A 288,358-nucleotide genomic window follows, 5' to 3' on the forward strand; every position below is an offset into this window, starting at 1 on the left:
GCATGTCATTCGGAAATCAAGGTCAGAGTCTGCCAGAGTCTGGAGGAAGACTGGGGAGAAGGAAATGCCAAAATGCCAGAAGTCCAGTGTCAAGTACCCACAGTCAGTGATGGTCTGGGGTGCCGTGTCAGCTGCTGGTGTTGGTCCACTGTGTTTTATCAAGGGCAGGGTCAATGCAGCTAGCTATCAGGAGATTTTGGAGCACTTCATGCTTCCATCTGCTGAAAAGCTTTATGGAGATTAAGATTTCATTTTTCAGCACGACCTGGCACCTGCTCACAGTGCCAAAACCACTGGTAAATGGTTTACTGACCATGGTATCACTGTGCTCAATTGGCCTGCCAGCTCCCCTGACCTGAACCCCATAGAGAATCTGTGGGATATTGTGAAGAGAACGTTGAAAGACTCAAGACCCAACACTCTGGATGAGCTAAAGGCCGCTATCGAAGCATCCTGGGCCTCCATAAGACCTCAGTGCCACAGGCTGATTGCCTCCATGCCACGCCGCATTGAAGCAGTCATTTCTGCAAAAGGATTCCCGACCAAGTATTGAGTGCATAACTGTACATGATTATTTGAAGGTTGACGTTTTTTTGTATTAAAAACACTTTTCTTTTATTGGTCGGATGAAATATGCTAATTTTGTGAGATAGGAATTTTGGGTTTTCATGAGCTGTATGCCAAAATCATCCATATTAAGACAATAAAAGACCTGAAATATTTCAGTTAGTGTGCAATGAATCTAAAATACATGAATGTTAAATTTTCATCATTACATTATAGAGAATAATTAACTTTATCACAATATGCTAATTTTTTTAGAAGGACCTGTATTATATGTATGGGGAGTGAGTGTACAATGTATGTTGTTGTGTGTCTCATTGGGTGTGTGGGTGTGAGTGTTTTATGTGTATGCATGAGAGTGGGAATGTGTGACTGTTACTGTGTGCGCTTGATTTTGTGTCAGGTTGGTTCTTGGGCTGCTCCCTCTCCTGGATCAGCTTAGAGCTTCCATCAAATCTGTTGACAGATCATCCTACCTGAGCTTTGGATCTCTGCAGCTCCTTCAGATTTAATATGGGCTCCTGGCGGCTTATTTACAGTAATGTTGCTTAGCCCGTCATTGCCATTGCTTCTGAAGTGTGTGTATGTATGAGTGTGCTTCTGTGACTTTCAACTGATCCTCCGGTTTCCACCAGTGGGTGTGGTCAGGCTGGCTGCAGCACTCACACCTGACAGCAATCATCTGATTGGCATCTGATTTCCAAATATTGGTCTGAAGATTAATCACAAACATGAAGGTTCAGTGGTTATGTTAACAGTTGTGTCATATTCTTTCCATTTATCGATAGAGACTAAACAGTGCTTTGTGGGATATTCAAAGCTTGGGATATTATTTTAAACTTACCCCTGCTTCAATTGGAAATTGATTGCGCTGAACTTTATTCAGTAGTATCAGACTAAACAGGGGAATGCAAATGCACACCACACTTTTCAGATTTTATTTGTAGCTAACAGAAATTTGGAAATCCGTGTATTCTAATCTTTGGTCTTCACTGTGATGTTTTACTTTGTTTTGTTGTATCCAATAAAGTCCTCATTAGAATATACTGCTATGGTTGTAACATGACAAAAAGTGAACAAATTTAAGGACTATGAATACCTTTGTCCACTGTGATGTAATAATAAATTTGATTTTTCATCATTACCATTGATCCACTTACAGCTGAACATATTTGAAGCCAAGCATGCTCTAACTAAAATCCAGAGGAGGATTTCACAGCCAGTTGATGTCATCCTCTTCACAATGTCCCTGGCTGAGTGCTGACAGAGCTGCAATAATTCAAAGCAATCACAAGAAGATATGAGAAAGACTTTGCAGTAAATCCCATCTGGATCATAAATGTATGGCATCTGAATGCATCTGCACACTCTACCTGTCCCACCACCTGTGGTAGTCAAGAGAGCTGTTTTTACTGAGGCTGAAACACCTGCAAACAGACAAATCACAAGCAAACAGAGGGAACATCTTAAAAAATCTAGCTGCAGAGCAGTGTCAATATACGCAACATGTGCAAAAGCAGAAGTTTGCAGCAAAAGTCTAAGCATTTAAATGTTTAGAAATATGCAGCAATCAACCCAGATGGCACTGACTACACCTGACCCCTTTTTGCTAACCAAAATTTGACAATGGAATGTAAAATAATCTATCAATGCTGTATAACAAAATGACCTATAAACAACTCCAATTACTTCAAGATCTGCATTAATTTGCAATACAAATGTGACCACAAATTGCAAAAATACTGTCACAGACCAACCTGTTTGTTGTCTCATGGAGTTTCATTGTGGTGTGTTACGAATATAGAAATTAATATTATTTGGCTATGGATTGTTTGCACATGTCAAAAAACACGCCACCACCCGTGTACTGCAAATGAGCACCACTATCACAGAAAAAACACAACTGACACTCAGATATCACAACAATAACCCAGTAATAATATTCCTTAATCTCACTCTATAAGGATGTTAGAAACTAAAAGTTAAACTGATGTTATGAATTTGATTAATTAAGCCATTTCATACAGCATTGAAATGTCATACTCAGAGGGTCAGTTGATCCATAAATATAAAATAAACAAAAACACAAGAAAAAAATTAGGGAATCGCCCCACAGCTGAACACTGTTGGGGCTCCAGCCATGGTTACAACATGAAAGTGCGGTACAAACTTTCTGGAACTTTCAAAATAAATTGCATTAACCTACTTTCAGCCAGACAACTGACTTCCCGTGATGTCACTGCCCGTATAAAACCCCCCCCTTTCCAACGAACTGACGTCTTCCACATGGCCTTGCGGAGCTGGAAGGAGAAACAAAGTGCGCTAATGTCTTTTTGCTGGCAAACAGACATAACTCTTCAAACTGGATCCAAGAGTGTCATACGATCAGGCGATCATATGCACTAAGTTAAGTACGAATGAATTGCTTTTAGGTATCCGGTATTCATTCATGAACGGGAGTAATTAAGGTACAAGCGTTGCTTGACTTTCTCTCTGAGGTCTACAGAAGCAAACTGTGTCCAAAGAGTTCCCAGCAGAGACCCTTTCTCTACGACGCCAAGTGGAGCAGTTTTCCCGGTCTGAAGGAAGGACAACGGGGATTGCATCACCTGGTTACAGCTGTAACGTGCAGTTTGGCCGGCCGACAGAATGAGCCGCCCCACCCAACAGCTACGGATGTTAGCTGAAGCTAACCCTTTTGTTCACTGTGGATGTTTCTTCAAACTTCATCGCCCCGGACAACTTTTCCTCAGCACGCTTCACCTGAGAGGTTAGGTTTGGGCAGAGAGAAGTAATTTAGGATGAAATAATCTAAACATTTTTATTTTATTTTATGATGTTTGTTTTTGTGGGTGTTGAAACTCAGGTATCTTAGTGCTAGCAGATTATCTGCTCAACACACGTGCTCAGTTTGTGTTCTGTGTTTGTGTGTTTTTAAAGTTAAGGCAAACTTTATTTAAAGGGTGATTTTAAACATAGATCAGCCATAGCGCGCCGTCCACGCTTATACATTTTAACCCTTTTATTAACGGTATTTTAAAGGTATATGTGGGAGTTTGATGATAAGCTACAAGCTTCTTTTGTTAGCTTTAACTGCTAACAGCTAAGAACACGTGCTTGCCTACTAAGATCATTTACCCAAAAAGGTTGTTGGTTTTCAATCTAGTAAAATATTTCCTTAAACATTATTTTATTAAACTTGATAACTAAGTAAAGACCATTAAGCCCCATTTCTCCAGAAAGATTTAGTCATTTTTCTTTGGTTCTTTTTCAAATAATATTTCCTTAAATATTATTTTACTTTTCCTTAATAATATTTCTTTAAATATTATTTTAATAAATAAAGGCAGCTAATTAAACACTGTTGAGAATTGGTCGTCCAGAAGGTTGGTTTTATTCAGCAGATCATTCTTTAAAACATTCTTTTATTAAAATAATATTTTATCTGATCTTGCATTGTGAAGGGCTGTCTAAAGGTTCTGTTGATTATTGCCTAAGTTGGTTCCAAGACTAACGTAACTTCACTTCCAGATTCTTCAAGATAATCCTTGGTTCTCAAACATAAACATTGCATGGTAATGTTGCATCACTCTTTCAGTCATGATATTCAACCATCTTTAAGCAACTTGTTTATATTGTACATAGCCCGTTAGTCTTCGTTTTTCTTTAATTCTTCTTGGTAGTTTAGTTAGATTGTTTTAGCAAAGTGAAGAGTTTGTTGAATGAAATATGTTTGACTTGAATTGACTTATTTTTGTTAATAAATTCTTGTATTTTAAGAAATTGTGTGAATTCATTCCGTGTGTGTGCAGAGTTTTGCTGTTCAATAATGTCAAAGCTTGGCTCACTCTTTTCGATTTTGTCCTAATACCACCGCCTTATTGGGCTGGTATTTACAGGACAACCCTTAACAGACCGAAATATTATTTAATAAATATTCAAATATTAATATTAAATAATATATTCATATTCAGAGTTACAACAGCACTTTGAATTGCAGTCCCTGATCTCAATACATACAGTATTCAGAATGGGAGCACAACAAAAGTGATAAACATACAGTACTTCAAAGATGTGACAGGACTTGATGTTACACAATCTCCTATTCATTTCCTCAGGCTTAGGTCCCTGTAACACATGTTTTTCAATACACCGGTCTGCATGGTAAGGTGACTTGACCATTTCCTGGTAAAGACTGTCTTTTTTCAGTGTTTTCTCAATGTGTAATATATGGTAGGCTATATATTGAAGCACCAAAAGTTTTAAATGGATGATAATCCTGGTGTGTTTTTAGTTTGGTTGATATGTATTTAGTTTGTTTGATCACTGCAAAAATAAGTTCTAGAAAAATAATCAAGCAACGGCATATTTCATAATCCTGGAGTGGCCCTGTGTTTTTTTTTATTATTATTATTTTTTATTTCTCAGTGCAGCAGGGTCGTGACATGGGTCGGGACCCTGTCAAGCAAAAAGGCAAGGAAAAAGTAAGGAGTTTTGATCGGATCATGCAGAAAAAAAACAATGACATAGAAACATATAACATGATGGGCAGTCCTACAGTAGTATTTTCTCATACACCACTATAGACATTTGATTCCATAATTCATGGCTTTTATTTGTTAAACAAAGTAACAGAGTTAGATAAAAAGTCTTTAATCATATGTAATGTAGGGACATCAAACTACATAAAGACATTTACAGATGCATCTAAGATATTAGATGAGACGTATTTTAAGGAAAATCTGAGCGTAGCATAATCCAGTTGAATTCTGAACAACCTAAAGATCTATATTTTGAACTAGTGATGAACAATTACAGGTACACTAAAAGAATCCTTTCATTTACTACTGAATCATAAGATGCGAATCAGATACCAATTCAGTGTTGCCAGTTAATGACGTAACTGTTGGGCAGCTATTACTATTCATTGGACATGCAACTAATACATAGAAAATATGTTCAAGGTGCAAGTAAAAGATTGCCTTTTTGTTTCTTTATGCTCATTGCAGAATCTCGCCTAGGCTCTGCTGTCCTGGACATAAAGAGCCATGAAGAGTTCCATGCGTCCGCAGATACTCAGCAAAGCAGTCCGTTTTCTTCCTTGGTGGCCTCCATGGCAGAAAGGTAGAAAATAATGATGGACCGTCACTAGTCGACTGGTACAAAACAAGGAGGGAAAATTGTGTCTCCTTGAAACTCCATGGTTTTTAGGTTACGTGTTAAACCCACGTCTTCGATCGGTAAAGTTGAAAACTTACAAGCGTTCTTATTCCTGTAAGCTTAATTCGCTTAGTTTCTCATTGGCCAACTGGGAGAATAAATGAAATCCACGTGGGACTTCTTCTCCAGAATTGATGCTCCCGTTGCGTGATAACCGCGTCTTGGTTTCAGCTGGAAAGCAATTGGTGGGCCGTCTCATACTCTGTTATATAGTTGGCAGTGGCCTCAGGGCTGCGATGCCCACGTCTTATCAGACGCGGTGCCCGCTGGGATTTGTAGGAACAGGCTATCCTGCGGTACAAAATGGCTGATGACGTTGGAAAGGCATAGTGGCGTCCAGCAACGTGCAAATGGTCCAATATTCAGCAAACAAGTGGTCCAACAGTCGTATTTATTCCCCTTGAAATTGAACATTCTGCAATGTTAAAATCTCAATGTATTATTTATTATATATGGATTTTATTTGATAGATCAGCAGAAATCGGAAAAAGAAATCTATAAAGTAGAGTGAATGATAAATGTTTATTTAAATTCTCTACAAATAAAAAGCTAAAAAAATGTGAAATGTATTTGTATTCATCCCCCTAAATCCCCTTTACTCTTCTTTAAAGGCTTCAGTTGTTTGTTAAATAATATTAATGAATAAAAGCAAAATTCATAAGGAACAAGAAACTCACCATACAGGTCAGGGAGAAAGTTGTGGGGAGCAAGATTAGGTTAAAGGCAGATGTGGTGGATGCTTCTACCACCACCACAAAGTGTTAGTATTGTTTCATTGTTTTACATTTATTAGTTTCAGATGACACTATACATAAGTTCAAGTTATTTTATTTAGACAGATATTTTCTAATGGCGGCACATTTTAGTTAAGATTTGTCTGAATGGTTTACTTATTCTTGTACTGATGCTTTAGATAAAGGTCTTGTTGCTGTGTTGTTGCAGGGCCCCCCAAATCATTGCCATCCAATCGCCTTCATCCGCCGAAAGCTTTTTTCCAGAGAAACCCGTTATTCCACTGTTGAGAAGGAATGCCTGGCTATAAAGTGGGTTCTGGATTCACTTCGATATTATCTTCTGGGAAGACATTTTGTACTGGAAACTGATCACAAAGCCCTAAAATGGCTGGAGAGGATGAAGGACACCAATAGTCGAATAACTCACTGGTACCTGGCAATGCAACCCTACAAGTTTGAGGTGCATTACATCCCTGGGAAGCAGAATATTACTGCTGACTACCTGTCCTGCTGTGTCGGTGAGCCTTCAGAGGAGGGGGAGTGTGTGGTGGATGCTTCTACCACCACCACAAAGTGTTAGTAGTATTGTTTCATTGTTTTACATTTATTAGGTTCAGATGACACTATACATAAGTTCAAGTTATTTTATTTAGACAGATATTTTTTAATGGGTGCATACTTTAGTTAAGATTCGTCTGAATGGTTTACTTATACTTGTTTTTTTTCTTTGAGGTTCTGCAAACGCAGACCAGGTGGAGGTGGAAGCCATGAACATACCATTATTCCAAACGATTGGGGGGGGGACTTAACTTCTTAACTTGTTAAAGTTGTTAGTTATTTTGTCACTTTAGTATTCACTTATTTGTGTTAAGTTAAAGATTAATGTGTGTCATTTATGTTTGTTAATTTGTATGTATTTTTTTCCATTTGTTGTTCCTCTTATGTTGTGCCTTCCCCATTTGGTGAGTCTAGGTTATTCCACCCCTATTTAAGTAGCCTTTGTTTTTTGTCTGGAGGTCAGTTTTGTTTGAGTTTTGTTACTGTTTAGTTGACCTCAGCTGAGTTGGGTCCAAACTCATGTCATTTATTATCTGAGTTATTTTTGTACTGAAGTTGACCTTTTGTTAACTATTTTTGACATTATTAAATTGAAGTTTTTCCAATTTTTGAACTCCTTTTGTCCTTGCTTAAGTCTGGACCTCACAGCAGATATCCTATCCTTTTAACATCTCACAAAGCACTTTTAAATCTATTATGACACTGAAGAGAGTATGGCACAACCATTCACACCTTTAAACACAGTGGTGGAAGCTTCACGTTTTGGGGATTCTTTTCTTCAGCAAGGACGGGGAAGTAGGTCAGAGTTGATGGGAACATGGAGCTAAATACAGGGAAATCCTGGGCAGTACAGGGCAATCAACATAGTATTGGCTGGAAATACAAAAGCACACTAATCTTTTCAGATTTTCAGGCCTTGTTTTTTGTGTGTCAGATACAAAACTGAACAAAATATATATTTTGAGGTTTGTGATGACATGAGAGAAAAGGGGGAAGAGATCAGATTTAATGCATATAACATATTTGTTTTGTTTTAGGTGAGTACTTTAGTAGATCTAGCTAAAAAAACTCTGTTACACAGTAACACATCTATTTTTTTAAATAACGGAGATAATCTGTGACGGGTGACATTTTCCCAACAGTTTCAGCAATGCTATTCTTGCACTTCTGAATTGTTTTGATCAACATTTACCAGTCTATCCTGCTTCAGGGCCAAGTGTCAAGTGTCTGCAACATTTAAACCAGTTAGACCAGGCTAAATCTTTTGCTGGTGTAGTTTTCAAATTACCCACCAGGTGGAGAAGTTCAAAGGTCCTTTGAATCCTTCAACCCCCACCCCTGTCCCTCCTCTGTCTCCAGCTTGCTCCTGAATTGAGGGGTCCTTGCATAAACTTCATTCCACTCCACACAAGGAGGACACATGTTGGAGACCCGGCAGAAACAGAACAGAGAAAGTAGACAAAGAAGACTTTGGATTGGATTATCTTTCTGTTGTTGGATTACCTTTCTTTGTTTGGATCTTTATGTGTTTGCAACCTTAAAACTGAAGTGTATGAGTGTGAAAACTCACAGCAATCATAAACATGGCTGTGCCCTTTGCTTTGAGTTCTCCTATCCTGGCTCTTGTCTTTTTTCATTACCTGCACCTCCACAGTCTGGTTTGGGCCGCAATGGACACCTGCTACGATGAGAAGGGGGTCCCCAGCCGTTGCTTGCCTAAGTTTGAAAATATTGCCTTCAATCGCACTGTGGTGGTATCAAACGTGTGTGGTTCCCCGCCTGAGGATTACTGCATGCAGACCGGCTCAACACGCTTGTGTCACTACTGTGATGCGTCAAACCCTGAGCTGAACCACAATGCCAGCCTTCTGACAGACTTTAATAGGAATGAGGAGCCCACGTGGTGGCAAAGTCAGTCCATGTACTATGGCATCCAGTACCCCAATTCTGTCAACCTTACCCTGCAACTCGGTAAGTGCAACAGCACAATCTGCTTTGAGCTTTATGGCTAATTTGTTAAGTAATACTTAACTCATTTGTGGAGTTTGTGTTCAGATTCAGAAGAATGAGAGAGCCTACAGTATGCAATGTTCTTCATCATTAAAAGTGCTTGACAGATTACATTTGTTTTGTTCCAGGGAAGATAATCTAGAGTGAAAAAAAAATCACATACCATCTAAACTTGACATGCCATTAACTTTTCACTTTTCCTTTCTTTGCAAGTAACTTGAGGCATTATTTTGGGTACTGCAATCTCTTGGGGGGAAGGGAGTAGGGTTGTCAATTTAAAGCAGATGTTCTGAACAACACATGATTTGCATGATAAAGCTACACTCATCTCCATAAAAACATTTTTGGTCCAGACATGGGTTAGACTTGAAATACATTTTAACAAAGGAAAATTCTGTAGGATACATGGCAGATTAACAAGGACGCACTGTGGCAGCAGAGATATTAAAACAAGAACAGTGTGATGTCCCTCGGGTCTGACCTTTTCATTGAGACCACATGTCAAACTGAGCAATGGTGTTAGTTCAAAGGAGATGATTAGAACTTTGGGGGCAAATCTGATCATTTGTAAAGCCTTTAATGTGTTCCTAGCATGATTTGCCTTTTTCTAAAATACAACAACCTGTTATAACTACCTATCCATACAAGCAGATTTGGGCCAACAGAAGTAAGGCCTTGAAGATAGGAAACAAATGTTTGCTACCTCTTTCCATAAAATATATTTGGAATTTATGTCACACGTTTGAGGCAAAGAAATTTCAAAAACTCCCCTCAGCCAGTTTCAGGAAAGCTTATCTAAAAACTGCTATGTTGAAAACAACTCAATTTGGGTCTAATATATACCAATCCAGCCCATTTTGTCATTTTACAACATACAAATCCAGATTATTATCATTCAACACTGTGCAAATGACTGAGGAGTGGGCTGAAAATCAATGGTGGTTTGGATAATGTGTTAGAAATAAAAATCTAAAAAGTGTAACATGCATTTAAATGAAACACTTTTTTCTCTTACACCACTAAATAAAATCCACTGTGAGCAATTGCTCTTAGTAGTCAACCAGTTGGTAATAAGAGTGAACCTGTTTGTAGTTTATTCTCAGTATAAATGCAGATGCTCTGTGAATGACTTGGAGGTTTGTTACAGAACATTAGTGAACAAACAGCATCATGAAGACCAAGGAACACACTAAACAGGCCAGTGATGAAGATGTACAAAGGTTTAAAACAGGGTTGATTTGTAAAACAATATTTAGCTTTGAACAACTCCCAATGTATTGTCCAAAATTATGGCACAACTGCAAACCTACCAAGATATGGTCATCCACCTAAACTGATGGGCGGACAAAGGAAAGTTTTATTAGAGAAGAAGCCAAGAAGGCCATGGTAGCTCCAGAGAAGCTGATCCACAGCTCAAGTAGGAGAACATGTTGACAGTGCACTGAAGAAATCTGTCTTTTTGGCAAGAAGAAAGTCAGCGTTGAAAGAAAGCAATAAGAAGTATAATCTAAAGTTTGCAAAAAGCCATGTTGGGGACTCAGTAAACATGGAAAAAGATGAATCAGATAAGAGCAAAGCTGTCCTTTTTGCCTACCTGCAAAATATTTTGAGAGGTGGATAACTATTACTGCACATAACCCTAAACACACCTTCTCCATGGTCGTATTCTTCAGTGGCAACAGGGAAGCTGGTTAGCTTCGATGGAAAGATAGATGGAGCTAAATATAGGGCTATAATGGAAAAAAAAGTCAAAAGCTAAAACTAAGGTGGAGGTCAATGACTCTACATATACTGCCAGTGTAAGTATCTGTTGTTTTAAACAAGAATGACCAACAAATGTAATCTCTAGATGTGTAAAGCTGATAGAAACATGCCCAAAAGCTTTTTTGAATCAGGGGGCTGAATAAATATGCATGCTACATTTCTCAGTTTTGACAAGAACTCTGTTCAAATTTTATTTCACAATCACATGTTTGTGCTAACATTTGAAACTCCAAGCAAATACAATTAAGGTTGTGGTCGTAAAATATTCAAGAAGTTTCAACACCTTTGCAAAGCACTTTCACGCAGCAGGGTTGGGATATGGGTTTGACCCACCATACCGGGTTGAAAGTAAGAGCCATTAGGTAAAAAAATAACCTTATTATGTCAATAAGGAATGCTATTAGCAAGCAAATTAAGTTGAATATCAGAATCTAAACTCAACAAATAACACTTGTCTGTTAATGCTGAACCTTAGTACCTTAAGGGAACAGACTTGTTCTCTAGTGTGAACTAAAGTCAATAAACCCACTTCCTTCAACTTTTTAAACATAATAATTTTATCACATTCACGGTTTTTGTGGAAGAGGTTTAATTAAGTCTGATTGGATTGTTTTATGTAGCTCAAAATGGTGGACTGTGTAGAATGATGGGCTTCTTTTTAGTCTATTCCCTAACCAAATAAACTTCAATAAACAGTCTTTCACCAATTTTGCTGTTAAAACTACACAACTTTTGTCCCAGTAGCATCAGCCCAGAATTTAGGTTAAAGAAACAACCAAGCAGTGTTTGTATAGTATGTGGGAACACAGCAACATATTTGATGGCACAAACAATATAGAGAGAAACCGGTGGAGGACTGGGGAATGAAACATTAACCACAGCTGTGCTATAGTTAACACAAGAAAAAGGAGTCCTGGGACTTTATGATCAAGAAACTAAATGCAGTTTTGTCTAAGCTTGCTGCCTTCACAGTTCAGAGCAAGTATGTAACTGTAGACTACCTTAGTGCTACATTAATTCTGCCAGTAATATTATAAGCATTGTGTACATTTGCATTGCAAGCTACTTTTATCCATTTCTATTAACCACGTTTGAGCCAATAACATTCTAATCACATTACTATGCTGTGAAAAGCTGCTGAAATAAGTAGCAGGCTGAAATTGTAACTCTAACCTAACTGTGACGATTTATTATAGAAAACATTAATAGAAACCTTCTGCAATTTCATTTTCCTCTCCCATTTCTATGCTGAGCTGAGTTTGTGTGACTGCAACAGGAATCTCTTATCAGCAAGAGGGAATACAAAGAATACTGGGGCAAAAATGATAAATATTGTTCAAAGATGACCTTCCCAAAATTTAATTACTACTTTTTAGAAACCTTTTCAAACCAGTAACAGCCAATGGAAAATAGTTTGACCTTCCTGGAACTATTCCTCTAAATTACTACCATATTCCCAAATCAAGAAGACACTCGAAAAGCACAAGGCCAGTTTGGTTTAATAATTTTCAACAAAGTGGTTTAAGAGTATTATGGAGTTTTTAACAAAAATTCAACACGGAAGACTCACCTTCACTGTCTATTTTCCGCCTGGTTATTCATAACACTACAATCACAGACGGGTCTGTTCTTCACCTCGTCCAATCATCTCCCAAGACATTATATTTAAAGACCTTCATCATGGAAGACACTGCTCGTTGCTGGGCTTCGACCCTCCTCCCCTTTCTCCACCATCTGGATCCCATATTCCTTACAAACTTCTTCAGGCCACTCCAACACCAGGATTGGATTTTCGGGGGGGAAGACGTACCTAGTCCTAATCCTAAAATGGCCTTTCTAGCTCACGTCATCCTCAGACAAGTCTTCCACTAGGGTCCGAGCGCCAAATAGATATTTTCATTAATAAACCTGCTAATCATTATCTTGTTGTTTCTCCCTTTTTGAGTTTTTCCAGGTTGAATTACAAGTTTCTTCCTTTTGATATTCATCCTCCCCACTTCATGAAGTTCAACTGGGCAGCGATGGGTGGATCTTGCTGATGGACTGTCAAACAAATAAACAGACTCACAGAAACACAAACAGAGCAAACATATCTACACATTGGCCTTCCATTGGCTGAGGAATCAATATAGGTCAGCATCGGCATTTCTGCCATTGGCAGACTGCTACCAGGAGAATATGCTCGTGTCAAATTAACCGACAGAGCTAACCAGAGATGTCACTAGGATTGATATACGGCTGTAAAGCATTTGTGGGGAACTGATATCTGGCGTGCTTTTGCTTTTTGCTGCTTTTTCTGGAAGTCTCCTGCCATAGCGCTCCGGATTCATTAGTCTTATGGAGTTCGTGAGTTGATATTATTTGAAAATCTACATATTGGTGTCGTGTTTATGAAAAGGTATGCTAGCAATACAGTTTTAAAAGAACATAAACTACAGTTTCTTCTTTTATATAGCCTATGGAAACATAAATACTGGTATAGTTAGAAAAAAAAAGCTAGGCACCCGAACAGAGCCCATGTCTGTTTTTAACATATTTAGACACATTAATATCTATTATCAATTTTGATAATATGGCAACATTTTAGTACTTTAAATAAACAATAAAGAAAAAGGAAAATACTTTTTATTTTTTTGCAAACATTTTTTGGTTAAAAAAACAAAACAAAATGCAATATCTTGCAATTTCTTGTTAGGCATAGATTAGGACATCCCGACATGCATTTTCACTTAAAATGGCTAAAATCATTTCTGGCATTTCAGATCACATGCACATTTTGCCTAATAAGTAATAAGTATTGTTAGGAAGCATTTTAAAACACTCAGATCATTGTCATGTTCCAGAGAAAACATGACAATCACTTACTTGGCTGTACATGCAAGAAAGCCCTCAAATATGTCTCAGGTGTAAGAGAGGGGTGGGGCAAACATTCCTCAGACTGATGTCAAAGACTGGTAGATTGCTACAACTGGCGTGTCACAGAAGTTATTTCAACTACAGGTCATCTGACTAGCTATTAGGGGTAGGGTTAGGCTAAGTTAGAATTAACACTTTCTTATTTATTTTGTTTAATGAATAAAACAAATTATTTTTTTTACATGTTAATAAATCACTTTCTTGTCTATACATAGAGATCTTTTGGAAAAATATATGGAAATATGGTGTTCTTATATTTCAATTTACTACAGTGAATGCAGAAAGTTAACCTGAAGGAAGCAAATAAACAATAATATAGTTTAATCTGTGCCTTGGTGTGTAGATCTAAACAACCTGACTACTTATTAGGGAAAACACTTGCCCAGACCGTAGAAGTTGCACCACGATTCCACCACCAACCATTATCAAGAGGGAAAACTTTTTTTCATGCAGACCTATACTGACTTTGATCATGCAGGCTGCCAGCACAATCTGCTCTGTAACACTGTCCTCACTCTCCAGAATTATCACCTGGTCGGTAAATAAAATTATATAATGGCACATTGGCATTACCAGGGACACCATGGCAATTAGGTTTTACTGACAACAACTGACTATAACACACTGTCAAAACACAATAAAGATGTATTATGTAGAAAAACAGCTGGCTACTGTACCTAAACATAGTTTTAATTATGGGCCTTAGGCTCTGAATCAATCTGCCTGTTCTCCTGGTCTATTTTGTATCTACATGACATGATGTCATTCTGTCTTCCTTTGGTAAAATATACTCTGCAGTACCTTCCTAGACATCTACTACTGCAGCATAGATCATTGAATCACCAGCAATGCCAAGGAGCCATGTCGAAAAATTATGCAGCATGAGCACTGTAACTCTTTCAAGCCATGTATGGAAGTAAAGCTTATGGCATTACAAACTTTCTGAAAGATTTGACTAATAATTATCTGCTCACCTAGGGGTATTCACAAAGCACAGGGATTTATTTTCCAGATGGTTAGTTAACCCCTAAATATGAAAGAAAATTACAAGACAGTGACATATCAAAAGTAAAATACAGCACTTGTACACAAATAAACCCTGTAACTTCCATACCCTTAATCCCAATAGACCTATACTGTTTAGAAGGGAAGTGCATCAAAAGAGACATGGTAGAGTTTTATCTATCTCACACAAATAATACAAAATTAGTAAGGACCACAAAAAAGCCATCATGCAAAAAATACCACAAGGCCCATGCCAAAACCGATCGACTTTATTAAGTATAAAGGAACTTATTTCATCAGTTTTCACATTGCAGTAATAAGAACAATGTGCAGAAAAGTAGCTTGAGAGCTACAGTCTGGAAAACTAACAGAATAGTGTTAAAAATTTTAAATATATGTTCCCTCCTGGCAGACTGGAACAAGAAGCATTTTTATCGAAAGAGTCATTAAACATTTCAGCTGGACAGGCTGTGTATCGACAGAATATGCTCTTTTGATATTATTAGGGCAAGAGTTTATTTTGTTTTCCCAGAAGGAATATGTCGGTTACTCAAACTGAGTTGTAATTTCCAATTGCACCCTCATACTATGGCAGATTGTCTGTGACAGACTCACTCGTAACACAGAGGTGAGCACAGAACACCTCATAGGCAGATTAGGGACAGAGTTTCTATTTTTTTAAGTAATTTATTGTATATCTACGACAATAAAACCATGCCTGGTGCACATTCAAAGTCCTGGGTTTATATTTCATTCACAAATCAAAAGTGTGGTTGTGTAGTTCATATTGTAAATATGTTGTGATATTAATCAAGAGTTCCTTAGTTTATCATTATCAATCTCGCCTATTTTTAGACTATTAATAAGTGTTTAAAATCCCAATTAAGATGGCATAAAAACATTCACTTTTATAACAGTAACACACAGTAAGTGGGGATAAATGTAAAAACGTTTATTGTGTATTAAGATTACTGACATTTTTAGCTATTGTTATGATTGATATTAAATGTCCATTTGTCCAAATATGTTAGTAAAACACAAAGTCCAACTTCTTTTAAAAATATGTACCAAGTAAATCCTCCACATCATTGGAATATTTAAACATTTAGTATTTAGTGTACCACATGTACCACACGATTTAAAATTAACTTATTTTAAGACATGACTCAACATGTCTCAAAAGTGAAGAGGTTATAGATGGCTCATATAATAAAAAATGCTACAACAAGGTAACAAAGGAATATTTTCCAAAGTAGCACTGGCTGCTCAGTCATACATTGTTTGGGCATGGTGGTGTTTATCCTGAGGCAAAAAGAACAACAGGTGTGTCACTGTCAGGTTGCACAGTGAGTTCACACCGCAGACTACAGCCTGTAAAGCACAATAATGCTGAATAGGTTGTGACACCATGAATTTCGGATATTTAACTTGTTTGCAATATTAAAATTTTCTGTGACATTGAATTTTGGATTTTCATAATATGTAAGCCAAAATCATCAAAATTAATTATCAATTATTAGAAATAAAAGCTTGAAATATTTTTACTCTATGTTCGCTGAATCTCTATGGTTTATTAGTTTCACTTTCTGAAATGAGTGACATTGAACATTTTCAAAATATTAAAATTTTTGGAGCTGTACTTGTATTAGTCTGAAACATACCTAAGAGAACACAAAATGGGAAATGAAGAAATGAGAGAATAAAAATGTGTCTCTTGTTACATTTTTCAAAACTTTTTCTCAGGTCTTAGGTTTCTTTGGAGTATTTTATATTCCAACATAAAGTAATGCAAAATTGTAAGGTGGAATGAAAATGATACATGATCCATACCAAGTCAATACTTTGTAAAACTGCCACTCACTGCTCAATTACAGCTGTAAGTCTTCTGAGAAATGTCTATACCAGCTATGCACATCTAGAGACAGACATGTTTACCTCTTCTTCTTTGCAAGCTTGCTTAAGCTCAATTAGATTGGAATCGGATGAAGTTCTAAATGCATCTTTAGAGATGTTGTCCCGCTGGAAGGTAAACCTCCACACCACACTCAAGTCAGGACAGATTTTTCAGTGCATGACTAATAGGTTAGCGGTCAACAGATTCTCCTACCTGAGTTGTGGACCTCCTCAGATTTTGCAGAGTTACCATGGGCCTCTTGGGCCCTTCTTCGATTAATGTTCTCCTTGCCAGGCCTGCCAGTTTAGGTGGATGGTCATGGCTTGGTAAATTTGCAGTTCTTTCATGCTCTTTCCAATTTCCAATGACACATTGAACAATGCAACAACATGGATGATTGGAAGCAAGAGTAACAGAGAAAAGAAAAGAAAAAACATGAGATCCAATGCATCTGTTTGAAGGATAAAAAGTAAGGTTCTAAATATCACAATACAGTAATGCTCTGCAGATTTTTTTATTAAATCTCTTAGCAGGTGTGTTTCCAAGATCAATTTAAATCTTATTTATTTTCAAAATCATGATTAGAATTGAGAAAAGCTGTGATTGCACAAGACCACACTATATATGTCAGGAAAGGTCATTTCTGCTAGAAATTATAGACTCATTTTTTTATGCCAAATGTTCTCCTGTACGCGTCGCAGGAGGAACAACTAAGGTTGTCAAACAGATGCGCTTCAAAGTGGTAGAATTTGAAAATGTCAGTGTTCCGACAACAGAGGACCATGTGGTCTAAAAGCAGGAAGTACCTCCATCAGATGAAGACCATTGATTTTCAATTGAAGCAGATGTCTGACTATATTTTGGGACTTTATTGTTTATACAATTTGTTTGTTCTGAGTGGGCATTCCTGCAGCTACAAAAGAGTCCCCTTTGTCTGGAGAGTTTGTTATTCTTCAAACAATTCCAACACCCACGTCTGTCTCCTATAGACTAAACTGACCTTTTGTCCCTACCAAGCATGTGTTCGACTAAACTCACCACCTTTAATGTTTCCGTCTTAAATGGATTCTGATTCGGTTTTCAGAACACATAATTTCATGTAACTGAATATCTCTGAATTATGTGTGGCATCCTTTTGTAGTCCATCTCAGCTGCTGGTGGGGGGTGCCATTGGCATTACTGTTTTCCTTCGCCTGTCCAAACAAAATAAGATCTCTGTGAGGGGAATACAGGCAAATGCTGGGATGATAAACACAGCAGCAGGATGCAGGGACACACGCCGCAGACCGGTCAGTATTGGTCTGTGAAGGAAGAGAGAGAGAGAGGAAAAACAAGAAGGGGTAGGATTAAGGCAGCTTCAGGGGGAGTAAACAAAACATGAAGAGGAAGAAGGAGTGAAGGGTGAAAAAAGAAAAATCTGCTTTGCTGGTAAGGAATTGGGGTCAGGTTTTTCCCACAAAGACTTGTTGAGAAAGAGACCCAAACAAACACACATTCTATCAGATCGTATTAATGTCTACAGCTGGTTCTCATTTGCAACGTCAAAGAAAAGCAACATCCTGTCTCTGATTTAAAGCAAAGATGAAAGTCTGCCACATTGGGTATGGCGCTTTCACAGTCAGATCATGAGCTCACGTCTGTGAAATGAATCGTGTATAAGTGAAAAACAAGGTTTTCTTTATTGGACTTTGAAGTTTGGCATGAGTACATAAATCCATCTATCTACTTGTTTGTTAACACTAAACATTTGGCTCAAGTAAACAGATTTTGTATAGTGTACGGTACTTATGAGTAGTTTAGTCTGAGTCTAGGCAGAAAAGTGCAGCTGTGTTTGACTTTGACTAAGAACAGGTCAAACTATGTAGCTTTTAACCCTTATTCTTTATAGTCAGTGTCTAAATGGAAATGTTTTAACTCAATCTGGGATGGAACGAATTTCTGCATCAGCTGTAAGGTCCAGGCTGTTTTGTTGTTATTATTGGTCTTTAATCATCTTTTTCTTTCACACTTCTGATCAGATTAAAGGATTTTGTATCTTACACAGCTCCTACAACAACCTACAGGGGTTGGACAATGAAACTGAAACACCTGGTTTTAGACCACAATAATTTATTAGTATGGTGTAGGGCCTCCTTTTGCGGCCAATACAGCGTCAATTCATCTTGGGAATGACATATACAAGTCCTGCACAGTGGTCAGAGGGATTTTAAGCCATTCTTCTTGCAGGATAGTGGCCAGGTCACTACGTGATACTGGTGGAGGAAAAACTTTCCTGACTCGCTCTTCCAAAAAACCCCAAAGTGGCTCAATAATATTTAGATCTGTTGACTGTGCAGGCCATGGGAGATGTTCAACTTCACTTTCATGTTCATCAAACCAATCTTTCACCAGTTTTGCTGTGTGTATTGGTGCATTGTCATCCTGATACACGGCACCGCCTTCAGGATACAATGTTTGAACCATTGGATGCACATGGTCCTCAAGAATGGTTCGGTAGTCCTTGGCAGTGACACGCCCATCTAGCACAAGTATTGGGCCAAGGGAATGCCATGATATGGCAGTCCAAACCATCACTGATCCACCCCCATGCTTCGATCTGGGCATGCAGCAGTCTGGGTGATGCGCTTCTTTGGGGCTTCTCCAAACCGTAACTCTCCCGGATGTGGGGGAAACAGTAAAGGTGGACTCATCAGAGAACAATACATGTTTCACATTGTCCACAGCCCAAGATTTGCTCGCCTTGCACCATTGAAACCGACGTTTGCCATTGTCATGAGTGACCAAAGGTTTGGCTACAGCAGCCCAGCCGTGTATATTGACCCTGTGGAACTCCCGACGTACAGTTCTGGTGGAAACAGAGTTGAGGTGCACATTTAATTCTGCCGTGATTTGGACAGCCGTGGTTTTATGTTTTTTGGATACAATCCGGGTTAGCACCCGAACATCCCTTTCAGATAGCTTCTTCTTGTGTCCACAGTTAATCCTGTTGGATGTGGTTCGTCCTTCTTGGTGGTATGCTGACATTACCCTGGATACCGTGGCTCTTGATACATCACAAAGACTTGCTGTCTTGGTCAGAGATGCGCCAGCAAGACTTGCACCAACAATTTGTCCTCTTTTGAACTCTGGTATGTCACCCATAATGTTGTGTGCATTTCAATATTTTGAGCAAAACTGAGCTCTTACCCTGCTAATTGAACCTTCACACTCTGCTCTTACTGGTGCAATGTGCAATCAATGAAGACTGGCTACCAGGCTGGTCCAGTTTAGCCATGAAACCTCTGACACTAAAATGACAGGTGTTTCAGTTTCATTGTCCAACCCCTGTATATCTACCAGTGGGTCTTTTTATGTCAATTTTAAACCTGCACAGTATATCAAATTAGTCATCATCACAATATCAGTGCCCACAATATTGCGTTTGCAAAGGACTGCTTACATGCAATATTTAGTAGGAAATTGTATCTCAAATGTAATGCTTGCCTGCTTGCCAATAATATTTTTGGCCTGTCAGATAAGTTTTCTCTGCCCTTGATACCTATACTTGATGTAATTTATTTAGTGACTGAGATGATAGAGATAACACAGTGGCTGGGAAATTGTGATGAAGAGAAACAAAAGTTAGGAAACTATGGGTAAATCATAATCAATATCAGCATCACATTATTCAGCAAAAGTATGGCAATTACAGTTTTCTTGATATTGTGCTACCCTTATCAATGATTTTTTGGAAATTCAATTCTCTCATTACGCTTGAAAAGTCTATTTATTACGGTGGATGTTTAACTTCCTTTGAGAGCAGGCATTGTGTAAACTCAGTTAAACAAGGCAAATTTTCTCTGAAATCATGTTGCAAACGTGTGCTGAAAGACACATGCATATCTTTCTAACTTTTAATTCTAATTTGTCTACAATGTTTGATTCAGAATGCTTCATCAGTTTGTTAATCTGATTTAAGAGTAAATATGTTTCCAGGCAATGGTGGCTTTAATAATTTCAAAACTTGGGTCCAATATGGCAATTACATCCATCAATCATTTCCTATACCCACTTATATTATATACAACAAAGATGGCGCCGACAATGGCAGCCTCGGAGCTTCGCTCTCTCTTTGTTTTTGTATTTTGTCTGTTTTTATGTTTTTCGAGCCACAGTACTGTGGTCGCGGGCCGCAATTCTGTGGTCTCATTCAGTAGAGAGGATCTTCTCAACATCAAAGAGTCCTCTCTTGGGATTTTTTCACTATCCTTCATCGATCCGAGGTTCACTGAGCTCCTGGCAAGCAGAGCTGCGGCGCTATATGGGATACTGCTCCGAAAGAGTCGGAGGGGAAAGCGTGCTGGCGCACTGGTAAAGCTCCGCAAAAGAGGACTTCGCACACCACTGCCTTCAATCCATCTGGCAAATGTCCGCTCTCTAAGTAACAAGATGGACGAGCTGCTGCTCCTCACCGGTAAAAACATGGAGCTCCGCAGATCAGCGGTTCTCTGCTTCACCAAGAAATGGCTGAGTGAAAACATCCCGGACCACGCACTGCTGATGCCGGATTTCCAGCTGTTCAGAGCGGATCGCAGCGCGGAGCTATCGGGGAAGAGGCGAGGAGGCGGAATCTGCTTTTATATAAATGAAGGTTTGTGCAGAGACGTAAAAGTGCTGGGGAAAACATGCAGTCTGGATCTGGAGTGATTTTCCATAATCTGTAAACTGTTTTATTCACTGAGAGAGTTTTCCTCGTTTATAATAATTGGCTCATATTTTCCACCGCATGGCTGCACTTCTGCCACGGAAAAACATCTTGCTGAGCTGATTACAGACGTGGAGAAAAAATACACGGACTCTTTCAACATAATACTGGGAGATTTTAACAGAGCAAACCTCTCCCATGAACTCCCCAAATACAGACAGCATATTAAGTGTCCCACCAGAGATAAATTACACTGGACCATTGTTACACAGCTTTAAAGGACTCATATCATGCTGTTACCAGGGCTGCTCTGGGACTTTCGGACCTTTGTCTTATCCACTTCATCCCAACCTACAGACAGAAACTAAGAGCTTCCAAACCCAAGGTTCACACTGTTAAAAAGTGGACTGAGGAATCAAAGCAGACGCTACTGGACTGTTTTTGAAACTTCAGCCACTGACTTAAACCAACTAACTGATGTGGTGAAATCATACATCAGTTTCTGTGAGGACATGTGTGTGCAGACCAAGACCTTCTGCACCTTTGGGAACAACAAGCCATGGTTTACTCCACACCTCAGGAATCTGCGCAGGGAAAAGGAAGAAGCTCACAGCAGTGGAGATTGGGCGCGGTACAGGCAGGTCAGGAACAGACTAACAAAGGAGATCAAAGCAGCCAAGAGAAGCTACAGTGAGAGGCTGAAAAACAGCCTTTCTACTGGTGACACTTCAGCTGTATGGACTGGTTTGAGAAACCTCACTGCCTACACGAGCCCCCCCACCCTTCCTGAACAGAGTCCTCGACTGGCCAACCGTCTGAATGGCTTCTACTGCAGACATGACAAAAAGCCATTCACACCTCAAATCATCTCCTCCACATCCCATTCAGGAACAAATTTGACCCATAAAACAACCAACCCCCTACCTCCAGATCCTCTGCCTGCACTTAAAATCTCCGAGGAAGAGGTAAACAGGCACTTTCAGCGCATGAAAACAAAGAAAGCTGGAGGACCTGATAACGTCTCCCCATCATGCCTGAAAGCCTGTGCTAATCAACTCGCTCCAATCTTCACAAGGATCTTCAACAAGTCACTGGAGAAATGTGAGGTCCCCTCCTGCCTCAAACGATCCACCATCATCCTGGTTCCCAAGAAACCCACCACCCTAGGATTAAATGACTACAGGCCTGTAGCCTTGACATCTGTGGTCATGAAATCCTTTGAGCGGCTGGTGTTGAAGCACCTGGCAGACATCACAGGCCCCTTGCTGGACCCCCTGCAGTTTGCTTACCGAGCAAACAGGTCAGCAGATGATGCTGTTAACTTAGGTCTACACTTCATCCTGCAACACCTCGACCATCCAGGGACGTATGCCAGGATCCTGTTTATGGACTTCAGCTCGGCCTTCAACACCATCATACCAGACATCCTCCACCAGAAGCTCACCCAGCTCAACGTCCCAGCCTCCATCTGTCAGTGGATCAACAGCTTCCTGACGGACTGACAGCAGCAGGTGAGAATGGGGAGCATCTTCTCCCGAACCAGATCAATAAGTACTGGTGCCCCCCAGGGATGTGTTCTATCCCCACTCATCTTCTCCCTGTACACAAAAGACTGCACCTCAGTGGACTCGTTCGTTAAACTCCTTAAGTTTGCTGAAGACACCACCGTCATTGGACTGATCCAGGACGGAGATGAGTCTGCATGCAGACAGCAGCTGGATCGGCTGGTCCACTGGTGCAGTCAGAACTTCCTTGAACTCAACCCACTCAAGACTGTGGAAATGGTGGTGGACTTTCGGAGAACACCACCCCCATACACCCCCTTCCCCATCCTCAACAACACCGTATCAGCTGTGGACCACTTCAGGTTCTTAGGAACCACCATCTCAAAAGGCCTGAGATGGTCCTCACACATAGACACTGTTTGAAAGAAGGCCCAGCAGAGACTGTACTTCCTGAGGCAACTCAAGATGTTCAACCTTCCACAGGAGCTGCTGGTCATCTTCTACACTGCCATCATTCAGTCTGTCCTGTCTTCATCCATCTCAGTGTGGTTTGGCTCATCCACATAACAACGAATAATCAGGACTGCAGAGAGAATAATCAGAGCTGATCTTCTCTTCATCCAGGACTTATACAGGTCTAGGGTCAAGAAAAGAGCTGCCAAAATCTCTGCAGACCCCACACACCCTGCACATAAACTGTTTAGAGTTTTACCCTCAGGCTGTCATTACAGAGCACTGTTCACTAAAACCAGCCGCCACAGAGACAGTTTCTTCCCCCAGGCTGTTTCTCTGTTGAACATTCAATAGAATACAAAACAACAGCATACAGATGTTGTAAATGCACCTTTTTATTATATGAGTGTATATTGTACATTGTAAATATGTATATTCTGTAATGCAAAAACAAACCAAAGAGTAAAGTGTACTGGAGTCAAATTCCTTGTTTGTATGTTTGTATGTACAAACTTGGCAATAAAGCTGATTCTGATATTAGCAGGGTCATGGGTGGACTGGTTTCCATCTCCAGCTATCATAGACACACTAATGGCAGAGAGGTCTATGTGTAAAAGCAACATATGATGCAATTAAGTTCAACTTTTTTTTTTTCATCATCTTAATGGGTTATTCTTTTTCATATGTGCACAAAGTGTTGAAAGTCTCTTTGCCATTTAAGCCAATGGCCACTCTTGTGGGGGTGGGCTAAGCTCACCTCATGCTGGGAATAAATGAAAGCTAAATGATCTTAGGGTTCCAAGTCGAAAAATACCATTAAAGGTTTCTGGAAAGACAAGATGCGAGTGTGCCAACTTCTGACTTGGCAGAGTAAAGCAACAGATGTCATTAAGGCTGCACCAGTGGAGATGTTATACTTTATTTTAAAGAAGGAAAATAAAACTAAACAAAGTAAAAATTACCTGGTATTTAGGGATAGTCTAGTAGCAGCATGAAAAGTAATGGTATATATTTGCCTGTGGGTTCATGTTCCCCTTTAAATACAGGTCCTTCTCAAAATATAAGCATATTGCAATAAAGTTCATTATTTTCCATAATGTAATGATGAACATTTAACATTCATATATTTTAGATTCATTGCACACTAACTGAAATATTTCAGGTCTTTTATTGTCTTAATACGGATGATTTTGGCATACAGCTCATGAAAACCCAAAATTCCTATTTCACAAAATTAGCATATCATTAAAAGGGTCTCTAAATGAGCTATGAATCTAATCATCTGAATCAACGAGTTAACTTTAAACACCTGCAAAAGATTCCTGAGGCCTTTAAAACTCCCAGCCTGGTTCATCACTCAAAACCCCAATCATGGGTAAGACTGCCGACCTGACTGCTGTCCAGAAGGCCACTATTGACACCCTCAAGCAAGAGGGTAAGACACAGAAATAAATTTCTGAATGAATAGGCTGTTCCCAGAGTGCTGTATCAAGGCACCTCAGTGGGAAGTCTGTGGGAAGGAAAAAGTGTGGCAGAAAACGCTGCACAACGAGAAGAGGTGACCGGACCCTGAGGAAGATTGTGAAGGGCCTATTCCAGACCTTGGGGGACCTGCGGAAGCAGTGGACTGAGTCTGGAGTAGAAACATCCAGAGCCACCGTGCACAGGCGTGTGCAGGAAATGGGCTACAGGTGCCGCATTCCCCAGGTCAAGCCACTTTTGAACCAGAAACAGCGGCAGAAGCGGCTGACCTGGGCTACAGAGAAGCAGCACTGGACTGTTGCTCAGTGGTCCAAAGTACTTTTTTCGGATGAAAGCAAATTCTGCATGTCATTCGGAAATCAAGGTGCCAGAGTCTGGAGGAAGACTGGGGAGAAGGAAATGCCAAAATGCCAGAAGTCCAGTGTCAAGTAACCACAGTCAGTGATGGTCTGGGGTGCCGTGTCAGCTGCTGGTGTTGGTCCACTGTGTTTTATCAAGGGCAGGGTCAATGCAGCTAGCTATCAGGAGATTTTGGAGCACTTCGTGCTTCCATCTGCTGAAAAGCTTTATGGAGATGAAGATTTCATTTTTCACCACGACCTGGCACCTGCTCACAGTGCCAAAACCACTGGTAAATGGTTTACTGACCATGGTATCACTGTGCTCAATTGGCCTGCCAACTCTCCTGACCTGAACCCCATAGAGAATCTGTGGGATATTGTGAAGAGAACGTTGAGAGACTCAAGACCCAACACTCTGGATGAGCTAAAGGCCGCTATCGAAGCATCCTGGGCCTCCATAAGACCTCAGTGCCACAGGCTGATTGCCTCCATGCCACGCCGTATTGAAGCAGTCATTTCTGCCAAAGGATTCCTGACCAAGTATTGAGTGCATAACTGTACATGATTATTTGAAGGTTGACGTTTTTTGTATTAAAAACACTTTTCTTTTATTGGTCGGATGAAATATGCTAATTTTGTGAGATAGGAATTTTGGGTTTCCATGAGCTGTATGCCAAAATCATCCGTATTAAGACAATAAAAGACCTGAAATATTTCAGTTAGTGTGCAATGAATCTAAAATATATGAATGTTAAATTTTCATCATGACATTATGGAAAATAATGAACTTTATCACAATATGCTAATATTTTGAGAAGGACCTGTAATCACAACAACAAAGTACGATAAAATTAATTATTATTCTTGGCATTTCACTGCAGGGTAAGTTGCATCTTCTAATAATTGATTAAATTTGCTTATGTCCTATAATACATTTCGTCACAATACAACAGATTTACAGTGCATTTTACAGAATTTAATCGTCGATTCTTTAGTGGTCAAAAACGTGACATCAGATTAGGATTAACAACATTGCTAGTCATAAAAAAATCTTCTCAACAATATTTGAACCAGATTTATAGTTTCCACAAGCTTTTCAAGGATAGTATTCATTAAATTAATAAATATAAAACCTAACTTAAAGTCAATCACTGTTACTGTGACAGTACTGTCTTAGAACACTCCTTTGGCTGTCCCACTGAAATTATTGACTTCATCCCTTAATTCAATTATAGGTACATCAGATTAATTTTCTCGATGAGATTTTTGAATTATTTCTGTGCCTCGTTTGTGATGCAAAATGCTGATTTTATGTCTTTTTTCTTATTACCTGGTTTCACAGATTGTTTGTTTATTGAAACAATATTGCTGGTTATTCCTTTACCCTGCAGGAATTATATTATCCTGCCTGCAGGTACAAGAAATTAAATCTATTAATCATCTGCTAATGCAGATATTTGTTTTCTTTGCTCTCAAGCCTTGAACTGTCACTGCAAACTCTTGGCTAACCTAAACATAGAAAAACTATAAATCTACAAAATAAGCAGGATATAATTTATTGTTCTGATTTCATTGAAAAGTTAACATGTTTTCGTTTTCCACAGGTAAAGCCTTTGAGATAACATACATACGCTTAAAGTTCTACACCAGCCGGCCAGAGAGCTTCGCCATTTACAAACGTACAGAGAAGGATGGGCCCTGGTTACCTTACCAGTATTACAGTGCCTCATGTGGGAAGACATATAAGAAGAATACCAAAGGTTATATTCGCCCGGGAGATGATGAAAGGACTGCATTATGTACAGATGAGTTCAGTGATATCTCCCCTCTCACTGGAGAAAATGTGGCTTTTTCTACCCTGGAAGGTCGGCCCAGTGCCTACAACTTTGACCAAAGCCTGGCATTGCAGGTAAGCAGACATCTTGTTATATAGTCTGCTGAACACATTTATGCCCTGATTATATATATTTGAAAGCAGATGTTTACTTACTGTGCACAAAAATACATTAAACCTATTTTTCCTCACTGTCTTACATTAAATCAGACTACATTTGTGTTTTAGGTCAGTTAGGATTAAATTATTTCACTGTATATATATTTTGCTATATACCAGAATAATGAGAGTAACTTTAAAACTTTGACATTCTTGAACATTCAGTATATATAGATTACAATTTAGTGAAATTTTATTTTAAACTGCATGACTTGGATCAAACATACTAGTTTTCTCAAATTTGGGCTAATTTCTCCTGACAGACCTGATGTGACTGAGTCAGGTTTCCAGGCCACCTTGCTCACATACAACTTTCTATCTCTGCCTGAAAAAATTCAAAGGGACAGAGATTAAGGCTTTGGGTAACTTTGTTACCATTGAGCCTCTTTGTGACTAACTTCGTAGTATTAATGTCCTGGCTGATGTCTTAAGATGTTGCTCTAATATTTCCACATAATGTTATTTCCCTCTTTATGTAAAACACCCCAACAACATGATGCAGTTTTTATTACTGATCTGAAACAGGTCTGATTCAGTTCAGTCTGATTTAATGTCAGGAACAGCGACAAAAAGTATTACTGGTCTTTATTTACAGTGTATGGAAATATCTGGTTTCAGCTTTATGTATGACAAAGAGATTTTTCTGACATCTTAAAGGTAGGTCAAGACTAAATACGACCACTTACTATTGAAAATATACCAAATCAATATCAGACATGTATTCAATTCATTAGACTGAATTTAAGAGTCAAGCAGATAATGGATTCTACACTGCCAGGCTAAAGAAAAAGTCGCCAAAAAAAAGGTCACACACTAATATTTCTTTGGACCACCTTTAGCTTTGATTATGGCACGCATTCACTGTGGCATTGTTTTGATAAGCTTCTGCAATGTCACAAGATTTATTTCCGACCAGTGTTGCATACATTTTTCACCAAGATCTTGCATTGATTATGGTAGAATCTGACCGCTGCTCAAAGCCTTCTCCGGCACATCCCAAAGATTCTCAATGGGGTTAAGGTCTGGACTCAGTGGTGGCCAATCCATGTGTGAGAATGATGTCTCATGCTCCCTGAACCACAATTCGAGCCCGATGAATCCTGGTACTGTCTTCTTGGAGTATGGCTGTGCCATCAGGGAAGAAAAAAATCCATTGATGGAATAATCTGGTCATTCAGTATATCCAGGTAGTCAGCTTAGCTCATTCTTTGAACACATTCTGTTGCTGAACACAGACCTGACCAACTGCAGCAACCCCAGATCATAGCACTGTCCCCACAGGCTTGTACAGTAGGCACTAGGCATGATGGGTGCATCACTTCACCTGCCTCTCTTCTTACCCTGATGCACCTATCACTCTGGAACTGGGAAAACCTTTACTCATCAGACCATATGACCTTCTTCCAGGTCCCAATCCCTTGAGTTCTCTTCACATTGTGCGTGTGGAAATGATCTTACTTTCATTATTAAATATAACCCAGAGTTCTACTGTTGCTTTTCTTTGATTTGATTTCACCGAACGTTCAAGTGATCACCAAGCACGGTCATTCAGGATGTTTTTCTGGCCACATTTCTCCGTCAGAGATGATGGTTCCCCACTATCCTTCCAGTTTTTAATAATGCGCTGGACAGTTTTTTACCCAATTTTGGTATTTTCTGGAATCTCTTTAGATGTTTTCTCTGCTTGATGCATGCCTATGATTTGACCCTTCTGAAACAGACTGACATATTTTCCATGACCGCGGGATGTGTCTTTCGGTTGTTTAAGAAAAGAGAAGCAACTCATTGCACCAGTTGGGGTTAAATAACTTGTTGCCACCTCAAACATAATCACCCATGCAATAATTATCCAATGGAAGGCTCGTACCTATTTGCTTAGTTAAATCCAAGTGGCGACTTTTCTTTTGGCCAGGCAGTGTATATATGGTTACTTTTCAAAAAACGAAAGATTATGTCCCGATCAAGACTTTTTGGTTGATACCAATCTAAGTAATAATAAGAAAAGACATATCCCTTTATTGAGTGCTAGTTCAATCGAACATTGAAATAAATTTAATGAATCTGCTCAAAAATCACTATCTATAAGGAGCAGGTAAATAATGTTCTACATGGTCCACATTAGTATTGTCTTTGTGTCCCTTTTAATGCACTCATTGATGTTATTGTATTCCAGGGGTGTCAAGGCCAGTCCTCTAGGTCAGGGGCTTGTAACTATATCAGTCCATTGACCAACAAATTTCACCCAAATGACTGAATTGCTTCCGCACAATGCACTTATGTTCTACAGAGCCCTTCTTTTAATCTATATATCAGACTCAGGTGTGTTGAAGCAGAGATAGATTTAAAGGTTCCAGAACACCGTCCCGCAAAGACTGGAATCTGACATCTGTATTCTAGGTGCTGCAGTACCAGTTCTCCTTGACAGAAGCAGATATTCTGTTCAAGCATCTCTCTCTGCAGAATAGCCAATTGTTTGTAGAAGACATAGCTATTTTTTGTGGAGAAAAGAAGTGTTCTCCCAATTGAAAAACTTGATAAAATAGGATAAAGAGTGTTTCTGCACAAAGATAGCTATGTAAGGCAGGTCACATGACACTGACAAGACAGGAGTTTGCAATCCAATCTCTTTTTTACTGTTAATGTTTTTGTAAAGGGTAAAAAACAAATTATGAGAAGCCCAAATTCATTATATGACCAAAATACTGTGCACAACCTATATATTGTACAGTACCTAAAGTATATGGTACAATTATCATTAGGTGTGATTCTTATAGTTGGCCAAATAAATTAACCCACAAACTCACAGGGAGCACAACTGACATTGTCACAGATAGGAGATCAACAACAGATACTGAAGGTTGAGGTTAGTCAGGATTCTTCTAGTGACCATTTAGAAATGCCTTGATCTGAATCCAACGTTGATACTTGGAAACTGTGTGGGCCATCCTTTGTAAATATGTTTTTTTTTAGTCAGTCAATAAATCACATTGAATGCATTGGAAAATTCATCACTGCATGTGATATTCTAAAGTACTTCTTCAAACGTTGATTTTGCCATTACATCTCCTCATCTACACATACATTTACACAGGCAAACATCCTACAGCTAGGCTTGTATAGGCATAGCTTTAATTCTTTTCAAAGGAATTGGTTTGAAGCTAACGTTATGTTTAACTCTGATTAAAATTGATGAAGCCTTGAGAGCATTGTGCTGAATTAATGTCCACCTCTCGAGGTTGAGTCTGAAAGGGGTGGGCATAGTAAAGCGTGGCTAAAAGTGACTAAATAAAGCACTTACTGCAGTCATTCCTTTTTTCTTTGAAAGGATTGTGAGTATGCATGGACACATCTGTTCATGTCTATAAAGTATTTCTCTACTCAAATCGAAGAAGTATCATGATTTAGTGATGTACTTTGATGTTCAGTGTGAATATTTGTGGCTATATTTACTTGCTATTTTAAATAATGATAAAACTGAATTTTGAGCAGTTCTTGTCTTGCTTAAACACAGAATATGCTGAAAAAGTAACAGGATCAGAGATTCCACTGGAGTCCTTCTAAAGTTAAAAATCATTTCTAATAAACTAAGTAAGTTAAATAAAGTAAATATGTGGTTACTAACAGTGTACTGAGAAAAGTAAATTTGTCATCTTTAACAGCCAATAGATTCTTGGTCAGATGCTGAAATTCAAGACACGTTCCACTGAGGCATCTTTTGATTTGTTTAGGGTTTGTTTAACATCTGTATGAGTTGAAAAGGTTCCAATTGAGCAAAGAAAATTATGTGAAACCTGGTGGTTCATGAATTAGCTTCAAAGGTATACTTTAAGCAGTGAAAGAAAAAGGAAAGACAGTAAAAAGTGCCGAAAGAAAAAAAAGTTTTTGATGTTGTGAGCTCAGCAGAAACAAATAAACATGATTCCTAAATGTCTCTGGAATGTGCTTGTCAAGTCTGCTCATATCTAGCATATAGATAATTGAGGTTGCTTTCTGAGTACATCCTTGTTGTAGGATCAATCCTGACAAAATGGGATGTGGTATTATCTTGGATCTTGGGAGGCAAAGTTAGTGATCTGGATAGGAGTGTGGTGGCTGTGTGCATCACAGTGTCAGTTAATGGTGTGAAATACCTTGGAGGTTATCAAACCTTTTATATCCAGTATGACCGAAAGTTCAAATTGGCTCGTGGTAGATGCAATTGTTCACCAATATCCAGTTGTTTGAAGTTCAACTGGCTTGTCCTGCAGTTCTGTATATTCGGGGAAAAGTTGCTAACTAAAATAAGCAGGTTTTATGCATCGACAAGCCAGCAGTTTATTTTTTCTGTCATAAGGTTTGTTTAACGACTCTGAGCATAGGCACAATCACAAAGGCAGAACAGCAGTTTAACAGATTTATTGAAGCACAACATGGTTGAGACAGAACACATACTGGATCTGCCAGAGAGATCTGCGTAGGCACTGAGGAGGAGAGGAGAGATGTTATAGTTTGTTCTGATGAAGGTATAGTAGGTTGTGCGGGATAGGAATGAAGTTTGTTTACTGTAAGCAGTGGATGATGGTTTGTTGGAGGAGGCAAGTTTTTCCACAGAGCCTGGGTTTGGCAGGAGGAGTGGCATGGAGGTTCTCAGTAACTCTATGCGTTACATTAACGCTCAGCTTGGACTCCTGCTTTACTTGCACTGCCATACTTGCACAATGATCACCTGCACTGTTGTATTGCTCTTGCATCTTATACTGCTCTATAATTACTCTCACTCACTTAAAACTGTGCACATATATTTATATTATAAATAAATATATTGTGATTCTCTGAGTGGCTGTGCTTCAGCCGAGTGACCTGGCGTTTACAAGTCAAGTCAAGTCAAGTTTATCTATATAACGCTTTTCGGTAACAAGGCACTCAAAGTGCTATACACGAGGAAAAACATTGCAATGATACAGAAAATCAAACACAGAAAAACAAATCAAATGACATTAATAATCCTTGGGGGTTTATTGGTAAGAGCTGGTTCTAATACAATCGTTCTAATAGAGGTAATTAGCTAATTAAGTGGTCTGTGGTAAGAAATTCATCCGGTGCTAGAAGAAAAATGATAATAGTATTCCTTGAGGTCGCTGGTATGAGGCAGCTGTGGTCCCATCATTCAAATAGTAACAGTCATGGGCACTCACTGAAGTCTAAGTAGAGAAGCTGGGTCACTGGTAGGTCCAAACTTTTTAAATACCAATAATGTTTGGCTTTCACTGGTATGAAATTGTTGTAATACAATCCTTCTAAGAAATCTAAAAATCAATGAAACATTCTAAGAAATCTAAAAATCTCTGATCATTGGTGTAAAAACAGCTGTAGTAAAATTTTCAAATTTCAAAATTTCAAATAGTAATAATAATTGGCTTTTGCTGGTAATCCTTCTGAGAAATCTGAAAATCTATGTAAAGTAATGAAATCACACATTTATGTAAAGTAAGATAGGAGGAAAAAAAATCATATTTCAGACTCTAACAGTGAAATTGTATCCTATGCTGCCTGATAATTTGACCTATTGGAAGCATATATATAGTAAAGAGAATTGGCCCAAGTACTGAACCCTGTGGTACTCCACAATTAACCCTGGAGTTTAAAGATGATTTATCATGTACATGAACAAACTGGAATCTGTCTGACAGATAAGATTTAAACCAGCCTAGCGCTGTTCCCCTGATCCCTACAGCATATTCCAGGGTTAGCTCTGAAGCCTGCCTGAAACTCTTTAAACAGGTCATTGCTGTGTAAATGCTCACACATTTGATTAACAACTGTTTTCTCAAGAATTTTAGATAAGAATGGAAGATTGGACATAGGTTTGTAATTTTTCAAGTCATCTCGATCAAGCGAAGCTTTCTTAAGTAAAGGTTTAATTACACATACCTTTAAAGCCTGTGGTACACATCCATTTACTAAAGAGATTAATCATATCTAAAATGGGGCTGGTAATCAGAGGGAACACTTCCTTAAATAATTTGGTTGGGATTGGGTCTAACATACAAGTTGAAGGTTTAGATGAAGCTAATATTTCTGATAACTCAGGAAACTTCACAGGATCAAAACAGTCCAAACAGATTGAATGATGGCAGTGTAAAAGATGACCAGCAGCTCCTTTGGAAGGTTGAACTTCTTGAGTTGCCTCAGGAAGTACAGTCTCTGCTGGGCCTTCTTTCGAACAGTGTCTAAGTGTGAAGACCATCTCAGGTCCGCAGAGATGGTGGTTCCTAAGAACCTAAAGTGGTCCACGGCCGATACAGTGTTGTTGAGGATGGGGAGGGGGGTGTATGGGGGTGGTGTTCTCCGAAAGTCCACCACCATTTCCACAGTCTTGAGTGGGTTGAGTTCAAGGTAGTTCTGACTGCACCAGTGTACCAGCCGATCCACCTGCTGTCTTTATGCAGACTCATCACCGTCCTGGATCAGTCCAATGACAGTGGTGTCGTCTGCAAACTTAAGGAGTTTCACGGACGAGTTTGATGAGGTGCAGTCATTTGTGTACAGGGAGAAGAGGAGTGGGGATAGAACACACCCCTGGGGGGCACCAGTACTTATTGATCTGGTTCGGGTGTTCCCTTGCACTTCTCTTTCCAGTAGCTTTTAAATAGAACCAGAGACATCATCGTATTATGTATACCTGGTTATTAGTATGCAATAACATTTATCATAAGAGGATTAATCAGTTCTGTAATTACTTGAGTAGAAGTGATAAGAATTTTTTGAGCATCACTTAAGGGAGCCTAAATCCCACCGTTGGTATTAGTCCCACAGTTTGAGGACCAAAGAAATACATGAAATAAGAAAATATTTGTCATGCTTTTTAAGGCCGATTTGACCCACATGCAGGGAACACTCAAACAGAGAAACGTTTAAAGAATCTATTAACAATTTGTGAAATGTACAAGGAGCGAAGTTTCCAGGAAGGCCGTCTGACTGGAAGGGAAAACAACAAGGTGAGTTCAGATCGGGATACAGACTTGCTAATTCTGTGGTTAGGCTTACTATTTGGGTGGGGCGATCCGCCAGGGGGAAGATGGTTGCGAGTCTGGGACAGTGAGGTAGTGCTGATTCCGTTGGGGCTTCTTGATGATCCAGGAGGAACCATAGGAGGGTGGACAGGGTTCGCTTAAGAGGTATCCAGGACGGCCCGCTGCATGGAATGAATCCAGAGTCCAGACTGTGATCAGAGGTTTTTTCTTGAGATCTCCAACAAGGAGCAAGCCTGAGGTGCCTAAGACAAGGTAAACAGACTGCTAGCAAAAATCCTCGTAAAACAATCACAAGATACAAGGTATATGGCCAGGGAGTACTACCACGAAGGGCAAAAACACTCAGGCGCAGAAGTGCAGGTGAGCCGCCCTCATATAGTCCTCTGAACTGATGAGTCAATGAAGAACACCTGTCACACCTTCGGTCCTCCAGCCCCTAGAGGTGGAAAAAGGAAGCAGCAGGCACGGAGACAACCAGACTGACAATATTTCTTTAGGAACTTCTATTTTTGATTTTTGTTAAAAGTTGGCGTTAATAGTTTTGGTTCATCTAAAAGTTTTATATTATTATTTTTATTAAATTGATGATTTCATATATTAATGGAAAAAAAAAATAATATCCAAAACAACCAGTCCCTGTTGAGGAATTTTCTCTTTTTTGCTAAATTATTTTATTTCAGGCACATTGGAGGGTTTTTGAGCATGGATGACCTGTTTGAGGTCATGCTGCAGCTTCTCAATTGTAATTTAAATTTGTTTAGTGTTTTTTTTTTTGGTTTTGAAGTCATTTCGATGTGAACTTGCTGATTGCTGATATGCTTTGGACCATTGTCCTGCTGCATAACTCAAGTACATTTTAGCTTTTATTTATTTATTTTTTTCATTTTCGAACATAAGTACAAATAAAAAGAAAGAACCCTGTCTGCATACATACAAAATGAGATGTCCCAAAAGTAGTAGGTAGAAGGAAAACGTTTATGTTCCTTCTCTCTTCTAAATGCATTACATTAAATTAATTTACTTCAAATTGACAACTTTTCAGGTCCTATTCATTTACAGTACAAGTCAATAATTATTGCCACCATTTGTTTTTAATCCAACTATGTTGAAAGACAATATACATACAATAGATCCCCTTGAAGAATCATTTTACACCATTTACTCCCCCAGAATGTGTGATTTCTTTCTTTTGTGTTAAATTTACTTATATTTCTGCTTTGTTTCAACTCATTGTTCAGTCCATTCCACAGATCCACCCCACACACAGACACACATGTTCATCTTCGTGGAACGAACAAAATGTTTTTGAAAGTTAAGGGTCCTTCTCAGATTGCACATAGTTACAGATTTCAGATAAATTGAGTTACAGTTTATTGCTGTAAATTTATCAGCCAGTTCACCCTCATTTTATTGCAAGCTTAGCATCAGAAACTAGTGGGTGGACATTTCACTTTGGATTTTCTGGCAAAGAGCAGAATTCACGGTTCTATCAATTATGGCATGTTGTCCAGGTGTTAAAGCTGGAAAGCAGCCCCAGTCCATTACACTTTCACCACTATAATTGACAGATTTTCCTGTTCTTTTTCTGAAATGATGTCTCAGTTTAACACAGAATCTAAAGGGATCTATACCTTACAAAATGTTTCACCTTTTTACGTATCTACAAAGAATATTTTCCCAAAGGTATTGGGGGAAACATTAACATGTCTTTGGCAAATGTGAAATGAGCCTTTGTGTTCTGGTCAGCAGTGGCTTTTGCCTTGGAACTCTTCCATGGATGTAATTCATGCATCAACTCTTTCTTCTTTAATCGTGTACTCTGGCCTTAACTGAGGCAGGTGAGTGCTGTAGATTTTGCTATGAGTTTTTTTGTGAGCTCCTGGAATGAGTCAATGATGCACTCTTGGAGTAATTTTGGCAGACCAGCAACTCTTTGGAAGGCTCTTCATTTTTGTGTGTAATAGCTCTCACAGTGGTTTGCTGCATTGTCAAAGTTCTATTGTTTTTTTTTTTGGGGGGGGGGGGGGGGGGGGGGTTCTTGGGAAACCAGTGTTTTGTGACATAATGTGTTGTTTTTTTAGATATTGTTGCCCAGTTTATGCTGATAATCAGGTTCAGTATCAGGTATTTTTTTTTATTTTGCTCCCCTAGCTATAATCAGGCTTGAGTGAAAGAAAAATGTGGTCAATCATAGTTTATTAATTATTTAGCAAGATAATAGTTGTTTGTATTTAGTTTGGTTATCTTTGATATTAAGATTTGTTTATTGATTAAAAATATTAAGGTGGGAGAAAATTGTGAAAATTGAGGAAATCTGCAAGGGGGATTTTATTACCAAGGTTTTGTAATATAATAATTTATACTCTAAAGAATAAGACTGGCATTATACCTCATTCTAATTAAGGGGTGTGACTTTTTTGCAATAAGTAGTGAAACATTGTTTACATGGAACATTTTTTATAAATTTGGAAAAAAAAAGATTCTACTTGCTCAGAACTCAGAAAATTTTATTTTTGCATGATCTGCCAAAAGATTCAATTCAATTTCAGTTCAGTTTATTTATATAGCACCAATTCACAACACATGTCGTCTCAAGGCACTTCAGGTACATACATCCCAAATAATCGTAACCATTGAACAGTGCAGTCAGATTCAGTTATTTATTCAAATTGGATAAAAAGTTTTTCTGTATAAGGAAACCCAGCAGATTGCATCCAGTCAGTGACTTGCAGCATTCACTCCTCCTGGATGACCATGTAGAGACAGTGGACAGTCACTGGCGTTGACTGCGGCAATCCTTCATACTGAGCATGCATGTAGCAACAGTGGAGAGGAAAAACTCCCTTTCAACAGGAAGAAACCTCCAGCAGAACTGGTTAGAGTCTGAAAAGAGAGCACAGAGTTAGTCACAGTAAAATCTCAGTCAATTGCCATGTCTAGGAGAGAGAAAGGGTTAAATACTGAAAGACAGGGCCACGTGGATCATCGGTAGAGGGTGAGCATTAAGTTGTTGCCAGCAGAAGCTTGGACGATGCCCCTCTCCAGAAAGGTGTCACAGGTAGACACAGAGTGAGGCCAGTTGTAGCTTCTAGGAAGAGAAAAGAGGGAGAACATAAAGTTAAAAACTGAAATAACAGCAAATAATGCAGAATTAGAGAGTAGTGTGATGACTACTTATGTTTCATTTTTGTGTTTAACAAAGAAGACATTTTCAGGTTGTTGGTTTTTTTTAATCCCATCAATCAATAATCATACTTTTGTCACCAAAAGATCTTTGAAAAACAAAAAAAAATGTTTTGTGAAAAAGCTTACATTTTTGATTGAAATGATTAAAATTAAGCATATATATAGATATATATCTATATATCTATAAATATTGGCAAATGCATGAGGCATGATTACCTATTAATCAGAATGAACCAAACTTTTTTATTGTCATTCAAACTTGGTGCATTCAAAAAAAGCAAAAAAAAAAACGCTACTCATGATGGAAAAAGTAACAACAAAATAACCCTAACATGACCGATGTGACAGAAAAACCTTTTTTTAGTCCTACTACTTCTGTCAAAATCTCATTCGTGATGTTGGCAACATCAGACCCCCACTGCCCATTTTGCTGATTTTCACAGTTCCTTTTCACTATTTTCATTCCTCATCTTCAAAATAGCAACAAAACCCAAAGAGAGCACATATTTAGCAGAGTTAGCTTAATTTCAGATGGAGCATTTGACTGCATTGATCAGCCGCTAGCCGTGACCTCTTGTATTTGCAAGGCTTCCATCAGAGCATTGATTAAAACGGCTTGTTCTTCTGTCTGACCTTTCTCCAAAGTCTCAGTGTGTCTGACTATACTTGCACCTTTGAGAAGAAAGCTGTCCTCCTCCACATCATTAAATAGGAAGAGGAAATGAGGATATGTGGGAGATATGAAGTGTAACCTTGCATAGCATAACCAGCACCAACCTCCCTGAAGGACGAAAAGCTAAAAAGAAGAGGAAAAGCTAAGAACTGTCTTTACTTTACTGGTGTTGTAGCTTAACCAACCTTAATTCACATTTTGTTACAGAGCTGTAAAAAAATGTTTGCCCCTTCCACTTTTTTTTCTGCTTTTGCTTTTTTCACACTTAATGTTTTCATATTCTTAACAAAATTTTGATATCAAATAAAGATAATTTTAGCAAAAAGCTGTTTATGTGTCAACATGAACCTGGCCCTATTTGTAAATTAATTGTCATCCTTGTTAAGTCATAAATAACTGACTGACCACATTTATTTTGTTAAATTTCAAGAGCCACACTTTTGATGTATAATAGTACAGCTTCTCAGAAAAAGAATATCAAACCCCGATTCAAACAGGGTGGTGGTAATATGATGGTCTGAGGCTGCTTGACTGGGATGACTTGCTGTAACGAATTAAATTAATGAATCCTGCTCTCTAACAAAATGTGCTGCAGGAGAATGCCTGGTACTCAACTTGTGACATTAAACTCAAGCACACTTAGGTTATGCATGAGGACACCACCAGCAAGTCCACCTCTGAACGACTATTAATAAACACAATTAGGGTTGAAGTGCCATAATTAAAGTTTGGACTTAAGTCTGATTGGGATGGTGTGACCTGCCCTAGCTGTTCATGCCCAAGATCCTCGAATATGGCTAAATAAAAAATAATTCTGCAATGAAGAGTGGGGTTAAACTTGGGGATAAAGTTGACATGCCTCAACTCACCTTAACTCTACCTTCTGTTCTATCACAACACATTTCTACTGTCAGATGTTGTCTGTACTTCTCCTCTCATCAACCTTGACACTTTGAATAGGCTGTTCCTCCTGCAACCTCCCACAAAGTAAAAAGAAATATATATATTTTTTTTACAGTGATCCCAATTTAAACTTGACATAGATGAAAGGTAGACAGCAGGGATGAAGCCACTTCTGCTCTCGAGTGTACGCTAAACTGTACCGAGCAGCAGGATTAGCAGTGCATTTTCTACTCTCTGATGTGAAGCTCCCTCGCATCTGTAGCAAGAGAAAATTGGAATTAGAAGCACTATTGGATTATCTTTAGTACCCTTACAGGATTGGCACATTGTGTGGCAGGCTGCAGTCAGTAGGACGACAAACAGCTGCATGAAAGGGAGGACTGGGTTTGGCTCTAGAGATTTTACTCATTTGACGCTCTGGGACAGCAATAAAAATAAGAATGAATAAGGAAAATAAATGTATCTGTAGTGTAATAAAAGCTTCTTAACCCTCTGCTACATTATTCCATGCCTCATCTCTCTCTTTTGACTGCCCTGTGTGTATGACTCTCCTTTAGCTCTTATGCTTGTGCTTCTCTAATTTATTGCTTGAAAGCACATTTAAAAGTAACAAGAAAACATTGCAGTACCCAGTTTTCAAGCTAAAAGATATTTTTCTGAATATTCTTTTCAAATTAGCCATCCACCACTGCGCAACCTATGCCTCTGTATTTACTATATTAATCTGGACTCTGGTAAAACCGGGACAATAGCAGATTAGAGTTTGGTGTCTTCAGACAGTGAATTTAACCCACTCTCCTGTAGTAAAGTAAGCATTATTGTTTCATTTTGAAAATACACACCAAGCACTAATAAAGAGAAAAGTGCATTTTCTTGCCATGAAAGGAATGTTTTGAGGAATTATGGAATATGCAAGGAAGACAGTCACCTGAACATTTAAGTGGGGGTCTGGTTTGATTAAACTCTTGATTGTAAGCTAAATGATACAGATTAGTAGAATTATTCAATAAAAGTAAAAAAAAAGTTAAGTTACATAAGTCACATTATCCTTTCCCTAATGAAAATTGGATTAAAGATGCACGATATTTCCAGCTCCTGCATTGTAACACCAACTTGTGCTGACATTTATTTATACTTAATTATACTCTAAATTTCATTTATAAATATAACTATAACAATTACATTTTTGGACTTAGAGACTTTTATAATTGCTTAATAAAATTAAAAACATGAAGGAAACTAATAGAATAACACCATAAACAATTTAATCACCAACTAAGCCAGGCAGCTACAGAGGTGTTGGACATGAGCTCCACAGCCCTCACAGCCCATGTTAATCAGACGTTTGCCTCACTGCGACATACATTGTGCAAATGCAGTTCAACTTTCAGAGCAAGTGATCAATACTAAAACTGCTTTAACTTAGACTCCACTATGAAGATGCTTCACTCATCCCAGGATTGTGGATGCTTAAAACTGGTAAACTAATTGCTTTGCTTACGGTGTAATTAACTCAACTAATAATTGTCCAACTACCTAGAGGCACAAATAGGGCATTGACATTTCATTTTGTGATGGTAATGTGACACTTAAATGTTAATGAAATGTTGATGTCATGGAAAAGTAAAGTACATGGACCAATGACAGTAAAACACTGTGCATTTCACACCACTGACTTGAGTATATACAAACTATTTTGAATTGTGGCAGATTAAAGGTGACACACATAGGTCAAAGACATTATAGAAATAGATTTTTAACCAGTCGGGGCTCCACGAAGGGCTTGACCTGAGAAACGTGGAACGTGGGGTGAATCCTCATGGAGTTGGGTAATCTCAGTCGTATAGCGACAGGGTTGATGATCTTGGAGATTGGGAAAGGTCCAACAAATCGGGGTGCCAATTTCCAGGATTCTACCCTTAATGGGAGGTCCTTGGCGGAGAACCAAACTTTCTGCCCCACCTGGTAATTAGGTGCAGGGATCCGTCTCCGGTTGGCCGTTCTTGACTGAACCAGTGACATTCTGATTATCGACCTCCTGGCCTTTCTCCATATTCTTTGGCACCTTAGGGCAGCCGCTTGGGCGGACGGAACATTAGCTTCTCTCTCCTGAAATGAAAACATAGGTGGCTGGAAACCAAACACAACATGAAAAGGAGACAAACCAGTGGCACTTGATTGCATAGAGTTCATGGCGTATTCAACCCAGGGCAAATTTTGTGACCACTTGGTCGGGTCAGACTCACATAATATACGAAGTTTGGTTTCAGCTTCTTGGTTGGCTCTCTCGGTTTGGCCATCAGACTGAGGATGAAACCCTGAGGAAAGACTAACAGAAATTCCCAACAACGAACAAAACTCCTTCCAGAAATGTGACACAAATTGGGGTCCTCTATCGGAAACAATGTCATTTGGAATTCCATGGAGCCTGAAAACTTCTCGGGTCAATATCTCACCCATCTCCTTAGCAGATGGAAGCTTCTCCAAGGGCACCAGATGAACCATTTTTGAAAATCTGTCAATTATGGTTAGTAGTACAGAGTGACCATTAGAAACTGGTAGACCTGTCACAAAATCCATCGCAATATGTGACCATGGGCGAGGGGGAATTGGCAAAGGGTGCAACAACCCCGCAGGGGGGCGACGAGAGGGCTTTGCTCGACAACATTGAGTGCATTCACCAACAAAGTCTTTGACATCCTTGACCAGCGATGGCCACCAAAACTGAGTTCTAACTGTCTGAATGGTTCTGTTGATTTCTGGATGACAAACTAAACGAGAGCAATGACAAGACTCCAGTACCTTAGGCACAAGGCGTTCAGGGACAAAACAGCGATCAGGTGGACATGATGGTGGGATAGGCAGACTGAGATTCTTCAGGCTCTTGAATCCGGGATAGGGTGTCAGGTTTGCCATTTTTACTCCCTGGCCTGTAAGATAGGGAGAAATTAAAACGACCAAAAAACAAAGCCCACCTAGCCTGTCTGGGGTTTAGCCGTTTTGCTGATTTCAGGTACTCCAAGTTCTTATGGTCAGTCCACACCAAAAACGGCTCCTTAGTCCCCTCCAGCCAATGTCTCCACTCTGTCAACGCCAACTTGACAGCCAATAACTCTCTGTCTCCCACGTCGTAATTCCGCTCAGCCTGTGACAGAGTCCTTGAAAAGAAGGCACATGGGTGAACACGATCATCCTCACCTCTTTGGCTTAAAACAGCTCCGACTCCAGTGCTTGAGACATCCACCTCCACGATAAACTGTCTCTCTGGGTCAGGAGACCGTAACACTGGAGCTGACGTGAAGAGTTCCTTTAGCCTATTGAAGGCCTTCTCTGCATCCTTATTCCACACAAATTTCACCTTGGAAGAGGTAAGAGCATTTAGGGGAGTAGCAACCAGGCTGTAATTTCTAATAAACCTCCTATAGAAGTTTGCGAAGCCCAGAAATCTTTGAAGCTGCTTGCGATCAGTTGGAACAGGTCATTCCAATACGGCCTTAACCTTGGAGGGGTCGACAAGCACTTGCTCTGGGGAAATGATGAAGCCCAAAAAGGAAGTGGTAGTTATGTGGAACTCACATTTCTCTGCCTTGACGAACAACGGGTTTTGGAGAAGACGCAGGAGAACAGCTCTGACATGTTTTCTGTGGGTTTCCAGATCTTGAGAAAAATCAGTATATCATCAAGATAAACAAATACGAATTGACCCACCATGTCTCTTAGAAGGTCATTGACCAATGACTGAAAAACTGCTGGAGCGTTAGTAAGTCCAAATGGCATGACCTTGTATTCATAATGGCCCGTAGGCGTGTTGGAAGCCGTTTTCCACTCATCTCCTTCTCTGATTTGGACCAGAAGACATGCATTCCTTAGATCCAGCTTAGAAAATATCTTGGCTCCCTGGATCTGATCAAAAGCTGTGTTCATGAGTGGTAAGGGATATCTATTTTTAACTGTTATCTCATTAAGGCCTCTATCATCAATGCATGGTCTCATTGAACCATCCTTCTTCCTAACAAAAAAGAAACCAGCACCTGCAGGAGAGGAAGAGGGTTGAATGTGCCCTGCCTTTAATGCCTCATCAACATAACTCTTCATGGCCCTGTGCTCTGGACCAGACAATGAATAGGTTCTGCCTTTAGGGGTGCCAGGAAGCAAATCAATAGCACAATCATAAGGTCTATGGGGTGGCAGAGCTGTGGCCTTGATTTTATTAAAAACCTCCTTTAAATCATGGTATTCTTGCGGTACCTTGGATAAATCTGGATAGGTCTCCTCCACCTCATTCTCCACACTGACCTCCGTAGCAGCAGACAAAAGACAGTCAGCGGAACATGACTCAGACCAACCCAAAACTCCTTTTTTTCTTCCAGTCGATGTGAGGGTTGTGTTTCTGCAACCAGGAGGCCCCTGGTGAATTAATGATCATGAAAGTTACTTTTTCTTGATGATTACCTCCAACTGTTAAGGTAATCTCCTCCGTCCTGAGATGTGAATTGTTCATGCTGTGACCATCCAAAGCTAGCACGTTTCTTGTGTCAGCTGACGGAATAAGTTTTATGCCGTTCTTATTTGCAAATGTTTCGTCCATGAATTCAGTATCAGCTCCTGAATCAATAAACACGGCCCCCTGGAGAGACATGGAAGAGTTTTGAAAACAAGCAGGAAACAAGAAGGAGGAGGCGGTTAGCTGACTTTGGCTCAGTAGAAACCTCCCTTCCTCTGCTGAGCCTGTCCTTTTTAATGGACACCTGAGTGCTAAATGTCCCTTCTCTCCACAATAAAAACAGAGCTTGAATCTTCTCCGACGATCCTTCTCTTCAGGGGTAATCTTGGTTCTTCCCACCTGCATGGGCTCACAATCCTCATTTTTCTCAGAGAGAGGTGACCGACTCCTTCTGTCATGCCATGGTGCAAGACCCTGAGTTAAAGAGGAGCGACCCTCCTCATGTCGCTTCCCCCTCCCTCTCTCTGCCAGTCGAATGTCAATGCGAGCAGCCAGGTCCTCGAGTTGTTTCAGGGAAGAGGAGTAGTCACGGGTCTCTAACTCATCCTTGATGTCTGCGTTTAGTCCTTGCATAAATGCATCCGTCTGTGCTGCGTCATTCCAACGGCTATCTGCGGCCAACAAATGAAAGTCAATTATATAGGACGAGACAGGCTGATCACCCTGTTTAAGGGATAGTAAGCCTCTTGCGGCTTCATGACTTGGAAGAACAGGGTTAAAAACTCGAATGAGTTCCTTGGAAAAAGTTTCATAGAAGGAACAAGATGAAGACCTGTTCTGCCATTCAGCAGTCCCCCACTGCTTCGCCCTTCCTGCCAGCAGAGATATAACAAAAGCCACCTTGGAACGTTCCGTGGGAAAGGATGACGGCTGAAGCTCAAAATGAATTTCACACGGAGTTAGGAAAGCTCAACACTGGTCTGGGTCTCCCCTGAACATCTCAGGCGCAGATAGGCGTGGCTCCCTTTGTGATGGCGGCGGCTCGGAGACAAGATTGCCAGAACGTAATGTGGAAAATATTTCCTCCAAGCTGGATCTCAACCGGAAAAGGGTCTCATCAATGTGGGTGCGCCTCTGCTGTGCTGGCGATGGGTCCATTTAGAGCAGACTTGCCAGAATCATAACATGAAGTTTTGGTTTGATAACATCTGCCAGAGGGTCACGGTTTAAACAGATGGTGAGCAGGGTGGGAGCAGTAAACACAATAAACAAAATTATTGTTCTCATGTGGTTTGTAGTGACAGGTTTTAGTTTATCTGTGTGAAAAGAAATTAAAGCACCAGGAAAAAATTACAAGTTAAAAAACTCATCAACTGGTTTGGACCAAAGTAAATGAACTATAGGTGTGAAAATGACCTTTCAGACAAGTGGTTAGTTGGCCCCTAATGTGAGCATATAATCCTGAAAGGTCCAGTATGTTACAAAACACAACAACTGGCCATCTCCTTATTCCACCCTTTGATGTATTTCTTGTCATCCCATCCAGAATGTCCAAATCATATTTTGTATTTTTGTAAAACAATATTTGAACCTCTCTCTGGGCACTGTTTCCTTGAAAAACTACAAGCCCCAATTTTTCAACCAAAAACTGTCCCTTGCTCCCTGTGGTCCTTGAATATTTTAGAGGCCAATGGAGGCTTTCAGCTCGGCCAGCATCATATGCCATGAACTGTCACCGGGATGTCGATGTGCCTCAGCCACACTACGCTCGCTGATGTGTGTTAGCATGGATCAATAATGCACAGGGAAGGTGTGAGCGCACAATCTGTATTGCGCATGGTGTATGGTTCTATCCTTTCCAGTTTCCACCACCACCTTCGAGGACACCGGTAGTCTAGGTTCCCTAGGCTCCCTAGACTACCACCAGAGGTGGTTCCGTATGTCCTATATGATAATGAAATGGTAATAAATAAATAATCTAGTTGTCATATAATATTTTGGCCTATAAACCATAACAATGTTGTAATTCACCAACCTGATGAAATAGCCAACAAAGCGCCTGTGGTTAGCGCAGCACAGAAAAAGCTCAACTGACATTTCAGCTATCATACCAGCATTTGGGTGGCTGTCAGAGAACATCAGGCATCTCCTTTTTCTGACTATGTCCTCTAACTCACTCTCTGAAAATGATAAGTTTTCATCTACCCAAGAATTTTCATTGCCAGATTATCCACCAGAATCTTCACTGTCCATGTTTATCAGTCTTTCTATTGCAATTTCTAGGGTTATAGTTCTGTCACATCTTTGTCACTTCTCTCATCTTTTATATTGTTAGAAATAGAAAGAAAGAAAGAAAGAAAGAAAGAAAGAAAGAGTTTTGAGTTTAAAAATACCTTTATTTCACACTGTATTTCACACTCTAACCATCAATAAAAAAACACAAAATAATAATCCATAAAACAAAAAAACATTCTAAATCAAAAAATCAAAAAGCAAAAACTAAAGATGCATCATCGACTGAACACAAAACATCATTAATACCCCACTTATTTACAAAGACAGCTATGTTCTTTGTCAACTTAAAAAATTCAAATTCCACACGAACACGAGCAACTACTAGTCGCTTAAATAAAACACAAACGTCTTCCGTTTGATGTCCATTAATTTTGTTCTTTCTTGATATCCATATTGCTAATTTTGCCATCCCAGAAATACAATTTAAAAGTATGTAAATAGCTTTCTTTCTTGCACAATACCATGGACCATAAATAAAAATACAGTTAGAAAACTGTACACCAAACCCACCAAACAAATGATTCAAGAGAACAAAAAGAGGATTCAATCTTGAACATTCAACAAAAATATGATACAAAGTTTCCTCCTGAAAACAATAAGGACAGGCAACACTAATGTCAGGATTAAGGTGTGCCAGATACCTGTTTGTAGCTATGGCCCCATGCACAATCCTCCATTGGAGGTCACCCACCCGTTTCTCAATAGGGGGTTTGTATAGGGACCGCCAACAGCCTCTTGGGGTCGAGTTGGTGTCAAAAAAACCAGTCCACTTTGACACCCTCACCTCTGCCAGAAACCGTAAATTTAGAACCTTCACGCAGATATTGTACAAGACTTTCTTCCCCAAGCCTTCAAAACAACCTAGTGGTGCATGCTGTAGAGACATCAGTTTTCCTGGCTCATCCTGCCATTGGTCCACTGCAGGAGAGACAATCAGGGAAGGAAACACATACTCATACTCATCATCCCATTGGTCAAATAAAGTACTATTAGCAACAAAACCTCTGATGGAGTCTGGCAGAGAAGCGCAGGTTTCCTCTTTCAGTCTTAACACAAATCTGTTAGATCGCACATCAAGACTCTCAGTGAGACTGGACACAGACAACTTCATCAGATGACCCAGCTTCACACAGCCTGCTTCTCTCATCTTAGATCTTAAAGTAACAGATGAAAACAGCTGTGACGAAATTAAATTATTTTCAAACAGAGGTTCTTCAAAAACCCACATCCCTGGCGTTGCATCAGTCTTCTTCTCAAAGGTGAGAATCTGCCAAGCATTTAATACCGATTGATAAAAAGGAGTAAGACCAGTTAAGTTCAAGGATCTTTGTCGTAGCAAAAAGAGATGTTTATCATATCCAATACGTCCTGCTTTCCTCAGAAGAAGACGTGCATTAACAAGTTTTCTCAAATGTTTACACACAAAAACTGGTACTTGAGGCACAATGACCACAACATGTAACTCATGCACCAACCCATTGAACCAGTTCTGCTGAACTACAAACACACTTCCTGCTCTCCTCTATAGATGTAATGCTGAAGCACCCTTTTGTCAAAACACTACACACAATTCTCATGCATTGAGCACAATTTTCATGAGGATGTCCTGTTTTTTTTACACAGACTGTCATTGTCACGGTCTGAGGTTGTTTCGGATCAAAATACAAACAGGGACTAGGGCTCGGCATGTTGCAAAGTAGGTCAGTTTTAATAAGGCTTGAAATGAGTACCTACAGCCGGCGTCGAAGGAGCCAATGATCTGGAGGTCGACGGCAAAAGAACTGGCTGTCAGGCGGCTGGCGATGACCAGGCAGTAACCTGGACAAACAGTGGGGGCCGTGCAGAGTAGAAGATCCTCGGTCAGGAGGTCGGCCGAGCAGAGTCGAGGACCCTCGAAGCAGGAGTCTGGGAGCCTGGTGGCAGCTGGGCAGAAGTCCGGGAGGCCGGCACCTAGACCAGGAGCACCCACGGAAATACTTATCGGGAGGCCGGCATCTAGGAGATCAGCCGAGCCGAGTAGGGAACCCTCTGGAGGGTCTAATAAGCTTGGGACCAAGCAGGAACTCAGGATGCTTGGAGTCAGGCTTGGAGTCAGGAGACTTGGAGTCGGTCTGAGAGTCCGGAGACTTAGAGTCTGGAGACTTGGAGTTGGTCTGAGGGTCTGGAGACTTGGAGTCGATCTGAGAGTCTGGAGACTTTGAGTTGGTCTGAAAGTCTGGAGACTTGGAGTCGAAGTCACTCCCTGAAGACTGTGAAACAGAAGACTGGGAGTCTGGTCTGTTGTCGGTCATAAAGTCTCTGGGTTTGAAGTCATTGCTTAAATCTGAAGACTTAGAGTCTGGGTCAAAGTCGAGTCTAAAGCCAGTCTTAAGTGTAGGCTGCGGCTCTGGAAGCCTAGCTGCATGCTGGAGCTTAGGAGGCTTGGCTACAGGCAGTTCTTCCTTGAACCCTTCTTGGAACTCTGGAACTCGGGACGGAGGTGGTTCATCCATGAACCCTTCTCGGAACTCTGGAATTTGGGAAGGAGACCCATCGGTTAGCTGAGGCTCTGTCCTCTCATCTGCTAACTGGGGCTCAAGAAGCTTGGCTGCCGGCTGAGGCTCTGAAGGCTTGGCTGCCAGCTGAGGCACTGAAGGCTTGGCTGCCAGCTGAGGCACTGAAGTCGTGGCCACCGGCTGAGGCACTGAAGTCGTGGCTGCCGGCTGACGCACTGAAGTCATGGCTGCCGGCTGAGACACCAAAGTCGTGGCTGTCGGCTGAAACTCAGGAGACTTAAAATCAAAGTACGGGAACTGCTAGAGTCCTGAGAGGCTACAGGTGAGTCCGGAGACGTTGCAGGTGAAGATGGTGACGGAGCTGGCACTGAAGCGGGCACTGAGGTGTCAGGTTGACCTCCAGCAGAGACAGGTGTTGGGGCTTCCAGCTGACCTCCAGCGGAGACAGGTGCTGGGGCTTCCGGCTGACCTCCAGCGGAGACTAATGCTGGAGCGTCTAGCTGAACCCCAGCGGAGACAGAAGCTGGAGCGTCTAAAAACCCCGTACTGGGAAACTCCTCTTGGAGCGCCTGAATCACAGATGCATAGTCGTGGGGGTTTTTGGCCAGATGTAAGGCTGTGTCCAGGCAGCAGCAGTTAAAGTAGGCAGCTTGAGCTGCAGCCAGCTCAGACAGCACCCATGCAGGAGTAGAAGGCTTACCTGGAGGACAGATAGCAGGTGGCAGTGGTGCAGTTCGGGCCTGGTTCAAACCCTGGAGGAGCTCACGCCAATCTTGAACCTTCAAACACCTCCATCTCATGTAACAGCAGGGGAGAAGGCAGGATCTCGACCTCCCTGCCATACATCTCCCTCAGTCTTTCCTCTTGCTGCTGAATCCACCAAAGTAGGTTGGTCGCCCTGTTTGCTTGGTCCTGAGTTTGGTTGGTTCGTCCTGTCACGGTCTGAGGTTGTTAGAGCACAGAAGAACATAAGTAAACTAGTGAGTGGGTGGACTAATAAATAAGAAGAAAGAATAAATGACAGAAACTATAACCAAACTAAGAATCACAACATTAGGAAAAAATACTTTACAACAAAACCCAAAACAAAGCCAAAACTGGCAGATCCTGACAGTCATGCAAAATCCTAAAAGCAATTGCCCAACTTTGCACAGTACTCATCACATGGGCAAACACATGGGTAAAACTGTCACAGTTTTACAATTAGCAATCAGAGCTTGAACAGAAAAGGGCCACACGTGAGACCTTCCGTTTTAGTGCAATGGAGGCCAACATTGGAAACATAGGTAGAGCCAAAGGAGTCAGTGTAAGAGGAGGAGGACGGGCAGCACAAGGAGTGAGAGTAAAAGAAAGAAGAGGACGAGGAAGAGAAAGGCCAAGGACCATAAACTCTGATTAGATTCGAGCCACTTTAGTTGATCATGTGGTCAACCATGGTCTAAAAATGAGGGCAAAGAGTATAGCCAAACTTGAGTAGGTACACTGTGGCATCCATCATCTGGACTTTCCAAAATGAGAATAAGCAAGAAATTTACTTTCACTAGGAAATTGCTGGACTACATATCAATACAGTACTCAATTATACAGTCTGACAGTATTGCCTGTGCCCTGTTCTGTAAGACTGTAAAAATAAAATATGATTTAAACATTTGGGAAATGTATTCCTACTTTGTATTCTTACTCAGTATTTACAGTATTTTATCATTTGTATTGCAAAACTGAAAGATGACCAACACAAAGTGGTCGGTAACGTCTTCTGTCTCCTGAACAGGAAACTGCAATTATACACATGGTCCTAGAAATAATGCCACAACATCACGTCAAATACAAAGAAAGATACAATGAATTATTTAAAAAATATTGATAGGGTAAACTTATCAACATTGGACGCTGTCTTAAGAAATAATCTGACGATGAACCAAGTTTACAGGGTGCCATTTAAATGCAATAAAAAAAACAAATCAAACAATTGTGATATATCAATGTGCAAGTAGGTTCTATACTATCTCACGATTGATGTAAACTCTCAACACTATAAATTATTGATTACATATTTCAGTATTGTAATCTTGTGCTTCACAAAAGTGACCACTCCGTGTCTATTTTTGACATTGACAATTGAGCTTCAGCAAGTCATTGAGCTGGAAGTGGCTGCAGTGGAGCACCAGTCCATCTTCATTGATGAAGCTGTATTAAACCTAACAAAAAATGTAGAAGGGGAAGGAATATCATCGGCCAGGTCCCTGGCCAGCAAGAAGGGAACATCACAATGTGTGCAGGAATTTTCCAACACGGTACCATCCATCACCATGATACCCTTGGCCCCTACAACACTGCCCATCTGATCGCATTCCTGGACACCATACACTTATTCCAACAGATCAGATAAGTGGCCCAGTGCTCCTCAGGTACGTTGTCATTTGGGATAACGTGGGTTTCCACCAGGCTGCACTGGTTTGTAACTGGTTCACTGTCCACCCACGATTTTTAGTTCTTTATTTCCCTCCATATTTTCCATTCCTCAATCCTATTGAGGAATATTTTGCTACATGGAGATGGAAAGTGTATGACAAAAATCCACAAACACGTATGCCCCTTCTCCAAGCTATGGAAAATGCACGGGGAGATTTAGCCATTGATGCTTTTCATAGCTGAATTTTCCATGCGAGGCGATATTTCCCCTGCTGCTTGGCAAGGGAAAATATTGCTTGTGAAGTGGATGAGGTGCTGTGGCCAGACCCAAACAGACAAGAGAATAGAGCTTGGTATATATTTTTTGCTGTTACCACATGTACAGTAAATTTCTATTTTTTATTTTTTTTGTGTATGTGTAGCACCATGTACAACTTTGTGTTTGTTGGATGTAATTATTTTGTGTGGGAAAAATAAAATATACAGCACAGTTTATAAGATATACTATTTTTGTGTGTTTTGAGTCTGAGTATAAAAAATAATGTAAAAATTTTACAACACGCCTATGTACTATCTCCAGCAAATGTAACACAGGAGAAATGGTTGGAGTCATTATTTGTGATTTCCATTCATCATAGTGTTTTACACTGAGCTCATCAATGTGTAAATGGTTCTTATAAATGTTTATTGATTTGATGGTATGTGTGTGTCATTTGCAAACAAAATTGCAAAGGAATTCAAATAGTTTTGAAAGAAGAGTTTGATTTTGCAGGAGAATTGAGGGGTTTGAGATTGTGTGTGTGTGTGTTTTAAATAGTGTGTAGCGTTCTGAGAATATGAGGCATGTTTTCAGGGAATGTGTATAAACATTCGGGAAAAACTGTAAACCCAGCTTCGTCCATGTAGATGTATTCATGGGGTCTTTCCATTGCGTTCAATTGAAAGGCTCTCTGCAGAAATATATATAATTTGTAATTGAAACAGAAAAAGTTATTTAGGATATTTCAATCAATCACTACTTACAGTAGTCAACATTGAATGTGTCTGGATATGTACCAACCTGTATTTACTAGAATCTTTGCTCTTTGACTCTGTATGAGTTGCGATCAAAGGGCAGAGCTGTTTCACGTGCAGTCTGTTGCTCTTGAAGACTCGATCAACAATATAGAGGCTGACCCTGTTCATACCCTCAAACTGTACATGGTCCTCAATGATCTTCTGCTGAATTTCACACAGTTTAATGATGTTGTTCTCACGGACCATAACGACAATTAGGGTCTCTTGGGGTTGGAAGAATATACCTGTCCTCCCACACCCATGTGGCAGTCTTTCAATTCTACAAAAAGGGAACATGCAGTTACAAAAATATACATGGAATACTAGGCCTACAAACAGTTAGACTAACCATCCATTACAATACTACAGTAGATTGGCACAGTGATGTCCTGAAAAATTTACTTACAGTATACTCTGGTACAGTATATAGTGTAGTCATACAGTAATTGCCATCAACATGTACATACTATAATGTCAAAAAAGGTAATTACCTGTCCTCTAAATCTTCGGATTATAGTGGAAACAGTAAATCTCCTGATGTTTGGTTGTACCCTTTGTCCGGCCTCCCTCATGCTCATACCATGGACAAGAACACGGTCAATAACAGTAGGCCTGGTTTCATCAGATATTACTGTTCTTTCCCTTTGCTGATCACCTCAACCACCTCTCACACAAACTCCTCCTCTAAGATTTCTGTCCATTGTAGTGCCTCACAAACCAGTGGTCTTTGAACGGCCTTATATATGTTGCCTCACATCATTGGCCACAAGTGTGATCAATTTTGAGTGTAGCCAACTGGTGACACCTGTGCTTTAACTGTGTTTGACTTTTGCCACCTGTCCCCACACAAGTGCATCACAATGAAAATGTGTTGGCAGGTTGTGTCTAAACAGGTGAAGAGTGCTTATGGTTTTGCCAAGAGAGTGACTGATTCAATCAGTGGGTTGAGGCAGCTGAGCATTTGTTTCAAAAATAGGGTTTTATTGTTTTGGCAATTAAGAAAAACTGTAGTACCTTGACAGTACCACAGACTGATCACTTCCATGCCATGTTGCATTGATACAGTAATGTCCAAGCAAAAAGAGCCCAAATGGTGAGTGCAGTACAGTGCAGTACAGTACAGTACACAGACATTATTTTGAATATAGGCCTTTTCTGTAGTAAATATATTTGTCTGAGAAACTGTTTTTTCTTTGTTTTCCTTTGCTGAAAGTCACTGAAATAAGTCACGCTGTGAGGAATGAATCCAAAAAATATATGTTACAGTATTTGGATAGAATTACTGAAAATAAATAGCTTTTTGATGATGTTCTAATTTATGGAAATGAGCCTGTAAGTTAGAAGTTTGAACTGTAAGTGTCAAAATATAGAATTTCAATGTTTTTGCTTTTAGCAATTGTCTTGTTTAAAGACAAGGCCTTTATGTTAAATGTAATCAGTATAGAAGGTTTAATCACATTCAACCTGACACTAATAGTGTTGTTGGCAGTATTCCCAAATCATTTGGATGATATATACCTTCTGATTATAAAGCTGCTGGGAATCAATATGAACTATAAATACATGGATTGGGTAGCAAATCTCTCAGAAAACCAGGCAAACAACCGCCCTCCTTCATTCCACCTTTCACCCCTTGCCTTTCTTTAAACAACAAGATGAGAGGACCCGTAATTGAGTGTGATCTCTTTTCCCATTAGAATATAAGACAGATCAATTGCACCATTTCTTACATTAAATCTCTCATTTCTCTATTTTAAGGGTGCTGAGGAAGATGGGTGTAGTGAGCAGAGACAAAAACACATCAACTACCCCCTTTGATGCAGAATCAAAGCTGGTGGAATCAAAAAGAGTTCTCTTCTTTACACAGGAAATCTTCAAAATAAAGATGATGGGGAATTGCCTACTTTAATTGCATGAGACCAGGTCCCGCTTGAGGTGCTAATACAGGCAGCTCAGTCGAGTGGGTTTAGGAGCAACACTCTACAATAACCTTTGCACGACAACACTTTCTACTGAACGTTGGATGAAGTACAAAGAAAGGGGGGATGAGATAGCAGCAGGTAGAGGGTTACATGCTGAAGTTGCTTTGAATCAAACTTCTTTCCTTCTTTATTGTAAGCACTGAATAGTTAGATTGGTATTGTTTCAGCAGCATAATCATCTTAGTAATGTGCTTTAGAGTAATGACAGTTAAATATTTGGTGAAGCTAACCTAAACAGACAATGTAGCAAAGGAACACTTTATAAAATTGGCACCCATAAATGCTCGTACTCATACTCGTCGTCTTCCGCTTTATCCGGGACCGGGTCGCGGGGGCAGCAGACTCAGCAGAGACGCCCAGACGCCCCTCTCCCCAGACACCTCCTCCAGCTCCTCCGGAGGGAGTCCAAGGTATTCCCAGGCCAGCCGAGAGACATAGTCCCTCCAGCGTGTCCTGGGCCGTCCCCTGGGCCTCCTTCCGGTGGGACATGCCTGGAACACCTCATGAGGAAGGCGTCCAGGAGAAATCCGGTATATATGCCCGAGCCACCTCAACTGGCTCCTCTCGATGTGGAGGAGTAGCGGCTCTACTCCGAGCCCCTCTCAGATGGCCGAGCTCCTCACCCTATCTCTAAGGGAGTGCCCGGCCACCCTACGGAGGAAGCTCATTTCCGCCGCTTGTATCCGGGATCTCGTTCTTTCAGTCATGACCCAAAGTTCATGGCCATAGGTGAGGGTAGGAACGCAGACGGACCGGTAAATCGAGAGCTTCGCTTTTCGGCTCAACTCTCTCTTCACCACAATGGATCGGCACAGCTCCCCCATTACTGTGGCAGCCGCACCGATCCGTCTGTCAATCTCCCGCTCCATTCTTCCTTACTCGTGAACAAGACCCCGAGATACTTAAACTCCTCCACTTGAGGCAGGAACTCCCCTCCAACCTGAAGAGGACAAGCCACCCTTTTCCGGTCGAGAACCATGGCCTCGGACTTGGAGGAGCTGATCTTCATCCCAGCCGCTTCACACTCGGCTGCGAACCGCCCCAGTGCATGCAGTAGGTCTTGGCTAGAGGGGGCCAGCAGGACCGCGTCATCTGCAAAAAGAAGAGATGAGATCCTCTGGTCCCCAAACCAGACCCCCTCCGGCCCTTGGCTGCACCGGGAACAGGTCCGACTTAGTGCCGGCAATGCGAACCAAACTCCTGCTCCGCTTGTACAAAGATCGGACGGCCCCTAGTAAAGGGCCCCCGATTCCATACTCCTGGAGCACCCCCCACAGGGCATCACGAGGGACACAGTCGAATGCTTTCTCCAGGTCCACAAAACACATGTGGACCGGTTGGGCAAACTCCCATGAACCCTCGAGTACCCTGTAGAGGGTAAAGAGCTGGTCCAGTGTTCCACTGCCGGGACGAAAACCCCACTGCTCCTCCTGAAGCCAGGGTTCGACTATCCAATACCCTGGCGTAGGCCTTACCAGGGAGGCTGAGGAGTGTGATCCCCCTGTAGATGGAATACACCCTCCGGTCACCCTTCTTATGTAGGAGGACCACCACCCCAGTCTGCCAATACAAAGGCACCGTCCCTGTCTGCCACGCAATGTTGAAGAGGCGTGTCAACCATGACAGCCCCACAACATCCAAAGACTTGAGGTACTCAGGGCGGATCTCATCCAACCCCGAAGCTCTGCCACCGCGGAGCTTTTTAACCACCTCGGTGTCTTCAGCTTGGGTGATGAAAGAGTCCAACTCCGAGTCCCCAGCCTCTGTTTCCACCAGGGAATGCGTGATGGCAGGATTGAGGAGATCCTCGAAGTACTCCTTCCACCGGCCGATAATGTCCCCAGTCGAGGTCAGCAGCTCCCCACCCCCACTGTAAACAATGTTGGCGAAGCACTGCTTCCCCCTCCTGAGGCGCCGGACGGTTTGCCAGAATCGCTTTGGGGCCAACCGGTAGTCCTTCTCCATGGCCTCACCGAACTCCTCCCAGGTCCGAGTTTTTGCCTCTGCCACCGCCCGGGCCGTGGCACGCTTGGCCCCACGGTACCCGTCAGCCGCCTCAGGAGTCCCACAAGCCAACCACAGCCGATAGGACTCCTTCTTCAGCTTGACAGCGTCCCTTACTGCCGGTGTCCACCGCCAGGTTCAGGGATTGCCGCCGCAACAGGCACCGCAGACCTTACGGCCGCAGCTACGGGCGGCAGCATCGACAATAGATGCGGAGAACATGGTCCACTCGGACTCTATGTCTCCAACATCCCTCGGAATCTGGTCAAAGCTCTCCCGGAGGTGAGAGTTGAATACATCCCTGGCCAAGGGGTCCGCCAGACGTTACCGGCAGACCCTCACTATGCGCTTGGGCCTGCCAAGTCTGTCCGGCATTCTCCTCCCCCAGCGGATCCAACCCATAAATGCAATGCAATATAATGTTTTACAATTCTGAGTTTGTAAAAACAATCTGTGTGTTTCAGTTTTCACTCTAAGGATGAAATATCTGGACGTTTACTGGACTGAACAAAAGTGGAAAAAAATAAAAATTACTCCTATTCTAGCATTATCAGGTCAAGTCTCTGATGTGTGCGTCTTTATGGCCAATTATCATCCACCTTACTTTACTATTAAGTCCACTATTTTTAGTTCTGTCAAAAATTCTAACTTCTATTTTTATTTGTATGACACAAAGCCTTTTGTAATGGTTCTATGATATATAGTTGAAAGACATAACCATTTGCTAGTGGCAAAAGATTTAGAAGATGTTTTTAGAACTTTGGATTACCTTACATCATTTGAACTAATTGAAGGCACCTCATGGATGTATTTCAAGGTAGCGCCTCAAACACGCTGCCTACTTGTGGAAAAGGAAGGGAAAATCAAAAGAAATCAGGTTGGATAAGAGGAGAAGAACTGTAGACCTCTACAAGTATTGTTGATCTTTTGGTACAATTTCTAAATGCCTGAAAATGCTACAATCATCTGTTCGGATAAACAGCAGTAAAACAGCACGGGGATGTTCTTCCATCATACCGTGCGGAAAGGAAACAGGTTCTGTGTCCAAGAGATGAATGCTTATAAATCACAGAACCACAGCAAGAGACTTTGTGGCATTGAGGCTAAGCTGGTAAGTGAGTGCCGTCATCCACAGTGAAATGACTCATGTGCTGACATGGGCTGAAAAGACACAGAGACTGAGAGAAGCCATTACACCAAAAGTAACATATAAAAGTCCAATTTCCGTTTGCTTTAAGACTCCAGTATTTGAAGACAGAACCTGTTGTCTGATCAAATAAGACATAAAGTGGCCATTTTAACCACTGCAACATTTGGAGGAAAATGTGGAAAACTAAGAGGCCTGAGATCAACATACCAGCTATGAAGTGTGGTAGGGGAAGCTTCTAACTGTGGGGATATTTTGCTCCAGGAGGGACTAGTACACTAAACAAAATAGATTGCATCATGATAATAAGAAGGTTATGTAAAAATACTGAAGCAACATCCCAAGACATCAGCCAGAATGTTAAAGCTTGGTAACGAGGGAATCTTCCAAATAGACTGTACCTTCTTAAATGCAGCGCTCCACCTGCGTGTAATTCAGAAAGCTATAGTGTCCTTTTTATTTCAGCCTTCTGGCATGGTTTATGATATGTAAATAGTAAAATTATATTTCAGTGTGACCTGCTCCGCAAATGTGGTCCTTGATGTTATCATAGTCTTTTGCCTGCCTTTTCATTTCTCCTCGTCCCATGGACAATCAGTGAACAACTGTCTGTTCACGTCACATGTAGTTCCTACTCAGCCCCGGTCGTACCTGCTCAGGAGTTGGGACGAAAAAAGTAGGTAAAGAACTGTAATGGAAAACTGTAATGGAAACGCTTGCAAAGAGAGCATAGTGGAGTCAAGTAGGGCCAAATCGAGCCAGTGGAATAGGGACATAAAAGACCACAAAACATAAAGTTTTGATGTAATGATTGTAAAGCCCTGATTCCTGTGCCATAGACAGTTTGTGGGCAGATCTGAAAACGTGCATGTGAGCAATCTGAAGTTTGCCAAGGCAGAACAAATGTCTAGATTTTTCCCCAGCTTGTGTTATCACTAATTTCAGTTTGAATGTTTTTTATTCTTGATAATGTTGAGTGTTTAAAGCCTTCTATATAAGCAGGATAGTAATTATTGGCAAAAGCAAGCTATCCCACAATTTCCATACATACTGTAAAGAACATTTATGTACTCTTCCTATTTAATCTATTTCTAATATTTTCCAAATGGACAATTCTTCCTCTTAGAAAAATGGGGCTATGGGAGTGCTCTGTGATATGGTCATTTGTGTGTGGTGAGGGGTGGCAAAAGGAAGTGCTGGCTGAATTTCAGTATGGTTTGGAGGACATCCAACCAGTGATTATAAAGGATAAAATAGCGTCATATTAAGCCTTGCAAGGATGTTTTTTTTTTAATGCATATGATAACCTCACATTGGCACTGTAATAAGCTGACGTTTTCTAATGTAAAAATCTAGAAAACAAGACCACTCTGTTACTTTTTGCAGTTTTATGACTTAGAAAAAAATTATCCTATGATTGTAATCAGTGATTAGCCAATGATAACATAAAAAAATAAAGTTGTTCATAATTCAGGGTTTGCAGTTGCTCAAATTTAGATTTAGTTTTTTTGTTTTGTTTTATAATAGATGTAATCAAAGCATTGATTAAAGCATTGATTACATCCATTGTTTGGCATAATTTTGGAACTTTTGTTAACAATCCCAACCAATCTAGGAAGTGATTCGTAAAACCTGCAAAATTTGTTATATTTTGACAGTGTCATTAATGCTGTTTTCTATTGACAGAGCAACAAAACACTTTGTTCAAGGGCATTTACAACAAAATGATAATTTTTTATTTTTAGCACAGGTAAAATGAACAAGTCTGTGCAGTTAAACTACATGAAACACTATACTCTGACAGATAGAATAAGTGACATCTGTGTTGCCACCTTACAGCTTTCCATCAGTTTTTGCTTTTTATTCACATTTATATGTCTCAGACAATCGAATACATTTTTATATCTGAGAAATATAACCTGAGTAAATACAAAAAGCAGGTTTCAAATAATGATTTAAATGATTAAGGGTAGAAAAGCTATCTAAACCATCCTAGCTCACACAGTCATACATATCAAGCTTAAAACAGAAATTACATCCAGCCGGTTTTATTAGCATTTTAATCCCACTGCAGTTTTATAAAAGCTGCCATAGTTTGGAAAGTGCCTATCCAATACCGTGACTTTACACACTTCATCTGCTGTTTTTAAAGCACTCTATTAGGTCAAACAAGAATACATAATGATGAAAAGTTCTAAAATATGACAATGGACAAAGAACTGTATATACTGTTGTTTTGGTATGTTTATCATCTAATATGCTGGGTTTTATTGCCAAATGATTTTTTTATTTGAAAGAAACATTCACCTTGTAAAATGTCATTTTCAATATTTCTTCTAAAGAAATAGCCTTCTTCAAAGCCAGCTCTCATGTCAAGTTTGTAAAGCAACCTTTTTTTTTCAATAATCTGGAAAAAATATGAAAGCTGCTGTATGAATTCAAATTTAATTTGTTCAGTCATCCATTAAAATGGTTTGTCTCACGCTCCTGCCACCACATCGTACTTCTGCTCTCTCCCCAAACCATCATCTCACTCCAGAAAGCTATACGGCAAAACTGAAGCTCTGGCTCAGAATGACAATGAGTGGAGCCAGAGAAAGAAAAATACATATTGAGGGCACAGTGAGCTTAAGCAATTAAATTAAAAAGTTATTAACTTTGGAATGAGGGACACTGTTCTCTTCCCTTTCATTGCCTGCAGACTCAGAAATGAGGGAAATAGGAAGAGCGGTGAAGGAAGGGAGAAACAGAGTAAGAGTAAGAAAAAAAATAATTTGTAGGTAATGGCGAAGGTTATAAGCCCAGGGACATCCTCTGCAGCAGTGCTTTTGCCAACTCTTTTACTCTGATCCATATCTATGTATGTGAGCTGCTCACTTGACCATTTGGAAGTTATTGCCTTAAGCAAAGTAGTGGCTTTCTGCCACTCTCCATGCTTATTCCTATGTCAGCATCATAGTAGCATTGTGAACCCAAATTTCAAGGGACTAAGAATCAAAGTTAATTAAGCTTTTGCTGGGGTTTGCACTAATAATAAGTTATGAGCTGACTCCTAATTAACCCTGAGAAACTACTTCCTTTTACTGGAGTAAGTGATATTTGGAATTATTACACAATTAGCACTGTTATACGAAGCATAAACTATTGCAGTAATGATTGTTCTACAGTCTATGATAAATGAAGCATTGTATTTGCTTTAACTGTGTGTTAGCGATGAGAATATATTTAAAGCGTTTTACTGTGCATGTGGAACTGGAGGTCTGAAATAAAGGGAGTTAAATACTAGGGTAGAGAACTATGAATCTGGTCTATAATATCATTAGTGGGCATTGGATTGTGTGCTAAAAATGTATTTAATACAGATACATACTGGTCGTTGCTGCAAAACAAAGAGATCTCCCACTGAACGGTTTACAAGAGAAAGATATAATTTTTTCTTTGTCTCTTTGCTTCAACTTGATTATAGGCCAGAGGTTTCTTGAGGATGTATGTACTACTTTTAGACAACTTTTTTATAGTATAAGAAACAACCTGACCTAATAAATAGAGAAAGCTTTAACTATGTTTTCTGAAATAGACATGAAGACAAAGGGACATGTTTAAAAATTTCTTCAAAATGAATCTTTTACTCCATTATCTTAATTATTCCTGAACAATACTTTTGTGCGCTTCCTTGCGAGTGCGGTAGGAGCTGATCACTGTGAGCTGATCACACTAAGATTTCAATGCACTGTTATTTTTTTACAAGTCACATTGCGACTTAATATAATATAAACTATGAGTTGCCGCTCAAGCTATTTCCTCCTCCTCCCTCCTTGTTGGTAAATTGAATGCCAAGACGTTTCTTTAACAGCTAATACATGAACTGCAGTCTTAAAAACTCAAAACCGTTTTTAGTCTTACTACAACTAATCTATGTGCAATTATCAGATGTATGCCCTTTGTTACAGCAGGAAGCTCTATCACACTGTCTACCCAATACATATGTCATGGACATATAGATATTTTTATATATTTTTGTTTTTTACTTTGTAGCAACAATATATATATGTATATATATATATATATATAAGTCTCAAGTCTGCCGATGCATGTGCGGGTTCTATGTAGGTAATCCAGCTTTCTTATTTTGTTAAAAACATGCATGTAAGAATAATTGGGTGCTTTAAACTGTCCTTAGGTGTGTGTTTGGGCATAGTTGTCTACTGATATGTTACCATGTAATGGACATGTCTGGGGTGTCCCCCAACTCTCACTCATTGGCAACTGGAGACAGACACCAAGGTCCCTAGAGACCTTGGAAAATGGATGAATAAAGACATCAAATTTATTTCTGATTTCAGCCAAATAGATTGATTTCATGTAATACCTCTCAAGTACTAAAGCTTAGCTGAAGCACAACAAAATCATACTTGGGCTCAGGGTCTGCTGTTACATGCCATGTTTACAAAGCTGCCTTTTTAATGTGGTGAAACCCAGAATACAGACTGAGACAATATCTGCTTTCCCGTTGCATCAGGATTGTAGGTGGAATCCAAATCGAATTAGCCTGCAGAGCCATCTCAACTACATGTAAAGTGCTAGAATTATGGTTGGAAAAATAGCATGCCAGGTGACCACACTCAATTGTCCAATGCTGTTGTTACGTATGCAATTAAATAACTGCTGGACAGGCCTCGATTGGCTGCCAAAAGGGAGAACAGTCTAAGTGAAGTGCTCTCCAGCTGGGGTCAGAAAGCATTTGGTGGAGAAAAATTGGCTGGAAGTAAAAATTAAAATCAAATAACGTTGTTGTACAAGTAAAGCTACTACAAGTAAAACCTGAATGAGTACTACTATAGCATAATCAGACTAGTGCTGAAAATAACCTTCATTTTTCTCATCACAAAGACCTGTTAAACACTAGTAAAAAGCTCACAAATAAACTAGTAAAAAGCATTCATACACACTACTGAAAAGCTTTCACACCTACTGGTGAAAAGTTTTCATACATACTACTGAAAAGTTTTCACACTGTAGCGACCCTGTATAAGTTACACTGTTGAGACGTGCTAGTTTCCCACAGTTCTTGAAGGTGGAGGGAGAGTAGGAAGGGGAGCGTAGAAGAAGGGAGGGAGTTCCGGTTAGGTGCGGCTGTTAAGGCTTTTTTTTGTCAGTCCGGGGTTGCTCTGAGGTGTTCTTCTAGGCGACTGTCCTGCTAGTTGTTGGCGTGGTTACGGCTGACAGTAACCCATCCTGTAATCAATAAAAGGACTGTTTTCCAAAACCAGCACTGTTAGCTGGTACAATAGAAATTTTTATTTATTATTAAGATAAGACTGACTTTTTTGATATCACAATGCAGAAATTAACTTGTTAAAGCAGCTATTAGTAACACACAGGTAGAGTGCAGACAGTTATGAAAAAGGTTAAAAGAATAAGCAAGGTAAATAAGAAAGGTAAATGTGCAAAAAACAGGTATTAACAATAGAATGAGACAAAAATCAGGGAAAGCGTGATGGCATTATTTCCCTCCTTCAACTGCCACCTTAACGTGGTGGAGGGGTTTGAGTGCTCGAATGATCCTACAGGCTATGTTGTCTGGGGCTTAAATGCCCCTGGTAGGGTCTCCCATGGCAAACAGGCTCTAGATGATGGGTCAGACAAAGAGCGGTTCAAGAACCCCTCATGACGACTACAAGATCGAGGCATGTTACGTCGCCCGGTACGGCGGAGCCGGTGTCCCACCCTGGAGCCAGGCCTGGTGTCGGGACTCATCGGAGAGTGCCTGGTGGCTGGGTTGCTCCTCGCGGGACCCGGCCGGGCCAAGCCTGAATGAGAGGCGCGAGACCATCCCCCAGTGTGCCCACCACCTGCAGGGGGAACCGTGAGGGACCGGTGCAAAGAGGATAGGGCGGCGGACGAAGGTGGAGACCTCGGCAGCCCAATCCCCGGATGCTTAGGCTGGCTCTAGGGACGTGGAATGTCACGTTGCTGGGGGGGAAGGAGCCTGAGCTTGTGCGGGAGGTCGAGAGATATCGACTAGAAATAGTCGGGCTCGCCTCCACGCACAGCGTGGGCTCTGGAACCCATCTCCTCAAGAGGGGCTGGACTCTCTTCTACTCTGGAGTGGCCCACGGGGAGAGGCGGCGGACTGGGGTGGGTTTGCTTGTCGCCCCCCAGCTCAGCCATCTCGTGTTGGGGTTTACCCCAGTGGATGAGAGGGTCGCATCCCTGCGCCTTCAGGTTGGGGAGAGGTCTCTGACTATCATTTCAGCCTACGGGCCGAGTGGTAGTGCGGAGTACCCGGCTTTCTTGGCGTCCCTTTCGGGGGTGCTGGATAGTGCCCCTCCTGGGGACTCCATTATTCTGCTGGGGGACTTCAACGCCCACGTGGGAAACAACAGTGACACCTGGAGAGGCGTGATCGGGAGGAATGGCCTCCCTGATCTGAATCCGAGTGGTGTTTTGTTATTAGACTTCTGTGCTAGTCACGGATTGTCCATAATGAACACCATGTTCAAACATAAGGGTGTCCATCAGTGCACTTGGCACCAGGACACCCTAGGCAGGAGGTCAACGATCGACTTTGTTGTTGTATCATCAGACCTTCGGCCGCATGTTTTGGACACTCGGGTGAAGAGAGGGGCTGAGCTGTCCACTGATCACCACCTGGTGGTGAGTTGGATCCGCTGGGGGAGGAGAAAGCCGGACAGACTTGACACGCCCAAGCGCATAGTGAGGGTCTGCTGGGAACGTCTGGCGGACCCCTTGGCCAGGGATGTATTCAACTCTCACCTCCGGGAGAGCTTTGACCAGATTCCGAGGGATGTTGGAGACATAGAGTCCGAGTGGACCATCTTCTCCGCATCTATTGTCGATGCTGCTGCCCGTAGCTGCGGCCGTAAGGTCTGCGGTGCCTGTCGCGGCGGTAATTCTCGAACCCGGTGGTGGACACCAGCAGTAAGGGACGCTGTCAAGCTAAAGAAGGAGTCCTATCGGCTGTGGTTGGCTTGTGGGACTCCTGAGGCGGCCGACGGGTACCGTGGAGCCAAGCGTGCCCTGGCCCGGGCGGTGGCAGAGGCAAAAACTTGGACCTTGGAGGAGTTCGGTGAGGCCATGGAGAAGGACTATCGGTTGGCCCCGAAGTGATTCTGGCAAACCGTCCGGTTCCTCAGGAGGGAGAAGCAGTGCTTCGCCAACACTGTTTACAGTGGGGGTGGGGAGCTGCTGACCTCGACTGGGGATATTATCGGGCGGTGGAAGGAGTATTTCGAGGATCTCCTCAATCCTGCCATCACGCATTACCTGGTGGAAACAGAGGCTGGGGACTCAGGGTTGGACTCTTTCATCACCCGGGCTGAAGTCACCAAGGTCATTAAAAAGCTCCGCAGTGGCAGGGCTTCGGGGTTGGATGAGATGCGCCCCAAGTACCTCAAGTCTTTGGATGTTGTGGGGCTGTCATGGTTGACACGCCTCTTCAACATTGAGTGGCGGACGGGGACAGTGCCTTTGGATTGGCAGACTTGGGTGGTGGTGCCCCTACATAAGAAGGGTGACCGGAGGGTGTGTTCCAACTACAGGAGGATCACACTCCTCAGCCTCCCTGGTAAGGCCTACGCCAGGGTATTGAAGAGGAGAGTCCGGCCGATAGTCGAACCCCGGCTTCAAGAGGAGCAGTGTGGTCTTCGTCCCGGCCGTGGAACACTGGACCAGCTCTATACCCTCTACAGGGTACTCGAGGGTTTATGGGAGTTTGCCGAACCGGTCCACATGTGTTTTGTGGACCTGGAGAAAGCATTCGCCTGTGTCCCTCATGATGCCCTGTGGGGGGTGCTCCAGGAGTATGGAATCGGGGGCCCTTTACTAGGGGCCATCCGGTCTCTGTACAAGCGGAGCAGGAGTTTGGTTCGCATTGCCGGCACTAAGTCAGACCTGTTCCCAGTGCATATTGGACTCCGGCAGGGCTGCCCTTTGTCACCGGTCCTGTTCATAACTTTTATGGACAGGATTTCTAGGCGCAGCCAAGGGCTGGTGGGGTTCTGGTTTGGGGACCAGAGGATTTTGTCTCTTCTTTTTGCAGATGACATGGTCCTGCTGGCCCCCTCTAGCCAAGACCTACAGCATGCACTGGGACGGTTCGCAGCCGGGATGAAGATCAGCTCCTCCAAGTCCGAGGCCATGGTACTCGACCGGAAAAGGGTGGCTTGTCCTCTTCAGGTTGGAGGGGAGTTCCTGCCTCAAGTGGAGGAGTTTAAGTATCTCGGGGTCTTGTTCACGAGTGAGGGAAGAATGGAGCGGGAGATCGACAGACGGATTGGTGCGGCTGCCACAGTAATGGGGGCACTGTGCCGGTCCGTTGTGGTGAAGAGAGAGCTGACTGAAAGAACGAGATCCCGGATACAAGCGGCGGAAATGAGCTTCCTCCGTAGGGTGGCCGGGCACTCCCTTAGAGATAGGGTGAGGAGCTCGGCCATCCGGAGTAGAGCCGCTACTCCTCCACATCGAGAGGAGCCAGTTGAGGTGGCTCGGGCATCTATACCGGATTTCTCCTGGACGCCTTCCTCGGGAGGTGTTCCAGGCACGTCCCACCGGAAGGAGGCCCAGGGGATGGCCCAGGACACGCTGGAGGGACTATGTCTCTCGGCTGGCCTGGGAACACCTTGGACTCCCTCCGGAGGAGCTGGAGGAGGTGTCTGGGAAGAGGGGCATCTGGGCGTCTCTGCTGAGTCTGCTGCCCCCGCAACCCGGTCCCGGATAAAGCGGAAGACGACGACGATGAGACAAAAACCACAACCACTAATGTTTTATTATTATGCTGTACAAATAAATGTATTTAAACTTTATTCAGAATATTAAAATTGTAGTGTTTAGGTTGTTAAACGTTCTACCAATAAATGTAATAAAATTGTAACTGTTATTATCAATATACTTTATTTACAGTGTTATATATTTTTTATATCTATGAATATAAAAAAATTATTAGAACATTTTAAATGGCTGATTTATAAATGATTATAAAATGAAAAGATAATAAAACAAGAAAACTTTAAGAAAAACAAGCTTATAAGCCATCAGGAATATGTAAAATGGGTAAATAAAGACCATGTGCAGTTATTTACAGTGGAGACAGAGGGTTTAATTCTCGGGCTCTGTTTTTACGGCTTCACAGCTCTGTGCTAATTATTTCCATCCTTAATTATAAAGGTGTGCTAAATTATATTAAACATACATTTTAATATCATCATTGAAATGTAAAAACTATAAAATGTATTATTTATTTAGAGTTAGGGTGAGGTTTAGGACGCAACGTCCTACAGTTTCTACTGGAACACCTTCCGTTTCCACTGAAATAATTAGAAAACATTTTACTAGTGTGTATGAATGCTTTGTAATAGTTTGTATGAAAGCTTTTTACTAGTTTATGTGACAGCTTTTCACTAGTGTTTGTTCAAGGTTTTGAGCAGGTTATATAAGAGGTAAATGTTTTCACTAGTTTATGTGAGAGCTTTTCACTAGTGTTTGTGCAAGGTTTTGAGTATAGTATGTGGAACAGTTTAATTTCATATGTGTATATGGAAGTTAATTGTGATTTATGTCCCTGGTGGCACCCCATAAACCCCTCTCAGTTTTTGAGAGTTTGTGTCCTCTTAAACTGCAGGTGCCAAACCCATGTGCTATGCCTGGTCTTGCTGATTGCCCCCCTCCCCCATCTTTCCTACTGAACGTTTTCTTTATGCTGTTCAGGCTATTTTAAGCTGAGAAAAATCACTCTGCATACCTGAGAAGATAGTCCCAAAAGGCTCAACGTGTCATCTTTTTTTCATTTCTAGCTTTCTACCAATTAAGCATTCGCTTTGCTTGGTGGCCAAAGACTAAAGCTCTAGTGTTTTACAAGGAAACTATTAGAAGGTGGGAAATTGGAAATCCACTCATTCCATACACTATTTGGTACCCCCCAACAAATGTCTATCAGTTTGATGTGCAGGACTGATGAGGCAGCATATTTTTCACTAAAAAACAATGATGTTTTTAAGCATAATCCTGTGGTAGTGACAAAACTTCCATACAAGAGACTTTGTGGAAAGCAGTTTTCAAGGTGGAGGTTCTCTCATGGTAAATTTCCGACATCCAATAAATTCTAACCCGGCACTCCATTAGTTACACTTGTTCCTTTGCTTTTAACGTAATTAGTGAATCTGCCAATCAGAAGGCAGTTGTGTATTTAGGTGTGTAGGCATGGCTAAGATGACCTGCTAAAGTTCAAACTGAACATCATAATGGGGAAAAAAGTATGTTTTAGTGATTAGTGATTGGCCATCGGAGAGTTGCCGGTGTCAGACTTGGTGGTCATGTAATAGGGTCAGAATTTAGGCAAACAACATGCTCCATGGATCCATCCTTCCTTGTATCAATGGTTCAGGATGGTGGTGATATTTTCTTGGCACTTTTATGGTCCCTTAGTATCCATACATTAAAGGTTATGACTGTCCACATGAGAAAAAGTTTGTGGATTGTTAAGCTAAGTTGACTTATCCTTCCCAAACATTACAAGACATATTTATTATTTTTATATTATTTTCCCATACTTCAAAACAGCATGCAAAACATGATTTACAAAGCATGCCTGGTTTGTGCCTCGTATTCTAAAATAAGCAAAGCCCCATCTTATCAAAAAGGTGTTATTTGATGGGCTTCAGCACTACAAAAATACGCTGTATTGTCTGAAAAAAAGAAGAAAAGACAAAATGAAGGAAATCATCAGACGTTTGTCTGAGGCCTGTTCACTCCAATCTCCTTGTCTCCCACTGCCACACTTCAAAGACATCTCTGGGGAGTTGCTTCAAAACACACAGCTTTGCAGGCTTTTTGAGGACCGCCACAGAGTCCCAAACCAACCAAGAAACAGAAGAAAATCTCTCTGGCTATTTGTTTAAAAGTGGGTTCGTGGAATTGGATGATCTTTATTTCTTATTTTTCTTTACTTGACGTCACTTTTATCTTCCACCCCAGTATTGTTTTTTTTTTTCCTGTTTGCTTTCCCTCCGTTTGCATTATCCTTCTTCACTCTCTCCTACTGTTGCTTCATCCTGTCTTTACCATTGCGGTGGGCTCAGACAAAGTAGTTTAAATCTTATCAGAGTGGCGGTTCTGCCAAGTGCAATCCATTACAGGAGAGTAGAGTAACAATGTAGTACTTTTTTCATATTTCAACTTTTATCTCCATTAATCCCCTCCATTTTTCACCCCTCTCACTTGAACATCAGCTCAATTTTCTAAGCCATACTCATTATCTTCCCATCACATCTGCCCACCCGGCACCTCCCCCCCTGTTACACTATCACCCCTGTCTTTTGATCCACCAACTTTTTATTCTAGATAACCTTTACATGTCTTTCTTTTCCCTTTTTTAATTGTAGCATATATGCTGCTTTCAGGAATAATCATAGTAAGAAAAAAAATACATCCAACAACACACTGTCACTATTTTCTGTGCCACTGACATCAGTTTTTTCTTTTTTGTTTGTTTGTTTTTTTTTTTCCTCAGATTGTCAGTTTGTATTTATTTATTGTCTACGGGCATGTTTTTCCTCTCTGCCTTTTTCTGTTTTCCAGGAATGGGTGACAGCCACTGACCTGCTGATCTCTTTGGACAGACTGAACACCTTTGGGGACGAGTTTTTTAAGGATCCCAAAGTGCTGCGCTCATATTTTTATGCCATCTCAGATTTCTCCGTGGGTGGGAGGTAAGAGACGCAAGAATTTTAAGAAAATGTCCCCCCCTAAATGTTTTTATTACTTATATTAAATGACCTGTCATTGGTGTGATGCAAAACCTTCAATGCTGGATTTATACATTTGATACAAAACTGCAGCAAACACTTTTTGTTATTTTATTTCATATTGATTTACAAATGACATATAGTTTTTAATCAGTTTCTTTTTAGAAAGTTTTCCTTCTATAGTCTTGAATGAACAAAGCAAATATTTCCTTTGCAGAGCAAATTATGGACTTTTAGATGTTTTTATAAGCTTCCATGGCTGCTACCATATCCTTATAAAAGAATGTTTATTAGAGCAGGGTTTCCCAAAGCGGGGGTCGGGGCCCACCAGGGGGTCATGAGACACCATTTGGGGGTCTCCATATGATTTTCAGAATCACCATTATATGACCCCTGAGAAGTTTGGAGGGCCAAAAGGGACATGTGAATGTCCCATTAAGAAAATGAGTGCATAATGAAATAAATAAATGTCTTATTAAATTTGCCATTAAATAGATAAATGTACCATTTATTTATTTATATACCATTAAATTATGAAATGCACAATTAATGCCCCATTTAAAAATTAAATATACCTTAGTGAAATTAAAATATTTATATGTCAAATAAATTTATTTAAAAATACATTTAATTATTCGACTCTGAATAGAGTCAAACATTTAAATGTATTTTTATGGGGTCGCCAGCCTCTGGCACTGTGATTTTCGGGGTCAGAGGCTGAAATCTTTGGGAATGCCTGATATATGGGTGTTCTGAAGGTTTGGTGATGTCCCCTGCAAGATGTCAGAGAACCTTTTTTTTTCAAAATAACATCCAATAGTTTCACGTTTGGAGCTATAACTTTGCTTCAATTTGGAGGTAACTTGACTGAGAAAAAAGGCATCAATTGGTAAAAAACAACTCCTTATATTTTGACACAAGACCCAAAGATTTACTCTGGCATAAAAAAGTGCTTTCGCCATTACAGAATTCTTTGGTTTTTACGTTTTTTGTGGCTGTTAAATGTTTCTGATTATCAAACAAATTATGAGATGAAAATAACCTGTCTAAAAAGGTTGTTTTCAAATGAAAATTTTACTTATGAAGAGATAAAAAGCTTTTCAAACCAACCTGGCCCCGCATAAAAACAAACACAACTGACCAAAAAGATCTTAAAGGCTTTTCTCACATTTGCAAGAAATAATCTTGATAAAGATTTTTGGGAGAATATTCTACTACTCTACAAAAAAGAAAGGGTCAAAATTCCTCCATAACAATGTAAAAGACCATTGGCAGTTCTTGTAAATGCTTGATAGAAGTTGTTACTGCAGGGTTGGCAGAATATGTTATTGCATTCAGAGTGCAATAACTATTTCAGATAGGACAGGGTGTGTTTGGATTGCTTTATTCTTGAATAAATGAATCATTATTTGAAAACAGCCTTTTGTTTTTACACAGATTATCTCTGATAATATTTTTTGATGATCCAAAACATCTACTGTAAGTGTGACAGGTAAGGAATAACAGAAGAAACTCTCTAAGGAGACACATACATAGTTATGAGCACCGTATGCCCATCACCAGTTGGAGTTTGGGTTTCTAAAAGAAATGACTCGAAATTGCAGACAATATGCATGTTTGAAAATGTGTTAATTATTATGACATTTTTTGTTTGACTCTTAGTGCACCACACACATTTAACTTTACTGTTACATATGTGTAAAAGGCCTTAAAATAAAGTATTCCGTTTTTTGCAGCAGTAATATCTGCATCAGTGAGCTATGATGATTTTGTTTTACCTCCTTTACCATCCTCTTTGCTGTACCTGGTGTATCCTGGTCCAGCATTGTTTGTCACAGTTCCAGTTGTTTTAAATGTTTAAACTATTGGTCCAGCTGTAGAAATGGGCAAATAAATGTAAGTGACTGTTTTGGGACAGCCATTTCTCAATTTATGAAGATCAAATTGTATTCATCTTACTTAAAAAGTATGTTTTCTTGTCTTTCCCTTTTTGAAGAGTAATGAAAACAGGTAATTTAATCCCAGCATATTTATTTCCCTTTAGAACCAGGACATCATACACTATATTGTCAAAAGTATTTGGCTTCTTCTACATGTGCATCTACAACCTTTAGAAGCAGTGTTGGTCAAGTTACTTGGAAATATTAATTAGTTTCTGATTATTTCATCAAAAATTTCAGAGTTTGTGGTTGGCTGAGACCGGGATGCACGCAGACGCTTGGAAGCCACAGTCTTAGCAATCTTCTTCTTTAATTAAAGCTAAACAAATGACTTACACGCGACCCCAGAACTAGAGACACAGGAAGATAACAGGAGGAACCAACGAGGAACAAGGAGAACTGGTACTTTAATATACAGACAGAAGTGCAATGTGAATTAGGTTACTGTGGATACTAGTGCAGGGGAACACAGAGACATGGGAAAACTACTAAAAACGCTCAGGGGAACAGATCTAAGGGAAAGTATAAACATAAATACGGGAATCAAAATACTAACTGGGAAGACAGGGGCATGAGGAACTAAACTAGACTAAATAATAAACCTAAAAATGAGCGAACATAGATGGTAACTAAATCTAGAAGGAAGCAACAACTAAATCCAGGGACATGGGGAAAAATCTAATTACAAAAGTAAACAAGCACAAGCACACTAAAAGACAAACACAACTAAATAAAACTTGACAGGAAGGAAATAAACATCAGGAACAAACAAAAGAGAACTAAACTTAATAAAAAACTTGGGGAATAAAATACATCTAAAGTAAACACATAAGCACAAGGATCTAAACAAATATTTACTAGACAAAAGTAAACTACTAATCAAAGGAACAGGGAAAACTTCTCATGACAAAATAAACAAAAGCAAACACCAAAATGGCAGATCCTGACTAAAAAAGTAATCCATGTGGTTTATTGATAAGTTAGTTGCTTTTGAAAAACATGATGCACAATCTTAATATGCGATAAAGTAATAGACCATTCTGCAAATTCATTTTATCATATAACATTGAATCATATGAAACTGTCTCTTTTTCTAAACTTGTTGTATTTGTTTCAGTCTTTTAACTTTAACTTTAACTTTTGCATCCACCAAAAGTTCAATAAAATGTAACAATCACTGGATTGTTGAACATTTATGGAGTGAAACAGTGGGTCTATCGCTTCAGCAGAAGCTGCTCAAACCTCCTATCAGACAGTCTGTTCCTTTTTGGGGAAAGCACCAATCCACCTAAACTAAACAGCCGTTCCACTGGTGCATTGTGTTGCATTTCATATACATTTTTTTGAGGTTTGGGAATTGATTCAGAATCTCAAGCTCATATCCTGACTTTAAACAACCAGTGACTTCTTTTTCTGCTGAGAAGCTTCATTTCAGCTAGGCTGGCTGGCGGTTGGGACACATTAGCATTGCCAGTTGCAGGAGCAGCTTTATGACGCTCTGTTGTCATTAGCTTTATCTGTCAGCCATCGAAGTTAGAACATGGGACAAGTAGCCACAACAAATTGTCTTTCTTGGCTATCTAATACTGCATCAAGTCTTGATGGCCTATAAAACACAATATAACTAATATAATATAGCCAGCGACGAGCTTCTTCACTTCAGCAGCACTAAGTCGCTCTCAAGTCTCTTTTCTCCTGTTTAGCAGGAGAGGGGCCAATGGAGGTTTTCCGAGTGGAATCTGATGTGGTACCCACTTATTGAGGGTACCGGGGGTTCCTCAATAAGGTTCACATCCATGTGCTGGCTTGCTAGGTTCTTGCACAGATTTAAGGTGGAATATTTCGGTGTGGATAAAAAGTGTTGTCCCATGCAGTGTCCAATGTTTTTGTCACTTTTTACCGAGTCAAACTCAAAATGATGTCAATACTTCCAAGCATTAAACCCTGCACGGTCCTGCTCTGTTCCGTGCTCTGTGGTATCTCTCATTGATCTACACACGTGTCTGTTACTGCTGACATAGCACCGCTCCTACGTGATTGTCATGAGACACTCTCACAAACAAAATCAGACGGGGAGGTAACAGTTATCTTTTTATTGTTTTTTGTAATTGTAATCTCTTACTTTACTTGTTACTTGACAAAGTAATCAGATTACTATAACGCTTTACTGCACATCAGTGTTAGGATTGTGTTCATAATTAGATGAGAAAACCTGAATTGCAGCCTCCACTCTAATTCATCTGATAGGTTTTCAAGAAGGTTGAGGTCAGGACTCTGTGCAGGCCAGTCAAGTTTCTCCAAACTTTAGACATCTGCAGCCAAGGAAGTGATTGTAATAGCAGAATTCACTGATTTGGTGGTGTGACCCAATACGTTTGTTAACATAGTGAAACTAATTCCAAATTTAGAAAGACTCTGTGAAACTTAAATAAGTTAAGTTTGCATTACAATGTTTTAAGTTAAATTTGTTTTGTTTTTTTGAGGTGCCAATGATTTGTTAGTTTTTTTTTTTTTTTTCTGAACACTGTTTTCCACTGTTTCTTTATATATTTAAAAGTTAATCTTCCCACTTTCTGTCAGTCAAATTACCACTTGATGAAGGTAAACCAGTCTAATACTCCACACTTCTTCCACTTTGGCTTTGCCACTCACATTAACGAGAACGGGCATGTCACCACAAAACAGGCTTCAGCTTGGTGCTGCGTAAAAAAGAAGTGGAAGATCAAGTAGTTGAGACGTAGGCTTTGGAGAGAACATAAACTTGATGTGACACCTGTCATAAACATTTAGGATCACAACGGTGGCATGACAAATTGCCCAGCAATGTCGCACCACCTGAGGGACAGACCCGCAGAGCAACATGTTAGCCTTATATCCGAACAGTCTGTTAAAGAACATATGCCTCTACACCACGCTGCCTCGTGTTATGTCTGTGAGTTGGATCCTGTGAAAGATTTGTTGTGATTTTTGAGTCGAGTATCAGTGCAACCATGGCTGAAAGTAGACTGGTGCGAGAGCTGATGTGGTGGCCTCTAGGTCTGAGACAATAGCTTTTGACTCAAAGCTTGGCTGCACAACAGAACTTTCTATGCCTTCATGTTCGCAGGGTCTGTAACCTCAGCTGCTTCATGTGTCAGCAGATCAAACTCTGAGAGTGTAATCCATAATCAGAGGTGAATTCAGTCTGATTGCCCTCACTAAATATAGGGTAAAATAAGAAGAAATTGTGGGAAGTATTTACACACCTCTTTTCTCTTATGTTTCATGATAGATACATACATAGTTTACTTCTTGTCTGTTTCTCTTGACTTGCCTGTTGTTTATGCTCTCTAGTTGCTGCCATTTTAGTTCATTCTTTATTTAACAGGTTTTAAATTATTTTTGTGTTTTGTTGCATGTAGATATTAATATTATATGAGTCATGACGTAAAGATAACAGACTTCTTAGGCATGGATCGGAGGCAGTCCCTATGTTGTTGTCTTCTCAGTGATAGTAGAATAACTGGGTCTGAGCCTCAGGCAAACAGACAGCTGACTAAATTTGACAGAGTTTGCCACTCAGTGACAAATGTCGGTCCCTTATTGCAGCCATTTGACAAAACCTGCAACACTGCCAGAGAATAATGCATACAAAGTAAGTCATAGCTGGCAACATGCTCTCGGGAAAATGAGCCTATCCATTTGCAAAAGAAGAGAAAATTATTAGAAAATTACTGTAAGTAGTATTATTCTCATGAAAAGGTATACAAAACACATTTCTTCGATTAAGATAGAAAATGCAGGTGGGGTCTGAGGCTCCCACTGATTGTGAAAATTTACACATTTTGTATGTTGAAGAGACAGAAGTATATACTGTCAGCAACTGTATACTGTTACACCTGCAGAATATTATCTGGTTATAAAAATGTGTATCAATTGTATTAACAGTAACTTCATTTGACATTTCACCAAAATAATCTGAGGAGGAAAACCTTTCCAAGATCTCATCTGAAAATTCTGTTTCATAAGTTTACTACCTCAACAACCTTGATGCATGTTGGAGATAGATCCTGTGGGTCGATGAGTCAAAGCATTGATTTCGCTCCAATTAGCAAAGTTGTGTTCTGTAGAAAAGAAGGTGGAAAAAAGTTACTCCAGAAACACATTTAAACTGCTAGCAGGGGGTGCATTTTGATCTCGTTTTGGGCTTTTGTTACATCCTGTGACAAGGGGAACATTTCGCTGCTGGAGTGAGAAATGGAACAATGTACCTGCGTATTTTGGAAAGCAGCTTACATGTTCAGTAAAAACTGGTAAAGTTAAAAAGACACTGCCTTCCACAATTGCTCAATTATTGTAAACATCTTTTTCAAATGCATGTTTGACTACCATGATAGTCAAACACTAGATGTTTTTTCTGCTCTTATGACTCACAGATCTCTAAACTATAATTTGATCAAAAATCTGCAAATAAACATTATTAACAACAAAAAGGTTACCTTATTATTTTAAAGCTGTTGTCCAAAGAAAGCATGAGAAAGTAATCATAGCATAAGGTGGTGAACCAAAATATGGACAAAAACTTTGGGATTTTTATCACGTTATTTTCAAACATAAAACCTTGACACAAAGAGCAATTTACTATCCTCTATTTATGAATCAAATCAATGTGTCATTTTAAATGATGACACTCTGGGAGAAGGGTATTTGTGGGTGCAAAATGTGGGCAAAGCTGAGTTTGTGTTTGCTTCTGATTCTGAAACTAGAGACTTTGGCCAAACTGCTCATAAAATACAGTGCCTTGCAAAAGTACTCGGCCCCCTTGAACTTTTCAAACTTTTGCCACATTTCAGACTTCAAACATAAAGACATAAAATTCAAATTTTTTGTGAAGAATCAACAACTAGTGGGACACAATGGTGAAGTGGAATGAAATGTATTGGATGTGTCAATCTTTTTTAACAAATAAAAAACTGAAAAGTGTGGCGTGCAATATTATTCGGCCCCTTTACTTTCAGTGCAGCAAACTCGCTCCAGAAGTTCAGTGAGGATCTCTGAATGATCCAATGTTGTCCCAAATGACTGATGATGATAAATAAAATCCACCTGTGTCTAATCAAGTCTCCGTATAAATGCACCTGCTCTGTGATAGTCTCAGGGTTCTGTTCAAAGTGCAGAGAGCATCATGAAGACCAAGGAACACACGAGGCAAGTCCAAGATACTGTTGTGGAGAGGTTTAAAGCTGGATTTGGATACAAAAAGATTTCCCAAGCTTTAAACATCCCAAGGAGCACTGTGCAAGCAATCATATTGAAATGGAAGGAGTATCAGACCACTGCAAATCTACCAAGACCCGGCCGTCCCTCTAAACTTTCATCTTGAACAAGGAGAAGACTGATCAGAGATGCAGCCAAGAGGCCCATGATCACTCTGGATGACCTGCAGAGATCTACAGCTGAGGTGGGAGAGTCTGTCCATAGGACAACAATCAGTCGTACACTGCACAAATCTGGCCTTTATGGAAGAGTGGCAAGAAGAAAGCCCTTTCTCAAAGATATCCATAAAAAGTCTAATTTAACGTTTGCCACAAGCCACCTGGGAGACACACCAAACATGTGGAAGAAGGTGCTCTGGTCAGATGAAACTAAAATCGAACTGTTTGGCCACAATCCAAAACAATATGTTTGGCGTAAAAGCAACACAGCTCATCACCCTGAACACAAAATCCCAACTGTCAAACATGGTGGTGGCAGCATCATGGTTTGGGCCTGCTTTTTGTCAACAGGGACAGGGAAGATGGTCAAAATTGATGGGAAGATGGATGGGGTCAAATACAGGACCATTCTGGAAGAAAACCTGTTGGAGTCTGCAAGAGACCTGAGACTGGGACAGAGATTTATCTTCCAACAAGACAATGATCTAAAACACAAAGCCAAATCTACAATGGAATGGTTCACAAATAAACATATCCAGGTGTTGGAATGGCCAAGTCAAAGTCCAGACCTGAATCCAATTGAGAATCTGTGGAAAGAGCTGAAGACTGCTGTTCACGAACGCTCTCCATCCAGCCTCACTGAGCTCGAGCTGTTTTGCAAGGAAGAATGGGCAAGAATTTCAGTCTCTCGATGTGCAAAACTGATAGAGATGAAATTGGAGGAGATGTCACATGTCATGCACAAATATCACTTGAATTTTCAGACAAGCTACTACAGTATATTTGTGTATGCCACATGCAATAATTTTATTATCTGATAATTTATTAGCCTTAATCAATGCTTACATATCTGAGTGAGTAAAAAAAAAAAAAACGCTATTACACTGTCTTTAACATCTGCAGCATCACTTCCTGATACCATCCTAAAGTAATCCTAAAGTAGGATTAATTGGAATGTATGTACCTGACTGTTGTGAAGTGCCTTGAGATGACATGTGTTGTGAATTGGCGCTATATAAATAAACTGAATTGAATTGAATTAATCCCTTCAGTCAGATGTTACTTCAAACATTTTGAGGTGATCCTTGTCAGATCTGAACCTGGTGTTATTAAGTTTATCTCAGCCTCTATAAATGAAATTAATAAAGTGAAAAATAATTCTATGTCTGAAATCACTACACTGACTCTGTTTTGTTCAGGCGGGAGGGTGGGTGACTTTGACCTGATGCAAAAATAGGTGCAAATTGCAACCATCTGCTAGAATTTATGGGCATGTTCGAACCTGCGTCTATTTAAAACAATCTGCTTTATGAACCCATTGCAAAAATAAAGCAAGTAGGGGATCAAAACAGAAATCGAGGAGATGCTTTGTGAATTCCCACCTCTGCCTCTGCCTACATCTGTAAAAGTTCACTCACATGAGCTATCTGACAGCTTGAAGCAGCTCCGATGGCAGCACAGTCCAAATAATTCAGCTAATAATTGTTTCATTACTTGGGGGCACTCATACAGTGTATAGAGCATATAACTTTATTTCCTGGGTCATAATCCTTATGGGTCATGGAGTGCCTATCTCAGAGAGATGTGGAACACCCTAGAGAGGTGACCAGTCCTTCACAGGACAACACAGAGACACACAAGACAGACAACCATACATGCACACACCCAAGGGCAATTCAGAGAATCCAATTTAACTTCGGCATGGTTTTGGGAGGAAGTTAGAGTACCCAATTTTAATTGGCTAAGCTTAAAAGCAACCATGGATAAATTGTTATCATTTGCTGAGATGTATTTATGAACAAGCTGAGATCACATACAAAGAAATATTAAACTTAAAGCATCCGACTGTAACTGTGTTAATACAAAAATCAAACAATGAAGATTATTCTTTGCACATTTACAATTTAAACTTGCCAAATACTTTAATTCTTAAAGTTAAATTTTTAGCTATACTTTAACTTCAATAGCATTATCATTCTTGAAAAACAAAACAAATAAATTTTAGATCCATGGTCTGAGTTAAAATTCAAGCCTGAATGGAAGATCCCTGATGTTTTGGGGGCCCTAAACTGCAGCTTAGCTCGCTCTTGCCTTGGGCTGGCTCTGCCATACACACACAATATACAAACACTATACCAAACAAGGGCACATCATAAATCATATGAAGACACAGGGCAATCTGTTTTACAAAATGCACTTAATTTCTTCATTTCTGGATGCCAATGTATATAATCTTTTTTTACTCAGCTCTTTGAGCATTTACCCCATGTTCCAAGGCTGATATTTGTCCACATCATTGTAGTAAATGGGCCAATATAGCTCCATCATAAATTAGAATTAGATCAGAGTTTCCCTGACGTCCTCTATAAAATATTTTGCTTTAAGCCCTGGCTGGTTCAAGCTCTTAAAGGGGAGCTGCCTAAATGTTTGCATGCAACTTTAAAGTAAATAGTGAGCCCGCAGTGACACTTTCATCCAGTACACGCCTGTTGCTTTTTTTCCTTGTCCTTTGGATAGTTTGAGTATAGTTAGCAGTGGCACATTAACACAGTTGAAAAGTGCAGTTGCTGAGGGGGAATGAAGACTCCATCTCATCTCAGACCACATTTATGCCTGTGAGAGATAATATGAAGTGACAAGTCCTTATGGTGGAAATACCCTCTCACTTCCTTCCGCCTTCGGCTCCATCCACCGTGTGCACATTTGTTCTCAGTGTGAGAAAGAAAAAGTATGGAGAGAGGAAAATCACAGGAAAGACTGTACTTGCAGACCTAAAAATGTATATGTTTCCCTTTAGATGTAAGTGCAACGGCCATGCCAGTGAGTGTGTTGAGGGGGAACAGGGTGGCCTGGTGTGTGCCTGCCGACATCACACAGTCGGAGACGACTGCGAGAGATGTCACCCCTTTTACCAGGACAGACCCTGGGCCAGGGCCACTTGGGACGCCGCCAACGAGTGCTTGAGTGAGTAGCTTGATTCTGGGGGTGTTGTCATGAACCCACTGGGTGTAGCCATCTGGAAAGTCCACAGGGCAGTAGTAAATTCTAGTGACAAGCTCAGGCTGTCAGCGGTTGTGTAAAATCTATCAGTGTGCTTTGCCCTTCATCACAGAAAGAGAAAAAAAAAGATATTACAGTTTTACTATCAGTGGGGGCATTAAGTCCCAACAGAAACTGAAAATCACTGACTTTTCTAAGCTTGTAAACTAACATTTGACTATGTAGAATTAAAATTTTGTCAGAGGTAGAGTAGTAAATTTGCTCTTCATTAGCAAAAATAAATAAATAAATAAATTAAAAGGCATTTATTGACTTGAAATTGTTTATTAAAGCATTTTAATATGGCTAGCAAAAGTATTTCTAACTCTAAAATTTTATGAGATTTGGTAAAGATTTGGTCATGAATATCCAGCTAAATTGACACCCTTAGCAAGGAAAAGCTTAATTGTTAAGAGAAGCACCATAGTAAATAGACTGACCGTCCAAGAGCTTTTACACTATGAGTATAGGAATTGGTATTTTAAACATGCACACATCCACACACCGACAGACCAGGAGGCAACTTGAGGCTGACAAGGGCACATCAATAAGGACAAAATACCCCAGAAACGTTGCTACTGTATTTACAGTGAACGGTGCTTCTAAAAAAAACAATCAAATTCACATCACTTCTCTTTTATTTATAAAACTTTTTGAAAATAATGTATCCTTTTCCCTCTACTTCACAATTAGGTAATTTTGGTCTGTCATATACATCAGAGGTAGGTTGTTGTAATGCGACAAAATGTGAAAAAGGTCAAGAAGAATAATTACTCTTGCAAGGGACTGAACATATTCCTAATGAATTCTTCATAGATTTTTTGTGTTGTATATGTTTGCTGGAATGCTCTCATCTGTGTTTCCATATGCATAAATTGGAGAATTATCCAGTTTGGCTCACCCAACCATGTGGTTTTACTGAGTGCTCCCAAGGATGAAATGTAATTGGCTGACGAATGAAAATCACAAAGAAGAGAGCCTCCCAAATAGTTTTTTCTCTCCGTTTTTTCAGAATTCTATTAAGCACTAAGTATGTTTTAATTACTGTTACTCTTTGTTCCAAACAGATGGCGTCCTAAATATACTGCTGCACCCAAATTAATCAATGCCATATATTAAGAACAAGTTGGATACAAGCGGAAGAGATTATAAAAGCGTAAAGCTGATTCCTCTGAATAATTGCCTAGCTGAGAGCTCATTTGGACTAATTTTGCCTCACCAGAACATTCAACATAATATATTCTTTGTTGTTTGGGCACACTATTTTGACAAAACGCTTTCCTTTCAACTCATAATTGCGATCAACAAATCTGCATTAAACAATTGTAAAGCACTAAACAAACAAAGATGTAAATTTTAATCCAAGTAAACACCCTAAAATTTTCAGTTGTTGTGTACCAAAGCAATAGAAAGATGTATTTATTTTAAACAAAACATGACATTGTGTATAATTCCATGTTAGTGAGGAGTAATTACTGAGGGAAGGGGTGGTTCAGACCCATTTGTCTGAGAAAACAGCATTGATCCTGAAAGCAGTCAAACAAATAACTAATACATTCATCTGAATAAAATAATACAAATATAGTTACTCCAAATTTAGAAATGCCCTACAGCTCTAAAATAGCAATTTGACATGAAACATATGTTGTCACACATAAAGTTGCAGTGAAACGTTTTTTACTTTCATCATAGACATGATTTCATCATGTCATAATTTTTGGTCATTAAGAATGCATTTACCTTGTTTTATATTTTTTCAAGATGAAATTATCTTACAAAAAATTACTTCATTGGATTAAAAAGACAAGAACTGAGTGATCAAAATTGAATTTATTGTCAGAATTCCAAATAATAGATAAGGGATAAGGGAAATTCATAAACTCCATAGATACCATTTGTTTAAATTTCACTTAGAAATTTCCAGCATGGCCACACACTTTTAGCCATTTACAAACTTCTGACATCATGGTGGCTAACCCTATTTGACACTTCTCGTCAGAGTTGGTGGGGTTGTTTTAAACTGTTTGGTTTCTTGAGTTCGACTTTGCTTAATTCACAAACGTTCAATAGTCTTGAGATCAGTGATAAGGAAAGATGATTTCAGTAACCTGTTTTGTCCATTCCATAACTAGTTTTGTGTTTGGGATCATTGTTCTGTTGGAACAACCTATTCTATCCAAGTCCAGTCAGAGGAGACAAAAACTAAGCTATTGGGCCACAATGACAGGAAGTATTTTTGTAGGCGTCAAGATGAGAACAATTGACATTGTCCCAGTTGTCAAGCATGGTGGTGGTTGCATTATGCTGGGGCCTATTTTGCTAGTGAAGACATGGATGCTTCTAACAAAGTTGATGGACAGTAAGAGAAGAGGTTAAATATCTGACCAAAACTATTCTAAAACTTTGTTAATGCATATCAAAGATTGTGGTTAAGGTAAGGTAAGTTTATTTATATAACGCTTTTCAGCAACGAGACACTCAAAGCGCTGTACATACAATTACAATACAATCACAAAGAAAATAAACACAGATACAGACACAGAAAAACAAATGATAAAATCAAACAACAGAGTTAACAAAAAAATATATATAAATAAAGAGAATAGAATGATGGATAAGAAATTTAAAGGAAACTAATTATGCTTAGATGGCACAGTCAAAGGCCACTTTAAACAAATACATTTTTAATCTTGATTTAAAGCAATTTAGGGTTTCGGCGCTTTTACAATTTTCTGGGAGTTTATTCCAAATTAGTGGAGCATAAGAGCTAAAAGCTGCTTCTCCATGTTTGGTTCTGGTTCTGTGTATGCTGAGTAGATTTGAGCCAGAAGACCTGAGAGGTCTGGGTGGTTGATACACTGACAACAAGTCTGTAGTGTATTTTGGTGCTAAGCCATTCAGTGATTTATAGACTAACAGAAGTATTTTAAACTCTATTCTCTGAGCTACAGGGAGCCAGTGTAGGGACTTTAGAACCGGGCTGATGTGCTCAACTTTCTTAGTTCTAGTGAGGACGCGGGCAGCAGCGTTCTGGACCAACTGCAGCTGTCTGATCGACTTTTTAGGCAGACCTGTGAAGACACCGTTGCAGTAATCAATTCTACTAAAGATGAACACATGAATTAGTTTTTCAAGGTCCTGCTGAGACATTAGTCCTTTAATCCTGGAGATGTTTATTAGGTGATAGAAGACCCACCTTGTTACTGTCTTTATGTGCCTCTGAAGGTTCAGGTCTGAGTCCATCACTACACCCAGGTTTCGAGCCTGACTGGTGGTTTCTAGCTAACTGAAGCTGTGTGCTAACTTTTAAACACTCTTCCTTTGGTCCAAAGATTATTACTTCAGTTTTGTTTTGATTCAGCTGAAGAAAAATTTGGCACAACTTCTAATGACCCTTTTCCACTGGTTCTTTTTCGGCGGTGCGGCTCCGCTCAGCCTGGTCTCTCCACTCGGCACAGAACCTGTTGTGTTTCCACTGACAGCTGGAGCTATGGCTTAAAGCCCCGCCTCCAGCTGTCAGTGTAATGTGCTGTGCTGTTATTAACTTTACTGTGTGACGTTGTCACATTAAAGTAATAAATAAACAAAAAATAAAAACATAAACGAACATAATATAAGTAATGTTTGTATTATTGTATAGTCAAGAATGTCTTATATATGTTATTTCAATTTCCTAAAACAATCCACTGGGATAATTATCTGGACCACAGCCCAGCCAGAACCTATAAAATAAGGCTCTGGGGTTCTGTTGTGAGGGGGGTGTGGCTGGAGAAGCGGAGAGGAGAGACGCTGCTCTCAGGACTGGTAAAGCTCCAAAGTTTGCCTGAAGAAGTTACAATTTTTGGCTTTATGAGGAAGTTTTTGTCTCAGCCATGACAAGGACAAGGACATAAGATATAGGAAATCAAAACTGATGCAAAGTGTTTACAGTGTGTGCTTTATACACATTTTAACCTGTCAGAAGGCTTAATTAAGAAATTATGTCACACTAAATTGTAAGCATGGGAAGAAACACGTGAGCGCTGTAATTTTAAAGATGCATTTAAGCCTGTAACCTGCTATTGTTTGTATTTCTTGTACCATGAAAACCTGGTCAGTTTTGCAGTGCTGCTTTGAATAGCCTGAGGTATCTGAGGTGTAAAGTTGCATCTCATATGCATCCTAATGGCTCCACAACATGATGTGTTTTTTTGTTTTTTCGTTACGAGTTACTTTTGGCCTTGAAATCCTGAGGCCTCCAACAGATGTATTACACTGATTATTTTAATAATCAGCTCTGTAACCCAGCAACAGGAACAACTCAAGTGTTAGCTTTCTGGTTTTAAAAACTATGACACTTTTCCCTTTGTTTCTATGTCATAACATCATGCTACAAGACAGACATCACTATTCCACTAAACATATCTCGAGTCTTGTCTCTGTTCAAACTGAAATTTTCATCCATCCATCACTCGCTGGCTTTTCCCAGCCATGTTTTAGGTCTGCAAGTGGTTGAAGATTATTCCAGCTGAAAGTAGGCACTCTGTATTCTGACAACCAGTCAAAAGTTGACACCCAGAGACAGACAACCACTTTCTCTCCTGTTCACATCAGTTACTGTAACCTGCATATATTTGGGTATTTGGAGGAGACCAAAGCCAGGCCAGCTGACAGGTTCAAACCTACACCCTTACAATATTAAATGACAGCACTGGCTCACTGTGTTTTCCCTTGGGGCAAATATTACACATAATACTCAGTTATGTTTTAAGGGCTGGAAAATTTGTTAGCTAGGTTGTTCACTTAAAAGTAGTCTCTGGAGACTTTTTTCAGCTTTTCAAATCAGAATAAAATGAACCAAAAGTTGAGGCATAACAGTTTTGATGAAAATTTGGAAAAGTACAACATAATTTGAACCACATCAGTTTCTTAATGGTTGTTGTTAACCATAAAGGACACAGAGGCTTTTTGGCTTTGCAATTAGCAAATTCCATTGAGCTATTAACAAAGAGTATGACTCAAAACAGAAACAAGGGAAACTTGGAGGTTTGCTGGACGTCAGTCCTGAAAAACTCAGTTAATAAATCTACAGTTTGGGGGCAAACTACATAGTATTGCAGCCCACTCCAGTTTGCCCTCTCAACCCTCCTTTTTTCCTGTCATCACCCCAGCTCATGTCACTGATAAAAAGCCTTCTGCTTCAACACTGCCTAGGGCACTTGTAGAATATTCAATAAGACGTTTTCCTATTTTTGAGCACTTGCGCTTAGTCATACTAACTGAGAGTAACCATGTTTTTAATATTTATCATGAAGTATTCATAATCCTTGAACTTTTACACATTTTGTCACTTTGCAGCCACAAACTTGAATGTATCTTATTTGGCCTTTATGTGATAGACTACAAAGTAGTAAATAATTATGAAGTGAAAGTAAATGATTTGGATACATTTTATTCTGCTGCATTTATTCTTAAAGTTAGTAAGTAAAATTCAGTGGAACCAGTTGCTTGTAGTTTAGTAAATAGAGTCTATCTGGGTATATTTTAATCTTTGTGAATGGTTCAGAGGTCTGTTAGAGAATATTTGTGAACAATCATTAAGACAAAGAAACCTTCCAGACAGGCCAGGGATAAAACTATAGAGACGTTTAAGGTAGGTTGGAATTTTCAACAAAATTTCATGCTTTGAACATCTTACGTTCAGTTTAATCCGTCATCTGAAAAGTGAAGAAATATGGCAAAACTTCAGTCCTACCAACACTTGTCCATCAGAGGCTTATTGTAAATCTGAAGGAGTTGCAGAGATGGCCTTTATGGAAGATTTACAAGCTGTCGTTGAAAAATGGCTATAAGAAGTCACATGTCAAGGACTCGACAAACATAAGAAACAAGTTACTCTGGTTAGATAAGATCAAAATTGGACTTTTTCTCTTACATGCAATACCCTTTGTGACTGGAAACTACCCAGTAATGAAAGAAAACAACAAGAGGCCCCATTTAAAGGTGCTCAGATAAGGATAAACCAGAAGTTTACTTTTTGGCCTACATACAAAATATTGTGTGGTAGGAAAACATTGCAGATGATTCTGACCACTTCCTCCCCACTGTAAAATGTTGCTGTGTGGATGTTTTTTTTTTTTTTTTTTAGCATTGATAGCAGGATGCCTTCAGACCCACTATCCAATCAAAGATGATCTTTGCTAAAAATGACCCAGACTGAAATCTATATGAGAATCTGTGTCAAGACTTGAAAAATTATATCTTTTTGTGAGTCTTTGTCCAGTCTGACTACAACTGAGCACTTTTTCATTGAAGAATGGGTTCGTTTTCAGAACAATTTCAGTGTCTTCATGTCCAACGCTGGTAGACATACCCCATAATTGCAGTGGTAGGAGTATTTTTAGGGAAGTAAATACAAATGTAAGCCACACTTTACAGTTTGAGTGATATGAATACTGTATTCTATCTTGACATTATTGTTTCAATGGTTTTTTTTTTTCATTTCATATACAATTTGCTTACCGAGCACATCCTTATTAATCTTGGCCCACAAGACGAAGACAGTTTAAACTAATCAACACAAAACTATTTTTGTAATATCATATATGCAAATAACTAACTATTAATATGTTTTGCTGCAAGGCAATAAACGATTAGTATTGATTAAAACAAATCTCACAAAAAAAAAAAAAAAACATTTAGCGAAAGGGACAATTATAACATTTTTTTTTTTTTTTACATTTTTAAGGCCAGAAGCTAGAGGCTTAGAACAGGACCATAGCTGAACTTAACACAGAACTTTATAAAATATGGAGAAGCTTACATGGTATTGATGAACAATAACTTTGCCAATATTACTGCCATTATTTTAAAGGTGCTAATTTAAGGTAATCTTTACTGAGAAATTCTTTGGGAATAAGTTCATGTAGTGTGTTTTATCTCTGTCTTTGCAACATGTGATTGCATATTAGTTAATGCTTTTTCAGGTGGAGGAAATACACATCAAAGATGGTATTTTTTTTATGAAATAGGTGTGTGGATGTTTCCAAAACTGTATAGCTTTATAGTTTGTAATAGTAATTATGGGCAGGACAATATGTGAGAAGAGTTGACTCTGTGTACAGATGTGCTGGGAAATAATGGGATATTATTCTCATCAAAATTCTTCCCCCTGGGAATAAAATCATTTACAGCCTGTCAGTTTGCCGAGGGTCCCTGGAAAACTCATTGTTTGCCTGATGTAATAATAGATTCAGCCTGGGGCTCCTTCTGTTGGGACACACTTTAAATTCCATCATGACGTCTTTGAAGCTGACATATACATTTGTTTTGCGAAAAGGGAATCATTTTCTTGAACGTCAAGAATTAATTCCTAATTTTAACACTTATCTTAGCCTCATCTGTGTACTACTTTAGATAGTGGATGTGACGTTCAAAATCTGTTAGGTTCTCCTGCTTTCTTAAATTGGACTTCATGTCATTCTACTGTGGACTTTCTTTCTGAAAAAGAGAGTTAAACCATTTTGTTTTTAAAGGAATGACCTGACATCTGTCTATGACAAAAAGGCAATGTCCTATGATTTTTAACCATTTGTTGCATAAGAACACTGTGTAACTCTAAACATATATCATGACTGTTTTCCAGTATAGCTTGACAGAAGAGTTTTACTGCATTGCAGAAAATCCATATTAAAAGTTAGGGTATTTTTTTTTTATTGGGGTTCTGATGTGCTGTTAAGAATATCTTACCTGCAGTAGATAACTCGTCCAAGTAAGTACCTAATAAAGCAATGCCATGTAAAAACCCAAAATTGTCAAGCAGTTCAAGTGAATGGGATCTGTTAACATCTCTGTTGTTGAATTCTGTCCATTTTATGTTTTCCAGGGAACATCATGGGTAACAGACCAATGTGGATTATGAATTTTTGACATTACAGTTTTACATTACAGAAACTTTTGGAAATGGTCCCACTGTGAGTTGCTGTTAGCTTGAATATCTAATTTGACCTTCTTTCTGTTTATCTAAACTTATGTTGTTAAATAAGCCATCCACTGCAGGTAAGAAGTGGCATTTCCTCAAAAAAAGTCCCTATCTGTTTTAAAGGACTATACTTGAATTATTTCAAAGCATATTAAAATGAAGACAAAAAGATCATTGCACAATTTTTTTTACAAACCTTTTTAAAGTAGGCTGCACGGTGGCACGTTAGTAGCACTGTTGCTTTGCAGCAAGAAGGTCCTGGGTTTGACTTCCGGCCAGGGGTCTTTCTGCGTGGAGTTTGCATGTTCTTCCCGTGCATGCGTGGGTTTTTTCCAGGTACCCTGGCTTCCTCTCACAGTCCAAAACATGACTTTTAGGGTTGATTGGTCTCTCTACATTGCCCTTAGGTGTGACTCAGTGTGTGTATGGTTGTTTGTTGTGTGTGTGTGTGTGTGTGTCTGTGTTGCCCTGCGATGGGCTGGTGACCTGTCCAGGGTGCACCCCGCCTCCCCCCAATAGCCTGGTAGGGATAGGCATCAGCTTCCCCGCGACCCACTATGGATGAAGTGGTAGAAAATTACTGACTGACCTTTTAAAGTCTAAAACAGCATCTAAATTAAGAGCTAAGATTTTTGTTTGGAACTCTGACTTAACCTAAAATAACATCTAGAAGTGTAAAATGTAATAAAAAAAACTGTTTTGCTTTGTAATTTCCAAAGTAAAACACACGGTTTAAAAAAGGTCTTTAAATAATCCTTCTTCTTGTATGACACCAAAGGAGCTGAGAAAGGTTTAGCTTTATCAGACGATTGTGGTGTACTGTTTTTCTGCTAGGGTCCTGCAACAGTTGAGGAAATTAACTTTTTTGGTATGAACTCAATGACTTTAAGCTGAAATGTATTTTTTTTTACAAGATCTGCAGTTTTTTAATAAAGAGCATTTTCTGTACGGTTACCTTTTGCCTTTAATCCACTCTGGAGATGCTGAGTGTAAATTAAAGCACAGAAATGAACAAACAAAATGTTCAACTGTAAATATTGTGCCATCTACTTGGATAAAAAACTAAACAGCTTATACAATAGTATCATGATCCAAAATGTTACTTTTTTCAATTTACATTTTCAATGGAACATAGTTGATATCCTTTAGGGAAAGTAGAGATGTGGCAAAACCATAAAATCACTGAAGTTGAAGCAACGTAGCATGAAGCAGAATCTTAGTAGCTACAAATGATGATCATAGGTTATATTTTCTGGCAAACAAGTGAAATGAATAAATTCTAAAACTGATTCTCTTTTAACATCCTTCTTCTCATTCCTACATTTCTAAGTGGTTGTGTGTCCCTGTTATTTTTGTGGATATGGGAGGGGCTAAGGAAAACAGCTTTGTCACCCTTAGAAACAGATTTTGTTTTTGGAGCTAACTTAGAAACTCAGTTTCACAAATCCATTCTGAAAAATAAATAGTCATCTGAAAAACAAATATTTTATTAATTACCATGGTTTTAACAGGTAAATAAGCACTTTAATATCTAATTCAAAATGTCTAGATATATCATGGTTGGTATCATTGTTAGTTATTATTAATTAGCACATAAAATGGAAAAAATAAAATATTTTTCAATTAAAACATTTTACAAATCACAAAAATAATGTGTGGTTGATGAATTCTGTCATTGTTTTTAAGGCCAATTTGACCCACATGCAGAGAACACTCAAACAGAGAAACGTTTAAATAATCTATTAACAATTTGTGAAATGTACAAGGAGCGAAGTTTCCAGGAAGGCCGTCTGACTTGAAGGGAAAACAACAAGGTGAGTTCAGATCGGGATACAGACTTGCTAATTCTGTGGTTAGGCTTACTATTTGGGTGGGGCGATCCACCAGGGGGAAGATGGTTGCGGGTCTGGGACAATGAGGTAGTGCTGATTCCGTTGGGGCTTCTTGATGATCCAGGAGAAACCGTAGGATGGTGGACAGGGTTCGCTTAACCAGACAGAGAGGTATCCAGGGCAGCCCTCTGCATGGAATGAATTCAGAGTCCAGACTGTGATCAGAGGTTTTTTCTTGAGATCTCCAACAAGAAGCAAGGCTGAGGTGCCTAAGACAAGATAAACAGAGTGTTAGTAAAAATCGTCATAAAACAATCACAAGATACAAGGTATATGGCCAGGGAGTACTACCACGAAGGGCAAAAACACTCAGGCGCAGAAGTGCAGGTGAGCCGCCCTCACATAGTCCTCTGAACTGATGAGTCAATGAAGAACACCTGTCACACCTTCAGTCCTCCAGCTCCGTGACCCCTAGAGGTGGAAAAAGGAAGCAGCAGGCACGGAGACAACCAGACTCTGACAAATTCCAACTTTTTTCTCTTTATTTCCACTTCTGTTTACTTCCACTTCTTTATTTCCTCTTCTTCTGAAGTATCCCCATAATGAGAGATGATTAAATTATAATTTTCTGATTAAATTATAATTCTGGAGAGAAAAAGCAAGAAAACCACCATATTGGGATATATTCAGCTGTATTATCGAAGAATAAGTACACTGTCCAAACTTTTTGTCATACCTATTTATGTTTATACACAGCCCAAACAGTATACTTTGAGAGCCTGGGTTAGTATACTTAAATCAAAGTAAAAATCCACAGGTGGTCGTACCAGAGGGCCACTCACACCGAGCCAGGTTCTGTTTAAGGTGTCTTCGAGTTAACGGGGAGTTTTCCTCTCCATCGCTCCATGCATGCTCAGCATGAGGGATTGCTGCAAAACTGATGACACAATACTGTCTCTACCTTTTCGTCAAGGAGGACTAATTGAAGTACAGGTCCTTCTCAAAATATTAGCATATTGTGATAAAGTTCATTATTTTCCATAATGTCATGATGAAAATTTTACATTCATATATGTTAGATTCATTGCACACTAACTGAAATATTTCAGGTATTTTATTGTCTTAATACAGATGATTTTTGCATACAGCTCATGAAAACCCAAAATTACTATCTCACAAAATTAGCATACTTCATCCGACCAATAAAAGAAAAGTGTTTTTAATACAAAAAACGTCAACCTTCAAATAATCATGTACAGTTATGCACTCAATACTTGGTCGGGAATCCTTTTGCAGAAATGACTGCTTCAATGCGGCGTGGCATGGAGGCAATCAGCCTGTGGCACTGCTGAGGTCTTATGGAGGCCCAGGATGCTTCGATAGCGGCCTTTAGCTCATCCAGAGTGTTGGGTCTTGAGTCTCTCAACGTTCTCTTCACAATATCCCACAGATTCTCTATGGGGTTCAGGTCAGGAGAGTTGGCAGGCCAATTGAGCACAGTGATACCATGGTCAGTAAACCATTTACCAGTGGTTTTGGCACTGTGAGCAGGTGCCAGGTCGTGCTGAAAAATGAAATCTTCATCTCCATAAAGCTTTTCAGCAGATGGAAGCAAGAAGTGCTCCAAAATCTCCTGATAGCTAGCTGCATTGACCCTGCCCTTGATAAAACACAGTGGACCAACACCAGCACCAGCCACCCAGACCATCACTGACTGTGGGTACTTGACACTGGACTTCTGGCATTTTGGCATTTCCTTCTCCCCAGTCTTCCTCCAGATTCTGGCACCTTGATTTCCGAATGTCATGCGGAATATGCTTTCATCCGAAAAAAGTACTTTGGACCAATGAGCAACAGTCCAGTGCTGCTTCTCTGTAACCCAGGACTGGGGAATGTGGCACCTGTAGCCCATTTCCTGCACACGCCTGTGCACGGTGGCTCTGGATGTTTCTACTCCAGACTCAGTCCACTGGTTCCGCAGGTCCCCCAAGGTCTGGAATCGGCCCTTCTCCACAATCTTCCTCAGGGTCCGGTCACCTCTTCTCGTTGTGCAGCGTTTTCTGCCACACTTTTTCCTTCCCACAGACTTCCCACTGAGGTGCCTTGATACAGCACTCTGGGAACAGCCTATTCGTTCAGAAATGTCTTTCTGTGTCTTACCTTCTTGCTTGAGGGTGTCAATAGTGGCCTTCTGGACAGCAGTCAGGTCGGCAGCCTTACCCATGATTGGGGTTTTGAGTGATGAACCAGGCTGGGAGTTTTAAAGGCCTCAGGAATCTTTTGCAGGTGTTTAGAGTTAACTCGTTGATTCAGATGATTAGGTTCATAGCTCGTTTAGAGAACCTTTTAATGATATGCTAATTTTGTGAGATAGGAATTTTGGGTTTTCATGAGCTGTATGCCAAAATAATCCGTATTAAGACAATGAAAGATCTGAAATATTTCAGTTAGTGTGCAATGAATCTAAAATATATGAATGTTAAATTTTCATCATTACATTATGGAAAATAATGAACTTTATCACAATATGCTAATTGTTTGAGAAGGACCTGTAAGTCAGTGACTCAATGCAAATGGCTGGGCTACCTCAGATAGAAAACCTTTTTATCAATTTAAAAATTAGGGACAATAAAATAAAAAAATATATATACATATATCTTGCATCTTCCAACAAACAATGGCTGAATCAGGTACTGCGCAGCTAACTTAAATTAAAGCGTATATCATGTAATGTTCTGTTGTAAGTATATTGGCAATGTAAATTTATTTATTTATTTATTTTCTCCCTTTTCAAATATAAAAACCTTCTGCATACTCATGGCTGCTACATTATACCTGCTTACACAACTCTAAAGAGCATATTAACACAATGAAAACTATGTATTAGATTCTTGAAAGAGTATCTAATTTCACAGAGCAATATTCAACTATTTACCCAATTTAGCGCCAAGGGGTGGTGGAAGGGGGTAGGGAAAGGATGACCCTAGGAATTTAGATGCAATGTCTTATGATAAGAATGTGTTTTTTAAATAACTGGTTTCAGTAAAATAAAAAATAAAATAGCATTTAAAAATATGTATTACACAGCCATGATAAATGTAAAAATATAATCTTTCTCACTTACAACAAAAAGCCAATTTGCATAGGTTTGACTACAGCTTGTTTCACTTTAAAAACACTCCAGGAGTGTATTTACCAGTGTTCACAAGTTTTTGCCAAGCATAAATCTCTGATTATATCATTATATGGTTAACTGCCATTGTTGTTTGTTTTTAAACACATGATTTGTCATGTATTTATCATCTTAAAGAAGTCTTAAAAAAGGGCTGTTCACACTTGTTTTTTCATGAAGGATTCTTAACATTGCAGCAATAAGTCTTGATTTATCCTTAAGCTGTCAACAGTTTGTGCTCTGAAACTCCGAGATTGCTTTAGGATTGATCACAGAGTGATAAAGGTTTGCAATATCTGTTACACAATTTAATGGGAGAAAAAAGAAAGGCCATTTCCCACACACACCTCTTACCCCTAATTTGATTTACAAAAAAGGATTGTGTTTTCAGTCCTGAGAAGCTTCATTTTCAGGACCAAAAATGCTGTCTGTTTTAATAAATCAGTCAATGCAATGGTGTGAAGCATTTGCTGGAATTGACTTTTTTTTCTTTAAATTGGACGTTTAAAGGCAATCCCCAGCACCATAAAAGAGATTAAGCAAGTGAAGTGCAATGTGCCAGCCACTTGTCAATATTTATTACACAACCATGATAAATGTAACAATATAATCTTTCCCACTTACTACAAGCTTTCTAATAGATCATTTACAACATAATACTTGTTGCAATTTATGGCAAAAACAAGACTTGGGTAGACTTTTTATAAGATAACGTACATTTTAATCAGTTTTTCTTTGCAATTCTATGAATGCATGACAAATGTCTTTTTTTATTTAAAGGTACTCCAGATTTAAATGAATGAAGCTTAACTTTACAGTGAAATTGTGCTTAAACCTTTGCTCCAACAATTAACTCATTATTTGTTTTATAAACTACTGAGTGTAGTTTTAACTACCAATATCCATTCATTACCTGTACCCTTAAGTGGCATAGAATTTGGTCCTATCCCAGATACGTATGATTGCAGGGAGCGGCACATCTGGCTCACCAATCCATCTCAGGACTAATTACCATCTATCTATACGTAAGGTAGGCACCAAACAGTGTGGTTAAACGTATTAGTGAGATCAAGATTTGGATATTTTTGTATTTTAGTCATTTAAGAATAGACATTTGGTAATGCCAATTCCAACTACCAGTCCAATAAAATGAATCCTTCACACAGTTGAAACCACATGTACACTTCTGAATTTGAAAAAGGTGATAATAAATTCTCTACAAACCTAAAAATGAAAAAGTTTAGCTTGTTTTTAATTTATTGCAAAATGTGGCCTCATGGTTGTTGGTGGTGTGGCTAACAAAAAACAGAACATCAACAGTCATCAGGCACTTAGTCAGCTGGAAATATTTAAAGTGGACCTCATTCGGAGATTTGGAATAGGATACAGACATCCCTAGTTATCAGTATTATTTTGAGTCTTGCAAAAAACCTAATAAGCATCTTTGTCAAGCAACCTATTTGATGCAGAAACTTGATCAACCTTAAGTAAATGTATTACAAGTTATGCATTAAAGAGTTAAATGTTGTAGGCAAAAGTATTGAAAATATTAATGTGGAAATAAAGGAGACACTTGAAAAACTAATTGTTGTTGTAAATGCCTACAAATTGTGGGTCAGCTAGTGATCTCCTTTGTGTAGAACAGTCTAATAGATATATTCAGCATGTGCAACATGACTCCTCAAAGGCTCTTTAGAACACTTTAGGTTTCTTGACCAATCTGACATCTCATTCATCCGGCAAATTAAATGTAAAAGTGAGAAATTATTTTGCCTGCAGGGATTCTGCACCATCACTGCTCTGCAATTGCACAATGGAAATATTAATATATAGGACAGAAAAACAACATTGTTGTATACGTTAATTCTCTTCCAAATAAAATGTGGTGACAGCTTTTTATACTCTCCTGCCTCGTGCCCTGCTCCTGACTGATGATGCAGAATTGGAGCTTTAATGAGTTGATAATTGATATTAGTCATTAGCTTACCACTAATGAGAAATGAAACATGCTTTCAGTGCCTGCATTTAGCATGATGGTATATTTAGTTTAAGATTAGTGTAAGTAATTTCATTGAGAAGGTTTGCCACAACTTGCCTGTGACTTTTTATGTTTTAATATGTTACTAGATTCTCCCAAGAACACATATGCTTTAATATACTGTATAAACATCAGTGGCTGCAATCCCTAGAAATGCCTCAAAAATGTACAACCCCTTGTGTGCTTCATTCAGTAACAATGATTTTTTGCACACATAGGATTGACAAGGTAAGCTCTCTGGCTACCAGAAGTAACCCCTCCATGCAACAATTCAGTTACATGAAGGGTAAATGCCTTCTGCTCATATAGGGCTGTTTTAGTCACATGATAATATGTGTGCGTGGGGGGGAGGGTTATGTAAAGGACGCACTAAAGGAAGGAGTTGTGTCTCATTCCCAGCAATTTGCAATTGAAAATATTTTTGGTGAACTTCCAGTAGTGGCTCTATAGTCGGAAATGTATGGAACAACACACAACAGTGTAATTAATTGACTTAGATCAGTGATTCCCAACCTTTTTTGACTGGTGTACCTTCTGTGCCGTTTTGCTATAACACGGATACCCCCTCCAGTGTTTTGTTTATGTTTATGACTATTTATATTGTACATAGATTTTCAAAAAAAGCATCAAAACTCTGAATGAACACATATGGAATTATGTAGCAAATGAAAAAATGCAAAAGAACTTTAAATATGTTTTATGTCTTAGATTCCTTAAAGTAGCCGCCCTTTGCTGTGATGAGTGAAATATTTCAATTTGGCCATCCCTTGATAAATCTCTGGGACATTCTTTCACGACTTTAGAAAACCATTTCAGGTGACCACCTCTTAAAGCCCATGGAGAGAATGCCAAGAGAGCAAAACCAAAGACCCTTTGAGTGAGGTCTGTCTGTCTGGCTGGCTGGCATGTATTTAATTACGAAGCTTGGTCTTATAGAGCCAGGGGGATTACTTCACCTCCGATGGCCAAGCCAGGTCAAAACCTTTTATTGTGTGGTGACTGGACTTTAGCTGCGTGTCAGGGGCGAGGCATGAAACACTTGGGCTATTTTGTGTACTTGTACCTTCGCCATATGTACCAGGAGTAGGAGAGTTAGCCCTGCTATCATCAAACGAAATTTGGCACTTTTAAAAACCACAGATAGACTGCTTTCCAGGTTTTGGCGGCATGTTTTTCTATTCACTCTCTGTATGCTATTAGGAGCGTGTGTTCACCTGCATGCAAGCACATGTAACTTAGTGTGTCAGAGTATGAGGAGTGTGTTTTTGTCCAGCTTAGAAAGTAGAGTTTCGACAATGTAGAGACTGAAACCATTAATATGAATGAACAATTGTGAAAACGTACCATTACTACCTTGTTGGTGGGGCGGGGCGCCCCCCTTGGATAATGGTAGAGAAAACGCTGCCCTCAGTAAAACGTGTTAGCGAAAATTGAAAGTACAAGAAATGATCATTAAATGAAAATCATTTTTATTTAATCTCTTTAACTTGAACATTTTGTTCTTTGGCATTTTATTCTTTTCAGCTCAAATTAAACATAAAGATAGCTCTGTCGCCTCGAAAGTGAATAAGTAATCTAAATAAATACAAAATCAACATAAATAATTATGCTTTTGTTATAACAAAAACTGGAGCTCTTTTGGATAAGTCCCCAATAAACAGAGATTTAAACCTAAAACAATCAGCAACAGAACACTTTATTCAGGCTCACTATATCAATTTTACTTTGTCTTCATCATTTAACTGAGCTTTAATGAGACACCTGAGATTGCTTGTCCTTGAAAAGCTTTGATAGATCGGCGGAGTGGAAACAGCTGTTACTTTGCTCTCTGTCTCTCTCTCTCTCGGTAGCGCAGCATCATGCAGGTGAACAGCAATGACACCCCTGCTCTAGTCTTTCCCACCAGTAGTTGTTTTATTTTGCCCTTTGGTTAATAAAAGCTTGTTGTATTGTGCACCTGGGTTCTGATAAAGCATCACATATCCTAGAATTATCCCTACTAACCGATGATATTTACCCGTCATCTTGGAAATAAAATATTAAATGTGTCCACGTACCCCCCTGATTTGTGCTCACGTACCACTAGGGGTACGAGAACCCCCCTGCTGGGATTACCGCCTTAGATGATAGGATACCATCATCACACACAGACATACAAGAAAAATAAAACAAAAATATATAACATCAGCTTTGGAAAAGGCTAAACTTTGAAGGCTTCGGTTGGATTTTCCTTTTCCTTACCTTATATCTATGCTGCAGAAACATTTTTATACCAAGTCTGGAACCAATCTTTTTAATATTTTTATTTGCATCTGATTGTGATGACATTTTACTGCTACATTATACAGTGTGTTCACAGGTTATTATGGGCCGTAGGAAGATATTGATGGATAAAACTACAGAATTAGGTTGTTTCTCTTGCTGTGTGTCCATGCTAATCTGTTTGAAACATATCCCCAAGCAATATTACCAAGGTAATGTAGACAGCTACATATGCATGATATGCAAAAAATAAAACTTGCAGAAGATATTCAGATTGTGTTCTGAAGTGCTGATGTGCAGGTCACCGAAGGAACATTGGTGTCACTCGCTCACAGTTTTTGTAAAGGCAGGGGAGTAATTTTCCTCTCAGGGAAAAAATGGGGGTTTTCTGAACAAAAGACATTTAATTAGAATTCAACTGCTCACAAAAGGCTCATTTAAACACATAACAATGTGGATAAAGATTGCCCTTTGGTCTGATAAATTGCTGACCTAATGTCCTTCCATATGTTCTGCTTTGTGGTCCATGTCACTTATGGCTTTTTCTATATTTAGATAGGATTGCAATTCTAGTTTTATTAATGTCAGGCTTAAATTTTTTTCATAAACTGCAATGGTGCTTATACGGAAACCAGAGATTTTTAAAAGTACAAACCTCCACTCAAACAACCAACTTCTAGTGTATGTTAAGCCATATAAATAGCCAATAAATAGTATTTATTTGTTATTTTTTGTTGTATGCTTTTGTTCATGCAAAGCTTATTTAGGCCTCTAATATAGTTACAGATCTCAATAAACTAGAATGCTACTGAAAACATATTTAGTTCCAATGCTAGTGTTTACTTAGCACCAGTTCTTCGTGTTTCTATTGCCCTCAGCTCTGGCTTTGGCCCTGAAAACCCAGTGCCAACATAGCATCAGTTTGATACTAAACCAAAGGTGGTCTCAGGGGGAATTAAAGTCAATGAAAACATTGTGAGCGGCATGTTTAAAATTCTGGAGTTTTGAGTTTGACCTGTCAAATTTAAAACATAAACACTGTAAAAACACATCACTTCAAAACTAATTAAATGTTATGTTATTATCAGAATAGCACGGCTGAGTTATTTTCTCACAGACTTTGAAAATTCTGCTTACAGTTTTTCAGTTGTTGGTCTTTTATTATACCAGGCATTTTTTAACAAATCTTACTCTAAAAGTTGCGTTTATCTCACAATTTCCAGTGCTGGTGGTGCAGAAGTTAGACTAGCTGAACAGGACTGTGAAGCGATCACTTTGGCTAAAAAGCCCTGTTTTGGTTCCTTGCCATTTTTGATGTCTTCTTCACGTTTCCCAAATTGCTTATAAGCTTTTTTTGCTTTTTTGTCTGCACTTTTGTCCATTTTGTCAACCACAACAACTCATACCAGATTATAGATCACAGCTAATGAAAACCCGAAACACTGTTTTTCAGACTATTACAGTGTTACAGAAGACCAATTAATAATAATTTTATGTTATGGCCTGCAAGGTCATGGGGAGACAGCTACTGATAGCCTCTACAAGAAGGGGTATGGTATAAAAGCTGGTTGTTTACACAGTGCTCAGTTTAAGCATATAAAAGGAAAGATGAGTGGATGGAAAAAGTGTGGTAAGACAAGGTGCCCAAGCAGCTGGCAAACTGCAGCTTTTAAAGGATTGTGAAGCAAAACCTATGCAAAGGTTTGGGGGAGAGTACTGTAGCTGGAGTTGACACTTCAAAAGCCACTACACAGATTTATCCAGGACATTGGTTAAAACTGTCCTATTCCTTGTGTTAGATCACTCCGGAACAAAATATAATGTCAGAAGCATTCCCTGACAAACTGAACTTTGGGTTTTCATTTGCTGCAAGCTATTTTTAACAAAATTAACAGAAATAAAAGTTTCAAAGATATCACTCGGTGCAATGAATCTATATAATATACGACTTTCACTTTTTAAAACGAATTATGGAAAAATCACTTTTTTGATGATTCTAATTTACTGAGATGCACCTGCAGATATAGAGATATACTTTACATATGTGCACTGAGCAGATACTTTATGCAGGATGGAAAAACTACAATGTGTGAAACAGAGAGCTTTCTTTAGAACTTTGCAACGGCAACACAGATATCAGCAAACAGTTAATGACAAATCACATTAAGACCTAATTTGACTGCAGATACAAGGGATGCCCTCATCGTACAGGCTGCTGATGCAAATATTAGAAAACTTTGTTGAGAACTAGAAAATGTGCAAATAAAGGGTCAAATAGTGTTCTGGTGTGGGAAAAGTCTCTGTTTTTATTGATTCTACTTGCTAATGTGTCATTGAAAAGCTATATTTTTTGTGTGTTTTATAGACTTTTACCATCTATTTAATACACTGTACATTTGACTTTCTTGTTTAATTTTATGCTGGTTTTATTGATGTTATGGGTTCAGACATGTAGCAAATGATTACAGTTTATGTTTACAATACCATATGTAAATGAATTTAAATATACATTATGTGGTAGGAGAGTTGCATTAGAATATGTCAGAAACAATCAGGTTTGGGCTTTAATAATCCAACATCTGCATTACAGACGATGTACCAGCTATGACAAATAATTTTCACTACAAACCTACCGAAATTTCACTATGCCTAAAAAGAATCATTGGGGTACCGTAATGTTGATAATAATATTCGAACAGGGGTTTTTCCATGTTTGGCAGGTTTTCCATATACTAATTAAAGTGAATTCCTCCCACAGTTTGTTTATAGTTTAAGAAATAAAATCCTTGCCAATTTACATGTCTTCAAATATGAGGAAATCTTTACTGTTTATTGTAACATTTGCCACACAGCAGTAATGCAAATATCCACATCCCACTTTGGGTCTGGGTATTAAGAAACCCTTAATTTATCCCAATGCTTTTACAGCCTAAAGTTTTCCTGAGTTAATTTCACTAAGTTTCCACTCTGATATTCCGCCAGAATTGTATTCTTGGAGGAGGTGGCTTCATCAGAAAAAATGTTGAAGCGTTAAGCTGAATGTGCCTTTTGATGTGTGCGCAGCCTTCTTAGTGTTGCTGACGCACAGGTTGTTTGGTCTTGGATTGAGAAAAACAGCATGCTGAAGAGGTGGATGTGGGTGTGCAGGGCTGTAAATGTGGTCAAGATGGCCAAGCAACTTGTAGAAAGCTATGTAGGGGTCTTTGGGTTAAGGATGTTGGAAAAACAGCATGAAGTGGTTTGTCTCGACTTTACAGCTTATAGCAATCTTCATCCCACAGACAGGAAGCAGATTAGGAGTAAAGCCAACACAAAGTGCCACCATGTGCCTTTAAAGCAACTTGATATTGCTTTTTTCAAGTCTCCTGAAACCTGCATGAGTTCTTCTAAAAGATATTATAAATGTAATGTTGGACAGTTGTGGTGGAGATTCAATGTGAAACACATCCATCCAAATTATAATAATAATTAATTTCCCTTTGGGATGAATAAAATATTTTTGAATTTTTGAATTGAATTGTCCCATTAAAGGTGCTCCACTCAATGGTACAACTCATAGAATTTTCATACTGAAAGATTTTGGCTTTACAGCAAAATTGAGATACTATCATTTGATTTACTTGTAGTGTAAACAACACACACCTTCATAATACAAGAACAGTGGAAAGATACATTTTGTAAAATCTAAAGACATAAACTGAGTTATTTTTTTCCCATGTTAGTGGTCCTCTGTTAATCCAGGAGAACTGATTTAGCTTCATACTCACGAAACCTAAAAATAATTACTGATTCTTCTTTTTTTAACAAAATTATCAAAAAGGTGAATGCAGTGTCACCATTTGCTAATATAATGCCTTCAACATTCATCAGCACACCTGTGAAGATAAAGTATTTCACAAAAGTGAGTACACCCCTCACATTTTTGTAAATATTGGAGCCTGGAGTTCATTGGAGCTTCACAGGTTGCTATTTGCATTCTTTTCCACTATTCCATGACGAGCTGGTGGTTGTTAGAGATCTTGCAGTCCTCTACATTTTAAGGATGCACCACAGATGCTCAATAGGGTTTAGGTCTGGAGACATGCTTGACCACTCCAGCACCTTTACCCTCAATAAAGCCCTTACCCTTACCCTTTAAATCTATACTCACAGCAAATACAGTGTGGAGAACAAGTATTTGATACACTGCTGATTTTGCAGGTTTTCCCACTTGCAAAGCATGTACTATTTATCATAGGTACTCTGTGAGTGACAGAATCTAAAACAAAAATCCAGAAAATCACATTGTGTGATTTTTAAGTAATTACTTTGTATATAATATTATGACAAGTATTTGATCACCTAACAACCAGTAAGAATCCCGGCTCACACAGGCTTGTTAGTTCTTCTTTAAAAAGCCCTCCTGTTCTCCATTCATTACCTGTATTAACTGCACCTGTTTGAACTTGTTATCTGTATTTAAGACACATATCCACTCACTCAATCAAACTCCAACCTCTCCACAATGGCTAAGACCGGAGAGCTGTGTAAGGACAGCAGGGATAAAATTGTAGACCTGCACAAGGCTGGGATGGGCCACAGGAAAATAGCCAAGCAGCTTGGTGAGAAGGAAACAACTGTGCAATTATAAGGAAATGGAAGAAGATCAAGATGACAGTTGTCAAGCCAGCGCGTGTTCAGGCCCATCTAAAGTTTGCCAAAGACCATCTGGAAGATCCAGAGGAGTAATGGGAGAAGGTCATGTGGTCTAATGAGACAAAAATTTAGCATTTTGGACTAAACTCCACTCGCCGTTTTTGGAGGAAGAAGTATGAGTAAAACCCCAAGAACACCATCCCTACCGTGAAGCATGGAGGTGGAAACATCATTCTTTGGGGATGCTTTTCTGCAAAGGGGACCGGACAACTGCACTGTATTGAGGGGAGGATGGATGTGTCATAGTTTTAACTGCTGCTTTGACCCACATGCAGAACACACTCAGGAGGCAGGAGAAGGTGATGTCAGGTATCTGGAACCAGGAACACATTAAATCTATGGAGGCAAGTGGTTTCCAGGGGGGTAATCAGAGTTACACAGGATTCGGGTAGATGGTGAGCACGATGGAGGGTTCGCAGGGTTCGCTTACAAGTCCTTGGAAAAAGAGTGCTGTCAGCCAGAATGCTGTCAGCTGGAGTCTTGTCTGAGAGGGTGTCTGAATCTGAGAAGGAGGCTTGGAATCAGATGGTGAACTGGAGGAGAATCCAGTGCACATAAGTAACCTGAGGAGGAGCACAAACAAAGGTAAGATTCTTCTTAAGAAAAGTTGCAAAGTCTTCGGAGGACTAGAGTTTACCACTGCAGGTTAACACTCAGGTGTCGAAGTACTGACAGCAGGCTCCTCTTATACTGCTCAGGAGATGAGGTTTGATAGGAAACACCTGTCACACCTCCAGTCATTGTGCTCTGGCATCATCTAAAGGAGAACAAAGGAAGCAGCAGGCAGAAAAGGAGACAGTCTCCCAGACACAGGATGGAGCCATCTATCGAGGGATCTTAGCCAACAACCTCTTTCCTTCTGTAAGGAGATTGAAGATGGGTCGTGGCTGTGTCTTCCAGCATGACAACAACCCGAAGCACACAGAGAGGGCAACTTAGGAGTGGCTCCGTAAGAAGCATCTTAAGATCCTGGAGTGTCCTAGCCAGTCTCCAGACCTGAACTCAATTGAAAATCTTTGGAGGGAGCTGAAAGTCTGTATTGCCCATTGACAGCCCTGTGTAAGGATTATGATTATTGATTAATTAGTATTTATCAAGAATTATAATTTAAAATCATAATAATAAAAACATTATTTCTTCACCAAAAATTACAAATTATTAACCAAAACCACAAACTGTCAATGTTTATTCAACCACTTCACCAAAGATGGAGGATCTTCGACCTTGTTTTGACAGATAAATAACTCTTGCACAAAATAAACACAAATGCTTCTCTTAATTATATATATGAAGATTTATTGAAGCCAAATAATCCTGATATACCATTATTCTGGTCCAAAAACCTTCACCTAACTAACAAGCACAAAGGGAATAAAAATGACCAACTAACAATAATAATAACAGAAAAATATATGCACATTTAGTGTCTATGAAGATCAAACAAGCAGTTTTATGGACAAAATGTGTAATTTGGGGTAAATGGAAAGAGAAGTCCTCCTGGAGTGTTGATGTCTCGATTGCAGCGATCAGCTGATAAAACGGTGGGGCCACGCCCCTTTAGCCACAACCAGCTGATTGCCCCAAATCTTGAACAAAGAGTCATAAACTCTGAGGCAGGAACTCAGTGGAAAAACTCCAGTAATAAAACTGGGACAAAGAGTGGTCAGACCACAAGGTACAGACTGCAGATGCTTTGAAAGAAAAACTTTTAAAAGTCTAACTTCTAACTCCTGGCTGATTTGAAATCAGCCGGACAAAACATTAACCACGCATGATTCAGCAGCGCTTGCTCAGCAAATCAAAACACCACTCAGCATAAAATATTTCAATCAGTATTGCATGAAACAAGATAATACCTTATGTTAACTACTGGTGATTCTAAATCACCTTCACTATGCCTCATCCTGCCCAGACCTCTAAATGCACCTGTCCGGTTTAATATGAAAAGAACGAAATTACTTTGAAGTTGATTTATTCTCTCCACCAGTTGAGGAGGGATTAGGTCTGGAGAAAAAGAAGTGGGGAGGGGGCTTTCAAGCTCTTCCAGGAATGGCCTTGTGGAGCAAAAGTTCGCCTGCGAGCTTTTGTCTCTCCAGATATGCGCCTCCGTTGCACTGTCCAGTGAGACAGGAGGGAAATGGCCACAAAACTCTCCATCTCAGCCGATTTATACTCCCAGTGACGTCAGAGCTGCGACGTCTGTTGAGCTGCACATGTCAAAATGTGCGACTAAAATGGATGACCCCAACACCCGAAACCTGAAAGATCTAGAGAAGATCTGTATGGAGAAGTGGTCCAAAATCCCTGCTGCACTGTGTGCAAACCTTGTCAAGAACTACAGGAAATGTCTGATATCTGTTATTGCAAACAAAGGTTTGTGTACCAAATAGGCAGGTGTGTCCGCACAACTGAAGCTCGTTAAGGCCAATCAGGAGGAGCGTCAAGAGGGGTGGATTGCCTGAGGCAGATGATATATTTTCTTGCCCACAGAGTGCTAACCAGACCTACTTTTACTTTGTTGTGCTTTAACCAACCTACCTTAGCTTACCTCTTCTATTTTACTTTGGGGAAGAAACCCATTCTCCAGTCCTCAGTCCTCCTTCTGGTCTTCAGTCCTCAGCTTTTTTGTTTCCCAGAGTTTGCTGGTGAACTCACATCAGAATACCTTCCAAAGAATCTCCTCACTGCTCTTCTGGCTTCTCCTTCCACAGACCGCTGCCTGGACCCTTCCACACACCAACACTATTACTCAAGGGCCTGTCCACTCTAAAACGCTCCATCATAGTCTATGTCTTGTTCCTTTAAAAATGAAACAGTCACCATCTGCAAACCGCTCCACACACACTCCTGCAACCTCAGCCCTTTTGGATATACTCATATCTCTCTCCGAATCCTCTTTAACTCCACCATCAGTAAGACTCAGCTTCCTCTCACTCATCATATTCAATAAAACTTTTCCTCATTTTATATCCACTTACCTCTCCTCCTTAGTGCTGTCCTGGGTAGTGGCATGGGGGAGAGGGGGAAGACATGCAGCACAGGTCTCCGGGGTCGTGACTTGGACCTGGGACAGCTGCATCGAAGGCCTGAAGCCTCAGTATATGGAACAGGCGCTCTACCACTATGCCACACGCCGCACCCCCTTGGCTACACTTTAGAGTATGGGCAGTTTAAGACAGACACCGAAAAAATTAAGGTGGTCCAGGACTGGCCCATACCAACCACCTGTAAACGGCTCCAGTGGTTCTTTGGATTTGCAAACGTCTATAGATGCTTCCTCAGAGATTTCATTTTGGTTGCTGCTCCTCTCACTGCCCTTACATCCACTAAACATTCCTTGTATTGGTCCATAAAAGCTGACGGAGCATTTATTGAACTTAATAGGACGTTCTGTGCAGCCCCCTTCCTTGTTTGCCCTGATGTTCCCATCCAATTTATTGGAGTTTTGAAGATTGATGCTTTTGATAATGGGGTCAGTGCTGTCATGTCTCAGAGGTCCTCGTGAGATAGTAAGTTCCACCCTTATGCATTATACTCAAAACGTTTCTCTCCACCAGAAAGAAACTATGGCATCAAAGACCAGGAACTGCTGGTTGTTAGGAGTAATCTTGCTTACTATTACTTATAGATGTGCTTTCACACACAGAACAGAATGAAAAAAGTATGAATGCTAATGTTTTCACTTTTCTTAGAATAGGATAATAATCCTCAGTGACCTACAGTTTGACATAAAGTTTAGTGCATTGGGTTGATTGTGGAAGGCATCTTAATAGGAGCAATTAGATTGCTGCAGCCACACTTGGATTCAGGGTTGGAAACCTGCATTTACACACAATGGTGACACATAGTCTATTGATAAACACTGAGGGAATGTCCATCCCTTTCTGTGGAGAACCAGACATAAAAACCAAATGTAACCTTCTTTCGGAGCTGTTTTGTCACTTCAGTCACCGAGGGGGTTAAGGACAGGAGCCTCAGCGCTGATCTCTGTAACAGTTTGAGAGTGATTCCTTTTAGGAGAAAGTGATTGTAAGGAGAGATGAGTCTTCTGGGGAAAAGAATTTGGGGGAGATTTGAGGCATCTGACCGCCAACAGCTTGAGGTAGTTGGCACGTGAGAAGTGGCTGGAAGGTACTGACCTGCCCATTATTGTTGAAACCGATCACAATCCTTCAGACTGCTAAACACCTCAACTCCTGCTGGTCACTGTTCTTCTACTTCAACTTCACTGTTACCAACCACTCTGGATCCTGCAATGTCAAGCCTTAAACTCACAAAATATTTTCTTACTGTCTACAGTTCATCGCCTAGTCTGGACTCTCCTCGGGTTTCTATATACATACAAATAGACAATGCGAGCAGATTAATCAAGAACTGGAAAACACTTTCCGGTGTGTGTGCTTTTCCAACCCTGGAGCCAAAACCTCACCTGGGTGGAGTTTGCACACAATGCACACATTTCTGCGGCCTCTGGTGAATGTCCTTTTAAAGCATCCCTCATATAGCAATCTTGTTGCCTTCCGTCCTTCTTCCCTGACTCAGTCACCCACCCAATCGTCTGCACTCATCTCCAGTGCTGTCATAGGATATGAAACTCTACCAAATAAGCCCTCCAGAGAACATGTGCCCAAAATAAAATAATCATAGACCAAAGATGCATCTATGCTCCCATCTATTTATCTGGTCAGAAGGTCTGGTTATCAGCTAGAGATTTTCTATGGAAATCCTGTACCCAGAAGATCCCCCCAGGTTCCTTGGTTCTTTTCTGATTTATACCATCATCAGTCCTTCCAGTGTATGACTCAGAGTTCCTTCCCACCTTCGTGTTCATCCTATCCTCATGTATATTGTATATAACCACATACCTCTCGTCCTCAGGGCGTCCTGCAACTTGCTCCTGAAACCTGTAAAAAACATCACCTTTTCTGTTGTGTCTATAAACTGCTTAAACCTTCCTCAGTCCTCCATAGTTGTTGCCTGCAGAAGTGTCTTATAACAAACCATCATGACATTGTGGACTTCCCTGTGCATCATCTTTTGGAAGAGGCTTATTTCTGGGATGACAGCTATGCAGACCAATTTGATGCAGTTTGCAGCATATGGCCTGAGCACTGCAGGCTGAACCCCTACCCCTTCAACCTCTGCACAATGCTGGTAGCTGGCAACCTCTAGATATGACACTCAGCACATGCACTCAACCTCGGCAAGGCCTGTTCTGAGTCTAACCTGTCATTTTAAACTGCTGTATGGTATTGGCCACTGTACAGCAGCTCAGTTTTAGGGTGTTGGCATCCTTCTTATATCCTAGGCCATCAATGTAGAACAATATATATAATTTTTCAAATCCTCAGAGAGTTCTTTGCCAAGCGGTGCCGCGTTGAACTTCTGCTGACCCATATGAGAGAGTGTGAGATAACACCACATTCAACACACCAGCTCCCCAATAACACCTGAGACCTTGTAGCACTAATAAGTCACATGACACAGAGGAGGGAAAATCAGTAATTGGGCACAATTTGGACATTTTCCCTTAGGGCTGTACTCACTTTTGTTTCCAGCAGTTTAGACATTAATGGCTGTGTGTTGAGTTATTTTGAGCAGACAGCAAATCTACACAGTTATTCAAAATGTAAACCGACTAATTTACATTGTATCAAAGTATCATATCTCTCCAAATATTTCCAAATATGTGAGTGGTGTACTCACTTTTGTGGGATACTGTATGTAAAAAGCCTTGGAAAAATTTAAGATGATCTTGAAGTCCATTGAAGAATAACAAATATAATAATTTGTTATGAGAGAATATACTGATATGTCAATATAGATAGCACATTCTTGAATATATGTAGAAATGACAAAGGATTAGAATGAATGAATATCCATATTATACTCTGCATAAATAGGAAGAGATTATAAATATGGTATTGCAGGAGAAGTGGTAGGTTATAATAAGTTTATATTTCTATCCTATCCTTTGAACGTATATCACTTGGTGTAAGTACTAGTTTTCATACTTTACATATGAAACATAATACATTTTCAGTTTCCCTGTGCCTAAATATAACGTGACACAGACGCTTATGTTTCTCAGTCACTCTTTAAAGTAGAAAAGACAAATGAAAAGTGTAGTGCCAAGCTATTAGGAGTTAACATTAGAAGTCAATTTTTAAAAAGAATTCTGCAGTAAATAGGAAGTCAGTGGAAGCTTATCAATGCAGGAGTGATGTGATCATGCCTTACAATCAGGTGGCGAGCTCCTGCATTTTGTACAGACTGCTGATGCATTACCAATGCCTGTTCATCACCAACATACAAGGAGTTGCAGTATTCAAAGCGAGATGTAATAAATGCATGGATTACTGTCTCATATCTACTGCTCAGGATGTCTGTATACCTTATTGTATTGAGCTGGTTTATCACATTTAAAGGTGCAGTCAAAAATAGCCCCAAGGTTGCTGGCAGATGTGTGACAAGAGGAATCTAAGAGGTTAGATTTTCCAAATAAGATGGTTTCAGTGAAGCTTTCAGATTAAGACCGTCAGCAAAACAGTGAAAGAGCATGGTATGCTATCTGAAAAGGGACTGCAAATGGAGCCTGTTTAAGGAAAGAAGAAGTGAATCCTGGATGGAGCCCTGAGGAAACCTGTAGTCAAAACTTGAGACCATAGAAAAGTATTTCCACAGGTGAACACTATTATGCCAAAGAATAAACTAAAATAAAATAATAAATAAATAAAACCAAAGTATTGTGGGGAGAGGAATAGATTTAGGTAGATGCTGCTCTCATCAAAATAGTGTATGACCATGTGTATATAGCAAATATTAACAGATATATATTCATTATTTAAATATTTAAAGAAATTGTTTTCATACATAAAAATTCAATTCTAAATATGAACAGTTTTTTTTATTTAAAATTCATTGATTTAAAACTGTTATATTAAATAAATGTGGATAAACAAAAAAAAAAACAATTCCAGCCTTTTTATAAAATGCAAAGGTGTGTTACCTTATTGGCATCCATTACATAATATAATATAATATAATATAATATAATATAATATAATATAATATAATATAAAGCCTGTGTAGCATCTACATTACAGATAGCTAATGTACCTAATTAGGCAAACAAACCATACATACTGATCTGGTAGCAAAACTAAATTGGTATGCTCTTACATAAACTGAAAGTATACATTAAACAACACATCTTAGAACTTTCTAACCATAATGTAATATTTATTCTGTCAATTTTGTTTTAGAATGCAGAACATAACAATTTAGCTTGGTTAATAAATAGTATGGGTTTTGGCCAGAACTAGAATTAATGCAGATATTATAGAAATTGATGTGCTACTGTTATTACTCAATTACCCTTGATTATGATAAGTTCACCCAAGTCTGTAAGCAGATGTCCTAAATTTCTGAAAATGTCACAAATTCCCACTTTCTACTTGCAACACAAAAAGAAACGTGACAGTGCCTCAAGCTGCTGTTGACGCCTAGCTGTCACCCTACCTGACCTGCTGCAGCAGCAGCACCACTGGCTAGGATGATAAAGATGGAGTGGATGGGACCAGACAAGTAGAGACAGCTGAATTTGTGCACTGGCAGCCCACCAGTGCCAATCAGTGCCTGACTCATGCAGCAACTTTCTGCGTTGGAGTAGGACAGTTTTTGTCAGATTCGGTTGCACCTTGACCAGTGGGATTGTAAATGTGATAGCAAGGGGAATCAATATTTGTCAGAAAATGCATTCAGTGTTTGTTATTCTACTTTTAGTGAAGGACATCCAAATGGAGATATGTGCTATTACATCTGTTTTAAGTCCTTTTTTAAGAGAGATGCTTCTTTCCTTATTTCACCACTTTGTGAAATGATAGTACCTAAAACAAAAATTGAGGGAAAAACTAAAGTGAAGCTCTCCACTTTCCATTTGCTTTTAGGAGCTATTTTGCAATTTTTGTCTAAGAAACACCTCTGGTAAAAAATCTTTAAAAAATCATAGAAATCTGTAGCTTTTTCCGTCAAGTTGCTAGCACAAACACAAACAGACAGGCGGGGGCAAAATCAACTGAAAAACAATAATGAGAAGGGAAAACAAATATTGTACAGTTATTAAAAATTCCATACTGATTAAATGAAAGGTACAACTGAGTAGGGTGTTTTGAAAATGTACAAGAATCGCATTTGTAATTTTGCATGAGAAAACAACAACACTCTATATATTAAAAATGGAAAAACTGTGAAAATAGCGGGAATGCAAACACTCATTGATCTTGTTGGGAGCAGAGATTCATATAAAGTCTCACAGCTGCTGGGCCAAAGGACCTGCCAGAATGCTCCTATGTGCACCTAGGATGTAGCAGTCTTTTCAATGAAGGAGCTCTGCAGTTCTGCAACAGCATCCTACTTAGGGTAGGAGACATTGTCCAACAGTGATGTTATTTTTGCTAGAGTCCTTCTGTCTTCAACCGCCTGCACTGTGTCTAGGTGGCATCCTAGGACAGAGCTGGACTCCCTAATGAGCTTATCTAACTACTTCCTTCCAGCCGCTGCTCTAACACATAACACCATAGAAGATGGCCACCACAAAGTCAAAAAATGTCTTAAGGAGCACCCCCTGCACTCCAAAAGATCTGTCTCCTTAGCATGTAGAGTCTGCTTTGGCCCTTCTTGTAAAAAGCATCAGTTTTGTGACTCTATTCCAGTTTATTTTTCAGGTGAACACGCAGGTACTGATAAGAGTCCATTATCTCAACGCCAGTACTCTGGATGTTTACCAGTGTCAGTGTGGTGGACTGCATCTGCGGATATCTTCTACCAGCTCCTTAGTTTTCCACACATTGATTGAAAAGTGGTTTTGTGACACCAGTCTACGAAATCAACAGCTAGATGTTTTAAAATTGGACAGGATTGAGTGATCAAGTGTTCTAACTGGACAACAATGACAAATAATCATCAAAACTGTTTTTGGAATAAATAAACCAAGCTAATGATAAAAGAAATAATTTATAAAAATAAAATTCTAGGTTCTGTAGGTGGCAGGTTGTGTCTTCCTTTGTACATTTTTGTTTGATTTTTAATTGGACTAGATCAATAAACTGATGTGCCCCAGGGTCTCAGGGCTCTGGGTCCATGGCTAGATCTGCTCTGGCGTAGACGACTGCCGGCGGGGCCTATAGGTTCTTCGCAGCAGCTCCCTAGGGCTTCTGCACTATGGCTGCTGGGTGGTTCTCCTCTGCTCTTCTCTGAGGAGGGTTGCGGTTGTCCCGACGGTGGTCCTTGAGCTGCAGCTACCACTAAATACATCTTGCATTCATTAGTACCATGAACGTTTTGGTAACGTTGCTGTTGTGATATACAGTATGTTTTTCTGCTGGTGTAGAAGCAGTCGTCTAGGGTGTTACCTTGTATTCTCCTCATTTTTCTTTCTCTCCTCTATTCTTGTCTCTTTGTCTCCCTTTTTGCCCCACCTTTCTCTCTTTCTTGCTTCTATTTTTTCCTTTTCATTTTGTCTCCGTGTCCATTGCAATTGAAATAATCTAGCGGTCATTATAGCTTTAGCTGTAATTGCCCACTTGTGAAATTAAATATGCTGGACTTCTTCTTGGCACTCAATTCTGAGTGCTACCCTGCTGGACAGGACACGTGAAAAAAATTTGTACATGTTATAGTTGTTTTCCAACTAATGTTATAATCTATTATGACATCTAAATTATATTCATAAACTGTTTCAGTTGTTTCATCATTTACTCACATTCACTCCCATATTTTTTATACTTTTGCCAAATAAAAATTTATTTAGTTTTTTTGTTTACATTTTGTGATAATTATTTTCTATTAAACCATCTCATTAATTCATGCATTCCAAAAGTAATCTTCCGCAAAAGCTTTCCTAAATCCTCCCCTGAGCACCAAATGTTTGTCTTCAGCAAATAAAACAGATCATCTCATTTGTTTGATACATTTCATATATCATGTATATAAAGAATAAAGAGTTTAGAACTCAACATTGACCCCTGAGGGACACAGGAAATATCCAAACTAAATACACCCTAGCACCAGTCCTCTCACAACACACCATCAAATGCGTTTTTGTAAGTCTGAAAATCTCAACTACATATTCCTTTTTTTTTCAATATAATTAGTTATTTCCTCAGTGAAATCAATTAATGCCATAATTGTTCATCTTTTTGCTCTAACGCCATACTGACTTTCTACTTATATATTGTCTTTATCAATAATTTTTTTCTAGTCTGGCAATTAATAAGGTTTCTCATTATTTTTTAAAACTGAGAAAGAAGAGAAATGCATTTCTGTAATTTGTGAATTGTCTATCTCCAAAATGGTTTAACTTTAGCTATTTTCAGAGGTATAGATGTTGTGAGATAATATGTGATGTCAACCTGCCAGTTGAGGTGGACAGCCTTTGATTGGTAGGTTTTCAGTCCTGCCATACTCTTCCTATTTTCAGATTAAATAGTGCTCCAAAAGCCTGGGATATTGTTTTATAAGCTAATTCTGCTTTAGAAATCTACAGTTTATGGGTACCCGCATTAAACCTATTTTTATTGACTAAATATTTTAAAACAGAATTTCCAGCTACTTAAAATAAATTCCATTAAGCCCCAGCACTGCATTGCTAGGTTTTATATTATGTAAGGTGAATACTGCTGAGACTTCTCATTAAAAGGAAACAGTTATCATATGGTTATTTTGAGCACAACAGAGAGCTGGATTCATAATAAAATGGGCAATTTCACCTAAGTCCCCCCTCAGGGTAACTGGTAAACTAAGGAGGGATTTGATATGAGGGCTTTGATGGTGCGTTATCAGCTGAGTAATTTGCTCTTGTATAAACATGAATTACTGTTATCTAAGTGCCCCCTGACAGCCGATTGGCTTCTCATTAGGCCCGTGTGAAATGAGATTAGCAACGAGCCTCTAAATGATGATCCAATCCCAGAACACATAATCCCTTACACATACTGTATCCCATGTCTGTGTGCCAACTATTTCTGATGGTTTTCTTCACAAACTCCTTTTCTTCCTTGGCCACTTCTTTCTCTGCCTCTCCTGACTTTCCTCAATTGACCTTCTGTCTTCTCTCCTTCTCTCTTTGCCTCCATTGTTGCTTTACTCACAGAGTGTAACTGCAGTGGGAGATCAGACGAGTGCATGTTTGACATGGAGCAGTACAGGAGCACTGGCAGTGGGGGGCGCTGTGTGAGCTGCAGAGACAACACTGATGGGCCCCACTGTGAACGCTGCAAGGAAAACCACTACAGGAAGGTTCCAGAAAAGCCCTGCCTACCCTGCAACTGCAATATTAATGGTAAGCTTAATTGTGTAACACCTTAAATCTCAACTCATCACACATCAAAACCTGCCATTTTTAGTCACTGTTGTATGAGTACTTTCATTGAAAATAAGGAGTCATAAGAAAGTTTAGCAATTGAACTCACAGGGTTATACTGTAATAGTAATAACATAGTTTTTCTTTATCCAGAAAGGTAACTGTGAGATGTAGCATATTTTCTTCCAGGGGTCTAGAGTCTTGGTCAAGAAGGTTGAATAAAAATAAATCTAAATAGTTTTAACCAAGAATATCGTTAGAAATGTTGAAAAATGAAACAGATAAAAAAAGGTTATTACAATAATTAATGCTTAATAAGGGTCCTGTACAGGTCCTTCTCAAAATATTAGCATATTGTGATTAAGTTAATTATTTTCCATAATGTCATGATGAAAATTTAACATTCATATATTTTAGATTCATTGCACACTAACTGAAATATTTCAGGTCTTTTATTGTCTTAATACGGATGATTTTGGCATACAGCTCATGAAAACCCAAAATTCCTATCTCACAAAATTAGCATATCATTAAAAGGGTCTCTAAATGAGCTATGAACCTAATCATCTGAATCAACGAGTTAACTCTAAACACCTGCAAAAGATTCCTGAGGCCTTTAAAACCCCCAGCCTGGTTCATCACTCAAAACCCCAATCATGGGTAAGACTGCCGACCTGACTGCTGTCCAGAAGGCCATTATTGACACCCTCAAGCAAGAGGATAAGACACAGAAAGACATTTCTGAACGAATAGGCTGTTCCCAGAGTGCTGTATCATGGCACCTCAGTGGGAAGTCTGTGGGAAGGAAAAAGTGTGGCAGAAAACGCTGCACAACGAGAAGAGGTGACCGGACCCTGAGGAAGATTGTGGAGAATGGCCGATTCCAGACCTTGGGGGACCTGCGGAAGCAGTGGACTGAGTCTGGAGTAGAAACATCCAGAGCCACCGTGCACAGGTGTGTGCAGGAAATGGGCTACAGGTGCCGCATTCCCCAGGTCAAGCCACTTTTGAACCAGAAACAGCGGCAGAAGCGCCTGACTTGGGCTACAGAGAAGCAGCACTGGACTGTTGCTCAGTGGTCCAAAGTACGTTTTTCGGATGAAAGCAAATTCTGCATGTCTTTCGGAAATCAAGCTGCCAGAGTCTGGAGGAAGACTGGGGAGAAGGAAATGCCAAAATGCCAGAAGTCCAGTGTCAAGTACCCACAGTCAGTGATGGTCTGGGGTGCCGTGTCAGCTGCTGGTGTTGGTCCACTGTGTTTTATCAAGGGCAGGGTCAATGCAGCTAGCTATCAGGAGATTTGGGAGCACTTCATGCTTCCATCTGCTGAAAAGCTTTATGGAGATGAAGATTTCATTTTTCAGCATGACCTGGCACCTGCTCACAGTGCCAAAACAACTGGTAAATGGTTTACTGACCATGGTATCACTGTGCTCAATTGGCCTGCCAACTCTCCTGACGTGAACCCCATAGAGAATCTGTGGGATATTGTAAAGAGAACGTTGAGAGACTCAAGACCCAACACTCTGGATGAGCTAAAGGCCGCTATCGAAGCATCCTGGGCCTCCATAAGACCTCAGCAGTGCCACAGGCTGATTGCCTCCATGCCACGCCGCATTGAAGCAGTCATTTCTGCAAAAGGATTCCCGACCAAGTATTGAGTGCATAACTGTATATGATTATTTGAAGGTTGACGTTTTTTGTATTAAAAACACTTTTCTTTTATTGGTCGGATGAAATATGCTAATTTTGTGAGATAGGAATTTTGGGTTTTCATGAGCTGTATGCCAAAATCATCTGTATTAAGACAATAAAAGATCTGAAATATTTCAGTTAATGTGCAATGAATCTAAAATATATGAATGTTAAATTTTCATCATGACATTATGGAAAATAATGAACTTTATCACAATATGCTAATATTTTGAGAAGGACCTGTATATGTTGAATATTTAAAAATATATCAACTAAACTAGCACTGTTGCCGTGCACCAAGAAGGTCCTGGGTTCAATTCCCGGCCGGGGGTTTTTCTGCATGGAGTTTGCGTGTTCCCCCGCGTGCATGCGTGGGTTCACTCCGGGTACACCGGCTTTCTCTCACAGTCCTAAAACATGACTGTTAGGTTAATTGGTCTCTCTAAATTGCCCTTAGGTGTGTGAATGAGTGTATGCTTGGTTGTTTGTGTGTTCCCCCGCGTGCATGCGTGGGTTCACTCCGGGTACACCGGCTTTCTCACAGTCCTAAAACATGACTGTTAGGTTAATTGGTCTCTCTAAATTGCCCTTAGGTGTGTGAATGAGTGTATGCTTGGTTGTTTGTGTGTTGCCCTGCGATGGACTGGCGACCTGTCCAGGGTGTACCCTGCCTCTTGCCCATAGACTGCGGGAGATAATAAAATGTGGGTTAAAACAGATTCTCATGTAACACCGTTAGATATTGCAGACGGTGCTGATGTATTGTTTTCAATAGTAACACACTATGTAAATCATAATATAAATGTACACTGCTCAAAAAAATAAAGGGAACACTTAAACAACACAATATAACTACAAGTAAATCAAACCTCTGTGAAATGAAACTGTCCACTTAGGAAGCAACACTGATTGACAATCAATTTCACAGCTGTTGTGAAAATGGAAAAGACAACAGGGGGAAATCTTAGCAAGACACACTCAATAAAGGAGTGGTTCTGCAGGTGGGGACCACAGACCACTTCTCAGTACCTATGCTTTCTGGCTGATGTTTTGGTCACTTTTGAATGTGGGTGGTGCTTTCACACTCGTGGTAGAATGAGACGGACTCTACAACCCACACAAGTGGCTCAGATAGTGCAGCTTTGGCAGTGGGTCAGTAATGGTGTGGGGTGGCATTTCTTTGGAGGCCTGCACGGCCCTCCATGTGCTCGCCAGAGATAGCCTGACTGCCATTAGGTACCGAGATGAGATCCTCAGACCCCTTGTGAGACCATATACTGGTGCGGTTGGCCCTGGGCTCCTCCTAATGCAGGACTATGCTAGACCTCATGTGGCTGAAGATGAAGACATTGAAGCTATGGACTGGCCCACCCGTTCCCTAGACCTGAATCCAATTGAGCACATCTGGGACATCATGTCTCGCTCTATCCACCAACGTCACGTTGCACCACAGACTGTCCAGGAGTTGGCGGATGCTTTAGTCCAGGTCTGTGAGGAGATCCCTCAGGAGGCCATCCGCCGTCTCATCAGGAGCATGCCCAGGCGTTGTAGGAATGTCATACAGACACGTGGAGGCCACACACAATACTGAGCCTCATTTTTACTTGTTTTAAGGACATTACATCAAGGTTGGATCAGCCTGTAGTGTGTTTTTCCACTTTAATTTTTGTACAGAACAAAGTATTCAATGACAATATTTCATTCATTCAGTTCTAGGATGTGTTGTTTGAGTGTTTCCTTTATTTTTTTGAGCAGTGTATTTTGGCTGCTATTAGTCCTTGTTGTAACTTATTAAAAAAGAATAATATGGGGGCATATTAAATCCCTTAGTTATTGTGAGAGGTTTTAATGTATTATTTCTTACAGTAACACTCTAAGTACTGTCAGATAAATAATTTCTAACCCGGTTAAGAGTAATTTAACAACATTCTGTAGAATCAAGTTATTTTAATAAATGTTCATGAGCCACAGAATCACATGCTTTAGCTAAGTCAACCAATAAAATTGTACAGTGCTATTAATGTTTACCAAAGTTATAGCCAGAGTTTTTAAAATATTAAAAACACTGCATTTCCTTAATCTCACTGGTTTTACAGCTGTCAGACCTTGCCAAAGAGTGGGGGCTCTTTATATTTATAATTCATACAACCTTGCTCCTCTGATGCCATGAACAGCTCTTCAGATTTATAATCACTTGATCATTAAAAAAATCATTTCAATCAGATGTGCAGCTGTGATTTGATCCGGCTGAGTTGCTGAACATTATCAGTGAAGTGGTTCATAGTTCATTAAGCCATGGGGAATTTTTGGTTCAGCCACCATCATCAGGTCACAGAGGAAAATGATCGAGAAATTCTACCATCTTTACCCTGCATATAAATAGTGTCAGGTGATTGTGGAAAGCTGTTGGAGTCCATTATATTGATCAAAGATCATAACAGGCTCCATCAGGCTCCCTTTATTCTACTCTTTCTTCCCCATCTGGTCTTTTTTGTCCATTAGCTGAAGTCGCACAGTGCAGAAGACAGATTTTATCCTGCTCTCCTATGATTATATTTAAAATGTGTCAAAGGAAACAAGGTAACAAGGTATTCTGTTAATCCTATTGTAAAAAAAATATATATTTATGATTCATTGATCTGTCAAATCTAATTTCCAATAATCTTTATTGGGGTAATTTTTCTCTTTAAAGTACCTTACACTATTTCCCTGTAAAAAGGTATTTCCTTCTTTATTGTACCTGTATGATCTATCTTCCCTTGCAGGCTCAGTGAGTTTGCAGTGTGATGAAGAAGGAAGGTGTCAGTGTCGAGTTGGCGTTACAGGGAAGAAGTGTGACACGTGTCAGGCTGGCTTCCACTCACTGGGTCCTGGCGGCTGCAGGTGATCAATAAGTACAAATGCAAACATATACTGATGTTCAAGAAAGCTAGTTTGATAGATTATTTAGTTAGAAAAAATCTATCATAGATAGAAAATGCATGGAGGGGGCATTACAACTGTCTGACTGTGAGAGGTGTGCTTGAAGTTGAAATTAGAGTCAGGGAGTTTTAATTACTTGGACAACAAGCAAATGTCAAGAGATTTCCTGGTGTGATTAAAGAGAAGTTATCTACCCTACTTACAAACTGTGAATGAACATACATGGAATAATGTAGTAAACAAAAAGTGTGAAATAACTGTAAACATTTTTATATTTTAGATTCTTGAAAATAGCCACCCTTTGCTCTGATCACTGCTTTGCTTTCTTGGCATTCTCTCCATGAGCTTCATGAGGTGGTCACCTGAAATAGTTTTCTGAAGAGAGAACTTCCTAGAGGTTCATTGAGAGATGGACAATTGTTAATATTTCAGTGATCATAGCAAAGGGCGGCTACTTTAAGGAATCTAAAATATAAAACATATTTAAAGTTTTTTTTTTTTTTACAATTTTTCATTTGCTACATAATTCCATGTGTTCATAAAGCGTTTTGAGACATTCAGTGAGAATCTACGTAAAATGTAAATAGTCGTGAAACTAAAGAAAACCATTAAATGAGAAAGCGTGTAAAACGTTTGACCAGTAGTGTGAGTCAACCGTCTATGCACACAGATATCAGAGGGTATCATAATTATAAAGAGATTAGATTTCACCAATTTACAGTCAGAATGGTTGAGTACAATTTGAAAAACATATTGGCCACACCTCTGATAATTATTTACCGAAAAAAAATATCTTAAAAGTCTATTAGTCTGAAGTGACACAAAGAAACACAAGGCAATAGATTTACACCCGTTAATACCCACAAAATGTATTACAACGCATGGCATAGTGGAGCTGCAAAAAGTAAGTTGTTTTCCAATATGAACTTTAGTACCTAACAATTTTGGAAAAAGTAAAAAAATTTGAAAAAAGTATACATTGTTGGGACCACAGCCATGGGGACAACATGAAAGTCCGGTACGAACTTTTCTGGAACTTTCAAAATAAACCGCATTAACCTACTTTCAGTACAGCCAGGAAAAGGGGTAATAGTGGACTTCCCGTGACGTCACTGTTTTGAATAAAACCCCGCTTTCGCAAAGCTTCTGTCTCTTCCACACTGGTCCCCCGGCAGATCTGGAAGGAGAGACTCACCGCTCTAATGTCTCTTTCCTGGCAAACAGACATAACTCTTCAAACTGGATCGAAGAGTGTCATACGATCAGGCGATCATATGCCCTAAGTTAAGTACGAATGTATTGCTGTTTGTGTACCCGGTATTCATTCATGAACGGGGGTAATAAAGGTACAAGCCTTGCTTGACTTTCTCTCTGAGGTCTACAGAAGCAAACTGTGTCCAAAGAGTTCCCAGCAGAGACCCTTTCTCTACAACGCCGAGTGGAGCAGTTTTCCCGGTCTGAAGGAAAGACAACAGGACGCATCACTGGTTACAGCAGTAATGTACAGCTTGGCCGGCCGACAGAATGAGCCGCCCCACCCAACAGCTACAGAGGTTAGCTGAAGCTAACCCTTTGTTCACTGTGGATGTTTCTTCTAAGTTCGTCGCCCTGGACAGCTTTTCCTCAGCACGGTTCACCTGAGAGGTTAGGTTTGGGCAGAGAGAGAGAGAAGTAATTTAGGATGAAATGCTCTAAACATTTTTTTGTTTTATGAAGTTTGGTTTTGTTTGTGTGAAACTCAGCCATCTTAGTGCTAGCAGATTATCTGCTCAGCACACATGCTCAATTTGTGTGTTCTGTGTTTGTGTTTGTTTTAAAATTAAGAAAAACTTTATTTAAAGGGTGATTTTAAACACAGATCGGCCATAACGTACCGTCCATGCTTATGCATTTTAACCCTGTTGTTAGTGGTATTTTAAAGGTATGTGTTTCATTCTGATGATAAGCTACAAGCTTCTTTTGTTATCTTTAACTTGTAACAGCTAAGAACACGTGCTTGCCTACTACAGATCATTTACCCAGAAAGGTTGTTAGTTTTCAATCCTGTAAATAATATTTCCCTAAACATTATTTTACTAAACTTGATAACTAAGTAAACACCATTAAGCCCGACTTCTCCAGAAAGAGTTGGTTCTTTTTCAAAATAATATTTCCTTAAATATTATTACTAAATAAAGGCAGCTAATTAAACACTGTTGAGAATTGGTCACCCAGAAGGTTGGTTTTATTCAGCAAATCATTCTTATAATATTATTTTATTAAAATAATATTTTATCTGATCTTGCATTGTGAATGGTTGTTTAAAGGTATGCCAGTTATTGCCAAAGTTGGTTCCAAGACTAACTTAACTTCACTTCCAGATTCTTCAAGATAATCCTTGGTTCTAAAACATAAATAACATTGCATGGTAATGGTGCATCACTCTTGCGGTCATGGTTTTCAACCATCTTTGATCAACTTGTTTATATTGTACATAGGCCATTAGTCTTCCCTATTCTTTAATTCTGCTTGGTACTTTAGTTGGATTGTTATAGCATAGTGAATTGGCGCTATATAAATAAAACTGAATTGAATTGAATTAAAGAGTTTGTTGATTGAAATATGTTTGACTTTGAGTTGACTTATTTTTGTTAATAAATTCTTGTATTTTGAGAAATTGTGTGAATTCATTCCATGTGTGTGCAGAGTTTATGCTGTTCAATAATGTCAGAGCTTGGCTCACCCTTTTTATTTTGTCCTAATACCACTGCCTTATTGGGATGGTATTCACAGGACAACCCTTGACAGACCGAAATATTATTCGATAAAATATTAAAATATTAATATATTAAATAATATATTCATATTTATTTAACATTATATAGTTCTGTATATAATATCTGTATTTCAATTAGAAAGGCTTTTCTGGTTTGGTTACCTTTCTAATCCAAAAGCATAGTACTTAAATATTAGTGTAACCCAAAGGTTTACTAGAGTAATTGCTTGGGTATAGAAACATGTTCATTATCTCCAATGCTCTGTAATTACTAGGTTCATGGCTTGCAGTTAATGCACAAAAATCAATATTTTGAAATTAACATAGACTGAAATTACTACTTGAAGCTGCTAAGAACCATCAAGAGACTGAGAGGTTTCCTTTGCCTCTAGAGAGTTATTGTGTCTTTTTAAAGCTTTTGTTCTGATAACACCACATAATTGAACTGAGGGTGTTTAGTGCGAATACAAGCAGTCATTATCTTACTAACAGTGGATACTCTGAAGATCAGTGAGAATTTTACTGTAGGAGTCAAGCTAACTGGTATTTTCCAGCTAAAACAACTCAACACAAAACATCAAGCAACTAGTGATGTCTACACCATGTTGCATTTGCATGCAACATATTTATTTTGCACTGACAAAATGTCCGTAATGCTTTGCTAACTGCATGCAGTGCAACTGAAATTATTGCACTGAGCCATTAGGAGTTGTTCTGTCTTCCTAACTAATAGTACGTCTTGTGTGTGGTCTGGTTCATATACTGTATGTCCTTCCCAAAACAAATACAGCATTTAGCCATAAGTATTGGGTCATCGTCTCCAAATCATTGAACTCCTGTGTTACAATCGCTTTAATGGCCATATGTGTATTTGATCATGTGGTGGCATGCTGGACTTTAGAGCAATGGTGGCATTTTCTCTGCATTGACAAGTCATGCTTCTATGTATGGCAGTCCAATGGATGATTCTGGGTTTGTTAGCTGCCAGGAGAATGGCATTCACCGCATTGCATTGTGTATGGTGTAAATTTGGATGCACAGGGGATTATGGTTTGGGGTTGTTCTTCTGGACTTATGCTCGGCTTCTTAGTTCCAGCCAAAGGAAATCTTAATGGATCGTTATACCAAGACATTTTAAGTAATGTCAGCATTACCTTTGTGGCAATGGTTTGGGGATGGGCCCTTCCTGCTTCAATATGACTACAAACCAGTGCACAAAGCAAGGTCCATAAAGACATGGATGAGCAAGATTCATGTGAAAGATCTTGATTGTTCTGCACAGAGTCCAGGGTGTGTCAAGCCGTCATTTCCAACATCAGTGTCTGACCTCACCAAAGTGTTTCTGGAAGAATGGTCAAACATTCCCATAAATGATCTCCTAAAGCTTGTGGTGGAAATTCTTCGCAGTAGCTGCAAAGACTAGACTAACATCATATTAAACCCTGTTGATTAGGAATGGGATATCATTCAAATCCATGTGTATGTGAAGGCAAACTAGCAAATACTTTTGACAGAATACTGTATATGTTACCTTAGTTTGGAAAATCAGTTAATCTCACTATCTCCAGTTGTTGGATTGGAATTATACCCATGAACCTGGTAGTCAAGCCGATTTTACAATAGGGTTTATTCAGCAACCTCAAATACACTGTTGCACATCGAAATATTCTTGTAGTTCATTCAAGAAACAACTGACACAGTAATCATCTGTCTCATGTGAAAACAAACAATATGGAATCCCATTAAGTTTTCAAATTTGAGTTCCGTTGGCTGACATTTGGAGAAATTGGCATAAATAGCTTGATCACCCCACCAAAACTTATCTTTGATTCTCTAAATGGAGGTCACTTTAACAGCTTAACCAGACATAGACTACTCATAGCAACACTGGACATCAGTTAAGAAAAAACTTCCTTAACCAACTGAAATTCTCGGAGGTACTGATAGGCATTTTCTAGTCCAAAACTTTTATTTTTCTTCTAATTTTCTAACTAGCAATGATTATTCTATAATATATTCAAGAATCACTGTCTATTTCTAGGCTTTAAACATCACTGTAGTGTTTACAGTAGTATACATTTTCAGCAGTCGGTTCAGTCACTTGATGTTATTCCATTAATAAGTTAAGTGCAGTCAAATATAACACTTGCTTGATGTTTGATGTGCACACCATTTTGAGATGAAGCGAGGGAACTATTGTACCCTGTGCATTGTAGATACCGTTGTCCCAACAGTCGTAACAAAAGCTTATTTCTTTGTAAATAATTTAGATATATCTCAACCAGGAGTCAAATTATTTCAGCTAAACATTTTTACTGTTGTAATATTGTAGGCCTTTCTGTTTAAAACTTTTAAACAAGGGCCTCCTATTGTGCTGTCAAGTAGCTTGAAAAGGTAAAGTTGTTTATAATTTAAAAAATAGCAGCAAATGACATTTCAGTTTGACATTTACATTTAGCAGATCATTTGATTAGGTCATGGTTTCAGTAGTAGGTAATGTTATAGATCCAACTAAAGTCAAATGTATAATTCCCACTAAGCATCAAAGTTGTTTGCTTCATCTATTATTTATATATATATATATATATATATATATATATATATATATATATATATATATATATAATTTGTGTGGTATTTATTTCTATAGCTTGATGTTCTAATCTTAGCGTTGATTTAATAAATCTTTTTCTACCAATGCTAAAAACATACAATCTCCACCAAAGATAGAACAAATCTGTAAGTTTAAACAAATATCCATTGTAATTATATTTAATAAGTAAATAATTAGTAAATGGACAGTAGTTTGCTATTAATAATGCTTAATTCATTACTGTGTTTTCAATAACCTCTTGCCACATATGGTCTGGGTTTGTTGGCGGTGTACCATCCTATTTAACAGGACAACAAAACCTTTTTGTTGTCAACAGGACAACAAATAACGCCAGAAAACAATTTTAGCTGCTGCCAATGTGGCCATAAAATTATCTACATTCTCCAAATTGGCTAAATCATAATGTTTTATAGTGTCTAGGTAGCAAAATGTATGTACAGTTGAAACCAGATATTTTAATAAACAAAAAACAGCTAACATTTTTTTAAAAGTTAAGTTCTTAAATCAGACTAAACTTTTTCTAGTTTAGGTACATTAGGATTAGAAAGATTATCTCTAGCTTTTGAGGAAAAAAGGGGGTGAGTTGTAAGTAAAAGAACATCATCCCAACTGTGCACTGAGGCTATACCAAGACCATTTTGTGTGGGTGCTTTGCCGTGTTCTGAAATACCTTCAGTTAGATGCTTCTTGTGGCCACCTACCAGTTTCTGACATTCATCCGAGGGACGTTTGTCCTACTCCTTAATTTTAGCTCTAAGATGTTTGAAGGGTTTCTTGCATGGACAGCCTGTTTCAAGTCACCCTACAGCAACTCAGTGGGATTGAGGTTTGGTCTTTAATCTGACCAAGAATTTTCAATTTTCTTAGTTCTCACCAGTCCTTGGTGGACTTATGGGTATGTTTTGGATCATTGGCATGTTGCAGGGTACAGTTCTGATTTGACTTTGTTGCATAGATGGTCTCACATGGTAGAATTCATGGTGGATTCTATGATAATATGAATCACTATTAGTCTTATTGTCCAGAGAATGTTCCAGAAGTCCTTATCTGTGTGTGCATCCTCTCTTGCAAACTTTGGTGTTTCATCTTCATCCTAAAACACCTCCCATTAAAAGTTTGGTTGCACGTGTGCACTTTCTCATTAACAGCAAGAGCCATGTACATGCGCAGGCAATATGATTTGCCTTTGAGATTTTAGCCATTTTAAGCAAATATAAATGTTTAATGTAATAATTTATTTCCAACCAGAGCTTATATTCCTTGAAAATGATATTATATGTGAAGTTTGAAAATAATTGTTTTTCTGATCTAACTTTCAGATTCAATGCTTTAAGGTTTTCAGTATTAGGTCCAAATCCGTTAGATAAGACAGCATATATACTCTTTCTAGTTCTTGTTAGTCAGTCAACTGACTGACTTTTACCTTGTTTATACTTCAATAAATCTTGTGGATTTTACTTATCGGATTGGTCTAAACGTTTTATATATTTCTTTGTTCTCATGCCTTGGCTACAATACTCCACATATGTCCTTAAATAATAATTGTTTCCTCTGTTTGCATGCATGCATGCACGCACGCACACACACACACACACACACACACACACACACACACACACACACACACACACACACAATGCCTAATGTCATTCATGCAGCAAACTCCGGCAGCTCAAAGGGGGAATTACCTGGACCACTAGAGCAGAAACAACTATAGGCAGCTTGTGTTGGGATAATTTAATTATTTATAATGGCACCTCATTTAAATACATTCTGTGTTACAGTCTCAAACAAAAGGAATCAATGAATTAACACAATCAAACATATTTGGACATAATTCAAATGAATGTCGACTGACATGCTTTCTCACTTGGGTGTTATCGCCGTTACACATCTTTGTGTTTTACAGCTTGTCTCCTAAACCTAGTTTGTTGTGTCAATGTATGTGATTAAAGGTCATACCATAGCATCTCAGTTGGAATGTAGTCAGTATTTCCTTCAGATGTGGGCTTGTTGGTCTGCTTCGGATCATTATCCGCTGCATAACCTAAGTGCGCCTGAGCTTAAGCACTTTTGGCACGGCAGTCCAAAGAACATTTTCCCTGATAGTCCTGAGGATCAACCATCCATTGTCTATGCCTGCTTATCTATTCAGTCTATTCAGGTTGGGGGGGCCTTGTGCTCATCCCCAGTGGCCATTGGGTGAGAGGTTGCCAGTCCATCACAGGGTAACACAGAAAGATGAATGGCAAACGTTGATAGATAGATAGATAGATAGATAGATAGATAGATAGATAGATAGATAGATAGATAGATAGATAGATAGATAGATAGATAGATAGATAGATAGATAGATAGATAGATAGATAGATAGATAGATAGATAGATAGATAGATAGATAGATAGATAGATAGATAGATAGATAGATAGATAGATAGATAGATAGATAGATAGATAGATAGATAGATAGATAGATAGATAGATAGATAGATAGATAGATAGATAGATAGATAGATAGATAGATAGATAGATAGATAGATTGATTGATTTGCAATCAGACAAATAGCTAGATTTGTAATCATCTTTACATCATTTCTTGTCTGTAGGCTGTGTGAGTGCAACCCCAGCGGGAGTTTGGATCACTGCTCATCTCTGGATGGGCATTGCTACTGTAAACTAAACGTGGAGGGGCAGAGCTGTAATAGGTGGGTGAGAAGTATGTTTCTTATGTCACCTATGTGCGCATGTAGCCTGTGGTTGCTAGGGTAACTATTAAAGTCCCTCATTATAAAAACAACTCATGTTTTTCATTGCAACTGTAACATTACATCTTATAATCATGGGAAATAATGTTCCTCAACATGAATTACACAGAATATCCCTTGAAGCTAGGTCACCACTCTAAACACATGCTCCAAAAAGAAGGAATTTAAGGAAAGAGAAGGCAAACATTTCACCTATTTTGTTTGTTGTTTGCTTGTTTTGAGGACTGTCACGGTGTAATCAACTGTTTCCATCTTTTATATTTTTCTCCAGGACAAACAATCAAACTGATACACTCATTGTTTCACTGGAAACACTCACAGGTCCAGATCACCCACTCCTGGACCACTGAATCATTCATTGCTCCATTTTTTACTTTTTTTTCACTGAATTTCACAGCTCATTGAACAAGTTCATCCCCTATGTAATGTGACTGGTGCAAGGGGTGATTTTAGTGGTATTCCTATCCCACCCATAAGCCAGTAGCTGTGTAGATCAGAGCTCATGAGCCTCAGCCCCACAGTGTGCATCAGCCAGTGCCTCAGTGGTTAAACCCTAAAAGATAATGAGAATGTGGGATGCATTAAATTGTTTAAAAGCAGATGTGGGCACATTATCTGCATCTTCGGTTCCTTTGTGACTATGATTGTGTGCACATTTGTGTATGAATATTCAGATGCAAGCCAGGATTTTTCAACATGCAAAGAGAACACCCAGCAGGCTGCCAGACATGTTTTTGCTTCGGTCACTCACTGGCCTGCTACTCATCCAGTCACTACAGTAGGATTGAAATCACCTCAGACTTTTTTGAAGGTACTGTCAAAGCTAATCAACCATAATTTCTGCAATTTTTTTGTTTGATACGTTCATTTCTATTGTTTTATACTTTCTGCTGTGTGTTCACCTGCCTACTTTAGCTCCATGTATTTTATTGAGTTCATATTGGGGGTATAGGGGCATGGGAGTTAAAATAAAATAAATAAATAAAATAAAACTGCTCTTTGGACTTGCTGATACCACTCACTTACAAAAGCATCAAATAATCTTCCACCATGTCTAAATCACTTGTGAGGCAGCATTTTGGGAACTCGGTAGAAACAAAATGGTTACAGAGTGAACTATTCAGCTAGGTTATCGCTCAGCTTTCATGATCAGTTCTTGCAATATGCATTTAGCACCATTTCAAGACATATTTCAGATTAACAGTGTGTTAGTAAATTATCCAAAAGAGCTATATGTCGTAATGTACAAATACATTTGAAAGAGAACAGAAAAACCCCTCTCAAATAATACTGATGTCTGTACTTAAAAAATATTAAAGTGGCAGAATTTGAAAAGCCGCAATAGGAACAGAACCACCACCTTAACGTGGTGGAGGGGTTTGAGTGCTCAAATGATCCTAGAGGCTATGTTGTCTGGGGCCTAAATGCCCCTGGTAGGGTCTCCCATGGCAAACAGGCTCTAGGTGATGGGTCAGACAGAGTGGTTCAAGAATCCCTCATGAGGACCAAAATATCGAGGCACATGACGTCGCCCGGTACGGCGGAGCCGGGGTCCCACCCTGGAGCCAGGCCTGAGGTCGGGACTCGTCGGAGAGCGCCTGGTGGCCGGGTTGCTCCTCGCGGGACCCGGCCGGGCCAAGCCCGAACGAGAGACGCGAGGCCATCACCCAGTGGGCCCACCACCTGCAGGGGGAACCATGAGGGACCGGTGCAAAGAGTGGCGGACGAAGGTGGCGGACGAAGGTGGAGACCTCAGCGGCCCGATCTCCGGATGCTTAGGCTGGCTCTAGGGACGTGGAATGTCACGTTGCTGGGGGGGAAGGAGCCTGAGCTTGTGCGGGAGGTCGAGAGATATTGACTAGAAATAGTCGGGCTCGCCTCCACGCACAGCGTGGGCTCTGGAACCCATCTCCTTGAGAGGGGTTGGACTCTCTTCTACTCTGGAGTGGCCCACGGGGAGAGGCGGCGGGCTGGTGTGGGTTTGCTTATTGCCCCCCAGCTCAGCCGTCTCGTGTTGGGGTTTACCCCAGTGGATGAGAGGGTCGTATCCCTGTGCCTTCGGGTTGGGGACAGGTCTCTGACTATCATTTCAGCCTACGGGCCGAGTGGTAGTGCAGAGTACCCGGCCTTCTTGGCGTCCCTGTCGGGGGTGCTGGATAGTGCCCCTCCCGGGGACTCCATTAATCTGCTGGGGGACTTCAACGCCCACGTGGGGAACGACAGTGACACCTGGAGAGGCGTAATCGGGAGGAATGGCCTCCCCGATCTGAATCCGAGTGGTGTTTTGTTATTGGACTTCTGTGTTAGTCACGGATTGTCCATAACGAACACCATGTTCAAACATAAGGGTGTCCATCAGTGCACTTGGCACCAGGACACCCTAGGCAGGAGGTCGATGATCGACTTTGTTGTCGTATCATCAGACCTTCGGCCGCATGTATTGGACACTCGGGTGAAGAGAGGGGCTGAGCTGTCCACTGATCACCACCTGGTGGTGAGTTGGATCCGCTGGAGGAGGTGAAAGCCAGACAGACTTGGCAGGCCCAAGCGCATAGTGAGGGTCTGCTGGGAATGCCTGGCGGAGCCCTCAGCCAGGGATGTATTCAACTCCCACCTCCGGGAGAGCTTCGACCAGATCCCGGGGGATGTTGGCGACATAGAGTCCGAGTGGACCATGTTCTCCGCATTTATTGTTGATGCTGCTGCCCGTAGCTGCGGCCGTAAGGTCTACGGTGCCTGTCGCGGCGGCAATCCCAGAACCCGTGGTGGACACCGGCAGTAAGGGATGCTGTCAAGCTGAAGAAGGAGTCCTATCGGCTGTGGTTAGCTTGTGGGACTCCTGAGGCGGCTGACGGGTACCGAGAGGCCAAGCGTACTGCGGCCCGGGCTGTGGCAGAGGCAAAAACGCGGGCCTGGGAGGAGTTCGGTGAGGCCATGGATGACTACCGGTTGGCCTCGAAGCGATTCTGGCAAACCGTCCGGCGCCTCAGGAGGGGGAAGCAGTGCTTCGCCAACACTGTTTATACTGGGGGTGGGAGACTGCTGACCTTGACTGAGGACATTACTGGGCGGTGGAAGGAGTACTTTGAGGATCTCTTCAATCCTGCCATCACACATTCCGTGGTGGAAACAGAGGCTGGGGACTCGGGGTTGGACTCTTTCATCACCCAGGCTGAAGTCACCGAGGTGGTTAAAAAGCTCTGCGGTGGCAAGGCTTTGGGGGTGGATGAGATCCCCCCTGAGTCTCTGGATGTTGTGGGGCTGTCATGGTTGACACGCCTCTTCAACATTGTGTGGTGGTCGGGGACAGTGCCTCTGGACTGGCAGACTGGGGTGGTGATCCCCCTTCATAAGAAGGGGGACCGGAGGGTGTGTCCCAACTACAGGGGGATCACACTTCTCAGCCTCCCTGGTAAGGCCTACGCCAGGGTATTGGAGAGGAGAGTCCGGCCGATAGTCGAACCTCGGCTTCAGGAGGAGCAGTGTGGTTTTCGTCCCGGCCGTGGAACACTGGACCAGCTCTATACCCTCTAAAGGGTGCTCGAGGGTTCATGGGAGTGTGCCAAACCGGTTCACATGTGTTTTGTGGACCTGGAGAAGGCATTCGACTGTGTCCCTCGTGATGCCCTGTGGGGGGTGCTCCAGGAGTATGGAATCGGGGGCCCTTTATCAGGGGCCATCCGGTTCCTTTTGTGGATGACGTGGTCCTGCTGGCCCCCTCTAGCCAAGACCTACAGCATGCGCTGTGGCGGTTCGCAGCCGAGTGTGAAGCGGCTGGGATGAGGATCAGCTCCTCCAAGTCCAAGGCCATGGTACTCGACCGGAAAAGGGTGGCTTGTCCTCTTCAGGTTGGAGGGGAGTTCCTGCCTCAAGTGGAGGAGTTTAAGTATCTCGGGGTCTTGTTCACGAGTGAGGGAAGAATGGAGCGGGAGATCGACAGACGGATCGGTGTGGCTGCCAAAGTAATGGGGGCACTGTGCCGGTCCGTTGTGGTGAAGAGAGAGCTGAGCCGAAAAGCAAAGCTCTCAATTTACCGCTCGGTCTACGTTCCTACCCTCACCTATGGCCATGAACTTTGGGTCATGACCGAAAGAACGAGATCCCAGATACAAGCGGCTGAAATGAGCTTTCTCCGTAGGGTGGCCTGGCACTCCCTTAGAGATAGGGTGAGGAGCTTGGCCATCCGGGAGGGGCTCGGAGTAGAGCCGCTGCTCCTCCACATCGAGAGGAGCCAGTTGAGGTGGCTCGGGCATCTATACCGGATGCCTCCTGGACGCCTTCCTCGGGAGGTGTTCCAGGCACGTCCCACCGAGAGGAGGCCCAGGGGACGGCCCAGGACACGCTGGAGGGACTATAACTCTCGGCTGGCCTGGGAACGCCTTGGGCTCCCCCTGGAGGAGCTGGAGGAGGTGTCTGGAGAGATGGATGTCTGGGCGTCTCTGCTGAGTCTGCTGCCCCCGCGACCCGGTCCCGGATAAGCGGAAGACGACGAGTACGAGTACGAGGAATATGGACTTTATAGGGGGCTAATTAGGGGCCAATGAAGTGTTTATTTATGTACCAAATATTTTAAGGTATAAATAGCTCTAAATAATAACATACCATGTACTCTGTAAAAACAAATCTTGTTTTGTTGGACACTTTTGCTGGACCAAAAACCTTAGCAACTTTGGCAATAAGCGTTATGTTATGCTGATGCTATGTTGTTAACAGGTATGAATGAAAAAGACAAGTGATTTTTTTATGTTAGTCCTGGAAATTCTTAAAACTGCAACCCAGGATATGAAATAAAAAACAGTTTTGTCTGCAACGTAATCATCAGAGGTGGTAGAAGTACACCTATTAACAGCTAAGAAAAATTGTCCTGAACTCATGTCACAAGAGTCAATTTATTTGTAAACAAATAAGGACATTGTCAATATCTGCTTTGTCGTTTTGATGTATGAACAGAAGGATCTGCAAAACTTTAACACAAAAATGCATTAACAGTTTTGATGACAGAAAAATATTCTCAGAAATGACAGAAAAAACTCAAACAGATATAAATGAATATATGGACTGCCTTGATTTTTTTTCTGTGAAATGGCATGTATAAAAAGATTAACCAATTTAATATTTCAATTTTTGATTGTGCGTTTTTTAAACCGAAACATATCCTTGCAAACTGTAATTTTTAAATATGTTCTCGTTATGAAGCACAGGAGGATAATGAGATTCCTAATTTTAAAACTCCATTTGCTCATAGACCAGGATGGTTGGTGGGGAGAGTTCTCCGGAGGACTGGAGTACTCCCTGCTGTGGAAGGAAGGCGAAGTCTACCTACTGCCTCTTAATGAGGAAGACACTGGTTTCTACAGAGCCCCTGGTGAGTCTGAAAGCAAAATAGCAAACATATGAACTAATCCATAAAATTGTATTTCTATTTTTAAACTCAGTGGATAGATTTAATACATATAATAACAAATTACCTGTAATGAAATTTTAAACTTAAATGGATTTTTCTGCAGTGTGGTGTCAGGAGTTTGGTTAAGCTGGGTTTTTGCAATTTTTCTATGTCATCAGTTACTGAATTTGCAAGAAATATAGAGGATTTAAGATAAATATTTTATGTGGATTTTTGTTTGGTATTTTAACACCCTTTCACTTTGTCCACCCACCTTTTCATGCAATTTGACGTCTTTGAAAAAGCACGTCCAAAGCCACAGACGCCATAGTGTTGTCATTGAGCTTAGTGCTTAAGTAAGACTGGGCATGGGCTGATTTCTAAAATCAATGCATGCAAAAGTTTTAAAAAGTAGTGGTTTAAAAATTTTAGTTGTTTTCATGAGGTGCCAGCGAAAGGGCTGGAGTGATTGGAGTTTCCACTGGTATGTTTAGAAAATAGTGTAACACAGAGTTGTCACTGCTCCACCAGTTGGTGCAAACTGCCAGTCAGCTGGCTACATAGGGACTCTAACACTTTACCCTTTCCTAACATAAAAAACAAATTCAGCTGACAAATGTCCTGTCTTAAAAAACAGTCATCTTGTAGAAACTAAATAACCAATGTTAGGGTAATATCCTTTAAATCTACAGGTTTTAAAAGGCAAAGTTTTAGAGGTGGTATAATTTTTAGGTAATGTTTTGTGAAGTTTCTATCAATAATAGTTGCCTTAACTGTTGTAGAAAGAGAGCATTTTACAGTGAGTTTGTTGAAAAGTAAATAAATCCTCAGTGTGATGGAAGGCTAACAACTACTTAGATGCTAATGTTATGTTAAATGATGCTGCTAAGTGTATCAATCCGGCTGATCAGCTCAATCAGGTGGTCGTGGGTCCGGGGCGGCAACTTCCAAAAACTGCAGGATCTGATTCCTTGAGGTGACAAAGACTTCTTGGTGGAATGTCCCAGACTCTGGAATAGTCTGCCTCTAAATATTAGATCCAGACAAACAGTGAAACTTTTTAAATCTCTACTGAAGACACATTTTTATTAACTAGCTTTTAGCAATGTTTACCAAAATGTTTTTGTTTTAACTGCCATAGTTGTTGTTTTAGTTGTTTGAATTGTCTTATTTTTATTTATATTTTTATATTTTTATTCCATCTCTGCCATGCATTTTTAGTTATTGTTGTTGTATTTTAGTCTGTAAATCATTTGAGGCAACATCAGTTGTTAAAAATGTGCTATAGAAATATGCTTAACCTTGCCCTCAACATTTAAAGCTGCTGGTTGAATTGACCAGCGTAACAAAGAAATATGTAACTTGTTACAACGTTTTTCACTGTTTTAAAACAGTGACAAATCTTGTAATATGGGACATTTAATAATATAGCTATTGTTTATACTAATATAGCATTGTAAGTTTTTGGTTAAGCCTTTACAAAAGGCTATGCAGAATGAGAAATAATAAATATATAGTAATAGCAAAACTTACAAAAATGGAAATCAGGGGTACGGGGTACGGGGAGCATGGCAGAGAACGGAGGCAATGGAAGAAACCAGCAAGGTGGGAAGAGAAATCAGGGGCTTTGGTACTGAGACAGAGGTGGAGTGAGGGCAAGCAAACCAGAACAGCTAATCAGAGGAAATGAGTCGCTGCTGAGGAAGAGAAAAAGGCAGAGCAGCTGAAGGAGGGAGACTAATTTAAAAGATACAGAGCTTAGCAGAAACCCAAGGAAATATCTCACAGCAATCTAGATGGAAACAAAATAATACATTAACAAGACAGTCAGAGACTGCATACCTCCAGCACCCAACGCCGGGTTACTGTATTAAAAAAAATCCTGCATCTGGGTCAAGATCCAGATCACCACCAACATTTTATGGATTTTAACTTGGGCAAATGCACAACTTTGGTAAAAACAACACAAAAACTCATAAGAATAACTAGTTTCTTAAGGGGCTCTCCCATCTCTCGATCTGCAGCAGGGGAGACAATTAACACACACACAGACAGACAAACAAACTCAACTGAAAACATTGCCTCCTTGCTGGAGGTAAAAAGGAAAACACCCACCAATAAAGAGCACAGGAAAATTAACCAAAGACATTAAGACCTAAGGAACATAAACAGCAAGGAATACACACACCACAGAAAATTCAAACCCAGACACCCAGGATCATTACAATTACGTTTTGCATTTATGTCTTTTAATTTTTTAGTTTGCTTATGATACACTAAATATGTTTGTAAAGCCGTTTCACTTGGACTGGTTTTATTCAGTGAAAATGTGTATAATATTGCCTAAAGTGATGATATATATTTCATAAACCCTCCAGTTGGTAAATGTTAATCATTTCTTGTAATGTCGTTTGCTTGTCTTTGTTGTTCCTCCCTGTTTTCCTGCCTTTTTGCAGCAGTTCATACAATGGTTATTCTGATATCATTACTTACAAAAATAACCTCTCAGAGCCATTAGAAGATAAGGAAATAATCTGTCCAAGCTACTAGACTTTGAGCCCCATTCTATCAGCTGCCCCAGCAGCAAAGGCCTGATGGAATTGAATGTCTTGGCAAAGCTGGAGAACCAACAAAGTGAAAATTGGCTTGACTTCCTCTTGTCTCCGCTAAGCCGGTTTTGGCCATCATCTTCTTTGAGCCTCTCTGGCCGTGACGCAGACCTTGGCTAGAAGCAGAGCAGGAGCAATCCCATTAACCCTGTAGTCTCAGGATTTTTAATGCCCAGAATGCGTGATCACAGAGAACAACTTCATCTTGGGGCGTCTTTTTTTAGACGGATGAGAAGCGCTCAGCTGAAAGAGGCTGCGACAAATCATGGTGGTCTGGCATAATTTGTCAAACATCAATAGAAATGCATTACTAAGTCACGGACATGCCAGTTTTAATTTGTGAATCTGTGGGTATAACTCTAGAATGTATAACTATTTGCTGTGACACATAGTAGACATTAATAAACATGGAAATATACAGTTAATTATGTATTTTGTGGCTGCCGTCATTTTCTTAGTCTTCTGTGGTGTCTCTGAAGGCCACATTGCACAGATTAGTATCCCAACTGGCTAAGAACAGCTTTGTGACACCATTCTTATCTACTCTGTGCAGCATTTGTTTATGGTTTATCGCTACATAATGTATACACACATTTGTTACAGTGGCATTCCTAATAATGATCTAATTTTCTCTTGCCTTTCTCATAGTTGTGCATGTGTAAAGTCACTTTAAAGATTAGCCCAGAGTGGCAGCCACTTTGGAAAAGGCTCTAGTTTTCTCTCTCTACTCCGGCTGTTTTTATTTGGATTTTTGCACTAAAATCCCTCCAATGTGCTTCTTCACAAGTGTTGAAGATAATTCTGAGTGACATCACAACGTCTAGCATTACACAAAATGTCATTCTTTGATTGAATGTGTTTTTCTCACCTTAGTTTGCCTTGGACTTGCTCATATTTAATAATCTGTGATTTTGTTGAATTCCCAGCGAGAACGAGGCACTGTTTAGGGTATATGCAGCAAAAATAACAGCCTTAGCAGAGCAGTGGACAGCACTTCACAGATGTTCCTTCTCAACAGTCCTCGACAAAGATGGTTGGCCAGAATTGAATGTTTCAGACAGTGTGAAAGAAATTTGAAAACAGAATTGCACTCAACCTTTTTTTAATTCCTCTTGACAGTTAAGCCAACCTGGTGCTTACACCAGCTGGGGTGTCAGAATTGCTCCTTCTTTTTCCCTGCATGAAGAGGTTTCATTTTTGTAAACATCTTGAATTGCCTCCCCTCAATTGTTTTTTCTTTAGTTAAAATCCGTCAAGTCATAAATTAATGCAGGTAGACAGTCATGAGTGTGTTTGTGCTTCTGCACTTACAGACACTCTTTCTTTTAAGTCTTGCCACTTCTTTTTCCGTCTTATCCTAGACGTCTGCTTGACGTCTGCATGGTGTACGCAGAATTCCAGTCCCTTTGGCAACTTTAAGTGTAGCTGCCAAGAAGTGTCACAGACAGACAAAAAGTCTATTCCAAAACAGTTACTTTGACCTGTCTCCAATACCTGTGGTCACCACTTGAATATGTTGGACAGTGACGGTAGCTGTCTTGACCGGGCAGAGTTTCATACCGATGGGGGCATTGTGTATCTCAAGAACTCGATGCCATCTGCTGAAAAGCCTTTAATGTTGATCTTTCTTTCTATCAGTGGAACAAGTCGAGCTGCTAAGCCTGAAGCGGGAGCAAGGCTCAAAGAAAACAGGACAAATGTGAAGAAGAGGCAAAGGAGGACAGAATTTTAATGAACTTTCCCTGTAGCAGAAAGAAAGGGAGCACAATATGGTTACACTTATGCTAAGCTCATGAGAGAAAGAGGACCCTTTAAAGCATCCTTTGGCTTCCTGTCACTCATACCACTGCTGCTGCAAATGTTCACTGCAACCCTGCATGCAAGTTTGTCTAGTGGGATTGCTTTCTAGAAATAAACAAAATCCAAAAGACCTGTGGTGGATGCAAATGAACTAATCGAGAGGAAAGACATTGCTAATCCCTCATTCAAAATCAAATTAAAATTTAATTTCAGGGACATATTTGCCTATAAAAAAGCAGTCTTCCCCTTAAGAAATTATTATTTTGTGTTTGATTTCTCATATCTGTTTTTGTTAAGCTTTGTCCTGCTGTTACTGATCTTCACCACTTGTGACTTTAAGGGCTACAATTTCACATTTCACAATTTCACATTTCAAGTCCATTATATTCTATCAAAGACAGCTCAAAAGAATAATAAGAAACACAACTTTCCTTTTACACTTTAAGCCTTGCCATTATGTCATGTTTCTCACTCTCTGGCAGCCTGAAAGAACGGGTTTTCTTTTAAACAGCTCCTTACAGCGCTGCACCTCACCAGTATGGTTAAAAAGCTGAATTACAGTCATTTTCACTCAGCAACTATTTTAAATCATCGAAGAGTGTTGTTGTCAGTGCAACCGGTACACACCGATTACAAAGAAGTACAGTTTTTCAGCTTCCAACCAGCTGGTCACTGTTCAAGGCTGGTCAACATAATTTTTCAGTACATCTCTACTTTTTATATGGCTGCTTTTAAATATTCCCATTACATTCAAAATTCATTTTTGGTGCCATATTTTGTTAGATTTTATTTCAAATATATTTTATGTGTACTTCCTATTTTTTCTTATACTGTGATTTATTTGTATGGTTTAATGAATTTTACTATTTTATTTTACTCTGTTGAATGAGATATTTTCTTGAGCACCCCTGTTTTGCTGATAAAGTACCACATTTATTTGCTAGGTTATATCGTCTCTATTACTGTGATTTACTTCTGATTAATATTTCTGTTTCATTTACATGGTTAAGAAATGTCTGGTGAGTCTGTCCCTTTGTTTTTTAACTTTTGTAAAGCACTTTGAGGCACATGTAACTGTTTGAAACATGGATGACAAACATTGATAGCCTAATAGTTTAAAAGAAACATTTCCCTTCATAATTTGGTTTTCTATTATGTAAAGTACACCTGGAGGATGTCCAGTGCAATTTGTAAAACTGAACAGTTTGTCTATCCAGCCTTTGCCCTGGTTTCCATGGCAGCCACTGATAAAGCCTCAGTGGCACTTATGCAAGGCAGCAATAATTTAATCGGAGAGAGCTGACTTCATTGAGGTGAAGAGAAGCCTACCTTTAATTGATTGGGAGCTGCTCCACTATTCACAAAAAGTTATCCAGGCATCTGTCACTGCTGGCAGTGGCACAATCAACAGGTTTCTAATTTTTTTGAACGATGTAAGAAAACTAATTGAAAATCAGATATTACAGGCTTACATTTTTTTCTGGAAAACCCGGGTATCATTTATAAGAAATCACTCAATAATACAACTATCAAAGCTCCATGAAGCAGTTACAAATATGCCTAATAGTAAAGTTCCAGGACCTTATGGCTTCCCTGCAGATTTCTGCCCACTGCTGGCCCCCACCTTCCAACAGATAAAATAATTTTAGGTAACCTCAATAATCTCTCCAAACAGGAGCATAAATCTTGTTCTCAAGCTGGATAAAGATCCCACACTTCCATCTAACTACTGCCCAAATTCAGTTATAAATGCAGATCTTTAAATCATCTGCAAGATGTTGGCTTGAAAAGATAACCCCTCCTATTATATATCCTGACCAGATTATTATTAAAAATCGGTATAATACAAAACGACTCGTCAATCTAATAGACTTTTGTATCATCAAATATAAATCTGGTCTAATTGTTTCATTAAATGCAGAGAAGGCTTTTGACAAGGTTAATTGAAAATGTCTTTTGGCTTCCTTACATAAATTTGGATTGTGACATACTTTTTTGCCATGGATCAGATTTCTATATGGCTGATCTAATGCTTGTGTGAAAACAAATGACTGGATTTCTCAGAGCTTCAGTCTTGAGACAGACCACTCTCCCCCTCACTGTTTGCTATATTCATTGAACCACAGCCGGCTGCTATTTGCTGCTATTTGTCACAGCAAACGTATTTATGGAAATCAAACAGCCAATAGAATCCACAAAGTTTGATAATATTTTGATGACCTGTTGCTCTTTGTGGAATATGCAAAGCCCTCTCTTACAAAGACAATAGCCCTGATAAATAAGTTTTAAACAATTTCAGACTATTGCATTGTTGGACCACTTATTTGCTGAGTATTGGATTATCTGCACGTTGTTGGACGTCACTGTGCCCCTCCAATGGCATCGGCCATTTTGTACCCAGGACAGCCCGCTCCTACATATCCCATCGAGCATTGCGACTGATATGACTGGGCGTCCCCAGTCTGACGTCACAGGATGCTATATAGGAGGCGCTCATGTTTGAAAAGACGCCTTCCGCTGGAAACGATCTGGTGATTGAAGCACACCACTTTAAGAGAAGAACTCTGTGAAGAGTTTCATTCATTCTCTCTCGTTGGACAACGAACCATTCATAACTGAAGTTTTTGGACTAAGAAGGCCAGAGGTTTCACTTTGCCGATCGAAGACGTGAGTTAACACGTAACTGAGAACACGGAGCTTCGGAGAGACGAACCGCTACCGTGTTTCATTTTCAAGTCGACTTTGATGGTCAGATCATATTTTTCCTTTTTGTCAAGAAGACCGAAGGACAAAGACTGACCGTTCCCCTGAAGTTAATTGTGGACGCACAATTAACTCAACCCCATGTTTCCTCACTTGAATTCCCTCGCTCAGGAAGAAGACGACACAAGTAAAACCCATTTCTTTTTTTTATTTCTTTATTAGAAGGCCTGGGCAGGGTCAGAGGTTGTAGAAGCGATCAGAATCGCTGGTTAGGATCTCATGTGTTCTGAATAATATGTGCATGTAACCTTGCTTGTTGAAACTTTGATGTGTTATGTAATATCGGGACCCGCCGTGTCCCCCAGAGCTGTTTGTGTTCACTATCTGAACGCGGGTGCGTTGCAAAACTGGACTGTTAAAACGACCTCATGGTAAAATTCTCCATTTTACCTTTGTCTTCAATCTCACTGTGCTAGCTTGCCGCCAAAAGTTATCAATCCTTTGTGTTCAGGAGTAAAAGGGGAAGTTTTATGATCAGAAGATCATAAAAGACACTCTAAGCTGCACTCCAACCCCCCCCCCCCCCCCCCCCCCCCCCCACCAGTCATCACCACACCCCCCTTTCATATCCTCATTACATACCCACTCTCGTTTGTTGATTTTGCTTATTTAGATGTGTTACCCCTGTGTTTGTAGAATTTTGCATGTTGAGTAGGTGAAAATTAATAAATATTCACATAGATAAAGAGAGAGCGTTTGGTGTTTCATTGTGTGCAAAAAGTGATGTGTCAGTCAAAATAAGGTTCAAGTTCCACATGTTTCGGCAGAAACGGTCGATTAAACAGTGACATCTCCGGCAATAGTTATTAACTATTACGGAGTATTCAACGGTTGTAATTGTCAGAGGCGTTGAGCCACAATTACAACACCAGAAATATCTCTGGTCTCGATTTGTAAATGAGGATTTATGGTTAAGAAATTGATTTTGTCAGATTATGATTTGTAATTATAAATATTGATCAAGATTATTCAATCAATAATCATACTCCCAACAGCATCAATTGGAACGAGTCAAAGGCCCTGCCTATCTCCTCTAACATTCATCTCTCTCCAACCATTCGTTTACAGATTGGAAACTTCAGGTATCTGGGCATCAATATTTCTAACAGGCTGAATGTGCTGACACAAGTAAATTATATCCCATTACTCAAATTAATAGAAGACAACCTCACAAGGTGGATAACTCTCCCTTTATCACTCATCGGAAGAGTGTCTGCAATTAAACTGATGGCCCTCCCTAAAAATAAACTACATCGTATCTATGATCCCAGTTAAACCATGCTTAATTCATAAAAAAAAACATACTTGATTCAATAGCTTACAATATATGATATTGTTTCATGGACCACTACGCAAAAGTTTAAAAACTTTACAAAAGTGTAGGAAGACTGGACCATCCTGGTTCATAGATTACACCATATTATTATTATCTCACATATTCCATTTATCAGCCTCTTATTTAAGTAGCATAGCTGTTTAAAAGCATCAATATCATATCTCTGACAAACTGGTGGGAATATCTTAAAATGAATAGGTCTTCATTTATCCCATGCAGACAAACATCCATTTGGAACAATCCAGGCATCCTTTAAAATAACTTTTTAACATAAAACAGTAAAGTAATACTCTGGATCAAGGGGTGTGGGAATGCTGGCACCGGAACAATGCTGTCCCGAGGCAGATTGGGCATTTGGGTTCTGCCCTCTGGCATTGAGGTGTCGGTGTATTTAAAAAAGTAAATCATGCAGTTAGAATTACATCTTCAGATATTCTTTTTTGTAGAGCATATCTGCCCTGGCACATATAGGCAACCAGATTCTCTATACAGTATGCCTAAAATGGTGTTACAGGACAAGTGGGGGAAAAAAATTATGCAACTATTGTTTTTTTATCAGTCACTTGTCTATTCCTAAATTAAACAAAACGTCTAGAGCCTGCTTGATCCCCAATCCCGAATAAACTCCTTTGAACAGTTAGGATAACCACCTTGCATGGTTTATATGTTCATTGCTGTGAAAATAATTTTTGTGACCTCAGATTTTATACAAACAATGTTGATTTTATGTATTAAGAAAAAAAAAAGCAATCCAAACCAACTTTTCTATTTTCCTATGTGAAAAAGTAATTGTGTTTGATGTGTTCTTGCTTAACCTAAAATTCACAATATGTCTCATGTGTCTGTGAATTTAGATCATGTCTGACAACATGTATGCTAGAATGAACAAAGTATTCTGCCCTTTGCCAGAAAACCCTGAAGCAGTATGTCTGGACATCGGATTTTCATAGCTTTATCCCTTAATAAATTAAATCATCATTTGAACCCTCAGTTTTATATTAACTCTAGGTTATCTGAAATTAAATTTGTATTGATGTTCTCATGATCATTAAAATGGGACATAAAAGCAAAGACAGAAGAATCTGAAAGAATGTTTCATAGCATTGTGTATACAGGGGATTTAAAAGCTTTCAAGCTTGTTCTGTTTTTGTTAATATGAAACTTAATGCTTTATCAGTTATCTAAACTGATGTTCTAATCAATTTGTCACAAAATTGTTCCCCATTAGGTAGGTACAATATGAAGAGGGATTGCATGGTTGCAGATATGCTGCTAGCTTGTTGTGCAGCTAAAAAAGGAGTTAAATACACAATAAGCTGAAGTTTGAAAAAGCTTTTTATTTTCTCCAATTTGTCATGATTTTTAAAGTAATCAAAATGAATTAATTGCCATACAAAGGCAGCAGAAATTAATAATCTACCCGTTGTTTATATATATATATATTTTTTTTTTATATATTGATTTATTACTGTTACTGGTGTTGTTTTTTTGCAGGTCTATTAGTGTTCTGTTCGCTTTGGTAGTTCTGTCCCAATTTTAAAAGAATGGCCTCTGTGCACTATAACAGCCAACAAGCTCCATCTGAACACATATGTTTGAAATCATAAGGGAGCATTAGGTCCAAATTCCAACTTAATCGCACAGTTATATTACTGGGCTCATTACCCACAGTTATGCAAGGTATGTACCATATAAATTCACAATTAATTACTTTAGATATAATAACCATTGACTTTTATTTTCTGTGAACATGAAACTCTGCCATTACTCTGTATTACAGTGTATCACTCTCCAAATGTGGGTAATTACCTCTTGTCTGTTCCTCAAAATCAGTGGCTCTAGTGGGGCTGTTCTCTAAAGCACCAGTAATCTTCCGCTGGCAAAGGCTGCACTTTTGAGTGTCGCTTGAGTGGTGTTTGTCTCAGTGACTCATTGGAGAGAGCATATTTTAAACGTGGCAGTTAAACAGAGTTTCAGAAATGAGAGTTAACAGCAAGTCAAACATGTAAATTTGAATACATGAAACATAAGGTTGTGATGCTACCTAGTATAAAAATAAAATCCGATATACCTGTTTTAGCCTCACATTTCGAGATAGGGTCAATGCAACAGAAAAAATAAATAATGCCACAAGCTATACGTTTTCATTTTGAAAAAAAGAAATTTTATATTATGTACCTTAAAATAGTACTGGTCTTCTGGCAACTTCAATTTAACATTAAAATGTAAAACAAAAATAAATCATCCAGTATTAATTAAACGCTGCTTTATTGAACATATTCTTAATAAAATTGTTTAATCCAAAACTAAAAAATAATTTCCCTTGATGTTAAAAATAGTACAAAAATAGAGCAGTGATGTAATCATTTTAATTAACTTCGGCCTTAATGTTATTCAGAATAAAATGCAACACGGAGCTGAATAAATCCTGTCATGTGAATATACCAAACAGACACAATATAAAATATTCACCACACATGACGCATTTAATTGTTTAAAAACCAGGTGATGCTACTTATGTACCCCATGAGATTTATTTAGCATCTGAGATTTATTTAGCATCTGGAGGAGTTTGTTAGAAGCCACCTAACAAATTTACCACTATTTATTATATACTGCAGTGTGGGGATGGTGTAGTCAGGACGATGCCCATTGTTAGTATGACACCACACAAAGCATTTTGCATAGCACAAAAGTACAATTTTGGTCTCATGTGAACCTTCTTCCTTGTGTTTACTGTGTGGCTTGTGGCTATCCTCATGGGCTATCCACAGGTTTCTTTCAGCAATATCTTCCTTCTTGCCACTCCTCCATGAAGGTCAGATTGGTGGAGTGCATGACTAATAGTTGATGATGTTTGTTCACTAATGTTCTCTAATAAACCACAAAAGACTTAACAGAACGGTTTCATTTATACTGAGATTAAATTAGACAGAGGTACACTCCACAATATTTACGAGAAAGGTATACTCTGGAGACAGTTGGTTGCAGAGTTGCAGGTATAAGAGTAAAAGGTACTGATTATAAATACCTGCCACACTTTTCAGTTTTTGGTTTGCAAAGGATTTTACAAACTGGATATCCTTTTTTCTTCCACTTTAAAACACTACTTTGTGCACTACTAAATTTAGAAAGTATGTGTATGACATTGCACATTTTAGTGTTGACCAATTGTCAGCTGGCTGAAAATCTTCTAAAAGACTTCAAATTTCTAAGAAATTGAAAAGGAAAACCTTTGCATATAAAAATAGGGGTGAAAATAACATTTTATTACAAGTGAGCAACGTATCTGCGGTGTTAAGCAGGACTAAATTTTTCATTTGTATTGTAATTAGTTTAACAAAAAGGTTATAAATATATTGTAACATATCATGCATAAAGTGTTGTCTTTAAATTTATTTTTGTATGTTCTGGGGCTAAGTCTACAGGTCAGATTTTTTATACATGTCATACAGTTGTCAACCCTGTGTTGTTTTTGTTATCTTTTTTTAAGATTTAGTGGTGCTAGTGGTCTTTATTCATGGTAATAATTCAGGAAATAGGCAGAAATAAAAGGAAGGAAGACATGAAGCAAAGGTGGGGGGTCAAACCGCAGACGGCATTTTCACACACATGTTCTGCATAAACAATTGTATATGATCCTTTGACTTTTACCACTTTTTTAGTTGGTGTTCTAAGAAAGAACACCTGTTTTTCTACTTGTCTGATTTACACACTGCCACAGCTAAAAAAGAAGGTTTGCCAACATTTTTTATTTCTTTTAAGTTTGCTCAAATGAGAGTAAAGGAAAAGCTTGAAAATGTATATTGATCTGTTGCTTCTTTTAGTGTTCCTCTTCTCTCCACTAGTTCAGATGTATATTTGTGACTCAGCCAGTCAGAGGGACTCCTGACTAATTGGATATGTATATATGTCAGCCTTTTTTTCTTTCACTACAGATTTTCTATTTTAATTTGTTTAGCCTTTTCAACTGGTATTGATTTCAAACTCCACAGAGATGTGTTTATTTGAAGCAAGAATGCTGTCTGTGTCCTCCATGCCAATGGCTGGGCAGCAGGTGTTTATCATGCCAGTCCCTCTGTGTCTGATTAGCAATAATTATCTATTTTCTTTGCATCTGAAGTCTGTCTGACATGAGCGATGGCTTATGGGATTGAACAGAAAGTACTATTGATTACCCATGGAACAAAAGTCTTTGTCATTGAATCACTGCCTGGTTCTCATTTCCTCCAAATCCCAGTTCTATACTTGGATGATGAATATAAATAATCATGTCCTCTACTCATTAATGTATCCTCACAGTAAACCTGTCACTGCCACTTGCATAAAGGAAAATACAGTGACAAACAAAGGGCTGCTTCGGCTCAGCTTTCTTTTTTTTTTCTTCCTATGTGTGAAGGAATATATTAGAAAAGAAAATATATATATGTTTTTGTGACAGAACATTTATTTCTAAATAAAAGAATAGCTTTAGCAGGTTTGGTACGACCTAGCCAGAGTTTGGAGGTAATTTAGACAGAAAATGTTTGGGTTCATCTGAATAAAGCTGTGAAAGGAAGCTGTCCTTGCAATCTAATAGAAATTGAGAACTTTTGCTAATTCTACAAGTCTATATGTGGGCAGTTGTTTGATCAAAGTGAGACTGAACACAGACATTAAATGAAAAGATGGTTCATCATGTGCACAATTATGCAACAAGGTTATTGCAGCATTTTTTTACATTCCCTAGAGAAGTGTTTGTTCAGTTTAGTTCTACATGATATATGTTACATTAAAGGTGGAAAAAGTTCTTAAATGATTCATCAGGGTCTCATTTTTACATCACATAAACCATTTTAACATAGCTGTTTACAATTTTGAGAGGCACTGTACTAACATAACAGGATGATCTGCTGTAAAGCACAGCAAATGCAATGTGTGAATATTTCATTTGAAATAAAATGCTCGATGTGACTGAGAGAGGAAAGGACAACTGACATTATAATGCATTCCACTAAAATAAGATATTACCTGTTGTTTATGCAGTCAGTAATATTTTACCAATGTTACAAAATACCTTATTTCAGGGTATCAGAAAGTCAAATTAATTGCAGCTGAGATAAAAACGTTCATCAGTGTAGCTGCCGATTAGAGTGGGCCAGGGAAAGCACCACACAATAAATAAAAGCAGACTCCTGGTTTGGCAGATATTGGATGATCAGACAGCTGAACTGCTCTGAACGATGCCAGAGACCCCTCGCAAGCAAAATCACCCACTCAATTCCAAAGCCCTCTTAAACCCCCAAGGAGCTCAGGATGTACTTCACACACGATTACACACAAAAACAAGATGGCACCCAAGTGTGCAACCTGTCATTTTTACCTCTCACTTAACCACATCTAGTAGAGAATGGTAACATTGTGTTGTTTTTGTATGATCACTTTATACATTTTTAAAGTGAAAAGAGAAATGTCTGTGATTAGTGAAAAATGACATAGATGAAGTAATCTCTTACAAAAATATTATGAATCAAAAATTGCATACTTGAATTAAGCAAGAAACACTATAGAAAAGCCTTATTTTTCATCAAATTGACTGCATGTTAACAAAAACAATTCAATAATTAAGGTTTTTGTTGGCAACATTTACAAAAATGTAAGGTCACAAACATGTTTATCATCCAAATAGTACATTGGTGTTAGTGATTTTGGTTTAATAATCATTATAAAGTAACTTTTCTTATTGCAGTTAACATTAGGCCAAACGTATCCAAAGCATTTTGATAAGATGCCAACTCCTAGCAAAGGTCTTGCCACAGATTCCCCTTTGATTTAGATTTGGACTTTGTGTAAAACATGAATATGCTTAGATCTAAACTGCTCCACTGTTGCCCTGACTGTGTGTTTAAGTTCATTGCAGGAGGTGAATCTCCACCACAGTCTCATGTCTTTCGCAGCTTCTTACACATTTTCTTCAAAGCCTGTATTTAACTCTATTGTCCCATTAACTCTACAAAAAGATTACCCTTAGCATAATGTGGCCACCACCATGTTTTTACAAAGATATAAAGTCACAAATGTCTTTATAATCAGTCATTAGACAAGTAAAGGACATCTGGGGTCTGTGTGTTTTAGGTAAATGGAATGTGTAGTATAATAAAACATCAAGATTCCCATTTTCTTTTCAGTACTTTTTCTTTTAATTGAGGACATGCCAATGTACTGTGAATCATATCCTGGTAATTCAAGGCCCATTTTAGGTAGATGTACAAGGTTTATGTTTAGTTCAAACTGATCAGAAAGATATTCAGTTTGATGCCACTTCACATCAAAACAACAAAGACAAAACATATTGAAAATTTTGGTGAGTTTAAATTAGGATAATCATTTTAAAAAGCTGATCTTCCTATAAAATAAGGATGTCAAACACTCACCCCAACCATTTATTTATTTGTTTTAAAAAAAAGAAAAACCCTACCATTTAATAAAAACTAACATTACTATAGGGATCCTGAAAGATTGCAGACTGCAGTCAGTGCTGATGAGCAATGTAATGTTTAAATAGAAGCACACATGAAAGTACACAACACCAGCTGTTTAGCATGGAGGTGGCTTAGTCATGCTTTTGACATGCAGGAGATGTGAGTGATAGGAAGAAGAGTGAAATATAGCTGATTATGAATATTTCAGATTCTTTAGTGAAATCTGAAGCACTAAAAGCTTTATGGGGGAAAAAAAGAAATCCTTCAAACAAGAAAAAGAATGACTATGAGCTCCCTGCAAAATGCATTTGCATGCTGGCTGACGTGTCAGCAGGGGTGTTGACAAGTCTGAGAGCTGACTTAAAACTCAATGTAACAACAACCCATGTCTTTGAAGCTTTTACTTTTCATTCTGAATTTGGTCAAATAAAAAAAAAATCCAAGAAGGAATCTAGCATGTTTGATTTCATGTTCTTTGGAATCAGATCAGACTGTGACTGATGCAACACTTTCAGTAAACTGTTTACACCTCTCATATTTCTCTCAAGGAGAGGGATTTCAGCTTCATTCCACAGACTCAGACTCAGAAAAAACACTCTTCCTTAGGCAGTTTTGAGGTTGGTATCTTGTGCTATCTGAAATGTCTGAGGGTGTCCGAATTTATTGTACGTAAGAAAAAATATGCTGACGTGTAAGGTTGCACATGGCGATGTGTACCCTCTATGTCTCTGTATAAAAAAAAGATAAAACATTTGAGCAAATTGTGTGCTTTCCAAAAATATTCGTACTTGTTCCCCTTTTCACATTTTGTTACATTACAACCACAAATGTTTAGATATTTTTAGTTTTTTTTGGTTACCAACATAAATGCATATTTTTAAAGAGGAAGGAAAAATATTCAAAATTCTTTTCAAAAAACTATTGTGCCAATCAGATATATTCAGCATGTCATAAATGCTTTGTTAAACCACTTTTCAATGCAATTAATTATATAAAACATTATATTCTGGCTCTACATAGCATCAATTATTGTGAAGTGTATTTGGTAGTTGGATCACTTATTGGAATGTCCTTAAATTCAGGGGAAATAGTGTCCATTAGACCAACAAGTTACACGCTTTTTACATTTAAAAGAAAATGCTATGCCAATAACTCAATAACTCATTACACTGTTCGCAAAACGTAATGACGTTATGTTGGTATGGTAATACATTTTTACCTTAATTACATTTAAAATTGCCAACATTATTACATGGCTAGACACCTTTTTCCACATACTAACTGTGTCCCCTGCTTATTGGACTTCTTATGGCTTTCTTTCAACAGTGGCCTACTTTTTTGTTTATCTTTTCAAAAATGCCAGACTTGGGGAGTGCATGACTGATAGTTGTCCCACAACAGATTGTCCCATCTGAGTTGTGGATCTCTGCAGCTCCTCTAGAGGTACCATGAGCCTCTTGGCTGCATCTCAGATTATTGCTCTTATTGGGTGATCTGTCAGTTTAGGTGGATGGGCCACGTCTTTGTAGGTTTGCAGTTGTGCTAAAGTTTTTAAATTGTCAGGTGAGGGGTTGAAAAGTGCTCCATGAGATGTCATATTGTTCTATAGCATGACACTGCTTTAAAGTTCTCCACCACTGTGTGCCTGGTGTCTTCCTTTGCCTTTATGATGCTTATTTTACTCATTTTTACAGAGCAGCTGGACTGACACTGACATAAATTTACTTGCAGGTTGACTTTATTCACTAATTATCTGACCTCTGAAGGTAATTGGCTGCACTGCATTTTGTTTCAGGTTATTGAAGTAAAGTGGACTTAATACAAATGCACACTACTCTTTCCAGATTTTTATTTGTAAAAACATTTGAAACCATGTAATCTTTTAAGTACTCTTTGCAATGATGTGCTGCTTTGTGTGGGTCTATCTCATAAGATCACAATATATTACACCTGTATTTGTGGCTGTAATGTTATAAAAATGTGAAAAGGTCAAGGGATATTAAAACCTTTGCAAAGGGCTGTAGACCTCATCACCACAATGACCTTGCACACAAATCTGTGTTTACATTTAAGCAAACTTTAATCATAAAGTTCACTTGACTCTGCTCCCTAATATCTAACTTGTGCCTTCCTTCCTACTAGAGAAATTCCTGGGTCACAAACTCAACAGCTATGGCCAGCACCTCTCCATCACCTTCACCTCTGAAACATCAGAGCTGCTCCCTGACCACGTCATGCTACTCCTCCAAGGGTCTGGACTCACCTTGTCAGCAGACCTTTCCTATGAACCCCGACCCGAAAATGACCCCAGCCTCCCACCACAGCGCTCCTTTATTGTCAGGTAGGAGCAGGCAGGTGTGAGGCTGTCAGTTTGTAGTGTGTAAGTGTTGTTTTTAAATTACTGTTGTATTGGATTTGTCTGGAAACCAAAAAATCTATTGCCCGGATGTTAAGATGTTTGCTTGTTCCCTGCTTCTGTGCAACTCCCTTTTGCCTGAGTTGTCCTTTGCAACATTATATTTAGAGCCCCCAGAATACAGACATTTTAGGACACTCATGTAAGGATTAGGATTCACCCACATTGACTTTGCTGTCACAATCCCAGCCGAATGTCAGGGTGAAACTGTTGTAATGAGCCGACTTCCTCATCTGGTGGCAGTAAAGTAGACCTTCCAGGTGCAGAGCTGCAGCAAATATCCATTTATACATGTTAAGCCTTTAGCAGAGGAATTTAAAGTTCAAGGACGAATGAGAGCGACAATTATATTTGACAAATAATTGGAAAGCAGAGATGATTAACAATTAAATAACAGTTGCAGCATACAGATTCTCAACTGAAAGGTGTAGAATAAAGAGTCTTTAGACTACATTAAGTTGCAAACAGGAGCTATAGGTGTTATATAACATAAACAAATATGAATGGAGAGGTTGTGTAAAGGTACATCTTTAAAAATGGTAATGTAGTGAAAAAATGTATGTGTTACTGTTAACTGGAGGCACACCTCACAATGTATTTTTAGATAACATCTCACACATATTGCTTTCTTATGTGACGTTATGAGAAAATCAAATGAAATCAGCCAAGATATCTGGAAGAGGTTTTGTGAACCTTCACAAGTCTGGTTAGCATGTGGGTTCAATTTGAAGAAGCCAGAAGGTGCCATGCTTATCTGTATAGGCAAGTATAAACAATACTGGGCTGCCCAACATTATAATATTCTGGAATGAGGTAGGATTGTTTTTTCCCAGGTATGAATGTGTTTTGGAGTGAATATATAAAAAATATATTTTTCATTCATCTGACATTTAACAAGTATAAATAATTTTGCTAATCTTAAATAGCCTAAAACAGGATATGGTTGTTCTGATTTAATGTCAAACAGTCAGAAAAAAAATATCATACAGTGTTTTATGCAGTGTGTGTAAATATAATTTTTCAATTCATAGATATTAATAATCTCAGAATTTTGTCACATGCCTCTGAAGGAATGTAGGTCTCGAGGATTTAGTGGCACCTACTGGTAAAGTTGCAGGTTGCGTTTGGTCCTCCTCAGTGAATGGGAAAAAAATCAATAACACTAAAAATATAAACCTGCATCAGGCCAAATAAAACAATGACATTTGGGTTGTGTTACAAAAAAAAAATATTCCAGTTGAAAATCTTTGCTTATACTTGTGTCTCATCCTTCTCTGGTGTTTATTATCCTATTCTATTTTTCATTTGACCTTAACACATGAGAGATTTTTCTCCTTGTTTGCTGTCTAATGTTGCCAGTGTTGCCTTTTGAAAGTTGCTAAGTTCAACTGAAGGAAACACTTTGTAAATGTGTTGTAAACTAGCAATAAGTGGAAAATCATAAGAGTGAGCCCAGCTAGATGCTACAGAGTTTTTTCCGGTATTTTTGTAGGGTTTCAGTTTGTTTGTTTGGTTTTCTTTGGTTTTAACTTAATAGCAACGTTCAGTTTGAATTAAACATTTTGTCTGTATTTTTATGTGTCTACATTGAGACATCTCTGACCCACACCAACACTTTGCTTTAACAGCTACAGTTTTAAATAACTGAGTGGTTTCACTCACTCTCTTATTGCATAATGCATAAAGCAGCCTCCTACATTTAGCCATCAGATCACATTTTGGAAAAGAAAAAAGTGCAGGTCTATATATAAATTCACAGAGGATTCATAAACATGCTGTCTTGCTCATGCTCATGTCAGTCGTGTTAAAAATCTGTTGCAAATATTTGGCATCCAAATAAATTCTAACCTATCAAATATGCAGGAGCAGGATCTCTGTGAATGCTGCAGTAATCATAGGTTGGATGTCGTGATTAAGACAGCAACAATCAAAATCAAGCACATTTATCAAACAGGGGAGGATTGTGCTCTCTGATGTCTTCATGTTACAGTTCTACATTTGTGTTTGGAAACAACATCCACAACCCTTTTTCTGACTAATATTGCCTGCCTCAATTTCATGGGAAAGTTTGCAGACCTACCTTCTCTCTACTGAGTCTGCTGCCCCCGCAACCCGGTCCCAGATGAAGCGGAAGACGACGACGAGTACGAGTTTGCAGTCAGACCCTGAAATGAAGTACTGGAAGCTAAAATTCAGTGTTGTAGCCTTACTAAGCAACAATAACACTGGAATGTTTGTTTTTAATTAGTTCAAACAACATATATATATTTTAAAAACTTTACATATGCCTACTTGATTTTATTACCCTTACCATTTTTCTAACTCACATTAAGCAAAAGGTGTCTCTATATTTACCACAAACAACAACAGTTAATACACATGCGCATCTGAATATTTTTATTTATAAATACTTCATAAAAAAGGTTCAAAATTTGGAACAGGTCTGGTTCCAGGTTATTGAATGCAGTGTTAATTGCTAGTATGCTATAAGGCCTAATGCATACATCAGAGTCCACTGTGTGACAAAAATTTCACAATCTCTAAAGTCCGCCAAGATCCTCAGCGGATATCTGCAGACTGCCAAGACTTTTGTGATTGCACTGACTGGGCCTTCTGACAGCAATAATACGCCCAGTCAGATGGTGGCACCAAACACACAGCAGATAAGGCCCACAGTAAAATATGAAGGCGGCAGCATCATGATCTGGTGTTACTGGTGTTTTTCAGATGGGTCTGTGTCACATTATGGTTTTGGGGTGGACCGAAGCGCAGACAAGAGCTAGGCAGCAGCATTTTGGATAGATCGGATAGATCCAGAGCTAACAAGAATAAAAGTAAACAGTAACTAAAGCTAACCTATAAAGGAGGGACTGGAGAATAAAGATAAACTAGAGGAAACAAAGCTAAGAGGGACAATGAATGTAAATGGGACTAAACTGAGTAGTTAATAACTAAAAGAGGAAAACTAATGACGAGAGGAGAACACACTGGGAGGCAAAAGGAAACCAGAACTGTCAGAAAACAGAAAGCAATAAACATGAATACAGAACCTCAAACAAGAAATATCAACCAAAACAAAACACAAAACCACAAACAAAGTCCAAAATGTCACATTCTGACAGTCAGGGATGGAAAAAAATTGTCAGCTGTTCAAAATACTAGTCAGTTTTGATCCAAACCTGTTAGGTGTCTGCTGAACATGACGATAGATTAGACAGGAACAGTTGTGGCCTAGGTGGAGTCCAGACTTAAAAAAATGACAGAACATTTATTGACAAGAGATGTCCTCAGAATCTGACGGATAAAGAGGAGTGGACAAATATAGATAATTCAAGATGTGGGATGCTGACAAAAGAAGAATGGTGAAATTTAGTAAAGAAGTATTAATTTAAGGGAGTGCAGACTCATGAAACCTGTATTTTACAGTTTTGTTTTTTTCACATATTTCCTTGTTACTCATTCTTCACAGTTTACATCTACTCACATCATGTTGCTAAAAACAGTGATAAATAATATTTCCTAATTTCTTATTGCATTTTTGATATCCTTTTTTTAATAACAAAAATGTAAATACTAAAGACAATTTATTATATTTTGATATAACCAATTAGTAATTCAAATGTTTGTGAGAAAATGGCTTACTTAAAGTAATTAAAATAATTATTTTCTCTCGAATGAGTCCTGTTTTATATTGAACGTTTGGGTTTTTGCGTGTGTTCGTACTTGTGAAATGGTTACTTTCTTTGCCGAACATTGTTATTGGGTCTTTCATCTCACATCAGACTTCCTACTGCTCCCCTTGCACTGTATTTCTATCTAACAAGACTCCCTCTCGGGATAAAGTGGTCAGTGTGGAGGCAGAAATGGCTGGCACACTGAGGCGTAGCAGTGCTGAAAAGGTGAGCCCCTGTGTGACAGCCTGTCGGGGATCAGCAGGCTAATCAGTCACAGAGAGATCTCATTAGGCTTGTCGACCTCGCCGAGTGGGTGCAGGTGGTCTGGTCCCCCACAATGAGCCTCCTCAAGCGCAGGCTCAAGTTATTCACTCTATTTTTGTTTCTTTCCTCCACTTGGCTGGGAGATGTGCTGTCTGTAATCCTTCTCATCCCACTCTGCACTTCCTTCATACTGTTTGTTGCAATTTGTCTTTTATTCTTCCTATGTGTTGTCGTAATTCTCCTTCTCAGCAGTCCCAGACCAACTTAACCTTCAATGTATCCAGCCCTTTTTCTCCCTGAGCAAGGATTTAATTATCTTTGTTTTCCAGCTTTATATTAAAAAAAACAAATAGTTTAATAGAACTGAAGAGTACACATAGACTTTGTTATGCAGCGGTGTATTATTTTCTTTGCCTGACAGAGGACGTTTTAGTCTGTTGGATAGAAACAGTCCTGTATAGCCTCCTAGTACCTCAGGGATCACGCTCTTAAAGTCTCTGTGATAATGGGCACTACCTGTTGGTTGCTGGAAAACGCGCTCTAAAACAAGCATGGTAAAGTTTGAGGAATCTGAGCAAAGGCTAGAGTATCTCACAGCTTGATAAGTATGTTATTTTTGTTCCGTGAAAAGAAACTGTGCTATGTTAGGTAGCCGATGGTTACAGCAGGAAGAAAGAGCTGGACAGAATCCTGAACAAGGAAACGTCTGATTGATGAATGTTGCAACGCGGAAACCTGCTGTTTCAGCTCAAGGGTCGTAATGAGGGCTGCGCGTTGTCTATGCTTCTCAAGAATATCACGGTGACTGCTGGCAGTTCAGACAGGAGCCCTGGACCTACGATGGCGCTTGTAGTTATTAAAAACAAAACTTGACGGGAGAATGGTCAGCTTTGTTGAAATAGTTGTTTGGTAAAGGCAGAAATGTCCAATTCAGCTGCCTTTATGTGGTGAAGAAGAGATGCAGAAAGACTTGTACCAGCAGCTTGACAAAATAAGCATGTATTTGTATGAATGTTGAAAATTTAACGTGAGCTTGCTGTGTTTAGTTCCTGTGTTAGTTATTTCAGGAGGTATTTAGAGCATTTAAACTCTAGATTTCCATGCATCTTAAACCTTTTAATTCATTCACATTCACATTCATGTATTCACAACAACAAACCTCAACCTATTGTAGTTGGATTTGAAGCTCATATTTTTTTATGTGGAAGGAAAATAATTACATTTACATTTGTTTTAAAAATAAAACATTTTCAATAGGATGAATTATTACCTGTCTTTGCAGTTAAAGTTGCAAATATTTTGAGTATGTTTCTACCTGGTTTACATTTCTAAGGAATGGAATGATTGCCTTTGCAAAATGGCTCAAGCTCTTCTTGATTAGATAGAGAACATCTGTAAACATCCATTTTCTAGTCTTTCCACAGACTCTGACTTCAGTTTAGCTATGGACTTTCCACTGGGCCACTATGACACAATGAAATGTGTTAGTTTAAACAATGTCCTGTTGCTCTGGTTGTAGTTTAGTATTGTTTTCCTTGGTCCCAGTCTTAAGTCTTTTGGAGCCTCTAACAGATTTTATTCTAGGATTGCTCTGTATTTAGCTCCATCTTTGCATCAATTCTGACCAGATTTCCTGTCTCTGCTGTATAAATGCATCCACACAGCATCATGGTTCCATCACTATGTTACATTGTGTTTATGTTGCGTTCAGGGTAACCACAAATATACTGGAGTTTGTATGATGGACCAAATAATTGAATCACGGTCCGTTCTTTCACATGTTTAAGGCTTCCTTGGCATGGGTTGTGACTGTAAACAATAAATGTGACAGCTTATAACTTTCTTCCAACAATGGCTGTCTTGTGTATGAATAACAGTTCTAGACAGAGTCTTCCTTCTTTGCTGCGGCTCCTCCAGAGTTACCATAAACCTTCCAGCTGTTTCTCTTATTAATGCTGTCCTTGCTCAGTTTAGGTGTATGGTCATGTCTTGGTAGGTTTGCAGTTGTGCTGTGCTCTTTCCATGTTGAAAGCCCTTAATATTGTTTTATGACCTGCTCCAACAAACCTCTGAGATCTTGACAGAACACCTGCATTTATTCTGCGATTAAATTACATTAACGTTCATTAATTAGTTGATATCTGAAGGTGGCTGGTTGCACAGAATAAATGGGCTATAATACATATGTATGTGACACAGTACTGAAAACTGTTCATCTACTATTTGTTAAACCTTTATTTAACCTGGTAAAAGACCCATTGAGATCATGACGTCTTTCACTGGGTGACCTGGCCAAGAAAGGCAGCAGCATACATCATAGTGGACAAGATAGACAGCAATAATAAAAACAAACACTAAAAAAAGTGTGAGCAATTTAACAAATAGAGGGTTTTTTCCATCCACTTTCTAACAACACTACTTTGTGTTGGTCCATCATCAGTAACAATAGAATAAATGTGGTTGTAAAATCTCAAAATGTGAAAAAAACTTGAAGGTTTTTGCATGGTACTATAGGTGTATTGGCAGTTCATAACCCTTTATGAGTATGTAATTTAATCATATGAAATGATTCATTTAATTGATGAAAAGTCAATCCCATATGCCACTTAATACCAAATAGTACACACAGTTAGTGGAAAGCAGAGTTAATATACAGTTAATTATGTAGATTATATATTACATTATGTATACTATATATTATATATAATATACAGTTATTATGTTAGCTATGTTACTCTCATTTTCCTACATTTTTATTTTTGGCAATATTCTACTACCAAAAGGGTTGGATTTATCAATTTTGCTCATGACACCTTGATGATCTTTTAACACAATGCTCTTTAAGGCGATAAACTTGTAATTACAGTATGTGGCATTGCAAATCAACAGAAGACCCCTTGGTTCATCTGCAGTTTGGTTTGTGCATGTAATTATACAGTACTAAAAAGCAGTGGGAAAAATGTTCAGTAAAAGACTTCAAACCTAAAAAAATGAGTAAAGTTTCTTTCGCCCTCAGAGAATCCAGCGTCTCAAGAGGATCCAAGTTACGCTTTCTGTCACGACCAATATTTCGTTGCCCAACATTGTGTCTTTGCACCAGTAATGACTCTTCCCTTTACTCCAAGAGCCCTGGTCCCTCTTAAATTCACTGGAGCTTCAAGACAGAACGTGTCACTACATTTTTCTCGAAGAGAGTTGCTTCCCATCTTCATATACAGTATTTCTTTTATCACAATGATGATTTTTGTTTAATATTTTCTCAATTCCCCCTTTCCCTATTTTTCCCAACTTGCAAAGGTTTATTTCTTGTTTTTTTGAATTTTTGATTCCCAGCAATCAGATGGAACACGGGCCTTAAAATTAATCATGTTTTGAAAATGGAAATATGTGTCTCTGAGTGTTTTGATAAAAAGCATGTGGAGGCATAAATAAACATAAGTGCAAGCACACACTCACTATCTCTCTCCTAACTCCTAACTCCTAGCTGCATTCATGGATAGTAAATAGGATAACCTGTTAAGTGGCTTTGTGTTCCCACATGATGCAGAGATCATTCTGAAATCAGATGGCCGAGGAATATATGGAAGCTGAGGGATTCATGGGAAGGGAATTAATGAGAGGAGGTGGTGAATGCTTTTTTAAACGTAATATCCACTCCTCTCTCTCATGTTCTGTTTTTTCTCTTCACTTGAATTGAGTGGGTGGGGAGTTTTGTTGCCTTGCTGGTAGCTGAGAGTACATTTGCAGCATGTAAATATACATTAATGCCTAAAGGAGCTGAAAAATAAACCTACTCTGTACAAACTGCTTTATTAAGTCAATACTAATCAGCTCTGTGCTGTTATATTTGCCAGCGTGCTCCCAGGAAACTGCTTTTCCAAATATTCAATAATTTAATTACAGTCTAAATTCACAGAAACTACAAAATTATTCATTATACTACTAGACTGATCATATACACAAAATGTATTTCAGTCAAATTCTAAAAATCAACATTATGTATATATGTTCATCAGTAATCAAAATTGGAGTATAGTTTTGTTTTGTTTTTATTTTACTTATGCCTTGCCTTATCTGTCTTATGATAATAATACATCAATATTAAAATGTTCAGTGCAGTCAACACACAATCTCATGATAAATTAATCAGTAAAGTCTTATCACAGAAAATCACTTTTATACTGGTTTTACTCAAATTCCTGCTGACTTTATGATGTGCAGTGAATCAAATCTAAAACAAAAACACTTTACAAAAATGTGACATGATCCACTATGGAAAAAAATCAATCTATGCAATATAGCTTCAATGTGTCATTACGTGCTCCAAAATAAAAATTAATAAATAAGTAATTACATAGTTAATCATTTCATGTCATAATATTTATTTACAAAAAATATCAATGACTTTGTCAGTTTTAAGTGTTTTAGTAATTGCTAAAAAGAGGCTTACATATATTCAAGATAGTTTTTTTACTTTTATCACAGAAGCACACCTAAATCCCACAATTGGGCAAATAGTTTATTTTATTATTCAAAAACACATCTTATTAATTATTTACTATACTTCCTTTAAAAACACAGGGAATCAGATTCAAAACGAAATCAATCTGTCAAAGAATAGTATAGTTGTAGAGTTTTAAGTTCACAAGATACATTCAGTGCATCAACGTGCACCACCGTTCAAGGTACTTGCAATTGTTGGCATTACAGAAACTACATTTGATCAGTTTTATGTTTTGATTTTACAACTACTTGCTTACAAAACACACTACCCACCATTTGTTTACTTCAGTTTTTTATTTAATCCACATTTATGCTTTGGGAGTTGGACGTCAGCATATATTGTTTATATTCTCGGACAAACAAATCATTTATTCTGCAACTGTAAAATCAGGAAATGATAGAACTGCTGAGAGAGAGCAACATTTCTATGAGATGTACAGTATTGTTCAAAGGTAGACATAATAAATGGTGAATAGAAAAGCACAGAAGAAAAGTAAAATGAAGCAAACAAACTGAAATTCTCTAATCTTCACTCTTTAGGATGTTTTCATCAACTCCACATCTGATGTCATTTAAAGCAAGACACGTGGGATATAATTGCTTAAAGAGTCTGATCCAACAGACAGGCTCCAGCTGTGAGGTCCCAATCACCAGAACCCACAGCGTCAAAGAGGGAAATCTGGTCATGTTCCTGATGATCATAGATTTTTACATTTATGCAGAAAACAACTTTATGGGATTGAGGAAAGACAAGTAGTTCATTCATTCCTGGGTTGGCTTTAAACCACATGGTGATGACTTGTGAGTGGAGGAAAACAGCATTTTTGCAAATAATCACGAAGGTCCTCATATTTCCTAGACATGATCCCTTCTTTTCCTATGTTATGAGGCCCTGTTGGAGCTCAACACAGGAACCACTCAGTGTTGCAGGGCGCAACCTGACATCCAATGCTTGAAATTACAACACACAATGTAATGCTTCCTTCTCTTTGACCTGGTCACACTCCTCTTCACACTCTATGTGCTGCTATTTGCAGTTTTCTTTAGGACACTTTTCTTTAAAAAACTTCCTCTGTGTTTAGAATTTCCTACAAAAATTACAAATTCATGTTCATCAGCTGCTGAATTACATTATGAATTTATTTAATCTGTCAGCGTTACTTGCTCAGGCCTGAAAAACATGATCAAATATTAAACAGTGAGGCTTTGTTGTCATTCATAACATTACCTAATAGGCTATTTGATTAATTTTAAATAATTTCTACTGGTCTTCAGGTAAATCACAGATAGTTCTTTTGGTCCAAAACGTCAGTATTGTGTCCGGACTATGTTGCTAAATCCCAAGACTACTACTGCAACTTGCAGTAGTATATGAAAAGCTGTTTTTGAGGGTACTTTATATTAAACTGTGATAGTAACACACAGTACATTTATTTCATCTAAAAGGATTCTGTATTATTTGTACAGGTGCTAGCCTTGTAAAGTTGCAGCAGCAGTTCATGTTTGGGTAAGTGGATAGAATACAAAGAAAAAAATGAAAGAAGTCAGCTTTATGAAGACAAATTATATTAATTACAGCAGGTTTTTAGCCAAAGGCAGAGGAATCATGCAGTCCATTACTTCAGATTTAACCATGTATTCAGGTGTATCCTGCTGGTCATAATTTATGCAATATGTTGCGGCAAATACTTGGTGTATAACTATGAATTACCACTGGCTGTTCACAAGTAGCTCTGTAAATATAAAAACACCCATCACTGAATCTACTTTCCTAGATAGAGTTAGATATAGTAAATACTGACTGAAGAATTTTGATCTTTTTAGCCTCATGTGTCAGCTTTTTCATTTTAAAATTTGATTAAAATCATTTGAATGCCGTTTCATGCAGTTATGCATGCGTTTCCACCAGTGGTAGAATTATGTAAATATAAAGGTATTTTTTACTCAACAAGGGCATGGTTACTTTCAGGATCGTATGGTTTTTCAAATGCATCTGTCATTTGGATGCTCCTGAGAGGGTGTGTGTGTCTGTTTCTATTTTTTATTGGTCTGCCTCTGATCCTCTGCAGAACAGTTTGGCTCTCTGCGTTGTGCTCGCCACTGATTAAAAGGGACAGTGACACTCCATAGGGGAAAGCATGATCGGGAGTTTGTTCACTTTCATGCACACTCCGCTTATCGCTGCCTGACCAGCTCCATTACCGTGGCTTTGAGGCCCAGTTTGTAATTGCCTGTCTTTATTACTGTCCCTACACGTCAGGCCGAGGAACGAGGAACCACCACATCGAGAGAGTGTGTTCTGCCAAAGACACATACACACACGCACACATACCTATGCATACACATGTGCTGTAATTGCAAATGATAAGACCCAGGCCATGCACAAAATAAAGCATTATGAAAATGGATTAGTGTCATGCTGAGAACAATTGATAGAATAAAATGGCAACCATTGAATACTCACAAATGAAAGTCCTGACTTGATGATAGATAACAGAGTTAGGTTTTTACTCTTTCCTAGTCTGTATTTAAAAAGGTTCTTGCTTAGTAATTTGATTCTTTTTATTGTGGTTTGCTTGTTGCAACAAAAGCCTCATTATAGTAGTGCTGTGTCCAAAGGTTGCTAATAGCATTTGCTGCAATTATAATAAATTTCAAAATGGAGCAAAAAGCATGTAAATAAAGTAAAGACTTGCAGCTTTAATCCAATGTCTTCAGATTACACATAATGGCCAAAATACCAGAACTACTCCAAGAGCACATCAAAGACTCATTCAGGAGGACACCAATGAACACGACATCTAAATTACTGCAAACCTTACATGCCTCAGTTAAGTGTCCATGATGCAACTTTGAGAGAGAGACAAGACAAAAATGGCCCCCGTGGGGAATTTGCAAAACCACCGCTAACCATAAAGAACACAAAGGCTCATCTTGCATTTAATAAAAATATCTTGAGGAACATCAAGACTTTAAGGAAAATATTCTGTGGACTGAAGAGACACAGATGAAACCTTCTAAAAGGTTTGCGTCCTGTAATGCCTGTCGTAATAGAAACACATTCTTCCAGAAATGAAAACATAATGACAGTCAAACAAGGTTGTATGAAGGTCTGGGGCTGCTTCGTTGCTTCAGGATGATTTGCTGTAGTTGATGGAACCATGAATTATGCTGCCTATCAAAAAGTCCTACAGATAATGTTTACACATGAGTGTATGACCTTAAGCTCAAGTCAACTTGGGTTATGCAGAAGGAAAATTAAAAGTTCACGTCCATGTCTATAAAAAAAGAAAAACACATGGACACTTTAAAGTGGCCTATTCAAAGTCCTGACTTAAATCTGATTGAAATGATCTGGCATACCATTAAATCAGCCATTAATCCTTGAAAATTTAGCTGAATTAAAACATTTTTGCAGCTAAGGGTTGGTCAGAAATCCTCACAAGGAGGGTAAAAATGTTTTTGCCAGTTATCACCAAAGCTTGATGGCAGTTGCTGTGTCAAGGGGTGGATACGTATTTAAATTGTATTTGTCTGATATTAAAATGTGTTTTAACACATTTTAATATAAGTGTGACAAAAAAGCCAAAATAAGAAATATGTAAGGAAGCAAATTCACAGCACTGTGAATAAACGTTCATCACAGCTATTTTGACAATACGTCTATCAGTGCAGTTCACACACAAAATATGCTCTAAAAATAAAACTTACTATCACAGGGGTACTTTAGTACATCAGATACAAGATGTACAGTTATACCACTACACAGCACACAATAATTGCATTTATTTTTATTTTTTTTAAATGCATTCCTATTTATCAATGCTCTCATCGAAGTAACAGTGGAAGAATTTCAAACTGCAAAGGCAACAATCCCAACCATAATGTAAGTTTTGAGGGTTTGTGAACATGATCAATTCAGTGATGATAAATCACAAAACTTATCACTGATTCATTTTTACAATAATTATAAATAATGCAATATTTGCCCAACCCTACAACCAAGGCATCCTTTCGTAAAACGTACTGTTGAGTTTTAAAACCTTTGTCAGTTTAAAGTTATTTTAAAGATAAAGATTTTTTGTTTGTTTTTTTGTGGAAGTAAAACAAGACATTTGTCTGTACCTGTATCTCAGTTTAAACCATATCTATTCACTGAAGAAGGTTTAAAGTAATATAAAAAACTAAGTAAGTAAAAAGATCTCTGATCCATTTGCTGATAAACAATTGACTCACTGTGATCGGTTATGGTTATTACTGATGTTTTTCATGGTATCCTTACATTGAGCAATGATACAGTATATAATGAATAGCTTAAAATAGGCAGCCTCACTTTCTTATAAATCTTTATAAAGAATAAATGAGAGAGGTTACTTTTTTTACAATTCAAGATCAGCTCTGTGGAGCTGACACAGCACCTGTCATCGATATGGAAAGGATGCAAGACTCAGGGAGTAAAACAGGCAGATGTCAGCTGTGTTGCCAGGCTTTGCAGAACATCTTTCAGCAGATGGCAAATGTCAGGATCAAGACCCAGAATATATATTAAACTCAGCACATTTTTTGGTGCTCCCTGTATATCCACTGGTTGTGCTTTATATAGCACATAACTGAAACAAAACAAATAATATAGATAGCTGGGAATTTCCTATCTGTGTTGTTGTGGGGGGTGATGAATGAAATCTGTGACACAAATTACCTCTGTTGTGTGCAGCAATTGTGCTGCTACAATACAACCATTCAGGTGTTTAATCACAGTTTGTGCATATGTTGAACAAATACACTCTAACTGATGTTACCCGTCTGCTCATTTTACAGGCTGCATGAATATGAGACAAGATTCAAGCCTCATCTGTCTGCCTTTGAGTTCCAACGTCTCCTTTACAACCTGACAGCTCTGAAAATCAGCAATGCGGGGGGACAGAACTGTAAGTGAGCATTTATGTTTGTTAGTGTCAGAAGACACACTGTGTTAGACTACTATTGTGATACACTAAACTGAGTAAACATTTATTCTGCATATATAACTAATAAGACCAATACAAAATCCCCAGAGACACACTTTGTGTCACAAGTTTTAGAAGACCCCCATTCTTTTAGGGTATTTATGGAAATTCATGCAGTTAAATGTATCTCTGCATTAAAAGCATAGCAGAAATAAACAATAGTAAAAGTAAAATTTTGTATAAAAATATAATACATCTTTTTATAATGAATATCAAATATTCTTCAGAAAGTTCTTCTCAACTCTGTTGCAGAGGTTCCTATAAATGTGAAGCACTAGTAGGTTGCTTCTTTCGCTCTGCTATCCAGCTTTATAGGGTTTAAGTGATTTTGATGGACACTCCCTGATTTCAAGCTTACCATTTTGTTATTTTTTCTTTGGTAACTCTGTCATAGCTTACACTTATGTTTGTTTTCAAAAAACAGAAGGTACAGGATGCTGCAGCAGCCAGTTTCGTTTAGAGTCCCTTAGACTCTGTTCAAGTGACTGACCTTGGATCTAGCAAAACAGCCCCAAACCATTACGCTTCCTTCTCCATGTTTGCTGCAATGTACTGAGGAGTCGTCCTTTAGCCTTCTCTACAGTGTACAGAAATCCTGCTTGATGAACCGAAGATTTGTAATTTAGATTCATGAGTCCATCACACCTTCTTCAGTCTTCAGTAGTCCACTAATAATATTTTGTGGCCCAGTCAAGCATCTCTTTCTTAGGCTGACATCTTAGCAATCGGTTTCTTGCTGCAGCTGGAAGCCGTCTCTTTACAGTTTAAACTGTTCTTAACTCTTTTAACTTTTAACTTTTTCTGCTTCCTGTAAAATTGTTGGCATTGTTGCGTAAGGCTGAAACATACATTATTTTTCAGTTCTAGGAAACCCTTTTTATATCTGGGAGTTACCTTTGTGTCTTTTAAAGTTATGCTTTGGACTTTAACTAGTTGAATTTCAATACAAATCAGGACAAACCAGGGTGTTCTAAAACATGTGAAAGTTCCTGCTGCTAGATGTCGTAAAAGTTACCAGAATTATGTCTTCAACCGATTTGCATGACTGCAATTGTAAACAGTCTGTATGAGAGATTTAATTGCGTTTAATAATTTCATGAGGAAGACAAAAGTGAGTAAAGATACACCATAAATATGTTTACAACTACAATTGTCTATTTGATTCTCATCTTTTTTATTACCACAATTCCAACCCTTCTCTGTCATCTGGGCTCAGGCTTGTTAGTTTCTTAGTTTTCTTAAGTATGGTTTGGTTTTTAAATATTATGGCAGTCTTTGAAGACTACATGTCATAAGAAAACATGAACATGTAATCCATGGCAGGATCTGCCAGTGAAGGCTTTGCAAATTCACTATGAATTTGTAGTCTGACAGGGAGTGGTTGACATCTCCGACTCTGCTAGAGTTTGCTACATGAGCACTGCGTTTCCTGTTAGTGGTTCGGGATGAGGGGAGGGGCCGACAGCACCCTGCTACCCACTGAAAAGAGTGAGAACGACACATTCAAATGCCAGAAAAGCATGCTAGATTTTTCTGTAGTAGCTTTTTGGAAAAGAGTAGTTGGAGGAGTCTGAATACTTGCTAAATACGGTGAAAAGCTGACTAAATTGTGACACTTCTGCATAGAAAGACTTCAATCATTGGTCAGACATGATCAAATTGGGTGATTTCAGGCACCAATCATCCCTACAAAGTTCCACAAATAACAAAACAGTAACTCCAAACATAGTTTCCATGACATTTTCACTGTACTCGGAGAGCAGCGTAGCTTTTAAAAATCTACCTTAGCATCCATCCCTATTTTTCCAACATGCCATTTCTTTCTTCCAGTCTGTGTTGTAATGAACAAGCTGGATCTGAGACACTACGATGGATTAGAGCAACAAGAAGAAAAAGAACAGCTGGCCCAAATTGCCAGCTCGCTCACACTTACTTGCACCATTTTAATTAGTTGTTCCAAGCTGGTGTTGCAACACCCACTCTTGTGTACTTGCTACACATGTACAAACAGTGCCCCAGAAGTTTGCGCACAAACAGAGGCACAATCATGCATATTCCATCAAGCCGTTTGCTGTGCCCACCCAAATGAGCATGCCTCCCAAGTCGTAGTGCCATCCCTCTTGCACTAAAGAGGGGGGAGAAACTTACATATTGATTTGCGTTACCCATTCTTAAACAGTTTCAGATATCCCTTCTGCCTTATTGCCACGGGCTGTAAGGAAAGACTTAATATCTTTTTAAAATTTCTCTCTGCAAACAACGGCTTCCCCAAAAACAGAAATCTCATGGTGAAGAGCCTCTTGTTTTCTCCACCACTAAAATTCAGCGTCTAACAGTGTATAGCCATTTTGAATGTTTATGGGAAATCAATGGTTTAATAGCATAACTTGCAGTTACCTTAACAGTCTGCCAGGTTTCGGTGAGCCTTTAATGCTAAGTAAAAATCTTGAAAGCTTTGACAAGGCTTCTTTGAAATAAAGGATTAATGGAAACAACTTGCACAGCATGACTATGACTACAAGTGAAAAGCTTTCAATTAACATAAATATAGACTTTTGTGCCTGAAAACTGTTTTAATTGCAGATATCCCCTGTGCTGAATAAGCTAAGAGACATGGGGAGCAAGTGGAGAGTAGAAGGTGAAGGCTAAGGCACATCGAGGAAGAAGGAAGAGGACAGGCTTGCGTACTTATTATCCCTCTGAGGTGCAAATGAAGTAGATTTCATCACTGTCGAAGGAACTGTGGGACTGTGGCTTGTTAGAAGCCAGGGTTCGTCCTCCTACTCCAGTTCTCGAACATGTCTCACCTCTCACTGATCATTATGTGGCGTGTCATTCACGCTTGATATCTGTCTATGTATCCATCTAGTTATCTGTTTAATCATGGCCTTGGTGAAAGGAAACGTGGCAACAGACACAAGAGGACCAAAACAATTTTTGTGGCTGCTGTTTAGAGACTAAAAGGTGTGCTAGTTTCTTTTCAGGATGGCTTGCCCCATCACTATTCATGAGAGGAGTGAGGGATCTTGAAGCCCCCATAGGACCTGTATATTTGACATACCTCCACAGGGACTCCTGTCTCCTATTTTTCATGTCCTGCTCTGCTGGAGTGCCTTTTTTTTCATTTGCAGTATCAAAGATCCTCTAAATGACTGTATGTGTGTGGGCTCATGCAGGCATGTGTGCTTGTGTTGAAGTGAGAATTTAGGTGTGGCATCCAGTTGCATGTGGGAGGATTAATCTGTTTTTTCCTGTATATTTATATGTGTGAACAAGAGACTGTAATCTGTAAACACAGACAAAAAACTGTCGAAAGAAATGGAAGGACCGCTCTAAGAAACACTAACAAAAACATAAAGCAGTGCACAACATAAAGTGGAAGAAAACTGAGACATGATTTACAAATTACTAATCTGGTCACTGAAGGAAATTGCATGGATTGTTTTCTTTTGGGGGGGTATCAGAATAAAAACCTAACTATTAGTTTAATTATTTGTAACGTATTTTGAAAACCGTGTACAATTTTTCTTTCAGTTCACAATTTTGAGCAATTTTGAATTATTCACATAGTCACATAACATCTTAATAAATGTTGAAACGTGACAAAATGTGAAAAAGTTTAGCAGTGTTTCAAACAGAGTCCCACATAAAGGCATGTACCTCAGAAACTTTCATGGTCCTCTGAAAAAAAAACAATGATTAATTTACCAGTTACCAATGCAATGAGCATCTTTTTTTTTATGAGTAATCTCATCCCACCTTCCTCCTCCTCCCTCTCCAGACACATCACAGCTTGCGGGGGTAACCCTGACCTCCGCTTCGATCTCCTCCAGTCCAGCCACTGCTCCCGCTCCGTGGGTGGAAACTTGCTCATGTCCTCAAGGCTTTGCAGGCGAGTTTTGTGAGCGGTGCGCCCCAGGATTCACTAGGGAGGACCCCAGTAGAGGGCTTTTCTCAACATGTGTGCCGTGCAACTGCCACCAGCATGGAACCTGTCATCCAGAAACAGGTGAGAAGTTGATACTGTGTTTAGAATGTACACCGAACCATTTAAGCATATATATTTTACATACTGTATATGTGATGAAGATTGCTACTTAATTTCATTACTCAATGTAGTCAAATATTAGTTTCTGCAGACTATATTCCTTTTACCATCCATCCATCCAGTCTTTGATTAGCTTGTCTGTTAGACTGTAGTTTTGCCCGAATGTAATTCAGATCTTGGTGAATCCTGGTGCAAAATTTGCTACACCAAAATATTTTATTTATTTATTTTTACTTACGTTTCAAATCCAACCTAAAAAATCTAACTCTGAATTGAAAACAAAAGAATATCAGTTGAACAATATATTTAAATGTGCACAGTCTGAGTAAATAATGCTGCACAAATAACTTGAATAATTACATTTTGTCACGGTGGGGTTTTGGAGTGGACCGAAGCGCAGACAAGAGATTACAGACACTGCAGGAACATGGAGACTCTAGGCAGGGACGAGGATAAAGGGTCGAGTTGTAACGCGAGGAACCCACAAAAACATAATGAAACAAACCAACTAATATGCAGAGAGAAAACAAAGGCAGGTAATCAAAGGAACTAAGGACAGGTGAAGCAAGGAGGCAGGAAGGCAGAGGGAACAGGTTAACCTAATACAAGTAATTAACAAGACACTGAGCAGATCTAAAACAAAACTATAAACAAAGATAAAAATAAAGCATAAGAATCAGGGATAAACATGAACTGAAGGAAACTGAGAAACTGAAGGGAACATAAGAAACACCAAATCTAAGAACAAACAAGGAACCCATAAAGCAAACCAGATTACAGAGTAATGAAACCTAACAACACACAGACTGAACAGACAGGAAGGGAAGCAGAGAACACAAGGACTAGGATGTAAACAAACAAAATGTAAACAATAAGTAAACACAACCTAACCAGAGGGGCTGGAGAAATATGATAATCAGTAAACAAAACAAAACACAAAGTCCAAAATGTCACATCCTGACACATTTCTGTACTGCCCTGCAATGAACTGGCAACCCGCCCAGGGTGTGCCCCGCCTCCCGCCCATAGACTGCTGGAGATAGCCACCAGTTTCCCTGCAATCCACTATGGAAGAAGCGGTAGAAAATGACACTGATTTTTTTGTACTGATCAGTGCATGTTTCATTGTTGCTTTATGTCTCTGAAAAACTGGGCTGACATTTTATCTTCATGATGTAGTATATTATCATTTTTACCTTTTGCTATGAACTCTCTATTGTATTTTACAGTTCATGGCTTTTGCTCCTCCTTTTCAGTTCCTCTCTTTTTACCGATATAATACCAACCAGTGTTTTTGTGGTTTTCTTTTGCATTTGTGTTTTAATCATTTACTTGTTGTTTATTAGGTTATTAAAAGGCCTTGCTTTATTCAGTTAATTGTCCTGTACTCATTGTTCTGCGATAGTAGTTTATTTCTTTTGTTTTGTTCTCAGTACTTTTGGATTTATTTCTCTTAGGCCTACATTAGACTTTTCCTCTTGGTTTGTATCTTAGTTAAGCTCCATTCATGTTATTTAGTCTCTCTTTCCTTCTGTCTCAGCTGCTCCACATTATCCAGTGGATAAACACGCCTCTATTCTATGTCATTCTCCACATTTCCCTCAGTATAGAAGCTCACTAGTCATCATTACTCATTGCTGGATTTTTCCATTATCACCTCTGTTCCTATCATTACACTGGCTGTTACCCTTCCCGGGTTCCTTGTCCTGCTCTCTGTGTGCAAGAGAGTTTCCCAGAACTTTTCATCCATGCAAATGTAAGCTCCTAAAGATGAGCCTCTTATGTTTGCTCTTTTATGTACATTCAACATGTCCATTTTATTTTGTCTCAGTATAAAATGTTTTACTCCCTAACTTGTTTTAGGATTTAGTCATTTAGAGGCTTTTCTTTTCCTGAGGAGCAGTTTTAAGGTTAAAGTAAGTGTAGACAGCAATTTTATTGCAACCAAATTTTCAAGTATTAATTAATTATCCAGGAACTTGCACATTGGAGCTTGTATTTACAGTTCATGCCACATTTTTGGAGGTGCAATCTTACTTACGCTGCACAGTGGTTGATCAGTCGTCTTTTTATCTCCACCAAGGTAATGTTTTTGTAGCTGTCTGTCTGTCTGTCTGTCTGTCTGTCTGTCTGTCTGTCTGTCTGTCTGTCTGTCTGTCTGTCTGTCTGTCTGTCTGTCTGTCTGTCTGTCTGTCTGTCTGTCTGTCTGTCTGTCTGTCTGTCTGTCTGTCTGTCTGTCTGTCTGTCTGTCTGTCTGTCTGTCTGTCTGTCTGTCTGTCTGTTTGTTTGTTTGCAAAATATCTTAAAAAGTTACCAACAGATTTAGATTACATTTTCAGACAAGGTGGGTATTAGGACAACATACAGATGATTAGATTCGATTTTGATGGTGATTTGGAGCGCCATCTGAATCAGGGACTTTATTTTGAAAGACTCTTTATCATTGCCAGACAATGGTGTGACAACTCAGAATTCCCATTTAATTTGTCACCCTGTCAGCAGTTGGCATACATTGACCAGAAGTCATCCAGAATATACAGTAGCTCATCAGTAAAGTAATAAGCTGACATTGACCCTATTGCCTTGGCAGAGGTCTGCGCTCTATGAGTGCTTTTCTTGTTTAACATGTTCTGTGTTTGACACCTTTGCAATGTCTGCAGACAACAGGTCCCCACTTCCAGCTGCTGTGTTTAAACAACATAAATGAAAACTATCACTTTGTGGCCTTGAAGTCAATGTAGTTTTAGAATAACCGAGTTTAACTAATGGTGTGGCCCTCCACATCAGAGTTCCTCTTGTGTGCCTATGAGTCAAGTCAAGTCAAGTTTATTTATATAGCGCTTTTCAGCAACAAGGCACCCAAGGCGCTGTACACAAGGAAAAACATTACAATGATACAACAAACAACAAAGATAATAAGAAAAATAAAAAACATAATTATAAAATAAAGAGAATAGAATGATGGATAAGAAAATGAAAGGAAAATTTGACTGAAAATGTAACTAATAATGTTTAGATGGCACAGTCAAAGTTTACCCTAAAAAAATAAGCTTTTAATCTTGATTTAAAGCAATTTAGGGTTTTGGCGCTTTTACAGTTTTCTGGGAGTTTATTCCAGATTAGTGGAGCATAAGAGCTAAAAAGTGTTTACCTGCCCCAGCTCTAACATAATTTCCCAGCACATCATAAAATCAATCTAAATTACATTTAATTGATATATTAATTTAAAATGAGAATAATGGAAAATTTGATTTAAAAAGAATACTTAAAACTTTATAGGAACATTGCCAGACTATTGGATAAAGATTGCTCCTCTTCACACACTGAATTTCATTTAAAAAGGCAGCTCTTGTCTGTGGTTAAAATAGGGACACGATCTTCAGCCACTCCTCCATCACCTAGGTTTAGAAAAATTAGTTTCCTATTCAACAACCTGATCAAGCAACCCTTCCATAACAACTGCTGCCATTTTAATGAATACATTTTGCAATGCCCTGCATTTCTGGTGCTTATTTTATGAGTTTACCAGCAAAGCAATTTGTAATGGCAAAACGTCCTAAGCAGATGGAACTTTAATGAAAGGCTGACAAATCAGACATTAAATAATGCTTTTGAGCAAGTATGTTTTTTCCTAGAATTCAATTGGTGAATCCAATGGATGTCATGAGATCAAGAAACCACTAGACCCCCAGTGGAAATGATATCTACACCTAGAATGCTGACATTTCAAACGTCAAACTTAAAAAAGGGGGTCGTCACAGTAGAACTGTGGAATATAGTAAATTGTAATGTGAATTATTACATTGTAATACAATAAATACTTGTCAGATAACTCTGAAACATGGATTTTTCAGCAACATGCTTTTCAGCAGAAGAATTGTGAAAAAAAAACCCGTTAGAGGCTAAAAAAGACCTAAGACCTAGAGGTAGGTTTCCCTTCAAGCAGAACAACAGCCCCTTAGCAGGCAGGGCTGCAATACCTAAATTACAACATACTCCTGTAAAAGAATGCCCAAGTCAAAGTACTGATCTTAATCCACAGGAGAATATCGGGAAAAACTTGAGCACTGATGCTCATCCACACCCTACATCCAGTCTCACAGGGCTACTTTGAAGAAGAGTTGCTGGACACATATCCCAGAATACTTTGTAGAACCTCTCTTCTGTGTAGTTACAGCGAAATTACGTTGTATAAAGTATTGATTCAAGGTGTCTGATTACATTTGCAGACATCCAAAGGTTTCTGGCATTACTTCACCTATTTCCAAAGTGCATGGAGTGGTACAAAGATCTGGTGAGATAAAGACTCTAGCAACATTTGAGGTACTTAGAAATCAAACTTATTAATGGACCAATATGTTTAGCAAGATACTCTATCACTAATAGCACAGGGAAATCTTTTGGAAATAGTAGGTTTATACTGTAGTTCATTAAAATGAATAAAAGTGTCATTGACCAGAGGTGTTGCAAAGCAATGATATTCCTCACTAGCTTCATATTTTATGTCTTACCATCTGTTCACTACACAGTTTATGTCTTCAGATGATAAATTTCTCAAAATGCAAGGAAGGCATATTTTCTCTGCCAACACTTCACTGACAACTAATCAGCAACGTTTCTGTTTAGTTCCTCCAGCTGAAGCAGGAAAGCCCTAACATAAAGTCGAAAATATTGAAATCATCAGTCAAGAAAACACACATTTCACAGAATGTGACACTGCCAATAGTTATGAGGAGGGCTCCAGGACCTGTAAAACAGCAGAATAATGTCGTCTGAATCAGAATCAGCTTATTGGCTAAGATAGTGTGCCCAAACATGGAATTTGACGTTGGTTTCAAATGCTCACAGTACACGGTCATTAGGTATGAATGCATACATTTTAGAGGAAATAAAATAAAGGTTAAAAGGAACAGTGTGTATGTGTATCTACAGCCATTTTTTTGTATATAGAGAAAAGGAAAAAAAAAGTTGGTTTGTGGAAGTGCAAATGTGCTTATTGTGTTTCACAGCAGAGTCAGTTACTACTCAGGCTGTAAGATGTTCATTTGTTCATCAGAGACAACCTTGGGAATGAAATAGTCTCTGTGGCAGCTGGTTTTCGCAAAAGCACTCTGTTGTGCCAACCTGAAGGTAAAAGTCTAAACAGTTCGGATCCAGGATGTATGGCGTCAGCAGACATATATTAGTTGCCCTTTTCTTGATCCTACCCTGTACCGTATGCAGGAATGGTTAACCCCGATGACCCTCTCTGCAGACCTAATTGTTCATTGCAGTCTGGACCTGTACTGTTTTGGGGATCAGCCAAACTGCACAGTGATGGATGGGTACAAGTCAGACTTAATAGCTTAATAGCAGATGGTTCTGGTGCTGGAGAAGCTCCCCAGTTTCACGTGCTGCAGTCAATCAGGAGGTTGGTGACCACTGGCAGGTAGAGTCCGGCACTGGGAGCTGGGTGAGCTTCTGGTGGAGGATGTCTGGGTTGATGGTGTTGAAGGGCCAAGCTGAAGTCCACAAACAGGATCCTGGCATACATCCCTGGATGGTCGAGGTGGTGCAGGATGAAGTGTAGTCCCGAGTTGACTGCATTATTTGCCGAACCTGTTTGCATGGTAAGCAAATTGCTCGGGGTCCAGCAGGGGGCCTGTGATTTCCTTGTGATGCTTCAACACCAGTCACTCAAGGGATTTTATAACCACAGAAGTCAGGGAAACAGGCCTCTAGTCATTTAACACCATGATGGTGTGTTTTTTGAGAACCAGGTTGATGTTAAAACACTTAAAGCAGGAGGGAACCTCACACGGCTCCCAGACTTGTTGAAGATCTAAGGAAAGATGGGGGCAATTGGTCAAAGCAGGCTTCAGGTCCTGGAGCTTTCCTGGTCTTCTGATGCTGAAAAAGGCTATTTACATCTTCCTTGGTGATCTTCAGTGCAGGCAGGCAGTCAGAAAGAAGGGGGAGGGGTTGTGGATTTAAGGGTAGATTATTTGTGTGAGAGTTGTGTGCCTGAATGAGCTGAAAGTGTAAATGGCTGTTTTTAAACCTGTAGAGGAAGCTGTTGAGGTCGTCAGCCAGCCGGCAGGGAGGGTGTGGGGGAGGTGGCGGGCTCCTGTAATTAGTGATGTCGTTCAGGCTCCTCCACACTGCTTCTGGGTCATTAGCTGTTTGGTTTCTTTTTGCCTTCTCGCTGTAGCTTCTCCTAAATCCCTTGATCTCCTTGGTCAGTTTGTTTCTTGCCTGCTTATACAGGGCAAGAAACAAATAGCTCTTGTGAAGCTTAGTTTAGGTTATGAAACTACAAAATAAGTTCCAAAAAGTATGAATTACAAAGCAAGGGTTTAAGTTTGGCGATTGTACACCTTTACCAAATAAAGGACTATGCAGCAAACCCTGATGCAGCAATGAGTCAAAACATTAAGACCACTGGCAATGTAATTTACATAGCTTATTTACAATGCTTATTCAGTATGGGCTCAAATGCAGTAACACATGATTATAAAAGCTTTTGCACACATTCTGTGTCCAATATTCACTCAATCTCAGAGCCTTACTCACAAAGAAAAGGGCACATTTTCGCCTGAGCAGGTGTAAGAATATTGCACACTTGTTTGTCAATAAACCTAACCCCAAACAAAGCAGTCACAAAAGGGGCAAAGAGTAAGAGACAACTGTTTTCTTCCAGTTAGCTCCAGGTGTCAATGAATGAAGTATTCAGGTAACAACCATCTGTGTTAGACTAAACTTTGAGGATTAGACTTTAATTTTTGGAATGGCTGCATTATACAGCAGTCCTGAGGGTTTTAACCAAAATGTATGCATTATTTCCTCATTTCAAAGAGGGGAAACTGCACCAGTTTCTTCCTTTGAGAGGACTTTGTGATTAGAGAGACGCGCTGTCTAATTGCCTATTTTTCTGGTATTTAATTATATTAAATAAACGGACTGGTATTTAATTATTTTTTACTGTTTCACGCAGATTACCTTAATGTGACAGTGTCATTAAGTAACAACAGCGGGACACTGCGCTACACTGATGGCTGGAGGCAAGGCTTCAAGCCATAGCTTCAGCCGTCAGTGGAACAATGGAGACACAACAGGCTCCGTGCCATGAAGAGGGGGCCTGAGTGGAGTAGAGCCGTGAAATCTAAAACGAGCCAGTGGAAAAAAGGCATAACAGTGCACATCGCCCTGGACAGGACAACCACTCCTAACATGCAACCAGAAATACAATAGAACGATAGGTTTATATCAAAACATATAGATGTGTCAAAATGCCCCATTTAAAGTCCAGAGCTATATGCAATAACAAATCAGATGTTCACCATCCAATTTAGGTAAGCTTCGTTTTTGCAAAGATAAATGGCAAAACTTATCTTGCTACATGTGCAATCTGGTTGAGACAAATTACAAAAGAGTTGTAACTGGAACTGCAGTGAAAGATAGTTCCAAAAAGTCAAAACATAGGCATGTTGTGCTCATAGGTTTTTGCCTGCATTAAGATGAAGCTTGCATTTTACTGTTTGTAATATGTTTCTCGCAAATAACATTGAAACTGCTAACCAGACCTATAAGGATGCCTAACATCAGAGAAGGCCAGTCGCTCAAAATAATAAAATGAAAACTTGAAAAACATGTTGCATTGTCATTTGAATGTGTTTTGAAGCTTTTAACAGTCGAAACTATCATCAAGCAAACCCATTCTAATTCCCTTAGTGTTCATCACACTCAAGATGGATTATTTGAGATATACAATTCAGCATATTTTAGGGCTGAAGTCCCATAAGGATATAAAAGTCAGAATATATGAGCCTTTACAACATCAGCTTCAGTTTATTTTTTTTGTATGTGATCTGCAACTTCAATTCCCCATACCACCCCTGAAGTGGTCTTTTGAGAGGAAAAGCAAATCAGAACCAGCACTTCTGTGTGTTTTCAGATACTTTTATATTCCATGTGAGCTGTAGCATCAACTTTTCTCTTTAAATTTAGATTGCTTTGCAACTTACTGGCGCTTGGACAAAAGCAAGCTATTTTACAGACTGAATCCGAAGCCCAGGCGTTCAAAAGCCAGTGTTGAATACAGTTTTGTGTCTTCATAAAAGGAGGAGAGAGCTTCTTTTGTGGCATAAAATGCTGGTCCAAGTGAGTTGTGAGATTAATCTTTTTTTTTTAAGAATAGTTACATGAGATGACAGATCATTACATGTTAAAACAAGATTTTCTGTCACTGTTGCTTTAAGAGAACATAGGGAATGGGAGGAAAAAGCTAACTAATGCATTCTTCTTTCAATCCAGAACAGACCAAGCATCATCCCATCAAGGAAATGTACTGTAACTCCACTCAAGGAATTTGTGCAATTTCTCTCTCAAAACTGAGAGTTGAATAGCTACATTAGTACAGCTATAATCTCATTGCACAAATGCTAGTCTCCAAAACAAAATAAGTGCTAGGAGTCTAGGTTTAATGTACTTGACATGTTAATGGGAGATGATATCAGATGAGGTGTCTTTTAGAATAACCCTCTAAAAGCAATGCCCCATAAATGACAGAAGTAAAACAACAGCAGTTGGCTGTGTAAACAAGTCAACCTTTGTGTAGTTATTTATATATCTGCACATCTTTCTTTTTATCACTCTCACAGCCCCAAACAGCTCACTCCATCTCACTTGAACAGACAACCACCCTTTCCGAGGTCCCACCCTCCAGCTTTTATCTTCCCTCAATCTTCCACTTTTCCTTATAGCCATCTCCCCCCTTTTGCCCTGCTGCTTAAAGTCTCAGAGATCTTACCCAGTGAACAGATGTGCACAGCTTTGGCTGTGAGATTGTCTTGTTTGTGGCCCTGTGTGCAGATTTAATATGTCTGAGGTCCAGAAGCGAGTCTAGTATCACTGGCTGCCTGACTCTTCCCTAATTAGACTTGTTAACGGCATCTTGGCTAATGATGCCTAATTTGCTTGCAGATTTGTTGTGTCTTTTAAGTCCCATCTCATTCTTGATGTCCCCCCCCCCCCTTTTTTTTTTACTCTTTCACACCCAGACACTCTTGTTCTCTGTGCCTCTTCTGGTTCACCAGACTGCCTATATGCCTCCTGCTGCATTCTACATCCTTTTGACTGCACCTGTTCTCCGTTGTCACCTTGACTTTGTTTTGTGCGTCCTTGACTTCCCTCTGTGCAGCGTTCTCTCAAGCTTCCAAATCCTTTATGTGTTCTTGTCTTTGAAAAGCACATTTTCTTTGTATTCGTTTTTTCCACTGTCACTTTGTCTGAATCGTCTCTAAAAACAGTCATCAGAGCTGTTTCATGGGACAGTCTAGCTTCAGTTTAGGCATAAGATCATAGTACATGTCTTCTAGGTGTTTAAATTCCACCAGAATTAAAGGTTTATTTGGTCATGTTTGACCTGCTCTGTTCATAATTAAACAATATTTAAGATACCTGTAACAGGATTAAACAGGTTTAAAAATTAGCTGAAAAGAACTAAAAGTAACACAGATCTGCAGTGTACGCCCAATCAAAAAATTTACTTCAATTAAAAATCTTAAGACTGGGAAAGAAATTACAATTATTTGCTTTCTATGATGGTTGATCATAACCAGGTTGTCAGTTGAGATCCCAACTGCAAAAAGAAGAAACAGGAGCAAGAGACAAAACATAGTAGGTTAATTATTGAAAACTCAAAAGAACCTAACCTTAACAAACTCAAAATATAAGTATTACGCTTTTATGTTATTTCAGTCAGGTATTCAGATTTCAATAGCCGCCTGATGGCAAAGGCAAAAAGTCCTTATGTCTTCAAACATGGTAGGATTGTTGAGCTGCACAAGAAAGATGGAGAATGGACACAGTGATGCAGTAATTTTTTTAATTAATAAAAGATTCTAAGGGGTTGAGATAAAAAAAAGAAAAAAAGAATCGAGTGGTGAACTCAAAATAAATTTAACTTGTACTGAACAAAAGATCCGGTGGGGTGTCCATGAAAACACAGCCAGATCCTTGACCCAAGTTGAGGCCCTTGCTGATGCTGACTGTAGCCCAATATTCATAAGATGGCATCTGCTAAGGGCTTAAAGAAATAAATTAAGTCTTGAAAGGCCTGGTCTCGTCCTATGCAACTAACTTGACCCATTTGGACTTTGCAAGGGAGCAACAAACATGGGAGATTAATTGTCAGATACTGGCCTATGAACTAATAAAAAAAACACCCAAAGCCTAAAGAAAAACTTTGAAAGACCTGAAGAAGTATTGATCAAGACATATTTTACAAGAAAGTGTGGATTTTGCAATCAAAATGTGTTTAAATTACAGATAGCTGAACAGTAGCACCTTGTGTAAATGTGACAAAATACACTTTAGTAAGTAATGAACAACACATATTTGTCATGATTAGGTTGTGTAGGACCCAAAGGCAGAGACTGACTGAGGTAAAAACTGAGTTTTTTAATAATAAAAATAGAGAAACTTACAAATATTGTCTTGTGCACAGAGAAGGGACATTAAGCTGAGGAAATACCGGGCATGGAAACAATCATGTCCACAGGAGAATCCAGCAGTGAGCCATGAAAACCAGTTTAAATACCAAGGAAGAGCTAATAAGATGAAATGTGGAGCACCTGTGGCAGAGAGAATGCAGAGCCACTGAAGGAGGTAGGTTAATTAATACAGATGAGCAAGAACACAGAAAAATAAAGGGAAGTACGAGATATCGAAAAAGAAAAAGCTCTAGATGTATTAAGGACACTAATACAAAAATTAAAAACGAATAAGAAAAACACCTAACAATAACAAGCATAAGGATAAGAACTAAAGGCAAAACCTAAAGAAAAAAGTAAACAGTGAAGAAATGGTCAAATGCACACAAAAGAAGATGAAAACTCAAACACCTACAGATTGTGACAATATTAGAGTGTTCATCTTCATGGAAGATAAAAATGGACTTCTCGTCTTCTTGCTGAGCAGCAAGCATCATTTGTTGGACAGAGATTTTTTGTCAACAATAATCTTTTTCTGATGTCTTTAAGTACAGCATTTGTGGGTGCGGCAGTGGCGCAGGGGTAAAGCGCGCAACCAATGTTCTGAGGCAACAGTCCTTGACACAGCAGTCATGAGTTTAAGTCTTTGGCCTTTGCTGCAGGTCTTCCCCACTCTCTCCACCCCATTTCCAGGCAACTAGTGCCACAAAAAAACAGCATTCGTAGCAACTTGCTAACAACTTTAGATTTTCTATCCAGCTGTATCGTTTCCACTTAACTTCTGAACTGAACAGAACTTATCGAGGATTCACAAATGAAAGGCATATAGTAGAGTGTGTAGATGTTGTGTTTTCATACCTTTCACAGTAATGGCAGCTCACAATATCCTATTGCCTCCATGTTGTTGTTGTATGCTAGTTAGGACACATCATCCAGAGGCACTGAAAGCTTTGTCAGCTGCATTATTATATATATTATTATATACATTACTATTTAATTTCCCTTTGGGATTAATAAAGTATTTTTGAATTGAATTGAATTAAATTTGGTCAAAGTGGACTATTTGTGAAATTTTTGGCCCTTACTCACCAATGTCCCTATTTTTAAAGATTCACATGTACAGTAAATTTCACAGTTTAGGAAATCTGAATGGCTTCTAGTAGCACAGTGAATTAAAAAGCATTTGTATGCTAATTTCCACAAAATAATACCATGATATGCTATTAATATGGCAAAATCAGATGTGAAGGATAAGATTAAATTATTGGACTGGGCAGTTTAGTTCCAGTCATATGTTTTCATAAACGCGACATCTGTTTGAATGCTATTTTGTCTCTTAATGATTTGTGTGAAAAAAAAAATTCCAGTGTATACTGATAATATAACATACCCTTAAATACATTTTTAATACAAGAGCGGTGTTAGCACAGGGTCAGAATTATTCATACGGACTCAAATATGCATGTAAACATCTGACTAGAACTCTATGGGCCTGATCTTCAAAAGGTTTGCGTGTAAAAAACCATGTGCAAACTGTGTTGCTTGTGCAAAGCTGGTCTACAAACCAGTTGCAATTCGAATTGCGCAGGCAAAATGAGCCGAACAACAGGCACAGACTTTTTAGCATGTTTGCCTTTATGAACATGCAAAACATAAGATAATGATCCAGACGTGCAAATTTATGGGAGGAGAACATGCGAATGTAATTCCTTATCAACTACAATGCTATTTATCACACCTAAAACGGATTGCGGTGCTGTTTTTGCATCTATATTTAGCACATTTGTCATGCAGGTACTAACTGGGACGCAAAAATGTCTGCGGTCACTTTGGCCAGAAGGAGGCATAGATAGAATGACAGACAGCAGAGAGAGAATCCTCTGTACATGTGTCAACAGATTTGGATTGTCATGACATCTCTATTTCTTCACACATGCAATATACCGCCACTTATTTGAATCTTGGAAGATCAGGCCCTATGTATTATAGAAAAAGTCCAAATATTGCTTAACATTTATGTTAAAATATATACCTAGCAGGTACAACATTAAAGAGCTCTCGGGTTTAATGAAAAGTTCAGATTGAGATTATGTCTGCTGGTGTTGAAGGAACAAAGATTATAGATGTTTTGGCAGCAGTGGCCCCTCTACCTCACTCTGTTCCCCCAGCTGTTTTTGGTATTAAGAAAAATGTCTAATTTTACAAATAACCACACATATATATTATGATAACTGGTTAATCTAATTAAGGACAGATTTAGCCAAAAATACACAATTTTTCATGCCCCCGCAGTCATAGATTTTGATGGTCACAGATTTGGTTGTAACACTGGAATTGGCCTCAGTTATAGCAACAAGTAATGATTTTGACAAGTGTTTAGGCTTATACATTTTTGCCCTCCCACACTATTTCCTGATGTATGTAATGATAAATCAGGAGGAATAAGGATTCAAAAACACAGTAAATATAAGTGCTTAATTCTACTACACATCTGTGGCTATCAATTGAGGATTTGCAGCAGAACACCAATTGGTGTGATTCCCATTAATAATTGACCAATATACCAGAAAACTTAGTTATTAGCTGATAATTTATTTCAGTTTCAACTTCCAACCTTCCAAAGTCCTTCCTCTTTGTGGTCTTCCCAGTCTATTTCTTCATGCTGAATGAAAAGGGGGAGGATTCTGTAATCCCAGCATGCACTTTGCCCACCAAGCTGTGAAACAGCTCTGCAGAAGGCTTAGACTGAGTTTTAAACAAACAGTGCAGTAAACAGATCAATTCAGTATGGGCTTTGTTATTTTTCAGTGTGAGGAATGTCATGTGTGGTGAGTGTGCTTGTGAAGTCATGAAAATACCTGTGTCTCACGCTCATTGCATGAGGCTTGAGAGCTCTGACATTATGACTACCGACAGGTGAAGTTGAAAAGAGAATTTATTTCCTTATCATGGCCTCTGGATGAGATGTTATATGTTGGGCAGAAAGTAAACACTGTGTCCTCAAAGCTCATGTGGCCTTGACTTTCAAGTTTAAGGATTTGAGTGAGTTTCCCAACTGACACATTGTGACATGTAGATTACTGCGTAGATGAGGCAGAACATACAGCGCATTGTAATTCTCTGCACATAGGGGGCAGAGCTGCAGACAGTTGGCGTACATGCCACCTCCTGTCCACTACTGAATGCACCGACAGTGGCAATCTATTCATTTATTGTGAATAGTTCTTTTTTTTTTGTCCTCATCTACTGATGTAGACATTTATGCAATAACAGAGAGTCGACAATCACAGGCTTCATCAGATCCGCTGTGATAACAACCAATACAGCATATTCTTCCTGCTTACAGCCATCGTCATCTATGACTCTTTGAAGAAACATTTATCAGTTGAATTTCAACAACATTTAATTTCCTTTTTGGATTGATAAAATAAAAAATAAGTAAAATCCCTGCCACATGGTTAAATAATTGTTTAAGTAGTACAACAATGAGTTTGAGGAGTTGACTTTGCCTCCAAGCTCTGCCAATTTCAATCCGATTAAACATTTTAGGAAATGCTTGACCAAAAGGTTGGATCAATTTAAGATATTAACGATTTGCTGCTGACATCTTGCCAGATCCCACAACCCACCTTCAGGAGTCTAGTGAAGCCCACACGTTTGTGTTCTTTTACTAGCAAAAGGGGGTCCAATACACTATTGGACAGGTAGTCAAATCGTTATGCATGATCAGTGTAATTAGAATTATTTGGTTTTTAATTTAGCCTGGATACAAATTGCTGTTGTTTTGAATTGCAAAATACCTTATCCCTCATCACAGACTCTAAGGAATTATCCTCATACACATTGTTTTTAGGAGATTTGAAAATGTGCCTGCCACCAGCGCCGTATGAATGATAGGTAAGAGTTAAATATGGAACACGATGTCCTCTGAGTCAGGCATTAAACATGCCTTATGTCCTTTGGTATTTTGCATTGAATGGCATAAGCTGCCTGTCAGAGGAAAAGAAGCCAGTTAAAATTAGCCTTTCTTTTTCAACTAGATGATTAGAATTGCATGTCATGTTCTGACAGCCCACTGACTTTTTTTTATTAGAAATTAAACTGGAAGTTAACAAACTGCAAATCTAAGTGAATCTATAATTTCGGGTCAAGGGGAGAGCTATCACAGAAAGTTGATTAGATAACCCTGTTCATCATTTGTCACCAGGCGGGTGGACCAACCTGCTGTTTCTTCTATCAGAATCCTAATTGCTGTATAATTACCTAACGGCTCGTATCATCCTGTAGGGCGGGCCCACAGACAAAAGCTGGGATCGAGTTTATTCACCGGATGCTGAGGGAAACTGCCTCCAATGGTGCTTCATAATCATGATTTATTAACACTCTCTCTGAGTCGTGTCTATTTGCCATAGTGTAGCACAACAGATTGGAAATGTTAATATTTGTTGTGAAACAAGCAGATTGTGATCTTGGCCGTGCACTGGCGCTGTGTGGTGGATGAAGTCAAACATGTCTTTTAGATTCAAAAAGGGGTGCACGTTCAGTGAACAGCCATTTATGATTTTAGGATGGGCTAGACATGCCTCTGCAGAGCATGTACACTATATTAATTGCGTATAACCCATCCATAAAATTGGGCATATGTCATAAAATCCAAGAGTGGGTTTGCGGGAGGGGAGAGATGATTGTATAGATAGAATGGAGACACTCAATTTTCTCTGCAGCAGATCCTGCAGGCTAGTGCTCATTAATCACTTAAACAAATGAAACACGTGACGCTCTCGGCACACTGCTGGATATTGACTGTCTGGATGCTGTATTACAGCTTTTCTGTTTGTGCCAATAACATGGTTCTTTGGTTGGGTATCTATGGTGCACAACACTATTTTGTTTTTCAAGACCCTTCTGCAGTGAATTCAAAACTACATTTAAGGGACTCTTCTCAAAATACTATTTCCATTCACAGGAAGTATGACTTCACTGCTTTAAAAGTTGGAAAAGTGTGTTGTGAACTGCATATTCCTAAGTTTGAAGACATCCAAATTATCCTTCATTTTGAAGACTCGTTGGGCTTGTTGTGTAAAGCTTCCCTTGTCTAAACTAATTAAGTCAAGATAAAGGTCAGAACCTTTTCAGATCGGCAATCTTTGACAGTGTGACCATGAGCCACCAGAGGCAGACAGAGTGCATGCATTGTTTATCTGGCTGTTTATTTTTGTGAAAATAAGTGCGCTGGTTGTGAGAAGATAAGTAAAGCGTGGCGAATGGGATCAGCAACAGAAATTACATGCGGAGATTCAATGCAGACTGACTACATCTGTCTGTTTCTGCTCTTTCTCACTTCATTTTACCCACACTGTCGCTTCTTATATCCCACACTGATGCAGCCTTGGCATCTTAAGGGCTAAGCCTTGAACAAACACGGCCCACCAGAGAGATTAAGGCTGAATAAACTGATGCCATAGCCAACTTCACTGTGCATGAACTCTTCTGCCTCAAGTTTGTCCCTAAGACTTTTCAGACTAATGAGCTTGGAGGACTACAGATGGCATTTAAGCAGGCATTTTGAGAATTGCTCATGCTTCTGTTCTCTGTTTTATTTCAAATTGTCCTTTTTGCTGGTAAGCACTGACTAAGAATATCTTGTATTTCAGTATTCAAATATGTATTGTGATGAACACCTTGACAAACATTACTGTATAAGTTGCACTGAGTGATGGCATTTATATGCTAGACTTGAATATATTTTGCATTACGAGCCTCTGGTGATCCATCCTACTTTGCAAACCCAGAACAAACAAAGAAAAACTCCAGTGTTCTGACTCCATCTGAAATACTGCAGTGGGCGTGACATTTAGCTATGCAAAATAACTCTGCATTATTCAAGATTTTGGCCTCGTGCAAATGTCAAAGACACCAAAACTTTGCAGTTATGCAATGGAACAAACAACAAAAATACCTGTTTTTTCTTTTGCTTTGGAGGTATCAGAGCATATATTTAGGTATCTTTGACTGGACAACACTAAAGATAAAGAAGAGATGTATAATTTGTAATCATTGGACAGAATGGCATCAGAACATTTGATTCATTTTAGTACAATACGTTTCAGTAAGGCTTATCTAACCCCTACGGGAAATTAGACCAAATGAATCATCTCAAGGCACTTTACAAAAAGTTAGTTCAATCCAGTCTTAAAGATTCCAAGTCAAGTACATACATTTTCATTGATCCTAGTTATCAAACAGTGCAGTCAAATTAATTTCATTATTCAGATTAGTTAAAATGTTTTCTATCTAAGGAACCCCAGCCGATTGTGTCGAGTCATCGACTTGCAACATTCACTCCACCTGGATGAGAATTGCCTGTTAATTTGTTGCATGCATGTAGTGACAACGGAAAGGAAAACTCCCCATTAACAGGAACAAACGTCCAGCCACGATTGAGTGGGGGTTTGAGAACACAGAGCAAACAAACAGAGAAAAAAAACACAGAAGCACTGACCTAGGAGAACTTTTTCTGTTATAGAAAGGAAAAAGTTAACGGCAGTACTAGCTCCTTAATTGGCTTAGTCTAGGAAAGAAATACAGCTAAGCAGAGCCAGTTTTCAAGTCTGTAGCATGAAAGAGAGCACATGCAGTTAGTCGCAGTAAAAGCTCAGCCAATAGCTATGTCTAGGAGAGAAACGGCTAAACACTAAAATAGAGGGCCAAGTGTATTATCTATAGAAGGAGAACATGAAGTTCTTGGCAGGAGTAGCTCAGCCAATGACCTCCTCCAGGAAGGTGTCCAAGCAAAACAGAACGGCAGGCCAGATGTAGCTTCTATGAAGGGAAAAAAGCAGAGATAATAAAAAGTTAAAAGCTAAGGAGAGGGGATACCCCAACAGCTGAACTTTTAAAGTACATTCAGGGACAACTCGTACACTGCATTGTCTATATATCAAAACAACTTCAAAGTCATATAAGAAATATATTTTGAAATATCAGTGCAGTCTTGAAAGATTCCTAAATAACAACCTTGACCATTTTCAGGTGGTTTTACCGTTGCATCATTTATCCAAGGATAGGCTATAGCGGATTACCCATAATCATTTGAAAATAATCATATATACTAGCCACTCTTTGAAGTTCTAAAACATAATAAACCAAACTAATTTGAAAAAGCCTTTGTTTGTTGTTGAATAAAGTGAAAAAAGACTAAAAAATTGTTTGTCTTGATCGAAGCATACAAAAACCGTACCAAACCATGACTATAAAACTGAGGTATGCTCTAAACTGTGGTTTCTTTGAACATGTACACCACTAGTTGGAAAGCATCAAGCTAGACATTGTAAAGGTTATTGTGTCAAGAAAAGGTTTTTGTTGTAGCCTATAGTTACATGTAGTACCACAAGAGGGCGTTTGTGTATAGAATAGGAGTGTACAAAACAGAAGAAGAGCTCACCAGATGTTTTCCTTACCAGATGTATGTCCTATTATGAAAATGGTACACCAGCCTTAGGAAATGACCAAGATCTTGTTTTGATGATGGTAGAGTCTGACCACTGCACAATGTCTTCTCCAAAACATCCCGAAGATTCTCAGGTTTTCAGTTACTTTCTACACACACAGTGACAGACAATGGTACACAGTTCATCCTCTCAGCATTTGCTTCTTTCCTCCAACATGAAGCATGTGCCATAGTAGAACATCTGTCTCCTATCCAGCTGCAAAGGGAGCTATTGAGAGGTTAAATCATGCTCTCAGATGCTGCATTTGTGGATTATTGGTTCAAATAAAGTTTATTAAGCTTCTACTGTGTGGTGCGTCTTTCAATACTACAAAAAAACTAGTGTCAAAGCATTTCATGGAAAAGGTATTTTCTATCCTGATATGCTTAACAAGCTTTTTAATTTCAAAATGGATTGGGCTTTGCTATGAACCACAATCTAATGTGGTCTTCATGGTAATACTCCACAAATACAAATGTAAAAACAGTTAAAATACGGCATATAAAATCACATTTGTGTGAAATGTGATGATACTTTTTAGAATAATGTTGTTTTAAAATGGCAGAGATCTGGTTTATTTCTGGTCTGGCTCTGATTGCTTATATGGAAAACTAATCTCAAAAGCGAAGCCATGAAAAGATTTATCCACTGCAAGTAAGATACTAAGAACGTATAACCTCTTAACAGATTCCCTACCTAAAGAGTTTTCCCATTAGGTGACACTGTTTCAGTTGATCCTACTGTGAGCGGCACAGGTTCAGTCAGTTTGAGTTTAATCAAAATGAATAATTCAAAATAGGTAAACAATCTGTTACGTGAGGATTAAAAACTTCTGTACATTGCCCAGAGTTAAAATCTGATGGACATGAAACTGAAAATGAGACATAAGAGAAAAAAAAAAACATATGATCTGAAAGTTCTAGCACTGTTTTGGGGAAATTTGATTAAAAAAACCTAAAAAGATCATAAAGAATACAATTGTATGCTATAGCTACTAAATGTCATGTAAAAGGTCTCAGACTCCCCTGCTTACAGTTAAATTGAGAATGCTTTAACATTAAATACAGTCTGTATCTGCAGCTTGTTTGATCAGCTTCATGAGGGAGTTGCCATTTAATTAGACCAAAAAAACATCACTTACAACACCCTTCTGTAACAACTAGCTGACCCAGAGATTTAGTGAGCCAACATGAGCTACAGCCACTGCTGCCAGCGCCCCTCTCCCTGATACCCGGAGGCCTTGGCTATAACAATTTGGCCGACAGCCTCTATACACAAAACAAGAATTGATGCATTTATTTTCCACAGTCACACTATGACAAAACAGATTTCCCCTGTCATCTGTATTTCACACATTATGTATCGGGCTAGGACAGAACATACTGCCCTATGTGTTTTTTGTTTTGTTTTGTTTGACTTTTTTCTCAGCAGCCCTCCTTCTGTTCTCCTCAGCAGTCCATTTAGATCTCAAGGAGAAGCCACGTGTGCAGTCGCAGAATATTTGTGTTAAATGAGACAGCAGCAGTACCATGAAACAGTTCTGCACCAGATAAAGACCAGTCTTTTACCCTTGAGCCTCCAGGGAGGCATGCAAAAAATTATTTTTCTGCATCTTTTTTTTCTGATTTATTTCCTCCTCTTCTTCATTAAGGAAGCCTGTTCTCTCATGCATTAGTAAATAGATTGTCTTGGCCTGTAGCTTTTTACTGTTTACAGTGGGATGCAAAAGATGAGATTTAGAGTATCTTATAGTTTATCCATGCATCCATGCTGCTGTTTTCTTACATGATACTGAAAGGAAATGGAGGAAAAAGTAATCATATTTACAGTTCACATTTTTCTTTTATTTGTTTCTTCTGAGCATTTGTCTCTTTGGGGTAAAATGGAAAAAATTGCCTGAAAACCCTTTTGACTTATGCCACCATGTGTTCCTTTAAACCCATGTGACATGTTTATCAAGAGCCCCACAGGTTTCCGGTTTTTCCCAGAATGACCTCACAAGATGGTGCAGAGTGACGTGTTGATTTGATAAAAAAATAAATCTGAAGATTTTTAGAGGAAAACAGAAAGAGGAGAACTGTGCTCTTCTCCTAAAAAAAAACACATTTCTCCTTCTTTCTATTCTCTCTGCTTCCTCCGTCTGATGTTAGAGCTATTATAAGCCACACACTGATAACTGCTATCTTTTTGAGGAGTCACTTATGGCCCTTTAAGTGAGAAAAATACTAAAACATCCACTAGCGTGAAACAATCCAGCTGAGAGATATGCCAAGGCTGTGTGTCTTTGGCAGTGTCTGTTTGTAACCCTGCAGCCATACCCAGAACCATCTTACAGTTTACGTGCTCCAGGATGTTTATGTAAAATTCCTGCTCAAATGTCAAAAAAACGTTCCAGCTGTTAAGCAACAACATGTCTAATGATCTACTTTGAACAATGACAAGAATGTCTAAGAGCTAGTAATGAAAAACAGTAGCCTACTCTTTTAGCAAGGAGATGTCATTCTGAAGCAAATTTTGTTAAAAAAAATGCACTATAAAAGTTCAGAACTTTGAAGATAAATGTTAGTGTCTGAAAATGTCTGACTTTGAAGAAAAAAAAATCTCTACCAACGTCTCTGTCATTATCCTGGCATTAAGCAGATATTTTAATTTTTTTAATCCTACCTTACCTAAAAGAGGAAACATTTAGTTTGATTTAAAGTCAGTTTGTTGTACATTTAATGTAATCTTATGGCTTTAACTTAATATATGAATGACCCAGTGTGCTGCAGCATGGCTTTATGTCTTGCAACGCCCTGCCTGAAGCCATCACTCAGTCATGCATTATAGTGTATCCACCTACAAGGCACTTCATTAATAAAATGGGTGTGGATTAAATCATGCAGACAGAACACAATAGAGGGATTGTGCACAGGGAAGAAAGAGGCTGTGCGGGGAAAAAGGAACTCTTTAGAAAAGTGATCTGTATGTGAGGATGACTCCCTACCAACTCTAGCCTGGTTGTTTTCTACACAGAAATATTGGTTTCCCATCACAGAACAGACAAGCAGAGTTCAGGCAGAGAGCAGAGTGCTGAAGTGTAGCTGAAACAGAAAGAGTACGTGAGGGAGAGGGTGCGAGGAGAATACCGGGAGTGTGAGGATTTATAATGTGCAGCTCTGAGGGGAGATTCACAGAACTCCCAATTCATTAGCACTAAATGAATGCTCATTGATTCATCAATAAAATGTTTCTTTGGAGACACTACGAAGGGAAGATGATTTGCATGGCGATAAGAAATACGGAGTGAGGAGGTATCCAGCAATTCAGTGACTTTTTGTGATGCATGGCGTTAGCTTTTCCGACGAGCCGATGGAATGATAATAGCATCGAAGAGGCCCTCATGACTCCGCTGCCTCATATCACACTCAGTCATCTTCACACACAGTAAAGTCAGCACATTTCTGCTGCCATTAAATTTACTATGGCTCATTGGGGATTGACAGTGCACACCACCAGTGTCATTGTATGCCTCATGAAATTCAAGAAAGACTCACTTCTTTAGGCTGGGAACAATCGTTATTGCTAAATACTGGCTTTAAAGGGATGGCATTTCACGCTTGAATGTTATTTATTATGCAGCTCACCTTATCAAAAACTAATAATTTGTAAGCAGAAGCCAGCACTTCACAAAGCAACAGGATAATTGTTCCCTGTCATGGATGTGGGATCTGTTTAGCTTTCAGGGCATTATTTTGTCTTAAACATTTGACTTTTAATTTTGTTCCATGTAGCGATGGGAATGACCTCAAACAAGAGAAGAGAGTATCTACCATGACGTGACCTGACTTAAAAATCCACAGTAAAGAGGTTCTCACCTAAGGACACAGTGGGCTATGAGGGAATGATGGGAAACTTTAATGAGACCCCAGTTAAGTCACACAGCTGCATATTATTTGCAGTGCATTACAGTCTTATTGGCATGTTCTGTGGAGAATCAAAACACAATTATTGGTATCACTGTGTGGCAAAGTCATTTGAGAAGTTATTACATTTTAGAGCTCATTCCAACTATTAAATATTCTCTGCTTGAGCTGTTTTGTGTATGCAAACAGGAAAAAAATTACATTTGTTGTTACAGTTCACAGTGCCTTGCAAACATAAATTCCTACTTTTATTTCTTGAAATTGTGTTGCGTTTCACCCACAAATCTCTTTGTGGTTTTAAGTGGTAAAAAGTGATGGACCAACACAAAGTAGTGCACAAAGAAGTAGTTGTACAGAGAAGCAAAATAATACATGTTAACATTTTTTTTTTTAAAACAACAAATCTCAATTTAATTCAATTCAATTCAAAAATACTTTATTAATCCCAAAGGGAAATTAAATGTTGTTGTAGCTCATATTATGAGGGTTTCCTCAAAGAGCCGTTGTAGATGCTGATGGCTGTGGGCAGGAAGGATCTCCTGTAGCACTCCGTCTTACAGCAGATCTGAAGAAGCCTCTGACTGAAGATACTCTGTTGTTGTAGGACAGTATCATGAAGAGGATGCTCAGGGTTCTCCATAATGTTCATCATTTTATGAAGAATCCGTCTTTCCACAATGATCTCCAGAGGTTCCAGAGGAGTCCCCAGAACAGAGCCAGCCTTTTTTATCAGCTTGTTGAGCTTTTTTAAGTCCCTGGCTCTGATGCTGCTTCCCCAGCAGATGATGGTAGAAGAGATCACACTTTCCACAACAGACTTATAGAAGATATGCAGCATCTTGCTGCAAACACCAAAGGACCTAAGCTTCCTCAAGAAGTACAGTCTGCTCTGTCCCTTCTTGTAGATGGCTTCACAGTTGCATCTCCACTCTAGTCTGTTGTCCAAGTGAACACCGAGGTATTTATACTCCTCCACCACCTCCACTTCTTCTCCCATGATAGAAATAGTTTTTGACTTATTCCTGTTTCTCTTAAAATCTACAATCATCTCCTTCGTTTTAGTCACGTTCAAAATGAGATGATGGTTTCCACACCATGCCACAAAGCGGTCCACCACCTTCCTGTACTCAGCTTCTTGTCCATCTCTGATCCACCCCACGACTGCAGAATCATCCGAGTATTTCTGCAGATGACAGGAGTCTGTCTTGTACTGGACGTCTGAGGTGTACAGAGTGAAAAGGAATGGTGAGAGTACAGTTCCCTGTGGTGCTCCTGTGCTGCTGACTACCTGGTTAGACTCAAAACCCTTCAGTCTCACAAACTGTGGTCCGTTTGTCAGGTAGTCTTTGATCCAGAAGATTGTTGAGGCCTCCACTTGAGTCTTCTGGAGTTTCTGACAAAGCAAATCAAGTTGGATTGTATTAAATGCACTGGAGAAATGAAAGAACATGATCCTCACAGTGCTACTGGCTTTGTCCAGATGACAGTGGGTTTGTTGGAGCAGGTGTATGATGGCATCTTCAACTCCAACTCCACAGCGATAAGCAAACTGAAGTGGGTCCTGATGGTTTACTGTTTGCTTACTCAGGTGGGCCAACAGGAGTCTCTCTAGGACCTTCATGATGTGGGATGTCAGGGCAACAGGTCTATAGTCATTGAGGACTGATGGGTGAGTTTTCTTTGGTATCAGAACAAGACAAGAGGTCTTCCACAACACCGGAACCTTCTTCTGGGCCAGGCTAAGGTTGAAGAGGTGCTGCAGAATCCCACAGAGCTGCTCTGCACAGGCTTTCAGGATTCTAGGGCTGACATGATCTGGACCTGCAGCCTTATTCCGATTCAGTTTCTCCAGTTGCATCTTCACTTGACTTCTTGAGACACACAGGTGGAAGGGGGAAGCAAAGGAAGCATCAGCATCTTCTGATATGGTTGAAGGCAAACATGTAGAAGCAGAAGGGTCTAGGGCTGAGGTGGAAGATAAAAAATGTGAGGTATTATTGGACGGCTGTGGGTCCTGTGGGTCAAAGGAAGGTGGAATGTCTGTTTGGCTGTGAGCAGGAGAGGAGGATGCGAAGCTTGTTTCTGAACTGAACCTATTGAAGAATGTGTTCAGTTCATTGGCTCTGTCCAGACCTCCATCGGTCTGATCATCCTTCTGCTTGAAGCCTGTGATCTTCTTCATCCCTGTCCACACATCTCTGATATTGTTTTGCTGGAGCTTGCTCTCCAGCTTCTTCTTGTAAACCTCCTTGCGGTCTCTTATCTTGACTTTAAGTTGCTTCTGTATACTCCTCAATAATTATCTGTCTCTCTCTCTGAAGGCTCTTTTTTTCTTGTTAAGCAGGTCCTTCAGGTCACTGGTGATCCAAGGTTTGTTATCGGGGAAGCATCTCACGGTTCTGGTAGGGATGATGTTATCCACACAGAAGTTTATATAGTCGGTTACACACTCAGTCATGGCACTGATGTCCTCTCCATGTGGCTGGCACAGTGCGTCCCAGTCTGTAGCCTCAAAGCAACCTTGCAGAGCTTCTTCAGCTTCCTGTGACCATTTTCTCACAATCCACTTTATTACAGGTTGCCTCTGAACAAGGGGCTTATATTTCGAGCAGAGAAAAACAAGATTGTGATCTGATTTGCCTAGAGGAGGTATTGCTGTAGAGATGTATGAGTCCTTGACATTTGCATAAAACAAATCCAATGTTTTGTTTTCTCTGGTAGAGCAGCTGACAAACTGTTGAAACGTTGGAAGTGTAGCAGATAGTGAAGCATGGTTAAAATCACCAGAAATTGCCACAAAAGCATTGGGGTTTTGTGTCTGTAGCTTAGCAACAACTGAGCTGATGGCATCACATGCAGTGTCGGCAACAGCGGAAGGTGGAACATAAACTGTTGCCAAAATAACACTGGTGAACTCTCTGGGTAAATAATATGGACAAAAACTTACTGCCAACAGTTCAATATCTGGACTGCAGAGATGACACTTCACAGTTACATGTCCTGGATTACACCATCTGTTGTTCACAAGTACTGCCAGTCCACCTCCTTTACATTTGCCGCTCCTCTTTAAATCTCTGTCTGCCCGTATGGTTAAAAAGCCCAGCAGAGTCAGGGATATGATCCTGCAGCCATGTCTCAGTAAAACACATAATACTGCATGCCCGGTACTCTGGCTGGGTCCTTTGTAGGGCTTGGAGTTCATCCAACTTGTTTCCCAATGATCTCACATTGCCCATCATAATCGACGGAAGAGATGGTTTGAACTTCCTCCTTCTCTCTCTTCTCTTAGCTCCTGCTCTGCATCTACAGCGTCTCCTTTTCAACTCATCAGGGATTTGGGGTTGTAGTTTAAGTATTATTTGAGCTTTTGAGATATTAATCAGCTGCTCCCGGTTGTAAGAAACAACCTTGTTGCCTTGGCAATGCATCATAACAAATGTCCAAAAATAGAAAGTATTAAGAAAAATCCTCCAAGCTGCATAGCGTCCGACACCAGAGTGGACAGTTGTCCAAAAAAAATCAACTATATCCACCACAAGAGGAATAGTTCCCAAAAAAGAATAAATCAGAATCAAAAGTAACAGAGCTACTCCAACCTGCTGCCACCTTGAGCGGCGCAATTCTAGAATATAAATCTGCAACCCTCTTCACTCCAATACCCATAAATCCTTTGGGATATCTCCTTCCTATCTTTGTACATCTAAAGACTGACATTTCTAACAAATTTTCATTGCAAAATAGCTTAACCACAGTCTGATCGAATGGGCAATGTCTTTAAAAAACTAGTTGAAAATCTTGTCACAGAATCTCTATTGTATGTATATATATATGAATTTTTCATTCTAACACATAAATATACTTTGATCTAACCCATTGTAGCTACAGTTAGATGTTTAATGTCTAACTAACCTAACTAAAGTTTGTCTTTGGGCTCTAAAAGATTGATACTTGATAATTAAGCTCACTGTAGAAAATATTAACTTCCTGAACAACTGAGCAAGTGGAGCAACTGCAATCCCATTTGCTCTCCAAACTTGTTTTTGTTCCCTCATACATTTTTAAGTGTCTATTAATTCTTATACTTTTTAACTCACAAACTGAAAACATATATTGGTTCATATATATACACTGAGCCCTTCATATAGGTTGAATATGAAGCTGCAAATTAAAGCAACGTTTCAGGCTCATTAGCCAGCTGCGCAATGAAGTATACCTTTTGCACAATGCTTAGACCTCGCATAACAATGGGCTGCCAACTCACTATTGTACTGACATGCAAAACATGCAACTGGAAATTTGTCAGGTGCAATTAACTTATTTTTTTGCGGAGGAGTGCTTCTGGCACCCCCAAGATCGTACTGCCTTGGGTGGTGAGCCACATTGCCCACATTAAAATCTGTCACTAGTTGGTATGTACCAAAACATAAAAAAGGTTAAGGGGTAGAAATACTTTGCAAAGCATTATATTAATATTATGAAAGTATCAATGGTAACTTTAGAAATAAATGTTTATTGAGATTTACAGCTTACACACGAAATCATTCACTTCATGATTTGAAAAGTTGTCACGTATTTCTTTCTTTGCTCAGAGTGCCTCTTTCTCATGTCAAATCTTCACTGTTTCATTTCAGAGTTTATTACCCACTGTTGGTTTTAAATATGTTTGTGGGCCTAATAGTCTCTGGGCTTGGCTATTGGGGCACTGTGGGTTACTGAACAGCAACAGAAATACAACCCCGGCATTTGGAGCATCTTTCCGCATTACACTCAAACATCACATCACTGCTTTGGATACTTTGGCAGGTCTGCGTCGTGTTGTATCATTCAGTAGATGCCTGTAACTTAATGGATTTAAAATGTAGCAGGTGGACAGAAAATCCACTCTGTAAATTGAATATAATGCATCTGGGGCTTTGGTGTGTATGTGAAGAGTGTAAACCAACACATGTTGCACAGTTAAAGTCATTTATAGCTAAAAGCTAATTTTGTTTTCCTTTTTTTTCCTGAATTTCAAAACAACAGTTTGTTCTTCGGACATCATAGAATTGCTAATCTCCCCCCTCATAGTGGGGGAATTGCTTTGCTTCTTGAAGGTCTTTCAGACTCCATTTGGCTCACATATTTCCCAAAGCAATTATAGTCGGGGTGAATTTAGTTGTCTTCTGCTCTCTATGGTGTGCTGTAGGGAATGTTTTATTTATTTTATTTTTTTCTAAAGCAAAATATGGACTGTAGTATTTGTTTTTTGGTCAGAGACACACCACCCTCTGCTGGCAGGGAGAGGAAACTTTATTTGTTGATTTATCAGCAGGTGCTCCAGTGTGATACGAATGTTTAACTCCTCTTTGTGTTATAGGGGTGTGTGAGTGCTCAGACTTCACCGCCGGGGCAACCTGTGAGCGCTGCCTGGATGGTTACTATGGCAATGCCTTGACTGGCACACCTGGTGATTGTCAAGCCTGCCCCTGCCCAGGCCGCAGCAGCTGCGCCCAGATTGCAGAGACTGGGCAGGTCGTCTGCACCAACTGCCCCGCAGGACAGACAGGTGATAGGAGATCCCTTCAATTTAAGATGATGTGCATGGACAGTAAACAAGGAACTTTGTGACAAGATCCAAACTATTTCTCCATATATCAGCCTATTACTGAGACGACTGTCTGTTTTAAGTCAGCTCATTTGCCCATTTTGACACTGTAAAGGGCCACCTGTGATTCAGGCACATTTAATCAGCGGATTTATTTTAATTAGAACAGACTCTAATGTTACACGAAAATGACCTCCAGCGTTGCCATAAAACCTTTACCTCTCTCACCTTTCATTATGCATGTGCAGGCGTTCGCTGTCAGATTTGTGAAGATGGCTACTACGGTGATCCCCTGGGAACATCCGGGACGGCTCGGCCCTGTGAAAGATGCACCTGCAGTGGAAACGTGGATTTTAATGCTGTGGGAGTCTGTGACCACTTTACTGGGCGATGCCTGAAGTGCCTCGGGCATACAGAGGGCGACCAGTGCCAGCGCTGTAAGCAGGGTTTTTATGGCGACGCCCTGAACCAAACAGCCAGGCAAAAGTGCAGGCGTGAGTAACCTAGGAGGAATAAAAAAAATTTGGTCTGCTTTTTTATTTAATATGTTAAGAATTTATCAGAACTTTACCTACACTCATCATAGGGATATATTTGTTATAACATATGGCCTTTAAATCCATTCATTTTTAGTATTGACTTTTTAAGTTTAAGAGACTAAAATACAAGAATTGGGTGCATAGATTGGGGATTTAGTGTAATCCACACAGGATCAAAATTATATGAACACTCTCAAAAAATATACACACACCCACACTAATATATGGTTAATTGCTGAGAGTGGGATCATTCCAGAATGTGAGCCTGCTTGATCTGTTTCAAAACAGTTTGATGTTTGTTTGGTAACATTACCTTGCTGGAACGCCAAATTATGTCCACTTTTCAACTGTTTAGCTGCTGAATTTAGAGGAAGTAATTTGTGCTCATTATTTTAACCACTTTGTTCAATGCACCAACAAAAGACACCCTCAGCATGATGGTGTCACCACCATGCTTGGCAGGGATTGGTAGTCTTGGGTTTGAAAGCCTCATCCTTTAAAAATCATAGCCAAACACATCAATCTTCATCTTGTCTGACATTAGCCTTTTCTCCAGAAAACATTTGGCTTGTCCATGTGGGCAGCTGCAAAACGTCACTCGTGCTTGAAGCTATTTGGAGCAGGGACTTCTTTCTTGGTTATCACCCTTCCAGTCTAGTCTGATAAACCTGCTTCAATCTGGACAGTGACAGTGTTATTCCAGCATCTTTGACCTGAGCGTTGGGTGTTCCGGAGTTGTTTTAGAACATCCTAACCTATTTCCTTTAATTTAAGGGTGGCACTTTGAGTCAAGTGGTTGCAGCTTAGATACACCTGGCTGCTCAAGCAGAGCAATGGTTAACACAGGCTAATATTAAAGCCCTGGGATGGACCTGCCCCCAGCCCCATTGAAAATCTATTAACTATGTGTAAACATTTGTTCTGTGCCTTTAAAACAACCAATGCAAATAAGATTTACATTGGTTAGTAGTACAAACGGGTCAGATATTGAACCAGAATTATCTCAGGAACTTGTTTCTGCCTACAAAAATGTGTGATCTCCCTAAAACTTGTGGAAAACTTGGTCATTTATCCAAATATTAGTGGTCTTGTATGTATAATTTTGACCCTGTGTCGATCAGAGAAAATCCACATTTGTTCTTTTTAAAATTCACTGAAGTTGTATATGTTCATTCCATCTCAGAAAAAGAACTACTTGAATGCATTAAAAAGCCCCAACATTATAATTTATTTTGGTCATAAATTAAATTTCTTATGAACAGTTCAGTTAGCTCATTTGACACTGCAACAACTCAAAAGAAGTTCTCTTCAGACTGCAGTAGAAAATGTATAAAAGGTTTTGCTTGTTATAAATTCTGGTGCTGGGTTTCAGATTTTCCTTTTTACTGTTATGCGGGAATAGCCATTTCAAGTTTTCACTTCTGGTGTATAGGTGCATGATTTTTTTAAGTCATAAAAGGGCAAAAGTTTCAAACAAGGTGAACAAATGACTCAGAGTTGGATTACTGGAAAAAAATAGTCATTGACATATATAAGGTAAAAAAGGAAAATCGGTGAATGAACTCCAAATAAAGTTACAGAGGTAGGAAAGGAGCCAAAGAGCAACAGCCGAACCTCCTTTGACTTTCATATCCTTTTTCTTTAATTTGGGATCTAGTTCCACAGTAGAATTTAGCCACACAACCGTGTTTCAGAGGGATGCTTAAATTTCCATACCTTGTCTGTCATTTTATCTAATTTTCCCTCTAGCACTCAAATGAGATAAAAACTACAAAAATATTCCATATGAAAAGGTGGTGGATGCAAATGTAAGCTGTCAACATTATAACATTATCTTTAAGTAAAATATTAAATTGCTTTATTTGTTTTCTCCAGCATGTAACTGCAATGAGGCAGGAACCCTCAGGCCTGTAGACGAATGCCACCCTACGACAGGAAATTGCTGGTGCCTGAATCATGTGACTGGGCGGGATTGCAGTCACTGTGAAGTTGGCTTCTTCAACCTTCAGCCTGGCATTGGATGTGAAAGGTAAATGGATTCCCTCTGCATCTTAAAGAAGGTCTGTATGAGAGATTATACAATGACTCTACCATTGAGATATCTCCCTGCCTTCACCAGGTGTAAATGTAACCCAATCGGTTCACTGTCAATGGCCTGCCATCCAGTCACGGGGGAGTGTGTGTGTCGTGCAGGAGTGGAGGGGGGCCTGTGTGGCTCTTGCCATGTGGGTTATTTTGGATTCTCCTCACGAGGCTGCATAGGTACACTACCTTACTTCAGGCATTGCAACTACACCCTGTGCCCTTGTCTAATCATCCAATACAGATCACACTGGAGAGCATTTTCTAACTCTTAAATTGTTTACATTTGCTTTCTCACTCCTCTCCCATCTAAACCTGTCTCATCCAGCCTGTAACTGTGACCCAATGGGATCCGCTTCCATGCAGTGCCACAGTAACGGCACCTGCCAGTGCCGCCAGGGCTTTGTGGGTCACAAGTGCAACAAATGTGAGCTGAATTATTTCCATAATAGAGCCACACACCAGTGTGAAGAATGTCCAGTTTGCTATGGCCTTGTCAAAAAGCAGGTGAGTATTAGTTAATGAAGTCTGCGTTGATTGAGCACAAGGAAGTTAGTAAATTTCCTATTCTTTCTAATGCTGCTTTAAACCAGTGATTTGAGATTTGAATCCCAACCTGAGGTCTTTCTGCATGGAGTTTGCATGTGCTCCCTGTGCATGTGTGGGTTCTCTCTGGGTACTCGGGCTTCCTTGCAATCCAAAAACATGACTGTTTTTGATTACACTAAATTGGCCTTACGTCTGAGCATATGTGGTTGTTTGCCCTTTGTGTCTCTGTGTTGCCCTGCAATGGACTGGTGACTCGCCCTTAGGATCAATGCACTTATTTTATCTCTTAAACTCCACTTGTTATACTGAGGTTTTTCACAGAGAACGAAAGTTTATGTGTTATCTGAAATTTAACTTATAGTTGTAAATTATCCTGACTGTTCTTAAACTTGTAAGGGAGTATGTTAATCTGAAAGCTGACTTTGCTCATAGTTTTAAGGCAGCTTTTGAACTTTCATTTTAAGGTTAAAAGACATAAAATTCACTTGAGTGAAAAACGAGGAGTTGGAAGTATGCAACACAACTCTAATCAGTGCACAGGCATCAAATGTTTAAGCTGTTTTCTGTGCTGCTCTCAAAATGTCCTTTCAATGAATATCAACCAGTCTAAACTTTGGCTGAAATACTTACGCCTTGTAATTGTTTTTTTCTGTCTGCTCCGTCCTATTGGTGTCATTTTCCTGTCCTGTGACAACATTTTAATAAAAGCTTATAAGGCGACTGTGGCTCAGTAGGAAGAGTAGTCGTCTTGCAATCAGAAGGTTGTGTGTTCAATTCCAGCTTCCTCCTGCCATATGTCGATGTGCCCCTGGGCAAGGCACTTAACCTCAAGTTGCCTACCAATCGGTGTATGAATGTGTGAGTGTTAGTGAGTGCAATTGGGTGAATGTGGCGCTAGTGTAAAGCGCTTTGAGTGGTCTGTTTGACTGGAAAAGTGCTATATAAGTTCAGTCCATTTATTAGTCCACTAATTAAGTTATGAGGAAAACATTGGAATGACCCAGGGAATAAGTATTAAACACACTTACCAGAAAATGTTAAATTCTTTGTGAAAAGCGTTTTTGTTAATGAACGCTTCAAGACATCTCCTGTTTGAAGAAACTAGTTACATGCTTCATTCAGGTGTGATTTTCACCCATGCTTCCACACAAAAGGCCATTAAATCGTGGCATTTAAATATTAGTATCTCGAAATTCCATTGTAAATTACTTGACTTGTATAAACAAAGCTTTGTCACTGCCATGCATTTTTTTCTTCTCCATCTTTCTCCATTTTTCTTATGTCTAATTTTATGTTTTAGAAATTTGTCTTGATCACTTGGTTGCCGCACTAATGCATATAAATAGGTTTCAGACTGACATAGTGTTTCTTGGCCTCTTGCTTTCACGAGGTGTATTTTTTTTCCCCCTTTTAAATATCACATTCCCCTGGAGCATTTTGCCTTTGTAGACCTTCATGACAGCCATATGGCTCCTTTGTATTTGGAGATTACAGGCAAATAGCGGATGTGCAGTGAAATAAAAAGAGACATTTGCCCTATTGATCTCCTGAGCTTCTTTCTGTCCCTTTGGATCTTTTGCAACCCACGTTCTGCACACCAAGACACAGTGTGTCCCTGGATTTGCCTTCTGAGGAAAATCGAATACCTCTTGACATGTTCTGCCTTTATTTCTGCACATATTCTTTTTCTTTTGCCAAAGTGGCTGCAGGTCCTCGCCGGACTCTGCGAATGCATGCAGTGATTTCCACAGTGTTAGCAATTCAGGGAACATCCCAACCCTTGTCTGCTCTAAACTCTTGCAATTACTCATCCTGTCCTCTGCCCCCCCCCCTCTGCTCTCCCTCTTTGCCTCTTGCACCTCCCTATATTGGTGTTCACATTTTTCTTAGGACAAAACATCGGGAGAAAAAATGGAGAAACAACATAGCCTTACAAGGCTACTCACACCCCCAGAACCTTATCACATTTTGTCACATTACAACAAAAAAATTACTGTATTTTATTGGAGTTTTATATTAGTTCATCACAAACTACTGCATAATTGTGAAATGGAACAGAAATTATATTTAATGCTCAAAGTTTTTACAAATAAAAATCTTTAAAGTTTTAATCTTTAAAATTATTTTGTGTAAAATGGCTCAGGTTTAGTCAGATTGGATGTAAACATCAATTTTAAAGCCTTGATACAGATTCCCAATTGGATTTAGGTCTGGATTTTGAGGGGCAAAGTTTAACACATAAACACACCAGGGGTCCCCAAACCCCCGACTCTGGTCCAAATCCGGACCCAGAGAGGGTTTTGTCCGGACCAAAAAGCATTTTCTCATTAACTATGTACATATAGTCATTTTTTTCCTGCCGGCTGCCGCGTCTGACTTTTGAACAGGCGCGACTGGCAGCTATGTGAGTCAGCGACATTCTGGTCCACACTCCAAGCAGGCTGGTGGCAGTAATGCACCACATCGTTGTATGCCAACTGCCAGAAAACAACAAAGAAGAAGCTATGCAGGGTCCTTGGCTTGAACGTGGGTTACTAATGCCCCTTTTACATTGGCTAGTTTTAGTAGGTACGGCTCCGCTCCAGTTGGTTTTGTATGGCAGTACGGTACCTGTTGTGTTTCCACTGACCCATTGATGACTGGAGCTATGGCAGCTGAAGCTCTGCCTCCAGCCGTCAGTGTAGTGCGCTGTGCTGCTATTAACATTACTGTTAATAGCTGTTAAGTTACTAGCTCGGGAGCTCACACTTGCTGACTGTACAATGACTTGGTAGCGCATAGATGAGTAAAAAAAGATGGCATTGTCAAAGTGAATTATGAAAATTGCACATTTAAAGATGAATCGACAGGAGCATGCTTTCCTTTTAACTTCTGTCAGGTGTAAGGCCAGTCTGCCTTAAATGTTCTGAAGCAGTTGGACTTTATGAAACCAAACATAGGAACTTCAACTACAGCTATCCACCGGGGTCTGACAGTAGGACAGGGAGAATAATTTAACTGGGGGGGACAGTATGAGCGAGCTACATACAGGGGTTGGACAATGAAACTGAAACACTTGTCATTTTACTGTGGGAGGTTTCATGACTAAATTGGACCAGCCTGGTAGCCAGTCTTCATTGATTGCACATTGCACCAGTAAGAGCAGAGTGTGAAGGTTCAATTAGCAGGGTAAGAGCAGAGTTTTGCTCAAAATATTGAAATGCACACAACATTATGGGTGACATACCAGAGTTCCAAAGAGGACAATTTGTTGGTGCACGTCTTGCTGGCGCATCTTTGACCAAGACAGCAAGTCTTTGTGATGTATCAAGAACCACAGTATCCAGGGTAATGTCAGCATACCACCAAGAAGGATGAACCACATCCAACAGGATTAACTGTGGACGCAAGAGGAAGCTGTCTGAAAGGGATGTTCGGGTGCTAACCTGGATTGTATCCAAAAAACATAAAACCACGGCTGCCTAAATCACGGCAGAATTAAATGTGCACCTCAACTCTCCTGTTTCCACCAGAACTGTCCATCGGGAGCTCCACAGGGTCAATATACACGGCCAGGCTGTTATACCCAAACCTTTGGTCACTCATGCCAATGCCAAACATCGGTTTCAATGGTGCAAGGAGCGCAAATCTTGGGCTGTGGACAATGTGAAACATGTATTGTTCTCTGATGAGTCCACCTTTACTGTTTTCGCCACATCCGGGAGAGTTACGGTGTGGAGAAGCCCCAAAGAAGCGTACCACCCAGACTGTTGCATGCCCAGAGTGAAGCATGGGGGTGGATCAGTGATGGTTTGGGCTGCCATATCATAGCGTTCCCTTGGCCCAATACTTGTGCTAGATGGGCGCGTCACTGCCAAGGACTACCGAACTTGAGGACTATGTGCATCCAATGGTTCAAACATTGTTTCCTGAAGGCGGTGCCATGTATCAGGATGACAATGCACCAATACACACAGCAAGACTGGTGAAAGATTGGTTTGATGAACATGAAAGTGAAGTTGAATATCTCCCATGGCCTGCACAGTCACCAGATCTAAATATTATTGAGCCACTTTGGGGTGTTTTGGAGGAGCGAGTCAGGAAACGTTTTCCTCCACCAGTATCACGTAGTGACCTGGCCACTATCCTGCAAGAAGAATGACTTAAAATCCCTCTGACCACTGTGCAGGACTTGTATATGTCATTCCTAAGACAAATTGATGCTGTATTGGCCGCAATACACCATACTAATAAATTATTGTGGTCTAAAACCAGGTGTTTTAGTTTCATTGTCCAACCCCTGTAGCTGATAACAGTCTCTTACAGCACTACCGCAAGCATATGAGGTAAAAACAAAAAGCCTTTCTTTGACTGGGAAATGATCAAAAAGTGCATGGCAGCTGTGGCAGAAACATATTTAGATGGAAAAGAACAACAACTTAAGGGAAAGGTTAACCAAATTGCCCTGCCTGCACAACAAGGAGAGTAGAACTGTTATACTAAGACGTACAGACCCAACTCGACTGCGCCATTAAAAGTGTTTAATATTGGTACTTAAATTGGAATGCACTTTTCTGTTCAACAGATGATTTCATTGCCATATGAATAATTGATAAATAGTTAAAAAACAAAAATTAGGGTTAATTAAATGTTAAAGGTGACCTATTATACTTCCTTTAAACATTTGAGATAGGTGTGTAGGCTATACAAATCACTCTCAGTCTCGGACCAGGCAGGGAAAACAGAACCAGACCTGGACACCCGAAAAACACCAGAGAAAATTAAGTGGGTAGAGCTCTGCCTCACTTCTTAGTCAGGGGCGGGATTCGGGTAAGGTTGCTAAGTGTCAGTGTAATTGTGACGTCACGATTACACAGCTTTTAAAACCGTGCGTTTTCTAGAAAAAAATTAACCATTCATTTATAGCCAAAAACAGCTGAATTTTTTTTTTTTGTTTGTTTTGCGTTTGGACATTTTGTAGAAGCAATAGAGACACAAATGGAGGTATAAAAACTGTCAAAAAGTGAATTTTGCATAATAGGTCCCCTTTAAATAAAAATGAAAGAAAATATATTTGTCATTTGATTTAAAATGTTTGGGGGGGGAGTAAAAGAAAAAGTTATTTAAAGGCAAGGGTATAATCTGTAGACCTTTTTTTTAAACTTGCAACCTGGTAGGCTACAGCTAATAATCACATAGGTCTTGCAACTCATGTAACATAATTTCCACCTTAAAAAGACGTGTGATCACATGTCTTTTTAGGGACCAATAATGTCCCTTTTGACTTCTATTCTCTAGAAGTCTAATCTATTTATCTCCTGCAATGCTTTCCTCCTCTGCCTATGGCACACAGAATAGCGAGAGGATCCAGATAGGAAAATGGTATTCCATCCTTATCGTGTTGTTGATATTCATTTATTCATTGCTTTTGTTGAAATACTACATTTTCATGTGTTGGTGTACTAAGAATTGAAGTCATCTGAATAAATGAATGTAGATATTTTAGAGCCACGTTATTTTATTTTTTACACCTTGTTTTTTTTTTTGTTTTTTTTTTAAACCTGCACTCACACCAGTTGTTTTAAAATCATGATGTTGTTACAGGCGGAAAAACTTCAGACTCGTCTGCAGGACATGGACAAGCTCCTTGCTCACTTTGATTGCCGAGGTAGATTTGGGAAGCAGCACCACCCGCTGAAGTACAGCACGTTGGGGCTTTATGAGGGGGAGCACCAAAGGGAAGATACTTTTCCCAACGCACTGGAGGATTTTCTGGCCTTCCAAGGTACAGCAGCAAAAAAAGCCAAGATAATTCTACTCGGCCTGTCACTCCTTTTAATGTTTTCCCTCCCTTTTGTTCGTCACTTCTCGAGACACATGCCAGCGTTTGCCTTGTGAAACATGAATCTAGGCTTTTTTTTTCTTTTTGTCTGTTGCGGAGCATCCTGCCTGGGAGATGATAACCATATCAGTGCATATGAGATCCGGGAGCATGGCAGAGACATTTGACGTAACGCCACATCCGGCTGTCTGCAAACGTCCGCTCTGCGTCTCCCCTACCATGACGCCGTTACACACACACGCCACAATAAAGCGATTAAATCAGGAAGCGGGCAACAATACCGACCTCTCCCAATTACTTTAGCACAATGCTGATATATCCTCATTATCTTTCGAGGGGAACAGGCTTACAGGCTCAGCTGCACAGGCCAAATGGAGACAAATCATAACAATATAAAACAAGGCACCATGTGACTAACTTAATCCCAATTTATATGACAGGCAGTGCATCTCTAATCCCCGGTTTATGATGATTATAGTTGCAATCATGATAACAGTTGTCTAACAAATTCTAACACTCATAATACCCACACACAGACATTCCAGCCAAGCTCTTTATGACAGGTAGCCTGGTAATAATTTAAAGAGGATGTGGGAGCAACAGGCTCACTGTGTGGGCACAACGAGGAAAAATAAGCCATACTGGGGCATACGCATTTTTAAAATTTTATTTTATAACATGAAGAGATAAAATGAAGCAACCACCAACACATATTGCACAGATCGTACTCGCCTCTTGAGTCGGGAGGTGAGTACAATCAGTGTCAGTAGTCCTGACTACTCGCTTTAACAGCCAGTCAGATTAACCACATAAACTACAAAGTGAGTTTGACAGAGGTGTTGGGTTTTGAACAGACTCCCTTATGGTTTTTTTTTTTTCTCTTTTCAGCAGATAGAAAGAAGGGAAGAAAGTCCTTGCACAAATTACCCCGGTAAATGAGAGTTTACAAAGCGAGATAGTTGCGAGCTACAAAGGATATGGGAAGAATAACATTCTCTGTGAAATAATCCATGAAAGGCCTAATGCGGTTTTTATTTGCTTTGTTCTTCCAGAGGCACGGGAGGCCTTCATAAAACAATTTTCCTTGCTGGAAGCTTCAGCAGGCGCACTTTCAGCTCAGCTGCATGGCATTACATTTGCTTTGAACTGCAGCATCAGCATGACGGAGGAAGAAGACGGGAAAGAGGGGAAGGATGGGAGGAAGGGTGAGAAACGTAGAGGAGCGTGTCAAACCTTCACCGAAATTCTGCTGATGATTAGGTCATCCGGGGATCAGTTGAAGCAGGCAACACTGGATCTGGACAATGTGGTAGGTGGCACAGATGCTCAGTATCAGCAATTTGTGGTGTTGGCTTGCAGAAACAAAAGCATCACCAAAGGTGGGCTCAGGGGGTATATAGCCATGACTATTAACTTGCTGCCCTATACACACACACACACCTTTCACCTTGCTACATATATTTCATTATTCCATTTAGTTATCTTTTTATATATTAATCTATTAAATATGTATGTATTTATTTGTTCATTAAGTTAATTCTGATTATTGTGGATCTTCTGTATTTGTTTTGAGAGTCTAATGTGACTGTAGGAAACATTACACTTGAGTGGACATCCTACGTTTTGCTGCATTTACCCGTTGACTTGAATGTTAGTTACAAACTCAGTTTATTTTTGTTGAAGAAACACAAATTTACCTTACTCAGGTTTAAGAAAAAACAAAAGGAGGCATATACGTTCCTTTGAAAGAAAACATGTTTCCATGGAGGGAAGTATAGTGCCAGATTTAAGTGGAAGTGTCTGTATTTCTATTGTTATTCCGAGCAAAGCAGGGTCTCCTCTGTCCTATTACAGGTGTATTGACAGTTTCTAAAGGCTGCATTGCACTCCAAAACACTTTTGATACAAATGGATCGGTTGCATCCAAGGCACAATCAGGCACACTGAAATTGAGTGCGGCATCAGAAAATCAATACATCAAGCTTTGTTCACTGAGAGAAGAGCAACTTCATCAATTTTTAAAATAAAATAATGCTGGAATCCAAACAGCAAATTGTCCCGTCAGAAGAAGTCCATGAGGCAGTGGTCTTGCAGGACAATTATAGTTTCTAAACCATCGTCAGGATGGGAAAGATTTGGCAGAAATTTGGTAAGACATGACAGCAATTCACAGAAGGTGACTGGAAAAGAGTCCTCTGCAAGAAAAATTCTTTCTTTCAGATTCATGGCAGTAAGCGAAGAGTATATATATACAGGTGGGTGACAGACTGCTACAGAGGGTGCAGCCCTCAGTGGAGCAAGGTGTGGAAATACTCAAGGGAGGGAAGAGAAGTAGATGCAACAGATTAACTCCCTGACCAAGGTCGAAATTCTTTAAATGTGTAGTTTGCATGTTTGAGATAGCTCCATGGTAAAGCTGGATTAAAAGCTTAAATATACCTAGATAGAGTACTTCAAAAAATCATGTATGACCTAGAGGGACAGAATGTAATGCATTTCATTGCTATATCTGACCAAAGCCCTGAGTCTTATCGGTAGCCTCAGATATTTAGATATAAACAGTGATAATAACAAGAATGACACATCACATATTTTATGACATGTCTAAAAAAAAAAAAAACATCCTGCTGCATGCACGTCATATTAATTTTGATCCATTTTATGTTCATCTTTAAGGCAATGATCAAACAAACAATTTTAATACATTTTAAAATCAAGAGCTGAGTGCACAAAATTTAATTGATCTCTCTCAAATAAATACATACACCCACCAATATTTTTATGAATGTTCCATGTGAAGTTACACTTCGACCACGTGATTCTGTCATCATTCTGAATGGATATTTGACTACTCCCATTGGCAGTAGAGTGGCTGGCAGATTTCAATTAGGTTAGTTGGTCTAGCACTGACCCATTTTTTTAAGCAAAGTACACAAATTATTATTAGGTTTGCAGTTGGGGCTTTAGAAAACCATTCAGGAAGCTTAATATAAGCCTTACAAAACCAGGTTTATGTTTGTTTGGGATCATTGCTGAATTGTGTCCATGTTGCAACCATCTAACCCAGCAGTCAACCTCAGATAAAAGAGTCACTACAAATACTGCTGGTGCATTGCACAATGGATGGAGTAATGAAGGTGGGACTACCTCCAGATTCTTTAACCTCACCTCAAGCCAAGAGCTCGAGGTTTGAAACAGTCAAGTGTTCCGAAGAGGCGACTTTAAACACACCTTAAAAAATTTTACATAATTAAACAGCCTAACATTAACCTTTTTCAGTGGCCCACCTTACCCCTATTTAACACTTGTACTTGCCAGGAAACCAACCAATTTAAAGTAACTTACCATTTTTGTTGATAATAGCAGTCAAATATCTAACAATGGTGCTAAAACCACATTACCTCTCAGAAAATGGACCAATTTGTCAAACGATCTCGCCATGGCAATACTACCAACCTCACTCTGCTCACTCTCTATGTTTTAATAATCAAATTAAGCTAGCCTCCACTATCCCTTGTCCTGACCACGCCACCAATTAACCCCCTCCGCTCTTCCCCACACTTGGCCGTGCCCCTCAGTGTCCCTTGGGACAGCCCACCTCGGTGTAATTTTTCAAAATTTGTCCGGGAGCGGAGTTATGCTATTACATTGGGTTTATTTCAGCTTTAATGTTCAAACTGATTAACTTAATTGTTTTTTTTTTTGTAAACTTTATTTGTTTTCTTTGTAAATATACTCAATTTCGATTCTTGTTATATGTTCCAAAAAAGCTGGGACATGGACATGTTTACCACTGTTTTACATCACCTTTCCTTTTACGCCACTCAGTAGGTGTTTGGAAACTGAGAACACTAATTGTTAACGCTTTGTAGATGGAACTCCTTCCCATTCTTGGTTGATGTACAATTTCAGTTGCTCAACAGGGGTATTCATTATAGTATTTTCTGCTTTATAATGGGCTACATGTTTTCAATTAGAAACAGGTCTGGCCTGCAGGCAGGCCTTACCTGAGCATGTGTTGCTTGAAAATCTGTATGTACCTTTTAGCATTAATAGTGCCTTCAGAGATGTGCAAGTTACTCATGCCACGGGCACTGACACACCTCATACCACCACAGATGCTGGCTTTTGAACTTGGTGCTAATACCAATCCGGATAGTTTTCCTCTTTGGCCTGGAGGTCACGATGTCTATGATTTCCAAATACATTTTGAAATGTGGACTATCAGACCACAGCACACTTTTCCACTTTGCGTCATTCCATCTCAGATGAGCTCAGGCCCAGAGAACCCGGGGGCTAACTGGGTGTTGTTGATGTATGGCTTATGCTTTGCATGGTAGAGTTTTAACTTCCACTTGTAGATGCAATGACGAACTGTGTTAACTGACAATAATTGTCTAGAGTATCCCTGATCCCACGTGGTAATATCCATAACAGAATGATGTTGGTTTTTAACACAGTGCCTCCTGAGGGATTGTAGGTCACAATGTTAGTGTGCAGCCTTGCAGCTTACGTGCGGAGATTTTTTCCTGATTCTCTGAAACGTTTGAGGGGTGTAGATGATGAAATCCCTTAATTCCTTGCAATTGTACGTTGAGAAACATCGTTCTTAAACTGTTAAACTATTTGCTCACACGGTTTTTCATGAAGTGGTGAACCTCGCCCCATTCTTGCTTATCAATGACTGAGCCTTTTGGGGATGCTTCTTTTATACCCAATCATGACATTCACCTGTTTCCAATTAACCTGTTCACCTGTGAAATGTTCCAGACAGGTGTTTTTGAGCATTCCAAAACTTTCCCAATCTTTTGTTTGCTTTTTTCACTTCTTTTTCGGAACGTATTGCAAGCATCAAATTAAAAATGATTGAATATTTGCAAAAGTTTATCAGTTTGAACATTAAATATCTTCTCTTTGTAGTGTATTCAGTTGCATATAGATTGAACAGGAATTGCAAATCATTGTATTCCATTTTTATTATCTTTTACACAATGTCCCAACTTCTTTGGAATTGGGAGATGATCTTCATGCACCAATTCTTGTTATTTTTTAATTGATTAAATCTTGTGTTGTATTATCAGTCAACTCTCAATACAGAACATTTAAAATAAATAGAGCCCCAAATTATTACGGCAGTCATGCTTATGATCTTCTCATTATTTTTGGATGCTTCAGGTTAACAAATAGTAGACCCCACTCCGCTATCTCTACCAACACCAAGTGGCAAACTCTTCTCTCCAAAAGCAAAAATTTAACCAGTCTTTCATGGACTCTCAAATTAACAACTTGTTCTTCACACACCGGGAGGCCTTTCATTGTCTGCCTAAACCTTGCAGGAAACTTGTATGGATACTCCTGCCATCTTATTTAAACTGATCAGGGAGCATTTTCATGCCACAGTGCTACTGTTATGATTCTGGCACGTCTGTTCTACCCTGTCTCCTTGGCTGCAATCAGCAGATTAGATGCACCTGGTGGCTGCTGCAGTGTAGTGCAATCTGTGGCATGCCATACACCTGTGTCTTCCCTGATATATACCGACTCTGACAAGCAGACGGGGCCAGATTTTTGAAAGCCATTCGTGTGAGTAGATATCCAGCGTTCCTTCCTGTCTGATCATTGTTCTTGACCTTGCCTTGCCTTGCCTTTTGGATTTATGCCTCTGCCTGCTCCCTGTCGGACTATTTGGATTTTGGTTGTCGACCATGTTTCCTGCATCTGGTTTATGCCTCTGCCTGCCCCTTGCCTGACGCCTCTTGTTCCGATCGTTGACCCTGTTTCTGTCCTTGGATTATTGAGCCAGCCTAGCCCTCGGATTATTCAGCCTGGAGTCACTTCTTACCTGTGCTGTGGAGATCACCGCCTGCCGCCCACTGAGGTTTCCCCTCTGGGTTTCAAGTTCCGCTCAAGACAAAAGCAGGTTAGTGGCTTTTCTGATCCCTGCAAAATCTGGAGAGACTACAAGTCACTAATCCCTCTTTCTGCCTCAGTGATTCCTGGAAGCTGTGAGGAGTGTTACCTGTGTGACGTTTTCCTGTGGCTGAATAAACCTTTTAAACTTTCAGTGCTGTGTCTGGCTGAATCTTGGGTCTGCCTTTTTCTGATTCTTAGCAGCTACTCCCTTTCTTATGATTGTCTTTGTGCTTGCATATACAAACTGGAACTCTGTAGTTCTCATCACGTGCAGCAGCCGTTTACATCCTAATCAATAGACAAGCAGTCTTCCAAATTGAGTAAAGAACTGAACAGTGTCAATTGTGGTTCCCTTGGTTTGTTTGGATTTTTCCAAACAAATTGCTGGATGTCACTCAGTAAAAGACTCTGCATTCAGCTGTGTGGACATTATTTTTATTTGGACGACACTTCTGCATACTTTTAAATAACATACAGTCACCAGCCACTCTATTAGGTACACCTTGCTTGTACCGGCTTGGATGCCACTTCACACTTAGATCTGCTTTAGTTCTTTGTGGCATAAGTTCAGCAGTGCCTTCGACATTCATCAGATTCAATATATGCTCTTATAGTGACATGATAGCCTTTTGCGGGTTCTGCAGATTTGTCGGTGGCACAACCATGATGTAACTCTCCCATTCCACCATATCCAATGGTGCTCTGTTGGCCTGAGATCTGGTGACTGTGGATCCTATTGTAGTACAGAGAACTCATTGCCATGCTCAAGAAATTGGTTTGGGTGGATCTGAGGTATGTAAAATGTAGCATTATTCTGCTGGAAGTAGCCATCATAAGATGTGGTCATAAAGGGATGGACATGGTCAGCAACAATACTCAGGAAGGCTTTGGCGTTTAAACAATACTTATTTGATATTAAGTGGGCTAAAGTGAGCCAAGAAAATATTCCCCACTGCACCACCACCAGCAACCGTTGTACAAGTGTAGGTGGTACATGTTTTTTTTTTTTATTGTTTACACCAAATTCTGACTAAACATTTCAATGGCCAGACTGAAACAAATACTCATCAGACCACGCAACATTTTTCCAACCTGTTATTGTCCAATTTTGGTGAACATCGCTTTCCTGTTATAAGCTTATAGCTGTGGCCTCAGTTGTTGTCTTTCTGCTGTAGCTCATATATATTGGGCTTTTGAGAGAGCACATCATGTAATGAGTGGTTACTTGAACTATAGTTGGTCTGTCATCTAAAAAACAGTCTGCAGATTCTCCTCTGACCTTTAACATCCACATAGCTTTCTCACTGGATATTATCTCATTTTCACCACAGTCTCAGTTAACCTCAGAGATGGCTGTAGATGAAAATCCCAGTAGACCAAGAGTTTTTGAGTTACACAAACCAGCCCATCTTGCAAGAACAACAACCATAACACATTTAAAGCCACTTACATAAATCTGCTTTTCCTCCCTAGTCTGAACTTTCTGGACTTATCAAGTCTACTTCATCACATCTAAATGATTAAATCCACTCAGCCGCTGGCATTTGATTAGCATTTTTGCTATTTATATTAACAAGCAATTAAACAAGTAAATGTAATAAGGTGTCCAGTGAGTGTGTAATTAAATAGACAGGATCATGGAGTGTGGCACGAGGTGTAGTGTTGGAGCATTTGCACCATATACAGAGGCTATGAATTCTCGACGCAGCCGTCCAGAGTTCGATTTTCAACCCTGGGACCTATGCTGCATGTCTTCCCCCTTCTCGCTCAGTCCATTGCCTGTCGATATACTGTGAAATAAAGGCCACTAGAGCAACAAAATAAAAATAAATCAATCAATCAATAGACAGGATCATTGCAATAGTTGATTATCAAATTTGAAATGTCCCTTTTGGCAAAGATTTGTAACTATTTTCCTAGAGGTGGAAAAATCCTTTGTTTACATAATTACATAATTATGTTAAAACGGTAAAAGTAGTTTAAAGCCAGACCTCCCACTCACTTGCTTTTCCTCCCTATCATTTTCACAGATCATTTCTTTTGAAGCCATGTCAGCACCTAACAAATGGAGCATAATGGTCAATGACTCCCAGGTCCTAATGAAACGGTAGGTCTGTTCAATGGGCTTTTAGTGGTCAATTAAAAGCAAAGGTTATTCCAGTAATCTGTGGATCTCTGCTCCGCTGCTTTTTTGGGCTTGTCACTCACAATGCGGTTACACCGCAGCGAGTCAATGCTCTCGACCACTCAGAGCTCGCAGTTCTATTATATGCTTCTTCCAGAAACCTGGCCAGGAGATCCAGTAAGGGGAAAGCATCAATGCTGAAATCTATTTCACCTCACCTCAGGCAATCTTAATGGTCTATTATTCTATGCTGCATGCTTTTTTTTTCTCCTCTTTTCCCTTTATCCCCTTTTCTTTCTTTCTTTCTTTCTTTGCAGTCACAGAGAAACGGCGGACCACATTGAGGCCATAGCCAGCAGGGCGGTACATGAGTCAAAGCAGGCTTTCAACCTCCTGATGGATCTACTGCAGGATAGCTCCACAGAGGAGTACATCAGGAATCTGACAGAGCAGTAAGCAAGAACAATAAAATTAAATCATAAACCCAAGCTTAAAAATGAAACACAAGCAGAGAGAATGCTTATGGTGGTCACATAACAGTCTTTACTAATAAACCCAAAAAGCCGCCCAACTCTGGATTTTCCAGCTTTTGCGCTGTATTTCCAACAAAGTGTACCTATCCTCGCATTATGACCCAAAGCCCTCTCTTTCACTGCAACTTTTTTTAAGCACATTGGAGTTTAGGAGTAAGACATTTAGTCACAGGGGGGACAGCTTCTCTTCGCTGTAAGCCTATTGCTCTCTTGGATTTGCAGCACGCTTGCTGCATCTCCTAGCGTGTGATTGCTCTGAGGATTATCCTGAACGCCAGACAGAATGATGCAAAAAGCCCTCCGGTGGCCATGATGAGAGCAAAGAAGCGAGGACCTCAAAATTGATTACCCCCTCCTAACAGAAGTCAGCTTGATTTGGGAGAGTTCTGTTCATCATTGGAGCAGTGCTGCACATCCCCATGTATGTGTGTGTGACAACCACTTTATGGGATGCAAAGTGAGCAGTTTTAGCACAGATGGGCACCATTAACTTGCTTTTCCCACACATATTTCCCCATGTGTTGATACTTTACCAGGCATTTTATTGTTTGGAAGCTATCGAACCAGAAAGGGACTAAAGTGTTCAATCTGTTTCTAAAAATGGACCTTCAGGTCTCTGCTTCACCAAGCCTGAACAGTGAGGTATTTTAGCATTATAGTTTTTTAAACTAATGAAAAATAGTGTTTTTATCCAGTAGCTAGGAAAGAATGTAACACTTTGCATCTTTGAATGTTTATTTTATTAATGAGGGGGTCTTTCAATTTCATTTATATTTCTTGTAAGAATCACAGAAGGTAAACATACCACATCATCAAAAGGATAAAAACGGGTGTAACGCCGGCCTAAAATTTCTAAAAATGTATGCTTCTGGCTGTTAAATGCTTTTAGGTAGTTGGAGGTTTTGCTGTGCTTTTCAGAATCACTAAATGGTCATCATTTAAGTGACTGGAGATGAGGAAAATCAGCTTTCATGCAACATAAAGTTTTTATCATTTTCTTTTAATTTTCCATTAAAACACAAAACCAGTGGTTTTCTACTAAGTAGAAACCACTGCCTCTGGTTCACATGTTGGTACCAAAAATCACTAAACTCTGTTTTGTAACATTAAGGTTTCTCATGCAGCTGCAGAAGAAAAAGGTAGTGAGCCAAAACTTGATATCAATGAATAACAGCAATAAGGTGCATAGCTTGCTCTGCACTTAAATAAATAACTCACCTCAACCAAGTCAAGCTCAATGTAAACATCAGTGGTACTGGAGAAAAATCAGATTATGTCCAAATGGCTCTAGTTCCATACAAGTATGAAATGTAGGTCAGAGGAATTTATGTTATATATATATATATATATATATATATATATATATACATATATATATATAGTTGTATTTATTAAATTAGAATATTATTAAAAAGTTCATTCATTTCAGTAACTAAACTCACTATGTGAAATACAGTATATTGATTATTGTCACAGACAGATTTGTGTCGATTACGATCATTTTCTTATTACAGTTAATAAAAACACATTTAAGATTACAATATTACATCAGACCAATAAAAACAAACATTTTAATACAGAAATGTGGACTTAATGAAAAGTATGTTTATTACCTGCATAAAGATTACTTTCAAAAAGTTATTTTAATCTGACAAATGAGTCTCTTTGAAACTAATATTCTAATTTATTTAATATGACTGTATATATATATGACACTAGTCCTGCATTACAAAGGGGGATTAAAAAAATTATATACAATTGTTTTTTCATCAACTGGGTTCTACACATTTCAAATGCAAACTATTACTGAAGTTTCCTTTAGTGCAGTCTTTAAAAGTAGGAATAAATAATGCATTTGAAAGCTGGAGGTATTATACAGTCATATTAAAAAATTATTGTGTTCCATTAATGTAAGAATTGTTTGTCAAAGGGAGCTTTTTTTAAATAGCAATCTTTAAGCAGGTATGAAACATACCTTTTAAAAATCCCACCTTTCTGTAATAAAAATATGTTTTTTATTGGTCTGATGTAATATTATAAACATATTTATCATGTTTTCATTGCCTGGAAGCAGAAAATCATCATAATTAACAGAAATAAAGGCTTGAAAATATCAATCAGTGTGGAATTATTTAATATAATGTGTTTCACTTACTAATGAAGTTGCTGAAATAAATAAATGTTTTGACAATATTATATTCATTTAATAAATCTGTACATATACAAGATAACCCCCAGTCGGCCGTGGCAGATGGCCGCTCACACTGAGCCTGGTTCTGCTGGAGGTTTCTTCCTGTTAAAAGGGAGTTTTTCCTCTCCACTGTCGCTACATGCATGCTCAGTATGAGGGATTGCTGCAAAGTCAACGCCAGTGACTGTCCACTGTCTCTACATGCTCATCCGGGAGGAGTGAATGCTGCAAGTTACTGACTGGATGCAATTTGAATAAAAAGCTAACTCCGACTGCACTGTTCAATTGTTAGGATTAATTGGAATGTATGTACCTGACTGTTGTGAAGTGCCTTGAGACAACATGTGTTGTGAATTGGCGCTATATAAATAAAACTGAATTGAATTGAATGGCGGTTCAAATGCTTCTTGACAGCATTTAATAGAGCTGTAGTGCTAGTTTCATTATAATGAAGATAGGAGAAAAGGTCAAATACACAAATAGTAAATTCAATTCAGTTTTATTTATATAACGCCAATTCACAACACATGTTGTCTCAAGGCACTTCACAACAGTCAGGTACGTACAGGTCCTTCTCAAAATATTAGCATATTGTGATAAAGTTCATTATTTTCCATAATGTCATGATGAAAATTTTACATTCTTATATTTTAGATTAATTGCACACTAACTAAAATATTTCAGGTCTTTTATTGTCTTAATACGGATGATTGTGGCATACAGCTCATGAAAACCCAAAATTCCTATCTCACAAAATTAGCATATTTCATCCGACCAATAAAAGAAAAGTGTTTTTAATACAAAAAACGTAAACCTTCAAATAATCATGTACAGTTATGCACTCAATACTTGGTCGGGAATCCTTTGGCAGAAATGACTGCTTCAATGCAGCGTGGCATGGAGGCAATCGGCCTGTGGCACTGCTGAGGTCTTATGGAGGCCCAGGATGCTTCGATAGCGGCCTTTAGCTCATCCAGAGTGTTGGGTCTTGAGTCTCTCAACGTTCTCTTCACAATATCCCACAGATTCTCAATGGGGTTCAGGTCAGGAGAGTTGGCAGGCCAATTGAGCACAGTGATACCATGGTCAGTAAACCATTTACCAGTGGTTTTGGCACTGTGAGCAGGTGCCAGGTCGTGCTGAAAAATGAAATCTTCATCTCCATAAAGCTTTTCAGCAGATGGAAGCATGAAGTGCTCCAAAATCTCCTGATAGCTAGCTGCATTGACCCTGCCCTTGATAAAGCACAGTGGACCAACATCAGCAGCTGACACGGCGCCCCAGACCATCACTGACTGTGGGTACTTGACACTGGACTTCTGGCATTTTGGCATTTCCTTCTCCCCAGTCTTCCTCCAGACTCTGGCACCTTGATTTCCGAATGACATGCAGAATTTGCTTTCATCCGAAAAAAGTACTTTGGACCACTGAGCAACAGTCCAGTGCTGCTTCTCTGTAGCCCAGGTCAGGCGCTTCTGCCGCTGTTTCTGGTTCAAAGGTGGCTTGACCTGGGGAATGCGGCACCTGTAGCCCATTTCCTGCACACGCCTGTGCACGGTGGCTCTGGATGTTTCTACTCCAGACTCAGTCCACTGCTTCCGCAGGTCTCCCAAGGTCTGGAATCGGCCCTTCTCCACAATCTTCCTCAGGGTCCGGTCACCTCTTCTCGTTGTGCAGCGTTTTCTGCCACACTTTTTCCTTCCCACAGACTTCCCACTGAGGTGCCTTGATACAGCACTCTGGGAACAGCCTATTCGTTCAGAAATGTCTTTCTGTGTCTTACCCTCTTGTTTGAGGGTGTCAATAGTGGCCTTCTGGACAGCAGTCAGGTCGGCAGTCTTACCCATGATTGGGGTTTTGAGTGATGAACCAGGCTGGGAGTTTTAAAGGCCTCAGGAATCTTTTGCAGGTGTTTAGAGTTAACTCGTTGATTCAGATGATTAGGTTCATAGCTCGTTTAGAGACCCTTTTAATAATATGCTAATTTTGTGAGATAGGAATTTTGGGTTTTCATGAGCTGTATGCCAAAATCATCCGTATTAAGATGATAAAAGACCTGAAATATTTCAGTTAGTGTGCAATGAATCTAAAATATATGAATGTTAAATTTCCATCATGACATTATGGAAAATAATGAACTTTATCACAATATGCTAATATTTTGAGAAGGACCTGTACATTCCAATTAATCCTAACAATTGAACAGTGCAGTCGGAGTTAGCTTTTTATTCAAATTGGATAAAAAGTTTTTCTATCTAAGGAAACCCAGCAGATTGCATCCAATCAGTGACTTGCAGCATTCACTCCTCCCGGATGAGCATGTAGCGACAGTGGACAGTCACTGGCGTTGACTTTGAAGCAATCCCTCATACTGAGCATGCATGTAGCGACAGTGGAGAGGAAAAACTCCCTTTTAACAGGAAGAAACCTCCAGCAGAACCAGGCTCAGTGTGAGCGGCCATCTGCCACGACCAACTGGGGGTTTGTAAGAACAGAGCAGAGACACAAAGAGAACACAGAAGCACTGATCCAGAAGTCCTTTCTATGGGAAGGAGAAGTAAATGTTAATGGATGTAGCTCCTTTAGTCGTTTCACCTAGAAAGAAAGAACAGATAAACTCTGAGCCAGTTTTCAAGGTTAGAGTCTGAAAGAGAGCACATATAATTAGTTACAGTAAAGCTCAGTCAATCGCCATGTCTAGGAGAGAGAAAGGGTTAAACACTAAAAGACAGGGCCATGTGGATCATCTGTAGAAGGTGAGCGTTAAGTTGTTGCCAGCAGAAGCTCGGATGATTCCCCTCTCCAGAAAGGTGTCACAGGTAGACACAGAGCCAGACCAGGTGTAGCTTCTAGGAAGAGAAAAGAGAGAACAAAGTTAAAAGCTGAAATAACAGCAAATAATGCAAAATTGGAGAGTAGTGTGAGAATGTAGCGAAGAGGGTGAAAGTTGTCATTATGTCCTCCAGCAGCCTAAGCCTATAGCAGCATAACTACAGAGATAGTTTCAGTTCAGATTATGTAGTTAAACGGCGCTTATTTACAACAATGTCGTCTCAAGGCACCCCACAAAGGGTCCCACTGATGGTCATTGTTATACTAAAAACCACAAGGATTGGGATACCTCTCTCTGTCAGACTGATTATAACCATTGGAAAAGAGAAGGGGTCATACAGGTAGCAGAAATGGAGGATGTGTTTGCATCTCTAACTATAAGCTTTATCAAAAAGGAAAGTTTTAAGCCTAGCCTTAAAAGTAGACAGGGCATCTGCCTCACGGACTAAAACTGGGAGCTGATTCCACAGGAGAGGAGCCTGATAACTAAAGGATCTGCCTCCCATTCTACTTCTAGAGACTCTGGGAACCACCAATAAACCTGCAGTCTGAGAACGAAGTGCTCTGTTAGGAATATATGGAACAATGAGATCTCTGATGTATGATGGAGCTTGATTGTTAAGGGCTTTATATGTGAGGAGGAGAATTTTAAATTTAACAGGATTTAACAGGGAGCAAATGAAGGGAAGCTAAAATAGGAGAAATATGATCTCTCTTTTTAATTTTCATCAGAACTCTTGCTGCAGCATTTTGAATCAGCTTAAGGCTTTTAACTGCATTTTGTGGACATCCTGATAGTAAAGAATTAGAATAGTCCAGCCTTGAAGTAACAAATGCATGGACTAGTTTTTCAGCGTCACTCCTGGATAGGATATTTCTAATTTTGGCAATGTCCAGGAGATGAAAGAAGGAAATCCTAGAAACCTGTTTAATATGGGATTTAAATGACATATCCTGGTCAAAAGTAACACCAAGGTGTTTTTCTTTATTATCGAAGGTCAATTTAATGCCATCCAGGTTAAGTGATTGACAAAGTAGTTTCTTTTTTAAAGACTCCGGTCCAAAGATGACAACTTCTGTCTTGTCTGAATTTAGAAGCAAAAAATGTAACGTCATCCAAGTTTTTATATCTTCAATACATGCTTGTAGTCTATCTAACTGGTTGGGTTCATCAGGATTTATGGATAAGTAAAGCTGAGTATTATCAGCGTAAAAGTGAAAATGTATCCTATGCTGCTTGATAATTTTACCTATTGGAAGCATATATATGGTAAAGAGAATTGGCCCAAGTACTGAACCCTGTGGTATTTCACAGTTAACCCTGGAGTTTAAAGATGATTTATCATTTACATGAACAAACTGGAATCTGTCAGACAAATGAGATTTAAACCTGTTCCCCTGATCCTTACAGCATATTCCAGCCTTTTTAAGAGAATATTATGGTCGACTAAATCAACAATAAGTTTTCAAAACACAGGAATAGGTACATTTTTGTTCTATGAAGAAGAATCATGGTAAAGATTCTCACAAGCCCAATACATTTGTTTCACATGCTGACTCAAGTCCCAAGAAGCCAAGGACCACAGGGCTTAATGACTTCAGACCCGTCGCCCTGACCTCTGTGGTGATGAAGTCCTTTGAGCACCTTGTGCTCTCACACCTAAAAGACATCACCGACCCCCTCCTGGACCCCCTGCAGTTTGCCTACACAGCCAACAGGTCTGTAGACGATGCAGTCAACTTAGCCCTTCACTTCATCCTCCGGCACCTGGACTCCACAGGAACCTACGTCAGGATCCTGTTTGTGGATTTCAGCTCCTTAACCCATCAGCAGGACCAGATATCTTCTCCGTTGTGCAAGGAGGAACAAGATGAGTACTGAAACAACCCTACAAAGTAACCTCCACCAGGCCACTGGTATTAATGTCTCTGAGCAAACCAATAGAAACAGACTTCATGAGCATGGCCTGAGGGCCCAACATCCTCTAGTAGACCTTGTGCTCACTGGCAGAGGGAATGGAGCTTGACTGGCATTTGCCAGAGAATACCAGAGTTAGCAGGTTTGGCACTTGCAACCAGCTCACAGATGAGCAGATTTACTCTGAGCTCATGGCACAGATGTGAAATGGTCTGAAGAAGTTGTGGTGAATGTTTTGCTGCCTGCAATATTGTTCAGCATGATTGGTGGTGGGTCATATCCATGGAGGGACACACAGACCTCTACAGGATCAACGATGGCACCGACTGCCATTAGGTATCAGGATGAAATCCTTAGACCCATTGTTAGACCATTTGCTGGTTCAGTCCGTCCTGGGTTCCTCCTGGTGCATGATAATGCCCGGTCTCATGTGCAAGAGCATTCCAGCAGTTTCTGATTATAAAATTGCTACAATTGACTGGCCACCATGCTCCCCCGATCTAAATCCTATAGAAAATCTCTGGGACACCATCCTTCATCTCATAAGGACCATGCCCAGACGTTGTCAGGCATGCAAACAAGTATGTGGGTTCATACAAACGTCTGAGTACCAATTTGCTGCAATGACATTGTCTGCAAATTGGACTAGCCTGCCACGTCAGTTTTTCAGTTGAAATTTTTCTGTGACTTCAGGTCAAGTCCTCTGTGATTTTATATTTATTTCAAAGTGATCCTTGAGTTTTCTGTGTAGTCTTTTTTTACATTGAGAACATTTTATTTAGACACACTGCTGCAGTTCCCAAACAATGCTTAGGGTCTGCTGCATTTTGTAAACTGTTAAACGAATTCCGTTTTGTATTTTGGCATTATGAGCCTCATTGGTGTGGTTCCTGATCACCTTCAAGTATTTTTTTTTACCATTTAGGATTTAATGAAACTGAATTACATTGCCCAGATGAGTGTATAAAAACTATATAGCCATGTAACAAGCACAAAATCTAGTTGGTATATCACAGGATTTCTGCACTCTGCCAAATGTGTTAATTAATTACTGAGGAAATGAAGGCTTAGCAGCCGAGACGAACTGCCTGTGCTATTTGTGTACCTGCTTTGTTGAGTTAAAATAGACTGGATATGATTACAGCTGTGAAGCGGATAAAAATGGCAATTTTGACATGTCCTGCACTGTGTCTAACACCTTTCATTATTCATCACACTTTCTTTGCATAGTGTCACTCTCCTTACTCCTCTTTACTCACGAGTCTCAGACAGAGTCTCCGTGTTACATCAATATCAATAAAGGCACAGGGTTTCCAAGTCAAAATATTGCAATGAAAGGTGCTGAATATGTGCAGTGAATACAAGGCACTAATGATTCTGCAGTACAACATCACTTGCTGGCATTTTCACACATCAAATGAATGTAACACATCTGGATTCAAGCTAAGTTTTATCTTCATTACTTTGCTTGAGTAATCGTCCCTTCTTGCTCACTCCTTTCAAACCAGAATAACACGAATGCAGCAGCAGAAGCAAAACCTCACTGAGCTGCTAAATAGTACTGTATCTGAACATCTGGCCCTGGAGGAAGAAGATGCTGCTTTTAAGATTGCTCTGGGTAACATCACATCATGCTTACATCAGCTGGCTCTGATGGATATCAGAACAGCATCAGAGATGGACCAAACTGAGTTCAACCAAACACATCCGGACAACTACACTGCACAGGTCAGTCCAGATAGCCTAGAATTTAGACTGTTGCATTATTGACGGATGAGTGACTGATTCTCTGGCCGGACTGGTGTAATACATACGATATAAGTCAGGTTAACTGGAGCGCAGACCACAGAGAAGGAGATCTCTGAAGATCTCCCTTTTTAATCTCCAAAGTAACTCACACTTTATCAAGAGCCATAGTAGCCTTTCCCATGATTAGCACGTAATTGGTAAATACAATCAACCTGTGTGTGATTCAAAAACACGCAGGGCCATGGTAACTCTGGGGATGCTGCAGAGATCCACAGCTCAGGTGCGACAAGGGTGACAAGACAAAAATTTTGTATTGGTTCTAAAAAATCCCAAAAATTATGTGTTGTGGTCAGATGATCCCAACATTTTACTTTCTGGTCTACATCTAAATGAGTGTAGAGGAGAAATAATGCAAATCTCCAGCAATGTCAGCTTCCACACTCTCTAGAGTATGCCACTATTATCATCCTGTGGGGATGTTGTTTTTCAGCAAGGACACGGATACTCAGAAGCAGGGAAGATAATGATGCATTCCTTTTAACTCGGAAGATGAATTTTCTGAGGTCCCAGATGAAAAATCAAGAAGAATACTCTGTGATGATTTAAATTCTGACTGGGAATTTCATCATCCTATCATAAAGCAACATTGTGAAACTTAGATAACAAGCTAATTACATTGTTATTGACTCATGGAGTTAATAGTAGTGACATTCGGACTCAGGTCACGGTTAAGAAGCCTAATACTGAAGTAAAAAGAAAATTAAGTATAACATACAAAGCTCAATCTAACAATAAAAAGTAAAATATAGCAATCAGTAAAAATAGCAGAACTTACAGGAGAAATTGCAGGAATGGCAGGACATGTGGCACAGGTAGTGTAATGGAAGGAACGGTAAAGAAAAATGAAAATCAGTCAACTTATATACTGTGGGAAGGGTGGGGAATGACATTGCATTCAAGTTAATCAGAGGGAATATGGAACGGCTGAGGAGAAGAGAGAACATGGAGACTGAGGGAAGGAGACTAATTAACATAGACAGAGCTGAATTAGAAACAAAAGTAACTACAAACCAAGGGGGAAAGCTTAATGCTGACAATAAGAGAACACACTAATATGCACAGAGGGAAGAACACAATAAGAAACTAAATGAACTTAAGTTCTGTGGCAAAACCTTTCCAACAATAATGAACATCAAGAAATAAGCTGAGTATGGCAAGAACTTGCAAAAATAATGAAGAACTCAGAAGTGATCAAAACACAAACCAAACCCAAAACAGCTGAGGATCATAGAATAGAATGCTTTTATTGTCATTATACATCACTGTACAACAAAACAAAACAGATCTAGCTGCTGCTGTGCAGCACAAGAAATAAGATTAGATATAAAAAAGCCACATTATTTATATATATAAATTTATAATATATAAAATATTATATAAACTATTTTTCAGGGGGACATAAACGCTTAACACACAGTACACACTCATTTATGTGTTAGAATGACCCAGTCAATGTCCAAGCTTAAATCAAATTATAATCTGCTTCAAGGCCTAAAATTTGATGTACACAAATGCTCTCTATTAACATAGATCTATCTCTGATAACCTAAAAGCTCTGTATAGCTCAGCTGTAGTAGGAGAGACGTTTTCCTCTTCATTTAACATTTGGCAAGCAAAGAAAACCAAACTGGACAAAAACAATAATAATTTGGCAGAGGCTACTGCCGTAAAGGTACATTTTGTTCCAGAGGGGGGTGATTATTCTCTGCAGCATCTCCAGGCAAACAAAATACTGCAAACTGAAAATTTCAGTTTTAGATTTTCTTTGTCATAGATTTAAAATCAAACATTAGTATGGGCTCATATGACCTCTTGAGAAAAACCACATGTTGGATATTTTATATTAAAATAAAATTCTGCTTATTTACATCTTCTCTTACTGTTAAGCTGATTGAGGACCTTTTGAAACAAACAGAAGAGCTGGACCAACAAATTCAGACCACAGAAAATCTCATCCATAAAATCAGCAAGGAGACTGAGTCAGTAAAAAGGACAGCAAAGAAAATCTTTGAAAAAGAAGACACAATAAAAATGGTAAGTATGCTGAATCATGCATAATATTTTCTTCTTGTAAATGTAAAAGTTAATGACTAACCTCATGTTATGTTTATTTCAAACCTAAATGTTTACACTATATGCACATATATACTTCAGCTTCATGTGTTCATCTGTTGTAAGCTTATATACAGCCCAAAGTGAACACAAAAAAAAAATGCTGAGAAATTTGGAGTTTTAGATTAAAATGTTGTTGAATACTGAACACTTGCTTTTGAATATTTAATTTCAATAAAAAACTAAGTTGGTGCAGCTATACACTATTGTTTGTCTACTTTTTTAAGGTTAATCGATAAGATGAAAAGTGAATTTTCTGTCAAAAATAGGGGTACATATCCCAATGAAACCTTTTACTCTGCAATATCTGGATATTAGAAAGGTAGAAGATTTGGCAGTGCCATGTTTTTGCTTGAAACCTCAAGAAATGTAGGACTTACTTTGAGTGCCCATGACATATGGTTGGAGGACAGCCTATGTTTGTGTTTCCATGCACAAATAACAATTATTGGGAGGTTGGGGTTCGGATATATAAAGATATGATATTTTTATTGTCATCATAATTTACATTCAATAACAAGATTAAGGTGCGGTTTGACTTGGTCAAGCTACTGGTTGTGTTGCAAATGTATTAATGAGCCTGGCTTTTGTGATGCAACAGCAACTGTAGAGTTCTTCCAGGGTGGGGGGCAGCCGATTAGTTTCTCCGTACCTGATAGACCTTTGGAGGGCTTACCTCACTGAGGCTGTGCAGTTGAACCACACCCACAAAAGTAAGTCAGTAAGTTCTTGATAGAATGAGTGATAGAAGGCTAAGAGAAACTTTAGTGGGAGATTGTTCATTCACAGGACCCTCAGGAAATGAAGTCTCTGTTTAGCCTTCTTCAGCAGCTGCTTGGTATTTGTCCCCCAGGTTAGGTTGTCTTTCAGTTCCTTTCCCAAAAAAACGAAAGGCTGTTGGATGGATGTCTATTTTTTGCTTCTAAAAGCTATTAACCACCTCCTTCTTTTTGCTGGAGAGTAGAAGCAAATTACTGACACCACTCAGAAGGCAGCTCCACCTTGTCCCTGTACTTAATCTCTCCCTTTTTCCCATCATTAGTCTGAATACAGTGGTGTCACCTGCGAACTTTATGATGCTGTTGCAGGGGTCTGTTGAGTGCACTCATATGTGTACACAGAAATTTTAATGAATGCTAGGCTAATTTTAACATGCTTCCTCTCTGTTTTTAAAATCACGTGTTGCTAACTCAACTTGTGACGTACAGGGGTTGGACAATGAAACTGAAACACCTGTCATTTTAGTGTGGGAGGTTTCATGGCTAAATTGGACCAGCCTGGTAGCCAGTCTTCATTGATTGCACACTGCACCAGTAAGAGCAGTGTGAAGGTTCAATTAGCAAGGTAAGAGCACAGTTTTGCTCAAAATATTGAAATGCACACAACATTATGGATGACATACCAGAGTTCAAAAGAGGACAAATTGTTGGTGCACGTCTTGCTGGCGCATCTGTGACCAAGACAGCAAGTCTTTGTGATGTATCAAGAGCCACGGTATCCAGGGTAATGTCAGCATACCACCAAGAAGGACGGACCACATCAAACAGGATTAACTGTGGACGCAAGAAGAAGCTGTCTGAAAGGGATGTTCGGGTGCTAACCTGGATTGTATCCAAAAAACATAAAACCACGGCTGTCCAAATCACAGCAGAATTAAATGTGCATCTCAACTCTCCTGTTTCCACCAGAACTGTTGGTCGGGAGCTCCACAGGGTCAATATACACGGCCGGGCTGCTATAGCCAAACCTTTGCTCACTCATGCCAGTGCCAAACGTCGGTTTCAATGGTGCAAGGAGCAAAATCTTGGGCTGTGGACAATGTGAAACATGCATTGTTCTCTGATGAGTCCAATGAGTCCACCTCCCCACATCTGGGAGAGCTACGGTGTGGAGAAGCCCCAAAGAAGCGTACCACCCAGACTGTTGCCCAGAGTGAAGCATGGGGGTGGATCAGTGATGGTTTGGGCTGCCATATCATGGCATTCCCTTGGCCCAATACCTGTGCTAGATGGGCGCGTCACTGCCAAGGACTACCAAACCATTCTTGAGGACCATGTGCATCCAATGGTTCAAACATTGTATCCTGAAGGCAGTGCCGTGTATCAGGATGACAATGCTCCAATATACACAGCAAGACTGGTGAAAGATTGGTTTGATGAACATGAAAGTGAAGTTGAACATCTCCCATGGCCTGCACAGTCACCAGATCTAAATATTATTAAAACACTTTGGGGTGTTTTGGAGGTGCGAGTCAGGAAACATTTTCCTCCACCAGTATCACGTAGTGACCTGGCCACTATCCTGCAAGAAGAATGGCTTAAAATCCCTCTGACCACTGTGCAGGACTTGTATATGTCATTCCCAAGACGAATTGATGCAGTGTTGGCCGCAAAAGGAGGCCCTATACCATACTAATAAATTATTGTGGTCTAAACCAGATACATTATATTGACAAAATAAAGGCATGGCTTATATAATAATTGTGCAAGCTGTAAAGTACACAGTATACCAATCACAGTTATACGAGGTTAAGTTTAGTCAAGGACTGAAACAACAATAATTTAAAAATGCTATGATTATTATCCCTGTTCCAGTTCTTGGGATCAGATCGGACATACTTTCTAGAAACCTTTTTATGTGCTGTCCATTATAGTTTAATATTAATAAGCAGTATTTAGTTTTGCTACTGAACAACTGCCATCTTGGTAGTTAATAATATACTGTAAATACTTGGATCTCGTTTACTCTTGCTGTCATGTTAGTATTGCCGTATAAAGCATGATACCACACTCAGCCACTGAAATATGTATTGACACAGAGCTGAGTGTAAAAACACTCAGCTGTCTTTCAAACTAATAAAAAGGTTGTGCAGGTTTATCCACATTGCTCATAGAGAGGTTTTGTGTCATGTTTAGATTTCGGTTCACAAATGTTTTTTTTTCTTTTCTATCCACTCTTTCTGCAGCTGCAGGGGGGTGTTCAGGAGGCAAATGTTGTGGCTTTGACATCTGTGGTGATGGGGAAAGAAGTGGAATCAGAAGCTATTTCTTTGCATAGAAAAGTAGAAAGTAAGACCCTTTTTTACCTTTTATTAAATGTTAAAGAATCATTCATCTTAAATTAAAGTATCAAATACAAAGAAAACAGAAGGATTGATTGTCAGATTCTCATATTTTTGAGGAAAATATAATCATATAATCATATCAAGTCAAATTTCTGAACAAAATATTGAGTATGGATCAAGTTAACCTTAGAGGATTTTCTCTGCTTAGACAGTCTGGATAAGACATTGAAAAAAAAACAACATGCAGAAACAATCAGTCCTCAACCAGGAGACAATGACTCGTTTAGAACAACTTGCCTCCCTTTAAAAAAATGTCACATCTTGCATTTAGATATGGTGGGAGAGTGGCCCCACAAGAAGGCTCAGACCAAGGCTGCACTGAAGAAGCAAAGACCTTTGGAAGAAAAGGTCCTGTCTGAAGTCAGGAAGAAGGTCAAACAAATTGAGAAGATGCTAGAACCTGCAAAGGAAAATGCCACCCTAACGAGGAACACCACACTGGATGCAGAACGAATGGCACATGATGTGGCTAAGGTACATGCTTGATTTATTAGTTTACAGATGACTGTTTTGGACATGACTGAAATATTTTAGCTGCTTTAAGCCAATCTTATTTTTTTAAGCAAAAGTGGAATTTGGTTGACATTTAGTATGGTAGAGGGTAATTTCCTTTTTTTCTTGACAGTCTTGTTCACCCAACATTTTGTTGTACATCAGGGCTAGTAAGTAAATTAAAGAAGTTGTAAGAACATTAACTGCTGCCATGCTAGCATCAGATTTCTTGCAATGCTTTAAATGTTAAGTTAGAGAAAGAATTAGGTCTAAATACAGACCAAAAGAAGTTCACTTCCCTGATAACCAAAACCTTGCATAATGTACAAATGTCAAAAGCTCAATTCTTTATAGACATTACTGCGTCAGAAAGAGATATTGGTAGGAAGATTTAGTAAAATCATTGTCAGGTTTTTTAATAATCAGAAACTTGCAAATGAATTAGAACTTAAAGTAAGTAATGATCTAGTTAAAAGTCTTACAATGTTGGCAGCTACATTTAAGACTTTCATTAGATCTAAACATGAAATCACTTAATTTTTTATCCCAAAGGATTTGGTTTTTTTTAGGTCTATTGATGCCACACATCTTAAGACTGGAGGAAATAGTATAACATTAAGTGGCAAAATATATAGGCATGTTGAAAAGCTCTAAAACTAGAGATTTATGTTCCAGATATCAGTTGCTTGAAATTAAATAAAGATGCCTTAGATTGCAACAATTGCCTATTCATCAAGAAGTCGTGCGCTCTTCTTGGAAAGTGTTAAAAGTTACTTCTATTTTCATAATAGGTGACAAAACCGATATGGGGAACTGTTGACCAATCAGATTACTTCCTATAACAGAGCAGGGAGTGGAGAAATGGGTTACAATGTTTTTATATAAAGATTTAAACAGTAGCCATACTTCTTTGCATTTATGGTGTTTCATTTTCCCCCTCAACACCATAGCAGCAAACTGTATCCTAATGGAAAACTAAGGTCTTTGCTTAATGAGTCAGAGCTGACTTTGTAGATCTCAGGAAGGCATTTGACATTGTTTGTCATATTGTTCTCTCTTTAAAATTGAAACCTTTTAAATTTTCTGAATAGGTGATGCTTTGTGTGAGATTTGGAATAGCCCAGCTTTTCCAGCGAAGGATTATTCATATTGCTGCCAACATTTGTTTGTGTCCCATAAATATTGTGAATTTTTTCCAAGAGACAAAGGTCCTTTCATAAAATTTTCCCCTTTTTCTTTACATGTTATGTATCTTGTCTGCAGGGATCCAAAGCCATTCTGACTCAGGCCAAGCATACCAGGACTGCAGCTTCTAACCTTAATTCACATATAGGCTTTGCTTTAAAGCAGCTGTCAGAGCAAGAATTACTAACAGAGAATGCAAACGCCATGATCCCAACAGAGGTATGTTTAAGGTCACATGCAGAAATGTCTTTCAATGTCTGTCCATTTTTGTTTATAACAAGATGGCTATAAAGAGAGCAAGCAAGCATAGGTAGTAAATCTGACAATATCTAAGCAACCACAGCTGCATTAAAACCACTGAAAGGAACTTCTGCCAATTTATCTGCCAATAAATATGCTCTGGCACCAAAACATTTGAACCACCAATTTAAGGTGCAGCAGATTCAGCCATTAGGAGAATATTTCCCACATATCTAAAAAACTCTCAGATTGCAATTTTTCTAAATTAAAGGGTAACATAGGACCTAAAGAAACTTGGTGGTACGGTCATGCTGTGGGGATGATTATCTTCAGCAGGGTCAATGTAGCAGATCAGAGCTGATGGGTAGATAGTGTTAAATACAGGGCAATCCTGTAAGAAAATCTGTTTCAGGCTTCAAAAATCTTGAGACTGGGGTTGCTGTTCACCTTTCTGGTAGGACAACAGCCCTAATTATACAGGATGAACTACAATAAAATGGTTCTGATTAAACCTCATTCCTCTGTTAGAATGGCCCAGTCAAAGTCCAGGCCAGTTGAGAAACTGTGACAATACTTGAACATTGTAGTTCTCAGACACACAATATCTAATCTTACTGATCGAGCACTCTTTTGAAAAGAATTTGTAAAATGCTAAATATGCAACACGACTAGGCATATTCCAAAACACTTGTGGTTATAGTTGCTGCAAAAGGTGGTTCTGCAAAGTATTAACTCAGGGGGTTAAATTTCATATTAGATTTCATATTTTTATTTACAATGACATTTTAAAACCATGGATGCAGTTGTTTCAGTTTTCAATTTGTATTTACATAGCACTTCATATTCACAACAAGGGCAACACAAAGTGCCTTATTTAAGATAAAAACAGGAGGTACTGAAAAACAAACCAACAAAAACAAAAGAAATGCTTAATATTGGGTTTGTGGGAACACACTTATTGTCTCAGCTTGTCAGTTTAACATACTGTTACATCCCTAGTAATTCTTTTTTTTTTTACAAAACTCGAAATATGTTGTACTTGAGAATGAACAGCGGCAGAGATGTTATATGAGACAATATCAAGATGGGTTTTAAAGTTGCTTTAAAATACTTGTATTGCTTTCTGGATTTTGTAGCATTTTTATTTCAACAATTTTTAATTGGTGAGCATTTTAGCAGGAATCGCAGTGAAAGTTTCTGCATTTTAGGACATCTAGCCCTCAAGAGCTATACATAAAGATCTGCTCTTTCAGCATAAAAGACTGTCTAACCATTTTTGTTTTCTTATGTCTAGCCTGAAGTGTCCCTTGCCAGCATAAAACATGACATGGAAGCAGCTAAACTCCAGTTAGCAACATACTCTGTTACTCTAAGTGAACTAATCAGCAAAATAGGTAAGTCTCTCACCTCAGGAGTGTCACTGTAGCTAACTTTGGTCTTATGTGTACATCTATAAATCAGATAACTAAAGAGTTCTGAGCTTTTTAAGTGCTCTTTTAACATTAAAATATTCCCCGGATTCTTACTCAGACAGTGAGAGAGAAACATGTGCTGCTTATAAGGAAAACTGTATTTACTGATGTGAGTTAGAATAATTGTACTTCAGCTCATACATAAGCATTTCAGATCAAGCAAATTTCTGCTAGCCAGCAAAATTCATGTTTCTGTCCCATGGCCTGTAGCAAGGTAGCATCAGAACATCATGTTACCACTATGTTTTACTTTAGGTAGGATGTTTTTCTCAAATGTTCTATTAGTTTTACAGTAGATGTAACAGGATGAACACTTTCCAAAATGTTCCATTTTGTCTTGTCAGTCCAAAGAATATTCTCCCCAAATATGTTGGGGATTATTAAGAAGTGTTTGGCTAATTATTTTTGGTCACCAGTGCTTTTTATCTTAGAACTATATGTAATCTTTTGCCCAGTCACTTTGTTACTGTTAAATCAAAACACGTGGAAATTACCTAAGGCAAGTGAACCCTACAGTGCAAGGGTTGTTTTAGGTTGTTTAATGACCTCCTGGATGAGTCGTCAGTGCACTCTTGTGCACTGTCAGTGCAGAACTCCTGAAAAGTCTTAATAGGTCGCTCTCACTGCAGCTTACCCACATTATATTTCTTCCACGCAAGAAAAACGTTCTGCAAAGAATATGCAAAAAGAACGAACTGCAAGACCTCCCAGACTAGGGCTGCAAGAACAGAAAGATGTAATTTAGTTCTTTACCAGATTACCAGATTGACAGATGTCAATGACTTTGTTTTTTCATGTGTTCTGAATTTCTTTTGATAAGGGCTTGAGCTACTACTTTTTGAGATCCTTTAGACTACTTCATCTGGTCAGACAGGTTCTGTTTGAGTGATTTCTTGATTCTACAGGTCCACCTGTAATCAGGCCTGATGATAAAAGATAGGTGGTAAATAATCAAGACCTTTTTTGGTTTAGTTAAATTAACAAATGAAAGCATCATTTGATAACTGCTTTTGTATTTCATTTTGATTATCTTTTTCTTAAATTGAAATTTCTTTAATAATCTAAAACATTGAATTGTATCGAAAAACCTAAAACAGAAGAAATATGTAAGGGGCAAATACTTTGTCACAGAATTGTATATGCCATAACATCCTAATTGCAGGAATCACCAGACAGCCCAGGATTTGGCTCTTTATCATTAGCATGTTGACATGCCTGAGAAGATAATGACCAAATCACTGTACAGGTCCTTCTCAAAATATTAGCATATTGTGATAAAGTTCATTATTTCCCATAATGTCATGATGAAAATTTAACATTCATATATTTTAGATTCATTGCACACTAACTGAAATATTTCAGGTCTTTTATTGTCTTAATACGGATGATTTTGGCATACAGCTCATGAAAACCCAAAATTACTATCTCACAAAATTAGCATATTTCATCCGACCAATAAAAGAAAAGTGTTTTTAATACAAAAAACGTCAACCTTCAAATAATCATGTACAGTTATGCACTCAATACTTGGTCGGGAATCCTTTGGCAGAAATGACTGCTTCAATGCGGCATGGCATGGAGGCAATCAGCCTGTGGCACTGCTGAGGTCTTATGGAGGACCAGGATGCTTCGATAGCGGCCTTTAGCTCATCCAGAGTGTTGGGTCTTGAGTCTCTCAACGTTCTCTTCACAATATCCCACAGATTCTCTATGGGGTTCAGGTCAGGAGAGTTGGCAGGCCAATTGAGCACAGTGATACCATGGTCAGTAAACCATTTACCAGTGGTTTTGGCACTGTGAGCAGGTGCCAGGTCGTGCTGAAAAATTAAATCTTCATCTCCATAAAGCTTTTCAGCAGATGGAAGCATGAAGTGCTCCAAAATCTCCTGATAGCTAGCTGCATTGACCCTGCCCTTGATAAAACACAGTGGACCAACACCAGCAGCTGACACGGCACCCCAGACCATCACTGACTGTGGGTACTTGACACTGGACCTCTGGCATTTCCTTTTCCCCAGTCTTCCTCCAAACTCTGGCACCTTGATTTCCGAATGACATGCAGAATTTGCTTACATCCGAAAAAAGTACTTTGGACCACAGAGCAACAGTCCAGTGCTGCTTCTCTGTAGCCCAGGTCAGGCGCTTCTGCCGCTGTTTCTGGTTCAAAAGTGGCTTGACCTGGGGAATGCGGCACCTGTAGCCCATTTCCTGCACACGCCTGTGCACGGTGGCTCTGGATGTTTCTACTCCAGACTCAGTCCACTGCTTCCGCAGGTCCCCCAAGGTCTGGAATCGGCCCTTTTCCACAATCTTCCTCAGGGTCCGGTCACCTCTTCTCGTTGTGCAGCGTTTTCTGCCACACTTTTTCCTTCCCACAGACTTCCCACTGAGGTGCCTTGATACAGCACTCTGGGAACAGCCTATTCGTTCAGAAATTTCTTTCTGTGTCGTACCCTCTTGCTTGAGGGTGTCAATAGTGGCCTTCTGGACAGCAGTCAGGTCGGCAGTCTTACCCATGATTGGGGTTTTGAGTGATGAACCAGGCTGGGAGTTTTAAAGGCCTCAGGAATCTTTTGCAGGTGTTTAGAGTTAACTCGTCGATTCAGATGATTAGGTTCATAGCTCGTTTAGAGACCCTTTTAATGATATGCTAATTTTGTGAGGTAGGAATTTTGGGTTTTCATGAGCTGTATGCCAAAATCATCCGTATTAAGACAATAAAAGACCTGAAATATTTCAGTTAGTGTGCAATGAATCTAAAATATATGAATGTTAAATTTCCATCATGACATTATGGAAAATAATGAACTTTATCACAATATGCTAATATTTTGAGAAGGACCTGTAATTAGGTCATCATGTAGACTGACACACTGTTTGAATCTGTAATGCAGGGAATCCATTAATGAACAAAAAAATAAATAATGTTTTACCAATCCAACTGTGATTTCTCTGTTCTCCATCTGTTCCTTGTCCTGGGTGTTTTGACCAGATGGGAACATTCCACTGGAACGATTTGATCGGATCCTAAATGAGACAGAGCGCCGTCTCAGCATGCTGCGTGGGAGTGTGGAGAGCCCGGCACTAGGCTCCAAGATCCAGAAGCTGCATTCTGCTGCTAAAGAACAGCAGAGCCGCCTGTCCCTCATCGAGCAGGACATCCAGGAGATAAGGGAGGAGAGAGACAGTCTCAGGGACATTGCCTCGAACCTGCCTCAGTCGTGCCCCCAGGCCTTGGCAGAAGGTAAAGCCTAGAAATGGGAGATGATGAGGATCGCAACATCAATAAAGCACCCAAACATCAGAAAAAGTCTGGGAGGATGTTTTAATAAAAAGAGGTGTGGTCATTTTTTTTTCAGCTTCTAAAATGCACTGATGTCTTCTCACATTTTTCCCTCTTTTGCCCTAAGCTGCAATTCATTTTCCCATCACTGAACAAAGACACACACATTTTAGCCAAATGCCTCCGAGCTCTCCTCTGTCTCCAGTGATTCATACCTGATACTCCACCTTCGTCTTGATGTTTTTCTTTCTCACTCTCCCCATTTCAGTTTTCCAATCTCTTTTTATTTTTTTCACCAACATTTTCCGATTTTCAATTTCCCTGTGAATGATATTAACCAGTCACTGTGAGCTGCCAAAAAGCCCCCACAAGTTTTGGGAGACTGCTGACTTTCCTTTGTGAGGGTAAAAAGGTGTGTCTGAGGGCTCCTTCAGACTGACACATTCATTTACACTTCAGCTCTTCTTTCATCAGCGCACCTTAATTAACAATTAGTCATCTTGGCCTCAGCGGGACTCAGGTCAGGCTTCAGCAACACGAAGCCGGGGTTTTTTAGATTCCCACAGTGCCTACCTGCCTGCTTTTGTTTTCCTCCTTTACTGAGTCACTATCAACTTGTCAAGTTTCCTTGTGCCTTGGGGGTCACGGCTTGTGAGTATGGCTGGCTCCTTGTGATCAAATTGTTTGAACATCTCTTTAAAAGTTTCCTTAACTGACATTGGTAATGAACAGCCATGGGCCGGTATCACGGTACCTTCTAAAAATAAAAACCAAATTGTATACCATGGTCAAATTGTAAAAACTGAATTTTAAGGAATTTCAGGTGAGTAGAGTAGCCAAACGTTATACTCGAGACAGAGTACCATCAATTGAAAATAATACAGTACTCGAGCAGTAGTAAAGTGTAGTCATCAAAACAATGCTTAATAAGAATAAAAAGCTATTCTATTAAAACACTACCTAAGCACTGAGTAAGTGTCTGATTTAGTTGAAATAATGTAATCTAACAAAAAAACATGTTAACTTTGTAAATTCTGGTATTTTCAAATAACCCAAAGGAGAGTAAAAAGTAGAATCTTTACAAATAAATCAAGTCACTGGATGCACATTTTCACCACAAAGGTTTTGAAACCAACATCTGCAGTAAAAACATGTCTATAAACTATGAAACATAGTGTATACTATACATTTACGTGCACTTCAAATGCCACAGTAGGCGCAGCAGCTTTGTGTCTACGTACACAAAGTCTGACTTCACTGTATTCTGTGGGTGTGTGTCTATATCTGGTGGATGTTTGATTAAAAAATGCTTCTTCCTCAATCAGTAAAGTGACAAAACTTTTACTCTTACTAAGAGTAATGTTAATTTGAAATATTTATTAAGTAAAACATGTGCTGCAGTAAATCTACTCTTAGAAGCACATTCTGCCACTGAGTACATTTAATTCATTATTACCAACCTCTGGTTTTATTTGAACAAAAACCTGGGAATGTCTCTTTAGTTTAGCACCCAGAGAAAGCTATGAAGAGTATATCAACCATAGCATCATAAGCAGCTTACCTCTAGCCAGTGGTGATATTCTCGCAGTGCTTATAAATTGTTTGCAAGTTGTGCTTCATCCGGTTGAGGCATTAATAACATTTTAACAATATCCCACTCCACAAAAACTCAGCAAATACAACAATGTAATGGTTTACAAAGTTATTGGTGTTATCTGTAAGAACTGATATTTTGATTGTGATACATTGAGCAAATCCCATGACTGTCTGCGTTTTTCTTGAGCGACACTATTTCCGAACAACTGAATTTGTCTTTCATTTAAGAAAGGAGAAAATGCAGGAGTTTTCATTTGGTAAGTTGACCAGGTGTGTGCAGCAACAGTGTGGGGGAGGGGTGCCAACATGCCATACTAAGCTTTATACAAAACAGGAAAAACTCTGTTCCCGTAAGCACTTTTCTGGCGTCTGATTGAAAAGCACCATAAACAGCTGAAATTCTGTTTTTGGCCTTGTAAAATCTTGGTCTGCCTTGATACCTCAACCAGCCCATGTCTGTTCATAAATTAATGGTCACCAGGAGTCACCTTGTACTTTATTTATGAAGGATTAATGTGATATGATCTCAGTAGCATACAAAGCCGCTTAATAATCAGAAATATATTATTAGTATTTTAGCCAATAGAGGAAAAATACACTATAAAACATACTTGAAATGGTACATCTTTAAGTATCTATTGTTAATTAACCAAAACGTAAACTGTGTGACATCATGAGATGGGATGATTTTACTTTGCTGAAGAAATGTGTAAAACCACAAATGCAACATATCACTGAGCGTAATAAATATTGTCTGGAAAACTTTGTTGCTATTTGTGTGTGTTGTTTTTGGTGTGTTTTAATTCAGTTACATCTTCACTGAAAGACTAACTTTAGGCTTTAACTAATAATGTTAATGGAACAATTTCAATAACATTTTATTTGGGTTGGTTAATATTATATTAAATGTTAAAACAGCTAAAAGACAGAAAGAACTAAAAGAACCATAACTTCCTTATTGTCTATTTTAAATTGTACTTAATGAAATTAGATGAATATTTCTCATCTGGTGTGTCCTCCAGTGTTAAAAAGAAGGCTATTTTCCTGACAACTGCCGATGATATGGGCTCTTTATTATCAGTATCAGCGACAGTATCAGTGCTGTCGCTGAAATAATTAAAGCTGAATCCAAACTTAAATTCTTGCTCTAAAACACAAACACTTTCTCAAGCACAACCCACTACAACAATCTTATCATAACACAGAGTTCCTACACACTCTGGAAAAGTTTGGAACTTGCATTCAATATTTTCCAAGCATGAATAAGGATGGAAAAAGAAATTAGGACTATAGGAAAATATTTGTATCTCAAGACTTTGTTCCCTATCCCATTAACTAAATGTTGTCTCTTTCATTCCTTCTATCCTTCCTGTCTGAAATACTTGTCTCCCTTCCTTTCTTTTGACTTCCTAACTTCTTATTTTGCTTCCTTGTGTCCTCCATTTCTTTGTGTTGGCCTGCACTAGAAAAATCTCCCATCGATTCTTGATAATCTTTTTGTATTTTAAAATTCAAAACAAATGTTTAGAAACAAAAAACTCTGGAAAGTTGACTTTGGAAAACTTAAATTTTTACAAGAAATATGTTGGTGATAATGGCTCAGTAGTCTCCAGTTCCAGAGATTTCCCTGGTGCAGATTGAGCCAGAGGGGGCACGGGCGATGAGTTTGATGAACCCCGTCTTTAACAAAGACAATCGAGAATACCAGGCAAGGATCAATTGGATCCAGGAAATAATGAATAGGGATGGGTAGCTTTCACATTTGAACCGGGGAATTGGTGTGGGTACCCAACGGTACCAGTTTTCGGTACTTTTGTGTGTTTTTGTGGTAATAAATGTTAATTTGTTTAATAATAAAATCTCTAAATTTTTCAATTTAACATATTTATTTCTCAATATATAAACTTTAACAAATATATCAAAACAACATCCAGCTGTTTTTATTGTTACATCACCGTTGTTTTAAACATTTTTTCTCCCATGTTTCTGCCTGCAGACGAGTTGCTAACACCAAAACATGGAATCATTTGATTTGACTTGAATCAGTACTCGGTAGTACAGATGGAATTTGGTCGGTACCCATAAAAGTACCAAATTGAGTACCCATCCCTAATGATGAGGCACAAATCCTCCCGAAAATAATCTATTCAATGGCTGATAACCATGCTTGAGCTTCAGCTTTACCATCCATCCATTTTGTTTACCATGGTGGTGATTTTTGCCGTGAGGGTAGCGTGTGAATTAAGTAAGTCAGAATTCGAGGTTTGATGTCCATCTTTATTAAATATGGCTAGGTTATAGCGAGGAGGTTGAAAATTCAGCAATATTTGGTAATTATACCCTAGCAAAGACTTTAGACCCAGATTTAGAAGCATCACTAACAAAAACAAATCGAACAAAGATAGACGAGCATCCACATAAACGAACGCCATCTTGCTTTTCATTTGATGGACATCCACAAATACAGCTTAGCAGCTAATTGATCTATCAAGCTGTTGCATATCTGCCTTTCATATATGAGAACATAACGCTCCAGTCTAACCCAACAGAGAATTTTGTGATATGAGCATGAACTTAAAAACCAAATAAATATCACACTAATGGAGTTTAAATGAAAATTCAACATGGAAGACTCACCACCCCCGCCATGTCCAATCACTCCTCACTGGCTGCTCCAATAAACGGCAGTTCCGCACTCCTCCTCGACCAATCATCTCCCAGGGCATCACTTTTAAAGACCTTCTGCATGGAAGACACCGCTCTGAGCTTCGATGGTCAGCTGCGACATGTCCGACTAGTTTCTGCCGACTTGGTGGTTCCTCGCACTGTTTTGTGACAAATTCCGCCCTCCTTCCTCCTCCTCCGCTTGTAGGAGCGTCCGACTGGCCTCCTGCCTTGATGGCCCTTTTTCCCCTCGTCTCAGCAACAGGCATGTGGAAGCGCCTTAAAAACTCCTCCAATCCTCCTACTAAGCATTGCCGAGGTCGCCCTGCCTTCACCCCGGCTCCCGCCGATGCGTCACCCGGCCTGGCTTCTGCAGCGGTTGTCCTCCGATCTCGTCTCTAAAACTGATCTTCCCGCTCCCCGGGCTCCGACGTCTTCTTCTACTCCGGTCATCCCTCAATCTCCCCTGCTTCATTCATCTTGTCCATGGATTCTCTCCAGAGCTTCATATCTTCTTTTACTCAGCTCCTCCAGGAGTTCGCCTCTAATTCGGCCACAACAGCATTTCCTCTTCTCCGCTCCGCCATCATTCAACCCGCTCCCTGGCACCTCCCACTGACATTCACCATGGCAACACTCGTCCTGGCTCGTCTCTAAGGGTGAGATGTATCACTTCATTCTCTTTTCTCAACTGTTTCCTCGTTCATAAACCCTTTAAGCACGCTGTGTTTCTCACTCCTCTTTTACATTCAGGTAGATCATGTACTCCCATGCATTCTAACATCTCACTCAGGCTCCGCTCAAAATCTTGCAGGGGCAGCTCATTAATCTGGTTTCTCTCATTTTACTATCTCCCGAGGTTGACCACTGTATCGCTTTCCCTGATGATTTAAACACACCATTAAAGCTATCTACTCCCCACCTTTCTAAGAATCCCCTTTGGCGAGCTTTCGGCCGCCTTTAGGCATTTCAGAGACGTCTTCTGCGTTATCTGAGCATAGAATAAACGCGATACCTATTCCTCTCTCATCGTCGACCTACATTTCAAACATGGCTTCCAGATTTTTCTATCATATCACAAATCCTTCTCTGCCAATGCTGCATCCACACTCGCTCAATCAGGAGTTTGCCAGGACTGGTTTATTCTCTCCACTGAAATTTTGTCATGACGCAAGCTACCTCTGATTCCTGTGGCTCAGTTGGCCTCGTTTCAGTTCTTTACAGTCTGTACCATCTCGGTTAAAAAGAGGGTCTCTCAAACGGATGGTTCTCAATCCTTTCGTTGTCAGAGCCTTGCATGTGAACACATCATTATAGCTAAAAAATATACAGAACGTAAATACCTTCAGTAACTCTAACAATATGCTGCTTTAAATCTTTTGCCTTATTATTTACCATAAATTAATTATTTGCCTTAAATACTTACAACCCCTCCTTATCCTTGACAGTCTTTCCCTTGAGTGCTTTACCACGTATATTTATTAAATTTGTAACCATCGCCTTCTATATTTTCTCCGTACAATAAATCAAATGCAACGCTAATTATTTTAATAGTCTGTGTCTTTACTTGGCTTATTATATTAAAACTAGTAAACCTTCATATTAGCTCCCTCTACTGGGGGGGTGGGGGGGTGTACTTTTAAAAGCAATCTGTTTGCTCCGTAGAATATCTAAATATTAATTTACGCATTTGAACATTTATACCAACCTTCTTCCTTTATTAACCAGGCGCTAAGGAACCATTTACTTTACAATCAATATTAGTAAGCTATTTCACTGACGTAGCTCTTACCTCTGGCGAATCCTGGCTGGCCGTAACTCATAACTTCATCATTTCTGCCCGTCATGTTCCAGGTTTCTAAATCCGTCGCTCATGCCCCCTCTCATTTAAAATTTTCAGGTCATCAGCCTACTTTTACCCTACTCTGATTATTCCTCTCTCCTTCCTCTTTCGCAATCTGCCAAACACTGTTGTATCTCAGGTCTAGTTCTTTCTACTTTCAAACCTTATTCCTTCGCCTGGCAAACTTTGAAAAACTTTTACCTTGCTAATAACATGTCATCGTACCTGGTTTACATTCAGTCCTAGCTTTCATTACTCATTGTTCGAACACCATCGTTTTAAGCTCCCCTACAACTTTGCCTTTTAGCAGGCATCAATTTTCATTGAAAGATCATCTTTCTGAGCCCACTCCAAGCCTTTTCACTCATTACGCATCATCTTCTCCTCAAAGGCATCTCAAAACATCGCATTCCGCAATGCGCATAATTCCCCAAGGTCGCTCCTTTATTTCTCGCTTTTTGGATAATTCCGTCCCCTCTCTGCTAGATTCGGTTTCTTTAGAGGAGGTTGCCACTCTGACTTGTCTTTCTGGTCCTCTCTCCTGCAGAGCTGGAACGGTATATCTTTCTTTTATGATGACATCGTCCATTCAGTTTTCACAGACGCAGCTCCGTCCATGGGTTTTGGGGGATTTCTTCAGGGTGCATGGTTTGCTGGCATCTGGCCACCTTTCTTTCCCCAATCCGAATCATCAGCCTCTTATGAAATAATCCCCATCACTATTGCATGCTGCGTCTGGGGCAACCAATGGAAAAGAAAACGCATAGCACTTTATGCGACATTGCAGCCGTAGTCGAAGTAATAAATAAAGGACGCTCCTCTTCTAAGTCAGTCATGCCCTTCATGCACCGCATCACTTGGCAAGCTGTATCTCACAATTTTATCATTACTGCCCACAATATTCTGGGTCATCATAACTCACTTACAATGCTCTGCTCTTTCTCATTCAAAATTCAAGGTTATCTGTCATTTCTGCCCTTCAGCCAATGTTCATCCAACACACTTATCACCGCTCAAAGACCTGATACTAGACTAAACTCATCCCTCATTCCTTTACTCCAATCAGCCAATTATTATTGTAATTCAGGCTTGGCTCCCTCCACTCTCAGGTCTTATTTCTTTTCTTGGCCAACTTTTCAAAATTTGCCCCGCTCATAATACTCCTCTTTACCCCGCTTGTATTCCTACCGTCTTAGCTTTTATTACTTATTGCTTTGATGTCCGGAATTTCAAACTCCCTTATATTAAGAGTTTCTTAGCCTGCATACATTTCTTTTCTAAATGCCTCTTTTTGAACCCACTCCAAGCCTTTTCTCAAATCATCCATCAAACTTTTACTCAAAGGTCTAAAAAAAAAACATAGCATTCCTGAGCCAGATTCCAAGAGACCTATCACTCTTTCCATCTTAAAAGATCTCCTCCTGGTGCTCCGTTCAGGACCTTCTTCATCCTATCTGAAATTTCTTCTCTCCAGCACTTGGCTTTTAGCTTTTTATGGCTTCCTCAGAATAGGGGAATTTACTACCCCATCAAGCTCATTCAAACCTGCTAGAGACCTAACTATTTCTGATCTAAAGTTCTATCCCGATCATTTAAAAATTTATCTTAAACATTCCAAAGGAAAAGGTCCTTGCTTCATTTTCATTGCTCGTTTAAACGGCCCATTTTGCGCTTTCATGCCATGTTTAAATTCCCCATCAAACGCCACAAACTCTTTCCAACCTCCTTGCCCCTCTTCCTTACTCCGGAAGGAGTTCCCATGACTGGTTCTTGGTTCCTCAACCATCTGAGACAAATTTTAGTTCATACAATCTTCCCCCAAGTCAGTTCTCAGGTCACTCATTTCGAATCGGGGCAGCCACTACAGCCACCTCACTAGGAGTTTCGATAGACTCGCTCTAACAACACGGCCGCTGATCCTCCTCAGCGTTCAGGCTCATTTCCATCTACGCTACTGGCAAGCGTATGGAAATATGCCTTGGACGGCATTGCAATCCAGCCTCTTTAGGCTCATCACTATCTATGCCATTGGCAGGTGATTCATTCAGCCATCGGGCTCACTCACGCCATTGGCAGGCATTTCATTCAGCCGTCGGGGTCACACACACCATTGGCAGGCGTTTCATTCAGCCGTCGGGCTCACTCACGCCATTGGCAGGCATTTCATTCAGCCCTCTCGGGCTCACACATGCCTTGGCAGGCATCTCAATCCTATGCCTTGTCAGGCATTCATCTAGCCATCTTGACGCCCGTCAGGTGCAGCCCATCTTCGTCTGACCTGTCATCGGCCATCCACGCCTCTTCGGTCATAACTCAGGTAAGCCCATTCGAGCCTAATCCATTAAAGATTTTTTGGTCTGATTTTTCACTCCCTGCTCAGCTCAGATCATTCATAACTAATTTCCTTTTCCTTCAGTTCAGCCTCAGCCTGGCCTCGGCCCTTTTTGAGGAAGACGTACCAAATTTTTGGAAAGATGTATAAAGATGACCATTGTTTAGTTTAAACAAGGTTTATGTTTGACTTTCTACTATAGTGAAGATTATTCCTGTGATTGGTTTTAGTGTGGATAAAGGGAGTGGAACGTTAAGCAATGTGGTCTGGAGTGGATCAATCCCTGGACATGACATGCTCATACCATATATGGGAATGACTGCTTTTTATGTTTCTCCGTAAGAATTGGCTAAACCAATTGCCGCTTTTTGCTTGTTGGAATGTGAGTTGTAAATAAAAGGCTGGTGCAAGGACTTACTCTTTGTGAGAAGGAAGTCGTTATTTGGCAGAGGACTAGCTCACCCTTGCAAGTCAAACTTACTTGGTTCAACTTGTGCCTTGTTTTACACTTGTCTATGTTTATCTGCTTTCTAACTAACATTTATTTGGTCCTTCGAGCTGGAGCGCTAGAAATCTGCCGCCTGGGGCCCAGCGGTGCGTGTGGGGTTCCAGTCTGCGCAGCCTCCAGAACGTCTGGAGAACAAAAATCCTGCACAGTGAATTCTGTGTTGGTAACCGCCGAATCGGCCGAGGGACACCGGGAGGGTGGATCAACGCATTTCGACAGACAGTGTGAACGAACGCACAGGTGAGACGGAATCAACTAAGTATATTAAGAAAAATAAAAATAAATAGGAGTTTTGAGTTTAGAGGTACTCGTAATTTCCCCTAAGGAGATTCAAAAGCAACCAGCTCCATGGAAAAATTCTGAGTTTAAAAAGAAAAGTGCATAAAAAAACAGAAAACCTAGTCTAGGTGATTTAGGCCTATAAGTGATTGTGTGTTGGTGCGTGTGTGTGTGTGTGTGTGTCTGCAGAATCATACAGCACTCTCAGTGAGACAACCCGAAACCTTGCTGGTGTTAACATAAAGTTGTTGGCAGCTGAGAGGAATTCTGATTTCGATATTAGGTGCCATCATATCTCAGTCTAAAACTCCTGCATTCTCCAAGATTAGAACTCAAAGCGGAAAACCGGATCAAAACTAGGTTTTGATCTAGAAGCCTGTTTTCCGGGAGATGTTGGGGGTCCATAGAGGATTTCTGTTTGATTTGATGGTACAAGATATGTATAGTAAATGAACCTCTGTTTTATATATATATATATATATATATATATAGAGAGAGAGAGAGAGAGAGTAAATGGGATAAAAGCATATATAATAAAGGAAAGAGAATCAAATAAATAGCGCTAATATAAATTAATAGAAGTAGAACTCAGTTCTAAACAATAGTTTTTAAGAGATAAAAAAAAAAATTTTTTATAGAAATTTAAAGAACTCTTACAATGGGGAACTGCATCGGGAAGCAGCCTCCGTTAGAAGGGGATGCAAAGTTTTTGCACTCAAAAGATCCAGATACAGTAAAAAAATCTCGCTAAATGGCAGAAAGAATATGATTTTAAAGGACATCTTTCGGTTCCTGCTTGTACCCATTTGGTACAGAGATTACAACAGAAAGGCAAACTTAGGAAAAGGAAAAAACTCAGCCAAGAATTAATAAGGACAAAAAATTGGCTTGCTGAAGCTTATAAAAGAAAGGCAGGGAACGATAAAAAGAGCAAGGAGATTTATATAGCAGTTGCCAGACAAGAACATAATGACACTTATGTAGTGAGGGTCAGGCAGTCACAGCCCCAGCCCGCTGCTGCAGCTGTGAGAGGGCCTGAACCCTCAGCGCCAGTGGGACAAATAATTGAAGAGGCATCATCATATTCACCATCAGTTTTTCCGACTTCACAAACTATGAGAGAGGGATCCCCAAATTTAATAACCAGCTCCCCAGTAACAAAAATACTAGGTGGAGAAAACAGGCAATTAAACTGGATGGCCCCAATGACACTGCTGATGACACTCCCTATAAACAGCAGTTCAAAAATGCCCTCCAGGCAAACGCTTTACGTGAGATTCCTAACTGGGTCACAAAACATAATATTGATCTACCCACCTGCTCGGTTAGCAGTTGGCAGAACTGGGCATTGCATGCTGAAAAGGTGGTTAGTGGAAAGAAAACACAACCCCCTACTGATACCTTCTATGCGGAAGATGAGATACTAATAACTTCACCTACTGCAATGTTTAATGATGTGATTGAATATGTGAAACAACTGACTAATATAATAATGACGTTTTTCAACAGGTGATGATCATCCAGGAGGAATGCAATGTTCCTGGGAAATGCAGTTCATTTATTAACAATAAATTTTTCTTCAACAGGTGGAAGCTGGAGAAATAACATCACACTGCGTGGAAGTTTTGTTGACGAATCATTGGTTGGATCCATGAGACATTATGTGCACAGACCAAATGACTAAAAACAACCCAAGACCAAATGACCAAGGTTCTGACCAACCTATGAACCTCACTGACCTGATAATAATAACCTGACACTTCTCCAGACTGGACGGACCCAAAAGACAGTACCTTCAAGGTGGACCCCACAAACACCACATTATTGATCTTTGGTGGATAAAAAAGAATTGAAGCATTCAAAGCAGACCTAGTGGAAACAAAAGGGGTTGTGAGAAAACAATGTGCATTTTAAAAAATATAAAAAGAAAATTATATGGAAATTTTTGTAAATTAAATTGCTCTGATAGAGAAGTGATTAAGTACATTTATTTGTACAGCACATTGCAGACAGGGCAATTCAAAGTGCTTTACATTATAAAATTACAAAATCCTAAAAAAACCATCAAGTGGATGTTCATGACAGCCATGGGGGAAAAAGTTGTCAGTGTGTGAATGTGTGTGAATGGGAATAATTGATTTCATTAAAGAGCGTCTTTGAGGGACCTTAAAAGCGCCAATAAAGGTCTGATGTTCTTATGATCATTGCCAAACTTTTACCTCTATAAGGTTTCCAGAATTTTTTTTTCCAAAATCATATAAAGATAGTAAAGGTTCTACCTGAATTGAAATACTGATAAACATAAGAAAGCTCATAGACCTGTCTTCAATTTACGAAATTATTTTACAAACAGAGTAATTAAATTTTATGTGGCCAACGTCTATCCATTTTGTCTGTTTTTGTGAAATGTTGGTTTTATGTTATGTAAAAACTAGGGTACATGTGCATGATAATAATTAAAGCCTATAAGTGCAAGTCTGATCCTCAACAGTACCATAATTATTAGGTAAATTTTTATGGTGAAACAAAAGGATTTTAACAGATGTTTGGAGTTTGTCCAGTCAGGTTCAGAATGATCAAATTAGATTTAAAACACAAGATGAAATGCTCCATAACAAAATTACTGGACAGAATTACTATTCCTAAAATTGAGAAAACTTGAGTTATTTAAAATAAACTTTAGTTACTTGAAATAAATACAAAGTGTAATTAAAAAGGGAAGAACTATAGCTGACTGAAACTGTACAGGTGTGTATATAAAATTGGGTAAGACAAACTAAGGTTATAAGATATAATATGTTCTTCATTTTTGTGTTCATCAATTTTATTAAGCCTTCTAAACTGATGAGGAGTGAGTTTGTTTCAGAACTAATGAAACCTAAAGTAAACCAAGCATTATTAAAATAATAGCAACTAATGGAAATAGTGTCCTGACTCTTTAATATAATGAGGACTTACTGCATTAAAAAAAAAGATTAGAATATATGCATCTAAATAAAGCTAAATTAGAAGAGATTATTCAGAGCTGTTATAATCTTGCTCATGAATAAAAAATGTGTTATTGGAACCAGATGATTGAAAAAGAGAGCAACGTTATCATGGCCAAAGAGAAACATTTGCAGGAAAGATCAAATTAAATATTTTTTAACCTTGTCTATCATGACACCATACAGGATTTATTAACATCTTGGACAGCACATATTATGTATGGAAAAAAATAAAAATAAAGATATAATTGGTAGCAAAATGGAAAAATGCAGTGCTATTACTGAAATTATTAGATGCTGTGCTGTTACCAGCTAAATTAGTTGAGGGTAAATGTGAAGGGATTACTAGATGCCCTGAAGGAAAGCTTATTTTACTTAAATCAATGTTTCAATGAAATGTGCGGCATGTGCAGAGCCATGTCTCAACCTGGGGGATGATTGGCTAAGTGAACAAACTATTTACTACATATGGATTTAATAATTAATACTTACTAAAAAAAAACTTTTTGTGTGCATCTTGTTTGATATGTACCCCCAAGGAAATCTTTCCTTGCAAAGGACCAGATGCTATAACAGTGGCAAAAAGGACTACCTACATTTGGAATTCCAAGAAGGATTTATAGTGATAATGGAATATACATTTTTGTTAACAAAGTCATACAAGAACTTTATTTTCAAGATTGACCTGAAAATTTAATGTAGCTATTGTCCCCAAAGTGCATGGCTGGTAGGAATAACAAATGGGACAGTTAAAAGGAAACTTAGGAAGACAATGGAAGAAACAGAAATAAATTGGGTTGAATATCTATATATATAGTAAAACTTAATATGAGGATAACCTCAATAGCTCAGGGTGGATTGACACCTTTTGAAATAATACATGGCAGACCTTATTATATTCCTGATCTCCAAAAAGATCTAAAAGATCCACAACAAGAGGCAATGTTAGCAGATTACATGATGAAGGCATTACAGTTTAGAGACATACAAAATGCTAATAATCTGCCAAATGATGTTTCTGAAGCCCTACAGTTTCCTGGTGATGTGAAAGAAGGTGACTGGGTGCTGATTAAGATCATTAACAAGAAAACGTGGTCTGATCCAAAGTGGGAGGGTCCATTCCAAGTGTTATTAACAACTCCTACTGCTGTGAAAATCCAAGAGAGACCTACCTGGATACACAAAGCATACTGTAAACAGGTGAGCCTGTCAGTCCTTCCATCCACAGACTAGGAAAGGATAAAGCCTGACTACAAAGGGGTTGTCGCCATTTAGAGGAAGCTTCGTCTCAATGTCAGTGAAGAAACCAATGATATTTCCTAGACTTTAGGGGTGAGAGAGAGAGTGACAGGTAAATCTAAAGGAAAGATGTTGTTGAAACATTTAATTTTGTTTTTCATGTGTGTTAATAATATGTCAGATATTTCCACAATTTCATAATCTCCAGAAATTAAAGAGGTGAATACATGAAGATTTCCATGGAATGTTTATACAAGATATAAATTACTTGTTTGAGACAAACAGCTGGTACCGATATGAAAAATTGTAACCAAGTCCAGAAACATTTCTTGGACTTGTTATGTATGCACTGAACTTCCTATCTCTTCCGACCAGCCCAGGTTGACAGCTAGGCCAGTAACAGCACCAAGAGATGAGTGTTTATCAGAAATGGTGTTTCTGGTACCAGTACCAGTTTCCGCGTGGTAATGGGTAATGTAACATTTTATAACTGTGATGTTACAAAGTTTAAACAGTTTTATGTTACAACTCCTGTGTCCAATTATGTGGAGCTTCTTGCAGGTTCCTATTTTTCTCATTGTGTTGTGGGCACCACAACACCAGTTCCATCCCAGTGGGGACTATTCCAATGCGTATGTGTAACATGACTTACTATTATTCTTTACACCAAGCTGGACCAGGGGGAAAGGTCCATGATCTAAAGGGCACTTATGCAATAGATGGATTTCACTGGATGTGTGGAACTGCCATTTATTTGCAGTTGCCTCTAAGTTGGAGTGGTGTTTGTGCACCTGTTTATGCCACTGATCACACTTATGTCATTTCAGTTCAACCTTCCCTAAAGACGGAACTCATCTGTGTGAAGCCACATGAGGAATTCAAGCATAGCTCAACAGGAAATAAGATTTTGCTAAGTTTATTCCCATGGTTGGGAGTAGGAAATAACATGCTTAGGTTAGAAACTATAGATTATCGACTGGGACTGTTTGTTAATGCAACCACAAAAGCTCTTACAGGACTGTCCACAGAAGTCACAGGTCTTTGAACCGTGGTGTTGCAAAACAGGATGTTGTTGGACTTGCTAACGGCTTCATTTGGGGGAGTTTGCGCTCTCCTAAACGAGACTTGCTGCACCCACATCCCTGATAAAACCAACGGCAAAGATGGACACACAGTGAGTGATGCTATATGCCATTTAAATGAAATTAAAAGGGGTATGTGGCAGGATGTCCATCCCAGCCGAGGAAGCCTTTCTTCGTGGCTTACTTCTGGACCGTGGTGGCAACTGCTTTTGAAAATCATGACCCCTGTCATCGCTGTGTTATTGTTGTTTGCCTTTTTTACTCTGTGTGTTATTCCCTGTATCAGAGCAATGATATTAAGGATGGTTGGAGGAATTGTTGATTCAATGTTGTCCCAGGATTACCAACTTCTTGACGAGGACCAGGACTATGATGATATTTTGGAGGAGAAGTCACTAAACTTAACAATAGTTTAATGTTTAATGAGGTGTATGCATAAAGCTTTTTGGAAGTGTATACATGAATGTGTTATTAAACTAATCATTAATAAACAGGAGGGAATTGTTGGAAAAATGTATAAAAATGATCATTGTTTAGTTTAAACAAGGTTTATGTTTGACTTTCTACTATAGTGAAGATTATTCCTGTGATTGGTTTTAGTGTGGACAAAGGGAGTGGAAAGTTATGGAATGTGTTCTGGAGTGGATCAATCCCTGGACATGACAAGCTCATACCATATATGGGAATGACTGCTTTTTATGTTTTAATCTCCGTAAGAATTGGCTAAACCAATTCCCGCTTTTTGCTTGTTGGTATGTGAGTTGTAAATAAAAGGCTGGTGCAAGGACTTACTCTTTGTGAGAAGGAAGTCGCTATTTGGCAGAGGACTAGCTCACCCTTGCTAGTCAAACTTACTTGGTTCAACTTGTGCCTTATTTTACACTGGTCTGTGTTTATCAGCTTTCTAACTCTAACATTAATCATAATCCTAAGATATTTATTCAAACCCACTTCATCCTCAGCGTTTACATCCTCCTCAAGGGTCCGAGCGCCAAAAAAATAATCTTTCATTAATAAACTCTTTAACCGTCTTCTTGTTGTGTCTCCATTATGTGAGTCTTTCCAGGTTGAAATCCCATACTACCATATACAGAGGCTACCTCTGCATGCTGAATGCTGGGACTGCCTGACATGGCAGTAGAATGTGACATATCTTCTGAGATATCAATAACCACTTGGGGAACTAATAGACTTTGTCTAAAACATTGCACTTTTAACCACAGAAGGTCAGTAAGTACCGGAAAATAAATGAGACTGTAATGTTGTGGCATTTGGTAACTGCCTCTGTCCTGACGCTGCAGCAGGCTTTGATTTGCACCCTTCATTCCCAAAAGCACAAATTATAAAACTGTGTCTAAGTACACATGAACTGACTGGACTTGACTAAACAAAACCTTTATTCACATTTAGACCTACTCACATTTGGTATCATTAAAGTCAGTAATTATTGCCATGTTCATACAATAATGGGTATATTTTGTGATATTTGCTCCTATTTGCTGATCTGTGAGGCTGACATCCCATTTGTTCTGCACTTAAATGAAAAATAGTTCATTGTATGAACTTAAATTATTTTGTGCTTTTTGCACCAACATGTTTTTCTTGTGTTTTTAATGGAAGAAGAGAAGGAAAAGATAAAAAAGAGCAAAACGGTGGAATGTTTGTGACAGAGAATAACAGGTATTTCAAAGTTTGCTATTGTTCCACGAAGGTTCAAGAAAAGAGACAGGAGCATCAAGAGAAGACTCGCTTCACTCTGATCTAAATTTTATTTCCACGGTTACTGACTTTCCCAAAGCTTTTTCACATGTAATACATCTTCAAATGTTCCTCCTCAGGCAGAAGAAGGTTAAAGCTTTAGAGTTGGATATATGGCTACAGCTGCTGGTGGCAAACCCTGTCTTGTACATTTTTTGGCTTATGTCTACACAGAAACTTGCATTTTCAATCATCTGGGAAAAATGCAATTGCATTTGAAACAGTCCAGTTGGAAAAAAGTGAGCTTTTGGCAGGAATGGATTTTCTTAGGAAGTTCTGATCCAAGTTAGAGTACTGCCTAATGTAGGAACCGGTATATGTGCTCATGAAATCAGGAGCCAAGCAGAAACAGGCTCTTTTCATCTCCTACTAGAAGGGGATTTAATGAAGAACCATTTCCTGACATGTTTATTGGTCTTTATTTTGTAGTGCATGGCTCCAGTGACAATTTTAAGCATTCTATGCATGACTTATGATAAACTCACTCATGATTAAATAAAGTGTTTACTTTAGGCATAAAATTGTTATTTTCATTCTTTTTTAATGTGCAATTCAAGTATACAGTATGCTTTGGAAAATATAGATGTGACAAATAAATTTTACTATACTGAGTGAAAACAATATAAAAATGATGTTATTTAATGTGGCCCTGTATTTGACTATTTTATAGTTTAAAACTTTTTTTTATTAATGAGACCCTACAAGCATGCCTACAAGAATGTCTAAAATATTGGTCAAACTGATCTTAATGCCTGGTTCAAACGGCATTTTGAATTTTAAAACCTGGGAGACCCCACACATGAGGATACAAAATTGTAGATATAACAGGTTTTTCCACAGTGGAGCTTTTTGACCACCTTTGCGACTTCAGCCTGGGTGATGAATAAATCTGACTTCGAGTCCCCAGTCTTTGCTTCCACCAGGGAAGCGGTGATGGCAGGATTGAGGAGATCCTTAAAGTACGCCTTCCACCGCCCAATATTGTCACCAGTCGAGGTCAGGAGCTCTCCACCCCCAATGTAAAGAGTGTTGGCAAAGCACTGCTTCCCTCTCCTGAGGCACTGGACAGTTTGCCAGAATCGCTCTAAGGACCACCGGTAGTCCTTCTCCATGGCCTCACCAAACTCCTCCCATGCCTGGGCTTTTGTCTCTGCCACAGCCTTGGGTGCAGCACCCTTGGCAATTGTACCTGTTGGCCGCTTCAGAAGTCCCATAAGCCAACCACAGCTGATAGGACTCCTTCTTCATCTTGATGGCATCCCTTACTGCCAATGTCCACCACCAGGTTCAGGGATTGCCCCCGCGAGAGGCACAGCAGACCTTACGGCCGCAGCTATGGGCAGCAGCATTGACACAGGGGCAGAGAACATAGTCTACTCGGACTCTGTCTCTAACCTCCCCCGGAATCTGGTCAAAGCTTTCCCGGAGGTGGGAATTGAATACATCGCTGGCCAAGGGCACCGCCAGACATTTCCAGCAGGCCCTCACTATACGCCAGTCATGTCTGCCTGGCTTCTTCCTCTTCCAGCAGATCCAACTCACCACCAGGTGGTGATTGGTAGACAGCTCAGCCCCTCTGTTCACCGGAGTGTCTAAGACATGTGGCCGAAGTTCCGAAGACACGATTACAAAGTCAATCATCGACCTCTTGTCTAGGGTGTCCTGGTGGCAAGTACACTGATGAACACCCTTATGCTTGAACATGGTATGACTGGCACAGAAGTCCAACAATTAAACACTATTAAGGGTTCAGATTGGGGAGGCCATTCCTCCTAATCACACCCCTCGAGATGTCACTGTTGTTCTCCACGTGGGGGTTTAAGTCCTCCAGCAGAATGACAGAGTCCCAGAAGGGGGCACTATCCAGCACCCCCAACAGGGACACCAAGAAGCCCGCATACTCCACACCACTGCTTAGCCATAGGTCGAAACAATGATCAGAGACCTCTCCCCGACCTGAAGATGCAGGGATGCGACCCTCTCATCCCCAATACGAAACGGCTGAGCTGGAGGGTGACAAGCAAACCCCGCTGCCTCTACCCGCAGGCCTCTCCAGAGTAGAAGAGTCCAGCCTCTCTCGAGGAGCTGGGTTTCTGAGGCTACGCTGTGCGTGGAGTTGAGCCCGACAATTTCCAATATCTCTCGACCTCTCGCGGAAGCTTGACTCCCCTCCCAACCACCCCTCCCCAAAAAGCTTTTGTTTGATATTATCATTTCTTAGATGGTCTGACACATAACTATAACTGTAGCCTCTCACACATACAAGAAAATGCATTTTTAATAGCTGTTTCATTTGTTGATCACTATGGATAAAAGGAAAGATTGCTGGAGAAAAAAGCAATACACCTTTTAAACTCTTTAAACTGTTTTCAGCTGTTATACGGACAGTAACTTCACTAAAAAGATTTCTGAATACTGAGCCTTGACACGGTCTGAGCAGGCAGGGGTTCAAATCCTCAGTGCTCCTCCTCCGACTTCAGGGACACTTAATATGTTGCACCACTACTACCTGAAGCATCATTACTTTTAAACCTTAAGCCCTCCAATGCCTTATGGGCCATCTGACAAAACAGAATTCAAGAACTGCCGTCTGTGTCCATTTTATTTGCTTTAGTATTGTTAAATCACAAAGTGGCTCTGAAAGTGAGTTGCAAGTAGGACGCACAGATTAAACAAGCTTAAAATAACAAGAAAAAAATTGTCAGGACAAAAAAGGGTAAAAAGAGACATTTTGTATGCATCTAATCCTGCAAAAATGATTGCTGCCATATTTGTGTCATCATATAATTTTTCATGCACATGATTGTGCATGAAAAAGGCATGTATTTAAAAAACTACACCAAAAAGCACCTGCCTTTAAACACCTGCTGCACCGTGGCAAACATTTAATCATCTGCTGCTGTACTAAATCTTTGCCAGATGTTTCTGTATGTAAAATAACTAAAACTGTGAAAGGTATAAACATGATTATCTTCAGAATGATATAGGCATAATCATTCTACCGTCCCAAGTTATCCAGTCAACAGTTATTTTAATTAAGTCAGATTGTGGCGTGACAAGACTGTCAACACATCCTTTCTCACATTGCAACAAGTGGAATCATTCAAGTTAGTTCTTTGAAGAAAGGCTTGTTTTTTTGCATGATGAAATGATTGCAGCCTCATTTACAATCCCGCAGCTTGCCACATTGCCTATGTTTCCTGTATTTCACACAGAAACAGAAGATGCTTTAAATCATGCTAAGAATTGTTGAGCTTCAACAGAACCCATAAGAGCTGTGCTGATAAGAGTGAGCATGTATTCTGCAGAGAATGAACATTTTAAAGACGAATTGGGTGTCAATCAGTATATCAAAAACAAGTACACAACATAGCTTGTGGTAAACAAGATGCATATGGTGCAGAAATTAGTCCTCTAGGAGGAATCCAAATTTATAATGCCTTCCTAAAGAGGGATGAAGGAAAGGGCTGACTTTAGTTTTTCTGTGCATGGAACAAAGCATGTTTTTGGATTTAGTTTGTGCACCTATAGCAGCAACTTCTGCAGATTTCTGTTCAATCTACAATTGGGCATTTACACATCTGTGGCACCACTGATTGTTCCTGTAATTTACTGACCAAAACAAGTGAAGTACTCTCACTTTCTCTGGCATTTCACTAAATGGGACTTTAAACTATATCAGTGGTATGATGGAGAATATTAATGATTTTAAAACTTTTTAAGACTGTGATATACCTTGAGACCTGTAACCGGGCCATTACTAATCAAAAACGTTTTTGTATGACTGCTTGCAAAACTGTATTGAAGACCATGCACATTATTTTGTAAAATTTTAATGCAGGTATTCCCAAAGAACTTTCTGTATAGGTGAGAGCTTCACAGAGAGCAGCTGAAACTCTAGTCATTAAATTTATGATGTTCAAAGCAAAGTATTACCTTAATGATCTTAGATCTTTCTTTAAACTTCGGCCCATAAAATTGACTGGTATGGCACTGAAATTAGTTCAGATTCAAATTAGCAATGCATGCAAAGATACATGCTAAAATCAACAAATGAAGAAAGAAGTGAATTTCTTGAAGACTGTAGCTGTATATCGAGTCCCATGTATCTTTAGATATAAACAATGAAGCTATGCAGGTTTTAGGAGACATATTTTCAAAACGTTGTAGCACATTTCTTGGCTTAGTTAACTCTATTTTGAAGCGGTATATTGCAGAGCTTTGGAACGTAACGTCACGGTTGTAGACTTAGCAAGCGGCCTTGAAGGGCCATAAACATAAGCACCAAAGATTAAACTTTCGCGTTGAATTTTTAAACCTTAATAGGTTCACAAAACCTAACAATGGTATGAACCTGTTGTGTTATTGAATGTAATGTCCGGTCACATGACCGGAATGGTAACAAGATCGAAAACGGACTTTCATTTAATTGTTTTCCCACCTGGAAACAACGCCAGGGAGCTCATGTATCTGACCTAATAAAAGGAGAAGTTGAAGGCCAGGCAGCAATGGACATGGTGGATCAACAAGTTGAAGAGGGATTAGCGCAAGTTATAGACACTGAAGAAACCCCAGAAGAGATACATATTGAAGACATTTTAGAGGAGGTTATAGAGGAGGAGCAAGTTGTGGAGGAAACTATCAGGTTTAAGCAACCTAACAATATTTATTAACATCACAAAAAGAAAAGAGAGACAAAGTATTAGGTATTTTACTCGCTTTGCGAGGAGAAACGGTCAAGATGTGCTCAGTTACAGATCTCGCACCGCTCTGAACAGCAACTGCCCAAATCCTCTCTTTTATTATCTTTGGGGTCCCTATTTACAAAAACATTGTTCTCTAAAGGATGGCAAACAACAGCTGCATCGTAAACAAGTCATAAACAGCTTTATACATTAACAACACATTTCCACAGTCCCCTTTCAGCTTCCAGGGCCAGTTGTGCCTTTTGTTGAGTGTAATCAGCCTTCATCTTTATGACCTCCTCAACTGGACTGCTTCCTTCTCTGCAAGCTCAGCTCCATTTATTATCCTGCAGACAAACTCATCACATCCTTTCTCACACATACATCATGAAAGGTTATGAGATCAAATAGTCAAGTTAAAGAATAGGAGAAAATATAAGATAAATCTATATTCAATTATTCCAACATTTCCCCCCTGTATATCTTATATTTGCTCATATTCTCATATCACTTAACAGCCACTTCTGTCAGATTTTTTTAACTGTAAGATTATTTTCATGAGTACAAAGACAATTATACTCAGAGGTACGTACTGACATTTAAATCACAAAATCATATAGAAATGGATCTGCGTACAGGTCAGAAAAGTGGTCAGTCGCATCCTCGTCATCTTCATCATCCTGATGTTTAAATAACGGATAGAGTTGTGTAACTCTGCTTTCCATAGGAGAAATAGCTGTGGTGATAAGACGGTTAAGCAGAGTACAAAAGCAGGGAATTCAACAATTTTCACACAATGTCAAAATTGCAGCAAACACTGCAAAGGAAATTATTACTGGTGATACTAAAATTTTATACTTCCCAAACATATCCAGCCAGGAGTCCCACATTGAGGTGTCTACTCCAGAATGCTCTTTCATTTTGCCATTTAGAGATCTCAAACCTTCTATGGCTTTCATTTGGCTGCCATCAGCCAGCAGCAGTGTTGTTAGGTGTGAATGTGCAACATTTTTCTCCGAAAATAGCACAAACATCTCCTTTTTCAGCTAACAACATGTCCAAAGTAATTCTATTCTGGAATGCTATCAGGGAAGTTGAAGCCAATTGGTCATGGACAGTTCAAACCCGCTTTGTGTCCAATTTCCTAGTTTTTGAACATTGTAATGGATATAATTGATCCTGTCTACGTTTCTGTTCAACGTACACCACCAACAGATACTTGATTCAAATCTTGCAGCTACTTGATCAGTTAATTTATCTTCATCTATAGCATCTATGTATGTAGTCTCCCTCAGTCTGCCAAGCTACTTCTCTGCACTTCCTATCACACCAATCATGTGGATTTAACACTAGATAGTCCATCTGTTACGTCATCTACAGGTCCTTCTCAAAAAATTAGCATATTGTGATAAAGTTCATTATTTTCTATAATGTAATGATGAAAATTTAATATTTATATATTTTAGATTCATTGCACACTAACTGAAATATTTCAGGTCTTTTATTGTCTTAATACGGATTATTTTGGCATACAGCTCATGAAAACCCAAAATTCCTATCTCACAAAATTAGCATATTTAATCCGACCAATAAAAGAAAAGTGTTTTTAATACAAAAAACGTCAATCTTCACATAATCATGTACAGTTATGCACTCAATACTTGGTCGGGAATCCTTTTGCAGAAATGACTGCTTCAATGCAGCGTGGCATGGAGGCAATCAGCCTGTGACACTGCTGAGGTCTTATGGAGGCCCAGGATGCTTTGATAGCGGCCTTTAGCTCATCCAGAGTTTAGGTCTTGAGTCTCTCAACGTTCTCTTCACAATATCCCACAGATTCTCTATGGGGTTCAGGTCAGGAAAGTTGGCAGGCCAATTGAGCACAGTGATACCATGGTCAGTAAACCATTTAGCAGTGGTTTTGGCACTGTGAGCAGGTGCCAGGTCATGCTGAAAAATGAAATCTTCATCTCCTTAAAGCTTTTCAGCAGATGGAAGCATGAAGTGCTCCAAAATCTCCTGATAGCTAGCTGCATTGACCCTGCCCTTGATAAAACACAGTGGACCAACACCAGCAGCTGACACGGCACCCCAGACCATCACTGACTGTGGGTACTTGACACTGGACTTCTGGCATTTTGGCATTTCCTTCTCCCCAGTCTTCCTCCAGACTCTGGCACCTTGATTTCCGAATGACATGCAGAATTTGCTTTCATCCGAAAAAAGTACTTTGGACCACTGAGCAACAGTCCAGTGCTGCTTCTCTGTAGCCCAGGTCTGGGGAATGTGGCACCTGTAGCCCATTTCCTGCACACGCCTGTGCACGGTGGCTGTGGATGTTTCTACTCCAGACTCAGTCCACTGCTTCCGCAGGTCCCCCAAGGTCTGGAATCGGCCCTTCTCCACAATCTTCCTCAGGGTCCGGTCACCTCTTCTCGTTGTGCAGCGTTTTCTGACACAATGTTTCCTTCCTACAGACTTCCCACTGAGGTGCCTTGATACAGCACTCTGGGAACAGCCTATTCGTTCAGAAATTTCTTTCTGTGTCTTACCCTCTTGCTTGAGGGTGTCAATAGTGGCCTTCTGGACAGCAGTCAGGTCGGCAGTCTTACCCATGATTGGTGTTTTGAGTGATGAACCAGGCTGGGAGTTTTAAAGGCCTCAGGAATCTTTTGCAGGTGTTTAGAGTTAACTTGTTGATTCAGATGATTAGGTTCATAGCTCGTTTAGACCCTTTTAATGATATGCTAATTTTGTGAGATAGGAATTTTGGGTTTTCATGAGCTGTATGCCAAAATCATCCGTATTAAGACAATAAAAGACCTGAAATATTTCAGTTAGTGTGCAATGAATCTAAAATATATGAATGTTAAATTTTCATCATGACATTATGGAAAATAATGAACTTTATCACAATATGCTAATTTTTTTAGAAGGACCTGTACTAACATAGGATATAACCATAAAGTAATGAAGCACAGAGTCCTGTTAGTTTTGAAGGTGATCAATCAAACAACCTGTCGTCATCACACCACCACCAAATGTCTCCTCTAGAGACTGGTTTAAAACACTTATTTACTTTTACAATTGTAGAACACCATACTGCAATGAGATTTCCCAATTTATTACCTCTCTCTGTCATATTTATACAGGTATAGTTTCCAGTGGTGACTCGCTTATGGAAAACTGATTTGTCCTTATCTGCTCTAATTACAGGAAAAACAGAATCCTTGTGCTAACACATTTCATTAGGATTAGTTTGATTCATTACTTCCATCACACAGGGTTGTGGTATCACAGCTGGAATTATTTGTAACAAAAACCTTGAACCCAAACACACAACACAATCTCTTTTAGTCATGTTAGCCACTTGCTCTACCATCAATAACCTGTTATTATTTGTTCCTGATACTCCAGTAATAACCTGGAACTAGTCATCTGTAGTTAAGTTTCCTAACATACTTTTCACTCTCTTCGCTTTGTTACCTGGATTACATTATCAGCTTTATGGAACTTAAACAACTTCTTTTAATAACTAGCATAAGCAGTGGTGCCCCACTCTGGTGTCCAATTATTTCCTTCATCAGCTACCATCATGGACCATGAGGTGTCTCTTCTATCATTAGTTAAGTGCCATTTATAACTTCTATAATCCTGTCCTTTCCTTCCTCATTTGGTCAAGCTAATGAGTGGGATCAGCACCACAGCTATGGTTTTAGATTTCACGCACACTTGAATGCCATAAGTATAAGAAGTTTGTTTAGTACACATAGTTAGGTTATCTTGCCTACCTTGATTTAGCGCTACTTGTTTCATATAACTCATAACAGATGTTGTTACATTCTAATTCATCTTGACTGGTTTCCAGAAATACCAGAAAAATAAAAATCGATATAAGAAAAAAAATATAACCACCCAGCATCGGAAAGCATTGTTCATCCATCTAGAAATCATTTTGGCTGAAATTTTTACTCTTCTAAGTGGTTCCAGTGTCTTAATTTTCTTCACTGACTTTCGGATCTCTCCAGACTCTAAATGTCTGGGTCCACCCTATTATCAGTCTATAAATCACTTCCCCTGACGGAGCTTTCAACCGAAATGATCTTTTTACAATGTGTAAGGTGAATCCAGGTTGATCTCTCAGTTATTTTTACTGCCCTTGCAGTGGTTAATAATACCTAATATGGATCCTCCCACTTAGGTGAAATAACAATGCTCCTTCTTTACACTCCTTATTAACACCCAGTCTCCTGGTTTCACTAGTTAGTTTTCCTGCTGGGAAATAGAACATTTCTCATAGTTTAAATTTATTTCTGTTGCTTTTCTAACATACTCCTCATATAATCATCTAGGTTAGCTTCTTCATCTAACTCCCACTTATTTTTTAACTGTGGTAATCTGTATGGTCTTCCAAATAACGTTTCATAGGGTGTTAACCCTGAGGTGCTTGTACTGTTTAGTTGGAAATAGTTCTATCCGTTTAGAAAATGCATCTATAATGATTAAACAGAACTTTTTCCCTTCACTGTAGTTTAACTCAATAAAATCCATATGAATTGTTTGAAAAGGGTATCTTACTTTTGAAAATTGTCCCCTTCGTGGTCTTAACTTCCCTTATGGATAATGTTTACACATGCTAAACATGTTTTACAAAAAAAACTTTTAATAAGAATTTAGAATTTAATCAATATGTTATATAATATTAATATATCTGTCCTACTATTCCCCCCTGTTGAGACATTGTGAAACACGATGGCTCAAATATTGCTTCCATTTATAGGTTCTTTGGTAGGACAGGTTTATTATCTGGTCAAATATAGTTTTCATCTTTTAATGCAGCTCCATGTTTTTTCCACATTTCTATCTCCTGTAGTGAGCTTTATTGTTGCATCTTTTCTAACACTATATCCATTGTCATCAATGCATATCCTGTTTGTGTCTTCTCCCTCTCATCTTTTTAGAGAAATCATTCACATAAACTATTTCGTGATCCTGCAAATCACTTCTAATTTTTTCTTTTTTCTCTTTTTTTTTTTCTAATTCTGCAGTATTAATGCTGAAACTGCATGGGAAACTCTTAAGGTTAAAAGGTGAAACAACACTATTGTAGCACTGCAACTGTCATTTTAGGCAGCAATTACAGCTCTCACATAATATGGTTGCACACACGCAACACTATCTAGTTTTGAAAAGAAATAGGCTATTGGTTTCATTTTATCTCCATGTTGTTGAACCAGAACTGAAGTCATAAAATGTCCCTTGCAATCTACCATCTGAACAAACGGTTTACTATAATTTGGTAATGCTAAAGCAGTACTGGAAACTAGAACTTGTTTTATGTTGGTAAATGCTTCTTCAGCTTCTACACTCCATTTCAGTTCAGACGTCATTTTCAGCTCTTCCTCATACATTAATTTGTTTAATGGAGCTACTATTTCTGCATAATTTGGCACCCAGTTTCTACAATAATTAGTTAGTCCAAGGAAGGACATAATTTGCTTTTTTGTTACTGGTTTTAGAACTTGTAATATTGCAGTCTTTCTTTCTTCTACAATTGTGCATCCCCCTGCGCTAAGATTGTGGCCCAAGTATTTAACCTCATTTTTTCACAACTAAAGTTTATTTTACTGACTTTGTGTCCCTCTTCTGCTAAATGTTTTAAAAATGCTATTGTATCATTTTTACAAGTCTCCTCATCAGGAGAGGCTAATAGCACATCATCAACATATAATCAACTCTGACTACCTCCTGGAGGGTCAAACTTGGCCATATTTGCACTCATTTCCTGAAAGTATATAGTTGGACTTTCACAGTAGCCTTGAGGTAGTCTGGTATAAGTATATCTTTGTCCCTCAAAGGTAAATGCAAACCAGAACTGCCTATCTTTCCTGGTGATGGAGCTTGTTTTTTAACTGGAAAAATGGGGGTGTTACATGGTGAATCCACACATTTTATTATCACCCCTGCAGTTATTAAATCCTTTATTACTGGTTTTATTCCTTCATGAGCATCATATTTCAAAGGGTATTGTTTTACTCTGGGCCTGTATTCTGTTTTTGCTCTAATCTGAACAGGTAATGCTCCTTTACTAAACCCACATCAGTAGGGTCTTTTGACCATAACTTATCAGGGACTTCATTCAAAAACTGTTCCTCCTGTTCAGTAAGGAATATTTCTCATTGTTGTTTTGTATGCAAATGTATCCCTTCCTGCACTGTCACTGTCCAAAATAATAATTTTCTAATTAATCCTGTGGATGCACTAGTTTCTGTATTCATTATTGTTACAAACCAGTCTGTGGCATCTTTTACCCTCTACACTATTCTTATCATATAATGCCACTTAATTTCTTTATCCTTGAATAAAGATATTTGTGGAGGTGACCACATGTTGCAGAGCTTCCTAGTGTCTTTCTCTAACACTACTTCAGCAACTGACGTACTCTTCCTATCAGTATAAACATAAGTTACCATGACTTTTATAGGGGTTACTTTATTTAATACTTCTTCATAAATTGTATCCTGTCCAGGAGTATTTTTATACCACTTGGTAATATGTAGATCATCTGGTGTCATCTGATCTTGTAGTTGAGTAATGACATTTCTCCCTTCTGTTAGTAAAGCTTTCCCTACGTCTAGGGGGGGCTTATTCAGAACATCCAGTTAATAGTGGTATTAAGGTGATCCTACTCCTTTTTAACATCAACACCCTGATGTGTATTGTCTGCAATTTCTTCTGCTCACTCCTCTCTGACCCTTGCGGTTTTTTTTTCCTCTGCCTCTAAATGTTTTCTCTTCCTCTGTTGTTTTAATAATAAATTTGCTCTTCTTCTTCTTCTTGCTGAAAAAAGGTGCTGCCTATTTAATTATTTATTTATTTATTTCCCTTTTGTTTTTTTTTTTTATCCTTCATAACTTTTTCTGCATGGAGGGCATGATTTACATAGTCTTCTAGATTTGCTGTGGGGAACCCTATAAAATATCTCCTTACCCAAGTATTAATTGCATCCCTGGAACCAGCATGTAGTGCTTTTTTTTTTTTTTTTTACTGCTGTTAATAAGCTTCTTGCTTGTCTTCATCTTCTTGTAGACCACTATGTATTTTAAACACTTTTGTCAGTCTAATCCTATATTCTTCAAAAGGTTATTCCAGTTTTTGTTTCACTCTGGCTATTAAAAAAAGTAAAATATTTTCTAAGGTTACACAGAAAAAACCATGTCATACCATGAACCTCCGTGACACGCTGTATCAACAGCCTTCAGCGTCTCAAAACAATAATAAACCATGGTGGGGATGGATTTATTCACCAAAGGGACTCATTTTAGCCCATCCAATCCTGTCAAACCTCATCAGATCTTTGGTACAAAACAAAAACTTTCTACCTACTCTTTTTACTCCCCTTCTTCTGTCCTGCTATTCCACTGTGCAAGTCTATCAAAAAATTACTTCTTAGCCCTGTGACCTTTTCTGCTTTCCACAAAAACGTCCATTCTTATCTCTTGCATCACATTTCTCTCTTTTTAGTTACTTTTAAGCAATAATCTAAATCCTCATAACCTTCTTTGTCCATTTTTCTTAAATCACGTTTACTTTTAATGTACTTTTAATTATTTCATCCTATAGATCACCTAATTTTTTTTAGAGTTTAAACGATCATCATAAGGATATGTGGTTATCCATTTATCTAAATATTTTAATTTTAATATTTTAATTTGATCCTGTGCTTCCATAAATTTCCAATCTTTACAGTATTATTCATTTTAGTGTATTTAAAACACCCTTTTCCCATTTCTTTTATTTAAATTTGGTCCAGCATATAAATACCTAGGGTATTCTAAATGCTGGATTATTCTGCTCAGTAGGTGACAGAAAAATCTCCTTTTGTGGTCATTCTCACTTCAACTCTTTCGAGTGGAGAATTCTTGCCTTTGCTTCCACAAACGTTAGTCACTTTTAATCCCACTGCTTTGGTATGAGGCAAAACCTACTGGTTTAAATCCTCCATTCATTTCTCACATGCACACATTTAAAACGCGGATTTTTCTTAGTATTTTTTGTTGTTTAAAATACTTAAACGCGGATTTTTCTTAGTATTTTTTGTTGTTTAAAATACTTAAAATACTTCTCAACACTCAAAGGACTCCGCCGTCCTGGATCACGGAATTTTCAGTATTTTCACTAATACTTTAAGCAGAACTCCGGCGCACTGCTGTTACCTGTTAGTGCCTAGGATTCACAGGGTTTGTTTACTTCACGCAATGACCCTCAGTCATTCGTCACACTTTTTTTTAAATCTAGATTCAACTCACCACTTTGTCCTCTCCTCTCTCTCTCAGAGTTCCGTCAGCCGTCAGATCCCAGCGGGCGGGCCGAAATCCAGTCCCGGAAAGGGTCTGTGTGTCTTCCTGATGAAAACAGCCGTGCGCACGGTCTTTTCCTGGAGTCTACCGACCCGCTGGAATCATCAGGCGTAGTTGGAATCCGGCTCTCGAAGGACCAAATTAATGTCAGGTTTAACCAACCTAACAATATTTATTAACATCACAAAAAGAAAAGAGAGACAAAGTATTAGGTATTTTACGCGCTTTGCGAGGAGAAACGATCAAGATGTGCTCAGTTACAGATCTCGCACCGCTCTGAACAGCAACTGCCCGAATCTTCTCTTTTATTATCTTTGGGGGTCCCTATTTACAAAAACATTGTTCTCTAAAGGATGGGAAACAACAGCTGCATCGTAAACAGGTCATAAACAGCTTTATACATTAACAACACATTTCCACAGTCCCCTTTCAGCTTCCAGGGCCAGTTGTGCCTTTTGTTGAGTGTAATCAGCCTTCATCTTTATGACCTCCTCAACTGGACTGCTTCCTTCTCTGCAAGCTCAGCTCCATTTATTATCCTGCAGACAAACTCATCACATCCTTTCTCACACATACATCATGAAAGGTTATGAGATCAAATAGTCAAGTTAAAGAATAGGAGAAAATATAAGATAAATCTATATTCAATTATTCCAACAGAAACCCGAAGGCAGGAGCTCAGTAAGGCTGCAGATGGGGAAGAGGAAGAATTGGTACATGAACCAGCAGCAAAGAGGCAACAAATAGAATGTCAGTTGTGCGAGCAAAGAAGAGCAGAAATAAACCGTCTGTTACAGGAGAACAGGTCAGAGTTGAATAAAAAAAGTTGGACCAAGACTTTTTTTAAGGATGACACAAAAATGGTCAAGTATTAAACAGGTCTTCCTTGCTTTGTCATCTTGTAATCATTGTTTAACACTGTTAGGCCTTTTCTGCCAGCATCAAAAAAAAATTCACAATTTCAAATGGTTTTACTTACACTAATGCATCTTAGACTTGATCTACCTGTTCAGCATCTTTGCCATCTTTTGAATGTGTCACATAATACTCTGTCCAATACCTTTGCTGACACCCTAGATGTGTTGCATGCACGCCTTAAGCCCATGGTAAACTGGCCTGAGAGGCATTGTTTAGAAGCCACAATGCCATCTCAGTTTTTGGAAAATATTTGGAAAACGTGCAGCCATTATTGTTGACGGCTATGAAATAGGCACAGAAAGACCCTCAAATTTAAAAGTATGTGCCTAATCTTTCTCTCGTTACAAAGGAAGACACACTATAAAAGGACAGGTCCAGACTGCAACGAATAATCAGGAATGCAGAGAGAATAATCAGGGCTGACCGTCCCTCAAACCAGGACTTATACAGGTCAAGGGTCAGGAAAAGAGCTGCTAAAATCTCTGCAGACCCCACACACCCTGCACATAAACTGTTCAGAGCTTTACTTTCAGGCCGCCGCTACAGAGCACTGTTCACTAAAACCTGCCGCCACAGAGACAGTTTCTTCCCCCAGGCTGTTTCTCTGATGAACATTCAATAAAGTACAAAACAACAGCATACAGATGTTGCAAATGCACCTTTTTATTATATATGTGTATATTGTAAATTGTAAATTTGTATGTTCTGTAATGCAAAAACAAAACAAAAGAACAAAGTGTACCGGAGTCAAATTCCTTGTTTGTATGCACGAACTTGGCAATAAAGCTGATTCTGATTCTGAAAATACATGGTTGGGATCACACCACATGGTTCAATGTTTTTTTCTTTCCAAGGGTTGAGGTGGACGTGCATCTGACAAGCACATAACAGAAAACTGTGGCCTTCTCTCCAAATTATTACCTGGGGACATTGTGTTAGCTGACAGAGGCTTTGACATTAAAGATAGTGTGTGAATGATGTGTGCTGAGGTCAAAATTCGATTATTAACTAAAGGGAGATGTCAACTCGATGCTAAAGATGTTGAACAAACACGAGCTATAGCACACCTTAGAATTCATGTGGATAGAGTGATTGGATGCATGAGAAACAAATACAAACTGTTACACAGAACAATACCAATTAGGTTGCAGCTTACATGTGAGGGTGAAGAGGTGACACTTCTTGACAAGATTGTGTACGTATGTGTTACCGGCACCAGATCTAGGGGAACCTGGGCCAGCAGCAAGCGCCACACAGGCTGAAGAGCACTGTGCAGCTAATACTCTGTGAATCAGAGAGGAGACAGCGATTAGCGTGTTGTCTGGGTCAAAGCTCGTTTATTCTGAGCTGCGCATGCCCAGAACTGGAAACTTTATCCTCCCTAGCAGATCCACGGTGGCACGAGAGTGCCCTCTAGTGGATTGCCTGGACCACCTCTCTCTGACAAATTTCTTACAAGAACCCAATCTCCTTGTTGTAGTGCAAGGCCTTTAATATGTCGATCATAATATTGTTTCCCTTTTGCAGAAGATTTTGCACTATTCTCTGAGGCGATTTTATATGCTTCCTGCATCCGCAAAGCCCATTTTTGTGCATACTCAGATCTGGAGTGTTGCTTCTCTTCAGATTTTAAATCAAACAACAAATCAATTGACAAATGGGGAGCCATACAGAAGAAAGAAAGGGGAGTAACCTGTAGCCTCGTGTTTGGTACAATTGTATTCATGAACTATGTGTGGTAGGTCATCTTTCCACTCAGATTTATTTTTCTCATGCAGGGTGCGGAGCATCTGAAGAAGAGTTCGGTTTAGGCGTTCAACTGGGTTTCCCTGTGGATGATAGCATTTTTAACACAGTTTGCTTCAGTTTACTAGGTAAAACTAGCTGCTTTCGGTGTCCTGTCTGTCTGTACAATACTCCCCAGTCCAATGTTCATTTATGAGCCTGCGTGTCTCTCGATCCATCTGACTCTTATCTTTACTGTTAGACTTCCATCCCTTCATTTTGAGATTTATCACCACACAGATGACAGCATTATCCCTCTGCGCCGCACTGATGTTTTCTGGGGTAATAACTGGGGTGCCTTTAATGTTACTGTCGTCATCACTCTGGTGTAAATTTAATGCAGCCATCCATGGTACATTGCCGTCTCTCATAGCTTTGTCTCCCTGCCAGATTGCAGAGACCACCTCTGGGGGCATGACTTTCGTATATTCACTTAGATCTTTGAGAGGAACTGGATAACGTGAGAGGGTGTCAGCATCAGCATTAGTTTTTCTGGGTCTATACTTTATGGTGAAATGAAAGTCAGCTAACTCCCCCACCCAGTGATGTCCGGTGGCATTTAACTTTGCCGTGCTCAGAATATAAATGAGGGGATTATTATCAGTGTACACAGTAAAGGTGGTTGCATAGTAGAGATAATCCCTAAATTTATCACAGATAGCCCACTTCAAAGCAAGAAATTCCAGCTTGCCAGAATGAAGATGATAAGTCTTCTCAGCACGAGTGAGTGTCCTGAAGCCATATGCAATAGCACGGAGTTTGTTTTCCTGTTGCTGTTAAAGTACAGCTCCCAGACCTTCATTTGATGCATCAGTGTGGAGAACAAAGGGCAGATTAAAATCTGGGTAGGCCAATATGGGGGGACTTGTTAGAACATCAACAAGATGGGACACTACATTGCTGTGTGTACACTTGACTGGGGTTTTGGATGGTAACTGGCCACTGTTCTTGTACTTCGGCTTGGTTTTAGATTTAGTTGAGTCAGGTTTCTGATTACACTCTCTGGAACTTTCTATGAGTTTGAACAATGGTCTAGCTATCCTGGAAAAGTCCTGAATGAAAGTGCAGTAATAGCCTAGGAATCCTAGCAGGGCCCTAACTTCTCCCACATTTTTTGGTTCTTTGTCTTTAAGCTGCTTCACTGCTTCAAGATCTTGAGGGTCAATCTGAACACCTTCACCCGTCACTAAACGGCCAACATATCTGACCTGACGTTTAAAAAACTCCCATTTTTTTGGCAGCAGCTTGACATCATGCTCTCGCAGGCGGCGAAGCACAAGCCTCAAGTCATTAATGTGATCCTGGAAAGTTCTGGAAAGACAAAGAACGTCATCCGAGTATGGAGAGCAGCACTCATTCCTCAGACCATCAAGGACCCCTTCCATGCACCTTTGAAATGTAGCTGGGGCATTAGTAAGACCAAATGGAAGGCCGACCCACTCATACAAGCCCCAGGGTGTACTGAAAGCAGTCATGTGTCTTGAACTCTCCTCAACAAAACCTTGATGGTATGCACTGCCTTGGTCGAGTAGTGAAAACCATGAGTAGCCCCCCAGGTTGTCCGACAAATCTTGGATACGTGGAAGAGGGTGGCGGTCAGCAATAGTTTTGCGGTTCAGTCTTCTAAAGTCAATACACAGTCATAAACTCTGATCTGTCTTTCTGACACAGACGACAGGGGATGAATATGGTGAAGTGGATTTCCTAATCCAATCAAGGTCAAGGAGACTTTGTACATATTCTTTCACCTCCTTATACAGGGGCTTTAGAATTGCATTGTAGGACATCTGGACAGGTGTCTCATCTTTAAGATTAATTTTCAATTGCAAATTTTGTATGCGCCAATGTCAGAGTCATGCTTAGCAAAGACTTCAGACTCTTCATACAACATATCCCTGACTAATTTTTGTTCATTCTCCTCCAAATGAGACAAATCAACAGGAGGATGCCATCTCAGACATGTCTCATCTTGCGTATTACTGCTTTCTGATATTAACTGTGCTGTGCATGAGGTTACAGGAGAACGAGGGGTTGGCTGTGAATCATTCTGGTCATACTGAATTGGAGTCACCTCTGTGACCTCCTCCAAAGTTCCTAGAACAGTTCTTTTGCCAAGGTAAATGGCGTGTTTAGTTGGGTTCTGAATTGGGATTTTAATGGCAGCTATTAACCCGCTGGGGACCTCGACTAGAGCTGGGAAAAGCTCTAGACCTTCAGGGAAATTATTCTCAACTCTGGGCTGGAATAACACTGCACTCTACTTCACAAATCTGTCCTGCTGGGATGATCACACTTTTGTTGCCAGTCCTCATACTGTAATGGGCAGCCTCATCAAAGGTTGAAATCTGGAGGGCAGAAACCAAGCTTCTACTGCACTCCTGGTAACACTTAAAGTCTCTTTAAGTAATGCAGTGATATCAGCTCCATTTCCTTCTTCTGTGTTGGTTTTAATAATCTCTGCGATTACGTTACTGCATAAAAGAGGACAGTTAAGGCAGTTCTGGCTAGTTAATACTGGTACCTGTATGGTAACATGGCCATGGTTCACACTACGGATCTGTAGTTCAACATCCGCCCAGCCATCAAATGGAACATTGGTGCCATTTTCTGCTCCAATTTCTAAGTGCTGGTTAGAAATGAGGGACTTGAGAGGTTGAATTTGAACACCAGGCAGGGCCCTCTCTATCCATTCCTTCCCTATCATAGTCACTTGGGCCCCTGAGTCGAGCAGCATTTCAAGGGGAACCCTACTGATGGCACACGACACCATACATCTTTTACCAATGAGCTGTACAAGATGTTTTCTTTGTTGGGGCTGACTGGTTTCATGAGATGTGACATGACGGCTGGTTTTAGAGTTGTGTAAAGCTTTTGGGGCCTCCTCTGTCACCCTGGTCACTTATCGCCCCTCTGCAGTGACCTTTCCAAGTTTCCCGACATCTTTCTTTGCAGACAGCCAACAGCACGATGGCCAGCTTGGCCACATTTGAAACAGTGAGGGCAGGTAGCTTGACCCTGCTCTACACAGTTGCTGCATCTGCCTCGGGTTTCAGCTGGAGCTGCTGGAGTCTTGGGAAGAGAGGGATAGTCAGACACTGCTTTGTCAGTAGTTTTTACTACCTGGGACAACTGTCTGGTCAGAGAAGACACCTGTGCAGTCAATTCTTTAACTGCAGCACGGTTAGCCTGCAACTCAATGTCAACTTTATCTTGTTTTATGTCAGTATTGTCAAGCTGAGCTGCACCTACAGTCACAGGTCAAGTCTTTGATACTGACCCAAAACATCTCAGTCTCTCTGCCTCCTCACTTGTAGACTTTGTAATCTGTTCTAAGAGAAAATCATCACTAATCTGCAAGTCACCAAGGAAAGGTTTAAGATCATGTCTGACATAACAGTTTTTTTCATTCAACCCTTGGTACAGTGTGTGCAGAAATATACCCTGTACAAGTTTCTTATCATAGCTAAAATCTGCACCAGGTTGCTCTGACTCAAAAAGGACACGCTGTTTAAGTCCTATTATTCTGTACAGAAATTGCTGGGCACTCTCTTTCACTTGTTGCTTTGCGTTATTTAAATCTTGGAAAAGCTCAGTACTATTTTTATCTCTGATATGAGAGCGCAGGAACCTCTTAAGCTCATCAATGTTTAAGTCACATTTATTAGACAAAATTTCTTTGAATGTACCTGGCTTCATTATCTTGAGGATTGTGCGAATTACTTCTGTTTCAGTAAAACCTTCCTGTAACCCTTCTTCTATTTGTTTGCACATGTTCCTGTATGACACATCAGAACCAAAGTCAGAGATCTCTCCACCATGAAGCCTAAACTCCCTGCGTGGAAACAAAGCTGCAACATCACTTAGCCTCAAAATCTGGTCTCTCACACTGGAAGAGGGACTCCTCTTACCATTTTCACTCGCTGTAGTTGTTTTCGCTGGTGTGGCAGAAGTGGCACCTACTGCAGTACCTTCATGAGCCTGCAAGTCACTGTCCAGAGGTAAAAGGGACTGTGTATGGATTTTGTTGGTTGCATGTGTTGGCTGCAAGGGAATGTCTGTAGTTGGAGTAGCTGTACGCAAGCCTGAATCGATGGGATCCAGCTGAAGAGAGGCAAGACAACCAGACCAACTGGTTGACACATCATCAGTTCTTAAAAGTGTGGTTGGGTCATCTCCAGCTGCACCGGCGTCAGAGGTGAGCAGGTAAATAACCAGGTCATCCAAAAGAAGAAGTTGAGCCATGCCTCCATCCTCCAATGCTTCCAGTTTCTCACTTCTAACAATGTCAACAATTACATCATACAGTTCGGGTTCGCTTAAATCATGAACGTGAATGGAACCTCCATCATCAATTGAAGACACAACTGTCTGTAGCTGCTCAGCATTCAATGTAAAAGTTTTTTTTGTATCTTGAATATCAGTCCTCTCCGTAGAGTGATGGTAGTCATGCTGACGTTTCACCTGTTGCTTCAGCTCTGTGGATGACACATTCAACGCAGCCTTCCCTGAAGCCTCAGATACCTTCTCTCGTCGTCTCTGCACCAATCTTTCCTGACAAGCCACGTGGGATCCCGGGACGAGCCCCCAATTGTTACCGGCACCAGATCTAGGGAAACCTGGGCCAGCAGCAAGCGCCACACAAGCTGAAGAGCACTGTGCAGCTAATACTCTGTGAATCTGAGAGGAGACAGCGCTTAGCGTGTTGTCTGGGTCAGAGCTCGTTTATTCTGAGCTGCGTATTTTTAAGAACAAAATACAATTAATACATAAATACAATCAACAATGTACTTACAAAAAAAGAAAAAGAAAATCAGCACAAATAAAAAAAGGGAACCAATCACTTTCACCAATTTTTTTTCTCTTAAACAGAAAATGAATAAAATATCATAATAAACACAAAATTACTTACAAAAGAGAATCGGATCTTAAATTAAAATAACAAAACGGACAAAAGCATTGCATCTAATCACAATTGGTGATTATGAACGTTAGGCAGTTATGAACATTATGGAGCTTGCCACACACACAAAAAATTCACTTATGAGAAATCCTCACACAAAACATTACTGACAGATTAACATTCGAACAATGTTTAAATCCAGACACAACAGTGGTGACTGATTATGTCAATTGGATACATCCAAAAATCAGTTTGGGCTCTAACAGAAAACATGCCATCTTCCGAATACTGGCTAAGGCTAACTATAAAACTGTTGAAATTACACGTAACATCTGTCACTTAAAATACTGCAGTAATAATCTCAACATATTTTTATTACATTGAAATACATTTTTGGGCTTATGAAAGTTGCCTTTTATTGTACCTGTGAATCAGAGAGGAGACAGCGATTAGCGTGTTGTCTGGGCCAGAGCTCGTTTATTTGAGCTGCGCATGCCCAGAACTGGAAACTTTATCCTCCCTGGCAGATCCACAGTGGCACGAGAGTGCCCTCTACTTGACTTATAAAATTTGCATGTACACAATATAACCCAAAATAGGGGGGTATTATTTCAACAAAGTTTTTTTTTTTTTTTCATGTAGCCATTTTTTTTAACTCTCTACATATGCTGCAGTTTAGTGAACATGTGTTCCAGTGTGGTTGTAAAACTTATTGCAAATGAAACCTGCACATGTTAATGTGAAACTGCAATGAAGGTACTGATGTTATGTAAAATGTAGGTTGTAAAAAAATGTTGCATTCCTTGTTTTGTATTGAAGTATTTGTACAGTTGAATGATAACCGTAGGGTGACTGTTTTTTCTCATTTAATAAATATTCATGTGGTAAACATTCATAAAACATTTGATTGAATCACTTCAGGTAATGTGATAAAAGAGATCAGATTTTAAGTAAACATTTGATGTAATTAGACATTTGAAAGTAAACACTTAAGGCAACACATATTGGTGAAATAGATCCCATTTAAAGTGTATATTGATTCATTTAACATATTTCAGGTAACAAGTAAGCATGTAACTATCTAGATCCAATCTTTGAGTAAACAACTGAGGTAATTAAACATTTCAAAGTGAACATTAAAAGGTAACAAATGTGATCAGATCACATTTTTAAGTAAACATTTGATGCATAACATTACAGGTAACGAGTAAATATGTAATGAAATATATCCTATTTCTAAGAAATAATTTTATGTAATTAAACACTTCAAATAAAACATTTTATGTAAACGTGATGAACATCATCTGAGGTAATACCTTAGATAGGGGAAATTGCTTCACAAAAATAAGAAGTGCAAATATAAGTCAAACAGCATAATTTACATGCTGTTCGATTACTTTTTACCCAGTTATGTCTCTCTCGAAGCTGGGGTACAAGTGTGCTCTGAGAAATAACTACCAACAATCTCAGAAATGCAAATATTTTTAAAGAAACTTTGTGCTTTTTGGAGTCGTGGTTCCCAGAATTCCTGATCTGGAAAGAAACGGACAGCCATGTCTTTCTGGGTCCACAAAACAAGGTCACAGTAGTTTGATTTTGTTACAAAATCTCAGTTTGTGCCTGTGTGTAGTATGAATGTTGTTTTTTCAGGTGAAGTTCATTGCCAGACAGCTGAAGGCAAAAGTTTTTGTCATTTGCATCCACGGCCTGCTGAATGCGACATGTTCTATCTTTGAAAGGGCACTTTATCTCAAGGCATCCATTCCCACAGCAATCACACATCGTGAGTCCATCAGGAGATGCTCTGAGTTCAGGGAAGTTGGTGTATATGATGAAACCGCATGGTTTAACTTGTAGATTTTTGTGACTGCTCGCTGTAATTTTAATGTAGGCATCACCCTCATGCTTCACATCCCACTTTGTTTGCACTGTAGACACTGTGTTGCCTGGGTTACACACCTGTTTAACAATTGTCAGTGCTGGGCTTTCCAAACTAGGGGCAAATACAGCATGTATACTGGAAGCTGTAATTCGTCCAGCTTTATATTCATACCAGGCAGAACACTTGTGCTGCAGTCTTGTGTGCTTTTCAATGGTTTCTGCCTGCTCATCTGTCACTGCAGCATCTTTGTATTTTTCACAGCCGGACAAAATAGCTTACTGGTCATTGGACCCTATGCTTTTGTTGTGCAGAGATGCAAGTGACTAAGGTAAGATCTGCTCAGTGTGGGTGACTTGTGTGTAATATTTCTCCATTCCTGACAAACCAACAGCCTTGCTGTGCTCTAGTAGCGTGTCAAGCAGAGGAGCCAAATCTTCCAGATGTGCTGGTGGGGCTTTTCGTTTTTGTGGATGGCTTTTTCTGGCTGTTGTTGGGACTTTTGTGTGGATTTTTTGGTCAAGTATCTTCTTTTGAGAAGCTGAAGTACTATAGTCAATTTTATGGCCGACTTCTGGATGAATCTTAGTCAGATTGACAGGTAAATATATCCTTTTTTTTGCTGTATTGGAAGCTTTTTACATAGTAGATTGTTTACTGACAACTATTCCTCGCTTCAAAGAAGAGCCAGTATGCTGGCTCATCTGTAACAGTTTTTCTGCCTCATATCCCCACTGTTGTTTCCAGCTTAAAAAGTAGGCCATCGATATGAGTGCAGGTCTCGGCTACCCCTGCCATGCAGGTGCAGTGTGCACACTCAACTGTGCCAGTGTTGCTCAGCATGACCCACGGTGTTAATGGCGGCTCAGAGTCTCTGAGAGTGCATAGCCTGTGAATACACACAATTAAAATGGTGAATGGAAAGACAGCAAAATAAATAAAATCTATGTGTGTAATTTTACGAATAACTGTTCAGTTAAATGATCAACTTTACTATTTCAATCAACTTTTTAGTATAAAATAATAACCATGACATTGTGATTTCAAAGAGAGTATTGGTTACAAAGCGGAAACGATTAAAGGCCTATTTCATCTAATTTTCTACTACTACTCTTTGATCTACTTATTTAAAAACTACAACACTTCATCACTTCAAACCTGATTTCTCTATTTGATTAGAGTGAAGTATTCTAATCAAGGTTTGAAGTGTCTACATATTGTTCTTAGACGAGCTCAAGGTAGTAAAAGTTAGGTGTAATTGCCCTTTAACAATTTCCAACTCGGAGCTTCTTAAATCAGTTCAAAATATACTTTAAAAATCGTGTGATCACATTGTCTCATCCTCAAAATACAAAAAAAGACTGAGACCTGAGACCTTGCAACATTAATGAGTCACATGACACTGGACAACAAAAATGGCTATTTGCCCACCATTTGAACATTTTTACTTAGGGATATATTAACTTTTGTTGCCAGCGGTTTAGACATTAATGGCTGTGTGTTGAGTTCTTTTGAGGGGACAGCAACTCTACACTGTTATACAAACTGTATACTGACTTCTTCATTTTATATCAAAGTGTCATATCTTCAGTGTAGACCCATGACGAAATATAATAATTTTTTTTTACAAAAATAAGATGGTTGTACTTACTTTTGATACTTTATATATTATACTTTGTGTTTGCTGGCTGCACCATATGGAACAATAATTAAGTTTTATTACAGGAGTGACTGTGGCTCAGTTGGTAAGAGTCCGTCCTGTAACTGGTGGGTTGTCAGTTTAAACCCCCGCTACGTCCGTCTCAGTTGTTGTGTCCTTGGGCAAGACACTTCACCTGCCTTGCCTGCTGTCTGGTGGTCAGAGGGCCCGGTGGTGCCGATTGTATGGCAGCCTCGCTTCTGTCAGTCTGCCCCAGGGACCCAGTGGCTACAATGTGGTCTTCCACTGTATGTGTATGAAGGAATGGGCAAATGATTGATAGTAGTGTAAAATGCTTTAGAGTACCAGGACTAGATAAAGCACTATACATTTAATTTGCTTAAGTTACTTCTTTTGCATATATAGTCTTATTGTAAACTACCCACCATGTCCCACTGACTCCCCTTCAGAAGTCTCCATTGTGGACTTCCTTTCTGATCAAATAAAATGCAGCTATTCCTGAAAATTTCATATGTGGGTTTAAAGAAAAATCGGCAATTATTAGCAATACAGTGGGGAGAACAAGTATTTGATACACTGCTGATTTTGCAGGTTTTCCCACTTGCAAAGCATGTAGAAGTCTTTGATTTAAAGGACATCATGGATTAAATAACACACAAGGCACAAGGCTGGGATGGACTACAGGAAAATAACCAAGCAGCTTGGTGAGAAGGCAACAACTGTTGGTGCAATTATAAAGAAAATGGAAGAAGTTCAAGATGACGGTCAATCTCCCGCAAGCTCTCACCTCGTTGGGCATCAATGATCATGAAGTACGTGAAGGATCAGCCCAAAACTACACGGCAAGACCTACACAATGACCTGAAGAAAGCTGGGACGGTCTCAAAAAAGACCATTGGTAACACATTACGCTGCCATGGATTAAAATCACGCAGTGTACGCAAGGTCCCACTGCTCAGGCCAGCCCATGTCCTGAAGTTTGCCAGTGACCATCTGGATGATCCAGAGGAGGAATGGCAGAAGGCCATGTGATCTGGTGAGACAAAAATAAAGCTTTTTGGTCTAAACTCTACTTGCCATGTTTGGAGGAAGAAGAAGGGTGAGTACAAGAACACCATCCCTACCATGAAGCATGGAGGTGGAAACATCATTCTTTGGGAATGCTTTTCTGGAAAGGGGGCAGGATGACTGCACCGTATTGAGGGGAGGATGTATGGGGCCATGCATCGGGAGATCTTAGCCAACAACGTCCTTCCCTCACTAAGGTCACTGAAGGTGGGCTGTGGCTGGGTCTTCCAGCATGACAACGACCCAAAGCACACAGCCAGGACAACTAAGGAGTGGCTCCTTAAGGAGCTGCTCAAGGTCCTGGAGTGGCCTAGCCAGTCTCTAGACCTGAACACAATCGAAAATCTTTGGAGGGAGCTGAAAGTCCATATTGCCCAGCGACAGCCCCAAAACCTGAAGGATCTGGAGAAGATCTATATGGATGAGTGGTCCAAAATCCCTGCTGCAGTGTGTGCAAACCTCGCCAAGAGTGATATCTGTAATAGCAAACAAAGGTTTCTGAACCAAATATTTAGTATTGTTTTTCTGATGTATAAAATCCTTATGTCATGCAATAAAATGCTACTTAATTACTTAAAATTCACATTATGTGATTTTGTGGAGTTTTTTGTTTTAAATTCTGTCACTCACCTGTGATAATAATTAAAGACTTCTACATGCTTTGGGAAAACCTGCAAAATTGGCAGTGTATCAAATACTTGTTCTCCCCACAGTAGGCACATTCTGGACTAGGCAGTTTTTTTTTTTTTAATGTAAGGAGCTTGAGTTTCATATATAAGTTCATATGTTTGTGCTGATTAGAGAAAATCAATTGGTACTCTCATTTGGGTTGATTGAAATTGGTACACTGTGAAAAGATGTAATGTTTTATTTAAAGAATACTTAAAAACTCAGAATGATCATTCATTTAAAAAGTTGTAAAACTGTGTATTTTTGCCTTTCTGTTGCTGTACCCAGCATCATAAATAAACATGTAGTGTTGATTGAAAATTCAGCATGTTATGATGTTTTTAATTATGGATGGAGTTTGAGCCCCCCACAGCAGTTTGTATGTCACAGCTGCACTGTATCCACAATGAGGTAATGGAGCAGACAAAACGCTGTCTGCTTAAAATCCCAAGCAGGTTGCAGTATACCGAGTAAAAAAAACAACTAATCTGAAATATATGCTTTTTTTTTTTTTTGCTGTATTGGAAGCTTTTAAATAGTAAATTGTTTACTGACAACTATTCCCCGCCTCAAAGAAGAGGTTGGATTTTCTGAACTTTGATGAGAACAGCACAGCAGCTCCACTTATTGAGTCCAAAACCTTAATCACCTTCACTTTCCCCCTCCTTGAACCGCCACCTTAACGTGGTGGAGGGGTTTGAGTGCTCAAATGATCCTAGAGGCTATGTTGTCTGGGGCCTAAATGCCCCTGGTAGGGTCTCCCATGGTGATGGGTCAGACAAAGAGTGGTTCAAGAATCCCTCATGAAGAACAAAATATCGAGGCACGTGACGTCGCCCGGTACGGCGGAGCCGGGGTCCCAGCCTGGAGCCAGGCCTGGGGTCGGGACTCGTCGGAGAGCGCCTGGTGGCTGGGTTGCTCCTCGCGGGACCCGGCCGGGCCGAGCCCGAACAAGACACGCGAGGCCATCCCCCAGTGGGCCCACCACCTGCAGGGGGAACCGTGAGGACCGGTGCAAAGAGGATTGGGTGGCGGACGAAGGTGGAGGCCTCAGCGGCCCGATCCCCGGATGCTTAGGCTGGCTCTAGGGACGTGGAATGTCACCTCGCTGGGGGGGAAGGAGCCTGAGCTTGTGCGGGAGGTCGAGAGATATCGACTAGAAATAGTCGGACTCGCCCCCACGCACAGCGTGGGCTCTGGAACCCATCTCCTTGAGAGGGGTTGGACTCTCTTCTACTCTGGAGTGGCCCACGGGGAGAGGCGGCGGGCTGGTGTGGGTTTGCTTGTTGCCCCCCAGCTCAGCCCTCTCGTGTTGGGGTTTACCCCAGTGGATGAGAGTGTCATATCCCTGCGCCTTCGGGTTGGGGAGAGGTCTCTGACTATCATTTCAGCCTACGGGCCGAGTGGTAGTACAGAGTACCCGGCCTTCTTGGCGTCCCTGTCGGGGGTTCTGGATAGTGCCCCTCCCGGGGACTCCATTATTCTGCTGGGGGACTTCAACGCCCACGTGGGGAACGACAGTGACACCTGGAGAGGCGTGATCGGGAGGAATGGCCTCCCCGATCTGAATCCGAGTGGTGTTTTGTTATTGGACTTCTGTGCTAGTTACGGATTGTCCATAACGAACACCATGTTCAAACATAAGGGTGTCCATCAGTGCACTTGGCACCAGGACACCCTAGGCAGGAGGTCGATGATCGACTTTGTTATCGTATCATCAGACCTTCGGCTGCATGTTTTGGACACTCGGGTTAAGAGAAGGGCTGAGCTGTCCACTGATCACCACCTGGTGGTGTGTTGATTCCGCTGGAGGAGGAGAAAGCCGGACAGACTTGGCAGGCCCAAGCGCATAGTGAGGGTCTGCTGGGAACGCCTGGCGGAGCCCTCGGCCAGGGATGTATTCAAGTCCCACCTCCGGGAGAGCTTCGACCAGATCCTGGGGGATGTTGGAGACACAGAGTCCGAGTGGATCATGTTCTCCGCAACTATTGTCGATGCTGCTGCCCATAGCTGCGGCCGTAAGGTCTGCAGTGCCTGTTGCGGCGGCAATCCCAGAACCCGGTGGTGGACACCAGCAGTAAGGGATGCTGTCAAGCTGAAGAAGGAGTCCTATCGGCTGTGGTTGGCTTGTGGGACTCCTGAGGCGGCTGACGGGTACTGTGAGGCCAAGCGTGCTGCGGCCCGGGCTGTGGCAGAGGCAAAAACTCGGGCCTGGGAGGAGTTTGGTGAGGCCATGGAGAAGGACTACCGGTTGGCCTTGAAGCGATTTTGGCAAACCGTCCGGCGCCTCAGGAGGGGGAAGCAGTGCTTCGCCAACACTGTTTATAGTGGGGGCGGGAGACTGCTGACCTCGACTGAGGACATTATCGGGCGGTGGAAGGAGTACTTTGAGGATCTCCTCAATCCTGCCATCACGCATTCCGTGGTGAAAACAGAGGCTGAGGACTCGGGGTTGGACTCTTTCATCACCCAGGCTGAAGTCACCGAGGTGGTTAAAAAGCTCCACGGTGGCAAGGCTTTGGGGGTGGATGAGATCCACCCTGAGTACCTCAAGTCTCTGGATGTTGTAGGGCTGTCATGGTTGACACGCCTCTTCAACATTGCGTGGCGGTCGGGGACAGTGCCTCTGGACTGGCAGACTGGGGTGGTGGTCCCCCTTCATAAGAAGAGGGACCGGAGGGTGTGTTCCAACTACAGGGGGATCATACTCCTCAGCCTTCCTGGTAAGGCCTACGCCAGGGTATTGGAGAGGAGAGTCTGACCGATAGTCGAACCTCAGCTTCAGGAGGAGCAGTGTGGTTTTTGTCCCGGCCGTGGAACACTGGACCAGCTCTATACCCACTACAGGGTGCTCGAGGGTTCATGGGAGTTTGCCCAACCGGTTCACATGTGTTTTGTGGACCTGGAGAAGGCATTCGACTGTGTCCCTCATGATGCCCTGTGGGGGGTGCTCCAGGAGTATGGAATCGGGGGCCCTTTATTAGGGAGTTTGGCCCGCATTGCCGGCACTAAGTCGGACCTGTTCCCGGTGCATGTTGGACTCCGGCAGGGCTGCCCTTTGTCACCAGTGTTGTTCATAACTTTTATGGACAGGATTTCTAGACGCAGCCAAGGCCCAGAAGGGGTGTGGTTTGGGGACCAGTGGATTTTGTCTCTTCTTTTTGCGGATGACGTGGTCCTGCTGGCCCCCTCTAGCCAAGACCTACAGCATGCGCTGTGGCGGTTCGCAGCCGAGTGTGAATCGGCTGGGATGAGGATCAGCTCCTCCAAGTCCGAGGCCATGGTACTCGACCGGAAAAGGGTGGCTTGTCCTCTTCAGGTTGGAAGGGAGTTCCTGCCTCAAGTGGAGGAGTTTAAGTATCTCGGGGTCTTGTTCACGAGTGAGGGAAGAATGGAGCGGGAGATCGACAGACGGATCGGTGCGGCTGCCGGGCGCTGTGCCGGTCCGTTGTGGTGAAGAGAGAGCTGAGCCGAAAAGCAAAGCTCTCAATTTACCGGTCGGTCTACGTTCCTACCCTCACCTATGGCCATAAACTTTGGGTCATGACCGAAAGAACGAGATCCCGGATGCAAGCGGCTGAAATGAGCTTCCTCCGTAGGGTGGCCGGGCACTCCCTTAGAGATAGGGTGAGGAGCTCGGCCATCCGGGAGGGGCTCGGAGTAGAGCCGCTGCTCCTCCACATCGGGAGGAGCCATTTGAGGTGGCTCGGGCATCTATACCGGATGCCTCCTGGACGCCTTCCTCGGGAGGTGTTCCAGGCACGTCCCACCGGGAGGAGGCCCAGGGGACGGCCCAGGACACGCTGGAGGGACTATGTCTCTCGGCTGGCCTGGGAACGCCTTGGGCTCCCCCTGGAGAAACTGGAGGAGGTGTCTGGAGAGAGGGACGTCTGGGCGTCTCTGCTGAGTCTGCTGCCCCCGCGACCCGGTCCCGGATAAAGCGGAAGACGACGAGTACGACGAGTACCTTCACTTTCTTATTCATTTCCCAAAAACACTCCTTAACTGTCAAAAGAAAACAATTAGGCCAAACTATATTTGTGATAAAATAAGAGTCAGATAAGTCTGTTTTACTCTCCTGAAAGTGTTGTGTTAGAGGTTCTGATTGGAATTTTACATGTACCCTTCATTTGCATAGATTTGATTAATTTAAGGTTTTAACTCATTTTAATTCAATTATTTAAGACTACATCGATCATCCAACAAATACAAGAACTCAGTCCACAAAGGTAACCTATTTTTATGGTTTTATTTTGTTTATTGAATTCAGTATTGATTTTATGTTACCAACACAGGTTCAAAATTTAATCATACAGTTGCAACACGATTTGATTACATATCCCCTTGCATATTGCACCAAACCATATGATTTTTGTGTATTGTCAATAGGCTTCCAACATAGTTCTGGCTCTTGGCATAATTTAGAGAATTCATTTAAATCAGTTGGTTCCCTGGCACAAACCAAGTTTTTAAGCATGGTTCACAATGTTTCTCTAGATTTCTGGTCAGGGCTTAGAAAAGGCCATTCCTCTTGCTTTCTTTGTTCTATACCCAGATTTTTATACATGCTCTTTAGGGGAAAGAAATTTTGTTAAGATCCCAAAAAAACCTGACCATGAACTTGAAACGGCTGGAACACCGGTGTCACTGTCCATACTGAATATGTTTTGCATAACCATAAATTGAGAGAGAGCCAACAACAAAAGCTCCAAAATCAACTTTTTCAAACTCAATTTGAATTTCCAACCACCTCCATGGACAAGCGAAATGCATCCTAGAGAAAAGTTTAATGCCATCCATTCTGCAGTATGTTTGGAGGAGTCAGGATGAGGCTTACCAGCAGTCAAGCACGGTGGGTGTAGTATTATGCCACAGTGGGGAGGAGGAGTATTTGATACACTGCCGATTTTGCAGTTTTTCCTGCTTGCAAAGCATGTAGAAGTCTTTAATTTTTATCATAGGTACTCTTCAACTGTGAGTGACAGAATCTAAAACAAAAATCCACAAAATCACATTGTGTAAGTAACTAAGTAGCATTTTATTGTGTGACATACAGGTCCTTCTCAAAAAATTAGCATATTGTGATAAAGTTAATTATTTTCTATAATGTAATGATGAAAATTTAATATTCATATATTTTAGATTCATTGCACACTAACTGAAATATTTCAGGTCCTTTATTGTCTTAATACGGATGATTTTGGCATACAGCTCATGAAAACCCAAAATTCCTATCTCACAAAATTAGCATATTTCATCCGACCAATGAAAGAAAAGTGTTTTTAATACAAAAAACGTCAACCTTCAAATAATCATGTACAGTTATGCACTCAATACTTGGTCGGGAATCCTTTTGCAGAAATGACTGCTTCAATGCGGCGTGGCATGGAGGCAATCAGCCTGTGGCACTGCTGAGGTCTTATGGAGGCCCAGGATGCTTCGATAGCGGCCTTTAGCTCATCCAGAGTGTTGGGTCTTGAGTCTCTCAACGTTCTCTTCACAATATCCCACAGATTCTCTATGGGGTTCAGGTCAGGAGAGTTGGCAGGCCAATTGAACACAGTGATACCATGGTCAGTAAACCATTTACCAGTGGTTTTGGCACTGTGAGCAGGTGCCAGGTCGTGCTGAAAAATGAAATCTTCATCTCCATAAAGCTTTTCAGCAGATGGAAGCATGAAGTGCTCCAAAATCTCCTGATAGCTAGCTGCATTGACCCTGCCCTTGATAAAACACAGTGGACCAACACCAGCAGCTGACATGGCACCCCAGACCATCACTGACTGTGGGTACTTGACACTGGACTTCTGGCATTTCCTTCTCCCCAGTCTTCCTCCAGGCTCTGGCACCTTGATTTCTGAATGACATGCAGAATTTGCTTTCATCCAAAAAAAAGTACTTTGGACCACTGAGCAACAGTCCAGTACTGCTTCTCTGTAGCCCAGGTCTGGCGCTTCTGCCGCTGTTTCTGGTTCAAAAGTGGCTTGACCTGGGGAATGCGGCACCTGTAGCCCATTTCCTGCACACGCCTGTGCACGGTGGCTCTGGATGTTTCTACTCCAGACTCAGTCCACTGCTTCCGCAGGTCCCCCAAGGTCTGGATTCGGCCCTTCTCCACAATCTTCCTCAGGGTCCGGTCACCTCTTCTCGTTGTGCAGCGTTTTCTGCCACACTTTTTCCTTCCCACAGACTTCCCACTGAGGTGCCTTGATACAGCACTCTGGGAACAGCCTATTCGTTCAGAAATGTCTTTCTGTGTCTTACCCTCTTGCTTGAGGGTGTCAATAGTGGCCTTCTGGACAGCAGTCAGGTCGGCAGTCTTACCCATGATTGGGGTTTTGAGTGATGAACCAGGCTGGGAGTTTTAAAGGCCTCAGGAATCTTTTGCAGGTGTTTAGAGTTAACTCGTTGATTTAGATGATTAGGTTCATAGCTCGTTTAGAGACCCTTTTAATGATATGCTAATTTTGTGAGACAGGAATTTTGGGTTTTCATGAGCTGTATGCCAAAATCATCCGTATTAAGACAATAAAAGACCTGAAATATTTCAGTTAGTGTGCAATGAATCTAAAATATATGAATGTTAAATTTTCTTCATGACATTATGGAAAATAATGAACTTTATCACAATATGCAAATTTTTTGAGAAGGACTTGTAAGTATTTGATAGATCAGAAAAATAAAACTTAATATTTGGTACAGAAACCTTTGTTTGCAAGTACAGATATCAGACGTTTCCTATAGCTCTTGACAAGGTTTGCTCACACTGCAGCAGGGATTTTGGACCACTCTTCCATACAGATCTTCTCCAGGTCCTTCAGGTTTCGGGGCTGCCGCTGGGCAATACGAACTTTCAGCCCCCTCTGAAGATTTTCGATTGGGTTCAGGTCTGAGACTGGCTAGGCCACTCCAGGACCTTGAGATGCTTCTTACGGAGCCCCTCCTTTCTTGTCCTAGCTGTGTGCTTTGGGTCGTTGTCATGCTGAAAGACCCAGCCACAACCTATCTTCAACGACCTGACTGAGGGAAGGAGGTTGTTGGCTAAGATCTCCCAATACGTGGCCCCATCCATCCTCCCCTCAATACGGTGCAGTCATCCTGTCCCCTTTGCAAAAAAGCATCCCCAAAGATTGATGTTTCCACCTCCATGCTTCAAGGTAGGGATGGTGTTCTTGGGGTTGTACTTATCCTTCTTCCAAACACGCAAGTGGAGCTTAGACCAAAAAGCTAAATTTGTGTCTCATCGGACCACATGACCATCTCCCATTTCTCCTTTGGATCATCCAGATGGTTTATTGGCACACTTCAGACTGGCCTGGACATGTGCTGGCTTGATCAGGGGGATCTTGTGTGCATTGCAGGTTTTTAATCCATGGCTGCGTAGTGTATTACCAATCGTCTTTTTTGAGGTCCCAGCACTCTTCAGGTAATTGACTAGGTTATGCCGTGTAGTTCTGGGCTGATCCCTCACCATCCTCATGCTCATTGATGCCCCACGAGGTGAGATCTTGCATGGAGCCCCAGACCGAGGGAGACCGTCATCTTGAACTTCTTCCATTTTCTTATAATTACACCAACAGTTGTTGCCTTCTCACCAAGCTGCTTGGCTATTTTCCTGTAGCCCATCCCAGCCTTTTGCAGGTCTACTATTTTATCCCTGATGTCCTTACACACATCTGTGAGGTGTCTTTTATACAGATAACACGTTCAAACATGTGCAGTTAATACAGGTAAGGAGTGGAGAACAGGAGGGCTTCTTAAAGAAGAACTAACAGGCTTGTGAGAGCTGGGATTCTTACTGGTTGTTAGGTGATCAAATACTTATGTCATGCAATAAGATCAAATGAATTACTTAAAAATCAAACAATGTGATTTTCTGAAATTTTGTTTTAGATTCTGTCACAGTTGAAGAGTACCTAAGATGACAATTAAAGACTTCTACATGCTTTGCAAGTGGGAAAACCTGCAAAATCAGTGGATCAACAGCTTCCTGACAGACCGACAGCAGCAGGTGAGACTGGGGAGCATCTTCTCCTGATCCAGATCAATAAGTACTGGTGCCCCCAGGGGTGTGTTCTATCCCCACTCCTCTTCTCCCCGTACACAAATGACTGCACCTCATCGGACTCGTCCGTGAAACTCCTTAAGTTTGCAGACGACACCACTGTCATTGGACTGATCCAGGACGGTGATGAGTCTGCATACAGACAGCAGTAAATCGGCTGGTACTCTGGTGCGGTCAGAACTACCTTGAACTGAACCCACTCAAGACTGTGGAAATGATGGTGGACTTTCGGAGAACACCACCCCTATACACCCCCCTCACCATCCTTAACAACACTGTATCGGCCGTGGACCACTTCAGGTTCTTAGGAACCACCATCTCTGAGGACCTGAGATGGTCTTCGCACATAGACACTGTTCGAAAGAAGGCCCAGCAGAGACTGTACTTCCTGACGCAACTCAAGAAGTTCAACCTTCCACAGGAGCTGTTGGTCATCTTCTACACTGCCATCATTCAGTCTGTCCTGTCTTCATCCATCTCAGTGTGGTTTGACAGGTCCAGACTGCAATGAAAAATCAGGACTGCAGAGAGAATAATCAGAGCTGACCTTCCCTCCATCCAGGACTTATACAGGTCTAGGGTCAAGAAAAGAGCTGCCAAAATCTCTGCAGACCCCACACACCCTGCACATAAACTGTTTAGAGTTTTACCTTCAGGCCGCCGCTACAGAGCACTGTTCACTAAAACCAGCCGCCACAAAGACAGTTTCTTCCTCCAGGCTGTTTCTCTGATGAACATTCAATAGAGTACAGAACAACAGCATACAGATGTTGCAAATGCACCTTTTTTATTAGATATGTGTATATTGTACATTGTAAATTGTAAATTTGTATATTCTGTAATGCAGAATATTGCATTGTACATTGTATATTGTACATTGTAAATTGTAAATTTGTATATTATGTAATGCAAAAACAGAACAAAAGAGCAAAGTGTACCGCAGTCAAATTCCTTGTTTGTATGTACGAACTTTGCAATAAAGCTGATTCTGATTCTGATTCTGAAAATCAGCAGTGTATCAGATACTTGTTCTCCCCACTGTATAGGGCTGTTTCATTACCAGTATTACTCGTGCAGTGCTGTAAATGCATTTAAGAATAAACAATATGAACTTTCAAATTCTTCCATTTCACCAAAAAATCAGGTGGATAGTTTGAAACTTTTACACAACTGAGTGTTTCACGAAGACACATGAAGCCCTGGCAAAGCCCTCAACCCTGTCAAATATTGGTGGAATATATTTAAAAATCAGCATCAGGAAATGAACCAGTTTAATGAACACTGTCAATTTAATTGAGAGTGGTCATATATCCACCTTGATTTATTTATTCATTATGCCAGAAGCTTGTTGATGACCACATAAAGCTTGTGGATGTGGTTGAGTTTGGCAATGGACATTCAGAAATGCTTTTAATGTATATTTTAAAAAGTTCTAATTATAATTAACAATCATAAATTTGCCCCTCTGAATGAACAATAACAACATTCAAGTCTTACCATACAAGCCTGATTCCAGCTTCAAGACATTCAAATTTGCATAATCTTGTTTTGTTTTATAAATAATGGTAATAGTATTTCAGTTTTGTTAGGAGGAAATTTCTCAAGCTAAATGATGCAACATCCTTTATTACATTTGTGATATGATTATAATCAGAAAGTTGGTAATAGTCCAAACATGCAGATCTGACCTTACTATACCTCCTCATTAAAGGTTTTTCTTTGCTGCTTGTCTCATATCACACATTTTATACTTGTTGTCTTCTTGTCACATAATTTTTTTCATTTATTTTTAAACGCTGTCCTTTATAGCTCTGGGGGTTACTTAACCAACTGTAAGGAATGTTAGGATGTCACTGGAAGCGAGAAGTCGTTCCCCCCCCCCCCCCCCGCTTCTTTCTTAAAAGCTGTCATCCAAATATAATTGCTCTTGGTAGAGAGTCACTTTCATGAAAGTTCATTGAAGTTTAAAAATATTCAGAGGTGGAATAGCTCCTTTTTAGTTTCCGTAAACAATGCTTTCTGGGTTAAAATAAATTCAAACTACCTCTTTCTTGCTGTAGGCTATGACATTCATCACAGAAAGGCTCATTCTTATGGATATGCTTGTTACTTTGGATGCTTTTTAGACTAAAATGGTACCCAGCAAATGGGTGGCATAAGTACCCATGTACCTTTTTTTTTCAGGTGTTGTTTCGAGCCATTTCAGGCATTGCATATGGAGGGGATGGCTACCTACATGTACCCGTGCAGTTTTTCTCTACAAAAAGGATATCTCAAGACGGTATCCTAATTGCGTGATTGATTTAAAAAAATTTAGATTCGACCCAGCAGCAAAGTAGGCAGGCCATTGATGTAACAATAAGCTGTGTTTGTATAACCTTCAACCATTTGTATTATTTGTGTATTGGCGTGTGGGTATGTGCATGTGTGGGTTAGTGGGTGGGGGGCTAGGTTAGTGTATGTGTAGAATAAGTGTGTTTGTGTTGAGTGGTTGTGCATGAGCGATTTCTTTCACCCGGAGATGCACCCACAGTACTTCAGAGCAAAAAAGAACAGGTGGACCTGGATTCAGAGGGTTTCTGCAGTCCCAGGCAGCCAGACACAAAGCATTACCCTAGGGCAGCCGAACGCCCTGCACATAAGTAGGTAATCAGGCACAGGACCAGCCAAAGAAGCACAGAGTGAGATGCCGGCACCGAGTCCCACCCTCTCAGCCACATCGGCACCCCAGCCGTGCAGGCCTAGCCCAGGAATCAACCACCTAGGCGGCCCAGGAACCAACCAAGACCAGCCAGCACCAAGCAGGTGAGACCCCTCCCCAGAGCCCCCAACACACAAGGCAGGCACCAGCTCACCACAGCAGCCAGACCTTGGAGGGACCAAGATGGGACGGTCATATTCCAGCCACCCTGGTGCGCCAGCCCCCGAAAGGTCATGAGGGAAGGATGCCCACCAGAGCCCATAGAACTGCCAGCCTGACACTCCCGGGAGCCACAGGCCACCAGAGAGGAGCCCACCACTCTGGGACCTGGTCCAAGCACCCACACAAACAACAACTCACCAAGAGGGGCAGCCCCCTGCCGGCCCTCCCAGCCATGATGCGGTCAGAGACCTCTAGGCCATCCTCACACCCCCAGTCTCTGCCACACCAGCACAGGCAGCGTAGTGGGAGCAGGAGGAACATGGCACGTCCCCTGAGCCCAGCCCCCCATCCCTGTGCTGGTTGCATGTGTGTTTGTTACGGCTGGTGGTCGTGTGTGCATGTTTTTGTTTTTATAATTCTGTCCACAGACTGCTGATTGGCCTGCTGGAGCTATGGAAATCCCAGTTTCTCCTTTGCTGTCTGTTTGGCTGCTCAGCACTCGTCCTGCTGGATATCCCTGGAACTCATGTTGGACTGTTTAATATTCTGCTCTTCCAGTTCCCAGAGTCAACAAGCCTATATAAACTCTCCACACCTGCCACTAGACCGGCTGTGATTTAACCTTAGCAGCTCGCCACTTGCCCTAGTCTAACTCGCAGGTATTTCTCTAACAGTAAACCTTGCTAAATGTGACTTTGGACTTGCTACTGTCACCAATCTGGGTAAACAGGTAGGCCAATGGCAGATATGCCCAGTGGAGGAAAAGGTTTCTGCCATTAAAAGGTTTCCTGTGCCCCACACTAGAAAGGCTTTGTGTCGATTGAGGTATGGCTGCCTATTATAGAGATTTTTAACGTCACTTCTCAACTGTTGCTCGTCCTCTGACTAGTCTTAGCTCTAAAGTAGACTTTACTAGGACTCCATACTGTCAGCATGTATTTGAAAGTCTTAAGTCGCTATTATGTCAGGCCCCTGTACTCTCTGCCCCAGATTTGACAAAACTATTTAAGCATGAAGTAGACACCAGTGCAGTAGGAACTGGGGCAGTTGTACTACAAGAAGATGGCCACAGAGCTGATCATCCCGTTTGTTATTTTTCTCGTAGGTTTAACAAAAACCAACTAAACTACTCCACCATTGAGAAAGAGGCTCTGGCTTTGCTTTTCGCACTGCAGCACTTCAAAGTATACAATGGATCTAATCCTTCGCCTATTGTCATATACACTGACCACAATCCACTCATCTTTCTGTTACAGATGTACAACCACAATCAAAGGCTAATGACTTTGGGCTTTAATTGTCCAAGATTTCTATCTTGAAATCTGACACAGAAGAGGTGTAGCCAAAATATTTGCTAAAGGTTTATCTAGATCGGGCTTGTAAAAAAAAAAAAAAAAAAAAAAACTCTAGATTTCCAGGGTTTTTTGGCAACCAGCAAACAGCAACACAAACCAAGAATACACACCCATGTGGTTAAACATCTAGTTTAGAACTGATAAACAGTTCAGTCTAACATCAGACCAGTCAGTTTCAAACAGTTCACCAGGGAGAACAAAGATGGTTTGAAATAAACATTTTCAAACATTCATACGACCTCTGGCCGTAACAGCGTGTCTGTGGTAATGTGAAATGTTGCCATGAAGGCAGATGTGTATGTCTAAAGTGCATGAAAATTGGGGTTGTGTCTGGGGGGTTCAAGACCCCGCTGCTTGCTGACAGCAGAGCCTCCCCCACCCCAACCCCCTAAGTGTCTAGTGTTTTAAAATTGAGGTGCAGGACTGGTCAGATGTGGGTACCCATGCCTTTTTTTTTTATCAAAGTCAGACTCTGCAACCAAAAATAACAGGTTTTATAATGAAAGTGGTCTTGCAGCCAAGTGAATAAAAACTGCTGGATCTCATTGTGAGTCCATTAATGTGGAAGGTGTTAACTGTTTTACATCTAGTTAGATTCTTTTGTATACCTACTTGCCAAAAAAACACTAAAGAAAGATGAGATTTCATAAAGTCAGTCAGTCAAATTTGTAACACATTAAAATGAATCAATTTGAATAAATTAACTTTTAACAGAAAATAGCTACAATAATAGCTATTTTAACTTAATCATCCTCGTTACCGGAGTTCTTAATTAGGCCAAGCTGTAGTGATCAAAGTAAACACAATCATGAGCAACTTGTAAGTCTGTATAGTTTTCACATTTTTAAATGGCCTGGGTTCGGGCAAACAGATTTATGTTCTGACTAATGAGTCGAGCTAATACCCAAACAAGGTCGGGCCAGATCCAGAGTGGAAATGAAACAACCTAAAACTCAAAGATGTCACACCAGTTAATGCAAACATTATTTTATAACCTTTCACATAATTCTTGCATCATTGCCTTATGGTTGTTTACACAAACAACCACAACTGTAATGTATTTAACAAATTTTATAAAGAATGCATCACTTAACAATTTTTTTAAGAAAAGGAATCAAAGATAATTCCTGAAAATGATTTTGTAATAGTTTGTATGTACCTACAGAGGTTGGACAATGAAACTGAAACACCTGGTTTTCGACCACAATAATTTATTAATATGGAGTAGGGCCTCCTTTTGCGGCCAATACAGCATCAATTCGTCTTGGGAATGACATATACAAGTCCTGCACAGTGGTCAGAGGGATTTTAAGCCATTCTTCTTGCAGGATAGTGGCCAGGTCACTACGTGATACTGGTGGAGGAAAACGTTTCCTGACTCGCTCATCCAAAACACCCCAAAGTGGCTCAATAATATTTAGATCTGGTGACTGTGCAGGCCATGAGAGATGTTCAACTTCACTTTCATGTTCATCAAACCAATCTTTCACCAGTCTTGCTGTGTGTATTGGTGCATTGTCATCCTGATACACGGCACCGCCTTCAAGATACAATGTTTGAACCATTGGATGCACATGGTCCTCAAGAATGGTTCGGTAGTCCTTGGCAGTGACGCGCCCATCTAGCACAAGTATTGGGCCAAGGGAATGCCATAATATGGCAGCCTAAACCATCACTGATCCACCCCCATGCTTCACTCTGGGCATGCAACAGTCTGGGTGGTACGCTTCTTTGGGGCTTCTCCACACCGTAACTCTCCCGGATGTGGTGAAAACAGTAAAGGTGGACTCATCAGAGAACAATACATGTTTCACGTTGTCCACGGCCCAAGATTTGCGCTCCTTGCACCATTGAAACCGACGTTTGGCATTGGCATGAGTGACCAAAGGTTTGGCTATAGCAGCCAAGCCGTGTATATTGACCCTGTGGAGCTCCCGACGGACAGTTCTGGTGGAAACAGGAGAGTTGAGGTGCACATTTAATTCTACCGTGATTGGGGCAGCCATGGTTTTATGTTTTTGGATACAATCCGGGTTAGCACCCGAACATCCCTTTCAGACAGCTTCCTCTTGCGTCCACAATTAATCCTGTTGGATGTGGTTCGTCCTTCTTGGTGGTATGCTGACATTACCCTGGATACCGTGGCTCTTGATACATCACAAAGACTTGCTGTCTTGGTCACAGATGCGACAGCAAGACATGCACCAACAATTTGTCCTCTTTTGAACTCTGGTATGTCACCCATAATGTTGTGTGCATTTCAATATTTTGAGCAAAACTGTGCTCTTACCTTGCTAATTGAACCTTCACACTCTGCTCTTACTGGTGCAATGTGCAATCAATGAAGACTGACTACCAGGCTGGTCCAATTTAGCCATGAAACCTCCCACACTAAAATGACAGGTGTTTCAGTTTCATTGTCCAACCCCTGTAGATTACAATAACTTACAACATTGAATATCCTGAGTATCTAATATGAGTGACTCTGCAGCTCTGCATTGTTAGCAAAACAATGAAAAGAAATATGAGATTTTTAGAGAATAGGTCCCAGGGGTATAAATATAAAATATGTTTGCCCTGAATTGAAGTCGCGCTCCGCAGGAGATAAGCAGAGAGAAATGAGAAAAGTTCTGAGTTGATTATCTTTATAAATAGGAGTCAAATCTCAGCACATGCTTGTGGCGCTGCATGAGGAGAGTATGGTAATGAATCAAAAGTGTAAAAGAAGTCAAACAACAATAGTCCACAAAATAACCCACAGCCCAAAGAATGTTATCAGACATATTGAGAAGTGCTTATTCATTGTTTTACTGCTGAATGTCCTTTAAACGAGATAAGTCAAAATAAAGCTCTTTCAAACTTGCTATCTATCTGCACCAGAAAATCAGGTTTAGAATTGAATTAACTTTTGGATGATTTAAGAATTAAAAATAGTGTTTGAGAAGTAATAAACAAACTTCTGTTCTCAC

General features: G+C 39.8%; 1 protein-coding gene across 1 annotated transcript; it reads left to right on the plus strand.

Annotated features, from left to right (window-relative positions):
• The first annotated feature begins 8,486 nt into the window (after positions 1–8,486).
• Positions 8,487–233,256, plus strand: lamc3 (laminin, gamma 3). Its single transcript, XM_047372964.1, has 28 exons — positions 8,487–9,047; positions 26,735–27,039; positions 68,329–68,459; positions 78,647–78,813; positions 112,000–112,188; positions 116,670–116,787; positions 124,802–124,900; positions 125,635–125,771; positions 130,206–130,325; positions 147,455–147,653; positions 160,988–161,097; positions 164,957–165,184; positions 192,447–192,635; positions 192,923–193,168; positions 195,089–195,242; positions 195,333–195,475; positions 195,624–195,802; positions 201,428–201,608; positions 202,718–202,974; positions 209,609–209,685; positions 210,021–210,155; positions 218,686–218,905; positions 220,874–221,020; positions 224,064–224,166; positions 224,494–224,696; positions 225,978–226,118; positions 227,434–227,533; positions 230,604–233,256. The coding sequence occupies exons 1-28, from the start codon at positions 8,660–8,662 to the stop codon at positions 230,864–230,866; spliced, it is 4,929 nt and encodes a 1,642-aa protein (XP_047228920.1). The 5' UTR covers positions 8,487–8,659; the 3' UTR covers positions 230,867–233,256.
• Positions 233,257–288,358: the final 55,102 nt, after the last annotated feature.

The sequence above is a fragment of the Girardinichthys multiradiatus genome, chromosome 8 (assembly GCF_021462225.1).
Source record: "Girardinichthys multiradiatus isolate DD_20200921_A chromosome 8, DD_fGirMul_XY1, whole genome shotgun sequence".
NCBI classification, from domain to species: domain Eukaryota; kingdom Metazoa; phylum Chordata; class Actinopteri; order Cyprinodontiformes; family Goodeidae; genus Girardinichthys; species Girardinichthys multiradiatus.

Bases quoted from the DNA above. Each gene is read 5' to 3' on its own strand.
- lamc3 (XM_047372964.1), top strand. From the start codon at position 8,660: ATGGCTGTGCCCTTTGCTTTGAGTTCTCCTATCCTGGCTCTTGTCTTT. The intron at 116,788-124,801 runs GTGATCAATAAG...TCTTGTCTGTAG, and splicing joins CTGGGTCCTGGCGGCTGCAG to GCTGTGTGAGTGCAACCCCA. The intron at 218,906-220,873 runs GTCAGTCCAGAT...CTTACTGTTAAG, and splicing joins CGGACAACTACACTGCACAG to CTGATTGAGGACCTTTTGAA.